The sequence below is a fragment of the Anomaloglossus baeobatrachus genome, chromosome 1 (genome assembly GCF_048569485.1).
Source record: "Anomaloglossus baeobatrachus isolate aAnoBae1 chromosome 1, aAnoBae1.hap1, whole genome shotgun sequence".
NCBI lineage: Eukaryota > Metazoa > Chordata > Amphibia > Anura > Aromobatidae > Anomaloglossus > Anomaloglossus baeobatrachus.
Window position 1 is genome coordinate 659393133 of NC_134353.1, and position 243793 is coordinate 659636925.

A 243793-nucleotide genomic window follows, 5' to 3' on the forward strand; every position below is an offset into this window, starting at 1 on the left:
GATTTTTTCGGGTGTGTGTGTTTATTTACTGTCACTTACAGATTAATCATGGAAGGTATCTCGGGGAGACGCTTGACATGATTAATCTAGGACTTATTGGCAGTTATGGGCTGCCAATAACTCCTTATTACCCCGATTTGCAAATCGGGAAGAGTCGGGTACAGTCCCAGAACTGTCGCATCTAATGTATGCGGCAATTCTGGGCGGCTGCTGACTGATATTGTTAGGGTGGGGGGCTCCCCATAACGTGGAGCTCCCCATCCTGAGAATACCATCCTTCAGCCGTATGGCTTTATCTGGCTGGTATTAAAATGGGGGGGAACCGCACGCCGTTTTTTTTAATTATTTATTTATTTATTTCACTGCACAGTATAGACACGCCCACCGGCTGCTGTGATTGGGTGCAGTGAGACAGCTGTCACTCAGCGTGGTGGGCGTGTCTCACTGCAACCAATCACAGGCGCCGGTGGGCGGGTAAAGCAGGGAATACGAGATTGATTAATGGGCGTCCGGCTTTTTCAAAATAGTAAAAGCCGCCGAAGTTTTAATAACAGCCGTGCAGCGCCGCGCTGGAGATCGGGGAACGGTAAGTATGAGAGAGGGGGTGGGAACTGACCGACAGACAGCTAGAGGGACAGATAAGACAGAGAGACCGACCGACAGACATAGAGACCGACCGACGGACTGAGGGAGAGAACGAAACAGAAAAAGAAAAAAGACCGACATCACATGAAAAAAGCACAAAACGTACAGGGAGCAAACAGAGATGCGTCCGTGTCACTCGGACGTGCGCACAGACCCATTGACTTTCATTGGGTCCGTGCTGCGTGAAGAAAATGGACATGCTGGCGTGAGACACGGACCAAAAAACGCATCACGGAGACGGACTCACGGACATAACCAAAAACGCAATTGTAACCGCAGAGATATAGCAACATTGGTGCACGTTTGGCCGTGTCTCCAGTATACACGGAAACGGACCAAACACGCACGTGTTTCACGGATGTGTGTTTCAGGCCTAAAGCAGAATTTCAGAATACAACTCCATACACATTAGATATAAGTCAGCAGAACCCACTGATGTTGGTATAATTGGCCAACAATGTAATATGTTTGGGGGCCTCCCAACTCTCCCCCTAAGGCCAGGGTATAGCATTTAATGAGAGAGAATTTGATATTATATGCTAATGACACTTGGCTCAAACTGCTGCGAGCGTGATTACACGCAGTAATTTACACGCTGCGACATCGCTAATGCGGAGTCGTTGGGGTCACGGAATTTGTGACGCACATCCGGCCGCATTAGCGATGCCGTTGCGTGTGACACCGATAAGCGATTTTGCATCGTTGCAAAAACGTGCAAAATCGCTAATCGGCGACATGGGGGTCCATTCTTAAAAATCGTTACTGCAGCAGTAACGAAGTTGTTCCTCGTTCCTGCGGCAGCACACATCGCTGCGTGTGACGCCGCAGGAAAGAGGAAGCTCCCCTTACCTGCCTCCCGGCTGCTATGCGGAAGGAAGGAGGTGGGCGGGATGTTACGTCCCGCTCATCTCCGCCCCTCCGCTGCTATTGGGCGGAGGTTCAGTGACGCTTCAGTGACGTCGCTGTGACGCCGCACGGACCGCCCCCTTAGAAAGGAGGCGGTTCGCCGGTCACAGCGACGTCGCCGGACAGGTAAGTATGTGTGACGGCTCTGAGCGATGTTGTGCGGCACGGGCAGCGATATGCCCGTGTCGCGCAACAGATGGGGGCGGGTACCCACACTAGCGATATCGGGACCGATATCGCAGTGTGTAAAGTAGCCTTTAGGCTAGGGCCCCACTTTGCGTTCATCTACTTGCAGTTCTAAACGCACGTTTTGGGCTTAATTGATTTGAGCAAAGTTGTCTTTTTCAGAAATTTAGCGCTGAAAACGCATGCGTATTTACCACGTTGTAGATGTTTCCAGCGCTTTTTACATGCGTTTTCACCAGCGTTTTGATAGATGCGTTTTGAACATCAAGACACTGCTATATAAAGTTTAAATAGTCAAACTCAATGAAAAAATTGGAAAAAAAGAAACAAATCTATATTTTTGTGAAAAATAATGAAAATAGATTAATTTAATGAAATTATAGCGGTAATATGATATTAAATGGAAAAATAACAATAATTTTTTAAAATTCTTATTTTTATTTGTCGGACTATGTGTGTGTGTGTAAAGGGACATATGAAATCATTATTTTGATGTCCAAAAAGCATGTGTTTTTGAAGTCCAAAAAATGTTTTCTGCACTGGAAAAGCAGGTAAAACGCAGGAATTTGCTGGAATCTTGTTTTTTGCCATTTCTCATTGCAAAACGCACACAAAATGGCAAAAACAATTGACATGTTGCTTCTTTAAACGCATGGTTTTTGCCACAAATTATGCAAATTAAACGCAGTTTTGAAACGCAAAGTGTGGTCAGAAATTTCACAATTTTCATAGGATAACATGGAAAAACAAAACGCATTCCATTTGGCCATAAAACGCTGCAGCTCAAAACGCTGCAGAAACGCAGTTAAAAACGCAAAGTGGGGCCCTAGCCTTAGGGGTGTACTCACTTTTGTTGCCAGAGTTTACACATTAGTGGCTGTGTGAGTTATTAGAGGGCACACTAGATTTACACTGTTATACAAGCTTTACACTGACTACTTTACATTGTATCAAAGTGTCATATCTTCAGTGTTGTCCCATGGAAAGATATACAAAAATATGGAGGGGTGTATTCACATTTGTGCTATACTGTATGTAATATAGTTGATAAATGCAGTGATAAGCCTTGTTTATTAACATCTGTACACTTGATTTTGCAAAAATAACAAGGTTAACAGCAATTTTCACTATGTTTTTGCAATGCATATTGTCCCAAAACTTTTTTTTGCCTTATTCAAATGTTTTTTTTTATAAATTGAACACGCACCCATTCTAATCTATGGGGCTATTCACATAACCGTGTTTTATTGCAGACTGTGAGTAGGATGTTCACACACTTTTTTTAACCACAAAGATGCAGCGTTTTTGTCGCGTTTTACCGCATTTTGCACAAAGCGTTTTTGAAGTCAAATCTATTGACTTGAAGGGCTCAAAAACGCAAAAATAGTTGACATGCCGCATCTTCAAAAACGCAGCCAAAAAAGATGCACTGTGTAGATGTAGCGCCCTACGGGGCAGGTGGTTAACCTACTCATCGCCGGGCCATTTCAGGTCGGGTCAGACATTGTCACGGGGTGGCCTTGCCCGGTACCGTTGCCCCGAGGCGTACAGTGAATAGTGGGGGAAGCGGAGTATTGGGAAAAGTTTGTCGTGACGTCACGTGTGGTATGCGGCCAGGGAGTAGCCGCCGCTGCTGGGTTCCTCGCCGGGGCAGATGTTATGGCAGCCGGGATGGTATTGCTCCCCACAGGCGGAGCGGGCCCGGGGTGGATTATGAGGGGTTTGATGGCCAATGGTGCCTAAGCGCTGGGCGGCGGCGCCGGAAAGGACAAGCCAACACAGTCTCTGCAGGTTCAGGGTGTAGTTTAATCACAACTTCAGCTGTCAGCCCAGTAACACTGGTCACTGCCGTGATGGGCTTGGGTCAATCCTAGGTCCGGTAAAGGGCCACCACCGGTGTTGTGAGAAAGAAGCAGTGAGAGACCTATTTCTAGGGTGTCCCCCTCCGCAGTTAGGCACCCTGGCTGAGCTCCCGCTCCAAGCCCAGGGCCCAGTAAAGTCCAAGTCTTCCAGAGATGTCTTGCCAGAACTATGGTCCTGATGGGTCTGTTTTTGATGTGAGTGTGTTGCGCCTATTTCTACCCCAAAGTGGAACCCCCCCTCCAGGTGGCTGGCTCCAGTGAAGTCCCATGATCGTATGGCCACCCCGCTCCCTACCCTGAGCCATCCCACCCTATGTGAAGGTGTGCTGCCCCCGTGCCAGCAGCCGAGCTGCTCGGATCCGGATCCGTGGTGGCTCGAAGGGGTCTCCGAACCTGGGGGTCGTGCCGCCTCTCAGAAGTAAAGAGATGGGGGTTATTTACAGGGTGACTTAGAGAGTTTGTGACGGTGCATGGTAATGTGAGGGACCACCGCTGCCGCTGGGGAACCCGGTGACGATGGTGTGGCAGCCTGATGTTTAACCCCTCCATGAGTCGGGGGTTTGCGTCCTGGGGCCCGTTGGATGGTTGGTGCTCGGGTGCTGTGGGGGGTAGGAACAGGGGATTTCAGTGTACTCACTCAGTCCAGAACAACACCGACAGCTTGTAAACCAGAATTCTGAGCACCACTGCAGACTGTAGGGAGCACGCTTGGGTCCGTGCCCTTGGTGTTGCTGTTAACTTGTGGTCCTGTCCTTGGCACCTCTGTCTCTGTTGGACCCGTAGGTATAAAACTCTTTGGGTCCCGCTCACCCGCTCACCCGTATGGCTAATGGAGTGACCTTGCTCTCAGGGTTCACGCGTAGGATTTCTTTGGACTATATTGGGAAAGTCCTATCTCATCGGTGCGCTAGTACCCCGATTTTGGAGCGGGTTGGGGATGAATCCTGAAGTCTTCACCCCCGTCGGGTAAATTACCGGAACGCGTGAAATCTACTTTCCGGCCTGGGGTCCATGTACCCAGTCGTGCCCTGGCCCCTGCCCGGTGATAGCTCAAGGCCGCCGGCTGCCCTTTTCGGCTGTCCATGCCCCTTGACACTACCCCTGCGACCAGGGTTCCAGCTCCTACCAGACCCAGACCAACGTCTGCCACCTAGTACTACAGGAGCCCTGCTCCCAGCCGGTGACCTCTCCCTCGCAGAGAGTCACCGCCCCACACTCCTCTCCCTTGCTCAACTTCAGCTCAACTGTCACTTTTCCTCACTCTCCCTCACCAACCCCACATGTGAGCGGCCCTATTCCCTTCAGGCCCCCCAATGGTGCGTCTGGTGGGTAAAGTGCAAAGTGTTCCTAGGATTTTGATTGGCTAAGCTGTTAGCAACACCAAAGGACCAGGACCCGTAACCAAGGAGGGTGGATACTGTGCAGAAGGGCAGATTTCACAATACCCTGTGACGACCTGATAGGCCACGGCGTCACAAAGGCTCCTAAGCTGTATGTAGTGTGTGGATGTGGAACACCGGTGGTTAACCCCCCCTTACCTGAGATGAATACCACACCTTAATTGAGGTGCAGTACCATGTGGCGACCAGAGCCTCAGGGGCGCCACATAGACTGCAAGGCTAAATTCACACACTACATCTTTTGCTGCATTTTTGGTGCGTTTTTGAGATCACAAAGATGCACCTAACTGCATGCATTTTCCTCCCAGCAAAGTCTGTGAGATTTCTATTTTGCTGTCCACACTGGGCATCTTTTGCTTGCTGCATCTTGGCTGCATGTTTGAAGATGAGCCCAAGATGCAGCATGTCAATTCTTTTTGCCTTTTTCCAGCGTTTTTGAGCCCTCTAGTCAATAGATTTGACTTAAAAACGCATTGGGCAAAATGCTCTAAAAACGTATTGCGTTTTTTATGCGTTTTTGCCGTGGTGCGTTTTGACAAACGCTGCACCTTTGTGGTAAAAAAAAAGATGCCGCATGTGCATATACCCTATCAGTGTAAAGCCTGCTTTACACGTTACAATTTCGCATACGATATCGTATGCGATTTGCAATGCCCCCATCGTATGTGTGGCACGTTCAATTTGTTGAACGTGCCGCACAAATGATTAACCCCCGTCACACGTACTTACCTTCCATACGACCTCGCTGTGGGCGGCGAACGTCCACTTCCTGGAGTGGGAGGGACGTTCGGCGTCACATCGACGTCACGCGGCAGCCGGCCAATAGAAGCGGAGGGGTGGAGCTGAGCGGGACATAAACATCCCACCCACCTCCTTCCTTCCGCATTACCGGCTGGGAGCCGCAGGACGTAGGTAAGATCTGTTCATCGTTCCTGGGGTGTCACACACTGCGATGTGTGCTACCCCGGGTACGATGAACAACCTGACGTACAATTCATGAGGAATGTACGACGTCCGTGCAATGAACGTTTTACCGTTCAATCGTAATCGCACGTAGCAGTTACACACTGCAATGTAACTTACAATGCCGGAAGTGCGTCACTTATGACGTGACCCCGCCGACACATTGTAAGATACATTGCAGCGTGTAAAGCGGGCTTAATAGACAGAGGTTCTTCCAACATAATGAGGCCTAAAACTGACCTGCCAGCTCTTCTGCCATGTCTGTTTAGGCAATACTGGTGTGACGCCCCTGCGGTAACCAGGTGTCACAAAACAAGATAACAACAAGGTAACAGCTCGGGCCCTACATGACTGTGCCAGTCAGTACACACACACTAGCACACCAGGACATTTCACTCACAACCAGGGTGGGAGACCCCCTATTAGAAACAGGTGGCAGGGCTGGGCACTGTGAGCTAACAGGCAGCCAACTGGCAAGGGAGGGACCAGACCTGGGGGAGGTGCGAGTGACCTGGGAAGTGTGGCTAGTCAGCGGAAGACAGAGAGAGAGAGAGAGAAAGGAGTTGAAAGAGAAAGGAGTTGGGAGTTGAAGAGGGAAGTGAGCGGTAGTAAAAGGATAGGTGTCAAGGCAGACAACAGAATCTTGAGACACAGTGAAAGTAGCAAAGACCCCGCAAAGACCTGAGTAGAAAGATCAGCCACTCAGAGGAGAAAGTAGCTGGAGAGGGAGAGAGCAAGCTCCAAGGACAGAGGAATGCTGTGGGTTGGACATCCAGGGCTCCCAGTACTTTGCACGCACGGGGTGCAGATCGCAGAACAGACCAGGACTTCAAGCCATCTGTTAACTCTGTCAGGTGGGTGGGTTTTCAGGGCTCATCTGCCACCACTAACGTCCGAGGCAACAGCAACAAAGGGAGGACCCAGACACCAGACGGACCTCCATGCCAGGGAGGACCGACAAATACACCAGAGTGCATCGGTGGGAGAGTGGCACAAGGTCAGCTGGCACAGCTATAGAGGACTCGGGCGCACCTGGGATCCAGCACGTCTCCAGGGTACGAACCCAGTAAGTAAAGACAACCAAACTGCACTCACTGTCTGGACTGATTTATTACCCTGAGCCCCCACGTTAACCCTTCACCTACCCCTGGGGAAAAGCCCTGCTCCCGGAGGACTTCACTATCCACGCTGCCCCCATCCATCATCCCCAGCGGGAACCCGCAGCGGCAGCCCTACTATCCCTGGCCGCACACCGCGAGTGGCGTAGTCGGACTTTTTATTATTTTATTTTTTTTCTTTTCATTTAAAACTGGTCGACGGTGCACCCAGAACGGACCGGCCGGATCCGAGCACCCCGGCTGCCCCAGGGTGCGACACTGGCATAGCCCTTAATACAATTCTGGGGCATATTTCCTCAAAACCCTATTGTGTGATGCTCTTGAAGCGACCGGTGGTAGGGCCGCGGGTGTGTGTGTATGCTCTATTCCAACAAAATCCCCATACTCAGATTTTACCGGTAGTAACATTTCTTTACTAGGAAACATATTTATAATACAATCAACCGAACTATCTGCGCACATGAGTATAGTGGAGTCCCTGGATTTTCACTCCTTCCGGGTACGCAGCAAGAAGAAAGGAAAAAAAACAACAAATGGCGGCAACTTTCCCTAACTTTCCCTACAATCACGTACCAGTCTATCCCGGAAGAGAATGCCGCTCCCACGTCGCAGGCCTGGAGTCTCACGATGATGGGTCCCGGTGCAGCGCTAAAGGGATGCAGCTCCTCGGTCTTTTCCTTTGATCTTCCCCCGCTGGTAACGGATTCTAATCAGTCTTTTAGTCCCGGGGCACACCGAGCAGAAGAAGGGAGATCACAGCCCCTGCACTTGCACTCTGGGTGCGATGCTCTGCAGTCCGGTTAGATCCTTGGTGAAAACAAAGTCCTGCAGACCGGGAATGGCAGAAACCACTTCCACAGGGTGATTTCTCCAAGACTCCGGTGGCAAAAGAGCCCTCTGTTCAGGGAGACCACACGCAGCTCTCCTCTGGCTGAGCTCTGGAGCTGAACAACCTTCCCGCACTTTTTTTCTTCCTGGTTTTCACACACAAGCTGCACTAGGGGATTTCCCACCTCTGTGTTTGTGATTGCACAGTCTGACACTGCCCCCTTGTGGGCAATTGCTGAAACAGTATTCAAATCCATTTCTACATTAATGATGCAGTCTGAATTGTTGATCCCATTACATACCCCCCCACTTAAAGGTTGGCAGTCCCTGTCAACTACCATCGGTTCCCAGGCAGCGATGACTGCAGATGTCACAGGGGTTGGTTGAGAAGTGGGCCATACATACTGGTCCCTGTAAGACCGCCCGGGCGGGATCCCAGCAGTGGTGCGGTCAGTGCGTCTCAAGGGTCGGTTGTTCCCCTCCCTGTCACTGTCTTTACGCCCCACTTCAGTCAGCACTCCGGGGGAAGAACTGGGTTGTGTAGGTGGGTCACCGATCTCAGAGTCAACGTGATCACTATGCTGGGAAACGTCCGTGACGTCAGTCGTGTTGGTAGCGTCACCCCCTCCGGGTACTGTGGTAGGGGAGTCAGGCTGGGATCAGCAGGGACGCAACATATTTCGGTGCACAGTGCGGATGCTGCGACTGTCTTCACCCCGCACTCGGTATACATGCCCGTTGGGGTAGGGGCGTTCGATTACCCGGTAGACCTCAGTCTCCCACTTGGCTCGAAGTTTCCCTTGGGGCTTCTTGATACGGAGCAGGACTAGCTGTCCCAATTTAAAGGGCTGCTCTTGTACGGGGAGTGGGTCAGCATGTATCTGGCCCCGGATTTGTTGGCTCACCAGCCGGTGTACAGTCTCCATCTTCTGTCGGTGAGCATTTAGCCAGGAGGGGTAGTTATGGCAGACATCATCTCCAGGGCGGAATAGGTTCAGGTCATGGACCCCTTTTCCGGGGCGGCCAAAGAGAAGGGTGTGTGGGGTGTAGCCAGTCACAGAGTGGACCTGGTTGTTGTAGGCCCATACTAGATCAGGAAGGAATTGGGGCCATTGGTCTTTCTTATCATCGGCCAAGGTGCGGATCAGCTGGAGTAGGGTCCGGTTGAAGCGTTCGCATGCACCGTTCCCTTGTGGGTGGTAAGGAGTGGTCCTCGACTTCTGGATCCCATACATCCGATGCAGCTCTTCGATGACTCGGCCTTCGAAACAAGCCCCCTGGTCGGAGTGCAACCTCTCCGGGCACCCGTAGATGTGGATGAACTGTCGACAGATGGCCCGAGCAGCCGATTCAGCCGTCTGGTCTTTGGTAGCGACAGCGACAGCGAATTTTGTGAAGTGATCCACCATGACTAGACAGTACTGATAGCCACTGCTCGCCGTCCCAATCAGCAGATAGTCCACCATCAACAGCTCAAGGGGCCTGGATGTTTTAATTGTCTGAACAGGTGCACGCTGCTCAGGGGACTTGTGTAGTTCGCAGGTGCGACAGGTCTGGCAGACGTCTTCAACCAGCTTGCGGAGCCCCGGACAATAGATGGACTGTTGAATCCACCGAAAGGTCTTGTCTATTCCGAAGTGTCCATTCCTTTTGTGGGCTTGGGCCACCATCTCACGGACCAATTGATCAGGCACCACAACTTGTGTGCATTCCTCCAGCATGTGCGACAAGAGAACCTTCCGGTATAGCACTCCTTCTCTCAGAATCAGCCGGTCCCACTGACTGAGCAGGGTCAAGGTCCCGGTAGACAGTCGTGCCCGTATATCGGCGGGAGGCTTCTGCTGCCGCTTCACCCATTGTTTGAGTAGAGCCCATTCAGGGTTCTGGTCCTGGATCCTGCACCACTCCTGGGGTGGCAAGGCGACTCCCACTGGAGTTCCAGCTTCGCCCACAACGAACTGGCGGTAATCCACCATCTGTTGGGCGAGCTTTGCAAAGTCAGGCGTCTCGTCCCCTTCTAATTCTTCATCCCGGTCTCGGTTGAGTAAGGGGTATGACACTCTAGACAGGCTGTCCGCATTTTGATTCTCAGCTCCAGCCCTATATTTGATCTTGTAATTGAACTTGGAGAGCCGAGCCATCCAACGCTGCTCCATGACTCCGAGCTTCGCATTTTCTAAGTGGGCCAACGGATTGTTATCGGTCAGGACTAGTACTTCGGTCCCTGTGAGGTACCCTGCAAATTTCTCCGCCATAGCCCACGTTAGGGCCAACAGCTCCAGCCGGAACAAGCTATAATTGGTGGGGTTCTTCTCGCCCTCATGTAGGGACCGACTGGCATAGGCTATGACCCGTTCCTTGCCTTCTTGTACCTGTGAGAGTACTGCCCCTAGACCCTGTAGATTGGCATCGGTGTGTAGTTGAAAGGGCAGGTTGTAGTCCACATATGCCAGGATGGGGGGAGACGTTAAGACACCCTTTAGGGCTTGGAAGGACTCCTCCTGGCTGGGTCCCCAGCTGATGGGTCGTCCTCTGGGGCTGTTGGTGGTCCCTCGAAGCAGGTCATGCAAGGGTGCAGCAAGTCGGGCGAAGTTTTTGACGAACCGGCGGTAGTAGCCGGCCAACCCCAGGAAAGCCCTGACCTCCTTGACGTTTGTGGGCTGCGGCCAATCCCGTACGGCGGCTATCTTCTCTGAAGATGGCTGGACACCTTCGGCTGAGATCCGGTGGCCCAGGTAATTGATCTCGGGCTGCAGAAGACGGCACTTGCTGGGTTTCAACTTCAGGCCATGTTCTCTCAACCTACTGAACACACGGCCCAGCTGCTGCAGGTGTTCTTCAAATGTGGCCGAATAGACTACAATGTCGTCCAGGTAGATGAGGGTGAAGTCGAAGTTGAAGTCTCCCAAGCAGTGCTCCATCAGCCGCTGGAAAGTCCCCGGCGCGTTGTTCAGACCAAAGGGTATCCGGTCGAACTCGTACAGGCCCATGGGTAAGATGAAAGCAGTCTTCTCTCTATCTTTCTCATGCATAGGTACCTGCCAATATCCGCTGGCCAAATCCAACGAAGAGAAGTATTTGGCTTTCTTCAGGGCTGTCAGGGATTCTTCGATCCTTGGCAATGGGTACGAGTCCCGGATGGTGCAAGCATTCAAACGGCGGTAGTCCACACAGAATCTCAGGGATCCGTCCTTCTTCTTGACTAACACTACCGGTGCCGCCCAGGGGCTCTGGCTTTCTCGTACCACTCCCGCGTGTAACATGGAATTCAGGAGATTTTTCACTTCTTGGTATTGCTGGGGAGGAATTTGGCGGTACCTTTCACGCATAGGAGCAGTGTCACCGGTGGGGATTTCGTGCTTGATACTGGTGGTGCACCCAAAGTCGGTGTCATGCCGGGCAAAGGACGCCTGATGCTCTTGAAGTAGCTCTTCCACCTGGGACACCTCCCGTTTGGAGTATTGGGATACGTCCAACTGACACTTCTCTCGTAGTTCTCGCCCCGCGTTGGTGTCACCCGCGACAGCGGCCATGGCAGAGACCGTCACTGTCCAATCTCCCTCTGTAGACGGTACAAACTGGAGGGAGCTCATAGGGTTCACCTCTTCGGTTAGAGCGTAGACTCGGGCGAGCTGTGTCCCGGCTTCTAGGTCAACGCTCACGTTAGCCGTGTTGCCCAGCCTGACAGGAATTCTTCCCTTTCTCACTACTGCTAGAGTTCGAGCGACTAGTGGATTCAGCTTCCCTTCCTTCGGGGAGCGCGGCTCAATCAGCACCTCCACGCCTTCAAGCTGTCTCGTGGTGCTAAGGGGTAGCGAGATAACTGTCTCTTTCCCAGCTGGTAAGGTGATCCTAGTATGGCGGGGTACGGTGACCGTGGCCAGCGGCAGTTGTTCTTCTGTCATTTGCTGGAGGTTGCAGGTCCGGACCACTTGCTGAAAGGCACGGCGGGTGGCCCTATGTGCGGTCACTTCTTGCCAGTACTTGGGCCCCTTCTTGGTAAACAACGCCAGATTCAGGTCTTTCAAGATGTTCATCCCAATAATCATGGGCGTTTCTGATCCAAAGCCTTCCCTGACCACGATTATCCCTCTCTTCCCGAGATCTTGGCCACAGATTTCGGTGTTCATCCAGGCAACTCCCGTCGCCGGAATGGGTAGATTATTGGCTGCTTTGATCTTGATGGCGGTATCAGGGTCTTAGGCAACCCGCGGCTTTAGACATTCTTCGTAGAACTGCTCGGAGATAGTGGATACCTGAGACCCAGTATCCATTAACCCTTGTACGGCGATCCCTTCCAGTAATACTTCCAGGGTGGGGCTATTTGATGCAAGTTTGTTCCGTGGCTGGCTCTGTTTTCCTACACCCCTCTCTTTGGCATCCCCTGCCGAGTGAGCCTCTTTGGCAGGGGCGTCTAGTTTAAAGGCGGCCACTGTTGTGGGACATGACTTGCTGGTTCTGGTAGATCGGACTGTGGAGGAGCTTGAAAGTTTAGGGGGCAACGGTTGGCTCTATGGTGGGGATCGCCGCATGTCCAGCATCTTCCCATCGGCCGGCTGGGTTGTTGTCTCGCTTGCCGGCCCGCCTGTTGGTCTAGGGTGAGCTGTAACACCTGTTTCTGCAACTCTGCCACCATCTGCTTCAGTTCTTCCGTGTCGCTGTTCCGAGTCCCGATACCAGATATGGACCTGCAAGCCGCGGTATATGTCTGTGTCTCCACGACAGGTCCCCTTGAACGTTCTATAGCTTCTTGTTTGGCCTCAGCGAACGTAAAGGCCGGATTTATCCGGAGTAGATCTTGCAATGAGCGGTTAAGGTACGGGTCTCTCAATCCGGTCACGAACTGATCTCTCAACACCAGGTCACGGGTACCCGTACTAGCTATCTGTTCTTCGTTTCTACCGACTTGTTCTAGTAGCACTTGAAGGGCATTGGCATATTGAGGAATGTCCTCCGACTCGAGTTGAGTACGCCGGAAGAACATATAGCGCAATGTTCCCGCATATGTGGTCGGCCCATAGGTGTTCTCCAGCACCCGCACCAAGTCATCCAACGTATGCTGGCCCCTAACCGTCTCCAGCCTGACTGTCGTCCACGCTTCCCCTTCTGTTAGCATGGCCATTTCTGCTAAGGTCTTAGGATCAGTGTTATACATTTCCCCCACTATCTTAAGTTGTTCAGTCCATTCAGTTACAGGATAGTTCCGTCCGTCAAACTTCCTCACCTGATTGACAATAGACGGCGGGGGAGCTGTCCGGTTATAAGTTACTACCGGGGGATGATTTTGTTGGTCACACATCCTGCCGACTACGCCACATGAAGCGACCGGTGGTAGGGCCGCGGGTGTGTGTGTATGCTCTATTCCAACAAAATCCCCATACTCAGATTTTACCGGTAGTAACATTTCTTTACTAGGAAACATATTTATAATACAATCAACCGAACTATCTGCGCACATGAGTATAGTGGAGTCCCTGGATTTTCACTCCTTCCGGGTACGCAGCAAGAAGAAAGGAAAAAAAACAACAAATGGCGGCAACTTTCCCTAACTTTCCCTACAATCACGTACCAGTCTATCCCGGAAGAAGATGCCGCTCCCACGTCGCAGGCCTGGAGTCTCACGATGATGGGTCCCGGTGCAGCGCTAAAGGGATGCAGCTCCTCGGTCTTTTCCTTTGATCTTCCCCCGCTGGTAACGGATTCTAATCAGTCTTTTAGTATCGGGGCACGCCGAGCAGTAGAAGGGAGATCACAGCCCCTGCACTTGCACCCTGGGTGCGATGCTCTGCAGTCCGGTTAGATCCTTGGTGAAAACAAAGTCCTGCAGACCGGGAATGGCAGAAACCACTTCCACAGGGTGATTTCTCCAAGACTCCGGTGGCAAAAGAGCCCTCTGTTCAGGGAGACCACACGCAGCTCTCCTCTGGCTGAGCTCTGGAGCTGAACAACCTTCCCGCACTTTTTTTCTTCCTGGTTTTCACACACAAGCTGCACTAGGGGATTTCCCACCTCTGTGTTTGTGATTGCACAATCTGACACTGCCCCCTTGTGGGCAATTGCTGAAACAGTATTCAAATCCATTTCTACATTAATGATGCAGTCTGAATTGTTGATCCCATTACACTCTGTTCCTTTGTTACACCTAAGGCCGGGGGCACACGAGCATATGAATTGGAAAAAATCTTGCATTGCACTTTGACCAATGTTATTCTATGAGGCAGAGCAGATCTGCAATTATTTTATCATGCTGAATCAGCATGAGTTTGACAGCGTATCTCGGCTCACTGACATCCATTCAAGTCTATGGGTGTGAGTGAGACAGCGGACTGCCGATATGCGCAGACAGGCAATGGAGAAGATGGAGAAATGAATTTGTCCATCGCCTCCTCACATGTGATTCGATTCTGACATGTGAGTGAAATGGAGCATAGTACAATGACACTTGGCTCACACTCATAGCAAAGCTTGAGCACAGTGTTATTAGCATCTCTCGCATCTGATGGAGTACACTCGTCTGACCACGGCCTAAAAGAAATGTATGAATAGCTTGATAACAGTGTGTTAGTTGACGGTGTGTCCCTGCATAGTCAGAATTGAATTTTCTCAAGACTTCTCCCTCTATATAAGGCCTCTTTTACAGGTCCATACAAAACTGAATTTTGAATGGACCGTGTTGAAGGTGCGTATGGCCATCCGTGTGACGTGATTTTAGCACACGTGTATTCTCCGTGTTCTATCCATGATGGCACATGGAGAGCAGGAACTTTTTACTCACCTATCCCCGGTGCTGCTGTCTCTAGCGCAGCTGCTTCCGGGTCTGCGGTGCAGTGAATATTCATGAGCATAATGAGTGGGCCTGGAAGCAAGTGACAGCAGTACTAGAGACAGGCGAGTATAGAAAATCATTTTATTTCAAATTCAAAGATACGTGTTTTCTCTGGTATGTGTCACACTGATGTCACACGGATCACATCAGTGTGTGGTCTGTGCAACATCAGTGCTGACGGAGAAAAATAGACATGTTGCTGTGTGGCGCAGAATAGGGAGAAAACAGGGATGTGTGCGTATACCCAATGATTTTAATGTGTCTGCGTATGTCCGTGTCTCTAGTGCGTATAGAAACGGACGTCATACAAACCGGAATCACGGATGTGTGAAGGGGGCCTTACCCGAACTTCTTCCATTCCCAATATTCATTTAAGGTCATGTGCCCATGTTGAGTATTCGGTGGATTTTTTTACCTCAGTATTTATAAGTCAACACCAGGAGTAGGTAAGAAATACAGAAGTGGTGCCCATGTTTCCATTATACTTTTCCTCTAATTATTCTAGTCCTGGTTTTGTCTTACAAATAGTGAGGTAAAAACCTCATCAAATACTCAATATGTACACGTGACATACTAGAGACACGTGCACCACTTCTGCATTGTGTGTGCACACAATGAATTTTTCATGCTGATTTTGCTTGGAATCCGCCTGAAAGCACAAAAAACATCCAAAACCAATGAACATATGCACAGCAATGTCAAACTGGTGCATATGTTCCATCTTTTGTAATTTATTTTAATGGCTTCAGGCTTAGAAAGCCGTGAAATGGCAAAAAGATGTGACCAATACATTCTTCTGGTGGCTTCCGCTTGGAAGCCCTCGCTATGTAATATATAAAAAATTTAAGAGAAAAATGGAACGTAGTGAAGCTGTCTCAGAAGACGCCCAATAAGATGTTACAAAAGACGCTTCAGGGAAAACACTGCTGTCATTTTCCTGAGGCGTCCACTGCTTTTAATACGATGTGGGAATGCCAGTGTCTAAAAGGCATATTTAAGACTGAGGTTATATGGCAACTTTTCACACAAGTCTCACAGCCAAAGATCGCTGTATGCTGCTACATTGCAGCGTAAATTAGCTAAATAGGATCGCATTGTGAACCACAAGTCGCAAATAATTCAACTGGATTTCACTTTTTGTGACTTGCTTTTCATGGTCACAGTTCTTTGAGGGTTGCAATGCTACCTCATTCGCTTGCATGCAATATAACGGTGGCATACAGTGACCATTGGCTGCACAATCTGTGTTGCCGACAATCATGTAGCTGTGATTTTATCTTACATGTCTGTATAATACGCTAATCTGAAACAGGCCTTAGGGCAGGGGTGAGGAACCTTTTTTCTGCCGAGGGCCATTTGGATATTTCTACCAACTGCACAAAATTATCAACTTGAAAATTAACCTGCTATATTTGGTTAAATTAGTTAACACACCCCTACTTTGGTGGCTGGAGCTATTTCTCTTTGATGCAGCTGTGATGTTAGGTAGTATTGATGATGTTACTTCTCACAACTGCTTTTGAGGTATGTCTCAGTCTAGAGCGCAGTCAACCCTTTGTGATAATAAGATTGGTAAATCATATACATCACATAAGAAATGCTGTGACTGCTGTATATACATCACAGGAAATATGGGGGCATATATACATCACAGGATGCACTGGGGACATATATATTACTGGAGGGGATGGGGCTTATACATCACAGGAGGGGCAGGGGCATCTATACATCACTAGAGAGCCTGGGGCATATAAATCACAGGACACAAGGGGCTATTGTATCTACGTCACAGGAGAGCTTGGAGTATAGAGATCACAGGAGATGCTGGGGGCATATACATCACAGAAGACTCTGGGTCATAGCCATCACTAAGGGGCACAGACATCACTGTAGGGTATACACATCACTGGGAGTCATAGATATCTGTGTGGCACAGAGAGCACTTGGGGAGGGCACAGACAGCACTAAGAATGGCACAGACAGCACTGGGGGGCACAGACAGCACTGAGGGAAATGGACAGCACTTGCGGGGCATGTTCAGCACTTGGGGGGCACAGACAGCACTTGGGGGCTCAAACAGCACTAGGGGAGCACAGGCATCACTAGAGGGGCACGGACAGCAATGGGGGCAGGAACATTACTGGGGGAGAACAGACATCACTAGGGGGCCACAGACACTGAGGGGTTACACCGCACGGGTGGCACACAGCACTGGGGTGGCACACAGTACTGGGAGTTTACATAGCACTACGGTGTGGCACACTGCACTGGGGGGGGGTCACACAGCACCGCGAGGCATGTACAGCACTGGGGACAGTGACACTGGCGTGAGGACCTAATGGTAAGTGCACTCAGCATTCAGTAGTGAACACTGTATGTGTGTCCTCGCTACACATGTTGGGGTATAAAAGCCCAGTAAGGCTACTTTCACACATCAGTTTTTTGGCATCAGGCACAATCCGGCGTGTGCCTGATGCAACGGATTCGGCGCAGAATATACAAAAACTGATGCGCCTAATCCTTTTTTTTTTACGGTTCCGGTATACCTGATCCGTCAAAAAGTGGATCCGCCACATCCGGTTTTTGCATCCGTTTCGTCCGTTTTTTTTTGCTGGATCCCTTTTTTTCAATACATTGGAGCATGCTGTTTACAAAAACAAATCCGGCGGCCGCAATTTGCCGCATTACGCCGGATCCGGCGTCTATAGGCTTCCATTGTAGATCACGCCGGATCGCGCGGATACGTTTTTTGTCAGAAACAAAAACCGTTACAAGAGACGTTCCATCTGGCCGCCGCATTAGCCAATTACGACGCATCCGGCAAAAGCCGGATGCAATGCAAAGCCATCAGGCACAATCCGGCGCTAATACAAATCAATGGGGATAAAACTGATCCGGTGCTGGATCCGTTTTATCTGTTTTTTTCCGGATTGTGCCTGATGGAAAAAAACTAATATGTGAAAGTAGCCTAAGACGCGCATGCCGACTCAAACAATGCAGTCCCCAGGAATCTGCCTGGAGGGCGCATACGGCCCGCAGGCCAGAGATTCCCCACCCCTACCTTAGGGAAACACTGGAACGTAATTTCAATAATTAATAATAGTTTCCTAATAATCATATGTAAATGACCTGTAATGAGCCTTTGCTTTATTACAGTAGCAATATTCATTGTTACTTAAAACAGCTGGCATCTACGTATACGATCTTCCTATGAAATATATTGCAATTTAAAAAAATAAGAACTAGAATATTAAATGGGAATGTATTACACGTGACTATAAGAGATCCAACAAAATGTAATATTTGGGTAATAAGTTACTGTAAAATAGGATAAAGTTTGTCAAAGAAGGATGGCATCTCCCATCGGTCAAAAAACTGGGGCATTAGGAAAACAAAGTCAATGTAACTGGCTTCAAACTGCGTGGCTAAATGACAGAATCTGAATGTCAGAAACCATGCATCATGAGCAGAGATGTGTGTAGGAGATAATATATGTCATCAGAAGGGTATATCATCATAACGGTACGTCATCATAAGGCTATATCATCATGAGGATATGTCATCAGAAGGATATATCATCATAAGGATATATCATCATAAGGGTATGTCATCAGAAGGATATATCATCAGAAGGATATATCATCATAACGGTACGTCATCATAAGGCTATATCATCATGAGGGTATGTCATCAGAAGGATATATCATCATAAGGATATATCATCATAAGGGTAAATCATCATAAGGATATATCATCATAACGGTATGATATCACAAGGATATATCATAGTAAGGGTAAGTTCTTATTACTTTGTAACAAGTTCTGTATCTGCGATGGCAAAGTTCATTCATACAAACGAAGAAGAATTCTGGAATCGCAACAAAATGCTCGCTGAGGGGCCTTTGCTGTTAACAATATGTTTATCTCTGCTTTTCCTCTGTTGATTTTTCCCATATAAATTGTTAGTATTTGCTTTCCAGCATCCCTAGGTCACGATCACACTGCCAGAAATCTCTGTCTCAAGCAACAATGGACAAAACATTGCATCCCACAGGCATTAACATTCACGTAAAACTGAAGTGCAAGGGTGAATTCCTGCTGTAAGACATACCGGGTCATTTCACAAATTACACCCTATTAAACTGGATTGTAAATAGCATAATGGGCAATTCTATAAAAAGTTGCTGACTGGTCAACCCTGAATGACCCTTAGAAATCATCTCAGCTGGCACATAACAGACACAAGGGGCTCTATCTGCAGCTGAAATAACTACCACGACATTAGCCAACTCTTCTTGCCTTCTGTTACTTGAAAAGCTTAGTGTGATCACTTTGGCCGTGAAAGGGTTACAGCGTCAAAGCTTGTCAGCTACCAGGGGCCCTTTATTGTCTGTACATATAGCAATTCCTTAATCCTAAAATAACCTTTAAAAATAACTGCATCTGTTAAACTCCCAGGCAGCCAGAGGGGCGGGCAAGCAGAAACACATTTTTTTCATTGCAAGACAAAAAAAAGAAAAAGAAATTAAAACCATTCCATCATTGAGATGACACAGACGTTACATCGAGCCCATGTTTTCTATCTACAGGTTGCTCTTAGACGTCAAGCTCTTGTGACCTTAAAGTTCTTACTTTTTTAATTAATTTCATCTAAAAAGTAAGTGGGATATTGGGTCCTTAGGGTATACAGTAGTGTCCATCAGACACCTAAAATATTTACGTCAAAAACTTAAAAAAATGTGAATTTGTGTTTCTTGGGGAGTGGAATTCCCGAATAAGACAATATTTGTCCATTTTAAGTGTGATATCACGTTATCTTTAAGACAGTACAGTACTATGCCACTTTCCCAATGACTACAGCAAAGTTTTTGGTTACCTTTTAGGACTTGTGAGGGACTCTCTGGTTTTGACTTGCAGTGTCGGTGAATATCGGTACTGAGCGCCGGATGTCCACGTGCAACAACCTTTGTCCAACAGGGCACAGAGGCAAAGCAGAACATGCCAACAGGAACAACAGGGCATTGATAAATGCATGATTCATCCACTCAGGGAATCTCTCTTTGTGTTGCACAAGGCCAGAGTTGCCAAGATTGAAATACTTCTGATTGAAAAGTTACTTAGTGATGTCTACTCCATACATCCAGGTGACAGGTAGCATATGTCCAACTGCTGTGTAGTGAAATTGTCTGGTGATCCTTGATAAACCCACTTCAAAGTCACTAAGGACAAATCCGGCCTTCAGACAGCCCCTAAGTGAGAAGTCTGAGCCCCCCTTACCTCCTGCCTTTCATAGAATGTGCCCCCCACGCTGCAGGGAGAGGAGAGAAAAAAAATCTGTGCAAACTCTGCCTACTTTCCATGAACCGGCTTAGAAATCCCAAACAATTGAGTTTTTAAATCACTGGGATAGCATCTCCCTCCTCCCTCCTTCACAAACTCTCCTCCTTCCTTACCTACCCGCTCTTCCTTCCCCTCCTCTGTTCACTTCCTAGCTGCTGCACTCTATCTTCCTCCCTCTTTCTTTTGCTCTTTTTCTCCTAAAGTCTCCTACCCCTCTCTCGTTTCCTCCACCCCCTGCACTTTTTTATTCCTCACTCAGACATGGAGACAATTCATGTCTTTTGTGTGATGTTTTAAAATTCACAGACTCAGCTTGTCTCTCCGTCCTATTTCTTCTCTTTGCTTTTTTATCCTCTTCTCACTGATTTCCGTCCAACTAACTTTTTTTTTGCTTTTCCTGACTCATCTCATGGTAAATTTAACCCTAGTCACTGAAGTGGTATTGTTCACAAGACAGGTCAATGGAGTATGGGGGAAACTGTATATAGGGTATTAACGTAAAATAATCAACCCCCCAAGAGAGCTTTATAGCACAGACACGGAGAGAGCTTCCAACATTCAGAAAAGACTGTTAATCCTAAAATATGCTTTCTCAGTTATTGTATAGATTTTATATAAATTTATATACATTTCATCTCACCGTGGAAGCCTTACATAAAACATTTGAATTAGCTATTTGAAGTGCAGAGAAACAGTTATATACACAACAAAGAAAAGAAAAGAAGCATATTAAGCGCAGTGCCACCATTGATGAAGTCTATAAAACAAGTGTGACTAAAGTGTCTCCGCTTATTATATGACATACTTTTAAAGGATTTTCAATCACTATTAAACCTCTGTTCCAATAGTGGGGATAAAATACAAAAGCAATCCTTATTCCCTGTGGGAAAAAGAAAATCTGCAGGATTAAGTAGCATGCTACTTTTCCCGATAGATTCTGCACTGAAAAACCATCAGATTAGTGAGTTCTGCTGCAGATCTTGTAGTAAAATACATGTAGGATTTCCAAGAACACAGGTCTGCAAAGATAAAATTGTTTGAAAAGAGTTGAGTTTTATATACTTTTGATCGCTGACTTCAGTTAAAATATCAAAAAATCCAATCACGTAAAGTTTTTTCACAAACAATGATTCCATAGGTTTTTTCTTGCACCATACTTTGACCCCTTTGTGTGACCTTTGGTGGATGATTTTTGTGTCATTACATTGATTAGAAATTAATGGACGCTGTGCTGCAATTGGCTGCTGTAGGCAGAGTAGATTTTCATAACACAGCTTCCAAAAAGTGTGGTGGTGCTCCCTGGGCACCAAGGAAGATACACGAATTATCCATGTTTTTTTGTGTGAATGGGACAGATGGGATAGGTCTCATCATTGGAACCAAAAAAGTTGGACAACGAGAACATCTTTGCAACCTGCACTCAAGAATATAGTTGCAGAAAGTTTATTTGATCCCACTAAAGTTCTCCTGCCATCACTCCACATTAAGCTTGGATTGATGAAGCAATTTGTGAAAGCTTTACTTTTATGTACCTGTGTACCAAATTTCAGGGACTGTCCAAAGCAGAACTGAAGGAAAGCATCTTTGTAGGTCCGGATATTCAGAAACTCATGAAGGACAACTTGTTTGAAACAAAGTAAAAGCGGTTGAGAAAAGTGCTTGAGATTTTTTTAAAGAAGTTGTGAAGAAATTTCTAGGTAACAACAAAGATCCAAAATTTAAGTCCATCGTGGAGAACATGTTGAAAAGTTTCAAAGCTTTAGGTTGTGTGATGAATAGTGATGAGCCACCACCCAAGTGTTCGGGTTCGGTTCGTCGAACTGCGGGTGTGTTCGTTGAACGTTCGACGAACACTTTCGAACACCGTCGAATACCATTGAAAAAAATGTCAGGCAAACAGAAACACATACAAACACATAGAAACCACAAAGAAAACACCTTCTAAGATGTCCAAAAGGTGACAAACTACTCAGAAGACACAACAAACACATGGAAAAGTGACAAGTACATATACTCATGCAAAAAGAAAAGAGCTGGACGAGTAAAAGGAGGAGGAGACACAGATATAGGCATGTCATGCCCTTCTAAAATCATGTAAAACACAGCACGAGGACTTCAACAAGAGTCTCCATTTGTTCCAAAATTTGGGCACAGACACCACTTAAGTGGCATCAATTGTCCCACAGTTGCAAACTTAAAATGGTTATGTTCATGAAGCACATTCAAAAATCCACAAGCCTTGAAGGGGGCTTTACACGCTTCGACATCGCTAATGCGGAGTCGTTGGGGTCACGGAATTTGTGACGCACATCCGGCCGCATTAGCGATGTTGCTGCGTGTGACACCGATGAGCGATTTTGTATTGTTGCAAAAACGTGCAAAATCGCTCATCGGTGACATGGGGGTCCATTCTCGATTATCGTTACTGCAGCAGTAATGATGTAGTTCGTCGCTCCTGCGGCAGCACACATCGCTATGTGTGACACCGCAGGAACTAGGAAGCTCTCCTACCTGCCTCCCGGCCGCAATGCGGAAGGAAGGAGGTGGGCGGGATGTTACGTTCCGCTCAGCTCCGCCCCTCCGCTGCTATTGGGCGGCCGCTCAGTGACGTCGCTGTGACTCCGCACGGGCCGCCCCCTTAGAAAGGAGGCGGTTCGCCGGTCACAGCGACGTCGCCGGGAAGGTAAGTATGTGTGACGGATCTGAGCGATGTTGTGCGGCACAGGCAGCGATTTGCCCGTGTCGCGCAACAGATGGGGGCGGGTACCCACACTAGCGATATCGGGACTGATATCGCAGTGTGTAAAGTAGCCTTTAGTCTTCCCAGGATGACACAGGGGTAGAAAAGTCCTTGCGGATCCATGACCTGTTCATCTTGATGAACGTTAGTCTGTCCACATTGTCACTAGACAGACGCGTGTGCTTATCTGTCAGCACACCACCAGCAGCACTGAACACACGTTCCGAGAGAACGCTGGCTGCAGAACACAACAAGATCTCCAAGGCGTAAGTGGCGAGCTCAGGCCATTTGTCCATATTGGAAGCCCAAAATAAGCAAGGCTCCAGTTGCACAGTCATGGCATCAATGTTCACTTGGAGATACTCCTGTATCATCCTCTCCAAGCGATGACAATGTGTCAGACTTCTTGTGTCTTCTGGCCTTGCAAAGTATGGTCTAAAAAAATCATGAAACGATTCCATAAAATTGCTGCTACCAACAGATACAGTGTTACTGGTACGGTTTGAGTGATGACTCAACAGTCCCATGGTTAGCAAGTTAGAACTGTGAGATTCACTCTGTGCACCACTGGTGTATAGTGGAAAAGCCGATCGAAGATTGAGTAACAGCTTCTGCTGATGCTCCTGCATACGTGCGTCCCTTTGTATGGCAGGAATTATTTCGCCAAATTTTGACTTGTATTGGGCGGGGATCTAAAGGCTGCTTTACACCAGACAATCTATCGTGCAATAGATCGTCGGGGTCACGGTTTTTGTGACGCACATCCCGCATCGCTGGCGATGCCGGCCTGTGTGACACCTCCTAGCGACACAGTATCGCTCACAAATCGTGAGTCGTGTACTGCTCGTTAGGTTTCATAATATCGTTTAATTTAGTTGTTCATCGTTTCCGTGGTAGCACACGCCGCTCCATGTGACACCATGGGAACGATGAACAGCAGCTCACCTGCGTCACGCGGCCGCCGCCGGCTATGTGAAGGAAGGGGGTGGGCGGGATGTTTACGTCCCACTCATCTCCGCCCCTCCGCTTCCATTGGCTGGCGGTCGTGTGACGTCGCTGTGACGCCGAACGTCCCTCCCACTCCAGGAAGTGGACGTTCGCCGCCCACAGTGAAGTCGCACGAGAGGTAAGTATGTGTGATGGGGGCTACCGACTTTGTGCGCCACGGGCAGTGACGCAAAAAGGACGGGGGCGGGTACGATCGATTGTGAAATTGCACAATCGGTCGTACCATGTAAAGCAGCCTTTAGAGTGTGGCAGCCCAGCAGTCAGCATTACTTCAAATTCTGACAATCCGAGGGTCATGTTGTAAGTAGTGCAGCAAGAAGGCGATCATGTGTCTTGCGCATCCAGGAGGACCAAGTCCTTGTTGCGTTGGTGGCGGCGAGGTGAGAATCATGCTTCCTTCCTCTGCCCTCTCCCCCCAACCTCGCACAACAGAAATGTGATCAAGGTCTCCCTCATCTGCTGAGTCTTCCATGCCCATCGCCAGTTCGTCCTCCATTTCTTCCTGGGCTCCTGCACCTTCCTCAAGAGTTTGGCTGCTACCATGTCCCTTGTTAATCCCACTCCCCAACGTCCCATGCTTGCTGCCTTGGTGCTGCTGACCATCTGGACCTTGGAGATCTTGGTATCCGTTCCGCATATGACTCCTCTACTTCCTCCCCTTCCTCTTGTCCCACCACCTGACTCCGAATAGTGTTTACAGTGTGCTCCAGCATGTAGATGACTGGAATAGTCATGCTGATAATGGCATTGTCAGCGCTAAACATCTCTGTCGCCATGTCAAAACTGTGCAGAAGGGTGCATAGGTCCTTGATCTGAGACCACTCCAGCAGCGTGATCTGCCCCACCTCTGTATCTCGTTGACCCAGGCTATATGTCATAACGTATAGCACCAGGGCTCGGCGGTGCTGCCACAGTCGCTGCAACATGTGCACAGTCGAATTCCAGCGTGTCGGCACATCGCATTTCAGTCGGTGAACCGGCAGGCCGAAAGACTTCCGGAGCGATGCAAGTCGTTGAGCTGCAGGGTGTGAACGGCAGAAGTGAGCACATAGCGACCGTGCCCTCTGCAGAAGCCCATGTAGGCCGGGATAGTGGGTTAAAAATTGCTGGACAACCAGGTTCAACACGTGAGCCATACAAGGCACGTGTGTCACATTGCCCCGATGAAGGGCCACACCCAGGTTTGCAGCATTGTCGCACATGGCCTTCCCTGGCTGCAGGTTGAGTGGAGACAACCATTGATGAAACTCAGTCTCCAGAGCTGACCACAACTTGTATGCTGTGTGACTCACATTTCCCAGACATTTCAAAGTAAAGACCGCCTGATGCCGTTGAGCTATGCTGCCAGCATAGTAAGGAGGTGTGCGGGATTCCTTGTGCACAGTTACAACGCGGGGGGGGCCTTACCAGACAGGCTTTGGGTGGAGGTGGAGGAACGAAACAAGGTTGAGGAGGCAGAAGCAGTGGAGGAACTTCTACATGCAGAGGATTGACACACAACTCGTGGGGACGGCAAGACTTGTACAGCAGACCCTTCTCCATCTCTCACCATAGTTACCCAGTGCCCAGTCAGCAACATGTAACGCCCCTGTCCATGCTTACTGGTCCAAGTATCTGTGGTGAAATGCACCCTGTCACACACAGAGTTTCTCAAGGAAGCGGTGATGTTGTGTGCGACATGCTGGTGTCGCACAGGAACACCTTTCTTGGAGAAGTAGTGGCGACTGGGCATCTGGTACTGGGGCACTGCGACGGACATAAGTCCTCAAAAATCCTCTGTGTCCACCAGGCGGAAAGGCAGCTTTTCTGTAGCCAACAGCTTGCAGATGCTGAAATTCAACCTCTTAGCTTTGTCATGGCTAGGAGGAAATGGTCTTTTACTTGTCCACATCTGAGGGACCGAGGGCTGGCTGCTGTGCTGAGACGGCGTAGAGTAGGGTGTCCCTGGCAAACTGCTGGTCTGTGAGGAAGGTGCAAGCAGAGACATAATGTTGCCTTCATCCAAAGGTGGTGCTCTCGATGTCTGAAAGAGCTCAACACCAGAAGCTGTTTCCACTTCCAAAACAACTGACGACCTGCCAATCACACTGCCTGTTGTGGGTAAAGAGGTGGAAGGTCTGCGTCCAAAAGCATGTGTGACTGCTGTCCCCACAGTCACAGAGGATGAAGAGAACGCGGATGCACTTGATGGGGCAGACGGTGGTTGGCCCACCCCGCTAGGCCGCATTGTAGCACAGTGAGATTCCCACTGCAACTTATGCTTCATATCCATGTGATGGTTCATGGACAAGGTACTCAAACTAGTGAGTTTTTGGCCTCTACTTAGAGATTGGCGACAAATCTTACAGATGACATGAGTTGGGTGATCCTTTGCGATGTCAAAAAAGGCCCAGGCAAGACAAGGCTTAAAGCCCATGCGACCTACAGAGCCACCCCGACGTCTGCTCAGAGGCAGAATTGTGGCTGAGGATGCAGTTGTTGACGTGCTTCCAGTACTCCGTCTCTGTCCAGGATGGCGCAACCTAACCTCGTCGTCAGTAGCATCATCCTCCACCTCTTCTGCTGACCTCATCGACTGGCTGACTGTGGGTTGACAGTAAGTGGGATCTCCAACCTCATCATCACCCTGTGTGTTCTCACTCCCCTCATCCTCAGAGCCAACCTCTTCCTGCCCTGACCGAATAGTCAAGTTGTCGTTCCAATCAGGTATCTGAGTCTCATCGTCATCAGCATGTTCCTCATTGTCTCCACCAAGAGGAGTTACAGGTTGGGAATGAGGGTCTACATTATGCTCAGAACCTTCTTCATCTGGGCCTGAATCTGACTCACAAAGCTTCTGGGTATCAGTGCAGATCATTTCCTTGTCTGGACTCACTGCAGCTTTGGAGCAGACCTCTGATTCCCAGGCTATAGTGTGACTGAACAGCTCTGCAGACTCAACCCTCTCTGTTACCCCATACTCAGCAGGGCGGGTGGAGACCTGAGAGCTGGTAGGAAGCAAGTGCGATTTCGGTGACACCTCAGAGGACTGGAGTATTTGGGATGTGGAAGTTGAGGTGGAGGAGAAGCCACTTGATGGAGCACTTGAGATCCATTCAAGCACTTGCTCTTTTTGTGACTCATCTACATTTAGTAGCGATGGTCGTGTCCGTAAGAAAGGGATCATATCAGATTGTCCACGGAAAGAAGTAGACATCTTACTTTGGCTGGAAGATGGTCTTTCTTCAGCAGATGTTACTTTTGCTTTACCACCTACTCCACGGACACAAACTTTTTTTCCCTTTCCAACACGCCTGTTCCCCTTTCCACCAGCATCTGGCCTTTTGCCACTCATTTTGTATGTTAACAAATTGGCAACTCTGCAGTTGTAGGCAAAAAAAATTAGGATGGGAATCCAGCAGAGCTGAGTGGCCAAACACTGCTACTATGCCCAAGGGATTGCCTGGGGTAGCTGCAGTAAAAAATTGGCTACTGGAGACAGGTGGTGTATCTTACTTTACAAGAGTGCTACACCGCTGACTATCAGACACTGATACTATGCCCAAGGGATTGCCTGGGGTAGCTGCAGTTAAAAATTGGCTACTGGATAGACAGGTGGTGTAGCATACTGAAAAAGCTGGGCTACAACACTGAGTACCAGACACTGCTACTATGCCCAAGGGATTGCCTGGGGTAGCTGCAGTAAAAAAATGGCTACTGGATAGACAATAAAAAATTGGCTACTGGATAGACAGTAAAAAAATGGCTACTAGAGACAGGTGGTGTATGTTACTTTACAAGAGTGCTACACCGCTATCAGACACTGCTACTATGCCCAAGGGATTGCCTGAGGTAGCTGCAGTAAAAAAATTTGCTACTGGATAGACAGTAAAAAATTGGCTACTGGATAGAGAGTAAAACTTTGGCTACTGGAGACAGGTGGTGTATCTTACTTTACAAAAGTGCTACACCGCTGACTATTAGACAATGCTACTATGCCCAAGGGATTGCCTGGGGTAGCTGCAGTTAAAAATTGGCTACTGGATAGACAGGTGGTGTAGCTTACTGAAAAAGCTGGGCTACAACACTGAGTACCAGACACTGCTGCTATGCCCAAGAGATTGCCTGGGGTAGCTGCAGTAAAAAAAATTGGCTACTGGAGACAGGTGGTGTATCTTACTTTACAAGAGTGCTACACCACTGACTATTAGACACTGCTACTATGCCCAAGGGATTGCCTGGGGTAGCTGCAGTTAAAAATTGGCTACTGGATAGACAGGCGGTGTAGCTTACTGAAAAAGCTGGGCTACTACACTGAGTACCAGACACTGCTACTATGCCCAAGGGATTGCCTGGGGTAGCTGCAGTAAAAAAAATTGGCTACTGGATAGACAGTGAAAAATTGGCTACTGGATAGACAGTAAAACTTTGGCTACTGGAGACAGGTGGTGTATCTTACTTTACAAGAGTGCTACACCACTGACTATTAGACACTGCTACTATGCCCAAGGGATTGCCTGGGGTAGCTGCAGTTAAAAATTGGCTACTGGATAGACAGGCGGTGTAGCTTACTGAAAAAGCTGGGCTACTACACTGAGTACCAGACACTGCTACTATGCCCAAGGGATTGCCTGGGGTAGCTGCAGTAAAAAATTCGCTACTGGATAGACAGGCGGTGTAGCATTCTACACAGCAGTGCTACACTACCTGCCCAAAAGGATTGCCAGATTGCCAGATTTGGCCAGATGCTGTGAAAAACACTTGCACAGACCTGCCTGGCAAAAATTTCTAGGAACTGCTCTAACCTAGCCCTCAAAAGGGCTGAAATTACAACTAGTCCCTACTGCCTAAACCTATCTCTCTATTAACCCCTTAACGACCCATGACGTACTGGGTACGTCATGGATCGTGTGCCGGTAAAAAATTCCAAACGCCAAAATTACGTTTTTTGGTCGCCGCAAATTTTGCGCAAAATGCAATAACAGGCGATCAAAACGTAGCATCTGCGCAAAAATGGTACCGTTAAAAACGTCAGGTCGAGACGCAAAAAATAAGCCATCACTGAGCTTCAGATCCTGAAAATGAGAACGCTACGGGTTTTGGAAAATGGCGCAAAACGTGAGCCACGTTTTTTGGACAAGCTTGTGAATTTTTTTTAACCCCTTAGATACAAGTAAACCTATACATGTTTGGTGTCTACAAACTCGCACCGACCTGAGGCATCACATAGATACCTCAGTTTTACCATATAGTGAACACAGTGAATAAAATATCCCAAAAACTATTGTACAATCATACTTTTTTTGCAATTTTTCCGCACTTGGAATTTTTTTGCCGTTTTCCAGTACACTATATGGTAAAACTCATTTAAAAGTACAACTCCTCCCGCAAAAAACAAGCCCTCATATGGCAAGATTGATGGAAAAATAAAAAAGTTACGCCTCTCGGAAGAAGGAGAGCAAAAAACATAAACGCAAAAACGGAAAGTGCCCGGGGGCTGAAGGGGTTAAACTTTATAGCTCCCACAGCAGAAGTAGCGGTGAGGTGACTGACACACAACTGCAATCAATCAAGAAATAACGTCTGGAACACCATTCTGAGTCTGAACTGGGTGCAAAAACCTAAAAAATCCATATAGTGACACACAACTGCAGCACTGAGGTAATGGTGGCGATGGGGAAAATGTCCGGGTCTTATAGGGCAAGGACATGTGACATACACAGCCAATGACACATGCCCTTGATTGTGTGCAAAAAATGCACTTTGCTGTGTGTGTGTGTGTGATTGGCTGACAGCCTGCACCGCCCCACTGTACATGCGGTTAGGAAAAAAAAAAAAAGGAGATCACCATTATTTCAGCAGCACTGATCTAAACCCCGCCCCCCTCACACTATACACTGAAGTTGTATATTAGGCTGGAGCCACGCGGGGATCTACTGCGATCCCCTTGCATGACACTGGGCTCACGCTGGCAGTACAGCAGAGCCGAGTGTCATGCAAGTGTCCCTGTGACTGAGGTCCGTTCGTGCGAGCAGACCTCAGCTGCGGAGGGGCGGGCCGACACGGAGGAGGGGAGGGAAGGATCTCTCTCCCTCTCTCCTCCGTTTCCAGCTATTCCCATTCTCGCCCTGCACTCGCGGTATACTAGTGTACCGCGAGTGCAATGCGATTTTTCTCTCACCCCATTGACTTGAATGGGTGTGAGAGAAACAATGATCGCATTACACTTACTGTGAAAAGCCAGTTACGCTTTTGGCGATCGAACCATTATCGAACATAACCTCGAACTGTCGAACTTGAAGCTGATTGTTCACGTTCGTCGAATGACTCGAACATCGCCTAAAACAGGTCGAATTTGAGATTGGTGAACAGTTCGATTCAAACACCGCTCATCTCTAGTGATGAATTTGAAGTTACATTTTTTACACACCCATTTGGACTACTCTCCTAAAAACCTTGGTGCTGTTACCGAAGAGCAAGGAGAAAGATTTTATTTGGATATCAAGGAGATGGAGAGACGATGCGCAGGTTGATGGAGCGTGAACATGATGGGGGACTACTGCTGGATGCTTTACAAACAAGCCTTTTATAAGATAAGAGGTATCAAGAGCTTTGCATAGAAAAGGAAAAGGTGCAATAATTAATTTCCAATAAAGCTGCAGAATGAACATTCAATAAATATACAGGGTGTTCCAAAGTAGGTGGACAGTATGTGTAACAGGGTTATGAAGGGGGAGATTTATCGAACATGGTATAAAGTGAAACTGACTCAGTTGCCCTTAGCATCCTATCAGATTCCACTTTTCATTCTTCACAGACTCTTTGGAAAATGAAAGGTGGAATTTGATTGGTTGCTAAGGGCAACTGAGTTAGTTTCCCTTTACATCATGTTTGATAAATCTCTCCCTTCATAATCCTATTACACATACTGTCCACCTACTTTTGGACCACCCTATATATACTGTATATAATATTGTATACATTTTTGGCTACAATAAAGATTTTTCTTGTTCATCTCGCTTGTACGTAATTTCACATGCGTTATGTGCAAAATCCATAAGTGATGGTTAAAAAATAGAAGAATTTTTTTGTTTTGTTTTTTTTAAATCAGGGTAGAAGAAAACATGAAAATCAGTCATTGGATTTCAAAATGTATTCATAAACCCAAAATCTGCATGCCAATGTAATCAATTGGATTAAGATCTGGGAAATTTGGAGGCCCTGTGTCAACACCCTGAACTCTTTGTCACAGAGGTGTATCTAGGCTTTCCAGCACCCGGGGCAAGAACTCAGTTTGGCGCCTCTCCCCCCCCCTCACCAAGCAGTTTGGGTGATTGTCGTCATGTGACCAATCCTTGATATGTGATTTGCACAGTTAGGCTATGCGCCCACACTGCGGAAAATTTACGTAATTTGCCGCGATTTGTTTGTGGAAATTCCACGGATTTTTCAAAAATATGCAGTTCAGCGAGTTCCCGGCCATTTCTATGGCATTTTAGAACTGCTGAGCCCATGCTGCGTTTTTTCCGCAGCAGAAATAATGCGGATTTCCCTGCGGAAAAATCTGCAGCATGTCAATTATTCCTGCGGATTTTTCCGCAGGGTCCCATACTTACCTGCCTTAATAGCAGACACCGGAGTCACTTCCTCTAGTGCAGAGGAGCACGGTGAAGCCAGGAGCGGGCAGCAGGAGGTGGTGGGCAGGGCCTCCACGAGCTCCGGTCATGTGCCAGTTGGTGCTAGTTCAGGCCCGCCCACCTTCTCCTGCAAAGTGCAGACACTGACAGACACGGCCGGAAAGTGAAGTGCTGCGTGATGGAGGTATGAACTCCCTGATCACTGCAGCACTTGTTCTGCATTGAGGATGCAGTGCCGAAGCCATGATACTGTATCCTCAATGCAGAATGCCCGCAGCATATCCGCAGGACATTCCGCAGCACATCCGCAGCATGAAAATAGATAAAGTTGTGCTGCGGATTTCTAGGAGCTCCTGCGAAATGTCCTGCGGATATTTCCGCATGAAACTTTCCTCGTCGGCACATAGCCTTACAGTCACGTGATGATGAGCTTCTCTTAATAATTCTGTCAATGATCAATGAGAAACGTAGGAAGAAAAGCTAATTGTCACATGTAAGTATGAAAATCACATATGAGTGGAGTGGCCATGTGGTGACTGCTGGAACCAGCAAGTAGAGCTGAATTGTTAGGGTACGTGAAAATCGGACGAATGCAATGCGATAAAATCTCGCATTGCACTCTGACTAATGTTAGTCAATGAGGGAGAGCAGTTGGTCAGATTCTGTACGCGAGAAAAATAGCAGCATGCTGCGTTTTCATCTGTAAAACGGCCGAGAATCACCAATACAAGTCAACGGGTGCGAGGAAAAAACGTATGTCACACGGACGGCACATGGAACATCCTAGTGAAGTGATGGCCCAGGGGCACCTCTGGCTGTGTAGTCGTGGCACTGGTACTGAGGCAGACCCCTGGTTCCATCCCTTCTTTAACTTCGGGGACTGACTTGAATGTGCAGTGTGGGACGTCTCTTTCACCGGCCGATGCACAAAGAGTCTTCAGGCAAAAGTTGAAATGCATAAAAACTGCCATTTATTCAAACACAAAATAACACTCCGGTCAGCAGATTCCGGCAATATTGGTGGAGCTAGGGACAACCTGCCCAAACGCGCCCTCTGGTGGGGATATGCCCTAGATACTCCTCTTCTCCGGGCTCCCACGCTCCGGTCAAGCACGCACTGGACCCACACCAGCGGAATAGACCCTGAGGTTGCGTCCACCTCCTTTGCTCCGGTGTCCCCTGGTGTTCCGCTCACACACTCACACTTGCCGCTGCAGATGTTCACTGCCTGCTGTCCCGGATCCTTCTCTCCCCACACACACACAGACCTTCCCTAGATATCCGGCCGACTCCTCCTTCCCCGGTGGCAACAGCCGTCCCACCCGGCCACTAGGGGGTGCCCTAACACAACACATACAATAATAAAAATCAACACTTTTAGTAATCACAATGCCGGGTAAACTATGCTAAACTAGTAGGGGGTAGGCCCACCCACTACATGCCTCCCCTCTTAAAATCCAAGCCTCCCGGCAAGGCTCTTAACTATAAACACATTAAAACAAAAAAAAACCTTTTAGGTCAGTCCACGACAACAGCGGCACCAGTTCAGCGGCGCTCCCGGTCTTTAGGGGCGCTTAGAGGCGCAGCAGCGCTCCCGGTCTCTAGGTAGCGCCCGGAGGCTCAACAGCGCTCCCGGTCTTACGATGGCGCCCGGAGACGCAACAGCGCTCCCGGTCTTAGATGGGCGCCCGGAGACTCAACAGCGCTCCCGGTCTTAGTTGGCGGGCAACAGACCCGTAAAACTTTTAACAGAACTTCTGCCGGTTAAACAGCACCGGACCTAAACAACAGGTGGACAGTAGGGACTTACTCTGGGGGCCAGGCCCGCTTCCATTCCTCCGCTTGCGCCTGGATGTAGGCCCCCAGAGATTGTCCCGGCTGACGGCGGACCCGTCGGAAGGACAAGGGGGCAAAGGGTGGTTCTGCTTACGTGGCTGCCTCGGCTCCTGGCGGGGGTGAAGGTGTCGCTACCCGGGGTGGCGGTGGCGCGTCCAAAACAATGACCGGCTGATTGGTCACATGCTGACTCACGGTTACCACTGGAGAAATCTTCTCCGGGTCAACGGTCGGCCCAGACGATGGTTCCGGGGCAGCAGCCACGGTGCACCGGGGGTGAGAGGGCTCGGACGGGACCGGTCTTGCATGGCTCCGGCGCCGCTCTTGTTGCTCCTCCCACTCCAGCTCCTCTTGCCACTGAGCCGCTTCCCGGGCGGTCGGCATCCGGTTCACGGCAACGGCAAATAGGCCGCGACTACCTGCGTCCGGCAGAAATTGAACCTTCTCACCCGGCCAGAGTGTGTGGAGCCGTTTGGGCAACCCCTCCACGTCCAGGTGGACTCTATTATAAAAATAGTCGTCCCCGGTGCTGACCTCGCGGATGAAGCCGTACCCCTCCTTCTGATTGAATTTTACCACCACGCCGGTGGTAAACTGCAGGGCCAGCTCCTCTTCGCCCGGACCGGACAGCATCTCCCGGACAAGGGTTTCGGCCAGAAGACGTTCCTGAACAGGGTCGGGCTTCGGGGACGGAGCTCTGGGGTGCGGTTCGGCGGACGGGACGATTACCGGGTCCCAGATGAAGCCCCGGTGGTCCTTCTCCAGACGCTCGGCAAATACTTCAGCCGGCTCCGACAAGGGAGCAGATGGTGTGGCGGCGCCAAGCTGTGGGGTCTCCCAAGGGAAGGCTGTAACCCCCGAACGGCCTCCTGGTGGCGTAGCATACGTCGCCTTCACTTCAGTGATGGTACTTCCGGTCTGTGCGTCCCAGGTGGTTTTCCAAGACACCTTATCAGGGCGCGTAGAACCTCCCGGTCCCACTGGAAGATCCACCAAAGCTGCCTCACTGGCAGGGGCAAACCTGGGTCGGCCCCGGCCTAAGCTGATCAAAGCCATGGTTGTAGCCAGTTCTTCCGGTTGCCCAAAAGCTGCCTTCTCGGATCGCTGTGCTGTAACTAGCGGTGGTGTCAAAGTGAAGACTGAGGGAAAAGAAGGCGGGCCTCTGCTTCCCGCTCTTAAACAGTATCCTCCCCCAGCTTCACGCAACATCTTGACTCCTCCGCGGCGGTACTTCTTTCTCTTCAGTACACCGCCCTCTCTACATGTTCTTCGGCGTGCCCTGGGACTGGCGCCTCCCCTCTTTGGGCGGAGTACTCTGTACCTCTTCCTCGGCACCGGCCAGCCCCAGGCTCTTCTTTCGGCGCCAATTTTTCGCGCCTTTTCTTCTTCTTGGGCCCGGTCCAACGCTACGGGCACTGTGTTCTCTTCCCACCAGGGGCTGGGAATTTTCTTCCATAGTCAGGATCCTGTGCCTCAGGCACTACCTGATCTTCAGCTTCCTGGGTCCCCGGCAGGGAACTCGCATCCTGCCGACTACGCCACATGAAGTGATGGCCCAGGGGCACCTCTGGCTGTGTAGTCGTGGCACTGGTACTGAGGCAGACCCCTGGTTCCATCCCTTCTTTAACTTCGGGGACTGACTTGAATGTGCAGTGTGGGACGTCTCTTTCACCGGCCGATGCACAAAGAGTCTTCAGGCAAAAGTTGAAATGCATAAAAACTGCCATTTATTCAAACACAAAATAACACTCCGGTCAGCAGATTCCGGCAATATTGGTGGAGCTAGGGACAACCTGCCCAAACGCGCCCTCTGGTGGGGATATGCCCTAGATACTCCTCTTCTCCGGGCTCCCACGCTCCGGTCAAGCACGCACTGGACCCACACCAGCGGAATAGACCCTGAGGTTGCGTCCACCTCCTTTGCTCCGGTGTCCCCTGGTGTTCCGCTCACACACTCACACTTGCCGCTGCAGATGTTCACTGCCTGCTGTCCCGGATCCTTCTCTCCCCACACACACACAGACCTTCCCTAGATATCCGGCCGACTCCTCCTTCCCCGGTGGCAACAGCCGTCCCACCCGGCCACTAGGGGGTGCCCTAACACAACACATACAATAATAAAAATCAACACTTTTAATAATCACAATGCCGGGTAAACTATGCTAAACTAGTAGGGGGTAGGCCCACCCACTACACTAGTGACATCTGTTTTTCTAAATACAAGCCTATCATGTAGCACAGAACACTGTAAATGCTCGTGTACATGACTAAATGAGTAACAGCTGCTGAGGAAAAAAACGGATTGCACACTGACAGCACTCTGACAGCACACTGTTGGCAAGTGAGAAAAAGTCGTCCTACTCTCGCAAATGAGAATGGGACCGTTTTTTCATACGTTCGTGTGAGTCCAGCCTGACAGAGTATTTTACACGCTGTTAGAACTGATGATACTACACTGCTTAATTTTATAATTCAAGGGGTTGTCCAGGTTTGAGATGAACATCTGCAGTGACTTCAGGCTTCTTAATTCCTTAAATGCATGCTCTGCACACTTTTAGGATTCTCCAGTGTCAGTGACGAGAGTGGTCAGTCATGTTAGCACAAGTATGAGATTTGTATACTTCTGGGCCATATTCTGATTTGATGTGTCCAGCCTCAGTCAATTAATTTTCATTGAGCATGTCTGTCCAGTACGTGACCACATCTATGTAAATTGCATACTTGTAGCTTCATAAACTCTCACTCTCACCACCGGCACCAGAGAATCCTGATAGCGTACAGTGTGCGCACTGAGAATTCAGAAGTCTGCAGTCACATAGAGTGACACATACAGTGACTGCAGGCTCATCACAAACTTGGACAACCCCTTTAATGCTCCTAACAACATAAATAAAAACATAGTAACCCTTAACTTATCAGACGACTTTATTAAAGAGACTGTCCACTACTTAACATTGATGGCCTTTCCTTAGTATAGGTCACCAATGTCTGATTGATCGAGGTCCGGCACCTGGCACCCCCACCAATCGCCTGTTCTACGTGCAGTGCCACTGGTGGCAGGTGGCCGGAAGTGCTCTGTTCTGGATCTGCTCCGTCTTCTTATAGTGGCAGCAGCCTCCTATTGAAATCAATGAAGCGGATGTGCAGTACCTGGCCGTGGACACTATCAGAGGATGGAGCAGATCCAGAAATAAGCATTTCCAGCTGCACCAAAAACAGCTGATCAGTGGAGCTCCCACTGCTCTCACATCAGAAGCAATGTGCAAGTGAGACCAAGGCCTAATGATGGGCATAGTCAGTATCACAAATAAACATTTACATTCAGGTACCTTATAGATGATGTTGTGTCTGAGTTGTTTCTTTCTATTCTTCATCTTGTTCTGACGCTGTGATTACTTTTCATATTCATTTCTCGTCTCTGCAGACTTCCATCTTCTCCAATCTTCTGCAGCACATCCCGGCACAATGCCCCTAAAAATAGCAGAATGATTATGATGCTTCTATTTAAAAATATCTGCCCTACACTGTGCCCCAGAATAAATAATGGCCCCTCACTATGTTCGCTGCACAAAATATGACCCACACACTGTCCCTCTTATTTTACATGCCCTCCACACTGCCCTCTCCTTTCAATACTGAGCCTACTCTTCACACTGTCCTTTACACTGTGTCCCCTTATACTGCCCATTCTTTATACTGTGCTCTCTCATCATACACCCCTCCTTGCTATGGCCTCACACTGTCTTCCCATTCTGCCCCCTCACCATACCGCCCCACCCTCCACTACCCAGTCTCTATTCTGTGCCCCTTTACATTTTTCTCATCCCTTACTGTCTCCTCACTACCTCCTGTGTCCATATACCTTTCCCCTCACTCCACATCCTACCCACTTGCTCCTCATACCATGTCACTCTTTATTCTGTGTCCTCAAAATGTTTTCCTCGTTTGCTCCCCATACTATGTCCGTATACATTCCCCCAATCGCTCCACATACTATGTCTGTATACATTCCCCCCTCACCCTCGCTCCCTATGCTATGTCTGTATACATCACCCCTCACCCTCACTCCCTATACTATGTCTGTATACATCACCCCTCACCCTCTATACTGTCTATATACCTCACCGCTCACCCTCTCCCCATACATCATCCCTCATCCTCTCTCTCCACATACATCACCCCTCATCCTCTCTCTCCCCATACTGTGTCCCATGATACTTCCCCCTCCCCATCCTGTCTTCCCACCATACTGTGTCAACAGATAGTTCCCTCTCCCCACCCTCTCTCCCCCATAATGTGTCTATAGATATTGCCTTCTCCCCACCCTCTGTTCCCCCATACTGCATCCACAGATCGTTCTCTCACCCCACCCTCTCTCCCCCCATACTGTGTCTATAGTTACTACCCTTACCGCACCACCTGTCCCCCCATTCTGTGCTCATAGATACCTCACCCCATACTGTTCCTCTCCGGTGTCTTTAACTCCACTGGAACACTTATAACCAACATTGTCTCACACCTCTGCGCTGCGGCCCTGACTTCCAAGTCAGCAGTGTGATCAGCTGACCTGATCACACTACAGACATTGCTCTGCAGTTTCTATGAGTGCGGCTATCAGCTTGAGAGCTGCACTCACAGAATGGCCGGCTCCCTCTAAGGGGCGCCAAATGCAGCCCCCGGGGAGACTTTTACAGCAGTGTGTCACAATATCACTGACATTAAGGAATAAATTCATCATGAAGAAGTATACTATGTCTGCAAAAATGTTCATGTATGTGGTGTTAATGTAAATGCTACACGTTTAATAGGTTACAGTTTATGTAGCTGTTTTCTCTGTGTTCTGACACTTTTCTATCATAGCCATGATTAGCTTTATCAGCAATTTATGTTACAGTAGCTCTTCTGTGGCATCAGAATAGACAAGAACTGCTATGATTTTATTTATTTTTTAGCATGGCAGTAGAGATAAGGGTACCCGAACTGTAATGTTCAGGGTTCATAACGAACATTGAATTTATAAAAAAAAAATCAGTACATGAGTTTGGAGTTCGGGTGCAGTTTGTATGCTAACCACCCGATTGAGCATTGGCATGCTCTGGTACGCACAGTGCTCGGCCCAGTGAGTGCTGCTTGTAGTCTCTGAATCGCTCTCACTGGGGTAAAAACAACGTTTTCAGAGGTTGTGTGTACAAAAAAAAAGAAAAAAACACTCTCCCCCAGAAATGCTCTGTTTATGGCTGGCTGTAAGTAGATGTAGGGCCGAACTGTCCAATCAGTGATTTCCAATAGGGTTCGGGCTCTGGGATCAAGTTTATGTGAAGTCTGAACTGAACTATTTAAAGTCTGGCTGAACCAAGAGTACCCGAAGTTCAACGGGTCCATTAATCTCTACTTACCAGCAATCTTTTTACGAACAATGAGTCAACAATAAGTGTCTAATAATTTTATCCCTGAGGCCTGTAGAAGTGTGAATGTATACATATAGCCAAACTTTTTGAGACTGATACAAATATTTGTTTACAAAAAGTTATGGGGTCTTGCGGTTTTCTGCCAGGAGATGCAAATTTGGTGCAGTAATATGGTGCAGACATTTCAGCACTAAATTTGCATCTCTTGGCAGAAACCCACACTGAAACTGCGTCAAAACCGTTTCTGTGCGGTTTTTTTGCCAAGAGATGGAGATTTGGTGCAGGAACTTGGTATATAAATTTCAGCACCAAATGTGCATCTCCTGGCAAAATATTGCCTCAAAACTGTATGTCATTTTGATGTGTTTTTTTTTGCCAGGAGATGCAGTATTAATGTTTTTTTGCCAGGAGATGCAGGTCCCATTTAACTCAGTTCACCTGAGGTGAGGTTACTGAGTTCAATAAGGTCACCTGAGGTCAGTTTACCTGCGGTCACAGTGGGACTGTGGGAATCTCCAGCTGTGACCGCAGATAAAAACGTCTCTGCCTGAAGCCACAGTGTGCAGTCATGTTCTGTGCCCGCTCACTGTGACTTCAGTATGTAGCAGAGCCAGACTCATTGTGGGACCTTATGTGGATTACGTCGGAACTGGGTGTTTTGGGTTATTAAATTATAGAAAAAGGGTGTTTTTTTTGTATTTTATTTAAAATAAAGGATTTTTTTGGTGTTCGTATTTATTTATTTTTCTTTAGAGTATTAGTAATGAGAGGTCTCACAGACACCTACTATTAATAGTCTAGGCCTAAGTGGAAGCTGTGAGTCTTCATTATATTATCCCTCTTATATTATCCAAGTTGCCACCACATCAGGGCACCCAGGATGAGCCAAGTAAAGTCTAATGGATGCAATAATTCTGGGCAGCTGCAGGCTGCAATTTTTAGGCTGGGGAGGGCCCAATACCCATGGATCTCCCCAGCCTGAGAATACAAGCCCCCAGCTCTTGGCTTTACCATGGCTGGATATCAAAATTGGGGGTAACTGCACACTGTTTTTTAAAAAACTGTTTCATCTGCGCTGGGTATATGGGGGGACCCTATGGCAATTTTTTTATTTACTTATTTTTACATCACTATAGAGACGTAGACAGCGTGTGTGATTCCAAGCAACCACAGACGCTGTCACACAGGGTGGGGGCACGGTCTGACTGCAACTAATCACAGACCGGGACTGCTGGTGGGTAGAGGAAAAAGTGAATATGTATGAGAGTAATGAGCAGCCCCAGAAGTAGTGTTACAGCCTCATGGGAGACTTGGTAAAGTATATCGCTCCTGTTTTATTCCCTATTTTCCCTTTTTTTTTTGTTAATTATCCGGGTGGACGAATCCGAATAGTTACACGAAGTTATCTGAGAACTCTGTATTTGGGGTGGTTGCACGGATACTAGGTATCTGGAACTGACTTTACAGTTCGGGTTGCCCATCACTAATAGTTAAGAGTAAAAAGGATTATCTATCAGTAAAGAATCCAAAGGTAGGCACTATTTATGTGCTCCCTAAAGTTTATAAAATCTGGAAAACCTCCCGTGAGACCAATTATCTCTAGTATTGGCAGTCTTAAGCCCCCAACACACGCTTCAATATATCTCACAATCCGTCGTTGGGGTCAAGTTGTAAGTGACGCACATCCGGCATCGTTTGCGAGGTATCTGCGTGTGACATCTACGTGCGATCAGGATTGAACGCAAAATCGTTGATCGCAAACACATCGTATCTTTGTCTAGAATTGAGCGTTTTGTTGCACGAACCTAGTCAATTGTAACGTGTGACATCCCTCATACGATTTTGGTGTCTGATGCTATGTGCGCAGGTGTGCGCTCTGCACCGCACCTTAAAAAAGGTCCGCTTCAGAGCGCAGCTGAAAAGCTGCGTTCTGAAGCGCCTCATAATGTCTGTCATTCACTAATCTCTGTCAGTCGGTCACTATCTCTGTTTCTCTCTCTCTGTCCATGTCAGTCTATTCCCCTCTCTCATACACACCGATCCCCGATCTCCGGCGCGGCACTGCACGGCATTCACACTGATCCGGCGGCTTTTACTGTTTTGAAAAAGCCGGACGCCCATTAAACAATCTCGTATTCCCTGCTTTCCCCGCCCACCGGCGCCTATGATTGGTTACAGTGAGACACGCCCTCACGCTGAGTGACAGGTGTCACACTGCACCCAATCACAGCAGCCGGTAGGCGTGTCTATACTGTGCAGTGAAATAAATAATTAAATAATTAAAAAAAACGGCGTGTGGTCCCCCCCCAATTTTAAAACCAGCCAGATAAGGCCATACAGCTGAAGGCTGGTATTCTCAGGATGGGGAGCTCCACGTTATGGGGAGCCCCCCAGCCTAACAATATCAGCCAACAGCCGCCCAGAATTGCCGCATACATTATATGCGACAGTTCTGGGACTGTACCCGGCTCTTCCCGATTTGCCTTGGTGCGTTGGCAAATCGGGGTAATAAGGAGTTATTGGCAGCCCATAGCTGCCAATAAGTCCTAGATTAAACATGTCAGGCGTCTCCCCGAGATACCTTCTATGATTAATCTGTAAATTACAGTAAATAAACCCACACACCCGAAAAATCATTTATTAGAAATAAAAACACAAACATATACCCTGGTTAACCACTTTAATAAGCCCGAAAAAGCCCTCCATGTCCGCCGGAATCCAGGATGCTCCAGCGTTGCATCCAGCGCTGCTGCATGGAGGTGACCGGAGCTGCAGAATACACAGCCGCTCCTGTCACCTCCACACAGCTAATGAAGAGAGCCGCGTGATCAGCTGAGCTGTCACTGAGGTTACCCGTGGCCACCGCTGTATCTAGTGACAGCGGGTAACCTCAGTGACAGCTCAGCTGATCTCGCTATTCCCTTCATTAGCTGTGTGGAGGTGACAGGAGCGGCTGTGTCTGCTGCAGCTCCGGTCACCTCCATGCAGCAGCGCTGGAAGCGACGGTGGATCATCCTGGATTCCGGCGGACATGGAGGGCTTTTTTGGGCTGATTAAAGTGGTTAACCAGGGTATATGTTTGTGTTTTTTATTTCTAATAAAAGATTTTTTCGGGTGTGTGTGTTTATTTACTGTAATTTACAGATTAATCATGGAAGGTGTCTCATAGACGCCTGACATGATTAATCTAGGACTTATTGGCAGCTATGGGCTGCCAATAACTCCTTATTACCCCGATTTGCCAACGCACCAGGGCAAATCGGGAAGAGCCGGGTACAGTCCCAGAACTGTCGCATATAATGTATGCGGCAATTCTGGGCGGCTGTTGGCTGATATTGTTAGGCTGGGGGGCTCCCCATAACGTGGAGCTCCCCATCCTGAGAATACCAGCCTTCAGCCGTATGGCTTTATCTGGCTGGTTTTAAAATTGGGGGGGACCGCACGCCGTTTTTTTTAATTGTTTAATTATTTATTTCACTGCACAGTATAGACACGCCCACCGGCTTCTGTGATTGGGTGCAGTGTGACACCTGTCACTCAGCGTGGGGGCGTGTCTCTCTGCAACCAATCATAGGCGCCGGTGGGCGGGGAAAGCAGGGAATACGAGATTGTTTAATGGGCGGCCAGCTTTTTCAAAATAGTAAAAGCCGCCGGAGCAGTGTGAATGCAGTGCCGCGCCGGGGATCGGGGATCGGTGAGTATATGAGAGAGGGCTGCTCAATTCAGTTACTCAGGAGTTTAGTGGTCACCGGTGAGTCCTTCACAGGTGACCGCTAATCAGGGCGCGACACAGACAGAGCCGCAGCATGACAATGAAGTCGGGTGAAGTTCACCCGAGTTCATTCTGACAGTGCGGCTCTTTCTGTGTCTGCTGTCATCTGCCATTCACCGCTGCTACATGGCTGTCTGTGTCTGCTGTCAGCGGCCATGTAGCAGAGCTGAATGGCAGATGACATAGTAAAAACGCATCCCTACACATTACACACGCTTGGCAAGTCAATAAAAAAAAAAAGGGTGCCCAATGCATACGTCACAGAACACATGATCTAAAGGAGCGCACACAAAATTGATCAATTTAACATAGACTACTAACGCTCGTGTGACAGCAAATGAACGACCTACGTGCAATCTCATAAGATCCCGTATGCAACCTGGGCGTGTCACATCGCAAATGCGATTGTACAACTAATTGCAACGTGTAAAGCAGGCTTTACGGAGAAGGTCAACTTCTGGGTAGCCCAGGAATTGAGTTATATTTACATACTTCCCTCATTTACTTGGGACACAATGCAGCTTTTAAAGAGGTGGAGAGGTGTGATTTGGAACCGGATGAAGTATTAGGCTGTGTGCACACGTTGCTTCTTTATGCGTTTTTTTGCCGATTTATCATAAAACCTGAAGGGAATCCTGATGCCAGCAAAGTCAAGGAGAATCCTGAACTATCATGCACATATTGTTTATTTGTGACCAGCAGATTTGGTACAGAAAATAATCTGCAGCACGTCAATGCGTTCAGCATTTTTTGCAGCGTTTTTTCACCAATTAACTTCAATGAAGACAGACAAAAACGCTATAAAGACAGTAGGATTTGCTGCATATTTGCGGAATTTTTGCAGCATTTTTGCATGGGTTTTTAGACAGCAGTGAACCTTATAGCAATAAGAAATATCAATATGAGTGTCAAATGCCCCCTGGGTGTCCCTGAGGCATATTCATATGGTAACTATGATCATGCATTGGTTACAGTTGTATTAATCATAATATAATGGTTATGTGTGGTGATTTGATTTTACACTTTGGTCTGCTCATTTGTTTCCTTAGCTCTCCCTTTGTGAGACTCCCATGCTTTCACACACACACACACACACACACACACGCTGTTTACTTTCTTTTTTTCATATATACAGGTGCATCTCAATAAATTAGAATATCATCAAAAAGTTAATTTATTTCAGTAATTCAATACAAAAGGGGAAACGCATATATTCTATAGTCATTACAAATAGAGTGATCTATTTCAAGTGTTTTATTTCTGTTAATGTTGAAGATTATGGCTTACAGCCAATGGAAACGCAAAAGTCATTATCTCAGAAAATTAGAATAATTACCACAAAACACCTGCAAAGGCTTCCTAAGCGTTTAAAATGGTCCATTAGTCTGGTTCAGTTCAATTATGGGGAAGACTGCTGACTTGAGAGATCTCGAGAAAGCAGTCATTGACACATTCCACAAGGAGCGTAAGCCACAAAAGGTCATTGCTAAAGAAGCTGGCTGTTCACAGAGTATATTATTATACTACAAATTACAAACTGTAACATGTAGTATATGGCCCAGTACACTACATGAAAGACGCGGTCCTGGCTCGGTGTGAGGACTTGCTCTGTGTGAGCAGTATGCCTAAGTAGGCGGCATGGTGCCTATGGTTTTGGCCAGCCAGGACCAATTGACACCTGGTACCCACAAGTAGATGACCAGTTCAGTTTAAACAAGTCAATATTACTCAACGGTTCCTCTTCATCAACTACATACTGTACATGAGATGGCAGGCATATAAATTTCATCACAATTCAGTTGTACAAAACACAAAACATATTCAGACACACTTCCAATTCCCTCTAGAATGTTTCTGCTCTTACCGGTCCTGTGAGTCCCAGCACATCCCAGGCTAGTGCCAGAGTACAATTCGTGATAGTCACTTTGCCTTTCCGTGGCTCCAAGTCTATTCTCCTCATAGAGGAGTGGGTCAGGGGTTTGCCAGTAGGGCCAGAATAGGGCCTTTAGCTCTCATATGCTTAGGGAGACACTGCCTGGGAAACTCAACTTTGCTCACACACCAGTCTATCTCAGTCAGTTACCTTTAACTTCTTACCGCTGAAGCCTGTTTTAACCTTCCTACAATAACATAAGACACAAAAAGGAGACGTTTTTTGTAAAACTAGAAAAACATTCAGAGTTGCTTCTTTTGTAATGCTTTACTGTATTCTTAAGGCAACAAAAACAGATATAGTCCATTCAACATTTCGGCCTGTATATAGGCTTTTATCAAGGATTTAGAGAGTATAATAGATAGGGGATGTTCCCATGAAGGACATTAGAGTCTGTAGTTTCTTCTAACATAAGTAGAATATGGTTAATTCCCATGAGGGCTTTATTGTTGCCGGTCCTTCGTGGTGTATCATGCAAGTGATGCAAGTGTCAAAATTCCCAAAAGGGATTGTCACTCTGTCGCAGACAGAGGCTGTAAAAGACTATTAGATGGTAATGTCTTGTAAATGTGGGTGATGCGTATCACCAATGAATTTGTATCTCTGTCATAGACGGAGGCTGCAGAAAACCTTGGTCCTATTTCATTTGCAGCTTTAGGCCTAAGACACACGGCATGAAAATCGGACCGAGTGGAATGCGATAAAACATCGCATGCCACTCGGACCAATATTGGCCTATGTGTCAGCACCCATGAGCGATTATTTTCTCGGCCACAATCGGACCGAGAAAACAATCGCAGCATGCCGCGATTATAATGCGAGACTCTTTCTCTCGCACCTATTCAAGTCTATAGGTCAAGAGAAAGATCGCACTGCACTCGCGGTACACCGGTGTACCGCGAGTGCAGGGCGAGAATGGCAATAACCAGCTACAGAGGAGAGAGGGAGATAAATCCCTCTCTCCCCTCCTCCGTGCCGGCCCACCCCTCCTCAGTGCCAGCCCGTCCCCCGCAGCTGAGGTCCGATCGCAGGATCGGACCTCAGTCGCAGTGACACCCGCATGACACTGTGCTGCCAGCGTGAGCCGAGTGTCATGCGAGGATTGCATTAGTCCCCTTGTGGCCCCGGCCTTACAACTCCATCATGGAATAGAGATAATGCCCATTTTTCCTACATTTCACACTGCAAAGCAATTTTAATATGCAACATTTTTAAGCTTTGCATTTATCTCAGCTGTACAATAACAGAGAAAATTGTTACTTTCATTTGGGTATATATTCATTTTGCTCAAACAGATTTTGATAATTAGTTCTGATTGGTTGTCTAACATGGTGATCAAAGTTTAACTTATCAAAAGTGATAGGTGAACCTGGATTGTCAAATTTCGGATCCGTACCAAATAGATAATATTCATCCACTGACCCGAAACACTGAGTTTTCAGGGAACTCAGTTTATTCATCCAGATTCGGTCACCTGAATAATTAAAAAAAAAAAAAAAAAAAAAAAAGGAAAATGAAAGAAAATAGGGAATAAAGCCGGAGCGTTATACTTACCAAGTCTCCCGCGCTGCTGTAACACTGCTTTCGGGGCCGCTCCTTATCCTCATATATTTTCACTGCTTTCCCTGCCCACCCGCAGTCCCGGTGTCTCTGGTTACAGGCAGACCACGCCCCCACCCTGTGTGACAGTGTGCATGATTGCTCTCTATAGTGGTGTAAAATTAAATAAATAAATAAAAAAAATTGGCGTAGGTTCCCCCAATATTATGACACCCAGCACAGATAAAGCATATGGCAACAGGCTGCGGCCCCCAGCCGTGTGGTTATCTTGGCTGTGTATCAAAATAAGAGGGACCCCATGCTGTGTTTTTTTAATTATTTAAGTAAATAATTTTAAGAAACGGTGTGCAGTTACCCCTAATTTTGATACCCAGCCATGATAAACCCGACAGCTGGGGGCTGGTATTCTCAGGCTAGGGAGACCCATGGGTATTGGGCCCCTAGGGTAAAAAGAGCAGCCTACAGCCATCCAGAATTGTCGCATTTATTAGATACGACAATAGCAACAGTTTTCCCGGTCATCCTGATTGTCCTGGTGCGGTGGCAATCAGGGTAATGTAAGTGGTTAATGACAGCTCAGAGCTGCCACTTAGCCCTAGATTAGTAATGGGAGGTATCTATTAGACCCCCCAATTACTAACCTGTAAGTGAAAAGAAATAAAAATAAACACCAAAAAAAATGTATTTGAAATAAAATACAAAAAGAAACTACCATCTTTATTAACTCCCAAAACACCCGGGTTTGACGCAATCCACGACCATCCTGGCTCTGCTACATCCTGCAGTTGCAGCGAGCAAGCACAGAACATGACTGCCCGTAGCGGCTGCAGGTAGAGAGAGTTTATGTGCGGTCACAGCTGAAGGCTCCCACGGTGCACCACCTGTAACTGCATGTAGACTGACCTAAGGTAAACTCATTGAGCTCAGTGACCTCACCTCAGGGGAACGAAGTTCAATTGGACCTGCAACTCCTGGTATAAAACCACTGCAAAAAAAACGCATGAAAACACAACACGGTGATGATGCACTATTATGATATTTTTTTACCAGGAGATACAGATTGGTGCAGAAATATGGTGTGTAAATTTCAGCACCAAATCTGCATCTCTTGGAAAAAAAAAGTATAAAAACAGTTTTGATGCCGTTTTGGTGCGGTTTTCTGTCAGGAGATGCAAATTTGGTGCAGAAATCTGGTGCAGACATTTCGGTACCAAATTTGCATCTCCTGGCAAAAAGCCGCACTGAAACAGCATCAAAACCGTTTTTTTTTTTTGTGCTGAAATTTATATACCAAATCATTTTTGCATCTTCTGGCAAAAAATTCGCATCAATATCGCATCAAAACCGAATTGCGTTTAGATGTGGATTTTTTTGCCAGAAGATGCAGATTTGATGCAGGAATTTGGTGCATAAATTTCAGATCAGTTAGTCTCTGACTTAAGCCATAGTGTGCAGTCATGTTCTGTGCCCATGCATATAAATGCAGTATATAGCAGAGTCAGGATCATCGTTGGACCTGGTGTGGATTTTGTCGGACCTGGGAGTTAGGGATTAATAAATTGGAGAGAGAGGGTGGGTTTTTAATATTTCATTTCAAATAAAGGATTTTTTCGGTGTTTGTGTTTCTATCTTTTCACTTACAGTATTACTAATGGGGGGAGTTTCATAGATGCCTCCGATTAGTATTCTAGGGCTTAGTGACAGCTGTGAGCTGTTATTAACCCCTTACATTACCCCAATTGTCACCGAACCAATGCAATCGGGATGAGCCGGGTAAAGTGACAGATTGTTGCATCTAATGTGTTGTAGATATTCATGGTTAGTCATACCATGAGCCACAATTCCGTGTCAAATCATTGTCTTTATATTAGGCACATGCAGTCAGTCTTCCTGTGTACCAGGATGTTGTAAGCTTCGGAGGAAAAGAAATCAAATAAACATGGCTAAAACATTATTTAAACTTTCCCCCATTAGTTAAAAGACGGTGGACAATACAATATCTTGAAAAAGTATTTATACCTTGAGACCTTTAAAACATTTTTTCCAAAAAGTCTTACTGTCGCCCTTATTCATTCTCATCTGGACTACTGCAACCCTCTTCTGATTGGTCTCCCTGTAACCAAACTTGCTTTTCTCCAATCCGTCCTAAATGTTTCATCCAGGGTCATATTTCTGTACAGCCATTTCACCAATGTCTCTACCTTGTGTCAGTCATTGCACTGGTGGCCCATTCACTACAGACTATAATAGTAAATCAGCAATCCCAAAATATTAGTGTGCAATATAGCATTAAAATATACACCTTTATTAATAACCTTAAAAGAGCAACGTTAATTACTCTGATGCATACAAGTCAGGTTCAAAAAGTTATCACTATCTAAGGTGAACACACCATGGCCACTTAAGTTAGCCAAATAGGGACACACCCACAGGGGGTCCCGTCTAGTGATGGCCACTAGAAAAAACAAACACAAGAGAAAAACCAAACAAACAAAAACAGAAAAGTGATGTTGCTGTAGGCAAAGGACAATGGTCCAATTGACAAAAAACACAACAAACGAAATAATACCTAAAAAAGCAAATCAGTATGCACTCAATTAGCTGACAATGGTCAGTCATACATGTACATAAATATGCAGTAGACTTTTAGGCATTTATAAAAGGAATGGTCTCACCCAATCCCTTTTCATGGGAGGTCATGCAGTCTCTTGATCCTGAGCAGTAGAGTCGTCCGCCATATACTGGCCCTACCACTTCTCGGATACAAAATAATAACAACTGCTAACAAGGACGGACCACAACTAGGTCTCAAGCTGGACCCCTATGCTGACCCTGATGACATCCCGACGTCCCGACGCGTTTCGTCACTCAGACTCCTCAGGGGACATAATAGTCGTCAGTCAGGTCCTTACTGCCAGCCCTCACCAAACCATAGTGTCAGAGATTCCAACTATAATACAAACTTATTTCTCTCACCCACAAACCCCTACACAGTTTTGCACCACCCTCTATCTCCTGCTTCATCTCTGTCTATTACCCTATTCGTGCTCTCTGTTCTGCAACTGATCTAAGACTAACATCCTCCATAATCCGAACCTCGCACCTCAGTCTCCAAGACTTCTCTGGTGCTGTACCAGTTTTCTGGCACACATGACCCCAGATGATCTAATACTTAGCCCTCACTTTTCTAATCGTTCTTTAAAAACACATCTCTTTAGACATACCTATCACCTCAACTCACTAACTTAACTCTTCCCTCTTTGTATATATTAATAAGAATCTGTTCCCTCCTATTCATCTGTCTCCCCATCCCCCATGCATCCAATAGCATTTGGTAACTTCACTTAAACAAATAATGGCTGATGACTGGATCATGAAGCTTTATATGAAAACCCCTATTTATTATAATGATGGCTGGACCCTACCTAACAAGCGCATCCTACCTATTTGTCTTATAGAGCTTGTAAACTTGCTAGCAGGGCCTTGACTCCCCCCGTAACTATAGAACTATGTATTACTTTGTATTGTCTGTAAATGCCTCCACTTATTGTAAAGTGCTGCGGAATATGTTGGTGCTGTATAAATAGAATTATTATTATTAAGTTAGACCCACAAACTAAATTTATTTTTATTGGGATGTTATGTGATATACCAACACAATGTGCATTTATATTCAGCTCACGGTAGTCTGGTACCCCTAAATAAAATCCTGAGTGACCAATATCCTTCAGAAGGCATGTAGTAAATTGAGTCCACCTGTATGTAATTTATACTCACTATAACTACAGCTGATCTGTGAATCCTTCAGAGGTTTATTTGAGAACATTAGGGATCAAACAGCATCATGCAAACCAAGGAACACACCAGACAGGTCAGGGATAAAGTTGAGGAGAAGCGTAAAGCAGGGTTAGGTTATAAGAAAATTGCCCAAGCTCTGAACATCTCTTGGTCTTTGAATGGCAGGTTACTGCTTTTTTAGTGACCTGCCTCCTTTGTTTGAAGTCTTGCACTAATGCCGTGGGTGGCACGTGCATAGATTGAGTCAATAAAATGGCGCTATCATTGCTGTTAGCATGCGTTGCCCACAACAATGACAGCACCAGTGCAAGACTTCAAACAAAGGAGGCAGGTCACTGAAAAAGCAGTAACCTGCCATTCAAAGACCGGTGGCAGGCGGAGGGGGTCGAGAAATCGCTGACAGAGAGCAGAAGACCCAGTGTACAGTCTATCCCCTGTGCACCGAAATCTAATTAACAGTCTGTCCCCTATGTGTTCTCCTGGTGTCTTCCTTTAGTATTCAGTGGGATTGACAAAGAGCTCATCCCATCTGTTCCCTATTTAGGGTCCAGCACTAATGGTAGCTGAGGTCAGGTATCCGGCTCGGCGCATAGGTGCAGAACCTATCTAGGGTGGTGAGGAACCCCAGGGACCAGCAGTAGGTTTGGTCAGGGGTCCCCATCTTCCCCTTCTTTACACGCAGGGGTCCCCTTCTCTTTTGCCGGTCGCTTGGTACTTCCCCATACATAGCGGTACAATTACCAGTTTCCCCCAAATATTTAATCAGTGTATGACTTTTTGGAGGTCAGACCAATGAGACTCCTATAAGAACAAAGAAACTGATTGCAGCATGGTGTTTTCAATGTGTTACTTATACAGTGCCTTGCGAAAGTATTCGGCCCCTTTGAATTTTCAACCTTTTCCCACATTTCAGGCTTCAAGCATAAAGATAAAAAACTTAAAATTTTATGGTGACGAATCAACAAGTGGGCACAATTGTGAAGTAGAACGAAATTTATTGCTTATTTTAAACTTTTATAAAAAATAAACTGAAAAGCAATATTATTCGGCCCCTTTAAGTTAATACTTTGTAGCGACACCTTTTGCTGCGATGACAGCTGCAAGTCGCTTGGGGTATGTCTCTATCAGTTTTGCACATAGAGAGACTAAAATTCTTGCCCATAATTCCTCTGAAAACAGCTGGAGCTGAGTGAGGTTGGATGGAGAGCGTTTATGAACAGCAGTTTTCAGCTCCTTCCACAGATTCTCGATTGGATTCAGGACTGGACTTTGACTTGGCCACTCTAACACCTGGATACGTTTATTTGTGAACCATTCCATTGTAGATTTTGCTTTATGTTTGGGATCATTGTCTTGTTGGAAGACAAATCTCCGTCTCAGTCTCAGGTCTTTTGCAGACTACAACAGGCTTTCTTCAAGAATGGTCCTGTATTTGGCTCCATCCATCTTCTCATCAATTTTAGCCATCTTCCCTGTCCCTGCTGAAGAAAAGCAGGCCCAAGCCATGATGCTGCCACCACCATGTTTGACATTGGGGATGGTGTGTTCAGGGTGATAAGTTGTGTTGCTTATACGCCAAACATATCGTTTGGCATTGTGCCCAAAAAGTTAAATTTTGGTTTCATCTGACCAGAGCACCTTCATCCACATGTTTAGTGTGTCTCCCAGCTGGCTTGTGGTAAACTTTAAACAACACTTTTTATGGATATCTTTGAGAAATGGCTTTCTTCTTGCCACTCTTCCATAACGGCCAGATTTGTGCAATGTACAACTGATTGTTACCCTATGGACAGACTCTCCCACCTCAGCTGTAGATCTCTGCAGTTTATCCAGAGTGATCATGGGCCTCTTGGCTGCATCTCTAATCAGTCTTCTCCTTGTTTAAGATGAAATTTTTGTTAGATTTGCAGTAGTATGATACTCTTTCCATTTCAATATGATCGCTTGCACAGTGCTCCTTGGGATGTTTACAGTTGTGGAAATCTTTTTGTAACCAAATCCAGCTTTAAACTTCTCCACAACAGTATCACTGACCTGCCTGTTGTGTTCCTTGGTCTTCATGATGCTCTCTGTGCTTTACACAGAACACTGAGACTGTCTCAGAGCAGGTGCATTTATACGGAGCCTTCATTACACACAGATGGATTATATTTATCATCATCAGTCATTTAGGACAACATTGGATCATTCAGAGATCCTTAAAGGAGTTGTCCGACATTAGCTTAACAAAAATGTTTGAGTTTATCTGTGCTGTATTGTCATATAAATCACACCTACATTGTTATTTTTTGTTTTCTAACTTTTGTTCCTCTTGAATTATCCCTTTATTCTCTGCAGCTCTTGTTTACATTCAGATCCAGCAAACATGACCACTTCCTGTGCAAAACCTCAGTCAGAGCTGTCACCGCCCAGCCTCAGTGTCCAGCCCCACCCTCTGCCCGCCCCCTGCACACACATTCCCTGTCAGTATTCTTCCCCAGCACCTGACCTGGTATCACTACAGCATTGCAAATAACAGCCCCACATCGGGTTCTGCACCGCACACGCACACATATGGCTCTGTACCGCACACGCACACATATGGCTCTGCACCGCACACATATGGCTCTGCACACGCACACGCACACATATGGCTCTGCACCGCACACGCACACATATGGCTCTGCACCGCACACGCACACATATGGCTCTGCACCGCACACATATGGCTCTGTACCGCACACGCACACATATGGCTCTGCACCGCATACGCAGACATATGGTTCTGCACCGCACACATATGGCTCTGCACCGCACACGCACATATATGGCTCTGTACTGCACACGCACACATATGGCTCTGCACACGCACACATATGGCTCTGCACCGCACACGCACACATATGGCTCTGTACCGCACACATATGGCTCTGCACACACACACATATGGCTCTGCACCGCACACGCACACATAGGGCTCTGCACCGCACCCGTATGGCTCTGCACACTCACACATATGGCTCTGCACCGCACACGCACACATATGGCTCTGTACCGCACACATATGGCTCTGCACACGCACACATATGGCTCTGCACCGCACACGCACACATATGGCTCTGCACCGCACATGCACACATATGGCTCTGCACACGCACACATATGGCTCTGCACCGCACACGCACACATATGGCTCTGTACCGCACACGCACACATATGGCTCTGCACCGCACACGCACACATATGGCTCTGCACCGCATACGCACACATATGGCTCTGCACCGTACACGCACACACATGGCTCTGCACACGCACACATATGGCTCTGCACCTCACTAGCACACATATGGCTCTGCACCTCACACGCACACATATGGCTCTGCACCGACCCCCATCCCCCATCCCCATAGGGAACACATGTGGAATACATACTCACCCGTCCTCGGTCCCCGCCGCTCTGTCTGTGCTCTCTTCAGCACAGTAGTGACGTCACCGCTGTGCTGAAGAGAGCACAGACAGCGGGAGGGACAGTGATGAGAAGCTGCGCTGCGCTGCTTCTCATCGGCACTTTCAAATGTACCGGCATCGGTGATCTGTGATGCCGGTACATTTGAATGTGCGATCCTGGGCAGGGGGCCCGGTGCTGGAGCTGACACCATGGCAGCTGCCGCCAGGCCCCGCCCCCAGGTTACGGACCCCACAGCAGTGCAGGGGGAGGTTACTGGAGGTGCGGGGAAATGTGTGGGAGGGTGCAGGGAAGGGGGGCGGGGCTCATCACACTGTAGACACCCAGCAGGCAGGCGACATGCTGTTCCACATTTGCATGTCAACATGGCCCTGCCCATGTTGACATGAAATGACCGGAAGCAGCAAAATCGTGGCAGGAGCGGTCACATGACCGCTCTGAGCCGGGGGAGAGGGGCTGACAGCAGGGCAGGTAAGTGGTCTCTATCTACTTACCTGCCCCAATGTAGCCCAATAGGGAAATAAAAGAAAAATGTCAAAGAAGCCGGATAACCCCTTTAATGAACTTCTGAAGTGAGTTTGGTGCACTGAAAGTAAAGGGGACGAATAAGATTGCACGCCCCAATCTCCAGTTTATTCTTTCTTACAAAAGTTTAAAATAAGCAAGAAATTTCGTTCAACTTCACAATTGTGTCCCACTTGTTGTTTCTTCACCATAACATTCAAATTTTTATCTTTAGGTTTGAAGCCTAAAATGTGGGAAAAGGTTGAAAAATTCAAGGGGACCGAATACTTTCGCAAGGCACTGTATATACTGTCCCTCAAATATGCCTAAAAGGCATAAATATAACTTTTTTGTAGAGATGTGATGTGGTATTAATGAGCATTCTGGCATGTGTCATATGTAAATCATGCTGGAGGTGCACTGGGGCGTTACAAATCAGAAAATCCCAGTAAATGATTGACATCATAATTAGCAATACACACAAAAGCGAACGTCCCATATTCTGTCATGCGCTTTCTCAGCTGAAGTAAAGTATTGTACGTTCCAATAAAGCAAGAATAACATCATGTTGGATTTTGGTAAAATTATTCAGTTTTTTACTGTAAATTACACACCAATCATCAGTGAGAGCTACATGAAAAGATAAGTGTGTGCTGCCACCCACTGGCAGGATAACATATACTCCACCTGCCAATCCATCAGCCATACTGCCACACGGGCCTAATGCAGCAGGATATTTTCTATGTAATTATAAACTAAAAGAATAAAGATTCACAGATTGTATCTGTCCATCACCCGTCTATCCATTGTATAGCGTATAATGAAATAAAAGGAAAGCTATCAGTTATCACATTGCAATGACCATCATATGACTGATGGTTTTCTGCTATGCTTTACCTGTAATACGCATTCTGTAAGCGAATAAGGTGTCCATTATGATGACCCCTCAGCCTAATTGTTGTAGAAACTAAATTAAAACATAACTTTACAGTGAAAAAAAATAAAGTTTACATTACTGAAAACCAAAGTGCATCATTCCAAGGAATGTTCTGATTTCCCCAGGGAAAATCGGCAGCCCAAAAAAACAATACTGGAAATCTAAAAGATAGCTCATTGAGACATTGTTAGTTTAACTTATCGTCCAAGTAAACAAGCATTCTGCCTGTAGCAATTAACACACAGATCTGTCATGGTCACAACAGATTATTCCAACTTTTTTTTTTTACAATTTTCTCAAAATATCTAAAAATAGCAAAAACACAAAGGTCTGTACTTAATGCTTGTCACGGCACGGACTAGGGCAGAGTGCGGAGTGAGCCAAAACACACACACCAACGGGGGATATACAACAACAAACAAAGGGTACACTTTAACAATGGAGGGCCCTAGGGCTAGTGCGAAGGAAGATGAACACCTCCTCCACTTACCTGCCGCTGTACCCTGTACTCCTAACCAGGCCCTATACAGGTTCCTCACCTGCCACCAAGCAGGAACCTGAAGCCCTGAGATGACCCTACAACAGTCATTGGCTAGGGAGTGGGCAGGTAAAACATGCTGGCCCCAACACTGCACGGAAACAACACAGGCGAAAGGAAGACAGACACGGGGAACATAACAACAGACTGCTGCTATCAGCACCAAGATTGCAGCCACCAAAGCACCTTCAATAGGGGGTTTTCAGCAGCTCAACAATAAATCCCCCTTTCTCTGCAGACTATTGTAATACCTAGTTTCTTTGCTGTGTAGAAATTAAATAAAATAAACTATTTTCTTTAAAACTATTTTCCAGGTATAATTGTCTATATCCATAGGTTTCTCCAGTGTAAAAATACTAAACTGAGCTCTAATCCACCGATTCTGCCTCTGGTACATCTGCTCCCAGTCTTTGTTGACAGGCTGCAATGGTGACATCACAACTACAGCATGTGACCACTGCAGCCAATCACTGTGATCAGCAGACATTGAGATCACCGCTGAGCATAGTGATTGACTGCAGCAGTTATGTACTCTGTATTCGTGACCTTACAGCTATAGCGCAACAAAACAGATAACAGTCAGCAGTGAAGCACAGGCGGGTGTGTAAAGGTCAGCTTGGTATTTTTATACTGGGAAAGCACATGGACATAGAAAAGTTATTCCTGAAAACCTTCTAAGTAGTATGGATGGTAGGGAGTGTGTTAATACATAGATTGGATAGTATAAGTCTGTGCACCCATGTTAAAATGCCAGGTTTTTCCATATATATATATATATATATATATATATATATATATATATATATATATATATATATATATATATATATGTATGTATATATATATATATATATATATATATATATATATATAATATCACACCAAGAACAATACTTTAAGAACTTTTTCCAGCTTTAATGTCGCCTATAATCTGGACAAATCCATTGAGAAACAAACTGAAATCAATTTGAGAGGGATAATGAAAATAACAAAACTAAAATAAAGTGTGAACACCCTCTTATAATTGGGGATGAGGTTATTTTAAGAATTATACAATCACATGTAAACTCACGGTAAATAAAAGCCAGTGCACAGTTGCCATCATTTGAAGTGATTTTGTACAGCAAAAGGCGTGGTCAGTAAACGGCTTACAACACAGCAAAGGGATCTTATTGTTGAAAGTTATCAGTCAGGAGAAGAGTACAACAATATTTCAAGGCATTAAATATATCATGGAACACTGTGAGACAATCAAGTGGCTTAAATTTTGAACAACAATGACATTAACTAGAACGGGATGTCCCTCAAAAATCGATGAAAAGACAAGAAAATTTGTCCAGGAGGCTGCCAATAGGTCTACAGCAACATTAAAGGAGCTGCAATAAACTAGCAAGTACTGGTTGTTTACTGCATATGACAACAATCTCCCATATTCTTTATATGTCTGGCCTGTTGGGTAGGGTGTTAAGAGGGAAGCCTTTTTTTGTTACAAAGAAAAACATCCTAGTTGAGCTATGTTTATCCAATACCTGCATTAAGTTTCCCAAAAGCACGTTGAAAAACATGTTACTGTCTAATGAGACCAAGGTTGAACTTTTTAGCCGTAAGCTAAATTTTTGTGGATCACCAAAAGAAAACCAAACCCACAGTGAAGCATGGTAGAGCCAGCATTATGCTGGGTTTTAGTCAAGTTGGCAGGAATTAGGAGTTCTAAATATCAATTAATTCTGCAGCAAAATCTTCAAACCACTGCTAAAAAGCTGAAGATGAATTTCATCTTTCAGCAGGACAACAACAAACAAGAAAAGAATGGCTTGCCAGGAGAAGATCAAAGTCTTGGAATGGTCCAGCCAAAGCAAAGACTTAAATCCAGCTGAAAGTCTGTGTGTTGACGTGAAAAGGTCTGCACACAGGAGATGCCCTCGCAAATTTACATGCGTGCTACTGCAAGGAATAATGGGCATAGATTACTAATTCTAGGTGTGTCACTCCTACCAAAGTGAGTGTTGTCATAAATTCAAAAGGTATTTTAACAAAGTATTAGTTTCAGTTTATTTTAAATTGTACAAATTGTTGGTAACATTAAAGATGGAACAAGTTCTGAAATTATACTTCTTGGTATAATTTTTTTTAATCAAGAAAAACATGCCATTTTAACCATCATTCTGCATCATCTTGGGAAATAATAACAGATTAGGTCGCCGAGTAGGAAGTCTAGTTTCCATGGCCATCAGATGACATTTGATCCTGAGAGACTCAGTGTCATTTGATGTTCAGTTCCAAACTCATTAGGTGCCAGGGCAGCGTCAGGCTCTGTTCACACTGCAGAGTCTGACAAGCAACCTGCAGTCTCCTGGTTGGACAGCCAGAGCTGGGCGTAGACTGTTTCATGTGCTTTGTTCCTCAGTCCTGCAGGAGTTAATTCCACAATTACAGCTGTCTCATTCCTATATAAGGTACTGGATCCTGGTGCTTAGTGCCGATAACAGATCCAGTTTTTGCAGCGATTCCGGTCTTATAATGGTGATCCAATCTTTGTTGATCTGTGGTGTGTTATACTGTGGATGCAATTCAACATTCTGTCTCCTCCAAACACGACGAGTTGTGTTTCTACCAAACAGTTCTACTTTGGTATCATCAGACCATATGACATTCTCCCAATACTCTTATGGATAATCCAAATGCTCTCTAGCAAACTTCAGATGGGCCTGGACATGTACTGGCTTAAGCAGGGGAACACGTCTGGCACTGGCGGCGTAGTGTGTTACTGAAGGTAGCCTTTGTTACGGTGGTCCCAGCTCTATGTAAATCATTCACTAGGTTCCCCGTGTGGTTCTGGGATTTTTGCTCTCCGTTCTTGTGATAATTTTGACCCCACGGGGTGAGATCTTGTGTGGCGCCCCAGATAGAGGGAGATTATCAGTGGTCTTGTATGTCTTCCATTTTCTTATTATTGCTCCCACAGTTGATTTCATCAAACCAAGCTGCTTGCCTTTTGCAGATTTAGTCTTCCCAGCCTAGTGCAGGGCTACAATTTTGTTTCTGGTGTCCTTCGACAGCTCTTTGATCTTCACCATAGTGGAGTTTGGAGTGTGACAGTTTAAGGTTGTGGACAGGTGTCTTTTATACTGATAACAAGTTCAAACAGGTGCCATTACTACAGGTAATGAGTGGAGGACAGAGGAGCCTCTTAAAGAAGAAGTTACAGGTCTGTGAGAGCCAGAAATCTTGCATGTTTTTAGATGACTAAATACTTATTTTCCCCTATAATTTGCAAAAAAATCTTGATTTTCTTGATTTGTTTTCTCATTTTGTCTCTCAATAGTTGTGGTCTACCTATGATGTCAATTACAGGCCTCTCATTTTTTTAGGTGGGAGAACTTGCACAATCGGTGGCTGACTAAATAATGTTTTCTCCACTGTACACTGACAAGCAAAAGGGTAACAAAAAGGATTCAGGCAGTTTTGAAAGATAAAGGGGGATTTACAAAATGCTAACAAAATAATAAAAATTTAGATTTTTAGGAGCAAAACAGTAACAATGCAATGATATGACAAGAATCTGCATAACTAATCATATGTTAAATAGTTGCAGTCAAATTAATGTAAGAAATAGCCAAGATGATTGTCTATAAAATGAAGGTAGTCTCTTGGTCAGAGCTGTAGTGGATGGTGAGATATGGAGCCTGAAAGTCAAAAGTTCAAAATATTGTAACTAGTGATGAGCGAACCTGGACTGTAAAAGTCTGGATCCATGTTCGAAAGTACCCGAGCGCTAGGCCCGGAGTTCTCAGGGATCTCTGCGTAATGATCCTGATCCAGGTCTTGGGGTAGTAGTATACAGTAGTATAATGACTGGTGATGTGGGGCTTCCTATACCCCAGTGTTTAGAAATCTCAAATTTACAGAAAATGCAAAGATCACATTTGTTTTAATTGTTTTCTTATTGGCGATTGATTACACATGAGTATACCAAATTTTTTACACCCACAAGTATCGGAAAATGTAACACATTGATGATTCATACCAGCATTTTCCAATGAATGCCAGCTGAACAAAATTTCCCTGGGGTGTTGCAAACCCCACCTCACTAGGTAAGGGTTACATTGCCAGAATTGCTTTTATCTCTTTAGTACATGATGATTTGGAGATAGAAGTGATGCAAGAGATGCATATTCTGGATAGAGAGGCAAACAAGCTGGACAAAACACAAAAAGGGACTCCAAAGCTTCTCCAGAGAGGGCTGATCTGAGTGGGAGGACGAAAGCAAAAAAAAAAACAAAACTCGCTGTCGCTGAAAAAACACTTGCAAAGATCGTGAATTGGTGATTTTTAATTTGTCAACATATTTCTGAGAATCAATCTAAAACAAATATCACGCCAAAAAAATGTGATGTGAAATGTCTTCAGGGGCAGTGCGGTTTTTCTCTTTCATCCTCCCTTATTTACATACATTAATAGTAGTTGTGACTCTCAGAACAACTCAAGGTGAGCCTTGCAACCTACACTAAAGGGCACTTTACACGCTGCGATCTCGCTAGCGAGATCGCTAGCGAGCGTACCCGCCCCCGTTGGTTGTGCGTCACGGGCAAATCGCTGCCTGTGGCGCACAACATCGCTCGGACCCGTCACACAACTTACCTGCCTGGCGACGTCGCTGGGACCGGCGAACCGCCTCCTTTCTAAGGGGGTGGTTCGTTCGCCGTCAGAGCGACGTCACTAAGCGGCCGCCCAATAGAAGCGGAGGGGCGGAGATGAGTGGTACGAATATCCCGCCCACCTCCTTCCTTCCTCATTGCGGGCGGCCGCAGGTAAGGTGAGGTTCCTCATTCCTGCGGTGTCACACATAGCGATGTGTGCTGCTGCAGGAACGATGAACTACCTGCGTCCTGCAACAGCAACGATATTTGGGAAATGGACAGCGTGTCACTGATCAACGATAAGGTGAGTATTTTTGATCGTTAGCGGTCGCTCGTACATGTCACACGCAACGACGTCGTTAACGAGAACGGATGTGCGTCACGAATTCCGTGACCCCAACGACATCTCGTTAGCGATGTCGTTGCATGTAAAGCGGCCATAACTCTCCCTGTTTTTTCCGGATATGACCCTATTTGCGTATTTGCACTCCTTTATTCCCTCTCCAAAGAGGGCTATCAAAGCTTCTACTGAAAAGAACTCCACAGCTTCAACTGGAACAACTTCACCAGAGTGGTCAGAATAGAAGATCTATAACTGGCATACAGAGAGCTAGGAGTGAGTTTAAATACAGTCAGGGAGTAATTATAAAGTGCAACAGCTGAGATTTAAAGCAACAAGGACTCTCAGCAGGAAAAGAAAGGGACTCTTAACCCCTTCAGCTCAGAAAAGAAATAATTCCGCTCCACTTATGATAATTGCTGAACGGGCTCTAAAGAGGACCGCGATCAGCCAAACGCTTTGACCTTCTGATCCTAGATACCCCAGAAGTTACAGCAGAGAGCAATACACTCATGACACCGGCTGGCTTTTCCTAGCACCAAGTCTGGTAATTCCCAGTGAGAGACTTGTCAATCACCATTAATATTTTAAAAATTTCAATAAAAATAATATTGAAACCAATAGCAGCACTGGGAGAAGCCGGCCAGTGACAGCACCGGACTAGTCTTGTTTTGGCTATGGTCCCCGATCAGATCTTGTATCTTTAAAATATATTTTCTCTGTACAGAAAAACATACCTGTCTGCAATTGTGCAGCCATGCTCTAATTAATGCTGCCCCAACTAGTCAGTATAAATCAGATGACAGGTTACCTTTAAGAATTGGACATGCTAGTGTGTTTTGCTATTAGGGACTCGCACCGACCAAATCAATGGCCAGTGCTACCATAATGGGTGGAAGTATGGATACCTTAGGCTATGTGTGCACACTGAGTATTTCAGCACTAAATCTGCATCTTCTGGCAGAAAACACAAGCATTTTTGCGGTGTATTTTTGATGCATTTTTTCCATACGTTTTTCGTGCATTTGGGGTGGAAAAATCCTGGCAAAAATGCTGAAAGAAATGACATTCTGCAGATTATTTTCTGCAAGGCAAAAAAAAGCGTGTACAAAAAAATTCAGAATTATTGATTTTGCTGGCATACATATAGACATGCAGTTTTGTGACAATACTAACCCAAAAAACACATAAAAAAAATGCAGTGTGCGCATATAGCCTTTTGGGTACCTGTACACGGTATATTTGCTGCAGATTTTTTGCACATATTATCAGGTGATAAATCTGCAGCATATTTCAATACTCGTCAGGTTTTTGGTACACAAATTGACCAGGTTCAAGTTTTTAGATCTGCAGTATGTCAAATGTTCCAAAAGGTTTGTGGTTAAACTCATATTCTACCGTAGGTGACATCAAGCTCAACCATACGCCCATAGGCGGCAGGGAAAGGTCCAGCTAATTTACCAACTAGCTAACTACCCTCATCTAACCAGACTAACCTAATCATTTGATTCTTGACCCTGTCCATAGCCCCCTCTTTGCAATCAAAGCAAAATTATCAAAGTAAGGGGGGGGGGGGTAATCAATGACTTTAAAGGGAATCTGTCAGTAGGATCAACCCTACTGACAGATTCCCTTTAAAGAATTTGCCTGTCAGGAGGCCAATTCTTGTGCAGATCAGTGTCCGGCCCAAAGATCTTAACAGCTCATTTACATATAAGAAAAATGAGGATTTCATAGACGCGTTAGGAAGGTTGATCCTACTGACAGATGTACTTTCTAGTGCGCACAGGGTTAGCAATCTTTCTTATCGCCAAGATGATGCGGACTGTTGGCTTAGGATAGATTGGTGTGAGAGATAAGTCAGTTCTAGCCATTGTCCATTTTTACTTTCTGCCACCTCTGCTGTCCCTGACAGCAAACACTCTTTGGCAGCATATGTGCCCATTTGCCATACTTACCATGGTAGTATCAGTGCCAGGAAAGAAGTATTGCTATCATAGCATTCAATATCATTCCGTATGTGTTCCATCAGAGTGTGTGTGTGTGTGTACATAGTCACACGCGGCATATTTACATGGACAGTCCCCTCAGACCTAGCCTTGGCATCTGACCACATGGGGCAGAGAAACAAACAGCCATCAATCAGTTCAGTCAGATATTTAACACTGCAACCACTATACTTATTACTACAGGTTATGTAATGTATATATATTTGCGTCACTTTTTTATCTTGCACCCTTAAGGCCATGTGCACACGTTGATTATTTGGTCAGTGTTTTACCCCAGTATTAGTTAACCAGGAGTGGGTAAAAAAATACAGAAATGGTACACGTGTTTTTATTATACTTTTCCTCACCAAACACTTAACATGTGCACGTGGCCCTATAGGCTGGTTTGTCCTTATATACATTAACCCCTTCACGACCAAGGATGCATTAGTAAGTCCTTGGCCGTGTCTCCTGTTACCTCAGCGAGTCCGTGGTAATCAACACACGTCTGCTGATTGGATCAGCAAACAAGTGAGGCTAAAGGCCCCGTTACACGCAACGACGTATCTAACGATATATCGCCGGGGTCGCGGATTCCGTGAGGCACATCCGACATCGTTAGCGACGTCGTTGTGTGTGACACCAACGAACGGCCGTTAACGATCAAAAATACTCACCTTATCGTTGATTGTTGACACGTCGTTCATTTTCAAAAAATCGTTGATTGTAGCAGGACGTAGGTTGTTTGTCGTTCTCGAGGCAGCACACATCACTACGTGTGACACCTCGGGAACAACGAACTACAGCTTACCTGCGGCTGCCGGCAATGAGGAAGGAAGGAGGTGGGCGGGATGTTACGGCCGCTCATCTCCGCCCCTCCACTTCTATTCGGCAGCCGCTTAGTGACGCCGCTGTGACGCCGCACGAACCGTCCCCTTAGAAAGGAGGCGGTTCGCCGGCAACAGCGACATCACTCGGGAAGTACGTATGACGGCTCCTAATGATTTTGTGCACCACGGGCAGCGATTTGCCCATGACGCACAAATGACGGGGACGGGTGCTTTCACCAGCGATATCGCTAGCGATATCGCTGCGTGTAAAGCCCCCTTAAGAGGCGCGGGTGGATCTATGATCCACCCGTGTCTTTTAATCCTTTAGATTGCGCTGTCAAACTTTGAAATACGCCATTCCTGTCACCATCGGTGGCCCCGTGACGCGATCAAGTGGCGCTGATGGGTTGTCATGGCAGCGCGGTGGGATCAGATGATGACTCACTGCCATGACTCACTTCCTGTGAATGCTGGCAGAGCGCTGGCATTCACAGGAACACAGTATTTCTGCTGGCCAGAGAGATGCTGAAGCATCGCTCTGATCAGCAGAAGCGATAGGATAGTGTAGCCACAAAGTCCCCTAGAGGGATTAGTAAGATCAATAAAAATAAGAGCTCTAATATATATATATATATATATATATATATATATATATATATATATATATATATATATACACACACATTAGAGCTCTTATTTACAGTGTATATGTGGCGCCAGGGCCGGCCGTTGGCCCCATCCACACATAGACATGCACAGATACATACACATACAGGCATACGTACGCATACTTATTTAAAGAGAAATTCACAAAAACACATAAATAGACATAAATCTAGACACAGTCATATACACTGACATACATAGATACACATCATACATACACACACGCATTATTTTTATATATTTATCCTGTGTATATATATTTCTAATATTGGGAAGCCGGCAACAGCCTCACTCACCTCCCGGCTTGTCTAACAGACATGGCCGCACATAGAGCACACTAACACTGCTGTATATACATCACAAGAGAGGCTGGGGACAAACACATTAATATAATAATATAATATATATTACTGAGGAAAGGGGTATACAGCAATGGGGAGCATACAGCTCTAGAGGAGGGCAGTGACTGAGGTGGGGGGGACAAACAGCTGTGAGGTGGGGGGTGACATGCAGCTCTGGGGGTATACAGCTCTGGGGTGGGGGGGGGACATACAGCTCTGAGGGGGTATACAGCACCTGGGTGGAGGGGACATACAACTCTGGGGGTATAGTAGTTTGCAGCCCCCATATTGTGTTATGAAGCCCCAATTGTCCTCCATATAGTATTATGTAGCCCCCATATGCACTATGCAGCCCCCATATAACATTAAGCAGCCCCCATATAGCACAATGCAGACCTAGATAGCATTAGGCACCTTCATGTAGTATACAGCCCACATATAGCACAATGCAGACACATATAGCATTAGGCACCTTCATGTAGTATATAGCCCCCATATAGCACAATGCAGACCCAGATAGCATTAGGCACCCTCATGTAGTATACAGCCCCTAAATACCACAGTGCAGAGCCAGATAGCATTAGGCACCCTCATGTAGTATACTTAGGCACCCTCATGTAGTATACAGCCCCTAAATACCACAGTGCAGAGCCAGATAGCATTAGGCACCCTCATGTAGTATACAGCCCCTAAATACCACAGTGCAGAGCCAGATAGCATTAGGCACCCTCATGTAGTATATAGCCCCTATATACCACAGTGCAGAGCCAGATAGCATTAAGCACCCTCATGTAGTGCAGAGCCCCTATATAGTACACTGCAGAGTCAGATAGCATTAGGCACCCTCATGTAGTATACAGCCCCTATATACCACTGTGCAGAGCCAGATAGCATTAGGCACCCTCATATAGTACACAGCACCTATATAGCACAGTGCAGAGCCAGATAGCATTAGGTATCCTTCATGTAGTACACAGACCTATATAGTACAGTGCAGACCCAGACAGCACAGTGCAGAGCCAGATAGCATTAGGCACCCTCATGTAGCATACAGCTTGTATATAGCACAGCCTGTATATAGCACAATGCAGAGCCAGATAGCAATAGGCACCCTCATGTAGCATACAGCTTGTATATAGGCTATATACAAGCTGTATGCTACATGAGGGTGCCTATTGCTATCTGGCTCTGCACTGTGCTATATACAGGCTGTGCTATATAACATAGCACAGCCTGTATACAGCACAGTGCAGAGCCAGATAGCAATAGGCACCCTCATGTAGAATACAGTGATTAATACTCAGTGGCGTAACTAGAGTTTGATGGGCCCTGGTGCAAAATTTGGACCGGGGCCCCCCTCCACGTACACCGACACTTAGGGTACGGAATAATGACACTGACACTTGGGGTACAGGATAATGACGCTTAGCACCAGCACCCAGGTTTCCCATGATCTGAAATCCCTCTATCAGTACCCTGCTTTCCCATGTTCTGATATCCATCTTGTCCTCAGCACCCAGCTTCCCCATGCTCTGCTATACATCTTTCCCTCAGCACCCAGCTTTCCCATATCAGAGCAGAGATGTACAGCAGAGCATGGGAAAGCTGGGTGCTGAGGGAAAGAGCCTTTTTCCCTCAGGACAAAACATTTCCATCCCATACTTGTACCTTTGTCCCCCCTTGTATATAGATCTCCAAATACTATAATGGCCCCCACATAGCCTTCCGTATAATATAAAGGGTCCCACATAACCCTTGATATATTAGAATGCACCCCCATAGTTCTCTATGTATTACAATGCATTTCCCCATTTTCTCCATGTATTATAATTCACCCCATAGTTCTCCATATATTATACTGCACCACATAGTCCTCCATATATTATACTGCACCACATAGGCCTCCAGTTTTATAACGCACACCCATAGTCCATGTATAAGGTAGCCTCTATAGTCCTCCATATATTATAATGTAGCCCCCATAGTCCTATATGTATTATAATGTAGCGCCATAAATCATATTGTATTATGCAGCCCCATACTCCTCCATGTATAATGCACCCCTATATTCCATGTATAAGGTGTCCTTCATTTTGTATTATGCAGCCCCATACTCCTCCATGTATAATGCACCCCTAGTCCATGTATAAGGTGTCCTTCATGTTTATTATGTAGTCCCATAGACCTCCATGTATCATGCAGCCAGCACCCCCAGGCCTCCATGTGTCATGCAGCCAGCAAAATAAAAAAACAAGTACCTCTCTTCTCCTTCCGACCCCTGCGACCGCGGTAGTTACTCCCCTGCCCCCATATCTCACACACCCTGCTCCCCATACAGCCTGCACCCCCCAGATCACACACTACACCCCCATATGTCACACACCCTGCTCCCCATACAGCCTGCACCCCCCAGATCACACACACTACACCCCCATATCTCACACACCCTGCTCCCCATACAGCCTGCACCCCCATATCATACACACTACACCCCCACATCTCACACAGCTTGCACCCCCCCAGATCACACACACTACACCCCCATATCTCACACACCCTGCCCACATATCTCACCCTGCCTGTACCCCAACTTACCCCTCTCAAACTCTCTGCACCCTTCACATCCTTCTGTCACAGTCTGCAGCCCTCATATGCCGCTCACCCTGCACCCCCCTCCCCCTCATGTCCCCTCTTTTCTTATTACCAGTCATGTGTCCAAATCTCCGTCAGGATTCAGCATCTCTTGCTTTCTGCCGGCCTCCTGTGTCTCCTCCCACACAGTCACATGGGCGTGACATCATCGCAGGTCCTGCAGGATGGCTTATTCCGTCTTCTGTGCAGGTCAGGAGCACTCCTACAGCTCAGAAACGGCTGGTGGGCCTCTCCAGGTCAGGGGCCCCTCTACTGACACTGGGCTCCCCTGACTCACAGGCCGGCCACTACACAGCGGCACTACACATAGGGGCCCGGCAGCCGGCTCTGCAGAGCGGCTGCCAGGCCCCTATGTGTACTAGTGCCGCTATGTAGTGGCCGGCCTGTGAGTCAGGGGAGCCCAGTGTCACTAGAGTGGCGGCTCACTTCTCCTCGTTTCCCCGCTGATCCGGTCTCCTCGGCGCGTTGTCCATTGCTGTCGCTCGCTCTGACCTCTCAGCAGGCGCGCAGTGATGACGTCACCGCGGTCCTCTGCAGAGCTGTCAGAAGAACGCCGACAGTCACAGCGGGGAGAATGATGAGAGAGCGAGCCGCTCACTCTCTCATCATTGCTCTCAATTGTATCGGCACCTGCGATGCCGATGCAATTGAAAGCACGATCCTCGGCGGGGGGCAGTGACAGCGCAGCCACCGGGCCCCCCTGAGTAGCGGTGCACCACTCCTGCCACCGCGAGTGGGCCCCCCCGGCAGCTCAGGGCCCCGGCATTTGACCGGGTTTGCCGGGTGCTGGCGCCGGCCCTGTGTGGCGCCCCTGAGGCTTCCGTTGCCACAGAGACATTGCACCCCAGCCAGAGGTGTGATGTCCCATCCTGGGTAAGGAAAGGAGTGAACGCCGGTCCACAGGCAAATTCACACTACACCCATTGTTAGGTACACACAGGGACCAGGGACAGTGGCAGCAACCCTCCCATGCTGCATGCTGGGAGGGGCCGTAAGACCCATCCCTGCTCCCATAGGGTGGTAGCTTAGCAACTGGGGGGTGGGAGGAGCCACCCAAGAGCAGAGTAGACAAGGAAGGTCAAGAGAGAGAGAGTTTCAGTTTACCTCAGGGAGGAGGGGAGTGAGGAAATCTGCGGGAGGCAGAGAAGTGAGAAGTGTGAGTCTGCAGAGAGAGCTGAAAGGAGAAGTGCTCTAGTCAGTCAGGAGCAAGAGAAGAAAGTGACGCTTCCTGGTGAAGACCCTGGGACTCAGAGGGTCCAGGTGACACCAAGTAGAGAAAAGAAGGGATTCCAGGGCCACAAAGAGCTTTCAGGCTCGTGGCCTGTTCCACAATAAGAAGATTCGGTGGAGGGATCAAGCTGCACACAGGGGACGGTCCCTAGAAACTGGAGGAGGAAAAGTCATCTCCAAAAGTAAAAACCGAGGCCCAGGGAAAGCTGCAAGCTCCCCGGGCCACAGCCCACAGCAGAACCTTTAGAAAGGGGGTAAATTACCAACAGGCAAGCCCCTGGCCCGGAGGCTGTAGTGGAGGCTGAGCCAGGTTCAGCCAACAAGGGCTAGGCTTAAGGAGACAGCTGAAAAAAGGAACACATAGAGGGGTGTACCGGCTTTTACCCCCCAGATCTACCCAGGATCGGTGGAGGTCCCTGACAGTGGGTCTCAGCAGTCCAGAGGCACCAGTGTGCACCTACCAGGAACTGTGAGTAAACAACTTGAAACTGCACCCTTGGTGTTGCCTCTGTTATTTCATCTGCATAGTCTTCCATCACTGCATAGACACTTACAAGCACCAACAGTGTCCCCGGGGAACCGCTCCACCTGTGGGTAGCAGGACCATCCAAGCTGCCATTCCATCAGCCCCGGAGGCCCCATACAGCAGCGGCGGCTTAATAGCCGCAAACCACAGGTGGCGTCACGACAAATATAAACTTTAATCACCCCCACTGAAGCCATCTTAATTGACCCCACCAGGGTACGGAGTCGGGCCCAGCCACCACTGACAACCCCTGGACTAGTCCGGCCTGGCACCGGGTGTCCCATAGCCCTGGGGTGGGCAAGTCATATACATATATATATATATATATATATATATATATATACTGTCTATAAAAACCTACAAGTTCAAATCCCCCCTCTTTTGCCACCTTGAAAACAATAATGAATACATATATTAGATATCGCCGAGTTAATTAATGCTCCATCTAGCAAAGCATAAAATCATTTAATCTGATCGGTACATGACGGAACGAGAAAAATGTTCCAAAAGCCAAAAATATGTTTTTTTTGGTTGCCACATGCTATATTAAATGCTATAACAAGTGATCAAAACAGCGCATCTACACAAAAATGGTACAATTAAAAATGTCAGCTCAAGACACAAAAAATAAGCAGACACTGATCCTCAGATCCCAAAAAATGAGAACGCTACTGGTCTCAGAACATGGTGACACAAGCACAATTCTTTTTTTTTTTTTTAAAAAAAACAAAAAAAAACAAAACAAATTCTGAATTCCTTTTCACCACTTAGATAAAAGTAAAACTATACATGTCTGGTGTCTATGAACTCGTACTGACCTGGGGAATCATATTACCAGGTCAGTTTTTCAAAATAGGGAACATTGTAAATAAAAAAACAAAAGACAATCTTGCAATTTCACCACATTTGTTTCCCATGTTCCAGTACAATATGGGGCAGAATGAATGGTGTCGGCAATATTGATGGAAAAATAAAAAAGTTATGGCTCTTTGAAGAAGATGGGGGAAGGCTGAATGAAAACAAAAAAATGGAAAATTGCAGGGGGATGAAGGGGTTAATAAGTATTTGTATTTTACTAATATATATTTATTATCACAGTGATGTTATTATATACTTTATGTGTCCTATCTATTACCTTGTTGTTAAGTGTACAGAATTTCACATTTTAATGATTATTCAATAAAAGTCAGTTCTTTGTGGGGCAGAGTAGCCTAATTTCTCCAATGGGCATTTTTGTGGGGGCATTATTACCTGCACATAGTGCCAGCCACACTAGGGGCAGTTTGTGCCTGTGTGGGGGCATTATTACCTGCACACAGTGCCAGCCACACTCCGGGCAGTTTGTGTCTTTGTAGGGGCATTATTACCTGCACACAGTGCCAGCCATACTAGGGGCAGTTTGTGTCTTTGTGGGGGCATTATTACCTGCACACAGTGCCAGCCATACTAGGGGCAGTTTGTGTCTTTGTGGGGGCATTATTACCTGCACACAGTGCCAGCCATACTAGGGGCAGTTTGTGTCTTTGTGGGGGCATTATTACCTGCACACAGTGCCAGCCATACTAGGGGCAGTTTGTGTCTTTGTGGGGGCACCATTACCTGCACACAGTGCCAGCCACACTAGGGGCAGTTTGTGTCTTTGTGGGGGCATTATTACCTGCACACAGTGCCAGCCACACTAGGGGCAGTTTGTGTCTTTGTGGGGGCATTATTACCTGCACACAGTGCCAGCCATACTAGGGGCAGTTTGTGTCTTTGTAGGGGCATTATTACCTGCACACAGTGCCAGCCATACTAGGGGCAGTTTGTGTCTTTGTGGGGGCACCATTACCTGCACACAGTGCCAGCCACACTAGGGGCAGTTTGTGTCTTTGTGGGGGCATTATTACCTGCACACAGTGCCAGCCACACTAGGGGCAGTTTGTGTCTTTGTGGGGGCATTATTACCTGCACACAGTGCCAGCCACACTAGGGGCAGTTTGTGTCTTTGTGGGGGCATTATTACCTGCACACAGTGCCAGTCACACTAGGGGCAGTTTGTGTCTTTGTGGGGGCATTATTACCTGCACACAGTGCCAGCCATACTAGGGGCAGTTTGTGACTTTGTGGGGGCATTATTACCTGCACACAGTGACAGTCACACTAGGGGCAGTTTGTGTCTTTGTGGGGGCATTATTACCTGCACACAGTGCCAGCCATACTAGGGGCAGTTTGTGTCTTTGTGGGGGCATTATTACCTGCACACAGTGCCAGTCATACTAGGGGCAGTTTGTGTCTTTATAGGGGCATTATTACCTGCACACAGTGCCAGCCATACTAGGGGCAGTTTGTGTCTTTGTGGGGGCATTATTACCTGCACACAGTGCCAGCCATACTAGGGGCAGTTTGTGCCTGTTTGGGGGCATTATTACCTGCACACAGTGCCAGCCACACTAGGGGCAGTTTGTGCCTTTGTGGGGGCATTATTACCTGTACACAGTGCCAGCCATACTACGGGCACTTTGTGCCTGTGTGGGGGCATTATTACCTGCAGACAGTGCCAGCCACACTAGGGGCACTTTGTGACTTTGTGGGGGCATTATTACCTGGACACAGTGCCAGTCACACTAGGGGCAGTTTGTGTCTTTGTGGGGGCATTATTACCTGCACACAGTGCCAGCCATACTAGGGGCAGTTTGTGCCTGTGTGGGGGCATTATTACCTGCACACAGTGCCAGCCATACTAGGGGTGTGACGCCCTGGACAAGCCAGGGGTCACAGGTCACAACATCACATGCACCCCACATTCCCGGCAGGTACACCTAGGCTAACCTAAAATCCTTGTTGCCTTCCTCCAGGGGCTGATGTCCACACCAGGGGGTGGGCCAGGTGGTTGGCTCCGCCCACCGAGGAGTTCACAGCCCTGGAGGCGGGAAAAACCAGGCAGATCAGAGAGAGATAGAGTTTGGAGGAAGTGGAAGGAGTTGAAGTTGAAGTCAGACTAGAGTCTGAGGAGCAGATCAGTTTTAGGGAGTGAAGTAGAAGGAAGTGGTAAAGGAGGACAGTAAGAGTGGCGACAGAAAAGGAACAGTTAAGAAAGCCTGAAGTTGGTCCGGGTGTGTGCCCCGGACTGAGACAGCAAGGTCAGCAGACGGCGGTGATAGTCTGCAGGGGGACTGCTTGGAGGTTGCTGGAAGGACCGCGGACGGGTGGTGACCCGGCGGTACCGGAGCGGTATACGAAGAACAGTCAGCACCAGGGCAGGGGCCTTTCGGATCCCGGCAAGGCTAGGAGTCGCCATAATTTGCCAAATCCGTCAGTGAAGGGGACCTCTGTCTCCTAACAACCAAGTCCCGATTGAAGGCAACAGTCCGACCGTTAAGGGGAGACACCGCCACCGCCAAGGCACCAGTTTACCAGGGCCAGCGCCTGCGGGCAAGAGAGGGGCTCCTCCGGCTCATGTCCAGGTCGGGGAGCGGGTAACCGGTGGGAACCCATCGCTACCAAAAAGACTTTACATAGGTGCAGGGAAGAGGCCGTCACCGCTAACTGCAGGGAACATCAGCACCGTAACCATCCGAGGGACCCGTCCAACCAGCCGTTTGTTTACCGAGAACTGTGTTGTGTTTACTGGCTGAGTGAGTACCTCCGTGCCGTGCGGCACAGCGCTGTCCCTGCGCCCCTGCACCTCTGCAGGCCCCATACCCGCCTGTCCACCATACCAACCCCATCACTGGGCCCCGGGACCACCAAAACCCCTACCCACGGAGGGGCAAACCAACAACTAGCTGCTCCATACCATCACTCCCGGGCTCCCCAGAAAGAGCAGCGGTGGTGTCCACTTAATCACCACAACCGTGGGTGGCGTCACGGACAATACACTATCCCAAAACCCAATCCCCTTTCACTCACAGGCAAGCAGCGCCGCTCGAGTCCCCGGGATCCGGCCCATCACTCGAGCCACCGAGCAGCAGCAGCAGGCCGCAGCAGCCGCAGCGGCAGCCGGACCCGAGCAGTGGGAGAGCGCGGCGTCCCCTCCTCCGCCCGTGACAACTTGGCGTCACGAACAGGATCTTACCGCTCTGCCGTTGGGTAGAGGTGCGCCTTGTGACCGCCGGAGGTATCCGGCCGGAAAATTTCAGAAGTCGCCATCTTTGGCGCGAAAAGTTCCCGCTCGCGCGTCTTCTCGAGTAGTAGAGGCGCGAAGGCCAAAACCCCGCCCCGATAGAGGAGGGGCCGGAAAAAGGCTAAGGGGGACGGAAACAAGATGTCTGCGCCCGACGGAGCCGCTGGAGGAGCGGTGGTCGCAGCCGCAGTGGCACCCGTGGATGGGAATGGGCCTGCCCAGGTCCCGGCCGCGCTGGCGGGAGGTGCCGCGGGCCCCGCGCTCGCTCAGGTGATGCCGTTCTCCTTGCCCTATGTGCCCGGAGCTACCTGGCTACCGCAGTATGACGGGAAACCTGATGCTTTACACGTCTTCCGGAAAAAGCTTAACCCGTTCCTAGAACTGTACCCCCTGACCGATAAGCAACGTGAAGCGGTAGTGCTGGGCCAGTTAACCGGTGCGGCTGAGCAGGAGGCGGAGACCTGGGCCGAGGGGGACCGGTTCTCTGTAGCCACCATGTTTGAGAAGCTACAGACTGCCTTTGAGACCCGGACTGAAGCTGAGCTGAGGATGCAGTTTTACCAGTGGCGGCAACGGTCTATGGATAGCATTCGGGACTATGCTTTACGTCTGCAAACCGCCCTCCACACGCTAAAGCGAGTGAATCCTATCAATGAGGCGGACAGCAACAAGATGTTAGTAGAGCAATTTGTGCAGGGGATGAGATCCCCTGAGGATCGCAAACAACTCCGGCTGTGGGCCCTAGAACACCCTGATGTGGACTTTGCCGTGTTAAAGGAACGGGCCATTAAAGCACTGCAGCCCCCAGCTTCGGAAATCTTGGAGCCAGCCCCGTGGCCCATTGAGACGGCCCCCGTTGTGGTGGCCCCTGCCCTACCAACCTCTCCAATACCTACAGCCCCAAGCAGCACGATGGAGGAACTGGCAGCCCAGGTCCGTCGCATGGACGGAGACCTCGCCAAGATTCTTGCTGCACTCCAACCTTTGACCAGATCCCAGCCTCCAGCACAGATACAGCTTGCCGACAGCCCTGAGGATGTCCCCTGGATGCAGCGGAGAAGTGCTAACAACCCGCGGAGCAGACCTCCAACCTGCTACAAGTGCCGTAAGCCTGGGCATTACTTCCGACAGTGCCCGTTAAACGAGCAACCCCTGGGGCCCCGAGCCAATCCTCAGGAGTAGAACCCCGTGGCCCCCCAGACTGGCGGGACCGGTATATCGGGGCCCGGCCCATCATCCCCGTGGCTGTGGACGGCATACCGGTGATGGCTCTCTTGGACACTGGATCACAGGTAACCACCATACCATACACATTGTACCAGCGGTATTGGGGGATAGACGAGCTGGCACCCCCAGATACTAGTATAACGCTAATTGCTGCTAATGGACTCCCATTGACCCAAGTGGGGTATAAACAGGTGGCTATGACAGTGGGGCAAGCTGAACTGCAACACCAGGGTATGATTGTGATCATGAATGAACCCAGTGATCATAACCCGAAGATAGTGCTAGGAACCAATGTGATGGAGCACTGTATGGGTGATGTGTTGGCCCTACTGCAATAGCTGGCCGCCACGGCGGCGGGGAGCTGACAGAGAGCTGTGCAGCGTGAGATCCGAGCCTTGATGTACCGCCAGCATGTAAACTCACCAGGAGGAGAGATTGGTGGAGTGAGAGTGATGGATGTTGCTCCGTTGATTGTGCCCCCTAGGAGTGAGATGATGATTTGGTGTAGGGCAGCAGTAGGGCCTCAGGGGCGTGACTACCCTGCCATGATGGAGCCCATACCCTCCGAGCACTGGCCCACTGTAATGGCCGCCCGAGGGGTGGTAGACGTAAAGAAGGGGAGAGTGCCCGTGAGGGTGCTGAACTGTGGGGAGGAAGAAGTCAGGCTTCCCCGGTATGCCACCATTGCCAAGCTGCTCACCCTGGATCCCCACACCATCCATGAGGCCATTCCCTCAGTCTCCCCACCTACTACCAGCACTCCCCCGCCTCAAGGGGAGGTAAATGAGTGGCACCAACAGCTACACGTGGGCACTGATGATACCCCTACACATCACAAAGCAGGGGTATACAGGGTGGTGCGGGAGTATGAACAAGTTTTCAGCAAACATCTACTAGACTTTGGGCAGATCAAAGGGGTCCAACACCACATCCCCACCGGTGAACACCCCCCTATCAAAGAGAGGTACAGGCCCATTCCCCCTGCACATTACCAGTGTGCCAAAGATATGTTGAGGAACATGAAGGAGGCAGGGGTTATTCGGGACAGCTGTAGTCCCTGGGCCGCTCCGTTGGTACTGGTCAAGAAGAAGGATGGTACCATGCGGATGTGTGTGGACTACCGGAAGATTAATCAGATAACACATAAAGATGCCTACCCACTGCCCCATATTGAAGAGTCTTTGGCCGCACTGAGAACCGCAAATTACTTCTCTACCCTTGACCTCACCAGTGGGTACTGGCAAGTGGCAGTGGCCCCGGAAGACCGGGAGAAAACCGCCTTCACCACCCCAATGGGGCTCTGTGAATTAATAGTAAGCCGTTTGGGCTGTGCAATGCCCCTGGAACCTTCCAACGGCTGATGGAGTGCTGTCTCGGACATCTGAACTTCGAGACCGTCCTGTTATATCTGGATGATGTGATTGTGTACTCTCAGACGTATGAAGCCCATCTGGAGCACCTAGCCGAGGTGTTCGCGTCCCTTGCCAAATACGGGATGAAGTTGAAGCCCTCCAAGTGCCACCTGCTGAAACCCAGAGTGCAGTACCTGAGGCATGTGGTGAGTGCGGAAGGTGTCGCCCCCGACCCTGAGAAGATCACTGCCATCCAGGACTGGCCAAGACCAACCCCCGTGAGGGAAGTAAGGCAGTTTTTGGGTCTGGTGGGGTACTACCGGCGCTTCATCAAGGGGTACACGAAGATGGCTGCCCCCATGCAAGACCTCCTCGTGGGACAGACCAAAGGTGGTAGGTCCATCGGAGCCCCACTGGTGTGGGAGGACAGGCATGCGGAATCCTTCCGTCAGCTGAAAGCGGCCTTGACTGGAGAAGAGGTCCTAGCGTACCCTGACTACGGCTGCCCATTCATCCTCTACACAGACGCCAGCAATGTGGGTTTGGGGGCAGTCCTGTCCCAGGTCCAGGAAGGAAAGGAGAAGGTAATTGCCTATGCTAGCCGAAAACTGCGGCCGACTGAAAGGAACCCTGAGAACTACAGCTCCTTCAAGCTCGAGCTCCTGGCACTGGTGTGGGCTATTACCGAGCGGTTCCGCCACTACTTGGCTGCAGCAAAATTCACCGCTTTCACGGATAACAATCCGTTGACTCACCTGGACACGGCCAAGCTGGGCGTGTTGGAGCAGCGGTGGGTGGCCAGATTAGCCAACTATGACTTCACCATCAAATACAGGGCCGGTCGTGTCAACATTAATGCTGATGCCCTCTCTCGGATGCCCCACTTGTCAGAAGGTGGGTGCGAGGATGACGACCTCGAAGAGATCGAGTTGCCTGCATTCCACCGGCCACCAACTGAGAAGGTACATGTCCACCAGCAACGGGTGAACCTGGATCCGCTGCCCAGTCAGGAGTGGCAAGAAGCTCAAAATCAGGCGCCCGCTGTCCGCCTAGTCAAGACCCTGGTGGAGCAAGGCGCTGCTGGGATGGACCCTGCCGCCCCAGCTGAAGCCCAACGCTTGTGGAAGGAACGGACCCGGCTGTGTCTACATCAGGGGAGGTTGTACCGTGAGCTGATCAACCCGAAGACCCATGAGAAGATCCGCCAGTTGGTTATTCCCCAAGCTGATGTACCCACTGTTCTGCAGGCGTACCATGATGGTGCCGGCCACTTCGGATGGAAGAAGCTGGAGATGCTGTTGAGGGAGCGGTTCTATTGGAGTGGGATGCGGGAGTCTGTGGAGGCCTGGTGTCGAGAGTGCGGTCCTTGTACGTTGAGGAGGAAGGATGAAGCCAGTCAGAAGGCTCCCCTACGCCAGATCATTACACACCAACCGCTGGAGCTGGTCGCCTTGGACCATGTGAAGCTCACCCCCAGCCGAAGTGGGTACACCTACGCTCTGACCATAGTAGATCATTACTCCATGTTCATGGTGGTTGTCCCGGTCAAGGATTTAACCGGCCGTACCGCCGCTAGAGCGTTCCAAGCTTACTTCTGTCGACCCCATGGATACCCTGAGAAGGTGCTTACCGAACAAAGGTCCAGCCTTTGAGGCGGAGGTGTTCCATGAGTTCTGTCAGCTGTACGGCTGCAAGAAGATCCGGACCACACCTTACCATGCCAAGACCAACGGTATGTGTGAGAAGATGAACCATCTGGTCCTTGGCCTCCTCAAAACGTTGCCGTTGGAGGAGCGGAACCTGTGGCCGGAGAAGCTGCCTGACTTGGTCGATATGTACAACAATATCCCGTCTAGCTCAACGAAGTGCACCCCGGCGTATCTGATGAGGGCTCGGCCCGGCCGACTGCCGGTGGACCTGGAAATGGGACTGGGAGCCCCAGAGACACTCCCCTCAACGGCTGAATGGGACACCCGGCGGAGGGTGCAGTACCGACAGATTCAGGAGTATGTGGAGAAGAATCTAAGTCGGAGTCGAGAACAACAGGAGCAGCGCTTCAATCAGAAAGCGTCTGCGGGCCCTTTCCAGCCTGGGGATGTGGTGTTAAAACGGAAGAGGAAGACCCACAAGCTGGATGATCAATGGGAACAAATCCCATACGTCATCCAACCCACAGGATGGGAAGATGGAAAGGCCTACCAGATCAGTCGTGACCAAGGGGGCACTTTGGCCACGGTTTCCCGGGACCATCTGAAAAGGTGCCCACCAGCATTGAGGGCGGCGGCTGAAGTACCAGTTCCTCCACCAGCAGAGAAGGCAAAAGAGGTGATCCACACTGTGATGGGTGACTTCCCAGCAGACTGGCCTACACAGAACGGCGCGGTGATTCTTCCAGTGATACTGTTCCTACAACATGTGGATGAAGAAGTGATGGAAGCGGTCAACCGTGAGCCAGAACCAGTGCCAGTGAACAGGGATGAACCTGTGCCCAGCTCCCCTATGCCCCCGCCTGCCCCACACGATAGCGGAGAGGAGGAACCGATTGTTCCCTCTGCCCCACTGCCTAGCCCCACTGACACCGGACCCCGGAGGTCCACCCGTCCCAACCTAGGTAGGCCCCTACTTAGGTACAGGGAAACCGTTCTTTAAAAGGGGGAGGGGGAAGAAAACATGTGTGTTAAAGTGTGTTTGAAAAAGTTGTGAAAATGAAGAATTGATTACCGAACAGTCACCTGATTGCACCGTGATTTGCAACCGGCCGTTGCCGGCACCGTTGTCCCCGTGGGGACCCCTTAGTGCATAGAGAACTTTCTATGGACAAGCCCGTGAACTTGCAGGGCAACCACAGACGCTAGTGGCTTGTAAATAAGTTGTGTTACCGTTTCCGCATTTACCGCCTCCGGAGAGGCAGGTTGGAGGAAGGGCCCACAGCAGAGCAGGCTGGGGCCCAGCCACCACAGGAACCGGTGGCTACCCTCTGGAGGGGAAGGACAGATCCCGCTCGGGTAACTGGTTCAGGACTGGGGTCAAGGGGTGCTGCCTGGGTTTTAGGGGCAGCATCAGGGCCAGGTTACTTGGGTGGGAGAGAGCGGAGACCGTAACCGTTAACCGTTAAAAACCGTAACGTTTAAGAACTGAACCTCCCGATGTGGGATGATGTTTTTCTAGTTGTATATATGTTGCCATTTTTCTTATCTTTTCAGAAAAACAAAAGGAAAATAAAACCGGTGTTGGACGGGCAGCCCGAGGACGGTCTGCGTTTTGGTAAGGGGGAATGTGACGCCCTGGGCAAGCCAGGGGTCACAGGTCACAACATCACATGCACCCCACATTCCCGGCAGGTACACCTAGGCTAACCTAAAATCCTTGTTGCCTTCCTCCAGGGGCTGATGTCCACACCAGGGGGTGGGCCAGGCGGTTGGCTCCGCCCACCGAGGAGTTCACATCCCTGGAGGCGGGAAAAACCAGGCAGATCAGAGAGAGATAGAGTTTGGAGGAGGAAGTGGAAGGAGTTGAAGTTGAAGTCAGACTAGAGTCTGAGGAGCAGATCAGTTTTAGGGAGTGAAGTAGAAGGAAGTGGTAAAGGAGGACAGTAAGAGTGGCGACAGAAAAGGAACAGTTAAGAAAGCCTGAAGTTGGTCCGGGTGTGTGCCCCGGACTGAGACAGCAAGGTCAGCAGACGGCGGTGATAGTCTGCAGGGGGACTGCTTGGAGGTTGCTGGAAGGACCGCGGACGGGTGGTGACCCGGCGGTACCGGAGCGGTATACGAAGAACAGTCAGCACCAGGGCAGGGGCCTTTCGGATCCTGGCAAGGCTAGGAGTCGCCATAATTTGCCAAATCCGTCAGTGAAGGGGACCTCTGTCTCCTAACAACCAAGTCCCGATTGAAGGCAACAGTCCGACCGTTAAGGGGAGACACCGCCACCGCCAAGGCACCAGTTTCCCAGGGCCAGCGCCTGCGGGCAAGAGAGGGGCTCCTCCGGCTCATGTCCAGGTTGGGGAGCGGGTAACCGGTGGGAACCCATCGCTACCAAAAAGACTTTACATAGGTGCAGGGAAGAGGCCGTCACCGCTAACTGCAGGGAACATCAGCACCGTAACCATCCGAGGGACCCGTCCAACCAGCCGTTTGTTTACCGAGAACTGTGTCGTGTTTACTGGCTGAGTGAGTACCTCCGTGCCGTGCGGCACAGCGCTGTCCCTGCGCCCCTGCACCTCTGCAGGCCCCATACCCGCCTGTTACATCTCGTGGCTCTCCTGAGGCAAGGACTGAGGCAGTCTCCCATTCCTTGCCTGCCACGTGCACTCCTGCTCAGCAGCGCCGAAGGTCTGCCAGACTGCGCAGTGTGCAGGAGATACCTTCTCAGAGAGGCAGCAGAAGGGTGACACCTAGTGGTTCTCCTGTTGCAAGGAGTGAAGCGGTCTCCCATTCCTGGCCTGCCGCAGACTCTCCTGCTCAGCGACCCCGAAGGTCTGCGAGGCTGCGCAATGTGCAGAGGTTTACTGCTCAGGGAAGCAGTGAGATTCCCGTTATCTCTGCACATTGTGAGACCGAGGATCCCGCCTCTATTTCCCAGAGGCAGGAGGGTGAGCATGTGCAATGCGTGGTGGGTCCTGATTCGCTCACTGACGTCACACGGCTTGATGACAAGGCTGGTGACGTGGTGAATCCTGACTGGCCAGGCTGGGACGTCGTGGACCCTGATTGGGTCAAGTCCGTCATCTCCGCCTCGCGCCTGCCCTCGGGTGGAGCTGCACCTCCTTAAAAGCTCCCCCTGCCATCATGGCGGCGCGTGACCGTCCTTCTATGTTTGGATGTCTGGCAGCGTGCTGCCACGCCACTGCTCAGGCATTACTGTCTCTTGTGGGCTTGGCCCTTGCTGCTCCGGCAGTACCTCGTTTGCAGGCCGTGTTCCTGCCTTGCTGCTCCGGCAGTACCCCCGTCAACAGGCCGTGTTCCTGTCCCAGGTGAGCTCCTCAAGTCTCCATTGGACTCACCTGGTTATTGAAAGCACACGTGCGTGGGCACCTCTGTGCTACCCTCGTGCCATATTCTCGTGACTTCCACTGGCACACGTGCGTGGGCACCTCTGTGCTTCCCCGTGCAACAGGTACACCGAGCCGTGAGATCTGTGCCATACAACCCTCAGGGGTTAGGGCAGATCGGTGTACATAGATCGTCTGTGACATTCCAGACGATCGCTAGCAGCAACCCGCTCACTCTTCACCCACCATAGCGGCGGTCCCTTACACCGCACAGTGGACCTTGACCGGCGGAAGCAGTCCATTTCCCATCTTGGCACGCTTCCCCGGGTCCCCCTCGTAACATTACGGTCGCGCCAAAGGTCTGGCTATGGCTGAAGAGCAGCAGCAGTTGCTGCGTTATGTGCAGCAGTTGGAGTCACGATTGGCAGCAGTGGAGCAGTCTTCCTCCGATAAGACTACTCTGACGACAGTCGCCACCCAGGCGGCTACCCAGGCTGTGCTATTGGGCGGAAGGTCTCCTCGCCTTGCGCTTCCAGAGCGCTTTAGCGGCAACAGCTCTGAGTGCCGTGGGTTTATAAACCAGGTTACCACCTACTTAGAGCTGTCCGCGACTCTTTACGCTACCGAGAAGGCGAAGGTAGCCTTTGTCCAGTCCCTGCTCACAGGGAGAGCGCTGAAGTGGTCCACGCCGTTGTGGGAGCGCGGAGATCGTGTGGTGAATAACTTAGCAGCTTATCTTGGGGCCATGAGAATGGTGTTCCTCGGGCCTCAAGTCACCCACGATTCCGCGCTGCGCCTTCTACGACTTCGGCAAGGGTCTGCTTCAGTCGGGGACTTTGCTGTACACTTTAGGACACTGGCCGCAGAGCTGGACTGGCCGGATAAGGTCCTTGTCCCTGTGTTTTGGGAGGGCCTGGCAGGGTTTGTCAAAGATGCACTGGCCACACGTGAGGTGCCTGCCACTTTAGAGTCCTTGATTCAGGTTGCCTCTCGCATAGACATCCGCCAGGCGGAGCGAAGGCTCGAGGTCTCTTCAGCACCCACGTCTTCTCGGCCTAAAAAGCGTCTGACTCCCGTCTTCCATCAGACAGGTTCCCCAGCCAGTCCTGTAGGCGACTCCGTGGAGTCAATGGAAGTGTCCAAGGTGGTCTCCTCTGCCCCAGGTTCTCGGTCTTGTGTCATCTGCTTTTCCTGTGGGCAAAGGGGACACATAGCTACCCTATGTCCCAAACCGTCGGGAAAAGACAGCGTCTAGTTTCTATCAGAGGGGGGACTCTAGACGCTACTTCTCCCTCTAGGTTGACTATCAGCGCCCAGTTGCAGTTCGGCACTACTCTCTTCTCTGCCCTGGCTTGCTTGGACTCAGGCGCTGAAGGCAATTTCATCTCGACCTCCCTGGCAACCCGATACTCAGTTCCCCTGGTTCTGTTGCCCAAGCCACTCAGGGTCCGGGTAGTCGACGGGTCCATACTACTCGATCCTATCACCCAGATCACCATCCCTCTCAGGATGGATGTACCACCGGGACACCATGAGCAGGTGTCCTTCCTGGTGCTTCCAGGAGGGACGGATGAGATCCTACTGGGTCTTCCCTGGTTGAGACAGCATGCTCCTATACTCAACTGGGCAACAGGGGAGATCTCATCCTGGGCAGGATCCTGTAGAGAGCACCTCGTGACTACCGAACCACCCGCTACCATTAGGTCGGTTGGGTCCTCAGGGAATACTGAGGGGCCGGGTTTACCGACACCTTATGAGGCCTACAGGGATGTCTTTTCCAAAAGGGCCGCAGATACTCTTCCTCCCCACCGGCCATATGATTGCCGAATAGACCTGAAGCCAGGCTCCGAGCCCCCTAGGGGCAGAGTGTATCCACTCTCTGCTCCAGAGACGGAGGCTATGTCCAAATATATTCAGGACAGCCTGGCGAAGGGGTTCATTCGCAAGTCTATTTCACCGGCTGGTGCAGGGTTCTTTTTTGTGCAGAAGAAGGAAGGGGATCTGCGCCCCTGTATCGATTACAGGGGATTAAATGCAATCACAATCAAGAACAAATACCCTTTGCCCCTCATTACTGAGCTATTTGATCGATTCCGCGGGGCAAAGGTCTTCACAAAGCTGGATCTACGCGGGGCGTATAATCTAGTGCGAGTCCGAAAGGGTGATGAGTGGAAGACCGCCTTTAACACCAGGGACGGTCACTACGAGTATCTAGTAATGCCCTTCGGACTCTGCAATGCCCCCGCCGTATTTCAAGACTTTGTGAATGACATTTTCCGGGATTTGTATCTTTCCGTGGTTGCATACCTGGATGACATTCTTATCTTCTCCCCCGATCTTACCACCCATCGGAGGGATGTCATCCGAGTACTTAAGAGGCTCCGCACCCATTCGTTATATGCTAAGCTGGAAAAGTGCGTTTTTGAACAGGAAGCCTTGCCGTTCCTGGGGTACATAGTGTCCAGTCAGGGGTTAGCAATGGATCCGGGGAAGTTGGAGACAGTGATGAACTGGCCTGAGCCCCGCTCGCTGAAGGCGATCCAGCGATTCTTGGGGTTTATCAATTATTATCGCCAGTTCATTCCCAACTTCTCGACGGTGGCAGCACCCATCATTGCCCTTACCCGCAAGGGCGCTAATCCCAAAGCATGGACACGGGAAACGGTAGAGGCATTTCACACTCTCAAAACTCACTTCTCCAGAGCTCCCATCCTTCATCGTCCAGACATCTCCAAACCCTTCCTACTGGAGGTAGACGCCTCTTCGGTCGGTGCAGGTGCAGTCCTGTACCAGAAAAACGAACGAGGAAGGAAACATCCGTGTTTCTTTTTCTCCAAGACCTTTTCTCCGGCCGAGAGGAACTACTCCATAGGGGATAGGGAGTTACTGGCGATGAAACTAGCATTCCAGGAATGGCGGCATCTCCTGGAGGGTGCGAAGCATCCATTTGAGGTTTTTTCTGACCACAAAAACCTCACATACCTCCAGACAGCACAACGCCTGAACCCAAGGCAGGCCCGTTGGTCTTTATTCTTCTCCCGGTTCCGCTTTATTATCCGCCACCTGGCCGGTGAGAAGAACGTACGGGCCGATGCCTTGTCACGTTGTATGGTTGTGTTGGAGGACGAGGAGGAGCCTCGTCTTATACTACCCCCGGACAGCTTGAGGATGGTCACTCCCACTTCTTTGGACCAGGTGCCACCTGGCAAAACCCTCGTTCCCCCTGAACTACGGAACGAGGTGTTATCGTGGGTCCATGCCTCCAAGGTCGGGGGTCACTTCGGGGTCAAAAGGACCAGAGACCTGGTGACCAGGCATTATTGGTGGCCGAGACTACCCCAGGACATACAGGAATATGTGGGAGCCTGTATGTCGTGTGCTCGGAATAAGCCGTCCCGGCAGAGACCGGCAGGTCTTCTTCACCCACTGCCAGTGCCGGATCGTCCCTGGGAAGTGGTAGGGATGGACTTCCTGGGAGATCTGCCCAAGTCAGCAGGGCACAGGGTCGTATGGGTCATCACGGACCACTTCTCTAAAATGGTCCACTTGGTGCCTCTCCCACGACTCCCGACGTCACGTGCTCTCGCCACCTTGTTCATTCGGCATGTATTTAGGTTGCATGGCATGCCTGACAAGGTGGTGAGCGACCGGGGTCCCCAGTTCGCGTCTCGCTTCTGGAGAGAGCTCTGTAAGCTCCTGCAGATAGAGCTGAACATCTCCTCCGCATACCATCCCGAGACCAATGGACTAGTGGAGAGGACTAATCAGACCTTGGTAACTTACCTCCGCCATTTTATATCCGCGCACCACGACAACTGGGCTAACCTCCTTCCTTGGGCCGAATTTGCCATTAACAATTCGGTCCATGAATCCTCTGGCCAGACTCCGTTCCTACTCAATAACGGACAACATCCCAGAATCCCGGTTCCGATGCCCATTACGTCACCCGATACTAGAGTGGAGGATTGGGCGACCAAGGCCCGGGAGATCTGGGATGCCACCCAAGAGGCTCTTAAAAGGGCCAAAGACCGGATGGTGACAACGGCTGATGTTCGCCGCCGCCCTGCACCATCCTTCGCCCCTGGTGACCTAGTATGGCTGTCCTCTAAGAATGTTAACCTACGGGTACAGGCAGCCAAATTCGCCCCTAGGTATCTGGGTCCGTTTAAAGTACTACAGCAGGTAAACCCAGTGGCATATCGACTCCAGCTCCCTCCACGCTGGGCTATAGCCAACACCTTTCACGTGTCCCTCCTGAAACCCGTACGACTTAATAAATTCTCGGGGTCCCTGCCGGCTCAAACCGACTCCCCGTCCGACGACCCTGAGGTGGCAAAACTTGTGGAGACAAAAGTCATACAGGGCAAGAGGTACTACCTCGTGGAGTGGGCCGGCCGTGGTCCAGAGCATAGATCCTGGGAGTTGGAGGATCATATCCGCGCCCCGGGTTTGATAGCGGCCTTCGAGCACGGACAGGGGGGGGGGGCCTAGACGGGGGGGTAATGTTACATCTCGTGGCTCTCCTGAGGCAAGGACTGAGGCAGTCTCCCATTCCTTGCCTGCCACGAGCACTCCTGCTCAGCAGCGCCGAAGGTCTGCCAGACTGCGCAGTGTGCAGGAGATACCTTATCAGAGAGGCAGCAGAAGGGTGACACCTAGTGGTTCTCCTGTTGCAAGGAGTGAAGCGGTCTCCCATTCCTGGCCTGCCGCAGACTCTCCTGCTCAGCGGCCCCGAAGGTCTGCGAGGCTGCGCAATGTGCAGAGGTTTACTGCTCAGGGAAGCAGTGAGATTCCCGTTATCTCTGCACATTGTGAGACCGAGGATCCCGCCTCTATTTCCCAGAGGCAGGAGGGTGAGCATGTGCAATGCGTGGTGGGTCCTGATTCGCTCACTGACGTCACACGGCTTGATGACAAGGCTGGTGACGTGGTGAATCCTGACTGGCCAGGCTGGGACGTCGTGGACCCTGATTGGGTCAAGTCCGTCATCTCCGCCTCGCGCCCGCCCTCGGGTGGAGCTGCACCTCCTTAAAAGCTCCCCCTGCCATCATGGCAGCGCGCGACCGTCCTTCTATGTTTGGATGTCTGGCAGCGTGCTGCCACGCCACTGCTCAGGCATTACTGTCTCTTGTGGGCTTGGCCCTTGCTGCTCCGGCAGTACCTCGTTTGCAGGCCGTGTTCCTGCCTTGCTGCTCCGGCAGTACCCCCGTCAACAGGCCGTGTTCCTGTCCCAGGTGAGCTCCTCAAGTCTCCATTGGACTCACCTGGTTATTGAAAGCACACGTGCGTGGGCACCTCTGTGCTACCCTCGTGCCATATTCTCGTGACTTCCACTGGCACACGTGCGTGGGCACCTCTGTGCTTCCCCGTGCAACAGGTACACCGAGCCGTGAGATCTGTGCCATACAACCCTCAGGGGTTAGGGCAGATCGGTGTACATAGATCGTCTGTGACATTCCAGACGATCGCTAGCAGCAACCCGCTCACTCTTCACCCACCATAGCGGCGGTCCCTTACACCGCACAGTGGACCTTGACCGGCGGAAGCAGTCCATTTCCCATCTTGGCACGCTTCCCCGGGTCCCCCTCGTAACACCCGCCTGTCCACCATACCAACCCCATCACTGGGCCCCGGGACCACCAAAACCCCTACCCACGGAGGGGCAAACCAACAACTAGCTGCTCCATACCATCACTCCCGGGCTCCCCAGAAAGAGCAGCGGTGGTGTCCACTTAATCACCACAACCGTGGGTGGCATCACGGACAATAAACTATCCCAAAACCCAATCCCCTTTCACTCACGGGCGAGGAGCGCCGCTCGAGTCCCCGGGATCCGGCCCATCGCTCGAGCCACCGAGCAGCAGCAGCAGGCCGCAGCAGCCGCAGCCGGACCCGAGCAGTGGGAGAGCGCGGCGTCTCCTCCTCCGCCCGCGACAGGGGCAGTTTGTGTCTTTGTGGGGGCATTATTACCTGCACACAGTGCCAGCCACACTAGGGGCAGTTTGTGTCTTTGTGGGGGCATTATTACCTGCACACAGTGCCAGCCATAGTAGGGGCAGTTTGTGCCTGTGTGGGGGCATTATTACCTGCACACAGTGCCAGCCATACTAGGGGCAGTTTGTGTCTTTGTGGGGGCATTATTACCTGCACACAGTGCCAGCCATAGTAGGGGCAGTTTGTGCCTGTGTGGGGGTGTCGCGGGCGGGGAGGAGGGTGTCAGCACACTACGCTCACCCCTTCTGCTCGGGTCCGGCGGCCGCTGCTCAGTGGTGGCTCGAGCTGTAGGCCATATCCCGGGGGTTTCTCGAGCGGCACTCCTCGCCCGTGAGTGAAAGGGGTTGGTTGGGTGTGGGGATTGTTTATAGTCCGTGACGCCACCCACGGTTGTGGTGATTTCACCACCGCTGCTCAATACGGGGGTCCCGGGGATGGTGATGCGGAGCAGCCAGGTGTTGTGTTGCCCCTCCGTGGGTAGGGGTCGGTGATCCCGGGGCCCGGTGACGGTTTGGGAGGTGCAGGGCCTGGTGGGCGCAGGGACGCGGGGGCAGCGCTGTGCCTTGCGGCACTGTGGTACTCACTCAGCCTGAGACGTTGACACAGTTTGTCCAGTAAACCAAACGGCTGGTAAGACGGTCCCACGGACGGCTGCACTTGCTCTCCCAGTAGGTGACGGTGATGTCCCTCTTCCTTGCACCTTGTGTACTAATTGGTTGCGATGGGTCCCCACCGGTAACCCGCTCCCCGGCTTCAAGCTGGACCGGGGGAGCTCTACTCTTTGCCCGCAGGCGCTGGCCCTCAGAAACTGGTGCCCTGGCGGTGGCGGTGTCTCTGTTGTACAGGTTGGGCTGTTGCCTTCACTCGGGTCTTGGTTGTTGGGGGAATCTACGTCCCCTTCACTGACGGATTCGGCAATTTACGGCCCACTCCAAGCCTTGCCGGGGTCCGAGAGGCCCCTGCCCTGGTGCTGACTGTCCTTCGGAACACTGCTCCAGACCACCGGGCACACAGCCTACGGGGTCCTTCCAGGAACTTCCAAACGGTCCCCCTCCAGACAGTCACCGCCGTTGCTGACCTTGCTGACCTGCCCTGCACTTAGCTGGACTATTTCAGGCTTTTCTCTCTCCGTCACCACTCTTGCTTTCCTCCGTTTCTCCTTCACTTTCACTTAGTTGTTTTCTCAAGCTCGTCCCTGAGCTGACTTCACTCTTGCCCTGCCTGGGCTAATCTGCCTGGTACTTCCTGCCTCCAGAGCTAAGATCTCCTTGGTGGGCGGAGCCAACCGCCTGGCCCACCCCCTGGTGTGAATCATCAGCCTCTGGAGGAAGGCAACAAGTATTTTTGGTTCAGCTTAGATGTGCCTACCTGGGATGTAGGGTGTGGTGGTGTGTGACCTGTGTCCCCTGGCTTGCCCAGGGCGACACAGGGGCATTATTACCTGCACACAGTGCCAGCCATACTAGGGGCAGTTTGTGTCTTTGTGGGGGCATTATTACCTGCACACAGTGCCAGCCCTAGTAGGGGCAGTTTGTACCTGTGTGGGGGCATTATTACCTGCACACAGTGCCAGCCACACTAGGGGCAGTTTGTGCCTTTGTGGGGGCATTATTACCTGCACACAGTGCCAGCCACACTAGGGGCAGTTTGTGACTTTGTGGGGACATTATTACCTGCACACAGTGCCAGCCATATTAGGGGCAGTTTGTGCCTTTGTGGGGGCATTATTACCTGCACACAGTGCCAGCCATGCCTAGGGGCAGTTTGTGCCTTTGTAGGGGCATTATTACCTGGACACAGTGCCAGTCACACTAGGGGCAGTTTGTGCCTTTGTGGGGGCACCATTACCTGCACACAGTGCCAGCCATACTAGGGGCAGTTTGTGACTTTGTGGGGGCATTATTACCTGCACACAGTGCCAGTCACACTAGGGGCAGGTTTTGTGGGGGCATTATTACCTGCACACAGTGCCAGTCATACTAGGGGCAGTTTGTGTCTTTGTAGGGGCATTATTACCTGCACACAGTGCCAGCCATACTAGAGGCAGTTTGTGTTTGTGGGGGCATTATTACCTGCACACAGTGCTAGCCATACTAGGGGCAGTTTGTGCCTGTTTGGGGGCATTATTACCTGCACACAGTGCCAGCCACACTAGGGGCAGTTTGTGCCTTTGTGGGGGCATTATTACCTGCACACAGTGACAGCCATAGTAGGGGCAGTTTGTGTCTTTGTGGGGGCAGTATTACCTGCACACAGTGCCAGCCGTACTAGGGGCAATTTGTGCCTTTGTGGGGGCATTATTACCTGGACACAGTGCCAGTCACACTAGGGGCAGTTTGTGTCTTTGTGGGGGCATTATTACCTGCACACAGTGCCGCCATACTAGGGGCAGTTTGTGCCTGTGTGGGGGCATTATTACCTGCACACAGTGCCAGCCATACTAGGGGCAGTTTGTGTCTTTGTGGGGGCATTATTACCTGCACACAGTGCCAGCCACACTAGGGGCAGTTTGTGTCTTTGTGGGGGCATTATTACCTGCACACAGTGCCAGCCATACTAGGGGAAGTTTGTGTCTTTGTGGGAGCATTATTACCTGCACACAGTGCCAGCCATAGTAGGGACAGTTTGTGCCTGTGTGGGGGCATTATTACCTGCACACAGTGCCAGCCACACTAGGGGCAGTTTGTGCCTTTGTGGGGGCATTATTACCTGCACACAGTGCCAGCCATGCCTAGGGGCAGTTTGTGTCTTTGTGGGGGCATTATGAACTGCACACAGTGCCAGTCACACTAGGGGCAGTTTTTGTGGTGGCATTATCACCTGCACACAGTGCCAGCCACACTAGGGGCAGTTTGTGCCTTTGTGGGGGCACCATTACCTGCACACAGTGCCAGCCATATTAGGGGCAGTTTGTGCCTTTGTGGGGGCATTATTACCTTCACACAGTGCCAGCCATGCCTAGGGGCAGTTTGTGCCTTTGTGGGGGCATTATTACCTGGACACAGTGCCAGTCACACTAGGGGCAGTTTGTGCCTTTGTGGGGGGCACCATTACCTGCACACAGTGCCAGCCATATTAGGGGCAGTTTGTGCCTTTGTGGGGGCATTATTACCTGCACACAGTGCCAGCCATGCCTAGGGGCAGTTTGTGCCTTTGTGGGGGCATTATTACCTGGACACAGTGCCAGTCACACTAGGGGCAGTTTGTGCCTTTGTGGGGGCACCATTACCTGCACACAGTGCCAGCCATATTAGGGGCAGTTTGTGCCTTTGTGGGGGCATTATTACCTGCACACAGTGCGAGCCATGGCTAGGGGCAGTTTTTGTGGTGGCATTATCACCTGCACACAGTGCCAGCCATGGCTAGGGGCAGTTTGTGTCTTTGTGGGGGCATTATTACCTGCACACAGTGCCAGTCACACTAGGGGCAGTTTGTGTGGTGGCATTATCACCTGCACACAGTGCCAGCCATGACTAGGGGCAGTTTGTGTGGTGGCATTATCACCTGCACACAGTGCCAGCCATGGCTAGGGGCAGTTTGTGCCTGTGTGGGGGCATTATTACCTGCACACAGTGCCAGCCATGACTAGGGGCAGTTTTTGTGGTGGCATTATCACCTGCACACAGTGCCAGCCATGGCTAGGGGCAGTTTGTGTCTTTGTGGGGGCATTATTACCTGCACACAGTGCCAGTCACACTAGGGGCAGTTTGTGTGGTGGCATTATCACCTGCACACAGTGTCAGTCACACTAGGGGCAGTTTGTGTGGTGGCATTATCACCTGCACACAGTGTCAGTCACACTAGGGGCAGTTTGTGTGGGGGCATTATTACCTGCACACAGTGCCAGCCATGGCTAGGGGCAGTTTGTGTGGGGGCATTATCACCTGCACACAGTGCCAGTCACACTAGGGGCAGTTTGTGTGGTGGCATTATCACCTGCACACAGTGCCAGTCACACTAGGGGCAGTTTTTGTGGTGGCATTATCACCTGCACACAGTGCCAGCCGTGGCTAGGAGGGGGTGTGACTGCTCCCCACTGCTCGCAGCAGTCCAGGTACTAGCCCTCTATATTTACACATAATCCAGGTTCCTGCTCCATCCATGTCATCTAGCACTAGGTCACATTTAATGGCTGCAGTGCCGCCCAGCTTCTGTGTGTGTCACAGCAGGGGATCATGGCTTCGTGTCTTCTGTAGAGATAATGCAGCCCTTAGATTTATGTGCATATATATAACACTGCGGGTCCGGTGTACGGAGCACACCACGTGTCTGCCTGTCTGTCTGTCTGTCAGCAGCACTAGAAGGCGATCATGTCTGCTCCCTGCAGCCACCAGAAGCCGATCCTGCGCTGCGCTCCATCCCTGCAGCTGAGCTGATGACACCGGGCTGGGGGGCTGCAGCACAGACTGCCATCCTCTGGGGTCACTGACTCCCTTACCCCACCCTCTGGGAGACAGTCCACCTGAAGACTGCACCGACCTTTTCACACTTGTCGCTACCCAAGATCCATAGCCGCATACAGAGGCAGAAGCACACCCAGCAAGGCAGGCAGAGACGTGTCACCCACCAAGAAGCCTCCCTCCAGCCCTGGGGGGACACCAAGCTCGCCCCCGCCATGGGGACATCACAGCAGGGAGGTCAGGATGTGGTCTGCTGACAGGAGAGGACTGTGAGTACATGCATGGCACTGCTGTAGGGTGAGGAGGGGGAAGCCACATAGTCATGGAAGGATAATGGATGGATGGATAGATGGATGCTATATCAGGGGTCCCTTCTGCATGCATGGCCTTACTGAGCTCATTTCATGTCTGTCATCTGGTGGAAGGAAGCTATACTGATATATTGTTGAGACCATCTGATTAGATTTTCCGCTCATTATACTCTTGTGTCTGCGTAGAGACAAGGACTGTAAAAAGCATGAAATTAAAATAGTATTGTGTATGGAGAGCGGCATTGCTGCCTGGTCCTATGTGTTTAGTATGCCGAGCTTGTGCCGAGCTTCGCCGAGTGACAATGCATGAGACAACAAACACTAGATCATTTTTACAATCTGTTTTTTTCTTGCAGATGTCCTCCTCTTCTAGTAAATGCTCATGGACATCTGGCCTCAAGAGCTGACCGCCAGGACCATAGAAGCTTCCATTAGGAGGACATTGGAGGCAGAGCCTCTTCATGAGACTCATAACTGGTGCTAAAATGCTCTACCTTGGGGCATTGACTTATCTGATAAGGATGGGAAATTCTGCCGTAAACAACCCGATATTGCTTTAATATTCTGCATTTGTGCCAAATGTGAAAACCGGCTGTGAATATGCCATTTCACCATTATTCCTAGGTCTCCTCAGCGCAAAGTTCTGCTCCGCTCCAACCACTTGTTCCACCAGTTCTATACCGGCCTGATACTGGGGTGACACATTTTAGAGCCTGTGTTTTCTTCTTTGTTTTTTTTCTGCCATGTCACGACCAGGTATTATTCAATCAGTTAGTGGTCAAAATTTTGGCGGTCAAGGAGCTCCTCCAAGAGTTGTGGTCTGGGAATGGTTGAACGAGCATGGACGCTGGAGACCTTACACTGCGACTGTATGCCATCATATCGAGAATGCTTTACGAGAAGATGGACGGGGACGAGTGGCATTAGGACAGGTGGACACACAGCTAGCGCCATATGTCATTGATCTCCAGACTATGCATCAATACCGCCAGGACACAGGTAATACCTGAAATATCATGTAAGAGATATATATATTGCTCTGTGCACAAAATGATTCACATATTAATAATTTTATTCATTTATATAGCGCTATTAATTCCACAGCGCTTTACATACATTGGCAACACTGTCCCCATTGGGGCTCACAATCTAGAGTCCCTATCTGTATGTCTTTGGAGTGTGGGAGGAAACCAGAGACCCCAGAGGAAACCCACGCAACACGGGGAGAACATACAAACTCCTTGCAGATGGTGTCCTTGGTGGGATTTGAACCCAAGACCACAGCGCTGCAAGACTGCAGTGCTAACCACTGAGCCCATATTCCCTTGTATCTATGTAAATTAGAATTAGTACTTTAGCTGCTTTCTTCAGTCTCACAGCATTGGATATACAGTACACGTTCACATAAAAAATATTACAGATCTATTCATAAGGTCTCCGTAGATAACAGCCGCAGACACAAGCCGGCGGCATTAAGGCCGTGAGCCCATGGCCCAAAGAAGCCCATAGCCACTTGGTCAATTACTCTTATATTTTAACATTAGGCCTTGTAAAAGGAAAAATAAAAGAAGAGAAAAATGTAAGTGCTCTTGAAATAGATTTTATTAACCCAAATCAAGTGTATCATGGCTGTTCTGTGATTCTAAGATGCTCATGACCTCCGATAAGGACTCCAGCCACTCATAGTCCTCGGTCCTCATGAGCACTTTTCTATTACCTCTATAAGTGTTTTACTGTAGTGTGTGTATATATGTGATCTAAATGCCATCAAAATTAATAGGAGAGTCAAAACTCTTACTTAAGGCCATGTCACACACAGAGATAGATCTGTGGCAGATCTGTGGCAGATCTGTGGCAGATCTGTGGCAGATCTGTGGCAGATCTGTGGCAGATCTGTGGCAGATCTGTGGCAGATCTGTGGCAGATCTGTGGCAGATCTGTGGCAGATCTGTGGCAGATCTGTGGCAGATCTGTGGTTGCAGTGAAATTGTGGACAATCAGTGCCAGGTTTGTGGCCGTGTACAAATGGAACAATATGTCCATGATTTCCCTGCAACCACAGATCTGCCAAAGATTTATCTCTGTGTGTGACGGGGCCTTTAGAAATGTCAATCCTGGGACTCATTTATTCCTGAGGACGCTGCTCTCCATAGGGTTTTGTGGGACAGTAAAGGGTTGGTCCAGAATATATAAGCAAAAAGAAAGCAAAAATATATATATATTTTTTGTTTACATACCCTGAATGAATTGTTTATTGTCCCAAAGAACCCCCATGTAGACCATAGAAACAAAAGCTTTAATACAAAAACACAAATATCATTTGCAACCGCTCTTGTTTCTTGCCGATCCTGTATAGTTCGCTGCTGCGTATTATGTGCTATATACACGTGACCCCTGCAGCCAATCACTAGCCATAATGATGCCAGTACGTACTGCATGATTGGGTAGATGGCGATTGTTTAGATGCAGTGAGCTAAACAAAAAAAAAAAAAATATATATATATTTATTATTTTAAGTGTTCCCCATTACAAAAAATAAAATATTTTTAAAAACCATTTTTCACTTGATATTTGAAAATATACGTTACTCTGAAAGTGTGAGAAGGTGCCTGAGTAGGGTTTCAAGCCGTAGTAGGAGATTGACAAAAACCTCAAAACTCAAAGAGGATATGAAGAACAGAAGAATTTTATTTAAAGGGAATCTGTCACCAGGTTTTTTCTCCCCCATCATAGCAGCATAATGTAGAGACAGAGACCATGATTCCAGCGATGTGTGACTTACTGAGCTGTTTGCTGTCATTTTGTCAGTTATACAGAGTTCATGAATATGCTGGACTACCTGGCAGCAGGCCAAGTAGTCCTCTAATGATGAACAGTGATTTAATCAAAACTACACTAAGCAGCCCAGTAAGTGACACATTGCTTGAATCAGGCTCTCTGCCCCTACATTATGCTGCTCTCAGATTAGGTGGCAAAAACCTGGTGACAGATTCCCTTTAAACAATCCTATAGATACAGAATAATTTTTAACATTTCGGTTCTATATCGGAATCTTCACCAGAATTAGACGAGTTGTATGGAGTGAAATAGTAGAAAAAAAACAGCGCTGTAGAAGATGTGGTGTCCTTCGCTGTGAATGCCCAATCCATTTTTTCAAAATTTTAATCCATACATTATTTCACCTCATACTGATAAAAGTCCAGGTATAGGACTGAAACATTAAATTATTCTGTATCTATTGGATTGTAAATACAATCCATCTATTCTTATATCCTCTGAGTTTTCACCTAATCCCTTTTCGTTTGATTGCATATCCTTGGGAAATGTTTGATCATCAGGGGTCTAGTACTCAGTGCAGTAAAGGGGCCATAGGTATGTTGGTTGTTACCAATATCTATCTGTAAGTAATGAAGAGAACATAGCACTCCCAGAAGCACAATGGCCATTATATTGCCATAGTGAGCACTGGAGAACACCAACCAATAAAACATTGGTGGTCCATCCTAACGATAGGGTCCCAGAAAATGATTTTGTTGCCTGTTTCCAGCTGACGGCTTCTCAGTAATCATCTCAATCTCATGTTTTCATTCCTGCTTCTATAGAGTAATTTTGGATGTTTTGTTGCTGTCTGAGAACAATAAATCAAATACTGACATTTTCTATTTAACACAAAACGGCATGTTTGCATGCAAGCGCTATCGAAACGAGGAAATATTTGTCATCGTACTTTTTTCTATACAAAGTGATGACAAACCTGAATCATGTACTTTGTGTGCTAAAATCCACTGCGCTATAGCCTTTTATCAGTGTGTACTGGTAGTCGTGTGTATCTGCACTCTATCTGTCCAGATATATACACACATTTTTACATGCACATAATCCTTTAACCATTTGCAGTCAACCCCCAATCATTATCCCTTATATTCATGGACTTAAAAGGGTTTTCCCACAAAGTTAATTTTAAAGTTGATTTTAATCAATTGATCTTAGAACAATAATAATTTCCACAATTGGATGTGTTTAAAAAAAATATTCCTATGCTGAGATAATCTTATATATGTGTCCCTGCTGTGTTGTGTAATGGCTGTGTCTGACCGTACAGGGACATGGTCTGATCATACCACATCTCCTGGGCAGGGGGGGTGTAAAAAAGTATAGAGATATTACAGAAAATGATTCTTTCTTTGAGGTAAAACATTTTTTACAAACACGCAGGGAAATGCTTTACCTCACAAAAAGATCCCCTTCTGTAATGTCTGTATAATCTCGTTTTTCCCCTTCCCTAGGAGATGTTTTATGATCAGACCACATCCCTGTACAGTCAGACACGACGATTACACAGTACATAGCATTTATAAGATTATCTCAGCAAAAGAAAATTTTTTTTAAACCCATCAAATTGTGGAAATTATTATTATTCCAAGATCTATTGGTTCAAATCAATGTTAAAATTAACTTTGTTCATGAGAAAACCCCTTTAAATGTATCATAAAATCTATCATATCTGTGTATGTATGTCAGACGTGCACAACCTGTGGCCCAGGGGACACGTGACCCACTATGCCATTCTGTGCGCCCCCAAATAATCTGGTCACAGCAATAGTTGCCTGTTTGCATTCAGTTTACATAAGAAATAAAAATTGGGTAACACACTTGGGTAACACACATCTCTGTGCCCCCCAAACATTTTAGGATAATTTAAGTTTAGAGGAGAACTGCATTCACGCATGGCCAAGTGATAACTTTGGGTAAAGAGGACCATTCCCATAGGTGAAGGTGCCCCTTTCCACACTACTATCAGGCATTTATGGCACATATGTCCTGCAGCGCTGGGGTACGGCGTTCAAATCCCATCAAGGACAGCATCTCCAAGGAGTTTGTATGTTCTCCCCGTGTTTGCGTGGGTTTCCTCCCACACTCCAAAGACACATTGATAGGGACTTTAAATTGTGAGCCCAAATGGGGACAGTGCTGCCAATGTATGTAAAGCGCTGTAGAATTAAGAGCCCTATATAAGTGCATAAATATTATTATTACATAATTTTGATATGTCGGAAATGACTCAGATGGTGACAACTCTCTTAGATTTATTGGGGTCCTTGGGAGTGGTTCAACATGATCAATCAAATGATTGTGCACCCTGGTCCATGGGAATTTATATACACAAATTATTATTTTTACATGTACAGTTATATCAGACAATATGATGGTCTTATTAGCCATTTTAATCAATGCCGGTATGTATTTTTTTCACAATATCCACACAGCAGTGCCATCATTTTTCCGTCTAACTATATTATTTCCCGTGCCCCACTTTCGATTTCTTTACCATTAGCTGTATAGTCATGCCTGAACGTATTATGGTTGACATACTTGTAAGATCTGTATCAGAGAAGTCAGGGTCATTGCTTTAGCATTGTAACACAATACAGTCGCTGAACCACACAGGCCTCCTGGAGCCAGTTCTCCTGCCCAGGGACTCTTTAGGTTGGATGGCCCTTGGGGACAGATTCATCTCGGACACAAAACACACCTCCCAACAGGATTATTAATTATCTGCTTGTTGTTGTGACCGCAGACCTGCAGAGTCAGAGGAGAGGGAGGGAGCGTTTGGCAAGAAAAGGAAAGCTGACTTCTAGATACGTGTAATTTAACAGCAAATGTTGCTGTAAAAAGAAAAAGCAGTAACTTAACGTAGCACCTAAATATATTATACTGTAAATGTTTTCATTAAGTTTAGGTGTGTGTATATATATATATATATATATACGGTATATATATATATATATATATATATATATATATATATACACACGGTGTGTGTGTGTGTGTGTGTGTGTGTATATATATATATATATATATATATATATATATATATATATATATATATATATATATATATATTATTGTGAACTAGTAAAAGGTTACGTGCCTGTATTCCTTCACATTTCGAACAGTGTGCAGGCGACAAATCAATAAATCAATGCGCCTTGTTAAAGGTATAAATTGTTAATATGGGCCCTTCTGCTGACACAAAGATTTTGCTTGAACCCCTTTAATATGTCTGAAGGCAAATGGTTTTGCCAAGTTTATTTAGGCTGTGACCCATTTAAAGAGGTGGTTCACACGTTTTCATTACTGGCGACATCAATATTATATTGAGAAACAAGGTTTCTCTCAAATACCTTGTGTTGCCAATAGTGCCTGTGAGAGGCGCTATTGCGGTCCGCTTATCCTCATCGCGTCACCCCCGGGCTCCGAGACGTCTGATGCCTGGTAATGTCATGTCAACTGAGGCGTGCCGCAGTCTTCCTGAGTGACTGGACTGTGCGTTTCACAGCTCATCGCAGCCCAGCATCGCTCTGCAGCGCTCAGAGCGATGCACTCAGCACTCAGCAGTGAAGGAGGGAGAGCACGCAAGATGTTGGGCTGGGACAAGAGGTGAAATACCACCCACAGCCCGGTCACTCAGGAAGACTGCGGCACGCCTCAGTTGACGCGACATCACCGCACATCAGAGGTCACGGAGTCCAGGGGTCATGCGAAGGGGATGAACGAACGGCAATAGCGTCGCTTACAGGCACTATTGGCAACACAAAGTATTTGAGAGAAACCTTCTTTATCAACATAATATCGATGTGGCCAGTAATGAAAAGGGGTAAACCACCCATATAAGTGTTTATTTAGCGTCAGAAATAAGGGAAAGTCTGGTACAATGATAAAAATGTAGTAGTTGCCCATGGGAACCAATCTTTTAGCGACTTTTATTTTCCAAAGACACTCTGAAAAATGAGAGGTGTAATTTGATGGTTGCCATAGTGAGCTACTTCAATTTTCTATCTATCAGTTTTGATACATTTCCCCATTGACCTCAGCCACTGGTTGTAATTTCACTTTTATGCCAGGAGTAAGGCAGTCACATAGAGAAAGCCAATCACATCCGTAAAAAGCGGCCATGATTGGCTCCTTGTGCATTTCCGTGTATTGCGGACCTGAGCAGGAGCTGCTTTCTATTGACTGCACTGTTCTGTAAAATAGACCACACTAATGCATGATTCATGTGTAAATTGCGGGGTAAGCAGGCCTATTTGTTATCATTACATCCACTGGTGGACATAGACAGAAACGGGCCCTTGTGCAAGAACAATATATGTGCCCTTTGCAGCCCAAAAGCTCATCAAAATGCACAATCCCACCTGCTTTGTAGGTAGAAATGGACCCCCCAATCTCTTGGGCCCCTGTTCAGCTGCACCAATAATATGTCCGCCCCTGATTAGGTCAGTGTGGTGTCCATTGCGCACACTTAGGCACTCTCACCTGAACATATATTTGGCTAGTGTGGTGTCCGTGCATGCAATATCAATCTATGGGTCAGTTCATACCGTGGTGGTCCATGTGAACATGGGGCCAGTCACACTACTGGCCCATTTTTTGGATATAGCTGTTTTAACAAGGCCTTAGTTTGAGGGGTGGAGATGTTATCCTATAGTCATTTCATACTATAAAATATCAGAAGCAGTAGATTTTATCAATAGTGATGAGGTAACTTCTCAATGCTCGGTAAGCATGACGAGTATGTTGATGCTTGGGTTCTTGGTACTCGATTACTAAGTATAGTGGAAGTCAATGGGGAACTCAAGCATTTTTTCGGAAGATTTTACAGAAAAATGCTTGAGTTCCCCCATTAACGTCTATTATACTCAGCACTCGAGCATCAAAATACTCCTCATGCTTACCGAGCAGTTCGCTCATCACTATTTTTTAACATTTTGTGCGATATTTTTACCTCAGAATATGTCCTTTTATCCGATGGACGTAGCTGGCAGGGACACCTTTGTAATTACTGCTGGGACACCTTTGTTAGGTCAGAAGGGTAAATCAGCAGACATAAACTTGGCAGTCAACTTTTGTCACTTTGTCATTATGTCACCCTGTACTTGGATTTTTTGTTCTTTTACTGTGCTTCTGTTTGGTGCAAAGTCACTGTGTTATCCAGGCTTGCATGGACATCGCCATCAAAAACTGGTCATTATAAAATGCCTATTACAGAAATAATAGATAATAATGCAAAACCTGTGATGACATCCCCTAAACTCCAATCTCAAACTGTGTATATTGCACAAATATTGATTCAGTATTAAAGTTGTTTTTGGCTTTTTAGAAAGATATTACACTGCTATATAACATCTTTTTTTTTTCCACAGGCACTGTCCGTCCAGTAAGACGGAGTTTTTTTGAACCATCTTCTGCCCCAGGCAAGGGTATCGTTTGGGAATGGGAAAATGATGCAGGTTCCTGGACTCCTTATGACACAGAAATTTGCATTGCCATTCAGAATGCATATGAGAAGCAGCACCCTTGGCTGGACCTCACTACACTTGGTTTCTGTTACTTGGTGCATTTCCACAGCATGTGTCAAGTGAACCGGCAGACACATCGTAAGCGGCGACTGAGGCGGCGCATGGATCTTGCATATCCTTTGACAATGGGATCCATACCGAAGTCTCAGTCATGGCCTGTTGGATCTGGTTCTGGATTACCCTGTTCTTGCCCTCAGTGTCTGTTAGTGAATAGTACCAGAGCAGCTTCTAATGCTATCCTAGCATCACAAAAAGTTAAGGTGCCCCCTGGGCCTCCACCCAACTTGCCACCTCCACCACCTCCTCCAATGCACCCATCTGGAATAAGACAGAGTAATACATATTCTGGAGGAGCTGCAGGTTGGGGAAGACCAGGGGAAGGAGGTCGACCTACAGGAGGAATTAGAAATGGATCAGGATTTTCTCGTAGTCAGAGTGTGCCGGGACCAGCACCATACCCTGGACAGAACAATCTGAACAGACCAGGAGTACAAAGAACCAGTGGGAGCAGCAGTAGGGCATCTATCCCTCCAGGGTAAGTTACTAGTAAACCTAGTAAACATTGTACATTTCATACTAAGGCATAATAGGGTACTAAATACTCTCTTTTCAGTTTGTATAGTTTAATTTCCAAAGTTTGGTTCGTAGATGCATTTTTTGCTAGTGTTGTTTTGCCACTGAGAAACACTGGTTTCTCGTTTTTTTTTATGACTTATTACTGAGACTATTCATACAACCCCTATTACAAAAAGTAGTAAATGCTGTGTAAAAAACATTAATGTAATGATTTGAAAATCTCTTATGGCAATATTTTATAAACAACAGAACATAGACATTGTTCCATTTCATGTAAAGAAAATTAACTCAGTAGGAAATTGATGGCAGCAACACATCTAAAAAGTGCCAGGGTTAACAAAATGATGGAAAAGTAAGTGATAGTACTGAAAAACGGCTGGAGAGACAATTCCAAAAAAGTAAATATATAAAAAAAAGAATGTTAGAGAGGCAGAGTCTCTCAGAAGCAAAGATGGTCAGAGCTTCACCAATTTGAGAACAACTTCATCCACAGTTTGTGAAACAATTTCAGAGAAATGTTCTTCAACGTAAAATTGCAAAGACATTGAATATCCCACCATCTCCATACATAATATCATCAAAACCTTCAGAGATTCTGGAGAAATTCATGTGCACAGGGGACACGATGGTCATTATTGGATGTTCATTATCTTCAGGCCCTAAGGCAGCATTGCATTAAAAACAGATATTATTTAGCTGTGCAAATTACTGCGTGGGCTTAGGAATACTTCCAGAAATCTGTCTGTGACCACAGTTCGCTGTGCATTAATGCCTATGACATGCATAGCTTGCATATCTTGAAAGGCAGTATCAATGCTGAGCATTATATAGAGAATTCTAACAATATATGATCCCATCCAGTCAACATCTATTTCAGGGAAGGTCTTGCAAATTTCAATGAGACAATCACAACAGCATGGCTTCACAGAACAGTTTGGATGATGAACTGACTGCCTGCAGTCCAGACCTTTCACCAATAAATAACATTTGGTGCATGATAAATGAAAAAATTAACATAGTCCCTGGACTGTTAAGCAGCTAAAAATCCTACATCAGATAAGAGTGGGACAACCTCCTCTCCAAAAACGCCAACAGTTGGTCTCCTCACTTCCCAAACATTTACAGACTGCTGTAAAAAGAAGAGAGGAGGCTACACAAGCGTAGACATGGCCCTGTCTCAACTTTTTGGAGTTGTGTTGCTACCATCAATTTCTAAATTAATATTTTTGAATGAAATGGAGAAATGTGTAACTTTTACCTTCTGAGCTGCGTTTTTTTTGTGAACAAAGTATGACTGCAAGAGAGTTCTACATAATCTCCTTCTTGTTTCCGTTACATTTGACACAGCGACCCAACTTTTTTGGAATTGGGACTGTAGAAATAGAAATAAATATGATCTGTCAATTGAATTCTGACCAAAGCAAACTAATAAAAAACATAGACCCTGATTCATCAAGACAGCTTTATTTTATATGGTATCATGGCAGTTTTTTCAAATGAAGGGATACAATTAAGGCTGCTTTACACGGTACGACCGATTGTGCAATTTCACAATCGATCGTACCCGCCCCCGTTCTTTTTGCGTCACGGGCAAATCGCTGCCCGTGGCGCACAAAGTCGGTAACCCCCCGTCACACGTACTTACCTCCCGTCCGACCTCGCTGTGGGCGGCGAACGTCCACTTCCTGGAGTGGGAGGGACGTTTGGCGTCACAGCAACATCACACGGCTGCCGGCCAATAGAAGCGGAGGGGCGGAGATGAGCGGGACGTAAACATCCCGCCCACCTCCTTCCTTCCACATAGCCGGCAAGAGCCGCGGGTCGCAGGTAAGCGATGTTCATCGTTCCCGGGGTGTCACACGGAGCGGCGTGTGCTACCCCTGGAACGATGAACAATTAAATTAAACGATATTATGAAACCTAACGAGCAGTACACGACTCACAATTTGTGAGCGATACTGCGTCGCTAGGAGGTGTCACACAGGCCGGCATCGCAAGCGATGCCGGATGTGCGTCACAAAAACCGTGACCCCGACGATCTATCGCACGATAGATCTTCTGCTGTAAAGCAGCCTTTACATTAAAGGGGTTGACTTATCCTTACAATAGATAGATAACAATGGCGGTCTGTCACCTGGTACCTCCAGTGATCAGATGAAATCCGCTCTAGCTGTGGCCAGATTTAAGTGATGCATGAGGTGGAACACAGCAACCACGAACATTGCTTAGTGGCTTCTGTCAAATACTTTACTCCCATTCACTTATATAGATGATCAATTGTTAAAGGGAGTTGTCAGCTTTTTCATGCTGCTCAAACCATGGGCAGTATGAATCCAGACACTGGCTGTGCTATTGCAGCCATATATATGTTCTACTCTGAACTGCTGCAGCGTTTCAGAGAAGACACCCTTTGAAAAGCTGACCTGGGACTATTTATCCCAGCTGACGAGCTAATGCCACACGTCTCATTCTCCTAGACCAATAGGGAGCCAATGCCACACGTCTCATTCTGCTAGACCAATAAGGAGCCAATGCCACACGTCTCATTCTCCTAGACCAATAGGAAGCCAATGCCACACGTCTCATTCTCCTAGACCAATAGGGAGCCAATGCCACATGTCTCATTCTCCTAGACCAATAGGGAGCCAATGCCACACGTCTCATTCTCCTAGACCAATAGGGAGCCAATGCCACACGTCTCATTCTCCTAGACCAATAGGGAGCCAGTGCCACACGTCTCATTCTCCTAGACCAATAGGGAGCCAATGCCACACGTCTCATTCTCCTAGACCAATAGGGAGCCAATGCCACACGTCTCATTCTCCTAGACCAATAGGGAGCCAGTGCCACACGTCTCATTCTCCTAGACCAATAGGTAGCCAATGCCACACGTCTCATTCTCCTAGACCGATTACACTCTCCCTATGTGTGTGTATGTAAGGAGAGATCTGTTTGTCAAAGGTATCAAGGTGGAATAAAGCCATCAGGGGACTACTTATCAGAGACATGTAGCCCCCAGCCCATTTTTCAAGAAATGCTTTCTTTGAAACGCCGCATGGTTTCAGAGTAATACCGCAGCCATTGTCTGATTCCTACTGCCCACGATTCAGGCAGCATGAATTAGATGACAGGCCCCCTTTAAGTCTTGGAGAAACCCTTTATAGATATAGTCACAGAATATGTCATAGATGTCTAATAAATGGCCATAATATCACCAGGACTACAACAACCAGGTTAGTTGATTGAATGCTCATGTATATGTCTCTGTCACGAAGTCTGTCAACGTTATGTAAGTAGCCTAGAACTTCTACCCCCATAGACATAAATGTAGGCCGTCACAGGACTCCTCCATCCTCTCATTTGTGTCTGCCTCCATGTGGATTGGGTTACCAATTGGGGGTCCTGAACCCCACACCAGTCAGGCGTGTAACCTACCTTGTGGTTTTGGCATAAGTGTGTTTAGTAAGAACACTCTTTTAATGTCTTCATTGTTTGACGTCACATAATAATGAACACACTGGGCATTTATGATCCATTAGCTGTATACAGTTTGGTGCAGATTTATAATACAGTCTAGATGAAAAACTGTCTTTGTGTCCCATAGCAATCATTCACAGCAAAGCTTTCATTTTTCAAGTGCACCGTTAGAAATTAAAGCCGCCCGGTTATTGGTTGCTACGGGCAACAAGGCCAATTATTCTTTAAGACCGTTTCATAAATCTCCATAAATGTACATGAGGACCTTGTGCTTTTGCAGTGTTGCAGATGTGGCAATCACAACTAAGCCCCTGTGTCTTGTACCATACATATAAATACCTTATTATCATCTAAATCCTATAAAACTTGACTTAAAGGGGTTGTACGTAGCACTGTGTCCCCAGCCATCTACCTTCAGGAGGACATCACATGAACACTGCAGTCAGTGACCGATAACCGGCTGCAGCATTCACATTTCTTCTGAGCTAGAAGAAACCGTGCACAACTTCTTTAACTTTATTTCAGAGGATGAAAAGGTTAAATTTGAAACTCTCAAAATACAAATCTAGTGGAAGGCGCCAGGCACACATTCATGTTTCATGTGGTGCTCTGTCTGCGTTTTTCATAGTTAGAATGCTGGTGAAGACTAACATGGCATTATAAACAATTATGCAACAACAACAAAAATCATAAAAATAGTAAAAGATAAAGAGCATATTATACTTTGCACAAAATTCATGAACTATGTACATCATTTTGAAAAAATGTAAATAATTGAATATAGCCACACAAAAAGAAAGGTCATTTGCAAAAATGAATATACTGTATATCAAGGAAGGATATCCTGGAAGGAAAGCAAGAGAAGTACGTCATAGATAGAAACATGAGCTACTTACTTCCAGAAATTGCTACATTTTACTGTAGAGTGATGGAAGTTAAAGATCACTTCCTATTGTGATAGATCACTTCCCACTATGATTACTTTCCACTGTTATAGAGAAATCACTTAGCACTGTGGTAGAGAGATCACTTCCCACTGTTATAGAGAGATCACTTCCCACTGTTATAGAGAGATCACTTCCCACTGTGATAGAAATCACTTCCCACTGTGATAGAAATCACTTCCCACTGTGATAGAGAGATCACTTCCCACTGTGATAGAGAGATCACTTCCCACTATGATAGAGAGATCACTTCCCACTATGATAGAGATCACTTACCACTGTGGTAGAGAGATCACTTACCACTGTGGTAGAGAGGTTACTTACCACTGTGGTAGAGAGATCACTTCCCATTGTGATAAAGAGATCACTTCTCACTGTGATAGAGAGATCACTTCCCACTGTGATAGAGAGATCACTTCCCACTGTTATAGACAGATCACTGCCTACTGTTATAGAGAGATCACTTCCCACTGTGATAGAGAGTGCACTTCCCACTGTGTTAGATCACTTCCCACTTTGACAGAGAGATCACTTCCCACTTTGACAGAGAGATCACTTCCCACTGTAATAGAGAGATCATTTCCCATTGTGATAGAGAGATCACTTCCCACTGTGATAGAGTGCACTTCCCACTGTGTTAGATCACTTCCAACTGTGATAGCGAGATTACGTCCAACTGTGATAGAGAAATCACTTCCCACTGTAATAGAGATATCACTTCCCACTGTTATAGAGAGATCACTTCCCACTATGATAGAGAGATCACTTCCCACTATGATAGAGATCACTTACCACTGTGGTAGAGAGATCACTTACCACTGTGGTAGAGAGGTCACTTCTCACTGTGATAGAGAGATCACTTCCCACTGTGATAGAGAGATCACTTCCCACTGTTATAGACAGATCACTGCCTACTGTTATAGAGAGATCACTTCCCACTGTTATAGAGAGATCACTTCCCACTGTGATAGAAATCACTTCCCACTGTGATAGAAATCACTTCCCACTGTGATAGAGAGATCACTTCCCACTGTGATAGAGAGATCACTTCCCACTATGATAGAGATCACTTACCACTCTGGTAGAGAGATCACTTACCACTGTGGTAGAGAGGTCACTTACCACTGTGGTAGAGAGATCACTTCCCATTGTGATAAAGAGATCACTTCTCACTGTGATAGAGAGATCACTTCCCACTGTGATAGAGAGATCACTTCCCACTGTTATAGACAGATCACTGCCTACTGTTATAGAGAGTGCACTTCCCACTGTGTTAGATCACTTCCCACTTTGACAGAGAGATCACTTCCCACTTTGACAGAGAGATCACTTCCCACTATAATAGAGAGATCATTTCCCATTGTGATAGAGAGATCACTTCCCACTGTGATAGAGTGCACTTCCCACTGTGTTAGATCACTTCCAACTGTGATAGCGAGATTACGTCCAACTGTGATAGAGAAATCACTTCCCACTGTAATAGAGATATCACTTCCCACTGTGACAGAGAGATCACTTCCCACTGTGATAGAGAGATCACTGCCCACTGTGATAGAGAGTGCACTTCCCACTGTGATAGAGAGATCACCTCCCACTGTGATAGAGCGATTACTTCCAACTGTGATAGAGAGTGCACTTCCCACTGTGTTAGATCACTTCCCACTGTGATAGAGAGATTACTTCCAACTGTGATAGAGAGATCACTTCTGTAATGCCTGCCTGGATCCACAGACTCAGATGGGCTGTAAAGGGGAGGCTAGAGGGAAGCCACTTACAAAGTAGGACCCCCAGAACCCTGAAACCCTTTAACCCCTGTACAGGGATTTGGAATTACACCGGGAACTGGAGATCACTACCTGTGGAAGGCTGCAGTCCGATGAGAGTAGTAGTCAGGCAGGGTCAAACCAGGAATTGCGGAACAGGGACAGAATCGGCAGGCAGTGATGTAGTCAGCAAACGTAGCAGGGGTCAGATCCGGGTCGGGCAGCAAGGTACAAAAACAGTAGGCAGAAGGGTAGTTAAAACACGCAGAAGTCAACACAGGAATCACCAACAGAATAGGACGTAACAGCAGCCAGGAAAATCAGAACTATATCTGGCAGTAATCATGTGACAGGAGGGTAAATAAGAAGGGTGTGGTGTCTTCCCATTGGCTGTAGCTGAACGCTGGCAACTTCAGCTGGAGGACACATGCCACCCACAGTCAGCCAGCGGTACTGCAGATCCCAAGCTAACCCAGCCCAGTGGATGATCGGAGCCTGCGCCCACTGGTGCCGCTGGCATCGACTTCTCTCCCATCACCAGCACCATCCACGGCAGGAACACAGCGTCGCCTGCCGATCGGAGCAGAAGTCGCTGGAGCGGACTCCGGCGGTGACGTAACAACTTCCCACTGTAATAGAGAGCTTACTTCCAACTGTGGTAGAGAGATCACTTCCCACTGTGGTAGAGAGATCACTTCCCACTGTGGTAGAGAGATCAATTCCCTCTGTTATAGAGAGATCACTGCCCACTGTGATAGAGAGATTACTTCCAACTGTGATAGAGAGATCACTTCCCACTGCTATAGAAAGATCACTTCCCACTGCTATAGAAAGATCACTTCCCACTGTGTTAGATCACTTCCCACTGTGATAGAGAGATCACTTCCCACTGTGATAGAGAGATTACTTCCAACTGTGATAGAGAGATCACTTCCCACTGCTATAGAAAGATCACTTCCCACTGCTATAGAAAGATCACTTCCCACTGCTATTGAAAGATCACTTCCCACTGTGATAGAGTGCACTTCCCACTGTGTTAGATTATTTCCCACTGTGATAAAGAGAACACTGCCCACTGTGATAGAGAGTGCACCTCCCACTGTGTTAGATCACTTCCCACTGTGATAGAGAGATCACTTCCCACTGTGATAGAGAGCTTACTTCCCATTATGATAGAAAGATTACTTCCCACTGTGATAGATCACTTCCCACTGTGATAGATAGCTTAGTTCCCATTATGATAGAGAGCTTACTTCCCATTATGATAGAAAGATTACTTCCCATTGTGATAAAGAGATCACTGCCCACTGTGATAGATCACTTCCCACTGTGATAGATCACTTCCCACTGTGATAGACAGCTTACTTCCCATTATGATACAGAGTTTACTTCCTACTGTGATACATCACTTCCCACTGTGATAGAGAGCTTACTTTCCACTGTGATAGAGAGCTTACTTCCCACTGTGATAGATCACTTCCCACTGTGATAGAGAGCTTACTTCCCATTATGATAGAAAGATTACATCCCACTGTGATAGATCACTTTCCACTGTGATAGATCACTTCCCACTGTGATAGACAGCTTACTTCCCATTATGATAGAAAGATTACTTCCTACTGTGATAGAGAGTGCACTTCCCACTGTGTTAGATCACTTCCCACTGTGATAGAGAGATCACTTCCCACTGTGATAGAGAGATTACTTCCAACTGTGATAGAGAGATCACTTCCCACTGCTATAGAAAGATCACTTCCCACTGCTATAGAAAGATCACTTCCCACTGTGATAGAGAGTGCACTTCCCACTGTGTTAGATTATTTCCCACTGTGATAAAGAGAACACTGCCCACTGTTATAGAGAGATCACTTCCCACTGTGATAGAGAGTGCACCTCCCACTGTGTTAGATCACTTCCCACTGTGATAGAGAGATCACTTCCCACTGTGATAGAGAGCTTACTTCCCATTATGATAGACAGCTTACTTCCCACTGTGATAGATCACTTCCCACTGTGATATATCACTTCCCACTGTGATAGACCACTTCCCACTGTGATAGAGAGCTTACTTCCCACTGTGATAGATCACTTCCCACTGTGATAGAGAGCTTACTTCCCATTATGATAGCTTACTTCCCACTGTGATAGATCACTTCCCACTGTAATAGAGAGCTTACTTCCCATTATGATAGAAAGATTACTTCCCACTGTGATAGATCACTTCCCACTGTGATAGATCACTTCCCACTGTGATAGACAGCTTACTTCTCATTATGATAGAGAGCTTACTTCCCACTGTGATAGAGAACTTACTTCCCACTGTGATAGATCACTTTCCACTGTGATAGAGAGCTTACTTCCCATTATGATAGCTTACTTCCCACTGTGATAGATCACTTCCCACTGTAATAGAGAGCTTACTTCCCATTATGATAGAAAGATTACTTCCCACTGTGATAGATCACTTCCCACTGTGATAGAGAGCTTACTTCCCATTATGATAGACAGCTTACTTCCCACTGTGATAGATCACTTCCCACTGTGATATACCACTTCCCACTGTGATAGAGAGCTTACTTCCCACTGTGATAGATCACTTCCCACTGTGATAGAGAGCTTACTTCCCATTATGATAGCTTACTTCCCACTGTGATAGATCACTTCCCACTGTAATAGAGAGCTTACTTCCCATTATGATAGAAAGATTACTTCCCACTGTGATAGATCACTTCCCACTGTGATAGATCACTTCCCACTGTGATAGACAGCTTACTTCTCATTATGATAGAGAGCTTACTTCCCACTGTGATAGAGAACTTACTTCCCACTGTGATAGATCACTTTCCACTGTGATAGAGAGCTTACTTCCCACTGTGATAGATCACTTTCCACTGTGATAGAGAGCGTACTTCCCACTGTGATAGATCACTTTCCACTGTGATAGAGAGCTTACTTCCCATTATGATAGACAGCTTACTTCCCACTGTGATAGATCACTTTCCACTGTGATAGAGAGCTTACTTCCCATTATGATAGACAGCTTACTTCCCACTGTGATAGATCACTTTCCACTCTGATAGATCACTTCCCACTGTGATAGATCACTTCCCACTGTGATAGACAGCTTACTTCCCATTATGATAGAAAGATTACTTCCCACTGTGATAGATCACTTCCCACTGTGATAGACAGCTTACTTCCCATTATGATAGAGAGTTTACTTCCCACTGTGATAGATCACTTCCCACTGTGATAGAGAGCTTACTTCCCATTATGATAGAAAGATTACTTCCCACTGTGATAGATCACTTCCCACTGTGATAGTTCACTTCCCACTGTGATAGACAGCTTACTTCCCATTATGATAGAGAGCTTACTTCCCACTGTGATAGATCACTTCCCACTGTGATAGACAGCTTACTTCCCATTGATAGACAGCTTACTTCCCACTGTGATAGATCACTTTCCACTGTGATAGAGAGCTTACTTCCCACTGTGATAGATCACTTCCCACTGTGATAGACAGCTTACTTCCCACTATGATAGAAAGACTACTTCCCACTGTGATAGATCACTTCCCACTGTGATAGAGAGCTTACTTAGCACTGTGATAGATCACTTTCCACTGTGATAGAGAGCTTACTTCACACTGTGATAGAACACTTCCAACTGTGATAGAGAGCTTACTTCCCATTATGATAGAAAGATTACTTACCACTGTGATAGAGAGCTTACTTCCCATTATGATAGATAGCTTACTTACCACTGTGATAGATCACTTCCCACTGTGATAGAGAGCTTACTTCCCATTATGATAGAAAGATTACTTCCCATTGTGTTAAAGAGAACACTGCCCACTGTTATAGAGAGATCACTTCCCACTGTGATAGAGAGTGAACCTCCCACTTTGTTAGATCACTTCCCACTGTGATAGAGAGATCACTTCCCATTGTGATAGAGAGCTTACTTCTCATTATGATAGAAAGATTACTTCCCACTGTGATAGATCACTTCCTACTGTAATAGATCACTTCCCACTGTGATAGACCACTTCCCACTGTGATAGACAGGTTACTTCCGATTATGATAGAGAGTTTACTTCCCACTGTGATAGATCACTTCCCACTGTGATAGAGAGCTTACTTCCCATTATGATAGATAGCTTCTCACTGTGATAGATCACTTCCCACTGTGATAGAGAGCTTACTTCCCATTATGATAGAAAGATTACTTCCCATTGTGTTAAAGAGAACACTGCCCACTGTTATAGAAAGATCACTTCACACTGTGATAGAGTGTGAACCTCCCACTGTGTTAGATCACTTCCCATTGTGATAGAGAGCTTTCTTCTCATTATGATAGAAAGATTACTTCCCACTGTGATAGATCACTTCCCACTGTGATAGATCACTTCCCACTGTGATAGACCACTTCCCAATGTGATAGACAGCTTACTTCCCATTGTGATAGAGAGTTTACTTCCCATTGTGATAGATCACTTCCCACTGTGATAGAGAGCTTACTTCCCATTATGATAGAAAGATTACTTCCCACTGTGATAGATCACTTCCCACTGTGATAGAGAGCTTACTTAGCACTGTGATAGATCACTTTCCACTGTGATAGAGAGCTTACTTCCCACTGTGATAGATCACTTCCCACTGTGATAGATAGCTTAGTTCCCATTATGATAGAGAGCTTACTTCCCACTGTGATAGAACACTTACAACTGTGATAGAGAGCTTACTTCCCATTATGATAGAAAGATTACTTCCCACTGTGATAGATCACTTCCCACTGTGATAGATCACTTCCCACTGTGATAGACAGCTTACTTCCCATTATGATAGAGAGCTTACTTCCCACTGTGATAGATCACTTCCCACTGTGATAGATCACTTCCCACTGTGATAGACAGCTTACTTCCCATTATGATAGACAGCTTACTTCCCACTGTGATAGATCACTTTCCACTGTGATAGATCACTTCCCACTGTGATAGATCACTTCCCACTGTGATAGACAGCTTACTTCCCATTATGATAGAAAGATTACTTCCCACTGTGATAGATCACTTCCCACTGTGATAGATCACTTCCCACTGTGATAGATCACTTCCCACTGTGATAGACAGCTTACTTCCAATTATGATAGAAAGATTACTTCCCACTGTGATAGATCACTTCCCACTGTGATAGATCACTTCCCACTGTGATAGACCACTTCCCATTGTGATAGACAGCTTACTTCCCATTATGATAGAGAGTTTACTTCCCACTGTGATAGATCACTTCCCACTGTGATAGAGAGCTTACTTCTCATTATGATAGAAAGATTACTTCCCACTGTGATAGATCACTTCCCACTGTGATAGACAGGTTACTTCCCATTATGATAGAAAGATTACTTCCCACTGTGATAGATCACTTCCCACTGTGATAGACAGCTTACTTCCCATTATGATAGAAAGATTACTTCCCACTGTGATAGATCACTTCCCACTGTGATAGACCACTTCCCACTGTGATAGACAGCTTACTTCCCATTATGATAGAGAGTTTACTTCCCACTGTGATAGATCACTTCCCATTGTGATAGAGAGCTTTCTTCTCATTATGATAGAAAGATTACTTCCCACTGTGATAGATCACTTCCCACTGTGATAGACCACTTCCCACTGTGATAGACAGCTTACTTCCCATTATGATAGAGAGTTTACTTCCCACTGTGATAGATCACTTCCCACTGTGATAGATAGCTTACTTCCCATTATGATAGAAAGATTACTTCCCACTGTGATAGATCATTTCCCACTGTGATAGATCACTTCCCACTGTGATAAACAGCTTACTTCCCATTATGATAGAAAGATTACTTCCCACTGTGATAGATCACTTCCCACTGTGATAGACAGCTTACTTCCCATTATGATAGAGAGCTTACTTCCCACTGTGATAGATCACTTCCCACTGTGATAGAGAGCTTACTTCCCACTGTGATAGATCACTTTCCACTGTGATAGAGAGCTTACTTCCCACTGTGATAGATCACTTTCCACTGTGATAGAGAGCTTACTTCCCATTATGATAGATCACTTCCACTGTGATAGAGAGCTTACTTAGCACTGTGATAGATCACTTTCCACTGTGATAGAGAGCTTACTTCCCACTGTGATAGATCACTTCCCACTGTGATAGATAGCTTAGTTCCCATTATGATAGAGAGCTTACTTCCCACTGTGATAGAACACTTCCAACTGTGATAGAGAGCTTACTTCCCATTATGATAGAAAGATTACTTACCACTGTGATAGAGAGCTTACTTCCCATTATGATAGATAGCTTCTCACTGTGATAGATCACTTCCCACTGTGATAGAGAGCTTACTTCCCATTATGATAGAAAGATTACTTCCCATTGTGTTAAAGAGAACACTGCCCACTGTTATAGAAAGATCACTTCCCACTGTGATAGAGTGTGAACCTCCCACTGTGTTAGATCACTTCCCACTGTGATAGAGAGCTTACTTCCCATTATGATAGAAAGATTACTTCCCACTGTGATAGATCACTTCCCACTGTGATAGATCACTTCCCACTGTGATAGACAGCTTACTTCCCATTATGATAGAGAGCTTACTTCCCACTGTGATAGATCACTTCCCACTGTGATAGATCACTTCCCACTGTGATAGATCACTTCCCACTGTGATAGACAGCTTACTTCCCATTATGATAGACAGCTTACTTCCCACTGTGATAGATCACTTTCCACTGTGATAGATCACTTCCCACTGTGATAGATCACTTCCCACTGTGATAGACAGCTTACTTCCCATTATGATAGAGAGCTTACTTCCCACTGTGATAGATCACTTCCCACTGTGATAGACAGCTTACTTCCCATTGATAGACAGCTTACTTCCCACTGTGATAGAACACTTCCAACTGTGATAGAGAGCTTACTTCCCACTGTGATAGATCACTTCTCACTGTGATAGACAGCTTACTTCCCACTATGATAGAAAGACTACTTCCCACTGTGATAGATCACTTCCCACTGTGATAGAGAGCTTACTTAGCACTGTGATAGATCACTTTCCACTGTGATAGAGAGCTTACTTCACACTGTGATAGATCACTTCCCACTGTGATAGATAGCTTAGTTCCCACTGTGATAGAACACTTCCAACTGTGATAGAGAGCTTACTTCCCATTATGATAGAAAGATTACTTACCACTGTGATAGAGACCTTACTTCCCATTATGATAGATAGCTTACTTACCACTGTGATAGATCACTTCCCACTGTGATAGAGAGCTTACTTCCCATTATGATAGAAAGATTACTTCCCATTGTGTTAAAGAGAACACTGCCCACTGTGATAGAGAGTGAACCTCCCACTTTGTTAGATCACTTCCCACTGTGATAGAGAGATCACTTCCCATTGTGATAGAGAGCTTACTTCTCATTATGATAGAAAGATTACTTCCCACTGTGATAGATCACTTCCTACTGTAATAGATCACTTCCCACTGTGATAGACCACTTCCCACTGTGACAGACAGGTTACTTCCGATTATGATAGAGAGTTTACTTCCCACTGTGATAGATCACTTCCCACTGTGATAGAGAGCTTACTTCCCATTATGATAGATAGCTTCTCACTGTGATAGATCACTTCCCACTGTGATAGAGAGCTTACTTCCCATTATGATAGAAAGATTACTTCCCATTGTGTTAAAGAGAACACTGCCCACTGTTATAGAAAGATCACTTCCCACTGTGATAGAGTGTGAACCTCCCACTGTGTTAGATCACTTCCCATTGTGATAGAGAGCTTTCTTCTCATTATGATAGAAAGATTACTTCCCACTGTGATAGATCACTTCCCACTATGATAGATCACTTCCCACTGTGATAGACCACTTCCCAATGTGATAGACAGCTTACTTCCCATTGTGATAGAGAGTTTACTTCCCACTGTGATAGACCACTTCCCAATGTGATAGACAGCTTACTTCCCACTGTGATAGAGAGCTTACTTCCCATTATGATAGAAAGATTACTTCCCACTGTGATAGATCACTTCCCACTGTGATAGAGAGCTTACTTCCCACTGTGATAGATCACTTTCCACTGTGATAGAGAGCTTACTTCCCACTGTGATAGATCACTTTCCACTGTGATAGAGAGCTTACTTCCCATTATGATAGATCACTTCCACTGTGATAGAGAGCTTACTTAGCACTGTGATAGATCACTTTCCACTGTGATAGAGAGCTTACTTCCCACTGTGATAGATCACTTCCCACTGTGATAGATAGCTTAGTTCCCATTATGATAGAGAGCTTACTTCCCACTGTGATAGAACACTTACAACTGTGATAGAGAGCTTACTTCCCATTATGATAGAAAGATTACTTCCCACTGTGATAGATCACTTCCCACTGTGATAGATCACTTCCCACTGTGATAGACAGCTTACTTCCCATTATGATAGAGAGCTTACTTCCCACTGTGATAGATCACTTCCCACTGTGATAGATCACTTCCCATTGTGATAGACAGCTTACTTCCCATTATGATAGACAGCTTACTTCCCACTGTGATAGATCACTTTCCACTGTGATAGATCACTTTCCACTGTGATAGATCACTTCCCACTGTGATAGATCACTTCCCACTGTGATAGACAGCTTACTTCCCATTATGATAGAAAGATTACTTCCCACTGTGATAGATCACTTCCCACTGTGATAGATCACTTCCCACTGTGATAGATCACTTCCCACTGTGATAGACAGCTTACTTCCAATTATGATAGAAAGATTACTTCCCACTGTGATAGATCACTTCCCACTGTGATAGATCACTTCCCACTGTGATAGACCACTTCCCACTGTGATAGACAGCTTACTTCCCATTATGATAGAGAGTTTACTTCCCACTGTGATAGATCACTTCCCACTGTGATAGAGAGCTTACTTCTCATTATGATAGAAAGATTACTTCCCACTGTGATAGATCACTTCCCACTGTGATAGACAGGTTACTTCCCATTATGATAGAAAGATTACTTCCCACTGTGATAGATCACTTCCCACTGTGATAGATCACTTCCCACTGTGATAGACAGCTTACTTCCCATTATGATAGAGAGCTTACTTCCCACTGTGATAGATCACTTCCCATTGTGATAGAGAGCTTTCTTCTCATTATGATAGAAAGATTACTTCCCACTGTGATAGATCACTTCCCACTGTGATAGATCACTTCCCACTGTGATAGACCACTTCCCACTGTGATAGACAGCTTACTTCCCATTATGATAGAGAGTTTACTTCCCACTGTGATAGATCACTTCCCACTGTGATAGATAGCTTACTTCCCATTATGATAGAAAGATTACTTCCCACTGTGATAGATCATTTCCCACTGTGATAGATCACTTCCTACTGTGATAAACAGCTTACTTCCCATTATGATAGAAAGATTACTTCCCACTGTGATAGATCACTTCCCACTGTGATAGACAGCTTACTTCCCATTATGATAGAGAGCTTACTTCCCACTGTGATAGATCACTTCCCACTGTGATAGAGAGCTTACTTCCCACTGTGATAGATCACTTTCCACTGTGATAGAGAGCTTACTTCCCACTGTGATAGATCACTTTCCACTGTGATAGAGAGCTTACTTCCCATTATGATAGATCACTTCCACTGTGATAGAGAGCTTACTTAGCACTGTGATAGATCACTTTCCACTGTGATAGAGAGCTTACTTCCCACTGTGATAGATCACTTCCCACTGTGATAGATAGCTTAGTTCCCATTATGATAGAGAGCTTACTTCCCACTGTGATAGAACACTTCCAACTGTGATAGAGAGCTTACTTCCCATTATGATAGAAAGATTACTTACCACTGTGATAGAGAGCTTACTTCCCATTATGATAGATAGCTTCTCACTGTGATAGATCACTTCCCACTGTGATAGAGAGCTTACTTCCCATTATGATAGAAAGATTACTTCCCATTGTGTTAAAGAGAACACTGCCCACTGTTATAGAAAGATCACTTCCCACTGTGATAGAGTGTGAACCTCCCACTGTGTTAGATCACTTCCCACTGTGATAGAGAGCTTACTTCCCATTATGGTAGAAAGATTACTTCCCACTGTGATAGATCACTTCCCACTGTGATAGATCACTTCCCACTGTGATAGACAGCTTACTTCCCATTATGATAGAGAGCTTACTTCCCACTGTGATAGATCACTTCCCACTGTGATAGATCACTTTCCACTGTGATAGAGAGCTTACTTCCCATTATGATAGATCACTTCCACTGTGATAGAGAGCTTACTTCCAATTATGATAGAAAGATTACTTCCCACTGTGATAGATCACTTCTCACTGTGATAGATCACTTCCCACTGTGATAGATCACTTCCCACTGTAATAGACAGCTTACTTCCCATTATGATAGAGAGCTTACTTCCCACTGTGATAGATCACTTCCCACTGTGATAGAGAGCTTACTTCCCATTATGATAGAAAGATTACTTACCACTGTGATAGAGAGCTTACTTCCCATTATGATAGATAGCTTACTTACCACTGTGATAGATCACTTCCCACTGTGATAGAGAGCTTACTTCCCATTATGATAGAAAGATTACTTCCCATTGTGTTAAAGAGAACACTGCCCACTGTTATAGAAAGATCACTTCCCTCTGTGATAGAGAGTGAACCTCCCACTGTGTTAGATCACTTCCCACTGTGATAGAGAGATCACTTCCCATTGTGATAGAGAGCTTACTTCCCATTATGATAGAAAGATTACTTCCCACTGTGATAGATCACTTCCCACTGTGATAGATCACTTCCCACTGTAATAGACAGCTTACTTCCCATTATGATAGAGAGCTTACTTCCCACTGTGATAGATCACTTCCCACTGTGATAGAGAGCTTACTTCCCATTATGATAGAAAGATTTCTTACCACTGTGTTAAAGAGAACACTGCCCACTGTTATAGAAAGATCACTTCCCTCTGTGATAGAGAGTGAACCTCCCACTGTGTTAGATCACTTCCCACTGTGATAGAGAGATCACTTCCCATTGTGATAGAGAGCTTACTTCTCATTATGATAGAAAGATTACTTCCCACTGTGATAGATCACTTCCCACTGTGATAGATCACTTCCCACTGTGATAGACCACTTCCCACTGTGATAGACAGCTTACTTCCCATTATGATAGAGAGTTTACTTCCCACTGTGATAGATTACTTCCCACTGTGATAGAGAGCTTACTTCCCATTATGATAGAAAGATTACTTCCCACTGTGATAGATCACTTCCCACTGTGATAGATCACTTCCCACTGTGATAGACCACTTCCCACTGTGATAGACAGCTTACTTCCCATTATGATAGAGAGTTTACTTCCCACTGTGATAGATCACTTCCCACTGTGATAGAGAGCTTACTTCCCATTATGATAGAAAGATTACTTCCCACTGTGATAGATCACTTCCCACTGTGATAGACAGCTTACTTCCCATTATGATAGAAAGATTACTTCCCACTGTGATAGATCACTTCCCACTGTGATAGATCACTTCCCACTGTGATAGATCACTTCCCACTGTGATAGATCACTTCCCACTGTGATAGACATCTTACTTCCCATTATGATAGAAAGATTACTTCCCACTGTGATAGATCACTTCCCACTGTGATAGATCACTTCCCACTGTGATAGATCACTTTCCACTGTGATAGAGAGCTTACTTCCCACTGTGATAGATCACTTTCCACTGTGATAGAGAGCTTACTTCCCACTGTGATAGATCACTTTCCACTGTGATAGAGAGCTTACTTCCCACTGTGATAGATCACTTTCCACTGTGATAGAGAGCTTACTTAGCACTGTGATAGATCACTTTCCACTGTGATAGAGAGCTTACTTAGCACTGTGATAGATCACTTTCCACTGTGATAGAGAGCTTACTTCCCACTGTGATAGAGAGCTCACTTCCCATTTCAATATACTTCAATTTCATAGTGAAAAAGAATTGTTGCCACCTTTAAGTCCCTTGATAATATATCATAGATATCATAATCTATGATATCTTCTGAATTTAATAGGGAAAAAAAGGCTTGCCGATGGGCAGGGGGACCGCTTCTCCAGACACAATCACATGCAGCGGCCCACTAGCAAATCAGTGAGCTGATGAATGCTCCGAAATTTGCTTCTTACTTGTTGAACGCCGAAGTGCAACTCTCCCAAGCACTTAATTCTTCTTTACACTCACTGTCATCAATATCACTGCATTATTAGACATATGCAGCCAGTGAGATAAAAAAAATCAGTATGAAGACCTGTTGCGTGTTCTGTTCCTCAAGTTACTGTTTCCCCGAAAATAAGAGAGGGGCTTATATTCTTTTCTGCTTTGCAAAATGTGCTTCGGCTTATATTCAGGGGGTGTCTTATATTTGAGCCCCCGATGACTGCTATATTAGTGCCCAAGGATCGCACCACAATCCTCAGCATTTCTCCTGAGCTGACAGTGACAGCTAGAAATACCGGTGTCACTCTCAGATCAGGTGTGCCGCCGAGGTTTGCAGTGAGAAGACGGTGGCTAATTAAGTGAATATCTGAACTCTGCACTCATACTCTATGCCTGCTGTACTATACCACTGCCCAAGGATCGCACCAGAATCCTCAGTATTTCTCAGGAGCTGACAGTGACAGTTGCATAGAAATACACGCTGTCAGGGTACACTTCCACTTGCACATAGCTTCCGATGTGAGAGCATTGGAAGCGATATACAAATGACCCTCTGCTGCGAGCGTCTGCCGAGGTTCATTCGACTGTGATCCGATCTTGCGATTGTATCACAGCTGCGGAGAAGAGGGAGGGAGCACTTTCTCTCCATCTCCTCCGCTGCCTGTCTCTGTGTACATCGCACTGCAGTCGAATGACATGCGAGTGCAGTGCGATGTTTCACACGCTTCCATAGACTTGTATGGGGGTGCGTGAGCCGAGACTCGCTGCCAAATGCAGCATGCTGCTATTCATCCCATATGTCGCTATGGCATGAGAAATCAATTGCAGATGGACGCAGCCCCATAGTTTTGCACTGATACGAGTGCAATCTGATGTATTATAGGATTGCACTCAGCCGTGCAAAATGCAAGAGGAACCATACCCTCACTCTCAGGTCAGGGGTGCCGGCGAGGATTTCAGTGAGAACGCAATGGCTAATTAAGTGAATGGATATCCAGCCTCATTTCCCCCCGTATCGCCGCCCATCGCTCTGAACCCTGCACTCACACTCTATGCCTGCTGTACTATATCACTGCCAAAGGATTGCACCACAATCCTCAGTATCTCTCCTGAGCTGACGTGACAACTACATAGAAATACACCCTGTCACTCTCAGATCCGTAGTGCCGCCGAGGATTGCAGTGAGAATGCGCCAACTAATTAAGTGACTCAATATTCAGTCTCATCCCCCCCATAATTCTGCCCACAGCTCTGAGTCCTGCATGGGCACCCGCACTCTATGCCGGCTGTATTACTGGCACTGCCAGGCCGAGGATTACACCACAATCTCCTGAGCTGACGGTGACGTGTATGTCTATGCAGCTGTCACTGTCAGCTGAGGAGAGATACCGAGGATTGTGGTGCGATCCTCATACAGTGATACAGGACAGCAGGAACAGAGTATCGGTGCCCGTGTAGGATTCAGAGCAGTGGGCGGGATTCTGGGTGGGGAAGAGGGTGAATATTCAATCATTAAATTAGCCAGGGCTTAAAGCAACACAAGGGGACAAAAAAAGTTACAGTATGTATCCTTAGATAGGGCTGCACAATCCCTATTTCTTTTTCGCTCCTAATTGGGAGACCCAGACAATTGGGTGTATAGCTACTGCCTCCGGAGGCCGCACAAAGTACTACACTTAAAAGTGTAAGGCCCCTCCCCTTCTGGCTATACACCCCCCCGTGGGAGCACGGGTCCCTCAGTTTTTTGCTTTGTGCGAAGGAGGTCAGACACGCACGCATAGCTCCACTGTTTAGTCAGCAGCAGCTGCTGACTATGTCGGATGGAAGAATAGAGGACCCATACTAGGGTCCCCAGCATGCTCCCTTCTCACCCCACTTTCTGTCGGCGGTGTTTGTTAAGGTTGAGGTACCCATTGCGGGTACGGAGGCTGGAGCCCACATGCTGATTCCTTCCCCATCCCCATTAGGGCTCTGGGCGAAGTGGGATTTTACCGGTCTCCAGGCACTGAGACCGTGCTCCATCCGCAGCCCCTGGAGAAGCCGCTGGATATGGAGCTGAGTATCGTCAGGGACATGGCCCTGCTCCGTCAAGGTACTCTGTGTCCCCGTGCATACGCGCGCACACCGCAGCATTGCTGGGTGTGTTAGTGCGCCGGGGACAACAGCGCTGCTGCGCTTGTGCCATTTCCTCACTTCAGCTTAGCTGAGTGGGTAGACTCAGGGAGAACGGTCGCGCCGGCCGCTGGGACTGCGACGCGGCTGGGACTTGTGGTGCGCCGGGGACTTCCGCGCTGGCCGTGCATATATCACGGCCGCGCTTATTACTACAGTCCCCGGCTTCTTGCGGCCTGGTTCGTTCGTTCCCGCCTCCGAACCTGCCAGTCAGGAGGAGGGCGGGACGCTGTACAGAGCATCAGCGCTGAGGGCTGGAGTCGTTTTTACATACTCCAGCCCTCACACCAGGCACAGTAGGACGCAGTTTCCCGCTCTTTGTTTGTGGCACGCCCACGGTCCGCCCCTCTTCACAGAACGCCGGCAGCCATTCCTGCCTGCACGCTGAGCTGCAGAGGGGAGACGGGGAGACCCAGACACGGGATTCTACGGCCTCATACCCGCTGTTCAGCGGGCGGTAAGCAGCCTCAAGGGCTCACCCCCACTTGTGCCATTTGTATACTGAGTATTTTGTGTTTGCAAATACTTTGTACTGTACGGTCGCTGGTGATTCTCGGCTATACCCCCTCCTAGATTACAAGGAGGCAACAGCATGTCGTCCGCAAAACGCAAGGGTGCCAAGGCACAGACATTATATACTGCCTGTACCGCATGTGGGGCTGCTCTACCGGCAGGTTCCACTGACCCCCATTGTGTGCAGTGCTCGGCTCCTGTGCAACTTGCACAGCCGGGGCCTCTGCTGGACGTGACCCAGGGTGTACCACCTGGGAATGCTGTCCAGGTGACAGGAACGGAGTTTGCAGCTTTTGCTGACAGATTGTCTATGACCATGTCAAAGATTCTTGAAACATTGCAGTCTAGACCAGTAACTCAGACCATGGACACTGTGGCATCATTGCTCCCTGGTCCCCCTCAGCTGGAACACTTCCAAGCTCCGGGGGTGTCACATGCACCCCAGGGTGACGATTCTGACTCGGACGACAGTCCCAGACAACCTAAGCGGGCTCGTTATGAGGGGCCCTCAACTTCGTCTCACTGGTCAGGATCCCAGCGGGACGAATCTATGGGTGATGAGGCGGATGTAACTGATCAAGATTCTGATCCTGGCTCCGCTCTCAATCTGGATACACCGGATGGTGACGCCATAGTGAATGATCTTATAGCGTCCATCAATCGAATGTTAGATATTTCTCCGCCAGCTCCTACTGAGGAGGAGGCAGCTTCACAGCAGGAGAAATTCCATTTCAGATATCCCAAGCGTAAATTAAGCACTTTTCTGGACCACTCTGACTTTAGAGATGCAATCCAGAAACACCACGCTTATCCTGAGAAGCGGTTTTCTAAACGGCTTAAAGATACACGCTATCCTTTTCCCCCTGACGTGGTCAAGGGTTGGACCCAGTGTCCCAAGGTGGACCCTCCAATCTCCAGGCTTGCAGCTAGATCCTTAGTTGCAGTAGAAGATGGAGCGGCACTTAAAGATGCCACTGACAGGCAGATGGAGCTCTGGCTGAAATCCATCTATGAAGCTATTGGAGCGTCGTTGGCGCCAGCTTTTGCAGCCGTATGGGCACTCCAAGCTATTTCAGCTGGGCTTATACAAGTCGACTCGGTCACACGTACATCTGCCCCGCAGGTGGCACCATTGACCTCTCAAATGTCTGCATTCGCGTCTTACGCGATTAATGCTGTCCTGGACTCTACGAGCCGTACGGCGGGGCGTCAGCCAACTCCGTGGTTTTGCGCAGAGCCCTGTGGTTGAGAGAATGGAAAGCAGATTCTGCTTCCAAGAAGTGCTTAACCAGTTTGCCTTTTTCTCGTGACCGATTGTTTGGGGAGCGTTTGGATGAAATCATTAAACACTCCAAGGGTAAGGACTCATCCTTACCTCAACACAGACAAAACAAGCCCCAACAAAGGAGGGGTCAGTCTGGTTTTCGGTCCCTTCGAGGCTCAGGCAGGTCCCAATTCTCCTCGTCCAAAAGGACTCAAAAGGATCAGAGAGGCTCAGATTCTTGGCGGACTCAGTCACGCCCAAAAAAGACAGCAGGAAGAACCGTTACCAAGACGGCTTCCTCATGACTTTCAGCCTCCTCTCTCCGCATCCTCGGTCGGTGGCAGGCTCTCCCGCTTTGGCGGCATTTGGCTGTCACAGGTCAAAGACCGTTGGGTGACGGACATTCTGTCTCACGGGTACAGGATAGAGTTCAGCTCTCGTCCTCCAACTCGTTTCTTCAGAACTTCCCCACCGCCCGACCGAGCCGATGTTCTGCTGCAGGCGGTGGCCGCTCTAAAGGCGGAAGGAGTGGTGACTTCCGTTCCTCTTCAGGAACAAGGTCACGGTTTTTACTCCAATCTGTTTGTGGTGCCAAAGAAGGACGGGTCCTTTCGGCCCGTCCTGGATCTAAAGTTGCTCAACAAACACGTAAAAACCAGGAGGTTCCGGATGGAATCTCTACGCTCCGTCATAGCCTCAATGTCTGAAGGAGATTCTTAGCATCAATAGACATCAAAGATGCTTATCTTCATGTGCCGATTGCGCCAGAGCATCAGCGTTTTCTACGCTTCGTTATAGAAAGCGAACACCTGCAGTTCGTAGCGTTACCTTTTGGGCTGGCAACAGCCCCTCGGGTCTTCACCAAGGTCATATAACTGAATAGGATAACTGAAGTGAGCACTAATATATATATATATATATGAGTGCAAGCCAAAAATACATACTATACATAAGAATAAGGCTGCACATCAAACTTAGATAATGGTATAATGCCTCAAGCATATGGAAAATTATTGGAATATACAATGAAAAATGCTACTTGTTAATTTGAACATGTGAATAATGAATTGCATACCTGCTATGAATATTAGGAAAAAGGAGATATTTAGCAATCGCATTGATCAATGTAACTGAGCCCCAAGGCCTCGTCAAGGCATATCTCTATATTGGGGTCCCTAGCTCTGTGACCCTAACTGTGTGTCATCTCATTGCAATTAAAAACTGCTATGGGTGGAGAGGGGTAACTAAGGACTTTCTTATATAGGAGATGGAAAAAACATGGCCGAAAGGGGCGGAGCTGTGTTCACATTCAGAAAAAAAACTACATATAACTGAATAGGATAACTGAAGTGAGCACTAATATATATATATATGAGTGCAAGCCAAAAATACATACTATACATAAGAATAAGGCTGCACATCAAACTTAGATAATGGTATAGTGCCTCAAGCATATGGAAAATTATTGGAATATACAATGAAAAATGCTACTTGCTAATTTGAACATGTGAATAATGAATTGCATACCTGCTATGAATATTAGGAAAAAGGAGATATTTAGCAATCGCATTGATCAATGTAACTGAGCCCCAAGGCCTCGTCAAGGCATATCTCTATATTGGGGTCCCTAGCTCTGTGACCCTAACTGTGTGTCATCTCATTGCAATTAAAAACTGCTGTGGGTGGAGAGGGGTAACTAAGGACTTTCTTATATAGGAGATGGAAAAACCATGGCCGAAAGGGGCGGAGCTGTGTTCACATGTTCAAATTAGCAAGTAGCATTTTTCATTGTATATTCCAATAATTTTCCATATGCTTGAGGCATTATACCATTATCTAAGTTTGATGTGCAGCCTTATTCTTATGTATAGTATGTATTTTTGGCTTGCACTCATATATATATATATTAGTGCTCACTTCAGTTATCCTATTCAGTTATATGTAGTTTTTTTTCTGAATGTGAACACAGCTCCGCCCCTTTCGGCCATGTTTTTTCCATCTCCTATATAAGAAAGTCCTTAGTTACCCCTCTCCACCCATAGCAGTTTTTAATTGCAATGAGATGACACACAGTTAGGGTCACAGAGCTAGGGACCCCAATATAGAGATATGCCTTGACGAGGCCTTGGGGCTCAGTTACATTGATCAATGCGATTGCTAAATATCTCCTTTTTCCTAATATTCATAGCAGGTATGCAATTCATTATTCACATGTTCAAATTAGCAAGTAGCATTTTTCATTGTATATTCCAATAATTTTCCATATGCTTGAGGCATTATACCATTCACCAAGGTCATGGCAGCAGTAGTAGCTGTCCTGCACTCGCAGGGTCACTCCGTGATCCCGTATTTGGACGATCTACTTATAAAGGCACCCTCTCAAGAGGCATGCCAACACAGTCTGAACGTGGCACTGAAGACTCTCCAGAGTTTCGGGAGGATTATCAACTTTTCAAAGTCAAATCTAATCCCGACCCAATCACTAACATATCTTGGCATGGAGTTTCATACTCTCTCAGCGATAGTGAAGCTTCCACTGGGCAAGCAGTGCTCTCTGCAGACAGGGGTGCAATCTCTCCTGCAGAACCAGTCCCACTCCTTGAGGCGCCTCATGCATTTCCTAGGGAAGATGGTGGCAGCAATGGAAGCAGTCCCTTTCGCGCAGTTTCATCTGCGCCCTCTACAATGGGACATTCTCCGCCAATGGGACGGGAAGTCGACGTCCCTCGACAGGGATGTCTCCCTCTCTCAGGCAACCAAGGACTCTCTCCGATGGTGGCTTCTTCCCACCTCATTGTCAAAAGGAAAGTCGTTCCTACCCCCATCCTGGGCGGTGGTCACGACTGATGCGAGCCTATCAGGGTGGGTAGCAGTGTTTCTTCACCACAGGGCTCAGGGTACGTGGACTCAGAAAGAGTCCACCCTTCAGATCAATGTTCTGGAAATCAGAGCAATCTATCTTGCTCCGCGAGCCTTCCAACAGTGGCTCGACAAGCCTTTCAAGAAGTCCGGCGGATTCTGACGTGGGTGGAAAACACAGCATCCACCATATCCGCAGTTCACATCCCAGGCGTGGAAAACTGGGAAGCAGACTTTCTCAGTCGCCAGGGCATGGACGCAGGGGAATGGTCCCTTCACCCGGACGTGTTTCAGGAGATCTGTCGCCGCTGGGGGATGCCGGACGTCGTCCTGATGGCGTCACGGCACAACACCAAGGTCCCGGTTTTCATGGCACGGTCTCACGATCACCGAGCTCTGGCGGCAGACGCCTTAGTTCATGATTGGTCGCAGTTCCGACTACCTTATGTGTTCCCACCTCTGGCATTGTTGCCCAGAGTGCTCCGCAAAATCAGGTCCGACTGCCGTTGCGCCATTCTCGTCGCTCCAGACTGGCCAAAGAGGTCGTGGTACCCGGATCTGTGGCATCTCACGGTAGGACAACCGTGGGCGCTACCAGGCTGTCCAGACTTGCTGTCTCAATGGCCGTTTTTCCATCTGAATTCTGCGGCCCTGAACCTGACTGTGTGGCCATTGTGTCCTGGATCCTAGGGACCTCAGGTTTATCTCATGATGTTGTTGCCACCATGAGACAGGCTAGGAAACCATCCTCCGCCAAGATCTACCACAGAACGTGGAAGATATTCTTATCTTGGTGCTCTGCTCAGGGAGTTTCTCCCTGGCCATTTGCATTGCCTATTTTTCTTTCCTTCCTGCAGTCTGGGTTGAAAAAAGGTTTGTCGCTTAGCTCCCTTAAAGGACAAGTCTCTGCGCTATCCGTATTCTTTCAGAAGCGCCGGGCGCGACTTCCTAAGGTACGCACGTTCCTGCAGGGGGTTTGTCATATCGTTCCCCCTTACAAGCGGCCATTGGAACCCTGGGATCTGAACAAGGTTCTAATTGCTCTCCAGAAGCCACCTTTCGAGCCTATGAAGGAGATTTCCTTTCTCGGCTTTCACAGAATGTGGCTTTTCTGGTGGCGGTCACGTCTCTTCGGAGAGTGTCAGAGCTGGCGGCGCTATCTTGCAAATCTCCCTTCCTGGTGTTTCACCAAGACAAGGTAGTACTGCGTCCAATTCCAGAGTTTCTTCCCAAGGTGGTATCTTCCTTTCATCTCAATCAGGATATCACTTTACCATCTTTGGGTCCTCATCCAATTCATCAATGTGAAAAGGATTTGCATTTGTTGGATCTGGTGAGAGCACTCAGAATCTACTTTTCCCGCACGGCGCCCCTGCGCCGCTCGGATGCACTCTTTGTCCTTGTCGCTGGTCAGCGTAAAGGGTCGCAAGCTTCCAAATCCACCCTGGCTCGGTGGATCAAGGAACCAATTCTTGAAGCCTACCGTTCTTCTGGGCTTCCGGTTCCTTCAGGGCTGAAGGCCCATTCTACCAGAGCCGTGGGTGCGTCCTGGGCATCACGGCACCAGGCTACGGCTCAGCAGGTGTGCCAGGCGGCTACCTGGTCGAGTCTGCACACCTGTACCAAACATTATCAGGTGCATACCTATGCTTCGGCGGACGCCAGCCTAGGTAGACAAGTCCTGCAGGCGGCGGTGGCCCACCTGTAAGAAAGGGCTGCCTGACAGCCCGATCGCGAGGTATTCTTTTACCCACCCAGGGACTGCTTTTGGACGTCCCAATTGTCTGGGTCTCCCAATTAGGAGCGAAAAAGAAGAAGGGAATTTTGTTTACTTACCGTAAATTCCTTTTCTTCTAGCTCCAATTGGGAGACCCAGCACCCGCCCTGTTTTTTCTGAGGGTATTTGTTTTTCGGGTGCACATGTTGTTCATGTTGATAAGTTACGTTCTCCGATATTGTTTATCGGATTGAATTTGTTTTTGAAACAGTTATTGGCTTTCCTCCTTCTTGCTTTTGCACTAAAACTGAGGGACCCGTGCTCCCACGGGGGGGTGTATAGCCAGAAGGGGAGGGGCCTTACACTTTTAAGTGTAGTACTTTGTGCGGCCTCCGGAGGCAGTAGCTATACACCCAATTGTCTGGGTCTCCCAATTGGAGCTAGAAGAAAAGGAATTTACGGTAAGTAAACAAAATTCCCTTCTTTAACCCCTTAAGGACGAAGCCAGTTTTGTACTTAATGACCAGGCCATTTTTTGCAATTCTGACCAGTGTCACTTTATGAGGTCATAACTCTGGAACGCTTCAACGGATCCCGGTGATTCTGACATTGTTTTTTCGTGACATATTGTACTTCATGATAGTTATAAATTTAGAACGATATTTTTTGCTTTTATTTGTGAAAAAATCGGAAATTTGATGAAAATTTTGAAAATTTTGCAATTTTCAAACTTTTAATTTTTATGCCCTTAACCCAGAGAGTTATGTCACACAAAACAGTTAATAAATAACATTTCCCACATGTCTACTTTACATTAGCGCAATTTCTGAAACAAAATGTTTTGGGGTTAGGAAGTTAGAAGGGGTCAAAGTTCATCAGCAATTTCCCATTTTTTCAACAAAATTCACAAAACCATTTTTTTAGGGACCACATCACATTTGAAGTGACTTTGAGAGGCCTAAGTGACAGAAAATACCTAAAAGTGACACCATTCTCAAAACAGCACGCCTCAAAGTACTCAAAACCACATCCAAGAAGTTTATTAACCCTTCAGGTGCTTCACAGGAACTAAAGCAAAGTGGAATGAAAAAAAGCAAAAAATAAAATTTTACCTAAATGTTGCTGTACCCCAAATTTATTCACTTTTAGAAGAAATAACACAACAAAATGAACCCCAAAACTTGTTACCCACTTTCTTATGAACGCGCCAATACCCCACATGTGGTCAGAAACCTTTGTTTGGACAAATGGGAGGGCTCGGAACAGAAGGAGCAATATTTGAATTTTGGAAAGCAAATTTGGCTGAAATAGATTGCGGGCACCATGTTGCATTTACATGTCCGCCAAGGTACCTAAACAGCAGAAACCCCTTACAAGTGACACCATTTTGGAAACTAGACCCCTTAAGGCTTCTATCTAGGGGTATAGTGAGCATTTTGGATCCACAGGTACTTCACAGATTTTGATAACGTTACGTTGTCACATTGAAAATTTTCATTTTTTTCTCAAAAATGTTGCTTTAGCATCAATTTTTTCACTTTTTCAAGAGGTAATTCCAAAAATGTGACCCCAATGTTTGTTACCCACTTTTTTATGAGCGCGGTGATACCTCACTTGTGGTCTGAAACCTTTGTTTGGAGAAATGGGAGGGCTTGGAACGGAAGGAGCAATATTTGAATTTTGGAAAGGAAATTTGGCTGAAAAAGATTGCGGGCACCATGTCGCATTTGGAGGACCCCTAAGGTACGTAAACAGCAAAAAAACACCACAAGTGACCCCATATTGGAAACTAGGCCCCTCAAGGAATTTATCTTGATGTTTGGTGAGTACCCTGAACCCCCAGGTGCTTTACAGAAGTTTATAACGTTGAGCCATGAAAATAAAAAAATAAAATTTTACCACAAAATTGTTACTTCAACCAGGTAGCTTTTTTTTTCACAAGGGTAACAGGAAAAAAATCACCATGAAATTTATTGCGCAATTTCTCCTGAGTTTGTTGATATCTTGTATGTGGTGGAAATCAACTGTTTGGGCACACTACAGGGCTCAGAAGAGAAGGAGTGCAATTTGACTGCAAAATTGGCTGGAATCAATAGCGGACGCCATGTTGCATTAGGAGAACCCCTGAGGTGCCTAAGCAGTGGAGGTCCCCCACAAGTGACCCCATTCTGGAAATAAGACCCCTCAAGGCTTTAATCTAGGTGTATATTGAGCATTTTGAATCCACGAATACTTCATAGAATTTGATAAGCTTAGGTTGCCATATTGAAATTTTCATTTTTTTCACAAAAATGTTGATTTAGCGACACATTTTTCACTTTTTCAAGAGGCAACAACAAAACGTGTACCCCACAGGTTGTTATCTAATTTCTTGTGAGCGCAGGGATACCACACATGTGGCCAAAAACCTTTGTTTGGATAAATGGGAGGGCTTGGAATGGAAGGAGCACCATTTGAATTTTGGAAAAGTTGAAGTAAATTGCGCGCACCATGTCACATTAGCAGGGCCCCTTGGGCACCTATACATCAGAAACCCCCCACAAGTGACCTCATTTTGGAAACTGGACCCCTCAAGGATTTTATTCAGGAGTATAGTAAACATTTTGAATCCACAGGTACTTCACAAAACTGTTGCTGTAGCAAAAAATTTCTCACTGTTAAGGGGGCTTTACACGCTGCGACATCGCTAATGCGGAGTCGTTAGGGTCACGGAATTGGTGACGCACATCCGGCCGCATTAGCGATGTTGCTGCGTGTGACACCGATGAGCGATTTTGCATCGTTGCAAAAACGTGCAAAATCGCTCATCGGTGACATGGGGGTCCATTCTCGATTATCGTTACTGCAGCAGTAATGATGTAGTTCGTCGCTCCTGCGGCAGCACACATCGCTATGTATGACGCCGCAGGAACGAGGAAGCTCCCCTTACCTGCCTCCCGGCCGCTATGAGGAAGGAAGGAGGTGGGCGGGATGTTCCGGCCACTCATCTCCGCCCCTCCGCTTCTATTGGGCGGCCGCTCAGTGACGTCACTGTGACGCCACACGGACCGCCCCCTTAGAAAGGAGGCGGTTTGCCGGTCACAGCGACGTCGCCGGGCAGGTAAGTATGTGTGACGCATCTGCGCGATGTTGTGCGGCACGGGCAGCGATTGCCCGTGTCGCACAACAGATGGGGGCGGGTACCCACGCTAGCGATATCGGGACCGATATCGCAGTGTGTAAAGTAGCCTTTAGGCTATGTGGCCATGATCCAGCGACACGGCGTCTAGTACCCAGTGTCAGCCTCCTGCAGAAATGTGAGTGTTGTCCACGGGAGAACGCAGCTGCCCATGCCCACGATTTGGGTTCAGGCTGCTGTGGACTTTAGTTCTATTCTACCTGCAAAGAACACTCATCTCCGTAGCATAAATTGACATCCTGAGGCTCGGGAAGCTGCGCCACAGGTCGATTTATGCTGCGGAGAAAAGAAACACAGTGGGCACGGGATTTCTAAAAATCCTGCCACTGTGCTTCTACTGCACAACGCAGCGTTATGGACGCAGGGAAAACACTCTGCGCCCAAAACGTTGCAAACCCTGATTGTGGGCACACAGCGTAAAATGCTACAATGGATGAATGGATAGATGTCAAACATATATAACGTCCCACCCCCCTGCATATTCTAAGCTGGCGCCCTTTAGTGCCTTTCATGTGACACTAAAGGATGCCTAGCCTTGTATTTAGCCCAAAAAAAAAAAAAGAATTAAAATAAATGACGTGGGGTCCCCCCTATTTTTGATAGCCAGCTAGGGTAAAGCAGACAGCTGTAGCCTGCAAACCACAGCTGACAGCTTCATCTTGTCTGGTGATCAATTTGGAGGGCTCCCCAAGCTGTTTTTTTTTTTTAATTATTTATAAATAAATAATTAAAAAAAAAAAACAAACGTGGGGTCCCCCCAAATTAGATCACCAGCCAAGGTGAAGCTGACAGCTGGGGTCTGGTATTCTCAGGATGGGAAGAGCCATGGTTATTGGACTCTTCCCAGCCTAAAAATAGCAGGCCGCAGCCGCCCCAGAAGTGGCGCATCCATTAGATGCGCCAATTCTGGCGCTTCGCCCCAGCTCATCCCGCGCCCTGGTGCGTTGGCTAACGGGGTAATGAATGGGGTTGATACCAGGTGTGTAATGTCACCTGGCATCAAGCCCAGCAATTAGTTATGTCACGGCGTCTATCAGATACCCGACATAACTAATTGACAGTAATAAAAAAAAAATTGACAACAAAAAAAAATTTATTTGAAAAAACACTCCCCCAAACATTCCCTGATTGACCAATTTATTGAAAAGAAAAAAAAAAAATCCACAATAATCCATTTGGATGTCCCACGTCGCCTCTGGACCTTCTAGAATATGGGGGACACGTTCAGGGAACGTATCCCCCATTTTCTAGGAGGGCAGACCCTCCATTTGAGGAGAGTGGGTGCAAAGAATCTGCACCCACTCTCCCCGGGTCACAGCTGCAGAGTGCGAGCAGCCAGCACAGCTCTCTGAACACAGGAAGCTGTCAGCCGCGCTCGGCACATGTGACCGGCAACTGCTGTGAAGGAGCCGGAGGAGGGGGTCGCGGGGGATCAGAGCTGCGACAGGTATGTATGACACCGGGGGACACCGGGGAACACCAGGGGGGGGTAGGGGGGATCCCGGCAGGGCCTGGGGAGCAGGTTTCTGTCGTATGTGTTATGGCACATACGACAGAAACCATAGGAACAGTGGAAATGCGGCCGGCGCGCTGCTGTGATCGCCGGTGCGCGCGGCCATCTTGGATTTTCGGGAGGGGGTTGGGGGTCGGGGGGGGCACTTTGGGGACACCGGGGGACCGGAGGGAACCGGGAAAAAGATTTATCTCCCATCTGGCATGTTTGATCATGCCAGATGGGAGATAAATCATTTTTTACCGGCGCGGTCATTTACTATAACTTGATGATCGGTATACGGTGTATACCGGTCATCACGTGACTGGGGACCGGAAAAACCGGCCCGAATCATGATCTCCAGGGTCTCAGCTACCCCCGGCAGCTGAGACCCCGGAAATTTTCTGACTCTGGGGGGCGCTAGACCCTTTTTTCCGACCGCCGTTAAAAAGCGGCGGATCGGAAAAAGTACCCTTATTTACCGCCGTTAAAAGGCGTATCGGCGGTCGTAAAGGGGTTAACAATACTGCTACTTTGAATATGCAACGAAGGCTTATTTTTGTAGTAGTTATGTTTACTCACAAGGAAGTTATCAATACTCAAAAAGGCTTATTCATAGTGGTCTTTAGAGCGTCACTAAATATATATCCCTACAAACACTTCAAAAGACCATTTCATAGTACAAAATATTCCATCTTTATTAACATGATTAAAAAACATGTACACAAGGACACAAGGACATGATAAAAAATATATAAACAAAAAGGTGTAGAGAGAGGAATCTATCAAAAAGGCAGAATTTTTAACAATTTCATTTGTGTTACCATCAATATGTTGGAACCATCATCTATCATCCCCTACATACTGGGGTGAGTTTATGCAAACATATAAAGGGTCCACATACAACTATCCTTGCATATAATCTCTAGATAATAGTAATGAAACCTTTTACTGAAAAAAGCAAGAGAGATGACCTTCATATGGTGAATGAAAAAATCTGCATGCAGTTATAATTGAAAATACTTTGGTTTATAAGCAAAATGCATTTGTCCCATTAGATATAGGTCTGTCATTTATATTTTGCACAAGGGCCCCATATAATGGACAACAATAATGAAGTATATTGCAAAAGGTCTCAGATCTCACACTGAAGGAGGTCTGATAGCGTTTCACAAGTCATTACAAAAGTCCAATTGGACTAAACATGCAGAAAGATGGTATAGTTACCTGATGGATAGAGCCTCCCTCACACCACTCCAACGATCGTTTCACGTATCTTCGTCAGGGAGTGATGTGAGGGAATGCTGGGCAACCTTAAATAGCCCCCAAACAGCTGATCGCTATCAAGAATAAGCACTATGTTTACCGGACGCTGCTGGTGCGGACGCAAACACTCCCCCCCGGGCGGCCACGAGGCACGGGTACGTCACCAGACGCGACCGAGGTCGCATGTGATGACGCAACCACGCCACGAGGCCGCAGGGATGGGAGTGCGCATGCGCATCGCAGCGTCAGTGCTTATGATGCTGTGCACAGGGGGAAACAGCTCCATTTTGTTGTATACCAGAAATCGGTTTTCTCCACATGGATAATAAGTATATAGGACAAAAAATAAATAACGAAAAACCCCATATATTCTATTCATAGATTCCAAAGGGCACAATTCTAGTACTCGATCTTAAATTCATAGAAATTGCATTAATTTTCATGGTGTACCATTCATATATCTATATATTTATAACGAACAAGGGGTATTTAAGTAAAGCAATAATCAGCAATATCCCATATTCCTTACATCCATTATCTATTTATTTGCTGTATATAAGGTGTCCATATTTTTCCCTCGATTAGAATAATTAAAACACATATCTAAAATGATGGCGTTGCGGACAAACACACTCAGAGAATATCACAGTTAGCAGTTTGAACTTTATGGTCATAAAAGACCCTACTAAAGCGACAATACGGAGAGGGGTGACACAAAGGTGTCACCACTCTCCAAGTATGGCCTAGTAATTAGAAAGTATATATCCACGCATTTAATGAAAATCGTGTTAGATATGTCCACTATAATGTGGAGGTTGTACAAAAAGGTGTAGAGTAGGGTATCAGCGACGATGTGCCAGAGAGGGTGTCGCATATTGGTAACCTACTATGCATAATATCAAAAAGGTAGGGAGATACAAGTCTCAATCTTTATTTCCAGGTCCTCACCAATCATAGAAGTGTCAGAGGAAGTCCATATAGGACTCATCTATGGTAATGAGGTAGAAAGAGGTGATAGAATATATCACCACCTGCTACCCATGGCATAGATAGAGAAAAAGAGCAATTATGAGTTTTTATCAGACTAATATTCCCACAAAAGGTGGTATATGTTGTCAATCATTGTTCATTCAAAAATAAGTATATACAATGATACTCATAGTGGAAAGATATCAATTGTTGACCCACCCACCGTATGTAGCATCAAAGGTGCGGGGAAATTCGGGTTTAAATCCTTAACAACCTTCATTCTCAGATCCTCACCAGTCATAGAAGTGTCAAAGAAAGTCCATAACGGACTCATCTATAACAATGAGGTGGAAAGAGGCGACAGACAGTGTCGCCACCTGCCACCCATGGCATAGATAGAAAAAAGAGAGGCAAGTATTAATCTTTATCAAGCTAATATTGTGACACAAGATAACATAAGCTCTCAATCATTATTATATCATGTGTAGATATATATGATGACACTCATAATATGTGGTGTCACAATTCAATAACCAGGGTACACAATTTCACCTCAACTCTGAGACATATTTCCAATTGCATGTGATATGCTGTTATACCAAGGTGGCACGGGCAGAAAAATGGCATTCATATTAGATCATTCAATGGGTGTCAGGTAGGAGGGGCAAATGGATAATCCTATAGGAAGTTAGAAAATCCCCATTGTTCATTGAGGCCTATTGGCTTCATAGTTCTCAATAAGGTAATCCATTTGCATTCCATTTGTCCCAATTTCTTCCCCGTATCGCCCCTTCTATTTCCCACATGCAATTTGTCAATGCCCGAGAATTGAAGGTTATGTCCCTGGCCAGGGTGGCATTCACGAAAATGTTTAGCAATGGGTTTCAGTTTAGTGAGTTTCTCGGTTTGGTCTGCGGTAACTGTTTCAGCATTTTTAATGTCTCTGATGTGTTCCAAAATGCGGACCCGAAGTTCGCGTGTAGTCATGCCCACATATAATTTTTTGCACGGACAACGTGCCAAGTAAATGACATGTGTGGTTCTACAATTGATGTGTTGGAGAATTTTAAATGTTCTACCATTTAATGCATCTGAGAAATTCTGAGTTTTCAAGACATATTTACATGCCGAACAGCTACCGCATTTCCAAGAACCCCATTTCGGTCCCCTAGAATCAAAGATAAATTGAGATGTCGTAGTCACATGGTGACTATGTACCAGAAACTCACGTATCGTTTTGCTTCTCCTAGCTACAAAGGAAGGTTCGTTAGTGACAATTTTACACAAATAAGGATCTTGTTTTAGGATGGACCAATGTCTTGAAATGACATCTGTCAATTCCGCCCATCTGGAGTGGTAGGTGGTGATGAACCGGAGTTTGTTGTCAGAGATTCCCTTGCGATGAGGAATCAGAAGTGTTGATCTCTCCGCATTTTTCGCTCGCTGGTAAGCTTGGTTAATATATTTACTCTTATATCCCCGTTGGAGAAATCTTGTCTGAAGATCTCCTGCTTGTTGTTCAAAGTCCTCAACTCTGTCACAGATGCGTCGCGCTCTAATGAATTGGCCAGTAGGAATGGCACGTATTACATGTGAAGGGTGAGCTGACCTGGCGTGTAAAAATGAATTAACAAATTGAATTGAATTAAATTGAATTACCCTTATTTACCGCCGTTAAAAGGCGTATCGGCGGTCGTAAAGGGGTTAACAATACTGCTACTTTGAATATGCAACGAAGGCTTATTTTTGTAGTAGGGCTTATACTTCAAGCCTACTCCAACAAAGCCCGAAAAATCCCGCTAGGGCTTATTTTTGGGGTAGGGCTTATTTTCCTGGAAACATGATAGGTTCACCCGAGAGTAATTTCGGTCTGAGTGGTGTCTGAAAAAACAAAGAGCACAGGTAACAATGTTATTCCATGGGGCAGTGCAGATGAGTGATATTTTTCACTGACAATCTGTGTGTGACAAAAATCACAGCATGCACTAGTTTCTTCCACATGTCGGATGATACTCGCCTGTCCAAGGGTGCGCAAAAATAATCGAATGCCATGTGGAGTCACTGTGTACCACCTGTTTTTTTACGGAAACATTGCAATTCTTAAACATAGGAAACTGTAAATGGCCTTATAAATTATTAATACCTACTGCTGGGAAAAAACGTGAGAATAAAAGATTGGCCAAGTTTTCTGGATGAAACTCTTGATGATTTTTTATACGCTTCTGTGAACTCGGCCTCAAAGAAAGGACGTGCTGAGTCCTATCCAGCCTCTATGTGCAGCAGAGCTGTCTGAGACTGGGCCCGTCTCCTCAATGTCACAGCTCAGGGCAACCTATTATCTTTTTGCTTCTTGCTGTCTGACACTGAGCACTTCACACAGTGCAGGTTGCACATACTCGCCACCGCCTATTGCTTTTCTAGGTATCTTGGGAAGGAGGAAGATTTAATGTATAATGCCTTCTACTTGACAAGAAGTTTAAAGGGTGTTTTCGACCCATTTTCCTTATTAAATGAACACAGTATGTTCAACACACCCTACGTAGTCTGAATATAAAAAAATATATATATTCTCACCTACTGATGCTCCATCTCACATTCGTACATTTGCCCGCATCCCTCGTTGGTACTCTCACTCCGTCTTCCAGCAAGGACAGTGCATAATTGCTGAAGTAAATCAATGGTTAAAGGGGTGACCGAGTGGGAATATTGATGTGACTGTGACCTCTAGTTCTGCCCAGCCATGGAGTATAGGTATTTGTGTTGCTCTGCAGGTGTAATCCGCTCCCTGTTGAAGCCTATTGGACAGTACCAAATTCTATTTAAACTCCTGGGAGTTGTCAGCCATTTTATTTGGTTTAGCATTGACAACTATGAAGATATTTTGGCTGATATCCAGATTCAGACTCACGTTAATTCTGATCTTGTGTTCTGTAATTCATCCTGACTTTGATCCAGATTCAACTTGCTTTGCATTTTTACTGACCTCCAGGTTTCTTACCTCAACTATTCCCCAGACTTTAGGTTTGTCTTGTGATCCTGCCCCTAGGTCTGTCCCTCTAGTTACTGATGCAGCTAATTTTACTATTCTTGCGTCAGACTCTCTCCTTCAGGCCAGGGCCACACGCGGATTACTGCGATCCCCTCGCTTGACACTCGGCTCACGCTGGCAGTACAGCAGAGCCGAGTGTCATGCGAGTGTCCCTGCGACTGAGGTCCGTTCGTGCGAGCAGACCTCAGCTACGGGAGGTGGTCCGGCATTGAGGAGGGGAGGGAAGGGGATTTATCTCTGCGAGTGCAGTGCGATTTTTCTCTCGTGCCATACACTTGAATGGGTGCGAGAGAAAGAGTCTCGCATTACAATCGCAGCATGCTGCGATTGTTTTCTCGGTCCGATTAGGTCACCTCCAAGCAGCAACTGAGGTGAGTAGCGCGATCAGCTGAGCTGTCACTGAGGTTAATCGCGGCCACCGCTGGATCCTCCAACAGTGACAGCGGGTAACCTCAGTGACAGCTCAGCCGATCGCGCTACTCACCTCAGTTGCTGCTTGGAGGTGACCGGAGCGGCGGTGTCTTTTGCAGCTCCTGTCACCTTCATGCTGGAAGCGACGCTGGAGGTCCGTGGAGTACGCCGGATATGGAGGGCTTTTTGGGGCTTATTAAATTGGTAATGAGGGAATGTGTTTGTGTTTTTTATTTCTAATAAAGGATTTTTCATGTGTGTGTGTTTATTTACTGTAACTTACAGATTAATCATGGAGGGTGTCTCATAGACGCCTGACATGATTAATCTAGGATTTAGTGGCAGCTATGGGCTGCCATTAACTCCTTATTACCCCGATTTGCCAACGCACCAGGGCAAATCGGGAAGAGTCGGGTACAGTCCCAGAACTGTCGCATATAATGTATGCGGCAATTCTGGGCGGCTGCTGACTGATATTGTTAGGCTGGGGGGCTCCCCATAACGTGGAGCTCCCCATCCTGAGAATACCAGCCTTCAGCCGTATGGCTTTATCTGGCTGGTATTAAAATTGGGGGGGACCGCACGCCATTTTTTTTAATTATTTATTTATTTCACTGCACAGTATAGACCTGCCCACTGGCTGCTGTGATTGGGTGCAATGAGACACCTGTCACTCAGCGTGGGGGCGTGTCTCACTGCAACCAATCATAGGCGCCTGTGGGCGGGGAAAGCAGGGAATACGAGATTGTTTAATGAGCGGCCGGCTTTTTCAAAATAGTAAAAGCCGCCGCAGCAGTGAGAAAGCCGTGCAGCGCCGCGCCGGGGATCGGGGAACGGTGAGTATGAGAGAGGAGGGGAAAATGACCGACAGACTGTGAGAGAGGGACAGAGATAGTGACGGACCGACAGAGAGAGAATAGAGACCGAGAGGGAGAGACCGACTGACAGAGAATAGTGATTGACAGACATTGGGAGACATCGCTCGTTTCCAGTGTTTTAGGAAACATGCGAGAAATGTATTTAGAAAATCGGATGTCACTAGGATGGTGTGAGTGCCGTCCCGTGACATCCGATTTTTTACACGCTCCCATAGACTTGCATTGGAGAAACTCGCAGTAGAAACTCGCAAAAAAGCAGCATGCTGCGATTTTTTTCTCAGTCCGATTCGGACTGAGAAAAAAATCGCTGATGAGAGCTGAATCATTCACTAACGTGTCCGATTCCAATGCGAGATTTTCTCGCATTGCTCTACTGCGAGAAACTCGCAAGTGAGAAGCAGCCCTTAGGCCTCAGCCAGCAGCTACTCCATGGACACAACTGGTGTAATCAGCTCCTTGCTGCAGCCTGTTGGGCAGTACCAAAGCCTATCAAGGCTACGTTCCCACAATCAGTTACTGTTGACTTTTTGAAGTTGCAGAATTTCAGCACCATCTCCGCACCTTAGTCTACTTGTGTTTTTTAATTCCATTTTTTGACACTGTGTTTCTCCACTGTTATCCTTTAAATAAAGGTGGGGTTTTTTTTAATCTTCCTGGTATTAACATCACTGCAGATTACATGCCTTTCTGCTACATAAAAGCACCAAAAGCGCATATGCGTTTTTTACCTGTGGAATTTTCACATTCTACTTCAATTCTATGGGGAAATTTGACACAGAGGACTCAGCATACCCACAAGAGAAATTGAGATGCTGCGGCTTGGAAAAACGCACTTTACACAACGTAAAAAAGCACAGTGGACATGATATTTCTATTTATCCCATTTGCTTGTACTATAAAATGCTGCATTTTTGATGCAACGAAAATAAGCCGCGTCCCAAACGCAAGTAAAACTCATCGTGGGCACATACCTTTAAACCCCCGGCAATATGCTGGGCGTTACCAGTAATTATGTTTAGTTTAGCTTACACATCTTTGAAGATATTTCGACTGATATCCAGATTTTGACTCACCTTGATCCTGACCTTGAGCATTCTGTAATTCATCCTCACTTTGAGCCTGAATCAAATGACTATGCTTTTGGCTGACCATAACTATTCGTCAGACTGCAGGATAGTCAGTTTTGTCTTGGGGTTCTGTCCTAGTTCTGTCCCTCTAGTTATTGACCAAGCTAATTTTACTATTCTTGCGTCTGGCTCACTCCTTTGGCCAGCAGCTACTCCATGGATACTACACCCGTTGAAGGTCTAGATTTCTGTATAGGGCTTAAAGTGTGATAACCGGGGTTCATCTGGGCCCTTCTAGGTGAATTAACTAGCACTAAGTCTGTCCGAGGTTACCTTTTTGAGCTGACAATGTGACCATGTACACTTTCACTGTGTTGCAATGTAGTATTTCCATATTGCAATTTTCAGCCATGTCACGACTGCCATAGCCATTATTACTATCTAACCCTAACCTAAATCTGAATGCTGTGTTGTTTTATTTGTTAAATAGTAAAACTTAAAATACTTGTATAAATCGGGCATTGCCATTTTCGTACTGACACACGGATTAAACCACTATAATTGGATATTCTTCTGCACTTGTAAACATACGTTATCTGGGTTAGAAGCTCTCTGAAAGGTTTCTTTTCCCCATGCCGAACCCCAAGCTACACTTTGAAAAGAAGACCATGAAAGAGGTTGTAACAGAACAACTAACCATGTGAGCGAAATTAGCAGAAAGGAAGAATCCCTATTGGACGCACCACAATGAGAACATCAGCAATTTAACGCTTATGGGAATAGAATAGTTCAGACCACACAGGGAACATGGGATTAAAGGATCATACAAAAGCAATCTAATGGATCTTCAAACTCATCCGCAGTACCCTTGGGGTTAAACAAGCATCTCAGACTTAGCTGTTTTGTATAGGGGCGTATATGTGTATTATTAACCCTTGCTGTGACCCACTTTAGCACTGCATGTATACATTTCTTTCTCTGTACCCATTCCTTTCTGATTATGAGTAGTGCCACTTAATGATATAATTTCATGGAGCCTGTTTTTTATGGGCAGCTGTAGGCTTCTATTTTTAGGCTGGGCGGAGCAATAACCATGGGTCTCCCAAGCCTGAGAATACCAGCCCCCAGCTGTAGCCTTTATCATGACTGGGTATCAAAATTGAGGGACCGCACACAGTTTTTAAAAATGATTTATTTAGATAATTTTTTTAAACAAAAAAGCCACATGGGGTTCCTTTTATTTTGATACACAGCGAAGATAAGCACACGGCTGGAGGCTGCAACCTGTAGTCATATGCTTTATCCATTTTTTATTTATTTTTTTTTCACTCCACACTAGGAACACAAACAGCATCTGTGATTGAAAGAAGTCAGACACACTGTCAATCAGGGTGGGGGCAAAAGTCTCACTGCAACCAATCAAAGGCACCGGGACTGCTGGTGAGCGGGGAAAGCAGTGCATATATATATGAAGGCTAATGAGCGGCCATGGAAGTAGTATGAGTAGCCCGGAAGCAGTGTTAAAGCTGCGTTGGAGACTTGGTAAGTATAACGCGCCTGCTCTGATCTCGTTAGGGGTACTTTGCACGCTGCGTCATCGCGAGCCGATTGTAGCGATGTCGAGCGCGATAGTCCCTGCCCCCGTCGCAGATGCGATCTCTTGTGATAGCGGCCGTAGGGAACATTCTCGCTACGGCAGCTTCACACGCCCTTACCTGCCCTGCAACGTCGCTCTGGCCGGCGACCCGCCTCCTTCCTAAGGGGGTGTGTCGTGCGGCGTCACAGCGACGTCACACGGCAGGCGGCCAATAGAAGCGGAGGGGCGGAGATGAGCGGGACGTAAACATCCCGCCCACCTCCTTCCTTCCTCATTGCAGGCGGGACGCAGGTAAGGAGATGTTCCTCGCTCCTGCGGCTTCATACACAGCGATGTGTGCTGCTGCAGGAACGAGGAACAACATCATACCTGTCGCTGCAGCGAAATTATGGAAATGACCGACACTACACAGATCACCGATTTACGACGCTTTTGCGATTGTTTATCGGTGCTTCTAGGCTTTACACGTTGCAACGTCGTTACCGGTGCCGGATGTGCGTCACTTTCGATTTCACCCCGACGAGATCGCAGTAGCGATGTCGCAACGTGCAAAGTACCCCTTACTCCTTTCTACCAGCATTTTAAAGCACTTGTTCAGGTCCCCATAGACTTATATGGCATCCGGGCAGATATCCGGGATCAATTCCGCTCCCAAACTGGGTATTTTTTGAAACACAGTTGGTCCCCCCGATCCCAGGCATTTGTGGGTCCGCCCATCAATACGTGTAACACTAATGAGTCACATGACACCTGGAGGAAAACTGGCTAATTGGGCACAATTTGATAATTTTCACATAGGGGCGTACTCACTTTTGTTGCTAGAGATTTAGAAATTAATTAATGGCTGTGTGTTGAGTTATTTAGAGGGCACACCAAATTTGCACTGTTATACAAGCGGGACACTGACTACTTTACATTGTATCAAAGTGTCATATCTTCAGTGCTGCCCATGAAAAGATATAGTAAAATAATTCCAGAAATGTGAGGGGTGTACTCACTTATCTGATATACTGTATGTTTTACTATGAAACTATACAATGTTATAAAGAATAAATAGTGTTAAAATTACTGAGAACAATAAGGCTGTGTGCAGACATTGCTGGGTTTTTTTTTCACATTTATTTTATGCATTTTTCCTGCGTATTTTAATCAATCTGCAAGGGAAAATGCATCCTAACGTTCAGGATCTTTCCTTACAGAAAATTTGTCAATTGTTTTTGTGCTTTTTCCAGCGTCTATCCTATCACAATGCATAAATAAAGCATCAAAAAACGCAGACAAACATACATTTTTCCTATCAAGAGATGCAGTTTCTGATGCAGAAAATCTGCACCAAAATCTGCAACATGGGAACATAGCCTAATCTGGATTTTTCCCACGGGCTTCTCCCTTTCAAGCTATCTGAGCTGGGCTGTGAGAAGCCAGAAAAGCCAACCTGATGACAGTTTTGCCTATTTCCATCTAATATGTTTTTGTTTTTTTTAAAACACCACAAGTTTTAAGAGTAAAACATGGAAGCCTGTAATGAGGCATCTTGTCCCTCTTTAATGCTTTCCGGGATTCATAGAGCGTGAATCACCTGACAGATTCCTTAGAAAATGCTTGCCTATATTGCTTACCTCATGTTCAGGGCATTGCAGGACCTTAGGTATCCATGATTATGACCACGAGCAATTAACTAACTGACTATAGCTGTGGTCATAACCATGGATACCTAAGGGTATGTGCCCACGCTGCGGAAAAGCCGCGGATTTTCCAGAAATCTGCAGCACAGCAACTCCCCAGCCATTTCATTGGCATTTGTGAAATACTGTGCCCACGCTGTGGATTTTTCCGCAGCGGAAATTGTGCGGATTTTCGTGCGGAAAAATCTGCAGCATGTCAATTATTGTTGTGGATTTTCGTGCAGATTTTGCCTATTCAATTGAATTAAAAAAAAAAAAAAAAAAAAAAAAATCGCAAAATCCGCAACAAAATCCACGTCAAATCCGCATCAAATCCGCACCTATGAAAAGGTGCGGAATCCGGGGGAAAGCTGCGGATTTTGATGCAGAAAAATCCGCAGATACAGAGTCCCGTGGGCACATAGCCTTAGGTCCTGCAATGCCCTGAACATGAGGTAAGCGACACAGTGAATCAGGAGAACTTTACTACATTTCTAATTGGAGGTATTTGCTAATATTATTATTATTATTACACCTACTACATATTGGGATAGGATCTTGGAGATGAGAATCCTTCTTTAAGTTCCACCCTCAGGACCAATTAGGGAATGCCCAAACATAATGTACGTTATGCCCCTTGTCATACCAATATCCTGAATATACTACAGGATTGTTTTAGAAAATTCGAGCCAGTCCCAGCAAATTCTGGATTGTTGGTGACTATGCATACCTATGGACGATGCTGGATTTTACTAGTTTTAGCTAAATGAAATTTGCTGCATTTCCTGAAATAAGCACAGTTAGAGCACAGCATGTACAAAAGACTCACCATATACTGTACGTCCAGGACTAGATTAGGCGAAAATTAGCAAGGGCTGTGGTTTTTACACTCTTTAGTGTCCCAGTTCCCTCCAGTCTGCCCAGTCCTTTGCAGCAGTGTGTTATTGAACTTTGAGATGATTTAACCTCCAACTGTTTTATAATGTAAAATAACTTATTATGCATCTTTTATTAATGATTGTGTTATTATTACCATATGGAGAGGGGAATAAACAGAAGCAAGACCTGCTGGCTGTTTAAAGGATCAATTGTTTTAAAATCCAGCATGCCAAACATTAATTCACTAGAAGGTGGCCCGATTCTAACGCATCGGGTATTCTAGAATTCATTGGGTAGTTGATGTATGATTTTTGTTATATATATATAGATGTTGTTGTGTGTAGTTGCCAAGTGTTTGTGTAGGGCGCTGTAAATGTTCTGGGTGTTGTCTGGGTGGGGGGGGTGAGAGCGGTGTTGTTTGTGTGTTGCGTTGTGTGTTGCGTTGTTTGTGGAGCGCTGTGTGTCTGCAGCGTTGTGTGTGTGTGTCTATGTGGTGCTGTGTGTGTTGCGCGGTTTGTGTGTGTATGTTGGAGGAGTAGTCCTGGGGGGAGAGGAGTATAATAGGAGTAGTAGTCCTGGGGAGAGAGGAGGATAATAGGAGGAGTAGTCCTGGGGGGAGAGGAATATAATAGGAGTAGTAGTCCTGGGGAGAGAGGAGGATAATAGGAGGAGTAGTCCTGGGGAGAGAGGAGGAAAATAGGAGGAGGAGTCCTGGGGGGAGAGGAGTATAATAGGAGGAGGAGTCCTGGGGGGGAGAGTATAATAAGAGGAGAAGTCCTGCGGGGGGAGTATAATAGGAGGAGGAGTCCTTGGGAGAGAGGAGGATAATAGGAGGAGTAGTCCTGGGGACCTGGGGAGAGAGGATTATAATAGGAGGAGTAGTCCTGGGGAGAGAGGAGGAAAATAGGAGGAGGAGTCCTGGGGGGAGAGGAGTATAATAGGAGGAGGAGTCCTGGGGGGGGAGAGTATAATAAGAGGAGAAGTCCTGCGGGGGGAGTATAATAGGAGGAGGAGTCCTTGGGAGAGAGGAGGATAATAGGAGGAGTAGTCCTGGGGACCTGGGGAGAGAGGATTATAATAGGAGGAGTAGTCCTGGGGAGAGAGGAGGATAATAGGAGGAGTAGTCCTGGGGGGAGAGGAGTATAATAGGAGGAGTAGTCCTGGGGAGAGAGGAGGATAATAGGAGTAGTAGTCCTGGAGGGAGAGGAGTATAATAGGAGGAGTAGTCCTGGGGAGAGAGGAGGATAATAGGAGGAGTAGTCCTGGGGAGAGAGGAGAATAATAGGAGGAGTAGTCCTGGGGAGAGAGGAGGATAATAGGAGGAGTAGTCCTGGGGAGAGAGGAGGATAATAGGAGGAGTAGTCCTGGGGGGAGAGGAGGATAATAGGAGGAATAGTCCTGGGGGGAGAGGAGGATAATAGGAGGAATAGTCCTGGGGAGAGAGGAGGATAATAGGAGGAATAGTCCTGGGGGGGGGGGGAGTATAATAGGAGGAGGAGTCCTGGGGGGGAGTATAATAGGAGAAGTAGTCCTGGGGGGGAAGTATAATAGGAGGAGTAGTCCTGGGGAGAGAGGAGGATAATAGGAGGAGTAGTCCTGGGGATCTGGGGAGAGAGGATTATAATAGGAGGAGTAGTCCTGGGGAGAGAGGAGGATAATAGGAGGAGTAGTCCTGGGGACCTGGGGAGAGAGGATTATAATAGGAGGAGTAGTCCTGGGGAGAGAGGAGGATAATAGGAGGAGTAGTCCTGGGGGGAGAGGAGTATAATAGGAGGAGTAGTCCTGGGGAGAGAGGAGGATAATAGGAGGAGTAGTCCTGGGGAGAGAGGAGGATAATAGGAGGAGTAGTCCTGGGGGGAGAGGAGTATAATAGGAGGAGTAGTCCTGGGGAGAGAGGAGGATAATAGGAGGAGTAGTCCTGGGGAGAGAGGAGTATAATAGGAGGAGTAGTCCTGGGGACCTGGGGAGAGAGGATTATAATAGGAGGAGTAGTCCTGGGGAGAGAGGAGGATAATAGGAGGAGTAGTCCTGGGGGGAGAGGAGTATAATAGGAGGAGTAGTCCTGGGGAGAGAGGAGGATAATAGGAGGAGTAGTCCTGGGGGGAGAGGAGTATAATAGGAGGAGTAGTCCTGGGGACCTGGGGAGAGAGGATTATAATAGGAGGAGTAGTCCTGGGGAGAGAGGAGGATAATAGGAGGAGTAGTCCTGGGGGGAGAGGAGTATAATAGGAGGAGTAGTCCTGGGGAGACAGGAGGATAATAGGAGGAGTAGTCCTGGAGGGAGAGGAGTATAATAGGAGGAGTAGTCCTGGGGAGAGAGGAGGATAATAGGAGGAGTAGTCCTGGGGGGAGAGGAGGATAATAGGAGGAGTAGTCCTGGGGAGAGAGGAGGATAATAGGAGGAGTAGTCCTGGGGAGAGAGGAGGATAATAGGAGGAGTAGTCCTGGGGGGAGAGGAGGATAATAGGAGGAATAGTCCTGGGGAGAGAGGAGGATAATAGGAGGAATAGTCCTGGGGGGGGAGTATAATAGGAGGAGGAGTCCTGGGGGGGGAGTATAATAGGAGAAGTAGTCCTGGGGGGGAAGTATAATAGGAGGAGTAGTCCTGGGGAGAGAGGAGGATAATAGGAGGAGTAGTCCTGGGGATCTGGGGAGAGAGGATTATAATAGGAGGAGTAGTCCTGGGGAGAGAGGAGGATAATAGGAGGAGTAATCCTGGGGGTAGAGGAGTATAATAGGAGGAGTAGTCCTGGGGTGAGAGGAGGATAATAGGAGGAGTAGTCCTGGGGGGAGAGGAGTATAATAGGAGGAGTAGTCCTGGGGAGAGAGGAGGATAATAGGAGGAGTAGTCCTGGGGGGAGAGGAGTATAATAGGAGGAGTACTCCTGGGGAGAGAGGAGGATAATAGGAGGAGTAGTCCTGGGGGGAGAGGAGGATAATAGGAGTAGTAGTCCTGGGGGGAGAGGAGTATAATAGGAGGAGTAGTCCTGGGGAGAGAGGAGGATAATAGGAGGAGTAGTCCTGGGGAGAGAGGAGGATAATAGGAGGAGTAGTCCTGGGGGGAGAGGAGTATAATAGGAGGAGGAGTCCTGGGGAGAGAAGAGGATAATAGGAGGAAGTAGTCCTGGGGGGAGAGGAGTATAATAGGAGGAATAGTCCTGGGGGGAGAGGAGTATAATAGGAGGAGTAGTCCTGGGGGGGAGTATAATAAGAGGAGTAGTCCTGTGGGGGGGGGGGGGAGTATAATAAGAGGAGGAGTCCTTGGGAGAGAGGAGGATAATAGGAGGAGTAGTCCTGGGGAGAGAGGAGGATAATAGGAGGAGGAGTCCTGGGGAGAGAGGAGGATAATAGGAGGAGGAGTCCTGGGGGGAGAGGAGTATAATAGGAGGAGTAGTCCTGGGGGGGGGAGTATAATAAGAGGAGAAGTCCTGCGGGGGGAGTATAATAGGAGGAGGAGTCCTTGGGAGAGAGGAGGATAATAGGAGGAGTAGTCCTGGGGACCTGGGGAGAGAGGATTATAATAGGAGGAGTAGTCCTGGGGAGAGAGGAGGATAATAGGAGGAGTAGTCCTGGGGGGAGAGGAGTATAATAGGAGGAGTAGTCCTGGGGAGAGAGGAGGATAATAGGAGTAGTAGTCCTGGAGGGAGAGGAGTATAATAGGAGGAGTAGTCCTGGGGAGAGAGGAGGATAATAGGAGGAGTAGTCCTGGGGAGAGAGGAGGATAATAGGAGTAGTAGTCCTGGAGGGAGAGGAGTATAATAGGAGGAGTAGTCCTGGGGAGAGAGGAGGATAATAGGAGGAGTAGTCCTGGGGAGAGAGGAGAATAATAGGAGGAGGAGTCCTGGGGAGAGAGGAGAATAATAGGAGGAGTAGTCCTGGGGAGAGAGGAGGATAATAGGAGGAGTAGTCCTGGGGAGAGAGGAGGATAATAGGAGGAGTAGTCCTGGGGAGAGAGGAGGATAATAGGAGGAGTAGTCCTGGGGGGAGAGGAGGATAATAGGAGGAATAGTCCTGGGGAGAGAGGAGGATAATAGGAGGAATAGTCCTGGGGGGGGGAGTATAATAGGAGGAGGAGTCCTGGGGGGGAGTATAATAGGAGAAGTAGTCCTGGGGGGGAAGTATAATAGGAGGAGTAGTCCTGGGGAGAGAGGAGGATAATAGGAGGAGTAGTCCTGGGGATCTGGGGAGAGAGGATTATAATAGGAGGAGTAGTCCTGGGGAGAGAGGAGGATAATAGGAGGAGTAGTACTGGGGACCTGGGGAGAGAGGATTATAATAGGAGGAGTAGTCCTGGGGAGAGAGGAGGATAATAGGAGGAGTAGTCCTGGGGGGAGAGGAGTATAATAGGAGGAGTAGTCCTGGGGAGAGAGGAGGATAATAGGAGGAGTAGTCCTGGGGAGAGAGGAGGATAATAGGAGGAGTAGTCCTGGGGGGAGAGGAGTATAATAGGAGGAGTAGTCCTGGGGAGAGAGGAGGATAATAGGAGGAGTAGTCCTGGGGGGAGAGGAGTATAATAGGAGGAGTAGTCCTGGGGACCTGGGGAGAGAGGATTATAATAGGAGGAGTAGTCCTGGGGAGAGAGGAGGATAATAGGAGGAGTAGTCCTGGGGAGAGAGGAGGATAATAGGAGGAGTAGTCCTGGGGGGAGAGGAGGATAATAGGAGGAATAGTCCTGGGGAGAGAGGAGGATAATAGGAGGAATAGTCCTGGGGGGGGGGGGAGGGAGTATAATAGGAGGAGGAGTCCTGGGGGGGAGTATAATAGGAGAAGTAGTCCTGGGGGGGAAGTATAATAGGAGGAGTAGTCCTGGGGAGAGAGGAGGATAATAGGAGGAGTAGTCCTGGAGGGAGAGGAGTATAATAGGAGGAGTAGTCCTGGGGTGAGAGGAGGATAATAGGAGGAGTAGTCCTGGGGGGAGAGGAGTATAATAGGAGGAGTAGTCCTGGGGAGAGAGGAGGATAATAGGAGGAGTAGTCCTGGGGGGAGAGGAGGATAATAGGAGGAGTAGTCCTGGGGAGAGAGGAGGATAATAGGAGGAGTAGTCCTGGGGAGAGAGGAGGATAATAGGAGGAGTAGTCCTGGGGGGAGAGGAGGATAATAGGAGGAATAGTCCTGGGGAGAGAGGAGGATAATAGGAGGAATAGTCCTGGGGGGGGAGTATAATAGGAGGAGGAGTCCTGGGGGGGGAGTATAATAGGAGAAGTAGTCCTGGGGGGGAAGTATAATAGGAGGAGTAGTCCTGGGGAGAGAGGAGGATAATAGGAGGAGTAGTCCTGGGGATCTGGGGAGAGAGGATTATAATAGGAGGAGTAGTCCTGGGGAGAAAGGAGGATAATAGGAGGAGTAATCCTGGGGGTAGAGGAGTATAATAGGAGGAGTAGTCCTGGGGTGAGAGGAGGATAATAGGAGGAGTAGTCCTGGGGGGAGATGAGTATAATAGGAGTAGTAGTCCTGGGGAAAGAGGAGGATAATAGGAGGAGTAGTCCTGGGGGGAGAGGAGTATAATAGGAGGAGTACTCCTGGGGAGAGAGGAGGATAATAGGAGGAGTAGTCCTGGGGGGAGAGGAGGATAATAGGAGTAGTAGTCCTGGGGGGAGAGGAGTATAATAGGAGGAGTAGTCCTGGGGAGAGAGGAGGATAATAGGAGGAGTAGTCCTGGGGAGAGAGGAGGATAATAGGAGGAGTAGTCCTGGGGGGAGAGGAGTATAATAGGAGGAATAGTCCTGGGGGGAGAGGAGTATAATAGGAGGAGTAGTCCTGGGGGGGAGTATAATAAGAGGAGTAGTCCTGTGGGGGGGGGGGAGTATAATAAGAGGAGGAGTCCTTGGGAGAGAGGAGGATAATAGGAGGAGTAGTCCTGGGGAGAGAGGAGGATAATAGGAGGAGTCCTGGGGAGAGAGGAGGATAATAGGAGGAGGAGTCCTGGGGGGAGAGGAGTATAATAGGAGGAGTAGTCCTGGGGGGGGGAGTATAATAAGAGGAGAAGTCCTGCGGGGGGAGTATAATAGGAGGAGGAGTCCTTGGGAGAGAGGAGGATAATAGGAGGAGTAGTCCTGGGGACCTGGGGAGAGAGGATTATAATAGGAGGAGTAGTCCTGGGGAGAGAGGAGGATAATAGGAGGAGTAGTCCTGGGGGGAGAGGAGTATAATAGGAGGAGTAGTCCTGGGGAGAGAGGAGGATAATAGGAGTAGTAGTCCTGGAGGGAGAGGAGTATAATAGGAGGAGTAGTCCTGGGGAGAGAGGAGGATAATAGGAGGAGTAGTCCTGGGGGGAGCGGAGGATAATAGGAGGAGTAGTCCTGGGGAGAGAGGAGAATAATAGGAGGAGTAGTCCTGGAGGGAGAGGAGTATAATAGGAGGAGTAGTCCTGGGGAGAGAGGAGGATAATAGGAGGAGTAGTCCTAGGGAGAGAGGAGGATAATAGGAGGAGGAGTCCTGGGGGGAGAGGAGGAGAATAGGAGGAATAGTCCTGGGGGAGAGAGGAGGATAATAGGAGGAATAGTCCCTGGGGGGGGAGTATAATAGGAGGAGGAGTCCTGGGGGGGAGTATAATAGGAGAAGTAGTCCTGGGGGGGGAGTATAATAGGAGAAGTAGTCCTGGGGGGGAAGTATAATAGGAGGAGTAGTCCTGGGGAGAGAGGAGGATAATAGGAGGAGTAGTCCTGGGGATCTGGGGAGAGAGGATTATAATAGGAGGAGTAGTCCTGGGAAGAGAGGAGGATAATAGGAGGAGTAATCCTGGGGGGTAGAGGAGTATAATAGGAGGAGTAGTCCCTGGGGTGAGAGGAGGATAATAGGAGGAGTAGTCCTGGGGGGAGAGGAGTATAATAGGAGGAGTAGTCCTGGGGAGAGAGGAGGATAATAGGAGGAAGTAGTCCTGGGGGGAGAGGAGTATAATAGGAGGAGTACTCCTGGGGAGAGAGGAGGATAATAGGAGGAGTAGTCCTGGGGGGAGAGGAGGATAATAGGAGTAGTAGTCCTGGGGGGAGAGGGAGTATAATAGGAGGAGTAGTCCTGGGGAGAGAGGAGGATAATAGGAGGAGTAGTCCTGGGGAGAGAGGAGGATAATAGGAGGAGTAGTCCTGGGGGGAGAGGAGTATAATAGGAGAGGAGTCCTGGGGAGAGAAGAGGATAATAGGAGGAAGTAGTCCTGGGGGGAGAGGAGTATAATAGGAGGAATAGTCCTGGGGGGAGAGGAGTATAATAGGAGGAGTAGTCCTGGGGGGGAGTATAATAAGAGGAGTAGTCCTGTGGGGGGGGGGAGTATAATAAGAAAAGGAGTCCTTGGGAGAGAGGAGGATAATAGGAGGAGTAGTCCCTGGGGAGAGGAGGATAATAGGAGGAGGAGTCCTGGGGAGAGAGGAGGATAATAGGAGGAGGAGTCCTGGGGGGAGAGGAGTATAATAGGAGGAGTAGTCCTGGGGGGGGGAGTATAATAAGAGGAGAAGTCCTTGCGGGGGGAGTATAATAGGAGGAGGAGTCCTTGGGAGAGAGGAGGATAATAGGAGGAGTAGTCCTGGGGACCTGGGGAGAGAGGATTATTAATAGAGGAGTAGTCCTGGGGAGAGAGGAGGATAATAGGAGGAGTAGTCCCTGGGGGGAGAGGAGTATAATAGGAGGAGTAGTCCTGGGGAGAGAGGAGGATAATAGGAGTAGTAGTCCTGGAGGGAGAGGAGTATAATAGGAGGAGTAGTCCTGGGGAGAGAGGAGGATAATAGGAGGAGTAGTCCTGGGGAGAGAGGAGGATAATAGGAGTAGTAGTCCTGGAGGGAGAGGAGTATAATAGGAGGAGTAGTCCTGGGGAGAGAGGAGGATAATAGGAGGAGTAGTCCTGGGGAGAGAGGAGAATAATAGGAGGAGGAGTCCTGGGGAGAGAGGAGGATAATAGGAGGAGTAGTCCTGGGGAGAGAGGAGGATAATAGGAGGAGTAGTCCTGGGGGGAGAGGAGGATAAATAGGAGGATTAGTCCTGGGGAGAGAGGAGGATAATAGGAGGAATAGTCCTGGGGGGGGGGAGTATAATAGGAGGAGGAGTCCCTGGGGGGGGAGTATAATAGGAGGAGTAGTCCTGGGGAGAGAGGAGGATAATAGGAGGAGTAGTCCTGGGGATCTGGGGAGAGAGGATTATAATAGGAGGAGTAGTCCTGTGGAGAGAGGAGGATAATAGGAGGAGTAGTACTGGGGACCTGGGGAGAGAGGATTATAATAGGAGGAGTAGTCCTGGGGAGAGAGGAGGATAATAGGAGGAGTAGTCCTGGGGGAGAGGAGTATAATAGGAGGAGTAGTCCTGGGGAGAGAGGAGGATAATAGGAGGAGTAGTCTGGGGAGAGAGGAGGATAATAGGAGGAGTAGTCCTGGGGGGGAGAGGAGTATAATAGGAGGAGTAGTCCTGGGGAGAGAGGAGGATAATAGGAGGAGTAGTCCTGGGGGGAGAGGAGTATAATAGGAGGAGTAGTCCTGGGGACCTGGGGAGAGAGGATTATAATAGGAGGAGTAGTCCTGGGGAGAGAGGAGGATAATAGGAGGAGTAGTCCTGGGGAGAGAGGAGGGATAATAGGAGGAGTAGTCCTGGGGGGAGAGGAGGATAATAGGAGGAATAGTCCTGGGGAGAGAGGAGATAATAGGAGGAATAGTCCTGGGGGGGGGAGGAGTATAATAGGAGGAGGAGTCCCTGGGGGGGAGTATAATAGGAGAAGTAGTCCTGGGGGGGAAGTATAATAGGAGGAGTAGTCCTGGGGAGAGAGGAGGATAATAGGAGGAGTAGTCCTGGAGGGAGAGGAGTATAATAGGAGGAGTAGTCCTGGGGAGAGAGGAGGATAATAGGAGGAGTAGTCCTGGGGGGAGAGGAGGATAATAGGAGGAGTAGTCCTGGGGAGAGAGGAGGATAATAGGAGGAGTAGTCCTGGGGAGAGAGGAGGATAATAGGAGGAGTAGTCCTGGGGGGAGAGGAGGATAATAGGAGGAATAGTCTGGGGAGAGAGGAGGATAATAGGAGGAATAGTCCTGGGGGGGGGAGTATAATAGGAGGAGGAGTCCTGGGGGGGGAGTATAATAGGAGAAGTAGTCCTGGGGGGGAAGTATAATAGGAGGAGTAGTCCTGGGGAGAGAGGAGGATAATAGGAGGAGTAGTCCTGGGGATCTGGGGAGAGAGGATTATAATAGGAGGAGTAGTCCTGGGGAGAAAGGAGGATAATAGGAGGAGTAATCCTGGGGGTAGAGGAGTATAATAGGAGGAGTAGTCCTGGGGTGAGAGGAGGATAATAGGAGGAGTAGTCCTGGGGGGGAGATGAGTATAATAGGAGTAGTAGTCCTGGGGAAAGAGGAGGATAATAGGGAGGAGTAGTCCTGGGGGGAGAGGAGTATAATAGGAGGAGTACTCCTGGGGAGAGAGGAGGATAATAGGAGGAGTAGTCCTGGGGGGAGAGGAGGATAATAGGAGTAGTAGTCCTGGGGGGAGAGGAGTATAATAGGAGGAGTAGTCCTGGGGAGAGAGGAGGATAATAGGAGGAGTAGTCCTGGGGAGAGAGGAGGATAATAGGAGGGAGTAGTCCTGGGGGGAGAGGAGTATAATAGGAGGATAGTCCTGGGGGGGAGAGGAGTATAATAGGAGGAGTAGTCCTGGGGGGGAGTATAATAAGAGGAGTAGTCCTGGTGGGGGGGGGAGTATAATAAGAGGAGGAGTCCTTGGAGAGAGGAGGATAATAGGAGGAGTAGTCCTGGGGAGAGAGGAGGATAATAGGAGGAGTCCTGGGGAGAGAGGAGGATAATAGGAGGAGGGAGTCCTGGGGGAGAGGAGTATAATAGGAGGAGTAGTCCTGGGGGGGGAGTATAATAAGAGGAGAGTCCTGCGGGGGGAGTATAATAGGAGGAGGAGTCCTTGGGAGAGAGGAGGATAATAGGAGGAGTAGTCCTGGGGACCTGGGGAGAGAGGATTATAATAGGAGGAGTAGTCCTGGGGAGAGAGGAGGATAATAGGAGGAGTAGTCCTGGGGGGAGAGGAGTATAATAGGAGGAGTAGTCCTGGGGAGAGAGGAGGATAATAGGAGTAGTAGTCCTGGAGGGAGAGGAGTATAATAGGAGGAGTAGTCCTGGGGAGAGAGGAGGATAATAGGAGGAGTAGTCCTGGGGGGAGCGGAGGATAATAGGAGGAGTAGTCCTGGGGAGAGAGGAGAATAATAGGAGGAGTAGTCCTGGAGGGAGAGGAGTATAATAGGAGGAGTAGTCCTGGGGAGAGAGGAGGATAATAGGAGGAGTAGTCCTGGGGAGAGAGGAGGATAATAGGAGGAGTAGTCCTGGGGAGAGAGGAGGATAATAGGAGGAGTAGTCCTGGGGGGAGAGGAGGAGAATAGGAGGAATAGTCCTGGGGAGAGAGGAGGATAATAGGAGGAATAGTCCTGGGGGGGGGAGTATAATAGGAGGAGGAGTCCTGGGGGGGAGTATAATAGGAGAAGTAGTCCTGGGGGGGAGTATAATAAGAGGAGTAGTCCTGCGGGGGGGAGTATAATAAGAGGAGGAGTCCTTGGGAGAGAGGAGGATAATAGGAGGAGTAGTCCTGGGGAGGGAGTATAATAAGAGGAGAAGTCCTGCGGGGGGAGTATAATAGGAGGAGGAGTCCTTGGGAGAGAGGAGGATAATAGGAGGAGTAGTCCTGGGGAGAGAGGAGGATAATAGGAGGAGTAGTCCTGGGGGGAGAGGAGTATAATAGGAGGAATAGTCCTGGGGGGAGAGGAGTATAATAGGAGGAGTAGTCCTGGGGGGAGAGGAGTATAATAGGAGGAATAGTCCTGGGGGGAGAGGAGTATAATAAGAGGAGTAGTCCTGCGGGGGGGGAGTATAATAAGAGGAGGAGTCCTTGGGAGAGAGGAGGATAATAGGAGGAGTAGTCCTGGGGAGAGAGGAGGATAATAGGAGGAGTAGTCCTGGGGACCTGGGGAGAGAGGATTATAATAGGAGGAGTAGTCCTGGGGAGAGAGGAGGATAATAGGAGGAGTAGTCCTGGGGGGAGAGGAGTATAATAGGAGGAGTAGTCCTGGGGAGAGAGGAGGATAATAGGAGTAGTAGTCCTGGAGGGAGAGGAGTATAATAGGAGGAGTAGTCCTGGGGGGAGAGGAGGATAATAGGAGGAATAGTCCTGGGGAGAGAGGAGGATAATAGGAGGAATAGTCCTGGGGGGGGAGTATAATAGGAGGAGGAGTCCTGGGGGGGGAGTATAATAGGAGAAGTAGTCCTGGGGGGGAAGTATAATAGGAGGAGTAGTCCTGGGGAGAGAGGAGGATAATAGGAGGAGTAGTCCTGGGGATCTGGGGAGAGAGGATTATAATAGGAGGAGTAGTCCTGGGGAGAGAGGAGGATAATAGGAGGAGTAGTCCTGGGGGGAGAGGAGTATAATAGGAGGAGTAGTCCTGGGGATCGAGGAGGATAATAGGAGGAGTAGTCCTGGGGGGAGAGGAGTATAATAGGAGGAGTACTCCTGGGGAGAGAGGAGGATAATAGGAGGAGTAGTCCTGGGGGGAGAGGAGGATAATAGGAGGAGTAGTCCTGGGGAGAGAGGAGGATAATAGAAGGAGTAGTCCTGGGGAGAGAGGAGGATAATAGGAGGAGTAGTCCTGGGGAGAGAGGAGGATAATAGGAGGAGGAGTCCTGGGGGGAGAGGAGTATAATAGGAGGAGAAGTCCTGCGGGGGGAGTATAATAGGAGGAGGAGTCCTTGGGAGAGAGGAGGATAATAGGAGGAGTAGTCCTGGGGACCTGGGGAGAGAGGATTATAATAGGAGGAGTAGTCCTGGGGAGAGAGGAGGATAATAGGAGTAGTAGTCCTGGGGGAGAGGAGTATAATAGGAGTAGTAGTCCTGGGGAGAGAGGAGGATAATAGGAGGAGTAGTCCTGGGGGGAGAGGAGTATAATAGGAGTAGTAGTCCTGGGGAGAGAGGAGGATAATAGGAGGAGTAGTCCTGGGGAGAGAGGAGGATAATAGGAGGAGTAGTCCTGGGGGGAGAGGAGTATAATAGGAGGAATAGTCCTGGGGGGAGAGGAGTATAATAGGAGGAGTAGTCCTGGGGGGAGAGGAGGATAATAGGAGGAGTAGTCCTGGGGACCTGGGGAGAGAGGATTATAATAGGAGGAGTAGTCCTGGGGAGAGAGGAGGATAATAGGAGGAGTAGTCCTGGGGGGAGAGGAGTATAATAGGAGGAGTAGTTCTGGGGAGAGAGGAGGATAATAGGAGTAGTAGTCCTGGAGGGAGAGGAGTATAATAGGAGGAGTAGTCCTGGGGAGAGAGGAGGATAATAGGAGGAGTAGTCCTGGGGGGAGAGGAGGATAATAGGAGGAGTAGTCCTGGGGAGAGAGGAGAATAATAGGAGGAGTAGTCCTGGGGAGAGAGGAGGATAATAGGAGGAGTAGTCCTGGGGAGAGAGGAGGATAATAGGAGGAGTAGTCCTGGGGGGAGAGGAGGATAATAGGAGGAATAGTCCTGGGGAGAGAGGAGGATAATAGGAGGAATATTCCTGGGGGGGGGAGTATAATAGGAGGAGGAGTCCTGGGGGGGAGTATAATAAGAGGAGTAGTCCTGCGGGGGGGAGTATAATAAGAGGAGGAGTCCTTGGGAGAGAGGAGGATAATAGGAGGAGTACTCCTGGGGAGAGAGGAGGATAATAGGAGGAGTAGTCCTGGGGACCTGGGGAGAGAGGATTATAATAGGAGGAGTAGTCCTGGGGAGAGAGGAGGATAATAGGAGGAATAGTCCTGGGGAGAGAGGAGGATAATAGGAGGAATAGTCCTGGGGGGGGAGTATAATAGGAGGAGGAGTCCTGGGGGGGGAGTATAATAGGAGAAGTAGTCCTGGGGGGGGAGTATAATAAGAGGAGTAGTCCTGCGGGGGGGGGGGGGAGTATAATAAGAGGAGGAGTCCTTGGGAGAGAGGAGGATAATAGGAGGAGTAGTCCTGGGGAAAGAGGAGGATAATAGGAGGAGTAGTCCTGGGGACCTGGGGAGAGAGGATTATAATAGGAGGAGTAGTCCTGGGGAGAGAGGAGGATAATAGGAGGAGTAGTCCTGGGGGGAGAGGAGTATAATAGGAGGAGTAGTCCTGGGGAGAGAGGAGGATAATAGGAGTAGTAGTACTGGAGGGAGAGGAGTATAATAGGAGGAGTAGTCCTGGGGAGAGAGGAGGATAATAGGAGGAGTAGTCCTGGGGGGAGAGGAGTATAATAGGAAGAGTAGTCCTGGGGAGAGAGGAGAATAATAGGAGGAGTAGTCCTGGGGAGAGAGGAGGATAATAGGAGGAGTAGTCCTGGGGAGAGAGGAGGATAATAGGAGGAATAGTCCTGGGTGGGGGGAGTATAATAGGAGGAGTAGTCCTGGGGAGAGAGGAGGATAATAGGAGGAGTAGTCCTGGGGATCTGGGGAGAGAGGATTATAATAGGAGGAGTAGTCCTGGGGAGAGAGGAGGATAATAGGAGGAGTAGTCCTGGGGGGAGAGGAGTATAATAGGAGGAGTAGTCCTGGGGACCTGGGGAGAGAGGATTATAATAGGAGGAGTAGTCCTGGGGAGAGAGGAGGATAATAGGAGGAGTAGTGCTGGGGGGAGAGGAGTATAATAGGAGGAGTAGTCCTGGGGAGAGAGGAGGATAATAGGAGTAGTAGTCCTGGAGGGAGAGGAGTATAATAGGAGGAGTAGTCCTGGGGAGAGTGGAGGATAATAGGAGGAGTAGTCCTGGGGGGAGAGGAGGATAATAGGAGGAGTAGTCCTGGGGAGAGAGGAGAATAATAGGAGGAGTAGTCCTGGGGAGAGAGGAGGATAATAGGAGGAGTAGTCCTGGGGAGAGAGGAGGATAATAGGAGGAGTAGTCCTGGGGGGAGAGGAGGATAATAGGAGGAATAGTCCTGGGGAGAGAGGAGGATAATAGGAGGAATAGTCCTGGGGGGGGGGAGCATAATAGGAGGAGTAGTCCTGGGGAGAGAGGAGGATAATAGGAGGAGTAGTCCTGGGGATCTGGGGAGAGAGGATTATAATAGGAGGAGTAGTCCTGGGGAGAGAGGAGGATAATAGGAGGAGTAGTCCTGGGGGGAGAGGAGTATAATAGGAGGAGTAGTCCTGGGGAGAGAGGAGGATAATAGGAGGAGTAGTCCTGGAGGGAGAGGAGTATAATAGGAGGAGTAGTCCTGGGGAGAGAGGAGGATAATAGGAGGAGTAGTCCTGGGGGGAGAGGAGGATAATAGGAGGAGTCGTCCTGGGGAGAGAGGAGAATAATAGGAGGAGTAGTCCTGGGGCGAGAGGAGGATAATAGGAGGAGTAGTCCTGGGGAGAGAGGAGGATAATAGGAGGAGTAGTCCTGGGTGAAGAGGAGGATAATAGGAGGAATAGTCCTGGGGAGAGAGGAGGATAATAGGAGGAATAGTCCTGGGGGGGGGGAGTATAATAGGAGGAGGAGTCCTGGGGGGGAGTATAATAGGAGAAGTCCTGGGGGGGAAGTATAATAGGAGGAGTAGTCCTGGGGAGAGAGGAGGATAATAGGAGGAGTAGTCCTGGGGATCTGGGGAGAGAGGATTATAATAGGAGGAGTAGTCCTGGGGAGAGAGGAGGATAATAGGAGGAGTAGTCCTGGGGGGAGAGGAGTATAATAGGAGGAGTAGTTCTGGGGTGAGAGGAGGATAATAGGAGGAGTAGTCCTGGGGGGAGAGGAGTATAATAGGAGGAGTAGTCCTGGGGAGAGAGGAGGATAATAGGAGTAGTAGTCCTGGGGGGAGAGGAGTATAATAGGAGGAGTAGTCCTGGGGAGAGAGGAGGATAATAGGAGGAGTAGTCCTGGGGGGAGAGGAGGATAATGGAGGAGTAGTCCTGGGGAGAGAGGAGGATAATAGGAGGAGTAGTCCTGGGGAGAGAGGAGGATAATAGGAGGAGTAGTCCTGGGGAGAGAGGAGGATAATAGGGGGAGTAGTCCTGGGAGGAGAGGAGGATAATAGGAGGAATAGTCCTGGGGAGAGAGGAGGATAATAGGAGGAATAGTCCTGGGGGGGAGTATAATAGGAGGAGGAGTCCTGGGGGGGAGTATAATAGGAGAAGTAGTCCTGGGGGGAAGTATAATAGGAGGAGGAGTCCTGGGGAGAGAGGAGGATAATAGGAGGAGGAGTAGTCCTGGGGAGAGAGGATTATAATAGGAGGAGTAGTCCTGGGGAGAGAGGAGGATAATAGGAGGCGTAGTCCTGGGGAGAGAGGAGGATAATAGGAGTAGTCCTGGGGAGAAAGGAGGATAATAGGGGGAGTAGTCCTGGGGGGAGAGGAGGATAATAGGAGTAGTAGTCCTGGGGAGAGAGGAGGATAATAGGAGGAATAGTCCTGGGGGGAGAGGAGTATAATAGGAGGAGTAGTCCGGGGGGGGAGGAGTATAATAGGAGGAGGAGTCCTGGGGGGGAGTATAATAGGAGGAGTATTCCTGGGGGGAGAGGAGTATAATAGGAGGAGGAGTCCTGGGGAGAGAGGAGGATAATAGGAGGAGTAGTCCTGGGGAGAGAGGAGGATAATAGGAGGAGTAGTCCTGGGGAGAGAGGATTATAATAGGAGGAGTAGTCCTGGGGGGTGAGGAGTATAATAAGAGGAGTAGTCCTGGGGGAGAGGAGTATAATAGGAGGAGTAGTCCTGGGGAGAGAGGAGGATAATAGGAGGAGTAGTCCTGGGGGGAGAGGAGTATAATAGGAGGAGTAGTCCTGGGGAGAGAGGAGGATAATAGGAGGAGTAGTCCTGGGGGGAGAGGAGGATAATAGGAGGAGTAGTCCTGGGGAGAGAGGAGGATAATAGGAGGAGTAGTCCTGGGGAGAGAGGAGGATAATAGGAGGAGTAGTCCTGGGGAGAGAGGAGAATAATAGGGGGAGTAGTCCTGGGAGGAGAGGAGGATAATAGGAGGAATAGTCCTGGGGAGAGAGGAGGATAATAGGAGGAATAGTCCTGGGGGGGGAGTATAATAGGAGGAGGAGTCCTGGGGGGGAGTATAATAGGAGAAGTAGTCCTGGGGGGAAGTATAATAGGAGGAGGAGTCCTGGGGAGAGAGGAGGATAATAGGAGGAGGAGTCCTGGGGGGAGAGGAGTATAATAGGAGGAATAGTCCTGGGGGGAGAGGAGTATAATAGGAGGAGTAGTCCTGGGGGGAGAGGAGTATAATAGGAGGAGTAGTCCTGGGGGAGAGGAGTATAATAGGAGGAGTAGTCCTGGTTGGAGAGGAGTATAATAGGAGGAGTAGTCCTGGGGGGAGATGAGTATAATAGGAGGAATAGTCCTGGGGGGAGAGGAGTATAATAGGAGGAGTAGTCCTGGGGGGAGAGGAGTATAATAGGTGGAGCAGTCCTGGAGGGGAGGTGTCTAATAGGTGGAGTAGTCCTGGGGGGAGGTGTATAGGTGCCCAATGTGTGTGGGGGGTGAGGCCGAGCGACCAGAGTGTGTGGGGGGCATGGCCGAGCGGGCAGAGCATGCGGGGGCGTGGCCGAGCGGGCAGAGCATGGGGGGCGTGGCCAAGCGGGCAGAGCGTGGGGGGGCATGGCCGAGCGGGCAGAGCATGTGGGGGGCGTGGCCGAGCGAGCAGATCGTGTGGGGGCGTGGCCGAACGGGCAGAGCGCGTGGGGGGCGTGGCTGAGTGGGCAGAGCGTGTGGGGGTCGTAGCTGAGTGGGCAGAGCGTGTGGGGGGTGTGGCTGAGCGGGTAAAGCATGTGGGGGGCGTGGCCGAGAGGGCAGAGCGTGTGGGGGGTGTAACCGAGCAGGGAGAGCGTGTGGGGTGCGTGGCCGAGTGGGCAGAGCACGTGGGGGGTGTGGCCGAGTGGGCAGAGCGCGTGGCTGAGCGGGCAAAGTGTGTAGGGGGCGTGCCTGAGCAGGCAACTATGGAAAGTGGTTTCCATAGTTACCCGATATGTAGCATGGTTACCAGCGTACGGCGGCAACCCAGCCGACACATACCCTCACGTTGCTGGGGTTGCCGGCGTATGCTGGTGTGGGCTCCCGGGGGTGCAGCACTCACCTGGGAGTCGGGGCCAGCCGACCCATACCCCCGCGTTGCTGGGATTGTCAGCGGGGCTCCGTGTCGGTTCGGGGAATGCGTGCGGGGGGCGGGGCCAGGCTGAGCGTCCACTGCGTGAGGGGGCGGGGCCTGGCCAAGGGGCCAATGCGTGCGTGGGCGGGGCGGGGCCAGGCCAAGGCGAGCGGCCAATCCGTGTGGGGGGCGGGGCCAGGTCGAGCCCAGCGGCCAATCCAACGGTTGTCACTGTAACGATACTGTCACTGTAACGACACAATTTTGGAGCAAGACAGACAGAATAAGGCAATTATATATATATAGATAGTTACATAGTTGCTTACAGTCATATGAAAAAGTTTGGGTACCCCTATTAATGTTAACCTTTTTTCTTGATAACAATTTGGGTTTTTGCAACAGCTATTTCAGTTTCATGTATCTAATAACTGATGGACTGAGTAATATTTCTGGATTGAAATGAGGTTTATTGTACTAACAGAAAATGTGCAATCCGCATTTAAACAAAATTTGACCGGTGCAAAAGTATGGGCACTCCTTACTACTTTTTACTGACTTACTAAAGCACTAAATTGGTTTTGTAACCTCATTGAGCTTTTCACTTCATAGGCAGGTGTATCCAATCATGAGAAAAGGTATTTAAGGTGGCCACTCGCAAGTTGTTCTCCTATTTGAATCTCCTATGAAGAGTGGCATCATGGGCTCCTCAAAACAACTCTCAAATGATCTAAGATTATTCAACATAGTTGTTCAGGGGAAGTATACAAAAAGTTGTCTCAGAGATTTAAACTGTCAGTTTCCACTGTCAGGAACATAGTAAGGAAATGGAAGAACACAGGTACAGTTCTTGTTAAGCCCAGAAGTGGCAGGCCAAGAAAAATATCAAAAAGGCAGAGAAGAAGAATGGTGAGAACAGTCAAGGACAATCCACAGACCACCTCCAAAGACCTGCAGCTTCATCTTGCTGCAGATGGTGTCAAAGTGCATTGGTCAACAATACAGCGCACGTTGCACAAGGAGAAGCTGTATGGGAGAGTGATGCAAAAGAAGCCGTTTCTGCAAGCACGCCACAAACAGAGTCGCCTGAGGTATGCAAAAGCACATTTGGACAAGCCAGTTACATTTTGGAAGAAGGTCCTGTGGACTGATGAAACAAAGATTGAGTTGTTTGGTCATACAAAAAGGCGTTATGCATGGAGGAAAAAAAACACGGCATTCCAAGAAAAGCACTTGTTACCCACAGTAAAATTTGGTGGAGGTTCCATCATGCTTTGGGGCTGTGTGGCCAATGCCGGCACCGGGAATCTTGTTAAAGTTGAGGGTCCATTTAAAATACACAAAAAGTGTTCAGACAAACAAAAGGGTTTGCATACAATAAAGCAAAACCCCACAAGTCACCCCCTCCATATAGATAAGTTTTATGTAGAAAACACACTATAGGCCAATAAATAAAGGCAAACCTCAACACTGATGAATAGAAATTCAGATATCAAAAAACAAAATGCATCTAGTACATATGTGAAATACATGGAATTCCATAAATACCAGTCAGATTTCAGAGTGGAAAAATCAGCAATCAGGGAAAAGTCCTATGAATGCAGTGAGGCAAACATAATGGAGGGAAGGCAATAGAGAGAACCCCCCAATGCGTGTCGCCACCTCTAGAGTGGCTTCTTCAGAGAAAAATGGGGCATTTTTTGGTATATGGGATCACTGATTGATAATACGTTGGGATCACTGGATCTAATCTATTTTTTTATACACCCTAAAATCTTGTTTGCTTTTCCAGCTGTTGCTTGACATTGAGAGCTGCTGCTCAGCTTATTTGTAATGAGAATACCCAAGTCTTTCTCCTGTTCTGTAGTCCCGAGTTTACTTCCATTTAATGTATATGCAGCAATAGGATTACTCCTTCCTAGGTACATTACTTTACACTTATCAACATTAAACACATTTGCCAAGTGTCTGCCCATTTTAACATCTTATCCAGATCATTTTGTAATATTGTACTATCAAGGTCTGTTTTTAATATCCTACATAGTTTGGTGTTGTCAGCAAAGACTGATACTTTACTCTCAATCCTATTCATAAGAGCATTACTAAAGAGATTAAAAAGAATCAGTCCTAGCACAGATCTCTGCGGTACCCCACTGCTGACTATAGCCTATTTAGAGAATATACTATTTATGACTACTCTGTGTTTCCTTTGTTTTAGCCAGTTCCTTATCCATCTGCCTATAGTTTCCCCTAGTCCTTGCTTCTGGAGCTTCTTTACGAGACTGGTATGTTGTACCGTATCAAAGGCCTTTGCAAAGTCCAAATAAGTCACATCAGCTGCATTACCAATATCCAGATTTGCACTTACCTCCTCATAGAAGCCAACATGTTGGTTAGACACAACTTATCTTTCATGATTCCTTGCTGTTATCAGTTATTATATTATTCTCTCTAATATGTTGTTGTATGTCATCCGTTAAAATGCCCTCAAAAACTTTGCGATGTACCGGATGGTAGTTGTTTGGATCCACCCTCTTACCTTTCTTAAATATTGGTACCACGTCAGCCATTCTCCAATCCTGAGATATTGTTAGGGCCAGGTGGACGGGCAGACCCAGGAGGTGGATCCACTGGGCCGAACTCCTTGATGATGGTAAGGGGTCCGGTAGCTGGAGCACTACAGGTAGCAGGACAGTCCGTGTACAAGAGGAGAATGCAGAAGTCCCTGGGACCACGGAGTCACTGATGGTAGTCCGGGTGACGGAGCTCAGGTTCGGAGGCCAAGATGTTGTCAGGCGGAGTCCGGAACCGATGGAGCGAGAAGACGGGTCACCGCAGGGATCAGAGATGGAACGAACTGTCAGGATGGCAGATAGGCAGCGTTCGGGATTCGGCAGGACCGGATGGCGAAGCAGGATCGGCTCTAGAAGAGAGAGAGGTGAGTATCTCACAGGAACACAAGGAGACCTGACTCCTAGCTTGGGAAACACGAAGAACAGGCCCCGCCCACTTGGACACTTAACCCCTTTATACCCTGTACCTGTGTGCCCAATTTCCTGTTAGTGGACGCTGGCCCTTTAAGAAAGGGTCAATGACCGCGCGTGCGCCCTAATGCGCATGCGCGAGGCCCGGGTGCCAGAAGCCAGGGCAGGGAGCGGTGAGGAGGAAGCAGCAGAGCCGGGCTGGGGCTGAGAAGCCGACGGGCGCCGGGAGCGGGGACCAGGACGCCTGGGAACCGCAAGCAATGGAGGCTGGAGACCGGGGAGCGGCGGAGACCAGACAGAAAAACCGGGAAGCGACGCAGGGAAGCTGGGGAGCGTGGCAGGTGAGCCGGGGAACAGAGCAGGGGACCCGGGGAGCGTGACAGATATCAACCCTATTACAAGAGAGTCTAAGAAGATAAGATACAGCGGTCTGTCAATTACTGAGCTCAATTACCTCAATATCTGTGGATGAATGACATCTGACACGGGGAATTTGTCAGTGTTTAATTAACACAGATGCAGGCATACTTCTTATACTAGTTATATCAGGGAAAGCATTTTGATTTTTGCCTTGTTGAATGATCCCTGGAACAGTCAGTTCCTTGGTGAACACCGGTGAAAAGTGCCTGTTTAATAGCTCAGCCTTCTCCTTGTCCTCTATAATTATCCTGTTATAATCTTTTATGGGGCCAAAATTATCCTTTTTTTTTCTTCTTTTGGCTTTCATGTATTTATAAAAAATGTTGGTGTTTATTTTAATGTCTGGTGATTTTTGTTTCAGTAGCTAATTTTGCTAGCTTAATTTCTTTTTTACATTTCCCATTGAGAATTTTATACTCCTGAAATGCTGTTTCTGTATTCTCAGCCTTCGAGATTTTGAACGCCCTTTGTTTCTGTTTTATTATACTTTGTACTGTTTTTTTATCCATAGTGGTTTCTTTTTATTCCTGGACATGTTATTACCAGAGGGTATAAGTTTTTTACAGGACTCTAGTAGTATATCCTTAAACTTGCCCCATTTATGTTCAGTATCCTCAGTTACCATGACATTGTCCCAATCTACACAATTAAGCTCTTCCCTTTAATTTGTTGAAATCAGCTTTCCTAAAATTCCAGGTTTTAGCATTTCCCCTGTAAAATGTTCTATTGAATATTGCATTGAAACTTACCATATTATGGTCCCTGCTGTCCAAGTGCTCCCGGACCTGTATATCTGAATTTATATCTGTGTATTTCACAGGACCAAATCCAGCAAATTATCTCCCCTGGTCTGTTCACCTAACATCTGAGCGATAGTAAAAAACTCACCAGAAAAAATGCCACCAGCCAACACAGGTCAAAATGGCAAATGCATTCGCAGGATGCAGCAGGCCCCCTATGATAAAGGTAGGGGTAAGGCCTAAGCCACACGGCATGAAAATCGGTGCGAGTGGAGTGCAATAAAAAATCGCATTCCACTCGGACCAATATTAGCCTGTGTGTCAGCACTCATGAGCGATTATTTTCTCAGCCCTAATCGAACCGAGAAAACAATCATAGCATGCTGCGACTGTAATGCATTCCTGTTTTCTCTCGCACCCTTTCAAGTCTATGGGTCGAGAGAAAAATCGCACTGCACTCGCGGTACACCAGTGTACCGCGAGTGCAGGGCGAGAATGGCAATAGCCGGCAACGGAGGAGAGAGGGAGATAAATCCTCAGTGCCGGCCCTCCCCTCCGCAGCATGGGCCCGCCCTCCTCAGTGCCGGCCCGCCCCCTGCAGCTGAGGTCCGCTCGCACGATCGGACTTCAGTCACAGGGACACTCGCATGACACTCGGCTCTGCTGTACTGCCAGCATGAGACGAGTGTTATGCGAGGGGATCGCAGTAATCCCCGTGTGGCCCCAGCCTTACACAGATGCAGAATACCGATGAGACAACCACTCACAGCCTTCCAACTCATGGAGGGGGTGGTTGCTGGTATTAAACATGCACACTAAGGAGGTTTTACATAGGGGCCAGTCACACAGGTATGTGCAATGCACAGTGTCCGGCTCACTGCCTATTGTTGTCGCTCATACTATTAGATCAGGCAGGCTGCCCAGCACTATAGAAGTGCATTGACACACAGGACAGACACCCTAAAGTGCCCGGCTGCATCCTATAGAAAATTATATAAAATGATATTTAATGTGAGGTATTGGTCCATATTTTGTCCAAAATACGTAAGCTCATAAGCCAAACATCAAGGGTCCCCACTCTTACAAGTCCCTACACTATATTTAAAATAATTCACCAAAAAGTACATACTTTCAGAAGAAAAGAAAACTTACCAGAAAGAAAGCCACCAGCCAACACAGGTTAAAATGGCAAATGCACTCTCAGGATGCTTTCGGCCCCCTATTATAAAGGTGGGGGTAACACTGGTGCTGAATACGGATGAAACAACCACTCACAGCCTACCAACTCATAGAGGAGGTGGTTGCTGGTATTAAATAGGCACACTAATGAGGTTTACATAGGGCGCCAGTTACACTGGTATGTGCAATGCACAATGTCTGGCTTACAGCCTATTGATGACGCCCATACTATTAGATCAGGCAGGCTGCCCAGCACTATATAAGTGTATCCCACAGTACAGACACCCCAAAGGGCCCAGCTGCAGCCTGCTGAATATTGTGCAGTAGAAAATGATATAAAATGATAATTAATGTGAGGTATTGGTCCATATTTTGACCAAAAGACGTAAGCCCGTAACACAAACGTCAAGGGTCCCTATGCTTACGGGTCCTTACACTATATTTAAAATAATTCAAGTTTGATTTTTTTTCTGAATTTATGTCCTTTTTGGTGAATCATCTGAGAGAGGTAATTGTCTTGAATAGTAGATAAGAGCTTACAGCTTTTAGCACAACCAGAAGATTCTATGTCCCACTGTATGTCTGGATAGTTGAAATCCCCCATAATAAGAACCCGATTATTATTATTAGCTGCCTTTTCAATTTGTTGCAGCATTTCACCCTCTATTTGTTCAGGTATGTTAGGAGGCTTATAGCAAACTCCAATTAGCATCTTTCCATTATTGCCCTGCCTGTATACATTTACCCATACTGACTCTACACCCCTACACACACCATTGTCTTTCCTGTCCTTTCTGAATGTGATGTAACCCTGTACGTTTGTCTTCCAGTCATGGCTCTCATCCAGCTAGGTTTCCGTAATGCCCACCCCATCAGGCATTTAATACTATTGTAATTGAGCACACTACGTTAGCATGTGCTCTGTTTTGTGCCATTTTTGCACATATACATTTTCTGCAGACGGACACCCGAACGTAGTGTGCTCAATTACAGTGAATGGCCCTGCCGGCGCATGCGTCCGAAACACACTTTGCGGGGTGGGGAAGGGGCGGTTCGAAGGAATGCCCCGACGGGACCTGTGAACGTAAGGCAAAACGCAATGTGAAAGGAGCCTTAACACATTCCTTACTGCTCGTCTCTCTACTTTCCTAGGATGTCCCTGCCCCCCCCCCCCCCAAACCTGATTCCCAAAACAACAGACACCTAGGGACAGTGGGACAGGGTCAACTCACATGAGGTTATCATTGAATGCAGCTTATTTATCTGGCGTAACTAGGGTTTGATGGGGCTCGGTGCAGAATTTGGACCTGGGCTCCCCCCACACACCACATGTTGGTCAGATGTACAGTATGTCTATGTATGGATACATTTAGCGTTCTAAATCCTATAAAGACATTTGATTTACCCTCCCCCCTATTTTCTAGTAATGGCCCCCATTCTGTTCTAATGTACTCCATCCTGGGCTCCTTCCTGGTATATATGTCTCCAATCCTAGTATTTATGTTCCCATCCTGGTAAATATGTCCCCCGTCCTAGACAACATCCTGGTATATATGTCCCAATCCTAGGCCCCATCCTGGTAAATGTTCCCATCCTGGGCCTATACTGATGAATATGTCACCCATCCTGAGCAATATGTTCCCCATCCTGGTATATATGCCCCCAATCCTACTAAAAATGTCCCCCTTCCTGGTATACATGGTCCCATTAGGGTATATATGGCTCCCATCCTAGGTCCCATCCTGGTATATATGTTTCCATCCTAGCCCACATCTTTTTATATATGCCCCTCTTGCTAGTAAAAATGTCCCCCATTCTGGTATATATGTTCATAGCATGGTATACTTATCTCCCAACCTAGGCCACATCCGGGTATATATCCCCATCCTAGACCACATCCTGGTACATATAACCCCATCCTAGTAATCTCCCTCATCCTGGTATAAATGTCCACATCCTGGTGTATACAATTGAAATCAGCAGTTTACATACGCTATCTAAAAAGACACATATTCATGTTTTTCTCACTATCTGATGAAATCAGAGTAAACCTTTCTTGTTTTAGGTCAATTAGGAACCAAAATTATTTATATTTATTATTTATATTTGCCAAATGCCAGAATAATGAGAAAGAGAAAGAATGTTTTAAGGCATTTTTATTGCTTTCTGCAAAGTCAAAAGTTTACATCACTTTTGCACACTACGACATCGCAAGCCGATGCTGCGATGGCGAGCGCGATAGTCCCCACCCCCGTCACAGCTGCGATATCATGGTGATAGCTGCCGTAGCGATAATGTTCGCTACGGCAGCTTCATATGCACTCACCTGCCCTGCGACGTCGCTCTGGCCGGCGAACCGCCTCCTTCCTAAGGGGGAGGGTCGTGCGGCGTCATAGCGACGTCACACGACAGGCGGCCAATAGAAGCAGAGGGGCGGAGATGAGCGGGACGTAAATATCCCGCCCACCTCCTTCCTTCTGCATAGCCGGCCGGGACGCAGGTTGGAGATGTTCCTCGCTCCTGCGGCTTCACACACAGCGATGTGTGCTGCCGCAGGAACGAGGAACAACATCGTAACATCAGTCTTTCCCAATTCATGGAAATGACCGACGTAACACCGGTGATACGATTACGACGCTTTTGTGCTCGTTAATCATATCAAAAATGCTTTACACACTACGATGTCGAGAGCGACGCCGGAAGTGCGTCACTTTTGATTTGACCCCACCGACATCGCACCTGCGATGTCGTAGTGTGCAAAGGGCCCCTAAGAGTACTATGTCTTTAAACAATATGGGACAGCCCATATCATGATGTTATGTCTTTGGACGCTTCTGATAGGTTTATTGGTAACATCTAAGTTAATTAGAGACACACCTGTGGATGTATTTTAATGCACACCTGAAACACACTGCTTCTTTGTGAAGCATCATGGCAAAGTCAAAATAAATCAGCCAAGATTTCAGGAAGAGAAATGTGGACTTGCACAAGTCTGGTTCATCCTTGGGTGCAATTTCCAGACACATGAAGATGCATCATTCATCTGGACAAACGTATACGCAAGTACAAACAAAATCGGAATGTCTTGGAATCATACCGCTCAGGAAGGAGACGGGTTCTGTGTACCAGAGATGAATGTAGTTTGGTCAAACGTGTGCTTATCAACCCAAGAACAAAAGCAAAAGACCTTGTGAAGATGTTGGTAAGATTGTGTCATTATCCACAGTGAAACGAGTACTGTATCAACATGGCCTGAAAGGCCACTCTGCCAGGAAGAAGCCATTACAAATACACACAGGAAGTAATACCTTATTTTTTTGAGACATGTCCTGTGGTCTGCCGAAACTAAAATTGAACTGTATGGCCATGATGACAATCGTTACTTTTGGAAAAAAAAGGAAGAAGCTTTGAAGCCTAAGAACTTGATCCTAACTGTGAAACACGGGGGTGACAGCATCATGTTGTGGGGTTGTTTTGCTACAGGAGGGACTGGTGCACTTCACAAAATAGATGGCATCACGAGGAAAGAAGATTATGTGGCAATACTGCAGCAATATCTCAAGACATCAGCCAGAAACTTAAAGCTTGGGCGGAAGTGGATCTTCCAAATGGACAATGACCCGAAGCATACTGCCAAACTGGTTACAAAGTGGCTTAACCCCTTTACGACCGCCGATACGCCTTTTAACGGCGGTAAATAAGGGTACTTTTTCCGATCCACCGCTTTTTAACGGCGGTCGGAAAAAAGGGTCTAGCGCCCCCCAGAGTCAGAAAATTTCCGGGGTCTCAGCTGCCGGGGGTAGCTGAGACCCTGGAGATCATGATTCGGGCCGGTTTTTCCGGTCCCCGCTCACCTGATGACCGGTATACACCGTATACCGATCATCAAGTTATAGTAAATGACCGCGCCGGTAAAAAATGATTTATCTCCCATCTGGCATGATCAAACATGCCAGATGGGAGATAAATCTTTTTCCCGGTTCCTTCCGGTCCCCCGGTGTCCCCAAAGTGCCCCCCCCGACCCCCAACCCCCTCCCGAAAATCCAAGATGGCCGCGCGCACCGGCGAGCACAGCAGCGCGCCGGCCGCATTTCCACTGTTCCTATGGTTTCTGTCGTATGTGCCATAACACATACGACAGAAACCTGCTCCCCAGGCCCTGCCGGGTCCCCCCCTACCCCCCCCTGGTGTTCCCCGGTGTCCTACATACCTGTCGGAGCGCTGATCCCCCGTGGCCCCCTCCTCCGGCTCCTTCTCTGCAGACTCCGGTCACATGAGCAGAGAGCAGCTGTCAGCTTCCTGTGTTCAGGACGCTGGCTGCTCGCACTCTGCAGCTGTGACCCAGGGAGGGTGGGTGCAGATTCTTTGCACCCACTCTCCTCAAATGGAGGGTCTGCCCTCCTAGAAAATGGGGGATACGTTCCCTGAACGTGTCCCCCATATTCTAGAAGGTCCAGAGGCGACGTGGGACATCCAAATGGATTATTGTGGATTTTTTTTTTTCTTTTCAATAAATTGGTCAATCAGGGAATGTTTGGGGGAGTGTTTTTTCAAATAAATTTTTTTTTGTTGTCAATTTTTTTTTTATTACTGTCAATTAGTTATGTCGGGTATCTGATAGACGCCGTGACATAACTAATTGCTGGGCTTGATGCCAGGTGACATTACACACCTGGTATCAACCCCATTCATTACCCCGTTAGCCAACGCACCAGGGCGCGGGATGAGCTGGGGCGAAGCGCCAGAATTGGCGCATCTAATGGATGCGCCACTTCTGGGGCGGCTGCGGCCTGCTATTTTTAGGCTGGGAAGAGTCCAATAACCGTGGCTCTTCCCATCCTGAGAATACCAGACCCCAGCTGTCAGCTTCACCTTGGCTGGTGATCTAATTTGGGGGGACCCCACGTTTGTTTTTTTTTTTTAATTATTTATTTATAAATAATTAAAAAAAAAAAACAGCTTGGGGAGCCCTCCAAATTGATCACCAGACAAGATGAAGCTGTCAGCTGTGGTTTGCAGGCTACAGCTGTCTGCTTTACCCTAGCTGGCTATCAAAAATAGGGGGGACCCCACGTCATTTATTTTAATTCTTTTTTTTTTTTTTGGGCTAAATACAAGGCTAGGCATCCTTTAGTGTCACATGAAAGGCACTAAAGGGCGCCAGCTTAGAATATGCAGGGGGGTGGGACGTTATATATGTTTGACATCTATCCATTCATCCATTGTAGCATTTTACGCTGTGTGCCCACAATCAGGGTTTGCAACGTTTTGGGCGCAGAGTGTTTTCCCTGCGTCCATAACGCTGCGTTGTGCAGTAGAAGCACAGTGGCAGGATTTTTAGAAATCCCGTGCCCACTGTGTTTCTTTTCTCCGCAGCATAAATCGACCTGTGGCGCAGCTTCCCGAGCCTCAGGATGTCAATTTATGCTGCGGAGATGAGTGCTTTCTGCAGGTAGAATAGAACTAAAGTCCACAGCAGCCTGAACCCAAATCGTGGGCATGGGCAGCTGCGTTCTCCCGTGGACAACACTCACATTTCTGCAGGAGGCTGACACTGGGTACTAGACGCCGTGTCGCTGGATCATGGCCACATAGCCTAAAGGCTACTTTACACGCTGCGATATCGGTCCCGATATCGCTAGCGTGGGTACCCGCCCCCATCTGTTGTGCGACACGGGCAATCGCTGCCCGTGCCGCACAACATCGCGCAGATGCGTCACACATACTTACCTGCCCGGCGACGTCGCTGTGACCGGCAAACCGCCTCCTTTCTAAGGGGGCGGTCCGTGTGGCGTCACAGTGACGTCACTGAGCGGCCGCCCAATAGAAGCGGAGGGGCGGAGATGAGTGGCCGGAACATCCCGCCCACCTCCTTCCTTCCTCATAGCGGCCGGGAGGCAGGTAAGGGGAGCTTCCTCGTTCCTGCGGCGTCACACATAGCGATGTGTGCTGCCGCAGGAGCGACGAACTACATCGTTACTGCTGCAGTAACGATAATCGAGAATGGACCCCCATGTCACCGATGAGCGATTTTGCACGTTTTTGCAACGATGCAAAATCGCTCATCGGTGTCACACGCAGCAACATCGCTAATGCGGCCGGATGTGCGTCACCAATTCCGTGACCCTAACGACTCCGCATTAGCGATGTCGCAGCGTGTAAAGCCCCCTTAACAGTGAGAAATTTTTTGCTACAGCAACAGTTTTGTGAAGTACCTGTGGATTCAAAATGTTTACTATACTCCTGAATAAAATCCTTGAGGGGTCCAGTTTCCAAAATGAGGTCACTTTTGGGGGGTTTCTGATGTATAGGTGCCCAAGGGGCCCTGCTAATGTGACATGATGCGCGCAATTTACTTCAACTTTTCCAAAATTCAAATGGTGCTCCTTCCATTCCAAGCCCTCCCATTTATCCAAACAAAGGTTTTTGGCCACATGTGGGGTATCCCTGCGCTCACAAGAAATTAGATAACAACCTGTGGGGTACACGTTTTGTTGTTGCCTCTTGAAAAAGTGAAAAATGTGTCGCTAAATCAACATTTTTGTGAAAAAAATGAAAATTTCAATATGGCAACCTAAGCTTATCAAATTCTGTGAAGTATTCGTGGATTCAAAATGCTCAATATACACCTAGATTAAAGCCTTGAGGGGTCTTATTTCCAGAATGGGGTCACTTGTGGGGGACCTCCACTGCTTAGGCACCTCAGGGGTTCTCCTAATGCAACATGGCGTCCGCTATTGATTCCAGCCAATTTTGCAGTCAAATTGCACTCCTTCTCTTCTGAGCCCTGTAGTGTGCCCAAACAGTTGATTTCCACCACATACAAGATATCAACAAAATCAGGAGAAATTGCGCAATAAATTTCATGGTGATTTTTTTCCTGTTACCCTTGTGAAAAAAAAAGCTACCTGGTTGAAGTAACAATTTTGTGGTAAAATTTTATTTTTTTATTTTCATGGCTCAACGTTATAAACTTCTGTAAAGCACCTGGGGGTTCAGGGTACTCACCAAACATCTAGATAAATTCCTTGAGGGGCCTAGTTTCCAATATGGGGTCACTTGTGGTGTTTTTTTGCTGTTTACGTACCTTAGGGGTCCTCCAAATGCGACATGGTGCCCGCAATCTTTTTCAGCCAAATTTCCTTTCCAAAATTCAAATATTGCTCCTTCCTTTCCAAGCCCTCCCATTTCTCCAAACAAAGGTTTCAGACCACAAGTGAGGTATCACCGCGCTCATAAAAAAGTGGGTAACAAACATTGGGGTCACATTTTTGGAATTACCTCTTGAAAAAGTGAAAAAATTGATGCTAAAGCAACATTTTTGAGAAAAAAATGAAAATTTTCAATGTGACAATGTAACGTTATCAAAATCTGTGAAGTACCTGTGGATCCAAAATGCTCACTATACCCCTAGATAGAAGCCTTAAGGGGTCTAGTTTCCAAAATAGTGTCACTTGTAAGGGGTTTCTGCTGTTTAGGTACCTTAGCAGACCTGTAAATGCAACATGGTGCCCACAATCTATTTCAGCCAAATTTGCTTTCCAAAATTCAAATATTGCTCCTTCTGTTCCGAGCCCTCCCATTTGTCCAAACAAAGGTTTCTGACCACATGTGGGGTATTGGCGCGTTCATAAGAAAGTGGGTAACAAGTTTTGGGGTTCATTTTGTTGTGTTATTTCTTCTAAAAGTGAATAAATTTGGGGTAGAGCAACATTTTAGGTAAAATTTTATTTTTTGCTTTTTTTCATTCCACTTTGCTTTAGTTCCTGTGAAGCACCTGAAGGGTTAATAAACTTCTTGGATGTGGTTTTGAGTACTTTGAGGCGTGCTGTTTTGAGAATGGTGTCACTTTTAGGTATTTTCTGTCACTTAGGCCTCTCAAAGTCACTTCAAATGTGATGTGGTCCCTAAAAAAATGGTTTTGTGAATTTTGTTGAAAAAATGAGAAATTGCTGATGAACTTTGACCCCTTCTAACTTCCTAACCCCAAAACATTTTGTTTCAGAAATTGCGCTAATGTAAAGTAGACATGTGGGAAATGTTATTTATTAACTGTTTTGTGTGACATAACTCTCTGGGTTAAGGGCATAAAAATTAAAAGTTTGAAAATTGCAAAATTTTCAAAATTTTCATCAAATTTCCGATTTTTTCACAAATAAAAGCAAAAAATATCGTTCTAAATTTATAACTATCATGAAGTACAATATGTCACGAAAAAACAATGTCAGAATCACCGGGATCCGTTGAAGCGTTCCAGAGTTATGACCTCATAAAGTGACACTGGTCAGAATTGCAAAAAATGGCCTGGTCATTAAGTACAAAACTGGCTTCGTCCTTAAGGGGTTAAGGATAACACAGTCAATGTTTTGGAGCGGCCATCACAAAACCCTGATCTCAATCCTATTGAAGATTTATGGGCAAAGCATATAAGGCAGGTGCGAGCAAAGTGACCCAGAAACATGGCTCAGTTACACCAGTTCTGTCAAAAGCAATGGGCCCAAATTTCTACCAACTATTGTGAGATGCTTGTGGAAGGATATCCAAAAAGTTTGACCCAAGTCATACAGTTTAAGTGCAATACTAATGAATTGTATGTAAACTTTTGACTTTGCAGAAAGTAATAAAAATGTTTTAACACATTCTCTTTTTTTCCACATTCTGTCATTTGGCAAATATAAATAATTTTGTTAATCCTAATTGACCTAAAATGGTAAAGGTGTATTCTAATTTCATGTCAGATAGTGAGAAAAACATTCATATTTGTCTTTTTAGATAGCGTATGTCAACTTCTGGTTTCAACTGTATGTCCCCATTCTGGGCCCCTCCTGGTATATGTCCCCATCTTGATATATATGTCCCGGTCTTGGGCTCCTCCTGGTATATGTCCTCCATTCTGGGCCTCTAATGGTATATATGTCCCCATCCTGGTATATAGGTCCCCATGCTGGTCCCGTCCTGGTATATATGTTCCCATCCTGTTTTATTTGTCCACCTCCTGGGCCCCATCCTGGTATATATGTCCTCCTCCTGGTATATATGTCTCCATCCTTGTGCCCTCCTGGTATATATGTTCCCATCCTGGTATATATGTTCCTCTACTGGGCCCCTCCTGGTATATATGTTCTCATCCTGGTTTATTTGTCCCTTTACTGGTATATATGTCCTTCTCCTGGTATATATGTCTCCATCCTAGTCCCTTCCTGGTATATAAGTCCCCATCCTGGTATATATGTCCCCATCCTGGTCTTCTCTTGGTATACATGTTCTAATCCTGGTTTATTTCTCCGCCTCCTGGGCCCCTCCTTGTACATATGTCCTCCTCCTGGTATACATATATATATATATATATATATATATATCCATCCTAGTCCCCTGCTGGTATATATGTCCCCATCTTGGTATATATGTCCTTCTCCTAGTATATATGTCCCCCTACTGGGCCCCTCCTGATATATATGTCCCCTTCCTTGTATATATGTCCCCCTCCTAGTAAATATGTTTCCATTCTGCTTCTCCCCCAAAACATTTTATTCACCCTCGTCGGCTCCCATGTTGCGTGGTGTCTTTCTCTGTAACCAGTGTGCAGTAGCTGGTAGGCAGCTGACATCGGTGTTCGTACTATGGCAACACATGTCACTGTCATGTGCCGCCTGCGATGCATTTCAAATGGATGTGTGCAGTAGGGCGCACATGCAGCTGAAGCTGAGGCCCCTGTGTGAGATCTATTGACAATGAGCCCTAGTGTGTAGTCAGATATTCAGGTCTAACTCTGAGTATTTTTAATGTTATGCCATAAATTTCCACAACCTCTCCTGTGATGTATAGATAGATGCTCCAGCGTCTCCAGTGATATATAGCTGCCCCAGCTTCTCCAGTGATATATACAGTAGATGCCTCAGCATCGTCTGTGATATATAGATGCCCCAGCCTCTCCAGTGTTATATAGATGCCCCTGCATTTCCTGTGATATATAGATGCCCCAGCCTCTCCAGTGATGTATAGATACCCCAGCCTCTCCAGGGAAATATAGATGCCCCAGCTTCTCCAGTGATATATAGATGCCCCAGTGTCTCCAATGATGTATAGATGCACCAGCCTCTCCAGTGATGTATATATTCCCCAGCCTCTCCAGTGATGTATAGATGCCCAAGCACCTCCTGTGATGTGTAGATGCTCCAGCCTCTCCAGTGATGTATGGATGCCCCAGCCTCTTCAGTGATGTATGGATGCCCCAGCCTCTCCAGTGATATATGGATGCCCCTGCCTTTCTTGTGATGTATAGATGCCCCGAGTTTCACCAGTGATGTATAAATGCCTCAACCTCTTCAGTGATGTATGGATGCCCCACCCTCTCCAGTGATGTATGGTTGCCCCAGCCTCTCCAGTGATGTATATCTGCCCCGGCTTCTCCAGTTATGTATACATGCCCCAGCCTCTCCATTGATGTATAGATGCCCTAGCCTTTCCAGTGATGAATAGATGCCCTAGCCTCTCCAATGATGTATAGATGCTGCAGCCTCTCCTTTGATGTATAGCTGCCCCAGCCTCTCCAGTGACGTATACATGCCCCAGCCTCTCCAGTGGCCCCTGAATGATGGTACAAATATTCAAAAAGACCTCCTGAGAAAAAAGGTTCCCCATTCTTGCTCCATATAATTAGGGGCATTTGTTTTAAAATGTGCATGGTTCATATCTGTAAATATTCGAGGCTATCCGTGATTTATGGTCAAGTTCTTCAAAAGATGTGTAAAAATGGGTTCGGCAACTCTGCATCAGATGGGGTGGTGCCATTCAGCACCAGATCCAGCCAACTTGTGGTCTCCATAACAGCCGCGTGGTCTTCCACAATTGGTGTTTCACCACTGACTTTGACCAGTTTTCAAATTATATGTTTCTATAACAGAAATAAATAACAGTCCTTGCAATAATTCACATTTTGGGACGCTTGAGAAAGGTGATGGAATATTTTTGTTTACCATTTCTCTACACATGAGAATTTTCTCTGTGTTTTCTTTGAGAATGATTTATATTAATGCAGGGGCAGAATCTTCAGCATTTGTGCTTTTCACAGATTTTCCTTTTCTGTTGGAGATGGTTTGCACTTTTTTTTAGTAATATTATTAGGTGGAGAATCCTCATACTTTCAAAGACTGGCTGCAATCTACAGCATTGCGCTATATGTGATGGATGGAACATATGGTATTGTGAAGCCCCACAGGTGTAGTGTCGGTGCATTACCTTCAGGGACTCCACGTAGCTGGATCTGGTCACAGGTAGGGAATCTTCGGTTTTGATCGTGACGCCACTCTCAGTATTGCGGTCAGTGGGGACCGCCACTGCAGGTTAGGGGACGCCTGGGGCTGATGGTGGGTGCAGTCGGATGTAGTAGCCTCCTGAGAGTGAGGCAAGCCCCAGGGCCCTGTGTAGGTGCGTAGTACCACAAGGCGCAGAATAACTCCACACAGGCAGAATGTCTTTCAGGGTTTTTACTCACTTCAGGTGGCAGGGTGAGTAACCCGGGCGTAGCTGGGATGAACCAGATGGGAACCAGGTATCCTTCAGGCTGACTTTATGAGGGTGACTACTGACTCGCCTTCCTTAGCCCTTGGTGGTTTGGGGTGACCCCGACTTTGAGTCCCTATGGGGGTCACCCAGGGAAGATGCTGCAGCCTCTCTCCCCCTTTTGTTTGCCGTTTGCTTGTTCCCCGGACCAGGCCACTCCAGCTGCTTGCCTCCTGTGACCTATGGGCCCTCACTGCGGTTACGTGGCTGCGGCTTTTGTGGTGTTGTGGTGTGGGCTTTGAGAGCCCCACACCGGCAGGTTTAGCAGAAGAAAGCTGGATCTATCTTCGCTTCGGGATCTGCCGCCCGGTTGGGCCTGGTACTCCCTAGCAGTCTCCTTACTTCCCACTCCGTTGCTCTCTCTCTAGCTGAAGCTGGCTTTCAGGTAGCACTCCTAGTTGACCGTTCTCCCCCGTCAGTAGCCACTGCGCGGGCGCTGTTAGACAGCATCAACCCCACAGGTCTGCTCCTCACTGAGCCCTATGGAGTTCTCTCTCTAACTGACTCACTGCTCCTCCTCTCCTGTTCTTGCCTACGCCACCTAGCAACCAGATTCTCTTACCACACCCCTTGAGAGGAGATGGAGGCTTTTGGCCCCCTCCACTATTCCAGTGAAGGTCAAGGCTTTTCCCCCTCCTGGGATCCCCAGGGGTCCTCTCATGGGTACATGTGTGAGACCTGATCACTATGCGCCTGTGTTCCACACCCCAGTCAGCCTTCTGGATTACCTGTGTTGTACTGTCCCCAGCATGGGTGCAGTACTCAGTGGTGCCTGACCAGGTCAGGGGCGCCACATTCCCCCTTAGTTATCACCAGCACGTCCTCGGGCTGCAAGACAACATTTTAAAATGCATAAAACATTAAAACATGGTAAAACATTTAAAAGCACCAGGTACCATACATCACCACCCTCCACCCACAAGTCTGTTAACCCACCCAAAACCCTTTCACGTTGGCCGCGGCTTCAGCCACTTCTGGCAGGATGTAGAGGCGGCTTACATGGGCTGGTGGTTTCAGGGTATACCTGGCCTGGTGGATCCGCGCCTTCAGCCTCTTCTGGCAGGATGCAGAGGCGGCCTCCACAGTTGGTGCTGACCAGGTACCCTCTTTGTGGTGGTGAGCCAAGGCCCCATAAACAGGCGTGCTCTCTGGTCGCAGGTGAGCCAAGGCCCTTTTCTACGGACGGGCCCCCCTGGTTGCAGACGAGCCAAGCCCCTAAACAGGCTGGCCCTGGTGGTGGTGCCACTGGTGTAACTATTTACACTGCGAGAGTTTGTGGCTATAGCAAGTTCATAGCCTTAAAGTTTATTTCTCACAATAGTTTTTGTGGGCGCATTTCTTTAACGTTGCAAACAAAACTTTCAAAACTTTAACTTCTGTACTTCTTTTCTGTACTTTACTTTACTCCTCTTTTTCACTAGGGCGAGGGCACGTTGGGCACTGGCACCTGTGACTTTCTTGCTCTTTGTCTCTTTCTTCATCTGTGGTTGCCTCATCTGTAGGTTCTGTGTCTTTCCTTTCTTGGTCTGCATCTGATTCCTTTTCTGTATCTGTTTCTTTATCTCTGTCTTGTCTTTCTTGTCTTTCTTGTCTTTCTTGTCTTTCTTGTCTTTCTTGTCTTTCTTGTCTTTCTTGTCTTTCTTGTGGCATGGGATGGCTGTAGGGTTTGCTGGTACGTAAGGCTACATCAAGTGCGTACAATCCCCTTTCACCTTGGTGCATGGTAAACTGTACCGTATCTCCCATTTTCAGATTTCTGCCAGGGTGTCCTCTAGGCAGGTGTGCGCTAACATCTCTCCTGTTAACAAATATTCCTTTTTTGATGCCAGGTGCTACAATAAATCCATAGCCGCTTCTCAGATTAAAGTCTTCCACTACGCCATAACACAGGGGTCCTCTAGCCTGGCTTTTGGCCCTTCTCAGGGACCGTTTCTCCTGTAGGTCTCTGGCGGTGACTTCCTTCTGCTCTGGAGACTGTGGGGCTGGAGCACACTGTGTTCGGTGTCGCCGTGTCTTGCGGGCTGGGTTCTGTAGAGGGCAGCTCACAAACTCCCAGGTGAGGTCTTGGGGCTGATCTTCGTCAACAGACGGTGTCAGGTCTTCCTCATCCCAGCGGGAGTATGGCAGCATTTCCGGCTCTGAATACACATCTGCCGCGGGTGGCACTGGAGTCGGAGTCCACCCTTCTGCTTCCTGGCCTCCTCTCCCCCTTAGTTCTTCCTGGCACTCCAGCTGTGGCAGTGCCGGGGATGGATGCTCTTCAGCCGGCCCAGGTGAGGGACTCCTTGGTGTAGCTGCTGCAGGAGTTAGCAGGAGACTCTTTGGGGTATGCGGAGGGGGTATGTACTGGCTCACCAACCATTGTGGAAATTTGGCCTCCATGTCAGCCCTCATCTGCCAATATGCAGGGTCTTCACCCACCGTGGGCTGCCTATCAGGGACCTCTGTGGACCGGGGAGCGGTGTCTGCTCTGGCCTTACAGGCCGGGGTAAATGCTGAGGTAGCCTTTTCTTGGCGGGCCGCGCCCTGTATGGCGGCGGCCTGGTCTTGGCGGGCCGCGCCTTGTATGGCGGCGGCCTGGGCTTGGCGGGCCGCGCCCTGTATGGCGGCGGCCTGGTCTTGGCGGGCCGCGCCCTGTATGGCGGCGGCCTGGTCTTGGCGGGCCGCGCCTGGCATGGCGGCGGCCTGGTCTTGGCGGGCCGCGCCCTGTATGGCGGCGGCCTGGATCGGCGTCGCAGCTGCGATGGGATCCGTGCAGGCTGGGCTGGGCGTCGCTGCAGGGACCGGGTCTTGGTGGGCCGAGCAGGGCATCGCTGCGGCGGCCGGGGCTTGGCGGGCCGAGCAGGGCATCGCTGCGGCGGCCGGGGCTTGGCGGGCCGAGCAGGGCATCGTTGCGGCGGCCGGGGCTTGGCGGGCCGCACCTGGCGTGGCTGCGGCCTGATTCAGCGTCGCCGCACCGGGCGCCTCTTCAGGGACCGCGAGCGTGGCAGCAGGGGTCGGGGCACTTGTGCTGGCCGGGGCATCACTCGACTCACCCATCTGTGGCTGCATCGGGGTCTGCGTCATCGCCGCTCGGTCTGACATGCGTCGCGCGGCTCCCTCCTCGTAGGTCCGCACCGCCGCAGCCATCTCCAGGAGCTCCGTGCGTTCTTCTCTGATCTGCTCTATGACCCGGGTCTCCAGTCGGTCACAGAACTGGGCCAGCTCCCGATACCACCAGGCAGCGGAGCCTGGTTCTGGGTTCCTGCGGTCAGACGCCATTTCTTCTGCGCCGTCTTCTGCACGATCTCCCAGCAGTGGACTCTTCGCTGCCTCCTGTAACAAGCTGTCCAGTTTCTGCTCTGCCTCTTTCAGCAGCTCCTCTCCCAGCAGCAGGCTTGTGGCTCTCTTTCCTTCCCGCCGTCTCCGGACGCTTCCGCTTTCTTCATCAGCGAGGTCAGGACTCTGCAGGGGATCTCTGGGTAGCCACACCTCTTCGTGGGCGGTAACTTCTTCCAGCGCGGGCTGCTGTTGTTTTTCAGCGCGCTTTTCATGGTGGCAATATGGCGGCGCTTCCAATTTTTCAAGCGGACCGCCTAGGCACATGGTCACCTGTCTGAACAGGTCTAGTCCTTATCCTGTTCGTGACGCCAGATGTGAAGCCCCACAGGTGTAGTGTCGGTGCATTACCTTCAGGGACTCCACGTAGCTGGATCTGGTCACAGGTAGGGAATCTTCGGTTTTGATCGTGACGCCACTCTCAGTATTGCGGTCAGTGGGGACCGCCACTGCAGGTTAGGGGACGCCTGGGGCTGATGGTGGGTGCAGTCGGATGTAGTAGCCTCCTGAGAGTGAGGCAAGCCCCAGGGCCCTGTGTAGGTGCGTAGTACCACAAGGCGCAGAATAACTCCACACAGGCAGAATGTCTTTCAGGGTTTTTACTCACTTCAGGTGGCAGGGTGAGTAACCCGGGCGTAGCTGGGATGAACCAGATGGGAACCAGGTATCCTTCAGGCTGACTTTATGAGGGTGACTACTGACTCGCCTTCCTTAGCCCTTGGTGGTTTGGGGTGACCCCGACTTTGAGTCCCTATGGGGGTCACCCAGGGAAGATGCTGCAGCCTCTCTCCCCCTTTTGTTTGCCGTTTGCTTGTTCCCCGGACCAGGCCACTCCAGCTGCTTGCCTCCTGTGACCTATGGGCCCTCACTGCGGTTACGTGGCTGCGGCTTTTGTGGTGTTGTGGTGTGGGCTTTGAGAGCCCCACACCGGCAGGTTTAGCAGAAGAAAGCTGGATCTATCTTCGCTTCGGGATCTGCCGCCCGGTTGGGCCTGGTACTCCCTAGCAGTCTCCTTACTTCCCACTCCGTTGCTCTCTCTCTAGCTGAAGCTGGCTTTCAGGTAGCACTCCTAGTTGACCGTTCTCCCCCGTCAGTAGCCACTGCGCGGGCGCTGTTAGACAGCATCAACCCCACAGGTCTGCTCCTCACTGAGCCCTATGGAGTTCTCTCTCTAACTGACTCACTGCTCCTCCTCTCCTGTTCTTGCCTACGCCACCTAGCAACCAGATTCTCTTACCACACCCCTTGAGAGGAGATGGAGGCTTTTGGCCCCCTCCACTATTCCAGTGAAGGTCAAGGCTTTTCCCCCTCCTGGGATCCCCAGGGGTCCTCTCATGGGTACATGTGTGAGACCTGATCACTATGCGCCTGTGTTCCACACCCCAGTCAGCCTTCTGGATTACCTGTGTTGTACTGTCCCCAGCATGGGTGCAGTACTCAGTGGTGCCTGACCAGGTCAGGGGCGCCACAGTATAAGCTCTATACGTAACATGCAAAGTTAGTGTATATTGTGCTAGAATACAGTCTATAGCCACTAATACAATATGTATAGTGGCAGCTTGATGACAGTCCATTAAATCCACACATTGTGGAGGCTGCAGAGCTCGGGATGAACATCTTTTTCTTGTTGCCATGGTAACAGAGCTCAGGTGCTGCTCATAGCAACAGACTTCTTCCACTCTCATGCTGCAGGCAACAAAGGCCCCTGCTATTGTTATACAGCACAGAGTAACCTATATACAGCGTGTTTCAGTTCAGGGCTTGATATTACAGAATATTCTATATAATGTACATCAGTGGCTGCTAAGACTGTTCTGTATCTAAATCAGTGCAACATGATGCTCCAGTGCAACATGATGCTCCATAAAAACTTATAGTCTAATCATTATTACATGATATGTTGTTTAAATGGAATCTGTAACCATCTTTTTGCCATATAATCTGAGAGCAGTGTAATGTAGAAACAGAGACTCTGATTCCAGCGATGTCTCAATTACTGGGCTACTTGCTGTAGTTTGGATCAAATCATTTTTTTTATAAGCTGGAGATTATCATTCGAGGACTAGTAAACCTGCTGCCATGTTGTCCTCCATATTCATGAGCGCTGCATAACCCCAACCCACTATTGATTGCTAGCTTTTTGCCTATGCACCATGTACGCAGAAAGCTGTCAATCAGTGGTGTGGACAGTATTATACAGAGCTCAGCATTCATTGAACTTAAAGTCCCATCTGCAAATCTTATCACAATATGTAGTACCGTGTTTCTCTGAAAATAAGAGACTGTCTTCTTTTTTTTTGCCCCTAAAAATGCGCTAAGGCTTATTTTCAGAGTAGGGCTTATTCTCGGGGAAACACATTTGGGAGACAGTTTACCTGTAAGGGGTGGACGGACCCCTTACATGGAGGTGCAGTTTTCCCCCCCTGAAGATACCCCACGCTGGGGTAGATAGAGATGTTAATGTTATTGATAAACTGTGTTTTTACTGTGTCAGTGGGTTTTCCCCCAGAGGCCGGGTGGGACGGCTGTCCCCATAGAAACAGTGCAGGAGAAAGGAGGAGCCGGCAGCAGAAGGGGGAGGGAGAGAAAGTGTTGTAGAGGAAAAGTTTGAGTTTGAGGCAGTCGAGTCCGCGAGTCCGGGACAGGAGAGAAGGAGCAGCGGGGGCAGGGTGTGGGAGCTAGGTGAACAGCTAACGAAGAAAAGGGAAAGAGAAAGTGTCCTCTATGGTGAAACAGAGTTGGGTGGGTCAAGTCTGTGGTAGCCGGAGTGGGAGCCCAGGTGAAGTAGAGTAGCCGGGCACATCCCCACGAGAGGAGACGACAAGAAGAGGTTCCCCCCCCCCCAGCAGAAGTTGTGAAACGACGCTATCAGATTGTTGCCACTGTTGTGAAGATGTGTGCAATAAACGTGCCTTCTGATTCAACTGATCTTCGTCTGCAAAGTCTTTATACATCTGACAGCGTTTTCTGTACCACCACACTCTGCCCCACCAAGCAATCTCCTGTCCCAATAGTGACGGCGGAGCCGGGGGTTAGCCTGATAGAAAAAGGGGCCACGACTACACCCTCTGAGGCACCCCCGGCACCCCGTTTCATGTGGCGTAGTCGGCAGGATCCGGATTATCTGCAGGGGGTCCCGATCCAAGAAGATGGAGACCAACTGGTGCCTAAGGCGTTGGACCAGGCACAAGACGGCGGTAAGATGGCCGCCGTCTTCACGGGTACAGCGAGCGCGCGAAGACTTGGCGCCAAGCGAAGAACCCTGAGCTGGCCGGCGAAGAAAAAGAAGTACAGAGTATGCCGTCCAAAGAGGGGAGGTGCTTGCCCTAAGATGTTGCTGAAAACATGTGAAGAGGGCGGCAGTACAGAAAAAAAGAAGAGCCGCCTATGCTGGGTCGATTTGATGTGTGGGACTGGGGGTGGAGTGTATACAAGAGCGGGAAAAGAAGGCCCGCCTCCACCTTCTCCAGCATCTCCACTGTCCCCGGCGCCATTACAGGAAGGGCTGCAAGAAACGTCAACTCAGAGACTGACTCCGAGCGAGATAGAGACCCAGACAAAACAGCGAGCTGCAGTAGGCGCACTGATAGCAACCAGCCTGGGGAGAGGCCGCCCGAAGCAGACTGCAACCGAGGAAGTACTTACCATTAAACTACCGGCTGTGCCAGGAGGTCCGGAGCGGCCCGCAAAAGTAACGTGGGTCACTTCCTGGGATGCCGCGACCGGTGAAACCTCGACTGAAGTCCGGGCCACCTACAAGACACAGCTACAGCCAGGAAGCGAAGCCCTGGGAGCACCTCTCCAGAGTCCGGAGGTGGTTACATCAGACAAGGTGGGTCCCCCAGCCCCCACAGAAGTTCCGGCCCCGGGAGGGCAACCTACCCCGGAGTTAGAAGAAGATGAGTGGGGATTCTTCTGGGAGCCGGTAAAGCCGACGCCCCTGACCCGGCGACAGTCCCCACCGCCTGAAACCGATCCAGTGCAAGAAAGGTTACTGGCCGAGACCGTGGCCCGTGAGATGATGGCCGGTCCCCTCAGCGACGAGTTTGATCGGCAGTGCACCGTTGGCACCGTGGTCAAATTCAATCAGGCGGAGGGCTATGGGTTCATAGAGGACGAAGAGACCGGGGACCATTTTTTCTACAACCGGGTTAACCTGGACACTGAGAGCTTGCCCCAACGTATGCATACCTTGTACCCGGGAGAAAAAGAGAAATTCCGGAGAGAAGTGGGATGCCGGGGCCTATTTGCCGTAGGAGTGACCTGGATGCCCACTGCACAAGAGGCCGCACAGTGGCAACAAGAGATTGAGTGGGAAGAGTGTCAATACCGGAGACGTACACAACAGAGACCGGTGTTGGCTGAGACTTGCCGGCCGAAAAACACGCTGGCGGTGTCGCCAGAAGTCATTACAGGACTGATAGCTGAGCCAGAAAAGGGGACACCGGTGGTGTTAGCGATCCACCAGAGTATGGTTACGCACCCGGTGGTCGTCGTTGGTAGTCCCCAACCGTCCCGTTCAGCGACCCCGTCACCCCTGTCGGGGGTTGAGGAGGCAAAACCGGAGACAGAGGCGTCAGAACCACCAGTCAATTATGAACCGTTCCGGAGACTGCGCCGCTTGCCAGGCCAATCCCTCTCCGACTATGTGAGGGCCCAGCGGGCTGAATGGCAGCGCGCTTACCATCCCGTATGAATCATAGTGACCGGAGGTGGTGGACATGATCGTGCTAAATACCGGTATTGTTGAAAGGACCGGTGAAGAGTTAGAGTTGTAACACCGTTTAAGCTACCGAGCCCGGGAGGAGCCTGATGCCGAACTGTGCAGGGACTCCCTCCGTGATGTTAAGGAAGACTTTATTGTTTGTGCTCCTGCCTACCAAGACCGGGAGTGCTGTGAAAGCCTCCGGGCAGAAGACCAGCAAAGACCGGGAGTGCCTGCTGAAGGCCTCCGGGCAACTTGCCTACAAAGACCGGGAGCTCCCTTGGAGGGACTCCGGGCGCAGAACTTGTGTGCTCAGTGGTTGTTGTTTTCACATGAAGGTTTTAAAATTGTATTAAAGAGATTATCTTGCTGCTAAGATGTTGTTTTATAGGTGAGAGCCTTGCCGGGAGGCTAAGGCAAAAAGAGGGGAGGAATGTAAGGGGTGGACGGACCCCTTACAAGGAGGTGCAGTTTTCCCCCCCTGAAGATACCCCACGCTGGGGTAGATAGAGATGTTAATGTTAATGTTATTGATAAACTGTGTTTTTACTGTGTCAGTGGGTTTTCCCCCAGAGGCCGGGTGGGACGGCTGTCCCCATAGAAACAGTGCAGGAGAAAGGAGGAGCCGGCAGCAGAACGGGGAGGGAGAGAAAGTGTTGTAGAGGAAAAGTTTGAGTTTGAGGCAGTCGAGTCCGGGACAGGAGAGAAGGAGCAGCGGGGGCAGGGTGTGGGAGCTAGGTGAACAGCTAACGAAGAAAAGGGAAAGAGAAAGTGTCCTCTATGGTGAAACAGAGTTGGGTGGGTCAAGTCTGTGGTAGCCGGAGTGGGAGCCCAGGTGAAGTAGAGTAGCCGGGCACATCCCCACGAGAGGAGACGACAAGAAGAGGTTTTCCCCCCCCCCAGCAGAAGTTGTGAAACGACGCTATCAGATTGTTGCCACTGTTGTGAAGATGTGTGCAATAAACATGCCTTCTGATTCAACTGATCTTCGTCTGCAAAGTCTTTATACATCTGACAGCGTTTTCTGTACCACCACACTCTGCCCCACCAAGCAATCTCCTGTCCCAATAGTGACGGCGGAGCCGGGGGTTAGCCGATAGAAAAAGGGGCCACGACTACACCCTCTGAGGCACCCCTGGCACCCCGTTTCATACTCTCCAAAAAATGCAGATCCCCCTTCCCAGGAGAGTCATACCAGACCCCTGGGGGGTGTCTGCGTCACCCCCAGGTCCTCCTGCGATCTTCAACGGGCACTTCCAGCAAGTATGCTCCACGCGGTCCTCCCCTGCTTCTGGCCAGCACACTCACACACACCAGCTCGCGCACATACATTCATGAACACTCGTACATAAACACTCACCACATCCGGCAATACCGATTGTTTCCGGCTAGCAGAGAATCCTGGGACACAGTACAGTGGAGTGCGAGGACCTAGTAAAAAAATGGCACTACATACAATAATGAATCAAATATATTTTCCTCTTTTCAGTCCAGCTATAAATATGTGAATATGTTGCTCACTAATTTACTAGTAATTACAGATCACTGTAAGGCCTCTTTCACACGTTAGTGATTCTGGTACATATGTTGCTGTTTTTATACATACCAGAATCACGGACATATGCAAACCCATTAAAATCAATGTGTCTGCGCACACATCAGAGTGATTTTTCACTGAACGTGTCTCCTTGTGGTGCACACGCGTGTCCGTGATTTCCGCATGGATATATGTCCGTTTTTTTCTGGCATCACTGGTGTCACATGGACCACACTATGGTGTGATGTGTGAAACACTTACATTGAAAATAAAAAGCTTTTTATACTCACCTTCTCCAGCGATGCTGTGTTCAGCCTCTGCTGCCTCTGCTTGCAGCTCTGCTAATTATGCCCATGCATATGCATTTATGCACAGCACAGTCGACCTAGAAGTAGCTGCAACAGGAGTCAGCGACGTCCGGAAACACAGCAGGGCCGAAGAGTTCAGCACCACACACAGCAGAAGCGGGGACAGGGGAGTATACGTCCATGTGCTATCACGGATGACAGATCACAGATAGCACATGGCTAAGCCACGTGTGCCATGGATCACGGCACATGGATGGACATATGCATTTTTTACACATCAGTGAAAAACGTCTGTGTTTTTCACTGACATGTGAAACATGCCTAAGGCCCGTTTCACACGTCAGTGAAAAACACTGACGTTTTTCACTGGTGTGTAAAACACGCACATGTCCCTCCGTGTGCCGTGATTCACAGCACACGTGGGTTGTCTAAGTGCAATCCGGGCTCCATTCTCCGTGGCCTGTGATTGTACTTAGAGATTAACTCACCTGTGCGCGCTCCCGCTCTCCATGGTGCTGATCGCTCCCGTGGTGCAGCATCCGGCCGGCGCTGACCCCCGCAGCAGCTGCTTCCGGGTCGGCTGTGTCGTGCATAATGAATATGCACGACAGTAATGAGCCGGCTCAGAAGCAGCTGGCAGAACGGGCTGCAGAGAGCGTCGCTGGAGCCGGGTGAGTAAAAATGATTTTTATTTTAAAAGGACGTTTTTTTCTGGCACGTGTCTCACGGATCACAACACTGCGTGGTCCGTGGGACATCAGTGATGCCAGAACAAAATGGACATGTCTCCGTGCAGCAATCACGCACACGCGGGTACGCCGCATGGAGACACGTGCAGTGAAAAATCACTGATGTGTGAGCAGACCCATTCATTATAATGGGTCTGCGTATGTGAGTGATTCTGGTACGTTTAAAAAAAAGCACAAATGTACCAGAATCACTGACGTGTAAAAGGGGCCTAAGACTGTGTGTACACAGTGCGTTTTTATCGCATTTTTGAGTGCTATTTTGTCATAAAACTGCATGCAAATCCTTTTGCCAGCAAAATCAGAGAGAAACCTGAAGTTTTGTGCACATGTTTTTTTTCCTTTGTAGATTTCGTGCAGAAACAAATCTGCAGCATGTCAATTCTATCGGCGTTTTTGCAGCTTTTTTCCACCCCAGAATGCATGAAAAATGCATTGAAAAAAATGCATGCCAAAAATACATAAAAAAAAAAAATACCCACATTTTTTCTGCCAAGAGATGCAGAAATGATGCAGAAATTTCTGCAACCAAATACTCAACATGCGCACATAGCCTAAGTGTACATAATGTATATTGTCAGTGTGATGCACCCCAGGGCCTGTGGGGTACTTGGTCCCGGGCGTTGAATCATGGGGACATATCACGGGTGGCCAGTGCCCGGATCCATGACCCTGGGGGTCACTTAAAAGAAAGAGGAAAATAAAAATAAAATGTTTTTCGTGACGCCACTTGCGGTATTGTATGCTATGTGGGGAAAGCTGTCGCTGCAAAGTCACTCACTACTGGGGCCGGTGGTATTGAGCAGCTTGGATGTTATGGCCCTCTGCAAGTACAGCTAGGCCCCAGGGGAGGATGATGGTGGTTGTAGTATGGTGAAAGTTGGTGATGCAGAGGTGCAGGAAGAATTCAGACAACACAGGGGCTGTGGTTTAACTTGTTCTTTACTCACTGGTTCCGTGAAGCTGCAACCTGGCTGGTGCTGCTTTCTACCAAACTGGGCCTCAAGTTCTTCGGTATTCCCTTGATCCCAGTGCCGGTGTGGTGACCTGGTGAGCTTTACTTCCATGCACCCATCTACAGTTGGTAGGCCCCCGTGGCCTGAAGCGTTCTGGGGTCCCCTCCTGTTGTCACAGTCCTGGCCCGTATGGCAGGCAGCTTAAACCTCTCTTGGGTTGGACCTCTGTCCCAGTTCCTGGATTCCCTCTTTGCTGCTGTGCCCCGGACACTAACGTTGCTGAGGAATCCAGATTTATCATGTGAGCTTGAAGTGTCTTCCTGAACTACGGCTCTGCACCCCGTCGGTGCCTGGTCCTGTGAGTACTCACACCGTACTCTCCCTGGCGACCGTACTCCTTTGGCCCTACAAGTCACTTCACACTCTCTGTCTGAGCGTCGACTGTTGAACTGACCGTCTGACTGAGTGACTGTCTTACAAGATGTCCATCTCCCATCAACTGCCTTGACTAGCCCCTCCTCCTCCCAGGTTTCTGACTAGCAGAATTGGATAAGTCCCAACCTATAGGTGGCCATCCATCATATCCGTCTCTAGCCTGTTACCCAGTCTGGGAAAAAGGGCAGAATTATGGGTGTTTGAATGGTATTTACCGGCACTGGTCTTCCAGGAACCCGGGGTTAGCACCGCACCTGTTAGTGGATGCAATACACTGTCGCACCTGATGCCTCTGGGGCGCTACATTTGCACAACCTGATACACTGTATCTAAATTAATTAAAAGACCCTTAGGCTATGTGCGCACGCTGAGGGCTCATGCGCACGTTGCGTAATTACATGCATTTACGTTGCACTGCAGCGTAAATGCACAATCTATGTAGATTGTGCATTATACGTGCGAATGTTGCATTTTTGAATGCAGCGATTTGAGTGCTAAAATTTTGACTCAAATCCGTCCATTCATAAAAGCAGCATGACAATTAATTTGTGCGCTATTGATTCAGCTCCCACTCTGTCTATGATGGGGGCAGCAGCCATAGCGCATGAAATTGGCTTTTTTTTTTCTACAGAAAAACTACATCCATTATGCAGTGTTTCTGCAGCGATTTGAAGCGCATATGTGCTGTCAAATCGCTGCAGAATATTCAGCAGGTACGTGCGAACAAGGCCTAAGTATTTGGTTGCAGAAATTTCTGCACCAAATCTGCATCTCATAGCAGGAAAAATTCTGCGTTTCTGCCATTTTTTTTGCATTTTCCAATGCATTTTTTATGAATTTGGGGTGGAAAAAGGCAGGCAAAACCCCTGAAAGAATTGACATGCTGCACTTTATTTTCTGCGGCAAATTTACAAGGGAAAAAAAAGCAACATGTGCATAAAACGTCAGGATTCTAATTTACTTTGCTGGCATAAGAATTTGCATACAGTTTTGTGACAAAACTGCACTCAAAAATGCATCAACAAACACAATAAAACCACACTGTGTGCACATAGCCTAAATGTTTCACTGGGTAACTGGTTTCTTCAGGGGAACTGACAATACGGATGTTGAAAAGGAAGGTTTTTTTACCTTCTTATGATGTGACCATATCAAGCTGGCCATTACTCAGACAATTAGTTTTGAAGTATGGATGCAAGTGTACATAGGGTAGCTAAGTTGATGGCCATGTTCTGCAAAAAAAAAGAAAAGGCCAGGAAATGTCAGATTTATACTTAATGAAAGGAAAGCCTCCAGCTACATTTACTATCCAGCTAATGTTACAGTTTTATGTATAACCAGGGGGTGACTGTAATTGAGTTAGATTTAGGTATATTAGATACATAGAATATTAGATTATAACTCCATGTAGTACATTTATATAGTGTTAAAATTGTATGAAATTCTATTTCATTGTATTAAATTAACTCCTGTTCATTTTGCAGTTTAATAGTTTACTTATAGCATGAAATAAAAAAAATTGAAATGAAAAGGTTTTTTCGTTCTCACAGAGACAGCAGGGTGATCTGGTGGAAAACATGTGATCCCTATCTCACTGTAGGAATCCAGTGAAAACCCTGATGCTCGATGGAGTAACGAGCAGTACAAGCACGCTCGCCAATCACTAGTGAACACTTGTATAAATATGTTTAGAGATCTGCATCATATCGTTTTTCACTGATTACCTTGAAAAACAAGTTTGCACAAATTAAGGATGATGTTAGTCTGACATGGCACCTAGGACAGTGAAATAACAGTTCTAACACTTTTCATTTATTTTGATTAAGGCTAGGTTCACATCTCCGTTGTTTATGATCACTCACAATCCGCCGCTCTGCTAAACAACGCAATCCGTTTGGCGGATTCCGTTGTTTCCCATAGACTTGTATGAGCGGCGGATTGTGACTGATGATGCTGCGTTTCATCCGCCGCCTGACTGATCAGTCGTCAAACGACTGACCGTCGGGTGGCAGGAACACAGCATGTAAAGTTTTTTGAGCAGCGGAATCCTTTTGATTTCGCTGGTCATGCTCTCTCTCGGCGGCCGAACGATCAACTGATCACCTGGCGGCCGCCTTCAGTGAGCGATCAGCTGATCTCCAAGCCTCCGGCTTTTGAGAGCGATCAGCTGATCTCCCGGCGGCCAGCTTATGAAGAGCAATCAGCTGATCGTTCACAATAGCCGGCCGCTGGGAGATCATCTGATCGCTCTCAAAAGCCGGCGGCCGGGAGATCAGCTGATCGCTCTCATTAGTCGGCCGCCGGGAGATCATCTGATCGCTCTCAAAAGCCGACGGCCGGCTATTGTGAACGATCACTCATTTTACAACGGAATCCGCTTTCTCGTGACAATGAATTCCAATTCTTGTCACCCGTTGTACAACGCATCAGTCACAAGCGTCAAGCAACGCATGTGACTGATGCAAAACAACGGAAATGTGAACCTAGCCTAAGGCAAATTCAAGATCAGTTGGATTTACTGAATTTTGTTATTTATTTTTAAAATCGCCACCATAATATAGTGACAAGATCTGCAATTTATTCACTTCAAGATCTCATAGTGTGATAGCTCTGCCCATAGAACCAACATGCTAATGTTTTTAGCACCAAATGTTTCAAAATGTCGCAAATAAATAATGGATTTGGTGCAAAAAAAAAATTGTTCTTTATTTTTGTTTAAACCATTTATGCTAAAAAGTCACAAATCCTTTAAGGGCTCATGCGCACGTTGCGTAATTGCATGCATTTACACTGCGTATTGCACTGCAGCGTAAATGCATGCGTCCTGCATCCCCTGCACAATCTATGTAGATTGTGCATGACACGTGCGCACAATGCTTTTATGAACGCAGCAAATTGGATGCTAAAATTTTGACCCAAATCCGTGCGTTCATAAAATGAGCATGTCAGTTATTCTGTGCGCTATGGATGCAGCTCCCACTCTGTTTATGGTGGGGGCAGCAGCCATAGCGCATGAAATCGGCTTTTTTCTACAAAAAAACTGCATCCATTATGCAGTGTTTCTGCAGCGATTTGAAGCTGTCAAATTGCTGCAGAATATTCAGCAGTTACGTGCGCATGAGCCCTTCAAGTGTTCAAACTTGTCTAAAAATGCACCAAATTAAAACTCCACCACAGGCTTGATTTCTGGCAGGGACAAGAATGGGATGTGCAACAAAAAAGTGTGGGGGGGGCCTTTGGTAAAAGTTGTATTTCATGAATCTGTCTAAGGCCTAAAACACTCTTCCGCAAAAAAAAGTCTGTGTGACACGGTCCGTTTTTCGGGTCCGTGTTCCCTATTTTTGGGGCGTTTCTCCGGTACGTATGGCATCCGTGTGATGGCGTATGCGAGCCGTGTGCACGTGTAAAATGTCCGTGTTTGTGTGTAAAATGCCCGTGTATGTGTACGTGGAATGTCCGTGTGGAATGTCCGTTTGTGTGTTGCACAATGTCGTTGATACATGTCGGCTGACAGCAGACAGAGTTGCGCGATGAGAATGAACTCGGGTGAACTTCATCCGACTTCATTGTCATGCCGCGGCTCTGTCTGTGTGCTGCGTACTGGTTAGCGGTCACCTGTGAAGGATTCACCAGTGACCGCTAATCCCCCGAGTGACTGAAGTGATCAGCCCTCTCTCATACTTACCGCTCCCCGATCCCCGGCGTGGCGAGGAACAGCTGTGCAGAGAATACGCGGCAACAATTACTTTGAATATGCCGGCCGCTCATTAATCAATCTCGTATTCCCTGCTTTCCCCACCCACAGACGCCTGTGATTGGTTGCAGTCAGACACGCCCCCCACGCTGAGTGACAGCTGTCTCACTGCACCCAATCACAGCAGCCGGTGGGCGTGTCTATACTGTGCAGTAAAATAAATAAATAAATAATTAAAAAAAAACGGCGTGCGGTCCCCCCCAATTTTAATACCAGCCAGATAAAGCCATACGGCTGAAGGCTGGTATTCTCAGGATGGGGAGCCCCACGTTATGGGGAGCCCCCCAGCCTAACAATATCAGTCAGCAGCCGCCCAGAATTGCCGCATACACTATATGCGACAGTTCTGGGACTGTACCCGGCTCTTCCTGATTTGCCCTGGTGCGTTGGCAAATCAGGGTAATAAGGAGTTATTGGAAGCCCATAGCTGCCAATAAGTCCTAGATTAATCATGTCAGGCGTCTCCCCGAGATACCTTCCATGATTAATCTGTAAATTACAGTAAATAAACACACACACCCGAACAATCCTTTATTAGAAAAAAAACACACTAACAAATTGCCTTGTTCACCAATTTAATAAGCCCGAAAAAGCCCTCCATGTCCGGCGTACTCCAGGATGGTCCAGCGTCGCTTCCAGCTCTGCTGCATGGAGGTGACCGGAGCAGCAGAAGACACATCCGCTCCTGACAGCTCCACGCAGCTAATGAAGGGAATAGCGCGATCAGCTGTATTCAGCGTTGGCCGCGAGTAACCTCAGTGACAGCTCAGCTGATCGCGCTATTCCCTTCATTAGCTGCGTGGAGCTGACAGGAGCGGCTGTGTCTTCTGCTGCTCCGGTCACCTTCATATGCAGCAGAGCTGGAAGCGACGCTGGACTATCCTGGTGTACGCCGGACATGGAGGGCTTTTTCGGGCTTATTAAATTGGTGAACAAGGCAATTTGTTAGTGTTTTTTTTTCTAATAAAGGATTGTTCGGGTGGGTGTGTTTATTTACTGTAATTTACAGGTTAATCATGGAAGGTATCTCGGGGAGACGCCTGACATGATTAATCTAGGACTTATTGGCAGCTATGGGCTTCCAATAACACCTTATTGCCCCGATTTGCCAACGCACCAGGGCAAATCGGGAAGAGCCGGGTACAGTCCCAGAACTGTCGCATATAATGTATGCGGCAATTCTGGGCGGCTGCTGACTGATATTGTTAGGCTGGGGGGCTCCCCATAACGTGGGGCTCCCCATCCTGAGAATACCAGCGTTCAGCCGTATGGCTTTATCTGGCTGGTATTAAAATTGGGGGGGACTGCACGCCGTTTTTTTTAATTGTTTATTTATTTATTTTAATGCACAGTATAGACACGCCCACCGGCTGCTGTGATTGGGTGCAGTGAGACAGCTGTCACTCAGCGTGGGGGGCGTGTCTGACTGCAACCAATCACAGGCATCTGTGGGTGGGGAAAGCAGGGAATACGAGATTGATTAATGAGCAGCTGGCATATTCAAAGTAATTGTTGCCACGTATTCTCTGCACAGCTGTTCCTCGCCGCGCTGGTGATCGGGGAGCGGTATGAGCCGGGGGAAGAAAAAACCCGAGCGCCAATGTAAGTATGACTGAGAACAGCAGAAAAAAAGGTAAGTATACTGACTTTAATTTAAAAAAAAAAACAAAAAATAAGATCGCTAATGTAAAAACGCACACGCACGAAACGTGCTGAACACGGACATACTCCGTGTGCGGTACGTGCAGGCACGGACCCATAGACTAAAGCGGGTCCGTGCCTGCGTGCTGCCGGCCAAAAACGGACATGTCGTCCGTGTAGAAAAGCGCACACACGTACTTACCACACGGTCTCACGTTACGTGTGATTTTACGTGTGTGTGCCATCTACCATTGAATAACATGGGTCTCCGTGTGTACGTGTCTCCGGTACGTGCAAATACGTACCGCACATGTACAAATTAAACGGATGTGTGTTGCGGGTCTAAAAGATCTGGATAAGCAAAGTTTTTAGAAAAATAAAAGAAGACTTAAATAGGACCTTTCAACAATTGTTAGCATGTGTAGGGGGTACGGCTTACTTGGTTGTGTTTTGAGGTAGGCACATGGGCAGTTTCAGTAAAATATCCACGCTGGTTTATTTCGACTTCATAAACTATTCAGGATTAGAGTTGAGCGAGTACCTATCTATTCGTACTCGCTATACTCATAACGAATACTATCTAATACTCGCGTATTCATTCCGAATAGCGTGTGCAATACAAGTGTGGCGCCCCTGACCTGGTCAGGCACCACTGAGTACTGCACCCATGCTGGGGACAGTACAACACAGGTAATCCAGAAGGCTGACCGGGGTGTGGAACACAGGCGCATAGTAATCAGCTCTCACACATGTACCCATGAGAGGACCCCTGGGGATCCCAGGAGGGGGAAAAGCCTTGACCTTCACTGGAATAGTGGAGGGGGCCAAAAGCCTCCATCTCCTCTCAAGGGGTGTGGTAAGAGAGTCTGGTTGCTAGGTGGCGTAGGCAAGAACAGGAGAGGAGGGGCAGTGAGTCAGTTAGAGCAGAACTCCATAGGGCTCAGTGAGGAGCAGACCTGTGGGGCTGTTGCTGTCTAACAGCGCCCGCGCAGTGGCTACTGACGGGGGAGAACGGTCAACTAGGAGTGCTACCCGAAATCCATCTTCAGCTAGAGAGAGAGCAACGGAGTGGGAAGTAAGGAGACTGCTAGAGAGCACCAGGCCCAACCGGGCGGCAGATCCCGAAGCGGAGATAGATCCAGCTTTCTTTTGCTAAACCTGCCGGTGTGGGGCTCTCAAAGCCCACGCCACAACACCACAAAAATCCGCAGCCACGTAGCCACAGTTAGGGCCCATAGCTCACAGGAGGCAAGAAGCTGGAGTGATCTGGCCCAGGCGACAAGCACACGGCGAACGAAGGGGAGAGAGGCTGCAGCATCTTCCCTGGGTGACCCCCATAGGGACTCAAAGTCGGGGTCACCCCAAACCACCAAGGGCTAAGGAAGGCGAGTTGGTAGTCACCCTCATAAAGTCAGCCTGAAGGATACCTGGTTCCCACCTGGTTCATCTCAGCTACGCCCGGGCTACTCACCCTGCCATCAAATGTGAGTAAAGCCCTTGAAAGACAGTTCTGCCTGTGTGAGTCATTCTGCGACTTGTAGTACTACGCATCTACACCGGGCCCTGGGGCTTGCCTCACTCTCAGGAGGCTATTCCAACTAACTGCACACACCATCAGCCCCAGGCGACCCTCAACCTGCAGTGGCGGTCCCTACTGGCCGCAATACTGAGAGTGGCGTCACGACAAGAAGAAGATCTCCTACCTGTGACCAGATCCAGCTACGTGGAGTCCCTGAAGGTAATGCACCGACACTGCACTTGCGGGGCTTCACATCTGGCGTCACGAACAGGATAAGGACTAGACCTGTTCAGACAGGTGACCATGTGCCTGGGCGGTCCGCTTGAAAAATTGGAAGCGCCGCCATATTGCCACCATGAAAAGCGCGCTGAAAAACAACAGCAGCCCGCGCTGGAAGAAGTTACCGCCCACGAAGAGGTGTGGCTACCCAGAGATCCCCTGCAGAGTTCTGACCTTGCCAGCTATGAGAGTGGAAGCGTCCAGAGACGTCGGGACAGAAAGGGAGCCACAAGCCTGCTGCTGGGAGAGGAGCTGCTGAAAGAGGCAGAGCAGAAACTGAACAGCTTGCTATCAGAGGCAACGGCGAGTCCACAGCTGGAGAGTCGTGCAGAAGAGGGCGCAGAAGAAATGGCGTCTGACCGCAGAAATCCAGAACCGGGCTCCGCTGCCTGGTGGTATCGGGAGCTGGCCCAGTTCTGCGACCGACTGGAGACCCGGGTTGTGGAGCAGATCCGGGAAGAACGAATGGAAATGCTGGAGATGACCGCGGCGGTTCGGGCCTATGAAAGGAGAGCCGCGCGCCGAGTGCCAGACAGGACGGCGATGACGCAGACCCCGATGCTGCCACCGGTGGGTGAGTCGAGTGATGCCCCGGCCAGCGCAAGTGCCCCGACCCCTGCTGCCACGCCCGCGGTCCCCGAAGAGGCGTCCGGTGCGGCGACGCTGAAGCAGGCCGCAGCCACACCAGGTGCGGCCTTCCAAGCCCCAGCGGCCGCAGCGATGCCCTGCTCGGCCCACCAAGACCCGGTCCCTGCAGCAACGCCCAGTCCGGCCCGCAAAGAACCGGCTGCCACCGCGACCCTCATCCGCGCCGCAGGCGTAACGCTGACCCAGGCCGCCGCCCTGCTAGGCCCGGCCCGCCGAGACCCCACCGCCGCAGCAACGCTCGTCCGCGCCGCAAGTGAGGTGCTGAACCAGGCCGCAGCCACGCCAGGCGCGGCCCGCCAAGCCCCGGCCGCCGCAGCGATGCCCTGCTCGGCCCACCAAGACCCGGTCCCTGCAGCGACGCCCAGCCCAGCCTGCACAGATTCCATCACAGCTGCGACGCCGATCCAGGCCGCCGCCATACAGGGCGCGGCCCGCCAAGACCAGGCCGCCGCCAAACAGGGCGCGGCCCGCCAAGACCAGGCCGCCGCCATGCCAGGCGCGGCCCGCCAAGAAGAGATTACCTCATCATTTACCCCGGCCTGCAAGGCCAGAGCAGACACCGCTCCCCAGTCCAAAGAGGTCCCTGCTAGGAAGACCCTGATAGGAGAGGACCCCGAATACTGGAAGCTGAAGGCTGACCTAGAGGCCCAGTTCCCACAAGAGATGGTGGATCGGTATCTGCTCCCTCCGCATACCCCCAAGGAGATTCAGGCAACCCCTGCAGCCGCGCCAGAGAGTCCACCGCCCAGACCAGCTGAGGACCACTCATCTCCAGCGCTACCACAACCAGAGTGCTCAGAAGCACTAAGGGGGAGAGGAGGCCAGGAAGCTGAGGAGCTGACTCCGGAGCCACCAGCAGAGGAGCAATACTCAGAGCCGGAGATGTTACCCTATTCACGTTGGGATGAGGAGGACTTGACACCGTCTGCTGACGAAGATCAGCCCAGAAACCTCACCTGGGGCCCTGCAGGCATTGAGGTAACAGCCCAGCAGAACCCAGCCCGCAAGACAAGGCGTCGCAACCGAACAACACTGTCCCCTGCACCACAGTCTCCAGAGCAGAGAGAAGTCACAGCCAGAGACCTACAGGAGAAAAGGTTACTGAGAAGGTCCAAAGCCCAGGTCAGAGGACCCCTTTGCAGAGGAGTTGTGGAGGACTTTAACTTGAAAAGCGGATATGGCTTTATTGTAGCCCCTGGTATCAAAGAAGGGATATTTGTCAACAGAAGAGATGTGAGCGCTCATCTGCCTAGAGGACACCCTGGCAGAAACCTAAAGATGGGGGATTCAGTACAATTCACTATGCATGAAGGCGAAAGAGGACTGTACGCGCTTGACGTAGCACTATGTACCAGCAAACCTTACAGCCACCCCATGCTACAGGAAAGAAAAGACAGAGATACAGAAACAGATGCAGCAAAGGAAACAGATGAAGATCAAGAAAGAAAAGACAAGGAACCTACAGATGAAACTACCTCAGACGACGACAAAGACCAAGAAAGCAGCAGGTGCCACAGCCCAACAGGCCCAAGCCCTGGTATGGAGGAGTAGAGAAAAGTAAAGTAAAGAAAGAAGTTACTGTTTTGACCAGTTTGAAAGTCTGTTTTGCAACGTTTACGTTTAAGCATGTGCCCACAAAAACTATTGTGAGAAAACCATAAACCTTAAGGCTATGAACTGGCTATAGCCACAAACTCTCGCAGTGTAAATAGTTACACCAGAGGGCACCACCACCACCAGAGTCAGCCTGTTTAGGGGCTTGGCTCGTCTGCAACCAGGAGGAGCCCGTCCGTATATAGGGCCTTGGCTCACCTGCGACCAGAGAGCATGCCTGTTTATGGGGCCTGGCTCTCCACCACAAAGAGGGTACCTGGTCAGCACCAACTGTGGAGGCCGCCTCTGCATCCTGCCAGAAGAGGCTGAAGGCGCGGATCCACCAAGCCAGGTATACCCTGAAACCACCAGCCCATGAAAGCCGCCTCTACATCCTGCCAGAAGTGGCTGAAGTCGCGGCCAACGTGAAAGGGTTTTGGGTGGGTTAACGGACTTGTGGGTGGAGGGTGGTGATGTATGGTACCTGGTGCTTTTAAAAATGTTTTACATGTTTTAATGTTTTATGCATTTTAAAATGTTGTCTTGCAGCCCGAGGACGTGCTGGTGATAACTAAGGGGGAATGTGGCGCCCCTGACCTGGTCAGGCACCACTGAGTACTGCACCCATGCTGGGGACAGTACAACACAGGTAATCCAGAAGGCTGACCGGGGTGTGGAACACAGGCGCATAGTAATCAGCTCTCACACATGTACCCATGAGAGGACCCCTGGGGATCCCAGGAGGGGGAAAAGCCTTGACCTTCACTGGAATAGTGGAGGGGGCCAAAAGCCTCCATCTCCTCTCAAGGGGTGTGGTAAGAGAGTCTGGTTGCTAGGTGGCGTAGGCAAGAACAGGAGAGGAGGGGCAGTGAGTCAGTTAGAGCAGAACTCCATAGGGCTCAGTGAGGAGCAGACCTGTGGGGCTGTTGCTGTCTAACAGCGCCCGCGCAGTGGCTACTGACGGGGGAGAACGGTCAACTAGGAGTGCTACCCGAAATCCATCTTCAGCTAGAGAGAGAGCAACGGAGTGGGAAGTAAGGAGACTGCTAGAGAGCACCAGGCCCAACCGGGCGGCAGATCCCGAAGCGGAGATAGATCCAGCTTTCTTTTGCTAAACCTGCCGGTGTGGGGCTCTCAAAGCCCACGCCACAACACCACAAAAAGCCGCAGCCACGTAGCCACAGTTAGGGCCCATAGCTCACAGGAGGCAAGAAGCTGGAGTGATCTGGCCCAGGCGACAAGCACACGGCGAACGAAGGGGAGAGAGGCTGCAGCATCTTCCCTGGGTGACCCCCATAGGGACTCAAAGTCGGGGTCACCCCAAACCACCAAGGGCTAAGGAAGGCGAGTTGGTAGTCACCCTCATAAAGTCAGCCTGAAGGATACCTGGTTCCCACCTGGTTCATCTCAGCTACGCCCGGGCTACTCACCCTGCCATCAAATGTGAGTAAAGCCCTTGAAAGACAGTTCTGCCTGTGTGAGTCATTCTGCGACTTGTAGTACTACGCATCTACACCGGGCCCTGGGGCTTGCCTCACTCTCAGGAGGCTATTCCAACTAACTGCACACACCATCAGCCCCAGGCGACCCTCAACCTGCAGTGGCGGTCCCTACTGGCCGCAATACTGAGAGTGGCGTCACGACAAGAAGAAGATCTCCTACCTGTGACCAGATCCAGCTACGTGGAGTCCCTGAAGGTAATGCACCGACACTGCACTTGCGGGGCTTCACACAAGTCAATGGGGAAAACCTCACAAAGTAACGAGTAACCCGAATTCCGCACTATTTGCTACTTGCACGAATAGTATGGCATTCGGGTTACGCGTTACATTGCAAGTATTCCCTATTGACTGGCATTGCACATGCTATTCGGAATGACTAGTCAGTATTCGTTATGACAAAAAGAGGGGGAGCCAGCACTGCTTGAGAATGGCATGCAAACAATTAAAAGTGAAAATTCACATATTATTCCAACTGTACTATAATGCAAAATGAGATTTTTAGCAAATAATCGATCAATTTTTTGAGCCACCCCTGCCACGTCACTGCAAATCTCGATAGGGAGGTCCTACTCTATATTTAATTTTACATTGTGCCATGCGGCCTCCCAAATTCATTAAAAGCAGAACCATATTGAAGCAACACATATACCTGTAACATTTCAGAAACAGCTTCCATGGTTTCAAGGAAAGGCAACTGTGAATGAAGGCAATCCAGGTCCTAGCATGTGCAGGGAACACCACACACGCCGGGACAATATCAGAACTGGCCCTCACAGTGCCAGACCAGGGTCCATGAATGAAGGCGGAACAGGTCCAAGTATAAGGTGCTTAATTAACAAAGCCTGTGGACAATGGGGAGGTGGTTGAATGTGAACAGCCACCAATATATAATTTTGATAGAAGCAGAAGGAATTTTCAAACCAAACCAGGCGTGCACGGCATGGTGGGAGTCAGCCACCGCACCAGTAAACAACAAAAAGAGGGGGAGCCAGCATTGTTGGGTCTGGTGTCTCTGATCTTCCTGTTGACAATACCCCATAGATTCTCTATGGGGTTTAGGTCAGTTGAGTTTGCCAATCAAGCACAGTGATACTGTGGTTATTAAATCAGGTACTGGTGCTTTTAGCAGTGTGGACAGGTGCGAAGTCCTGATGGAAAATAAAATTTCCATCTCCAAAAAGCTTGTTGGCAGAGAGAAGCATGAAGTGTTGTAAATTTTCCTGGTAGATAGCTGTGCTGACTTTCATCTTGATAAAACATAGTGGACCTACACCAGCAGATGACATGGCTCCCCAAACCATCACTGATTGTGGAAACTTCATACTGGCCCTCGGGCAGCTTAGATTGTGGCCTCTCCACTCTTCCTCCAGACGATGGGACCTTAATTTCCAAATGAAATGCAAAATTTACTTTCATCTGAAAACAACACCTTGGACCACTCAGCAACAGTCCAGTTCTTTTTCTCCTTGGATTACCCTTAGAAATAGAGAATGCAGTGGGAGCCCACACATTTTTTTAAATTATTTTTTTAAATAACTAAAAAAAAAAAAATTGCTCCTAGAGTCAGAACAAGGCCGGAACAAGGCTTTTATAGAGATGCATTGAGTTGCGACCTTCGGCACTCTCCATGAAACAGTGAGATAAGAGAAGGTAGTTGTTGCTAATGAGATCTAACCTGGCAATATTATTCCCCAGATCAGTACGAGTTCGTAGATACCAAAGATGTATAGGTTTTTTTAATTTAAGCGGTCAAAAAAAATTCTGAAATTTGTCAAGAAAAAGATGACCCTTTTGGTGCCATTTTCTAAGACCCGTTACACTGTCATTTTTCGGGATCCGATGCTGTGTGAGAGCTTTTTTTGTGCCCTGAGCTGTTTTTTTTTAATTGTACCATTTTGGTGTAGATTCGATATTTTAATTGCCTCTTATTGCATTTTATTGCAATATTGTGGAGACCAAAAGAACGTAATTTTGGCATTTGATTTTTTTACCATTATGTTGTTTACTGATTGGATTAATTTATATTATATTTTGAAAGTTTGAGCACTTCTGAACTTGGTGATACAAAATATGTGTATTTTTTTATTTGTATTGTTTTATTTTGATCGTGGAGTGATTTAATGGTATTTATTCATATTTTTTTTTTAAATTTCCACTATTTTTGTATTTACTATACTTAGGAGATTTGAAGGATTCCTCTGTACAGCAGATATGATGACGTCCTATGAAACGAGGCACAAAGCCACTGTTCACAGGAACTACGTCATAATAGTAATAGAAGTCATCAGCTGACACCTGGCTGTCATGACAACCCATCGGTGCTCCGCAATCACGTCACGAGGGCCGCAAATGGGAGCGTGGAATGATGCGCTCCCCGCCGCCACACGTTAAATCCTGCTGTCAGAGAGATTGATAGTTGCATTTAATAAGTTAACAGCTCGGGATTTCCAATCCACCCTCGTCTGTAAAGGCCCCGTTACATGCGTCGATTTATCGTGCAATCGCATGTGCGATCGCACCCGCCCCCATCGTTTGTGCTGCATGGGCAACTTGTTGCCCGTGTCGCACAAAGTCGGTAACCCCTGTCACACGTACTTACCTCCCGAACGACCTCGCTGTGGGCAGCGTACATCCTCTTCCTGAAGGGGGGGGGACGTTCAGAGGCTGCCCAATAGAAACAGAGAGGAGGAGATGAGCGGGACGTAACATCCCGCCCACCTACTTCCTTCCTCATTGCCGGCGGGACGCAGGTAAGCTGTGTTCATCGTTCCCGAGGTGTCACACGGAGCGATGTGTGCTGCCTCAGGAACTACGAACAACCTGCATCCAGGAATGTGACCGATATTTTCAAAATGAACGACGTGTCAACGAGCAACGATAAGATGAGTATTTTTGCTTGTTAACAGTCGCTCATAGCTGTCACATGCTACGATATGTCAAATGATGCCAGATGTGCGTCATGGAATCCGTGACCCCGACGACATATCGACCGATATATCGTAGCGTGTAACGGGGCCTTTAGAGGCATATGTCTGATGATCAGATCAGCCAACATGTGCAGGGAAAGATGCACGCAAGCCTGCATAAAAGTCAGGTAGCCAACATAAAATGTACCTACACCTGTCATTTAAAAATGGATGAAAGTAGGATGGATCTCTGAAGAACAGTCTGTTTCCTAGTTTTATCCATGTCCAATGAATCCCTATAATGAAGAAAAGCACAACACTTCTAGTCAGTAGGTGCTCAAGGAGGATCCTATCCAGTGGCCTAACTAGAAAATGATGGGCCCCGGTGCAAAGTTTGGACCTGGGTCCCCCCCCCACGTACACTGACATTCGGCTTACAGGTAAGTGACGCCGACACTCTGGGTACGCGATAATGATGCTGACACTTGGCTCTTTCCTCCGCACCCAGGTTTCCCATGATCTGAAATCCCTCTTTCTATCAACACCCAGCTTTCCTATGTTTTGATAGCCATCTTGTCCTAGGGACCCAGCTTCCCCATGCTCTGCTATACATATTTCCATCAGCACCCAGCTTTCCCATATCAGAGCATGGGAAAGCTGGGTGCTGAGGGAAGATGTATAGGAGAGCATGAGAAAGCTGGGTGCTGGGGGAAAGAGCCTTTATCCCCCATCCCATGCTTGTATCTTTGTCCCCCCTCGTATATAGTTCTCCAAATACAATAATGGCCCCCACATAGCCTTCCATATAGTATAAAGGGTCCCACATAATCCTTCATATATTAGAATGCACGCCCATAGTACTCCATGTATTATAGTGCATTTCCCATAGTCCTCCATGTATAAATTATCCCTCATAGCCCTCCAATTATTATAATGCAACTCCATTAGTCCAATGCATACCCATAGTCCTCCATGATTTATAATGCACCCCAATAGTCCATGTATAAGGTAGCCCCCATATTCCTCCATATATTAAAATGCAGCCCCCATAGTCCTATATGTATTATAATGCAGCCCTATAGACCTTCAAATTGTATTATGCAGCCCCATAGTCCTCCATGTATAATGCACCCCTATAGTCCATGAAAAGGTGTCCTTCATATTGCATTATGCAGCCACATAGTCCTCCATGTATAATGCACCCCTACAGTCCATGTATAAGGTATCCTTCATATTGCATTAGGCAGCCCCATAGTCCACCACTATAGTCCATCTATAATGCACCCCTATATTTATTTATAAGGTGTTCTTCATGTTGTATTATGCAGCCCCATAAACCTCCATGTATAATGCGGCCCCATAAACCTTCATGTATAATGCAGCCCCATAGACCTTCATGTATAATGCAGCATCATAGACCTCCATGTATAATGCAGCCCCATAGGCCTCTGACCACCGTATACTCACTGATTAAAAAACCAAACAACAAGTACTCACCTCTCCTCACTCCTCCACTGCTCCGGTCAGAGCGTCCCCCCGTCCTGTGCTCTGTACTCTCCCCAAGAGTATATACTTGGTTCAGAATGATAGTGCTAAAGTGAGAATGTGGTATCCACCGCAGTATGAAGTGTAAAGACTACAATCCGGATCCTGATGAAGGTTCACTGTATAGACCGAAACATCTTTAAATTTCAGGATTGTTGTTATTGAATAAAATCTCATCTTAGTGCCAAGTTTTAATAATATATTGTGTCACGAATCCCTATAGACTTTAAAGGTTGAGTCTGACCTGCAGACTGGATGAGAATAGGACATGCTCTGCAAGTCACGGACTGGAGACATGGACTTGACTTTAAAACTGATGTGTGTATGGATCAAAGAAGCTCTATGAGTCAGTGTGCTGTCCGAGAAAAAACGGACAGTACATGAAAGTGTCACACGGATGTGTAAATGTAGACTTAGGGGGGCTTTACACGTTGCGACATCGCTTCCGAAATATCGTCTGGGTCATGTCGTTAGTGACGCACAACCGCCGCCGGTAGCGTCATCGCAACGTGTAAATCCTAGGTGCGATGATAATCGATCGCAAAGGCGTCGAAAATCGGTGATCTGTGTAGCGTCGTTCATTTGCATAATGTCGGGTGGACCGCAGGTATGATGTTGTTTGTCGTTCCTGCAGCTCCACACATCGCTGTGTGTAAACCCACAGGAGCGACAAACATCTCCTTACCTGCGTCCCGACAGCAATGCGGAAGGGAGAAGGTGGGCGGGATGTTATGTCCCGCTCATCTCCGCCCCTCCGCTTCTATTGGGCGATTAATTAGTGACGTCGCTGTGACGCTGAACGCAGCTCCACCTTGAAAGAGGGATATTTTGGCAGTCACAGCAACATCGCCGAGCAGGTATGTGCGTGTGAAGCTGCCGTATTGATAATGTTCGCTACGGCAGCAATCACCACATACCGCATGTACAACGGGGGCGGGTACTATCGCGCTGGACATCGCTAGCAAATGCCAGCGATGTCGCAACGTGTAAAGCCCGCCTTAGACTCGGTAATAAATATTATTGTCAAGATTAAAAGGATATTCTGACTTCTGACCTGAGAAGTAGTTTCCATCAGTTGCTCATAGGGTGGTTATAAATAGCTGTGTGTATCCGTTACGTGTCCAGGCTCCAGTGTTCAGCCCTTAATCTCTCTTAATCCTTGTTTATCAATGGAGTGAGCAGGTGGTGTCTTTGTCAGGAAGCTGGCTTTACGCATTATGTGATGTCAGGCTAAGGGGGGCTAGGTGACTCCACACAGGTATATAGGAAATCGGCACTTCTCAATCTGGACAGCTATCATGTCTTCATCTTTTTAGCTATCTTTACTTGCATATACATTTTCACTTCCGAAACACCATGAAAATCACATTGCACTTCGGGTAAGTGTATTATTATTATTTCCTTTTAGGGTTCCATTGATTCCATGGTGTTGTACATATGAAAAGGATTTATGTACAAGATGACAAAATAACAGTGACAAACTATCACAGAGGTGACAGGGCCCTGCCCTTCTGGACGTACAGTCTAATGTGTCATGGGGAGGACATAGCTACGGTGCTTGCAGCAGCTCCGGAGGTGGTGAGGTGGCAGCGTGGTCATTGCAGGCTGTACGCTTTCTTCAAGAGATGGGTTTCCAAGTTCTCTCTGAAGGTTCTAAATGTGGAAAACAATTGGACATGTTGGGGCATGGAATTCAAGACTATGGGGGATACTTGGGAGATGTCTTGGAGGCACTTGGAAGATGAACGTTTAAGAGTGGAGAACAGAAGGAGGTCTTGGTAGGACCAGAAATTATGTTTGGGAAGATATCAGGAGATCAGTTCGCAGATAAATGGAGGAGACAGATTATAGATGGTCTTGTAGGTCAGTGTTAGTAGTTTAAACTGTATCTGTTGGGAAATTGTGAGCCAGTGACAAGATCTACAGAGCAGAGGGGCCACTTTTATTTTGTAGAGAGGGTGCAGTAGTTGGTTAGTATTTGCTGCAGCACTAGAAACCAATCAGCCAGTGTTGAAGATCTAAATAGATTGCTAGAGGTTATCACAACGCTTTTTATTTTTTTTGTATTCCTGCTTTGATGTTATAATAAGTTTTGAATACATAATTTTGAGGTTTTGTTGCTGTTTTATGTAGAGACAAAGCCTAGAAGAGATGAATGGAGAAGTCACCTGTCTTAAAGGGCCTCTGCAAAATAGTGAAGTAGTCTTGTGGGTGAACAAGAGGGCATACCTTAGGACAGTCATGGCGAACTTTTTACAGGCCGAGTGCCCAAACTGTAGCCCTTAACCCAATTTTTTTTCCGAAGTGCCAACCAATCCTATTATGTAAATAATTGATTGTAACCTTACCTTTGCAGTCTTCTCTTCAGCAGAGGGCATCACACTCATGCATGCTTACCACACATTGAAGCTGAGCCCCTGCCCTTTCCAGACACAGCAGTTGGATTGATCTTTCTGGAAAAAATTGCAGCATATTAGACAGAGATTTTAGTTTGGAACATAATCAGATTTCACCCTGTAATCCACATCTACATTTCAAAGTCTGAACATCTTGAAATCCCATAAAGACGTACGAGTTGCTATCCTCCCCTTTCATTGTGTAGTTATGTCCCTCTTCCTGGGCCACTTCCTGGTAAACATGTCCCCCATCCTGATATATATTTCCTGCATTCTGGTATATTTGTCCCCATCATGGCCCCATCCTGGTAAATGTACCTCATCTTGGTAAATGTTCCTCATCCTGGTATTTGTCCTCCATCCTGGTAAATGTCCTCCATCCTGGTAAATGTACCCCATCGTGGCATGTTCCCCCATGCTGGTAAATGTACCCCATCCTGACATATTGCCCATCCTTGTAAATATTCCTCATCCTGGTAAATGTTCCCCCATCCCGGCATGTACCCCATTCCTGGTAAATGTCCTCCATCCTGGTACATGTTCCCAATCATGGCAAATGTACCCCATGCTGGCTAATGTAAACCATCCAGGTAAATGTATCCCCATCCAGGTAAATGTAACCCCATCCTGGTAAATGTCCGCCTTCCTGGCATGTTCCCCTTCCTGGTAATTGTTCCCCATCCTAACACGTTCCCCCATCCTGGTAAATATTCCCCATCTTAACATGTTCCCCCATCCTGGTAAATGTACCCCATCCCGACATGTTCCCCATCCTGGTAAATGTTCCCCTTCCTGGTAAATGTGCCCTATCCTGGCATATTTTCCCCATCCTGTCATGCATGTTTCCTCCATCCTGGCATGTATGTTTTCCCATCCTGGCATGTATGTTTTCCCCATCCTGGCATACATGTTTCCTCCATCTTGGCATGTATGTCCCCCCCCATCCTGCCATGTATGTTTTCCCCATCCTGCCATTCATGTTTCCCCCATCCTGGCATGCATTGTTCCCCATGCTGGCATGTTTGTTTATTCATCCTGGCATGCATGTTTCCTCCATCCTGGCATGTATGTATTCCCCATCCTGGCATGCATGTTTCCTTATCCTGGCATGCATGTTTCCTCCATCTTGGCATGCATGTTTCCTCCATCCTGGCATGTATGTATTCCCCATCCTGGCATGCATGTTTTCCCCATGCTAGCATGTATGCTTCCCCCATTCTAGCATGTATGTTTTACCTATCCTGGCATGTATGTTTCTCCATGCTGGCATGTATGTTTCCCCATGCTGGCACTGGCCTCCCATCCCCACCTTGGCACAGCCGCACAAAAGTTATAAAAAGAAAAACACAACTCACCTTCCAGCACCCACTCCACTGCTGCGCGCCGCTGGGTCCAAAGTTCCCGCGCGACCAGAAGACGTAATTACACCCGCACCGCTTACTGACACTCCTCCATCTCCTAGGCAACAGACCTGCGGCCTAGGAGAGGAGGAGTGTCAGAGCGCCGAGAAATGTCACTCTGCTCCAACACAACTTTGAACTGCCGGCGCCACCGCACCAGCAGTTCAAAGCAGCAGGATGAGGTGACAGCGCGCGTGCTGGCAGAAAGGGCTCTGCGTGCCCTGGCTGGCACGCGTGCCATAGGTTCGCCATCACTGCCTTAGGGTAATGCGGGGCAAAGAGCTGTGCTAGACCCTGGTCTCTGAGATTGCCCAAAGTCCCAGATGACACGAAGGCCGTGCAAAACACATACTTCTTGCACGGTCCGTGGTTTAGGTGCATATGTCTGTGCGTGTGTGTGTTTTACGTGTGCTGTCCCTGTGCTATCCGTGTGACATCTGTATAGCACACGGACAGCATGAACTTCTTTACTCACCTGTCCCCTGCACTGCTGCTGCTGCTTCCAGGTCTGCGGTGCTGTGAATATGCATGAGCATAATCAGTGGGCCGTGAAGCAAGTGACTGAAGCGCTGGAGACAGGTGAGTATAAAAAATAATTTTATTTCAAAGACACGAGTTTTCTCCGGTACGTATCACACTGATGTCACATGGAGCATATCAGTGTGTGGGCCGTGTGACATCAATGCTGCCAGAGAAAAACAGACATGTCGCCGTGTGGAGCACACGGACACGTGTCCTGTGGGAAAATACAGAGGTGTGTGCAGACCCGTTGATTTTAATAGGTCTACATGTGTCCGTGTCTCCGGTACATGCGAAAACGTACGTCACACATACTGAAAACACAGACGTGTGAAAGAGGCCTGAAGCAGACACTTGACATGTGGCCCACTTACACAATTTTATTGCACGTACGTGTTCTATCTGCGTTATTCAAGGATCGGATACCTCCCTATAAGTCCATGGGCAAATTCATGCATCGGGGTTTTTTGTTTTTTTTGAGACATATCTGTTTTTTATCCCAAAAGGATCAGTAGAAAAATAAAGATAGTATTTAGGTGTATGATTTACAATAGGTAAGAATGTATAAGCTGGCACTGCTTACTTAATGACCACATGTCATCATAAGTTTGCAATTTAATGTAAAGATTAGAGTTGAGCGCGGTTCGCGGTTCGAGGTTCTCCAGTTCGAGGTTCGAGTGATTTTGGGGGCTGTTCTAGATCGAACTAGAACTCGAGCTTTTTGCTAAAGCTCGATAGTTCTAGATACGTTCGAGAACGGTTCTAGCAGCAAAAAGCAGGGCTTTTTACAGCTACAGTGTGCAGGAGCCATCGCTGGCAGCCTGCCACAAGCTGGTAACCAAGATAAACATCGGGTATCCAACCAAAGCGCTTTGGTTAGTAACCCGATGTTTATCCTAGTTACGTGCAGGAAGCCCACACTTCCCTGCTCAGCTTGCTCCGCCCCCTCCTGCCCGCGGCATGTACACATGTACACACACACACACACACACACACACACACACTGCACTCTGCACACATGGTCCCGCTCGGCTTACCTGCGGTGATGAAGTCCCGACCTCAGCGCTGTCACTGTCCTCCATGGCCGCCGCTTGTCACATCACCTTCTCTGACGGTGACGTCACGGGCCTCTCGCGATGCTTGGCTGTGAAGGCGGCGGTCATTGAACTCAGTGACAGGTGCTGTCGGCAGTGCAGGAGATCAGCGCAGGTAATGTACCTCGCTGACAGCAGCACTTGTCATGCCCTGCAGTGACCTGGGCTGACCCATAGATGTTAGCTCAGGTCACTGCATTGCTCTCCCAGCCAATGGGGAACATTCTGCTCTTCATTGACTGGGACTGTGGATCGTCATGGCAACCCCTTGGATTACACCAGACCTGGATTTGTTTTTCTTTCTAATAAATTGGTTAAAGAGGGAATGTTTTGGGGAGTGTTTTTTCAAATAAAAATGTGTTTGTCGTCTATTTTTTTTTATTACTGACTGGGTTGGTGATGTCGGGTATCTGATAGACGCCTGACCTCACCAACCCCAGGGCTTGATGCCAGGTGACATTACACATCTGGTATTAACCCCATATATTACCCCGTTTGCCACCGCACCAGGGCGCGGGATGAGCTGGGGCGAAGCACCAGGATTGGCGCATCTAATGGATGCGCCACTTCTGGGGCGGCTGCGGCCTGCTATTTTTAGGCTGGGGAGAGTCCAATAACCATGGACCTCCCTAGTCTGAGAATATCAGACCCCAGCTGTCTGCTTTACCTTGGCTGGTGATCCAATTTTGGGGGGACCCCTACGTGTTTTTTTTTTTTAATTATTTATTTAATTTAAAATAACAGCGTGGGGGTGCCCTCAGTTTTGGACAACCAGCCAAGGTGAGGTTGCCAGCTGTGGTCTGCAGGCTACAGCCGTCTGCTTTACCCTAGCTGGCTACAAAAATAGGGGGAACCCTATGTCATTTTTTTTTTTTCATTTTTTTGGCTAAATACAAAGCTAAGCACCCCTGAGTGCCACATGAAAGGCACCAAAGGGTGCAAAATTACAAAATGCAGGAGAGTGGGACATTATGTGTCTTTCTGCCATTATAATGACAGAAAAGACTGATATGAAGTGCACAAGCACAAGAAAATCACCAGAGCGCTCTACGCTGTGAAAAGCAGTAGAAAATGGCACTGGAGTGAACATGTGACCGCCTCATGTAGGATGAAGCTATGGATCCTGGGTAAATTTATGCATTTACCCTCCTTCAGTTTTTTTTGCAGTACACAAAAAAAACGGAAGGCACACGGATGACAAACAGATGACATACGGACCGTCTACGGAACGGAAACGGATGCCACACGGATGCACCCGTGAAAAAAAACGGACTGTTTTTTGCAGACCGCAAAAATGGATCGGTCGTGTTAATGTAGCCTTATTCTGATCTGCCGTTTATAAACAGCAGGCAGAAATAAGTGAATAACGCCCCCCGGCGTCAGAAAATCTCCGGGGTTTCAGGGCTAGCTGAGACCCTGGAGATCATGATTCAGGATGGTTTTTCCGGTCCCCGCTCACGTGATCACAGGTATACACCGTACACTGATGATCACTGTCACGAACCACCGGGGGGGTCACTCAGAAATCCCCCGCGCTGGCTACCAGTACGTCACAATCGGGGGGTAACAAGTGGGGGTCACCCCTCCTTTATACCTCCCGACCGACAGACAGAGCACGTGACGCGCTCTCTAGCGCCCCTCTTATAGTCAGGCCAATTATGGAATTGCCCGACAATAAGCAAGGAGGCCGCTATACTACTTATGCCGATTATTGAAGGGTCCCCGGTGAGAGTAGGGTATATATTCCCCCGACCTCCGCGGGCGGAATATATAAAACCTCCCCGAATCTCACTGGCCTCCCCACAATAATCCTTGGCACAACTCGCTGCTACCAACCGCTTCACGGTAACTATTAGCCGAACACACGGACGTGGGATTCAAGATCGAGATAACAGAACAGCCCAAGATTAATTATATAATTTAATCAGCCTAAAGCACACTAGAAACTACAATATATACAATAGGGAATCTACAGAATATACATATGTCAGAGTACAGTTACAAGCAAAGCATGGGTTACAAACAGGCATACACAGTTCCAGCAGTTACCTTGTGCGTCTGGCCACAGGGGGGCGCTGTAGGCCAGGTTTCTAGGATCCTTCCCACAGATGTTTCCTACACGTGACCCCCAGCGAAAGAACCCTGGAAAATGGCCGAAGTAGGGTTATCAACCTGGGCAAATCCAGGTCCCCTCCTACCTTAGTGACCTCAGAGGGAGCACTGCTCCACCCCTGGCTGGAGTTATGGACAAAATCCACAACATGGATATGGCCATAACTTGGCCTGGGAGCGTCGTAGGCGGACGCCAATGCTCTCATTGTGACAGTTATGAATTTAGCTACAGAATGAGAGGACTCATGACTCGTCTACTAGTTCCACATTGGCTGATATCACGCCTGGGGTATTTCCCAAGCTCCCGCTCCCATAAAAAGGGTGTGCCAGCATCGTCCGCATGCGGAGGCACCATTTTTATGGTTGCCATATTTATCGGAAATATGGCTTGCGAGATATGAACCATTTTTTACTGGAGTCGTTCTGTCTGGATACTTCCAAGCTTGCTAATTAGATAGCAGCTCCTACCACAGGGTCACGGCAGGGAGTCATCCTGTGTCCATTGTTCCCACATCACCTAATTTCCATATCATAGGAGATGGCCATGGGATGTGACACCTTCACAGATGCTGGACATTGAGGACAAGAAGGGAGGGGGGCACTGCCAGGGAGTGATGAGCGATTATGACTGGAAGTCATAATTCATCTTCATATCCCGGGATTTGCCTCACACCTCCCCCCTTTTGAGGGCGCTAGGGGGCAGCACACTCCGGTGTTCCCCCGTGCGCCCGTCCGCGACCTCTCCTTGTCGGGACAGCCCGTCTGCGTTACCGTGGTCACGGCCCCTTTTGTGGCGAATGGTGAAGTTGTATTGCTGGAGCGCAAGGCTCCATCGCAACAATCGCCCATTCGTCCCAGAGACGGTGTGCAACCAGCTGAGGGGATTGTGGTCCGTCTCCACGATGAAGTGGCGCCCGTATAGATAGGGTTGCAGACGCTGCAGGGCCCACACTATGGCCAGGCACTCCTTCTCCATCGTGGAATAGGCCACTTCCCTTGGTAACAGCTTCCTGCTCAGGTACAAGACTGGGTGCTCTTGGCTCGCAGAGTCCACCTGGCTGAGCACCGCACCGAGGCCGAAGTCACTGGCGTCGGTCTGTACTACAAACGGCCGCGTGAAGTCGGCTGCCTGTAGCACGGGCGGGCTGGACAGGGCGTCCTTTAGGGCCTGGAAGGCTGTCTCGCAGTCCATTGTCCAATCGACTGCAGAGGGCAGCTTCTTCTTGGTGAGGTCCATCAAGGGCTTTGCCAGGCTACTATAGCGTGGAACAAACCTCCTATAGTACCCGGCGGTCCCTAAGAAGGACATCACCTGCTTCTTGGTCCTGGGGGTGGGCCAGGATGCGATGGCCTCCACTTTCTCAGGCTCGGGCTTCAGTGTTCTCCCGCCTACCCGGTGACCGAGGTACTGGACCTCGCTCATGGCCAGCTGACACTTTCCCGGCTTGATGGTCAAACCTGCCCGGTGGATCCGCCTGAGCACCTGTGCTAGATGCTCTAGGTGGTCCTCCCAGGTGGGACTGAAGACGGCAATGTCATCCAGGTACGCGGCCGCGTACCCTTCAAGTCCCTTGAGCAGGGTGTTGGCCATCCGCTGGAAAGTGGCAGGGGCATTCCTCATCCCGAATGGCATCACCGTGGACTCGTATAGTCCAAATGGGGTAATAAAGGCAGAGCGTTCCCTGGCCTTGCGAGTCAGGGGGATCTGCCAATATCCCCGGCTCAGGTCCATGATGGTCAGGTACTGAGCCCCGGCCAACTGATCGAGCAGGTCATCGATGCGTGGCATTGGGTACGCATCGGCGACCGTGACAGCATTGAGCCCCCTGTAGTCCACGCAGAACCGAGTGGTTCGGTCCTTCTTAGGGACGAGGACTACAGGCGAGGCCCAAGCGCTGTTGGATGCCTGGATCACCCCCAGCTTCAGCATCTCGTCAATCTCCTGGCGCATGTGTTGCTGCACCTCCAGGGAGACCCGATATGCTGAACGCCGGATCGGGGGATGATCCCCAGTGTCCACGTGATGGACAGCCAAGTCAGTCCTTCCGGGCTGGTTGGTAAACAACCCCCGGAAGGGGAGGAGGGTGGCCCACAGCTGGGACCGTTGGTCCTCCAAGAGCTGGTGGCCAACCTCCACATCCTCAATGGATCCGCCTGCCCTAACCTGGGCTAGCATATCCAAGAGGGTTTCCGCTTCTCCCTCCTCGGGCAGGTTGCACACGGGGAGCGCACATGCCTCCCGCTCATGATGTGCCTTCATCATGTTCACATGGAAGGGCTTCCGCCTTCCACGGGCAGGGTCCAGGGTGACCAGGTACGTCACAGGGTTGAGCTGCTGGTACACGAGGTATGGGCCTTCCCAGGCTGCCTGAAGCTTGTCCTGTGGTACGGGGACCAGTACCCACACCTTTTGACCCACTTGGTAGGTCCTCTCACAAGCGTTCTGGTCGTACCAACGCTTCTGATCGGCCTGGGCTTGAGCCATATTGTCGTGTACCAGTTGCGTCAAGGCCTGCATTTTGTCCCGGAAGCGCATGACATACTCGATAACCGACACTCCAGGGGTGGCCAAATCCCCTTCCCAAGCCTCTTTCACCAGAGCCAGGGGGCCCCGCACACGTCGCCCGTACAGGAGCTCAAACGGTGAGAATCCTGTTGAGGCCTGTGGAACCTCCCGGTAAGCAAATAACAGGTGTGGGAGATACCGCTCCCAGTCACGCCCATGGGAGTCGACCAACATCTTAAGCATCTGCTTTAAGGTGCCATTGAACCGCTCGCACAGGCCATTAGTCTGTGGATGGTACGGGCTGGCCACCAGATGTCGCACCTGGACTTGCTTACAGAGGGCCTCCATCAGCTGGGACATGAATTGGGTCCCCCGGTCAGTGAGCATTTCCTGGGGAAAACCCACTCGGGAGAAAATCTCCAGCAATGCGGTGGCCACCTTGTCAGCCCGAATGGACGACAAGGCCACTGCTTCTGGGTACCGGGTGGCATAGTCCACTACCGTCAGTATGAAGCGTTTCCCGGAGCTGCTGGGGATGGCCAGCGGGCCGACCAGATCCACAGCCACCCTCCTGAAAGGCTCATCGATGATGGGCAGAGATACCAGTGGGGCTTTGGGGCGTGGCCCCGCCTTCCCCACTCTCTGACAGGTTTCACACGAACGGCAGTAGGCAGCCACATCGGCCCCCATTTTTGGCCAGTAGAAATGCTGGTTTAACCTGGCCTTGGTCTTAGCGATCCCTAGGTGTCCGGCCATCGGAATCTCATGTGCGATCCGCAACAACTCCGTCCGGAACGGATAGGGTACCACCAACTGTCGGTCCCTGGGCCACGCCTCCGGTGAACCCTGCTGGACCGTGGCCCGGTACAGCCGTCCTTGGTCCCAGACCACTCGCTCCGGGTCCGAGTCCGAGGGAGGCTGTGCCGCCTGCTCCTTAAGAGCTTTCAGGCTGTCGTCAGCTTCTAACGCTGCCTGAAACCCCTGACTAGATGTGGCCAGAATCGACGAGACTGTCACATCTTCGGTCAGTACCCCGGGACCTGTGTCCTGGCCTCCACCTGACTCGGCTGCCACTTGGTCAGAAGGGGAAGAGCTATCGGACCTCCGGGAGGCCCCTTGGCTTCCAGCACTCCCACTGCGGGTGACAGCGGCCACAGCCGCTGCGACCGTGGGTCGTGCCTGCTCCTCCTCCGTTCCTGACCAAGTCGCCGGTTCAGGCAGACCGACCTGGCTTCCTGACACCCCGGTTGTGGGGGAACCATGCACCGAGATCTTACCTGGGAGCACTTCCGCTCCTGGACCGGCCCCAATCTCACCTGCCTGTTCCCCTCCTGCAGCAACAGAACCCCGCTGTGAAATCTCTGGGGACCCCACATTTGCTGTGGTAGCCCCCACCCCACACACTGGTCCTCCCCCTGCAGCACCCTGCTCTCTGCTTATCCCTGCAGAGGGCAGCAGATCCCAGCTCACAGGCTGATTACTTGTAGAGGCATTGTCACACCTTTCTCTGACCCCCTCCCCTGTCACAGCTGCAGCTGAGTGTGTGTCTATGCAAGCAGAAAAATCAGAGTTCACTCCCTCCTCCCTTACATCATTCATAGATAACACATTAACATTGTCCGGAGGCATGTCAGTACTGGCTGAAGGGTCAGCCCTTGGGGGGGCCCAAACTGGGAGGTTATCTGCCCCAAATCTGTCCCAAGTAGCACGTTTGCGGGGATCCGATCAGTTACCCCCACCTCCCTCACCCCTCGCCCTGCGCCCCAGTCCACATAAATGTCAGCAACAGGCAGCGCCGGGTCAATGCCTCCAATCCCGGAGACAGCGAGGGTTTTTCCAGGGATCAAGTCTTGGGGGGACACCATCTCAGGCCACACCAGAGTCACCTCCGAGGCGCTGTCTCGCAGTCCCATGGTCACAGACCGGCCGACGGTGACAGGTTGGAAGCTGTCCAGGGACCTACCACCACCCCCACCCACACAATACACCTTGGGCGGCCCTTGGGACGGGGACGGAGCCGGGGCCTTGGGACGCTGAGGGCACATGGCCTTGAAGTGTCCAGGTAGGTTGCACTGGTGGCACCGTCTTGGCTCTGCCACGGGCCTGGAGAGGGGAGTTGAGGGGGACACCCCCTGCAGTCTAGGGGCAGGTGGGGCAGTCGTAGAATTCATCTTACCCCCTCTCCAGGTGCTGCTGGTGGCTGCTCTCCTGGCCTCAGGAGCCCGATTGTTGGTGTAGTCATCGGCCAGGGCAGCTGTAGCCGTGGATCCCTTTGGCTTCTGGTCTCGGATGAACTGGCGGAGATCCTCAGGGCAGTTCCACAAGAGTTGCTCCGTGATGAACAAGTCCAGGATCTCCGGTCCGGTGGAAAGCTGCAGGCCTTGGGTCCAGTGGTCGGCAGCTCGGGCAAGTGCCCGCCGGTGGTCAGCCCAGGAGTCCTTTGGTCCCTTTTGCAGGGTCCGGAACTTCTTGCGGTAGGACTCTGGAGTGAGGTTGTACTGTTGGATCAGGGCCCGCTTGATGGTGTCGTAGCCCTGATCTGCCTCAGCAGGCAAGTCCCCAAGGATATCCAGGGCCTTACCCCTTAGACGGGGGGTCAGGTATTTGGCCCACTGATCCTTGTCCAGATGGTGCTGCAAGCAAGTCCGTTCAAAAGCAGTCAGGAAAGAGTCCAAGTCTCCATCCTTCTCCAGCACTGGGAAGTCCTCAACACGGACCTTTGGAAGTTTGGTGTCTTGAAGGTCACGTGTGGCTGATGAGGGCCGGAGCTGAGCTAGCTGCAGCTGGTGGTCACGGTCTGCCTGTTGCCGTCGCTCTTCACGTGCTGCTTGCCGCTCCGCAGCCTCACGCGCTGCTTGCCGCTCCGCAGCCTCAGCGTCACGCGCCGCCTGCCGCTCTGCCCTGCGCTCTGCCAGGAGTTCCTTGTAGCCCTCCTGGTCTCCAGCCTGGAGAAGGGCCATAGCCATTTGAAGAAGGCTATCCGAGCCTCCCAGGCTCGGTGGAATGGCACGTGGTGATCTGCGGCCCGCTGCGGAGCCTGGTGATTCACTGTCCATTGCAGAGCGGAGGGCTGGCATCTGGCTCGTTGAGGACCCTTGGGCGAGCTCCTCCTCATTTTGTCCAGCAGTGCCAGGTTGTGCGATGTCCTCTGCAGAGCTGTTCTCTGGCGTCTGGCTCCTGGAGGACTCGTGGACAACCTCCTCATCGTCTCTGGCCTGAGCATCGGCCATTCCTTTGGCTTTGCTCCTGGTGCTCTCAGCCATTCTTGCAGACTTTGGTCACTGACACAGAACTGACACCTGATGCCTCCACACACCTTACAGTATCTGCACTCTGACACTCTAGTGTTGAGCTAGTCTGAAGACCCCAGCAGCCACAGCTGCTGCAGGCAGTCTTTAGTGTCTGGGAGTATGGGTCTCACACTCACACACACTATTATCTCGATCCCACCGCTATGCCACCAATATGTCACGAACCACCGGGGGGGTCACTCAGAAATCCCCCGCGCTGGCTACCAGTACGTCACAATCGGGGGGTAACAAGTGGGGGTCACCCCTCCTTTATACCTCCAGACCGACAGACAGAGCACGTGACGCGCTCTCTAGCGCCCCTCTTATAGTCAGGCCAATTATGGAATTGCCCGACAATAAGCAAGGAGGCCGCTATACTACTTATGCCGATTATTGAAGGGTCCCCGGTGAGAGTAGGGTATATATTCCCCCGACCTCCGCGGGCGGAATATATAAAACCTCCCCGAATCTCACTGGCCTCCCCACAATAATCCTTGGCACAACTCGCTGCCACCAACCGCTTCACGGTAACTATTAGCCGAACACACGGACGTGGGATTCAAGATCGAGATAACAGAACAGCCCAAGATTAATTATATAATTTAATCAGCCTAAAGCACACTAGAAACTACAATATATACAATAGGGAATCTACAGAATATACATATGTCAGAGTACAGTTACAAGCAAAGCATGGGTTACAAACAGGCATACACAGTTCCAGCAGTTACCTTGTGCGTCTGGCCACAGGGGGGCGCTGTAGGCCAGGTTTCTAGGATCCTTCCCACAGATGTTTCCTACACGTGACCCCCAGCGAAAGAACCCTGGAAAATGGCCGAAGTAGGGTTATCAACCTGGGCAAATCCAGGTCCCCTCCTACCTTAGTGACCTCAGAGGGAGCACTGCTCCACCCCTGGCTGGAGTTATGGACAAAATCCACAACATGGATATGGCCATAACTTGGCCTGGGAGCGTCGTAGGCGGACGCCAATGCTCTCATTGTGACAGTTATGAATTTAGCTACAGAATGAGAGGACTCATGACTCGTCTACTAGTTCCACATTGGCTGATATCACGCCTGGGGTATTTCCCAAGCTCCCGCTCCCATAAAAAGGGTGTGCCAGCATCGTCCGCATGCGGAGGCACCATTTTTATGGTTGCCATATTTATCGGAAATATGGCTTGCGAGATATGAACCATTTTTTACTGGAGTCGTTCTGTCTGGATACTTCCAAGCTTGCTAATTAGATAGCAGCTCCTACCACAGGGTCACGGCAGGGAGTCATCCTGTGTCCATTGTTCCCACATCACCTAATTTCCATATCATAGGAGATGGCCATGGGATGTGACACCTTCACAGATGCTGGACATTGAGGACAAGAAGGGAGGGGGGCACTGCCAGGGAGTGATGAGCGATTATGACTGGAAGTCATAATTCATCTTCATATCCCGGGATTTGCCTCACAATCACGTTACAGTAAATTACAGCGCCGGTAAAAAATTATTTATCTCCCATCTGGCATGAACAAACACTTCTTATCCACTTCTCCACTTCTTCTCCACCTTTTCTCCACTTTTTCTCCACTTTTTCTCCATTTTTTCTCCATTTTTTCTCCACTTTTTCTCCACTTTTTCTCCACTTTTTCTCCATTTTTTCTCCACTTTTTCTCCACTTTTTCTACATTTTTTCTCCACTTTTTCTCCACTTTTTCTCCACTTTTTCTCCATTTTTTTCTCCACTTTTTCTCCACTTTTTCTACATTTTTTCTCCACTTTTTCTCCACTTTTTCTCCATTTTTTTCTCCACTTTTTCTACACTTTTTCTCCATTTTTTTCTCCACTTTTTCTCCACTTTTTCTCCATTTTTTCTCCACTTTTTCTCCACATTTTCTCCACTTTTTCTACATTTTTTTCTCCACTTTTTCTCCACTTTTTCTCCACTTTTTCATCACTTTTTCTACATTTTTTCTCCACTTTTTCTCCACTTTTTCTCCACTTTTTCTCCATTTTTTCTCCACTTTTTCTCCACTTTTTCTCCATTTTTTTTCTCCACTTTTTCTCCATTTTTTCTCCACTTTTTCTCCACTTTTTCTACATTTTTTCTCCACTTTTACTCCACTTTTTCTCAATTTTTTTCTCCACTTTTTCTCCACTTTTTCTACATTTTTTCTCCACTTTTTCTCCACTTTTTCTACATTTTTTCTCTGTTCTTTTTCTATGGTCGGTCTACCCATTAGCTCTGCCATGCATAGTGTAGCTCTACACCTACTGCACATGTTACTTTATGATTGACATCTCTTTCGTACCAGAGCTGTCTAAGCCTACTCTGACCCCATATTTGTCATTACTATATTGTCCTTGTACTGTATTATGACATTTGTATCATGTGTTTCATTTCTTGCTGTGTTGCAATTTTTTTTGCTGCATCCCAATTGTACCTCTACATTGTTCGAGTTTATGTTATTGTTCTCTCACTCTTATGTGATACTGATTATTGTCATTTTTCAGGATTACATGCAGATAAGTCCAATCTGACGAAGGCTCAGGCCGAAACGTTATTTGTAACTTGTTTTGGACAAAAACATATATGCTTATGAAATTTTTTTTTTTCTTAATACGGACCAATAAAGAGTGATTTTGCATTACTATCCGTTGTGACTTACTGACTTAGTCTGGGAGATTTAGAGTGCCGAGGTTACTCACTAATTTTATCTATTATTACCTCTGAGCACCTATATACCAGTGAGCAGAGCTTTCTCTACAGTAGTTCTCCTGATTAGGCATGCCCTTACCTCATGAGCAGGGCATTGCAGCTTTGGTAGCAACCATTACGACATGGACTCTGCTGCTGTGGACCCGGGGAGAGTGAGTGCAGATTCATTGCACCCACACTCCTCACATGAAGGGTCCGCACTCCTAGAAAATGGGGGATACGTTCCCTGAGTGTCTCCCCCCATATTCTAGACGGTCCAGAGTCGTCGTGGGACCCCTTTATTTTTTTTCTTACAATAAATTGGTGAAAAAGGAAATGTTTTGGGGACTGTTTTTCAAATAAATTTCTTTTGTCGATTTTTTTTTTTTGTTAGTACTGACAGTTTATGATGTTGGGTATCTAATAGACGCCATGACATCACAAACTGCTGGGCTTGATCTCAGGTGACTTTACAGCTAGTATCAACCCGATTTATTACCCCGTTTGCCACTGCACCAGGGCACGGGATGAGCTGGGGTGAAGCGCCAGGATTGGCGCATCTAGTGGATGCGCCACGTCTGGGGTGCCTGCGGCCTGCTATTTTTAGGCTGTGAAGGCCCAATAACTATGGACCTTCCCACCCTGAGAATACCAGACCACAGCTGTCCGCTTTACCTTGGCTGGTGATCCAATTTGGGGGGGACCCTACTTTTTTTGTGTAATTATTAATATTTATAAAATAATTATAAAAAAAGAGCCTGGGGGGACCTCCACATTGGATCCCCAACCACGGTAAAGCTGCCAGCTGTGGTTTTCAGCCTACAGCCGTCTGCTTTACCCTAGCTGGCTATCAAAAATGGGGGGACCCAACGTCATTTTTTTTTTTAACTATTTTTTAAATAGAAAAAATTAATGGGCTTCCCTGTATTTTGATTGCCAACCAAGGTAACGGCAGGCAGATGGGGGTGGCAACCCATAGCTGTCTGCTTTATCTGCGCTGAGAATCAAAAATACCGCAGAGCGCTATGTCATTTTTTTTAAAGATTTATTTTTACAGCACTGTGATGTCCAGCAATCAAAATACAGGGAAGCCCATTTTGTTTTTAGTTATTTAAATAAATAATTAAAAAAAAAATATATGGGCTCCCGCTGCATTTTTTGTATTGCTAGCTAAGGGTAATCCAAGCAGCTACTGGCTGCTAACCCCCACTGCTTGGTGTGTTACCTTCACTGGCAATGGAAAATCCATAATTTTTTCAGGGGGCAAAAAACTTCTGCATACAGTCCTGGATGGAGTATGCTGAGCCTTGTAGTTCTGCAGCTGCTGTCTGTATGGAGAAGAGCAGACAGCAGCTGCAGAACTACAAGGCTCAGCATACTCCATCCAGGACTGTATGCAGAAGTTTTTTGCCCCCCAAAAAAATGACGTGGGCTTCGCCATATTTTTGTATGCTAGCCAGGTACAGCAGGCAGCCACGGGCTGCCTCCAACCCCCAGTTGCCTATTTGTACCCGGCTGGGAACCAAAAATATAGGGAAGCCCGTTTTTTTTAATTATTTCACTTATTTCATGAAATAATTAAAAAACAAATGACGTGGGCTTCGCCCCATTTTTGTGTCCAGCCAGGTACAACTAGGCAGCTGGGGATTGGAATCCGCAGCACAGGTTAGCCCGAGGTTTCTGGGCGCCTCTGCTGCGAATTTCAGTCCGCAGCCGTCCCAGAAAATGGCGCTCTCATAGAAGCGCCATCATCTGGCGCTGTATCCAACTCTTCCAACAGCCCTGGAGCCGGGTGGCTTGTTGGGTAATCATGAGTTAATACTGGCTTTGTTTTACTAGCCAGTATTAAGCCAGAGATTCTTAATGTCAGGCACGTTTGACCCGGCCATTAAGAATCTCCAATAAAGGGTTAAAAAAAAGACACCACACAGAGAAAAAAATACTTTAATAGAAATAAATACACAGACACATTAGAGACTCCATCTTTATTACCCCCTGTCAGCCCAATAAATCCCCAATAAACCTTGATGAGCTGGGGCACCTCATCCTCACTACAATCTTCACTAGTGTAGTAGTAGTGACGATTGTAGTGAGGATGAGGTGCCCCAGCCCATCACTTGATGAGCTGGGGCACCTCATCCTCACTACAATCCTCACTAGTGTAGTAGTAGTGACGATTGTAGTGGGGATGAGGTGCCCCAGCCCATCACTTGATGAGCTGGGGCACCTCATCCTCACTACAATCCTCACTAGTGTAGTAGTAGTGACGATTGTAGTGAGGATGAGGTGCCCCAGCCCATCACTTGATGAGCTGGGGCACCTCATCCTCACTACAATCCTCACTAGTGTAGTAGTAGTGACGATTGTAGGGAGGATGAGGTGCCCCAGCCCATCAAGTGATGGGCTGGGGCACCTCATCCTCACTACAATCCTCACTACAATCGGGAAGCAGCGTGCAGCCTTCACTCCGTGAGTGAGCAGTGCTGCTAGCGGTAACAGCGGTAACGCTGACAGACGTGTTACCATAGCAACGGTGCTCCCGGAGCCGCGGTTAGCGGTGACGTCACCGCTAACTGCGTTGCTATGGCAACGGTGATCTCCGTTAATGACCGGCTGTGTCAGCCGGTCCCTAACGGAACGGGGAGTCGACCGTGTGCTAGAGCATATCGCCGGTACACGGCGATACACAAATGTGCACCGTGTACCGGAGAGATGCACTCGCAGGTCCTACATGACGCGTCATAGTCATGTGACCAGTCTGTAGCCAATGAGATAATAGCCACGTGACTGGTCACATGGCTATTTTGACGTCACGATAGGTCCTGCTTCTCTGCTGGCAGTGCCGGTCACCGGGAGGATTCAGCGATCATCGGATGGAATAGCAGCAGGAGACAGAGTGCAGGAGGGATCGCGGGGACCGGTAAGTGTTATGGCAATGTTTATTTACTGTATGTGTACATTTATAATGCATTTTTATGTGTTTGTGATTGCCTCCCATTATAGCCTATTGGTTCGAGTTCGGTTCGTCGAACGTTCGACGAACCGAACTCGAACAGGAGGTCCGTTCCGCGAACCGCCCTCGAGCCGAACCGCGACCGGTTCGCTCATCTCTAGTAAAGATATGTCCGTAATGGCACTGTAATACCAATTAAATTGATACCTTTGGTGAAGAAATCCACCTTGTGGTTCTTTTCTTCTTTAATCAGCATTTTAAGTTTTCTGCTAATTCTATTTTGGTGCACAGGGACCGGACTGTACACAGGGTCTCCTGTCATTTAAAGACTGGAGGCAGGCAGAGGAGGCTGGGTAATCACAGACAGGGAGGAGAACACCCAGTGCTTTGTCCAGCCTCTCTGCATCGTCATCAATTAGCATAAAACGTCAAATGATGATTAAAGAAGAAAAACAAGGCGGATTTCTTCACTAAAGGTATCAAATTTATCAATATTATAGCATCATCAGAGCCATGTCTTTACTTTACATTGAAAAATCGTGCTGGCAGGTTCTCTGATGGTGTGGATGGTGTTTATCTTCCATGTGTGTCATTGTTGAAGTGCATACAATTTAAATCAGTTTCTAATCTGTGCATGTAGGTTTGATTTGTGTTTAAATGGTATCAGATATCTTGATCTAATATTTGAAAGATAATGTACTAATCTGCAAATTACTTTAATTACAATTATATTGTCTTACTCCTGAAAAATTACCCCAAAGTGCTGTACATTAAGGGGAAGGTGTCACTATTTTTTTGCTATGTAATTTTAAAGTAGCATGATGTAGTGGCAGAGACTCGTGCTCCGGCAATGTATCACTTGCTGGGCTGTGTTTTGCCATTTTAAGTAAATCAATGTTTTATTAACAGGACTTATCAGTACAGTACAAGCTTCCTCCTGGTCCAACCCCACCACTGATTAGCAGTTTTCTGTCAACATACAATGTACACATAAAGCTGTCATTTGGTGATGTTGGAGGAGTTATACTATGTTTAGCCTGATCTGCAGGCCGAATCCGGTAAACTAAGTGATACATCGCTGGAATCAGGGTCTGTGTCCCTACATCATGCTGTTGTCAGATTAGATAGCAAAAACCTAGTGACAGATTCCCTTTAAGTGTCACCCTTCTGTGTCCACTGCCTATTGTCATGTATAATCTGTCGTTAGCCGAACATTCAGATTATAGGAAGCAAAGATGGGTTTTTGTCTCTTTGTTCTTCTATTTATCAAACTACTTACAGGGAAGTGAAAGCAATGAATGCTAGGAATTGAAAGAAATTTATGGGAACCAATCATCAGGATTTACGTATATAAGGTAAAGCCAGTGATAGCACTGTCAGGCAGATTATCTACATACCATTAGTGGTCAGCTCGGATGTTTAGGTTTTCAAATTCAAGAAAGGGAAGTTTAAAAATTCAACAGCTTCTTGATTGACATCGGCAACAGAGCAGATACTAACCGGGTGGGTATTCATACGGATTCCCATCCCCCTGCTGCCTGTTCCTCCCTCTCTCGGTTGTCTATGCTAATCACCTGGTCAAACATGGCCTGACATTAAGAATCTTTGACTTAATACCAGCTGGTAAAACAAAGCTAGTATTACCCCCTCATTGCCCAGCATGCCACCCGGCACCAGGGTCGCTGGAAGCGTTGGATACGGCACAAAAAGATCTATGAAAGCATTTAAGCAATTTACAGCGGGGGGGGGGGGGGGCAGAATGCTTGGGCCCAATCCCCAGCTGCTTAGTTGTACATGGCTGGATTCAAAAATAGGGCGAAGCCCACGTCGTTTTTTGTTTTTTTGTTAATTATATCATGAAATAATTAAAAAAGGGCTTCCCTATATTTTTGGTTCCCAGCCAAGTACAAATAGGCAGCTGGGGTTTGGGGGCAGCCTGTAGCTGCCTGCTGTACCTGGCAAGCATACAAAATTATGGCCAAGCCCACGTCATTTATTATTTTTTTTTTTTAGTTTTTTGGCAAAAAAATTAAAAAAAGGGCTTCCCTGGATTTTCCATTGCCAGGGAAGGAAACACCAAGCAGTGGGGGTTAGCAGCCAGTAGCTGCTTGGATTACCCTTTGCTAACAATAGAAAATGCAGCGGGAGCCCACACATGTTTTTTAATGAATTTTTAAAATGACATGGGCTTCGCCATATTTTTGTATGCTAGCCAGATACAGCAAGCAGCTACAGACTGCCCCCAATTCCCAGCTGCTTATTTGTATCTGGCTGCGAATTGCAATCCACAGCCACCCCAGAAAATAGTGCTTTCATAGAAGTGCTATCTTCTGGCGCTGTATACAACTCTTCAGCAGCCCTGGTGCCGGGTGGCATGCTGGATAATAAGGGGTTAATACTAGCTTTGTTTTACCAGCTGGTATTAAGCCAGAAATTCTTAATGTCAGGCCAAGTGTGACCCGGCCATTAAGAATCTCCAATAAAGGGCTAAAAAAACACAGAGAAAAAATACTTTATTAGAAATACAGTAGATAAACAGACACACTTAGTGACTCCATCTTTATTACTCACTCTCACCCCTCCATGATCTTGGTCTTCTGTCTTCTTCAACTTGGTGCTGGCAGATGTCTTGGGGCAGCACAGTGTCCTCCGATCAGCTGTTCTCCCTTTCTGTTGTGACCGCATGCGCTCTCGCGGTCACAAGAAAGCAGATGATGTGAGGGCACATGCGCCGCCTTCTCAGCCTCAAGAATAGAATAGCAGGGGGTATCACAATCTTCACAAAGATCACGCCGGAGATAAGCGCTGTGCGCAGGCGCCAACTCTGACGCCATCTTAGTGAATAGTAAAATTAGCATAAACAACAGAGAGAGGGAGGAACAGGCGGCAGGGGCGGGAATCCGTATGAATACCCACCTGTTTATTATCTGCTCCGTTGCCGATGTCAACCAAGAAGCTGCTGAATTTATAAACTTCACTTTCTTGGATTTGAAAGCATAAACATCCGAGCTGACCACTAATGGTATGTAGATAATCAGCCTGATAGTGCCAGTATAGCACTGGCTTTAGGTTATATGCGAAAATCCTGGTGATTGGTTCCCTTTAAGTTCTAGTACCTATAGTGCCAGTAGAATTTTGTACCGCCTATTTATAAAGAGTTGGTGGCACATTACAGATGTAGTTCATTGTGGCATTTCAGATACTTGCAATTGTATTAAACTAATTGGAAGATTGGAATTGCTCTGTAATCTTTTACTGACGATTGTAGCTTTTTACTTGCTTGAATAATATGTTTGAACATATTATGTATCTCCCTGCAGCGTTCCAGCTCTGCCTGTAAAGAATCTAAATGGAACAGGTCCTGTGCATCCAGCTTTGGCAGGTAAGTTAAAGAAGTGATGCTGCCTTGATCTGAGACATAAATTAGGTGATATCTGTCAGTTGCGCACATATAAAAAGTTAAGACGGAGCCCTTTGCACCTAACACATGAATATTGTTGCAAAACTAAAGAAAGGCTTTCTTTCATCAAGCTTATAATTTATATAAAGAACAGATCCATGGTTTCTAAAAACACCAGTGCTTTTATTTAGCTTCAAAGCGCATCTGTAACCAGAATTCAGAATATTAATTGCATACATTATTATAGATCTTTTAGGCTTTGATGTACTCACTTTGATAATTAATTTCACAATATCTGTATAATCCATTTGGGAAGACTAAACTCAATCTCCAGCTATCTAGTTTGATTGACAGCTCTTCGGTGTCTCTCCTGCTGCTGAGATCTCCCAATGCTCAATACAAGCTGCATATGACAGTCAGGCTGGGCAGAGATTCAATACATTTGTATACATTTGTACTCATGAGCTATTTCATTCTATGGCTCAACTTATAAAATGCTCATTATCTAAATTATACAGTCACTCTGACATAGATTTTCAAAGTAAAAACACCTCCCTCTATAGGTCTATGATCTTTTTGATAATGTATGCAGTTTGTATTGCAAAATCTGCTGACGGATCCGCTTTAATTGCTGATACTTAACTACTGTCTTCATTTGAACTCCTGCTTGAGGAGTAACCAGGTGATCGTGCCATATACTGTTCATTTCTGCTTAAAGGGAATCTGTCAGCATGTTTTTGCTACCACATCTGACAATAACATAATGTAAGCAAGGAGATTCTGAATCCAACGGTATATCACTTAGATTACTGACTGAAGCTGTTCTGAAACAATCAAAGAATTTAGATTCAAGAAAACACCAGAGCTTTGTGTGGAGCGCATGCTGTCTTGATTCCTCCTGTTCCTGGCGTGGGCGGTACAAAACCCCATGTATGCCATTTGCACAATCACATATCAACTAGACATTTCAGCTTCTCTCACTAGAAGTGAATTGAGACAGTTTGGAAGACATTTGTGGGCACATGAATGTAAGTATGCAAATTGCACACCTGTGGTCTTGTAACGACTTAGTCATACCAGGGAATCATGCAAAACAGGACTGCCGCGGAAACACCATCACATGTCTCAACGCTGGCAGGAAACTAGCCAGGTCTTTCACCGGGAAGGAACAATCACGGGAAGAGCAGTCTCCAGTCAAGGAAACCGCCTATGCCAAAACATGATATCCATCCACAGACAGCTGTTTCGGGGTATTTGCCCCTCATCAGTGTGGAGTAGGAAACTGGCTAGTGGAAGCAATGCCATCCTACTCCACACTGATGAGGGGCAAATACCCCGAAACAGCTGTCAGTGGATGGATACCATGTTTTGGCATAGGCGGTTTCCTTGACTGGAGACTGCCCTTCCTGTGGTTGTTCCTTCCCGGTGAAAGATTTGGCTAGTTTCCTGCCAGCGTTGAGACATGTGATGGTGTTTCCGCGGCAGTCCTGTTTTGCATATTTTCCCAGGGGGCCTTGTTCTAGAATCACTGCGTTGAGAAACACGTGATGGTGTCTCCGTGGTGCTGGATGTTGATCTCCCTAAGGTCAATCATCCTTGCTTATGTAGTCTTTTACTAGGCATTGCTCCCACTAGCCAGTTTCCTACTCCACACTGATGAGGGGCAAATACCCCGAAACAGCTGTCTGTGGATGGATACCATGTTTTGGCATAGGCGGTTTCCTTGACTGGAGAATGCCCTTCCCGTGGTTGTTCCTTCCCAGTGAAAGACCTGGCTAGTTTCCTGCCAGTGTTGAGACATGGGATGGTGTTTCCACGGCAGTCCTGTTTTGCATATTTTCCCAGGGGGCCTTGTTCTAGAATCACTGTGTTGAGAAACACGTGATAGTGTCTCCGTGGTGCTGGATGTTGATCTCCCTAAGGTCAATCATCCTTGCTTATGTTATATACCAGGGAACATTACCGCGTGCACACTGCATACTGTCATGATTCATCAATCTGTAGTCACATACAGTAATTCCAGACATTTGTTCCAAGCCTGGGCAGCCTGTTTAAGAGCCTTAACATATGAGGTGAGTGCGCAACAGGATATTGTATGCATTCAATATTCTGAAAGGTTGTAAAATATATCATAACATGAATATGCCCACAGCATAAGTGCAAAGTATTTATACCAACACTTTATTTTATACAAACATACAATTATGGCATATAATTACTGCATTAGGACCACATGATACCCATATGTTAGAGCTAACAGGGTGGTGCTAATAACTGTGACTATGAAACAAATTTATATAAAAAGTAGTGTTGCACCCTCACCCTTCCGAGCATAGATTCTGTAGTTTTCCATGTTCTGTTCTGTCTGCACACTCCATACACCTGTGATAGAAGGTATTAAATGATTTGTTCAGTGACGATAGCTCTGTATGTCATCGCCAAGCCCATGATGTCAGGAATTGGAAAAAAGTAGGAAGTCATAGTCATACAGCTGTTTTCTTTTGTCAGGAATGACTGGCATTCTGATGTGTGCAGCAGGACTACCGGTGTGCTTAACCAGAGCCCCTAAACCAATACTGCACCCACCTCCTGTCAATAAAGAGGATATCAAACCTGTAAGCGGCATCAGTGGCATCTGTCGAAAGACCAAAAAGAAACACCTGAAGAAAAGTAGGTGCAAAAATGTGTCTGTAAATGGAGTAATTATGAGGGGTTCGAAATACCAACAATCACGGTCGCCATTAATGGTGACTGTGATGGTTAAGATAACACAGCACAACAACAACAACAAAAAATTAATCTGCAATTAATCAAAAAACAGTTTGCTATAGTAAATCGAGTGTGCATATCCCAAATCCAAAGTCAGAATTGTTGTAACACGTCAGGACATTTTTTTGTATAAGTTTGCCCATATATATTAAACACTTGAAAAGCATTGAATAATTTTGTACAGAATGAGTTTTACGCCAACAATTACCTGATCTACATCAAATCTTTCATACTAAACAGTGTATGGAAATCTAAAGGAATAACAGAATTTCAAAAAGTCTCATATTTCAATGTAAAAGTCTTAAGCCTGCTTTACACGTTACGATTAAGCATACGATATCGTATGCGATCGTAACCGCCCCATTGTATATGCGGCACGTTCAATTTGTTGCCCGTGTCGCACAAACGATTATTTGCTGTCACACGTACTTACTCTTCCATACGACCTCGCTGTGGGCGGCGAACGTCCACTTCCTGGAGTGGGAGGGACGTTCGGCGTCACAGCAACGTCACGCGGCAGCCGGCCAATAGAAGCGGAGGGGCGGAGATGAGCGGGATGTAAACATCCCGCCCACCTCCTTCCTTCCGCATTGCCGGCGGGAGCCGCGAGACGCAGGTAAGATGTCATGATTGACTCCTGGCTCAGCTGGAGCTGAGCCTTTTTTTTAGTTTCACTTCTGATGCAGGTCACGTTAGGGGTTAATCCTTTCTGCCTCGTTCTGGAGGTCAGGCTGCTTTATTAGGGCACTGTTTCTCTTGGACTTCGCCAGTGATACTTCTGGCTCTGCTGTGTTCTGCTCTTGAGTGACCTGTTGTCTGCCCTGCCCCCTCCTGACCTCCGTGTTCACCTGACCTGTTAACCTCCTCTGTTGTCTGTTTCTCTCCATTGTAGAAATATCTTTATTAAACCTCTCTCCAAAAACGTCATGTTACATCGTTACAGAAATAGACACCATTTTTTTCCATCTTTTCCATTATGACAGTACTTGAAAATCAAATGTCATCCAAGTGCGGTTTAAATTTTTCACATACCCATAGACTTGCATTGCCCATTTTGATCAGTCACTCTGCTTTTTGTATGCAGACCTTTTCGGTCTCAGCAATTTTCCATGGACCGCTAATCACAAACGTGTATGGCCCCATGGACTATCACAGTTACCATGGATAGCACACATACGCTAAAATTGGATGTATGAAGCCTAATTGTGATCAGTGACATGAATCATAAACTTCTGTATCTCCCAGTCTGCAAAAAACAGGGGGCTTGTGCACAGACTATAATGGGTACATGCTCTCTCAATAAAAGCAAGGATAGAAAAACGGACATCTGAATGAAGACTAATACCAAATTTTGTGGCTAAATGAGTTAAAGTAAGATTACAATGCTCACCACCAATCCAACAATTCCGTAGACAATGAATGGAGCGGAGGTGGGCATATGTGAGTGTTTAAAAGGGGCACCCCAGATCCCTATTCTTGAGATTGGAGGGAGTCTCAGTGGCAGGACCCGCAAGCAGAATGGAATACAGAATTGTATATGTACTTGATTTAGGAAATAATTTGGAAACTAAAGTAACAGAAATCATCCTTCTTACAAACTTAGGCAAGAACCCAGAAGAAGTAGTGCGAAGATACATCCAGAAAGTAAAGTCTCCTCCAGATGAGGTTAGTATTGTATAGCAGCTGATGCGTTTCGGTTACAAGCCAACCCAAGTTTTACGTGCCATGGGGAACTAGGTAACCATTTAGCTGAGGACTACAGTGCTCATTTTTGTCTGGATAATGCTAGTTAGGCTGCTTTCACACTACGTTACTACGTTTTTTTAACATGCGTCATGAACGTTTTTTTAACGCAAAAACGGATCCAGTGCAAATGCATTTTCATTTCAATGCATTTGCAATGGACTCGCGTTAACATGCGTTCACCTGCGTTTGCGTGCGTTATAGTGAGGATCCAGCGACCTGCAGTTTTTTAACTTTTTTCAAAAACGCTACTTGTAGCGTTTTTGAGCTGCGTCCAAATACTGTTTTTCACTGGATCCTGACAATACTGCACGCAAACGCATGTGAACGGTGGCATGCTGATAGACAGGATCCTGCTTGCTCTACTGAGCATTCCCAGAAACCAGCCTGGCGTGATCAGTCTCTCTCTTCCCCTCTCCCCCTCTCCCCCTCCCTCCCCCTCCCTCTCTCTCTCCCCCTCCCTCTCTCTCTCTCTCCCCCGCCTGAGAGCGGCGGACGCTCGTAACCAAGGTAAATATTGGGTAACCAAGCAAAATGATTCACTTAGTTACCCGATGTTTACCTTGGTTACGTGTGCAGGGAGCAGGCAGATTGGCTTCTAGCAGCTGCGGACGCTCGTAACCAAGGTAAATATCGGGTAACCAAGCAAAGCGCTTCGCTTAGTTACCCGATGTTTATTTTGGTTACGTTCGCAGCTGTCAGATGCCGGCTCCCAGTCTATCACGTTCAGTTCCCCTCACTCCCGATCACATGACTTCAATGCCCGCCCATAAACCTCAAGTGACAGGATCCTGCAAAATAACACTTGCGTTTGCATGCGTTTTTCTTTGTAAAAACAGGATCCACTTTTACAGCAAAAAAACGTTTACGACGCATGTTAAAAAAACATAGTGTGAAAGCAGCCTTACAGTTTCTTTATCTATTCTTTTTAGGATTGCACCATTTGTATGGAGCGTCTGGTCACTGCTTCGGGTTACGAGGGTGTTCTGAATCATAAAGGAATCCGTGCTGACCTGGTTGGGAAATTGGGGAAATGTAATCATATGTACCATGTGCTATGTTTGGTAGCCATGTACAATAATGGAAATAAGGTAAGTCCCGCTTCAACTTATTGTACATGGGAATTTTCTTCTCCTTTCCTTCCTTGTAATCACTTTCTAATGGGCCAATACACGGTTGACCTGTCCCACACGCTGCATGATCATTGTTTATATAAAGCTTATTCTAAGCATTTACATTCTAGAAAAAAAAAAAAAGACTTTACAGTCGGCATTGTACATGTTTCTACGGGAAAGATTTGCCTACGACGCAGTACAGGAGAGTATTGCACTGTAAGCTGTTAGGAGTGTTTCTATCAAGAAACTGTTTACTGGTCCCAATAGTAATAGAATGCATTGAGTGCAAGATTCATAAATAATGCTGTATATATTCTTAAAGGGGTAATCCTCTCATTTCTAGAGTAGGTGTTCAGGGGGACCAGTGAAGTAATGATATTATCCGGCTTACAGGTCTGATATTGTGCACCTGACATATTCTATCTAATAGGATAGGCGTGCGATACTTTTCGCATGAGACAACAAGAATCTTTAGAAGTGACGTCATTACTCACCTCCTGATGGTGAAGTGAGACTTTGCATTTTCATTTCAGTTTTAGCATATTAGATTGGCCACATCATAGAATAGGGGCTGTAAAGCTTCAGAAAATCTTCCTGTATGTTAAATTATTATCACTATAATTAAGGGGACATTATCAGAGATTCTTCAATGGGGCACACAGCTTTACTCTCCTCTCACCAGGTCACACAGATCTCAATGCCGGCATCTACTTTGATTAACCCCTTCAGCCCCCGGGCACTTTCCGTTTTTGCGTTTTTGTTTTTTGCTCCTTTTCTTCCGAGAGCCGTAACTTTTTTATTATTCCGTCAATCTTGCCATATGAGGGCTTGTTTTTTGCGGGACGAGTTGTACTTTTAAATGAAACCATAGGTTTTACCATATATTGTACTGGAAAACAGCAAAAAAAATTCCAAGTGTGGAAAAACTGCAAAAAAAGTGTGATCGCACAATAGTTTTTGGGATGTTTTATTCACAGTGTTCACTATATGGTATAACTAATGTGTGGGTGTGATGCCTCAGGTCGGTGCAAGTTTGTAGACAGCAAACATGTATAGGATTACTTGTATCTAAGGGGTTAAAAAAAATTCACAAGCTTGTCCAATAAAAGTGGCGAACGTTTTGCACCATTTTCCGAAACACGTAGCGTTCTTATTTTTTGGGATCTATGGCTCATTGACGGCCTATTTTTTGCGTCTAGAGCTGACGTTTATAATGGTACCATTTTTGCGCAGATGCTACGTTTTGATCGCCTGTTGCATTTTGCGTAAAACTTGCGGCGACCAAAAAACGTAATTTTGGCGTTTGGAATTTTTTGCCACTACGCCGTTTACCAATCAGATTAATTGATTTTATATTTTGATAGAGCGGGCATTTCTGAACGCGGCGATACCAAATATGTGTATATTTATTTATATATAATATATATATATATATATTATTTATATTTATTTATTTTTTAACCCTTTAATTTTCAATGGGGGGAAAGGGGGGTGATTTGAACTTTTTAGGTTTTTTGTTTTTTTAAACTTTTTTTTTACTTTTTTTTTTAATTTTACTAGTCCCCCTAGGGGGCTATAGCGATCAGCAATCCGATCGCTATTATCTATCTGCTGATCACAGCTATACAGCTGTAAACAGCAGATTCAGTCACTTTGTTTTTCCCTCTGCTCTCGGCCGAGGGAAAACGAAAGTGAAACATCATAGCTGCAGGCGTCATCACATGACCCTGTGCTACGATGGCAACCACCGATAGTCACGTGATAATGCACGTGACTTCCGGTGGGGGCGGCGGTAAGTAATAAACATGGCCGCGCACATTTAGGTCTTGCTGCCAGACTTTGGCAGCAAGATTTAAGGGGTTAATGGCCGCAGGTGGAAGCGATTCCACCCGCGGCTAGCAGGCACACATGTCAGCTGTTGAAAACAACTGATATGTGTGCCGACCGCTGCCGCCTGCCCGCGGCAGGGGGCGGGGCTTAACGGGACACGATCCTTGATGAATAGATCCGTCCAAGGTCGTGAAGGGGTTAAAAGGAGGGAGGGGGAGAATGTGTAAGCTGTGTGTCTTTATAAGGGTACTGTTCCACTTGTGTGTTGTATGGACGAGTGCAATCCGATAAAACATTGGATTTCTCTCACTCTAATGCAAATCTATGGGGCAGTGTCCATCTGCAATTGATTTCTCATGCCATAGCGGCATGTGGAATAAATCGCAGCATGCGGTGTTTGTCAGCGAGTCTCGGCTCACTCACCACCATACAAGTCTATAGGTGCGTGTGAAACATCGAACTGCACTCGTATGTCATCCAACCGCAGTGCAATGTAAGCAGAGTCATACCGGGGAGGAGATGGGTAGAAAGTGCTCCTTCCCTCATCTCCGCAGCTGTGACCTGATCAGAAAATCAGATCACAGTTGCATGACCTTCGGCTCACACCCGCGGCAAAGGGTCAGTAAAATATACTCAAGGGGAACCGTACCCAACAGACAAGTGCAATCCGATAAAACATCTGATTCCACTCGCACCAGTGTTAATCAATCAGGCAGTGTCCTTCTGCTATTTATTCCTCGGCTCTAATCGTGCTGAGGATCAAATAGCAGCTTGCTGCGTATGGCTGCTTAGATCACACCAGATGTGCTAATGCAAGTCCATGGGTGCGAGAAAACAATCGCACTGCATAACAGGCGCATGTCAAATGGATAGCATAGGCATGTCATACAGATGGCATATGCATGTCATATTGATGATATACGCATGTCACATGGATGCTTGGTGAGAAAAATCTGCACACTCGCATGGCACTCGCATAACACTCGCATGTCATACAGATGCTAGGCAAGAAAAAAAACGCGCACTCGCATGACATACGGTAGACCATACGCATGACACTCATCCCACTTTTTCTGTAAGAGTATCGGAGTGATTATTTGTACGCAAGTGGAACCGTACCCTAAAACACATCTCTCTGCATCTATCCCAGGCATCAGGCAATAATTCCCTGATAGCTGACACAGAATGAAAACGGTCTATGTGCCACACTGCAGCTCTCATTTCACAGCACTGTCTGCTCTTCTCTCCCTCACCCCACACTGTCACTGCAGCATGTCACATACACAGCTCTGGATCTGTGCCAGCTATCAGGGCATTATTCCCAGATGACTATGATGGATCCAGAAAGGTGCTTGTAATGACACACAGCTCTGCTGTCCTCCCCTACCTTGCTCGTAAAAAGAATATGTGCCAGTAGTGAGATCTCTTAGACTTGGTGAGGAGCGCAGGGGAAGAAAGAACTTTTGTATGTGTTATTACATGTCTTACCATATCACACAGAGAAAGACAGTTCTGACCTTTTCTGGGGACGTTTCCTTTTTTCCTAAATGACGCTGATGATCATCAACGTTATGCAAGAAAAAAATGCCCCCAGTGAACAGTATCTGCTCACACTCCATGAGTTAGTGGAAATTAGCATGAAAACGTTACAAGCTAATATCTCCGCAAATCAGATGAGGAATAAAAAATGTGTTTTATTCACCTCTGCAGTCACTATTCCATGATGTGGCTAATTTAATTGTAAGTCGTTGCTTTAAAGGGGTTGTCCACTATCGAATGTGAGTACAAGTGTTGTTATTTTAACTGGCACAAACATTCTGATTTACAAGGGGTCGTCTGAGTAGTGGACAACTCCTTTTACTGTAAGTGGGTATTCAGCCTTTATAAATTTACAGCATACAGGATGGGTATCTGTCTCTCGTCACCTCTGACAATCAGCTGTATGAACAGGCACTGTGAGCACTGCAGCCACTTAAAGGGAATCTGCCACCAAGTTTTTGCCACCTAATCTGAGAGCAGCATAACGTAGAGACAGAGACCCTGATTCCAGCGATGTGTCACTTACTGGGCTGGTTAGTGTAGTTTTGATAATCTGCTGCTGATTAAATAATGATTTTTTTTCATTAGAGAACTACTTGGCATGCTGCCAGGTAGTCCAGCATATTCATGAGCTCTATGTAAGGCCGGGGCCACACGGGGGACTAATGTGATCCTCGCATGACACTCGGCTCACACTGGCAGCACAGCGGGAGCAGAGTGTCATGCGATTGGACCTCAGCTGTGGGGGGCAGGCCGGCGCTGAGGAGGGGAGGGAGGGATTTATCTCCCTCTCTCCTCCGTAGCCGGCTATTGCCATTCTCTCTCTGCACGCGTGGCACACCGGTGTACCGCGAGTGTAGTGCGATTTTTCTCTTGTCCCATACACTTCAAAGGGTGAGAAAACAGGATCGCATTACAGTCGCAACATGTGATTGTTTTCTCGGTCCGATTAGGGCTGAGAAAATAATCGCTCATGTGCGCTGACACACAGGCTAATATTGGTCCGAATGGAATGCGATGTTTTATTGCATTGCACTCGCTCCAATTTTCATGCTGTGTGTCTTAGGCCTAACTGCTAGATCTGCAGCAGAGAAAACAGTGATTTTTATGAATATGACAACAAACAACTTAGTAAGTGACACTTCGCTGGAATCAGGGTCCCTGTCAACATTATGCTGCTCTCAAATGTGAGAGCAAAAACCTGTTGACAGAGTCCCTTTAAATGCTCGCAGATTGATTCTTTCTTGACCTATACTTTTCATAACTGCGATGCCAGATATTACAATATTGCCCTAGTCACTTAAATGGAACAACACTGTAATACTTTGCACCACTGCGACATAAAATGAGCAGCACAGCCCCTTCACATTGCTGATCAATGGGGATGCCAAGATTCGGCCCCCCACCGATCTAATATTGATTTTCCATCCTAAGGATATGATAAATAACCGCTTTGTTCAAGTCTGACGGGCAAAGGAAAACTGCTTGGCTCTGCGTTCTCTTCTTTTGTAGATTTCCGGTCATAGTTTCCCTATGTGTTCTATTCCTTACATTGTACAAACAACTTTTGATACTTTCTCCCCAGGATGGCAGCCTGCAGTGTCCTACATGTAAAGCAATTTATGGGGAGAAAACAGGCACACAGCCTCCAGGGAAGATGGAGTTTCATGTTATCCCCCACGCACTTCCAGGATATCCTGAATACAAGACGATCCGCATAGTGTATGATATTCCAAGTGGAATGCAGGTTATTTACAGCTCTGTGTAAATTATGGGAGCTTTTATTTTGGTCCACAAGTCATTGTTTTTATCACATGAAATATTATTTTGGTTTCCAGGGGCCCGAACATCCGAACCCAGGGAGGAAGTTCACAGCCCGAGGATTTCCACGGCACTGCTACTTGCCAGATAATGACAAAGGAAGGAAGGTGAGAAATGAAGAAAATTAATTTGTGTTAGCATTGTAAAGTGTAATCAATGTAATCTTACATATTTATGGCGTAGACAGAGGATATATCATAGATATATGATAGATGTGGGTCCCACCTCTGGGACCTTCCCTTGTTTCCAGAATGGGAGCCGGCTACACCCACCCTGATCTCCTGTAGAAGTAAATGGAGAGACTCACACAGTCAGGAGACTCCATGGCAGATTCCATAACCTTTGACATAAAAAGCACATCATGCAGCACCCCGTTTCAAGTCATTGGGCATCTTACAGAGCCACTGGTGTACTTCATGCTGCAGATCTGTTACAGAGTTGTGGCTTCCATTACAACAAAATAAAGCAGATGGTAACAGAGCCGTACCCCTTCTTCTAGCAATCAGTGTAATTATATATATATATAGGGCGGCACGGTGGCTCAGTGGTTAGCACTGCAGTCTTGCAGCGCTGGGGCCCTGGGTTCCAGTCCCACCAAGGACACCATCTGCAAGGAGTTTGTATGTTCTCCCTGTGTTTGCGTGGGTTTCCTCTGTGGTCTCCGGTTTCCTCCCACACTCCAAAAACATACAGTTAGGGACCTTAGATTGTGAGCCCCAATGGGGTCAGTGTTGCCAATGTATGTAAAGTGCTATGGAATTAATAGCGCTATATAAATGAATAAATTATTATTATTATATATAGATCATTGCTAGAGATGAGCAGATTTTTGGAAGTTCGGGTTATGTAGGTTCAGCCAGACTTTAGATAAAGTTCTGTTCTGGATACGAAATTGACCTGAACCCCAATGGAAGTCACTGATTGGGCAGTTTGGCTCTCCCCCACATACAGCGAGGGATAAACAGATCACTTTTGGGGGATGGAGGGCAGGATTTTTTTTTGTACTCACTACATCCAATAACTCTGATTTTACCCCCAGTACGAACCATTCAAACACTGCAAGCGGCTCACACTGGACCGAGCACTGAGCGTACCCAAGCACAGCGATGCTCGCTCAAGTGGTCACCATATGTAAATCATCCAAACTCAAACACTGATTTTTTTGTATAATCTGTGTTCAGTACAAACACCAAACTTTAAAGTTCAGGTATGCTCATTTCCAGTGGCGTAACTACCGCGGTCGCAGCGGTCCGGGAGGGCAGGGGCCCGGCGGCCGCCAGGCAGATCAGCAGCCAGCTCCTGTCAGTGTAAGAGGAGCTGCGCTGATCTGCCGCAGACCACGTGGCCGCTATTTGACCCGCTGCCGCCACCAACACCGGGCCCCCAAGCCTGGTGTCAGCGGCGGCATCGGGGCCCCCTGCCTGGTGTCAGCGGCTGCGGCGTCTCCCCAGTCACCGCGCACAGTAATGATGAAGCATAGCGTGACCGGTGCCGCACTATGCATCACCATTCTCCCCCTGTGCGGTGACGTCACTCCCGCGCGACTGCTGTGCTGAGTTCACAGAGTGCAGGACGGGAGGACGTCGACCGCACCGCAGCATCGGGAGAACGAGCAGCGGGGAGGACGAGCAGCGGTGGAAGAGGAAAGTGGTGAGGACAGAGCAGCGGCTGGGGATCGAGGAGAGCGGTGAGGACAGCAGCGGTGGAAGGAAGAGAGAAGGTGAAGACTTGTTGTTTTTTTTTGTTTTGTTTTTTTTTTAATACAAATTAGTGAGTAAACGGTGGCCAGAGGCTTGGGAAGGCAGTTCTGGGGAAGCTGCATTATTATACATGGAAGCCTGAAGAGGCTGCTTTATACATGGAGGTCTGATGAGGCTGCATTATATATAGAAGCCTGGAGAGGCTGCTTTATACATGGAGGTCTGAGGAGGTTGCTTTATACATGGAGGTCTGGGGAGGCTGCATTATTATACATGGAGGCCTGGAGAGGCTGTATTATACATGGAGGCCTGGAGATACTGCATTATACATGGAGGCCTGGAGATACTGCATTATACATGGAGGCCTGAGGAGGCTGGGTGTATTGTTATACATGGAGGCCTGGAGAGGCTGGTTGCTATATTATAGATGGAGGCCTGAGGAGGCTGGCTGCTATATTATACATGGAGGCCTGGAGAAGCTGGCTGCTACATTATACATGGAGGCCTAAGGAGGCTGGGTGCATTGTTATACATGGAGGCCTGGAGAAGCTGGCTGCTACATTATACATGGAGGCCTGAGGAGGCTGGGTGCATTGTTATACATGGAGGCCTGGAGAAGCTGGCTGCTACATTATACATGGAGGCCTGAGGAGGCTGGGTGCATTGTTATACATGGAGGCCTGGAGAGGCTGGCTGCATTATTATACATGGAGGCCTGGAGAGGCTGGCTGCATTGTTATACATGGAGGCCTGGAGAAGCTGGCTGCTACATTATACATGGAGGCCTGAGAAGGCTGGGTGCATTGTTATACATGGAGGCCTGGAGAGGCTGGCTGCATTATTATACATGGAGGCCTGGAGAGGCTGGCTGCATTATTATACATGGAGGCCTGGAGAGGCTGGCTGCATTATTATACATGGAGGCCTGGAGAGGCTGGCTGCATTATTATATATGGAGGCTACCTTATACATGGACTATGGGGGTGCATTATAAAACATTGGGGACTATGTGGTGCAGTATAATATATGAAGGACTATGTGGTGCAGTATAATATATGGAGAACTATGGGGTGAATTATAATATATGGAGAACTATGAGAAATTCATTATAATAATTGGAGGGCTACTTTATACATGGAGGATTATGGGGGTGCATTATAATACATGGAGGACTATGGAAGAGTATTCTAATATATGAAGGGTTATGTGGGACCCTTTATACTATTTTGGAAAGATGTATAGCAGAGCATGGGGAAGCAGTGTGCCGAGGACAAGATGGATATCAGAACATAGGAAAGCTGGGTGCTGATAGAGGGTATTCAGATCATGGGAAACCTGGGTGCTGTGGGTAAGAGCCAAGTGTCAGCATCATTATCCTGTACCCCGAGTGTCAGTGTCATTATCCCATACCCCAAGTGTCGGTGTATGTGGAGGGGGGGCCCAGATCTGAACTTTGCATCGGGGCCCATCAAACTCTAGTTACGCCCCTGCTCATCTCTATCATTACGACACCTTAGCACATGTTTAAAATGTTTAAAGAGAATCTGTCACCCAGTCAAGTATCCAGCTTTTGTTCATATTTTATTCTTGCAGCTCTGTGAGTAATTCCAGAGACCTAGGCCTTTTATTTGGTGAAAAATATCATTTTTAAAGGCTTCTCTACATATCCTGTGTGTTATGGTCGCTTGGTAAAAAACATGAAAATTATCACTAAATAATTGGCCAATATCTGTGTCACCGTATGGTGAATTTAAAAAAACAATACAAAAACGTACTCAACTACGTTCGGGTATCCGCCTGCAGAAAACGTATATGCCCGAAAATGGTGCAAGACAGAGTACACACTGACTCCGTCTGCTCCATTATAGTCAATGGCCCCGTCGGCGTGTGCGTCCGAAACATGTTTTGAGAGGGGTTCAGATGGATGCCCCGGCGGGACCAGTGAAAGTAGGTGAAAACGCAATGTGAAAGTGCCCTATAAGACCAAAAAAAAAGCACTGTGTGAAAAACAGGAGTCCTAAAATATAACTTTTAATAAGTAGTAATAAAAGTGAACCATAGGCTCACAAAGGGTGAGTAAAAACAGTGAACGCACAATAAACAAATCATGCTAAATGGGGGCATGAGACATAGCCCAGATCATATCACCATTGGCAGAACCTGTGTGGCAGTGGTATCCTCAGTTCACAACCAAGAGACCACCCAATTATAATGCCAAGGTATATATAAATTGTGTAGAGACACACTCCCCCTTATTACCCCTGACCAGAGGCAAAGATGGAGAAACGAAGTAAAGTGTGTCAAAAACTGTACTTAACAAACACATCAAAAGCTGGGTATCCTAACGTAATTATATCCCATACAGGGAACGATCTTACCCACTCTTGTGAAGTACATAAAGGGCGACTTAGAGAGACATCAATTGATGTGCGGCACATTTGAAATTTGTTTGTTCTGACATACGGCAGTATGCACATCACTGGGCATGACTAAACTGCAGTATAGGATATACATGGGCAGTACCCAGTATCTTTCACATGAACTCCCCTGATGATTGTTCCCCATGAAACGCGTTGGTAGTAAGTGATTCTTCACTATATGGAGGTGACCCCTCTGTGGCATTCCTGTGGGACCTGAAGAGCTTAAGAGCTGGGGCTAGGTCTCATGCCCCTATTTAGCATGATTTGTTTATTGTGCGTTTTCCGTGATTTTACTCACCCTTTGTGAGCCTATGGTTCACTTTTATTACTACTTATTAAAAGTTATATTTTAGGACTCCTGTTTTTCACACAGTGCTTTTTTTTGGCTCCTCTTGGATTCAGCTATTTACTACGGTTGATACTGTGGATCCTCTGGGTTTTTTGCTATTTGACTGCCTTATAAGACCACCATAGAGTAAGGCCGCTTTCACACTGTGTTTCTCTCCCCGTTCGGTGGTCCCATTGGGGCTTTCATTTGAACCCTTCGCAAAATGGGTTTCGGATGTATGCGCCAATGGGGCCATTGACTATAATGGTACAGATAGAGTCAGCCTTTTGGAGGCGGACACCCGGGCAAAGTGGAAGGCATCTGGGTGTCCGCTTCCAGTATATACAATATACTCCTGAAAATGGTGCACGACAGAGCACACGGTGACTCCATCTGCACCATTATAGTTAATGGCCCTATCGGCGCATACGTTCGAAACCCGTTTTAAGGGAAGCCCTAACTGGACCAGTGAACGGGGAAAGGAACGCAGTGTGAAAGCGGCCTAACATTTAACATTGATATATTTATATATATTCACTGTAAAATATCATCCATCTGGTATTATATATTCCAGGTCTTACGAATGTTGGTGGCAGCATGGGATCGACGCCTGATATTTGCTATTGGTACCTCAAGCACGACAGGGGAATCCAACACAGTTGTATGGAATGAGATTCATCACAAGACTGAGTTTGGGTCCAACCTTACAGGGCACGGATACCCTGATCCTAACTACTTAGACAATGTTCTAGCTGAACTTACTTTGCAGGGAGTGACTGAAGAGAAAGCATTGCCCTATTGAGCTCTGGACCTTTTCATACATATGGCGCTAACAGCATCACTTGCGGCACATTGACATCTTTGTTTTGCTAGCTACTGTCTCCTGCTTTTCCAGGGGATTTAATCCAGCAGAAATGGGAAACCAAACAATATGGCCTTGCAATAGTTAAAGAGCAAAAATTGATTGAGGATTCTGCTGCGAATCAAAGATACCCAACATTGTAGTTGGAGCATGGAATCATTCTTCGCAGCATCCCAGGCTCCAGAGGCAGCATCGGTTGCTGAGCATCCATTTACAAAGCATGATGTTTTTGGTAAAAAATGAGCGTTGTTCCAGCAGGTGGCGACAATTCAGTGAATGTTTGGGAGACATAATGGACTTTGTGTAACAGGTCAATGGTGGCACATTCACCACAAGCCTATGAAAAATATAATGCGTTGTCTGTATAGTAGTGGAAAACTATAATAACAGGTCATACGCTTCCCTCCTATTATCATTTTACAGAAGAGACCAAGGGCCTCCTGCCTCCATCACCTGTGTGATCAATATAGATGTTGTGTGAGGTCTGTGTGCTATACAATCAGAACTATGAAGGTATATCCTCCTCAGCAATGCTTAGTACAACCAGGCTCTGAGCTGTGAGCAATAAGGCATATGTTTACAAGCCGGTATGCTGGGATATTATGGGTTACCTAGAATTGAAATGTAGCAAATGTCATCTTATTAAACGGAATGCATCATATACAGTATATAGTCAGCATCACTATCATTTTTATATAGTATGCAATACAAAGAAGTCCATAGAATATGCTAGGAGAGTTAATTCAGCCATTTTAATCAACAAAACTCAACAAAAATGTACCTTAACCTGGATGCTCAACCTAACCTCTGAATAATGTTATTTATCAGGAATGTAATAAGTTGCCCTGGTATTTAATACAGCAGAA

At 47.8% G+C, this 243793-nt stretch overlaps 2 protein-coding genes across 7 annotated transcripts in view; one reads left to right on the forward strand and one right to left on the reverse strand.

The window, feature by feature from the left end:
* EMID1 (EMI domain containing 1) overlaps positions 1-20238 on the reverse strand; it is a 147743-nt gene extending 127505 nt beyond the window's left edge. For all 6 annotated transcript variants that reach the window (XM_075319989.1, XM_075319986.1, XM_075319991.1 and 3 more), the window contains exon 1: positions 19611-20238. In XM_075319989.1, coding sequence (XP_075176104.1) covers positions 19611-19768 — 158 coding nt within the window. In that variant the 5' untranslated portion in view covers positions 19769-20238. The remainder of the gene's footprint in view (positions 1-19610) is intronic.
* A 69964-nt stretch (positions 20239-90202) lies between these two features.
* DTX1 (deltex E3 ubiquitin ligase 1) lies at positions 90203-243592 on the forward strand. The gene is made up of 10 exons (XM_075319985.1): positions 90203-90716; positions 91115-91757; positions 98963-99653; positions 226721-226782; positions 229309-229470; positions 231173-231234; positions 232245-232403; positions 237382-237543; positions 237635-237724; positions 242640-243592. The coding sequence occupies exons 2-10, from the start codon at positions 91502-91504 to the stop codon at positions 242865-242867; spliced, it is 1872 nt and encodes a 623-aa protein (XP_075176100.1). The 5' UTR covers positions 90203-90716; positions 91115-91501; the 3' UTR covers positions 242868-243592.
* Positions 243593-243793: the final 201 nt, after the last annotated feature.

Excerpts from the sequence above, each read along its gene's own strand:
- DTX1 (XM_075319985.1), top strand. The coding sequence starts at position 91,502 with ATGTCACGACCAGGTATTATTCAATCAGTTAGTGGTCAAAATTTTGGC. Across the intron at positions 99,654-226,720 it reads AGGGCATCTATCCCTCCAGG|CGTTCCAGCTCTGCCTGTAA; the intron begins GTAAGTTACTAG and ends ATCTCCCTGCAG. Across the intron at positions 237,544-237,634 it reads ATATTCCAAGTGGAATGCAG|GGGCCCGAACATCCGAACCC; the intron begins GTTATTTACAGC and ends TTTGGTTTCCAG.